The 288,358-nt window shown below is 44.5% G+C and overlaps 2 protein-coding genes across 2 annotated transcripts in view; both read left to right on the plus strand.

The window, feature by feature from the left end:
• The first annotated feature begins 69,449 nt into the window (after window positions 1-69,449).
• slco3a1a (solute carrier organic anion transporter family member 3A1a) lies at window positions 69,450-217,265 on the plus strand. The gene is made up of 11 exons (XM_067971151.1): window positions 69,450-69,553; window positions 70,037-70,206; window positions 92,812-93,277; window positions 184,130-184,228; window positions 185,631-185,900; window positions 188,876-189,040; window positions 195,505-195,703; window positions 196,768-196,906; window positions 207,484-207,659; window positions 208,946-209,010; window positions 216,072-217,265. The coding sequence occupies exons 2-11, from the start codon at window positions 70,066-70,068 to the stop codon at window positions 216,455-216,457; spliced, it is 2,106 nt and encodes a 701-aa protein (XP_067827252.1). The 5' UTR covers window positions 69,450-69,553; window positions 70,037-70,065; the 3' UTR covers window positions 216,458-217,265.
• A 32,117-nt stretch (window positions 217,266-249,382) lies between these two features.
• Window positions 249,383-288,358, plus strand: part of st8sia2 (ST8 alpha-N-acetyl-neuraminide alpha-2,8-sialyltransferase 2) — a 39,416-nt gene continuing 440 nt past the window's right edge. The window contains exons 1-6 of the mRNA XM_067971379.1: window positions 249,383-249,696; window positions 256,747-256,809; window positions 264,683-264,817; window positions 269,802-270,059; window positions 272,521-272,814; window positions 286,181-288,358. The exon at window positions 286,181-288,358 is cut by the window's right edge and continues 440 nt beyond it. Coding sequence (XP_067827480.1) covers window positions 249,599-249,696; window positions 256,747-256,809; window positions 264,683-264,817; window positions 269,802-270,059; window positions 272,521-272,814; window positions 286,181-286,466 — 1,134 coding nt within the window. The 5' untranslated portion in view covers window positions 249,383-249,598 and the 3' untranslated portion in view covers window positions 286,467-288,358. The remainder of the gene's footprint in view (window positions 249,697-256,746; window positions 256,810-264,682; window positions 264,818-269,801; window positions 270,060-272,520; window positions 272,815-286,180) is intronic.

Genomic DNA, 288,358 nt, shown 5'->3' on the forward strand with positions numbered 1-288,358 from the left:
ATGTATTTTTAAAGATGACATTTTCCCACCTGTCGTTCCTTCGCTCTCTTTTCCTCTCTTCAATATGTTGACGTATAATTTTACTGGAGTCGTCCACTACCTTGCCTGAGCATTCTTCATGTGTGAGTTTAGTCGGCAAAAATCTGGATTTTTGGCTGCCGGCTATTGCAGGTTAAATTGGACGGCCGGTTCGGGAAAATGGTGAAACATTCCACCCCACCAAAAACGAGTCTAGTTTGCATCCTGGTTCAGTTCCCGGTGGGTGGGGCCAGCGACGTCTCAAATAGGCGCACCCTTCTTTAAGTATTCAGTCCTGTGCACTACTTCCTGCCATTCTGGTGTGCAGAACACGAGGCTTAAAGAACGGCCGCTCGAAGTGGGCTTTCAGGGCTCTTAGACGGTGGCAATCATCTGGGAGTCATGGAAGGGACACATTAATATAAAGTGCATTTTAGCCATTTTTTAATTGATTCTCCCCACTCCCCTGCTAGCACTTAGGTTCTCAACGAATATAGGAACATAGGAACAGGAGTAGGCCATTCAGCCCCTCGAGCCTGCTCTGTCATTTGATAAGATCATGGCTGATCTGTGATCTAACTCCATATATCTGCCTTTGGCCCATATCCCTTAATACGTTTGGTTGGCAAAAAGCTATCTATCTCAGATTTAAAATTAGCAATTGAGCTAGCAATTTGTGCTAATTGTTGTAAATTATTATTCCCCCCCCGCCCCCAGCACCACTACTGTCACCAATGAGTTTCCCAATGGGACTCCTCCTGCCTGACACTTGGAAGAAGAGGAGGACCTATGCCAGGTAGGTCAGTCTGCGCAAGAGATGCTCTGTGCCCGCCCTCCTGTGCCAGCGTACTTGCATCTGCAGACTGAGGTGAGGGTCCCTCACTTTGGCAGACAATTAGCATTGATGGAGGTTCCCTCTCTCAAAGGAAATTGGGACATGAGACCTCTGATGACATCACTAAAATATGTGAACACTTGACTAAACATAATTTTCTACTCTCTCTGCTAGTGTGCTCCATATACCCGTTCAAATCGGCACCTGAAGCTATGCTTTCATTCCAATCAGTCTAAAATCTGCCAGTAACCAGTCTGACATAAAAAAATAGCAGCAAATCTATGCTTAAGTGTCTGCAGGCTATTCGAGAAAGTGAGCCATTATCATCCTCAGCGCACTTTCTAGCAGAGGTCACTGGACAGTGGATCCGTATTGGGATCCCTGGCTGCTAACTTTTTCCCTTCCAGTGATCATCGAGGCCGATTGTAAAGCCCTTACCACCTTCCCCGGCCGAGACCAGTGAAATCAGCCTAACCGAATCGGGCACCTTCCTGGTTTGCCAGGCACTGTTCCAGTCTGCACTTGTTAAGTGAGCCATCAAGGCGACAGACAGTTTGGAAAGATGTCGTCAGTGATGGAGTAATTCATAGTACGCAGTGTCAGTGTCCTGTTCAATCCAGAACTGAGTTTCAAATCCTAAATTTCAGACCACCAGCAGCACTGCCTCTTTTCTCACTCTGTAACGCTGCCCATTTCTGTCACTGCAAGTCTCATCACCTCTAAGCCTGATTTCTCTAACAATCTCACTGATGGTCTTCTGAGCTCCACTTTACACAAACAACAACAACTTGCATTTATATAGCGCCGATAACAAAGTAAAACCTCCCAAGGTGCTTCACAGGAGCGCTATCAAACAAAAGTTGACACCGAGCTACATAAGGAGATATTAGGACAGGTGAGGTAGGTTTTAAGAAGCGTCTTAAAGGAGGAGGGAGAGGTAGAGAGGTTTAGGGAAGGAACTCCAGAAGGCACGGCCACCAACGATGGAGCGATTAAGATCGGGGATGCGCAAGAGGCAAGAATTGGAGGAACAGAGACATCTTGGAGAGTTGTAGGTTGGAGAAGGTTACACAGATAAGGAGGGGCGAGTCCATGGAGGGATTTGAAAACAAGCATGAGAATTTTAAAATCGAAGCGTTGCCGGACTGGGAGGCCAGCGAGCACAGGGGGTGATGGGGGAACAGGACTTGGTGCGAGTGAGGACACGGGCAGCAGAGTTTTGGATGAGCTCAAGTTTATGGAGGGTGGATGATGGGAGGCCAGCAAGGTGAGCATTGGAAACTCGAGTCTAGAGGTAAAAAGACATGGATGAGGGTTTCAGCAGCAGATGAGCAGAGGCTGGGGCGAGACGGGCGATGTTACAGAGGTGGAAGTAGGCGGTCTTGGTGGTGGATCAGATTGGTGGTCAGAAGCTCATCTCAGGGCCAAATAGGACGCCAAGGTTGCGAACAATCTGGTTCTGCCTCAGATAGTGGCCAGGGAGTTGGTGGCTCAGGAATGGAATTTGTGGCGGGGACCAAAGACAATGGCTTCAGTTTCCCGAATATTTAGTTGGAGGAAATTTTTGCACATCCAACGGACAAGCAGCATGACAAATCAGAGACACTGGAAGGGTCGAGAGAGGTGGTGGTGAGGTAGATCTGTGTGTCGTCAACATACATGTGGAATCTGATGTGTTTTCGGATGATGTCGCTGAGGGGCAGCATGTAGATGAGAAATAGGAGGGGGCCAAGGATAGGTCCTTGGGGGATTCCAGAGGTAACGGAGCAGGAAGAGAAGCTATTGCAGGTGATTCTCTGTCTACGACTGGATACATAAGAATGGAACCAGGTGAGAGCAGTTCCACCCAGCTGGATGATGGAGGAGAGGCTTTGGAGGAAGATGGTGTGGTCAACCATGTCAAAGGCTGCAAACAGGTCAAGAAGGATGAGGAGGGATCATTTACCATGGTCACAGTCACATAGGATGTCATTTGTGACTTTGATAAGGGCTGTTTCAGTACTGTGGCAGGGGCAGAAACCTGATTGGAGGGATTCAAACATGAAGTTGCAGGAAAAATGGGCACAGATTTGGGAAACGACAACACATTAAAGGATTTTGGAGAGGAAAGGGAGGTTGGAGATGGGGCAGTAGTTTGCAAGGACAGAGAGGTCAAGGGTGGTTTTTTTGAGGAGGGGGCTGATGACGGCAGATTTGAAGGGGAGGGGGACAGTACTACCACAGGAGAGGGAACCATAAACAATATCATCTAACACGGGGGTCAGGAAGGGAAGTTGGGTGGTCAACAGTTTGGTGGGAATCGGGTCGAGGGAGCAGGAGGTTGATCTCATGGTCAAGATGAGCTCAGAAGGGCATGAAGGGAGATAAGAGAGAAACTAGAGAAAGTTGTGAGTTCAGGGCTAGGGCAGGGGGGATCCTTAGGGGAAGTTTGGTTTGGTGGGCTAGGGGAAGGGAGGGAAGCGGCAGAGGCAACTGAACGGATGGTCTCAATCTTCGTGACAAAGAAGTCCATGAGCTCCTCCCCAATCCATCCAAAACATTGTCACCCGAATCCTATCGTCACTATCACCTATCATCCCTTTACTCGCCAGTCTCCACATCAAAATTTCTCTCCTCATTTACAAATCTCTTCAAGGACTCATCCCACCCCACCCCCCTAAACCCATCTACCTTGCTACCTCTTTGCCCAGCAACGAGCCTCCCCAGAAACCTATCTCTCCCGCTTGTCTTCTATCAAATCCCAGCTCCTTTCCTAACTCCAGTTCAGTGTCTAACCCGCACCCACCCATTGTCAAATACCTTGGGCATTTTGCTACATTAAAGACACTGCATTAGTACAAGTTATTATAAAACTTTGTTTCATGCAGCTGACATAGAGAAATATTTAAGGTAGTATTTGGAAACCCAAAGTGATTTAGGATTAAAGGGTATTATTTAAATTTTACCACAATTTTAGTTTCTCTAGATTATGTATTTCTCTCTGTATGAGTTCATATGCCAGTTTATATGCATGTGGTGCATTTACACGCATGGTAAGGGAAGAGATGTACATGTTGTGACTACCTGTCATTTTCATCTGAAGAAGCATTATACTGTATGTAGGCTAATGAATCCTGCTCATGTTAGTGGTTACGATCAGTGGTATAAATTAGGTTTCAGTCACCAAACTGCGGTGTAATGCTGACTTAGTATTGTAATCTTTTTCCCAGTGTTATTACCTGTATATTGTTCTGTGTGTTTCCCTATCTGCTTCTCTCATCCTCCCTTTTCTCCTCTTGCCCTCTCTCTCCTTTATTCCCTCTCCTCCATTCTCTCCCTTTGTTCCTCTGTACTCCTCTCCCTCTCTATTTTCTTCTATCTCTTTCTCAACCTCTCTTCCGATCCTCAGCATTTATGCTATTCAGACTTTGCCTTTGCTTGGGTCTCTCTTATTCTTCCTGCCTTCCCTTTCTCTCTCCATCCCTTGCCTCCTCTCTTTCTCTTCCTCTCTATTCCTCCATCTCTCTGGTGGTCTCTCTCTCTTCCTCTGTCATATTGTCTCTCTGTTTTCTCCTCTCTCTCCCTGTTTCTCCTTCTTCCTCTCTGTCCCACTGTTTCCTTCCTTCTCTCGCTCTCTCTCTCTCTCTCTCTCTCTTTCTCTTGCTCTCTCCCTCCCTCCCACAACCTTCCTTCAGTGAACTGCTACCAGCACTGGAGAGGCAAGTCTATATTGTTTCCAAAGTCCATGTAAAGCCTACATCAGCACTTCAGAAATGAGCTTTCTGTATGAAAGCATCGCTCTATCCGTGGGGATGATGCCTGCCAAATAAAAAATGATTTCACCTGTCAATCTTAACAATGATAAGAGAGAGCCAACCTTCAGTGGCCCAGGGCTAAATTTTAAGTTTATGTTTCCCCCTGCACACAGATGTGTAAAATTTGTGTAATAAAACCATTGCCAAAACATTTCACGTCTTTCTATTTTTGTGTGGCTTTTTCTTGCCTTCCCCTCCTCCTCCCAGTCAGTACTAACTCACGCTGGGATATGGATCCACAGGCACCAATCACCCTCCTGTACCTCAGCCAAGTGCCCATTCTTCATGCTATTTGTCAATAGTATTGACAAACTATCTTTTTCATGGGAGGGACATCACAACCAAGTCTGATCCGGTCTTCATCCACACATGGGCACCTCCAAGAGGGTCCTTGGAGAGTGATTAGGAGCAGGAGCCCTCACTGATTTTTCTCAAGGGCAGCAATATCCTTCTCTGACTAGGTAATTATACTGCACAAAGTATTGCAGAATCACTGCAAGCATTGAGTGTGGGGCTGGCCAGTATTAGCACACTGGACTTTCATCTCCTGGACCTGAGTTCAAATCTAACCCAGACTGATGGGATTAAGCTCTCTTCTTTTTACTGTCTGGAAGGACCCCTTATGAAACCTGGAGTCAACCCGTTTCTTGATGTGCGCAGACCCATAGCACTAAATTAGCAATCTCAACTGAGAGGCCATAAGGTTGGCTGAGGTGGGAAATGGATAAATTCACACTGGTGCATTAGAGGGGTGGGTGTTCTGTGTTTGGGTGCTCAGTTTAGACTGTGATCCACAGAATATCCTGCAAAGTCATTGCAATTAAAAGTATGTGCGATGAAAAACAGTCACAAGTCAGGGCATGGAAAGATACATTATGTAGTTTTGAAATAAAATATTTATATCAGTCAAGAACTCTATTAATTTATTCCCTCAGGATCATCTTACATTAATGAAATGTCAATAGGTATTTTAAATCCAGAGTAAGGCAAACGTGCGGAGCTTTCATTGATGTGACCGCACTTTACAAAAGATATAAAGTGGACAGATGATGCTGAACTGTCGGGAAAGTCACATTGACTGGAACTTGCAGACAATCAAAAAGATCCGATCACTATGGTTTTCGATGAAGGAAAGATGGTGTTTACACCAATATCATCCCAATGTCTTTACCCAGTGAGTAAGTGAGTCCTGCAGACCAGGAAGGCTCAGGGTTCGATCCCTAGACTGTGGTGGGTTAGGTGACCACATTTAGGACAACTTCGCCAAGCCTGATTTTGGTCCATACGTGCTGGATAGCAATCAGGAGTGGGAACTGTGGCCGAATTTGCCTTTCTTAACCCAGGTTCATTTGTCGTTCCCCGACCACAACCCCAGCTGGGTTTGGCTAACTCAGCACAGACCAGGAATCAAACCTGGGATCTTCCTGGTCTCCATGGCTCAGTCCATAATGGATGGAAAATTGTGGGGGTGGGGGGGGTGGGCGTGCTCACCCAATATATACTTCCAGCTGACGTGTGAATTTATAAAGTTACACCTACAGTAAGAAGGGAAAACCACACCTGGTCTATTTACTGTCAGTTAATACAACCTCCTGGGTACTGCGGACCAGTGATCATGTTTAGTTGCAATTTCTTCTTTTCCCATTTTCTCCTTTCTCCTGAAGGTGCTGATTCTTGCTGGAGTACAGACACCAGCAACCCTCCCTTTCCTCACAAAATTGACCATTTTTCCCACATAGATAGCTGGCCATTCGATAATATGGGCACGTCAGACCAGCCCAATCCTTCCCTCATCTAATATTCACATGTACATAATTTCCAACAGAAATGGAGAGCAATCAGAAGCAAAAGTTCTGTCAGATTTTCCCCGTGCCTGATCCAAGAGTACTGAGGCCAATTATGAAGGGATTCGCAAAATTTCACATGTCCCCCCGCCCCCCGAAGATTTATTGGAGTTATTAAAAAATAACCCTGGTGTGACTGTGTTCTAAACAAGCCAGGGCCTCTCAAAATGGCTGCAGTCAGACACATGGCCAAAGGCCTGCAGCATTTGAAACTGGACACCTTTCCACAAGGGCAGACAGGGATTTTTTTGAACAATGCAGGGAGACAAGCAGTTGCATTCACGCCCTGAGGCAAGCCATCAGAAGTAATCCCACCTAAGGTGAACCATCAAGGAACATTCAGGAACAATGGAAAGCAGTTATGGAACTCATCAGTACAGATACCGGCCATTATGTAAATGGGCCAGAGACTGGGGTCCTTTGTCTTATGTTTTTGTGCTCAAATCCAACAATGGAGCAAGCTGATGAGGCACGAAAAAAAACCTAATATAACTGGGGCTTCCCAGAATCTCTCTCTCTCTTCTCTTCGCCTCTTGGCCTGGTGTCCTGTCTGCCTGCTAGCAACTAAGAAGGAAGGCCATCCAGTAAACCTCGCAACCACATGTCGACGGCAGCAGCAGGGCACAGGGGCCAGGCCTTTTCATCTGTTTCACCGGTGAGCATTAATTTTCTGGCCGCCACAAGACAACCTAGCTAGGTGTAAGGGTGGGAGTTAAAGGGGTATTGCTAAAATTGTGATTTTAGAATTTTCCCTCGATGTGTCCGTTTCTTCCACCCCGTTAAGTGTAAGACTGTATTGTATCCATAGCAATTTCTTTTTATCTTCTGTATAATACTGTTTACCTTGTAGTTTTAGTTTTCTTATTAATAAACATTGGTTTTCCTTGTACCAATCCACTGGTCTGTTCGTCTGTCATTGTTACCGCCCAATAAGTCCTCAGCTCAGAATCAGGAAGGGGAAAGCGATTCGCAACCGCACAGCGGGCAGGGCAGCTCAGGAAAAACATAACTGGCTGACCTATAATAAGCCCGAGAAACAGTAAAAAACCCCTTACAGAAATGGCGAGCCAGGTAGGAGCTGAGACGAAAGTGTGTAACAAGGCAGACAGTGGTGCGGAGGAGGAATCCGCAATGGAGGAAAGGTTGTCTGCCTATGTGTGCGGCAAGGTAAATATCGCGAAAAAATGGGTGGGCGATATGTTAAAGGCCGAGCGTGCCATAGATGCAGCCATCCAGTGGACAGCAAGTGAACAGTATAAGAAAGGTATTGAGAAGGCGGTCTGGCTCTTGTGTTTTAAAAAGCAGTTCTTAGTACTGGACCGTGCTGTAGCAGCGCGAGCAGCCAAGATTAAAAAGTTGACCCGAGAGCTGCAGGAAAAGACAGCAGCGGAAGAGAAAGGGGTAGCAGCGCTCCAGGCAATAAGCCAAGAAAGGGCGCAGATGGCAAGGGACCACTAGGCAAAGGTAGAGCGCCTGGAATACCAGATCGCTGAGCTCAAAAGTAGCACTAGAGGTAGAATGGAACACCTGGAATACCAGGTCAGAGAGGCAAGAGGCAGTGAGTTTAGGTTAATGGATAAGATCCACAGCCTCATGCAAGAACTAAAAGAGCAGAAGGAGAAAGTAGGCGAGGTAAAGGCAGCAAATAAGCTGGCCTGCGCCCAGGGTTTTGAAGACGCAGATCATGGCCCCTGCAGGCAAGAAATAGAACGTTTGGGCATGGCCTTAGCGAGGGCGAAGGGCATGGTATGCCTCATTAGCCTGAAGGTGGGCCAGTCGGATTTTACCGGCAACCCAAGCAGGGAAGTCCCACAGGCAGCTCCCAGAACGACACTGGTTAGGGAACCAGAGGCTTCACGGCCATCACCCATAGCCCCGAGTTTTCAGGAGGTCTGGCAGCAAGGGGGGGTGGAGGATGAAGCATTAGGGGAGACCCAGCATTCCCTGGTAGATAGACCAGGACCGGGACCAGTGTACCCCCTCCGACAACGGAGGTACGGCCCGCCCGCCGATGGCGAGGACCTAGGGGCCATCCAGAACCAGTTTGTAGTGCCGCATGGCACCCCACAGCTCAGGGCCATGGTTAGCCATATCCCTAAGCTTACAGTGAAGGGAGACCCCTCTCTACACTTCCGTGAGATAGAGCAGGCAGCTTGCGTTAATGACTGCGATGAAGCAGAACAAGCAAAAATGCTGCTGTTTTCTCTGGGTGGTGACCTCCTCCAAACCTTATCAGATGAGTGCAAAAGGGGGCAGAAAGATTACGAGGAGTTAAGGGATGAGATATTGGAGGCCATGGGACTCAATGACGGGAGTCCGTTTGCCCGGGTGGAAAAAACGGTACAGCTTCCCGGGGAGTCCCCACAGGCTTTCGCAGACAGGCTGTGGCCAGTCTACCGGAGCGCATGCCCGGGAATGCCAGGGCGGACACTCCTGAACAGAGATCAATTGGCCCACTGGCTCCGCTGTCTCATGACAAACTGCCTGCCCCAAATTCAAACTCGAGCTGCGGCCTGGTTTGACCCCCGTAGCCCCCAGACCACCGAGGAAACGGTGATCCGCCAGCTCACGATAGCATTTAAAAATATCAGGGGTATCGAGACGCCCCAACCCAAGGGGAAAGTCCACGAGGTTAAATCAGGGGCCCAGCATAAAAGGGAATGGCACCAGGAAGGGAATCGTCCCGCCCAGGCTAAGTTAAACTGCTATGGGTGCGGGAAGGACGGCCACTGGCGCAAAGATTATAAAAACCCCTGGAAGGATACCAAGGGAAAGAATCCCACCGCCCCAGCCCAAAAGGCAGCGACGGGGGAGGCAGAGACAGGAATTGCCCCCGCTGCCATGGAGTCATTTTTTGAGGCCATGCGATCTTTTATGGCCAGCCAGGGAAAAATAGCAGCCACTACCGGTGTGGTAGCTCCCTCAGCCCCCCCCTGACAACGCCCTGAAATGACTAGAGCCCGCACAGCCTGTCTACCTGTGTGCTCTCAGGTATGATGGATGGAAGAGACCGCTCGTGCAGATGGAGGTAGAGAAGGTTAAAGGGACTTATCTGCTGGATACGGGGGCATCATGCACCGTGATCCACGCAGCTAATCCCACCACCTCACCTCTGTCTAGCGGAGTTCCATACGTTCTATCGGGGTTCACCAGGCGGGAGCCTTCTCCAAGCCGCTCTCAGTCCGCCTGGGCCCACTCCAAACCAAGTGGACGTGTGTCCTGGCGAGGTGGGAAGCGGAGGGAGGAAAGGGGATCCTAGGGGCCGACTTCATCGTGGGCCACGGGATCCTCGTGGATCTCCGCAACCATTGCCTTTGTGGAGCCGACACGGGTGAGGAGAATGGCGTGGGAGTTATCCCAGGAAAAGAAGGGAAGGGAACCCTGTGTAGTGTGAAACCGAAAGGAGGTTATGACCTCGGGCTCATGGTGGAGGGTGTCCCGGTGGAATTTAAAGCAGTCGTGCAGGCTCGCATGGCTGCGTTCGCCATGCACAAACACGACTGCGGGAGGGTCACCGGGTTTGAGGTCAGGGTAGACGGAGACCCCATGGCCCGGCCCCAGAAGCAGTATAACTTTCCTAGAGAAGCAGAGCCCGATATGGAGATGGCCATATCTTCGTTGGTGCAGCAGGGAGTGCTGAGGCCCATAGCCACCCATGTTAATTCTCCGCTTTGGCCGGTCAAGAAACCGGACAATTCATGGAGAGCCACGGTGGACTATCGGGTGCTCAACAGCAATATCCCCGCGTGTGCCCCCACAGTGGCAGCAGTTGCCGACCTCATTGGAAGCATTCCAGCATCCGCGACTACGTTCACGGTGCTGGATATTTCGAATGGGTTTTGGTCGATCCCCTTAAGGAGGGAAGACCAGTATAAGTTCGCTCTTACTTTTAAAGGGCAACAGTATACTTGGAACTGTTTGCCGCAAGGTTTTCATAACAGCCCCAGCATCTTTCACCAGTGCATGGCGCGTAGTTTAAAGGAATTTAGCCAGCCCACCCAATTGGTACAGTATGTAGACGACCTGCTCTTGTTTACCGACTCAGTCGGGGAGCATGGCCCGCTACTGGCCGAATTGCTGGAGCTGCTGCAGAGTAAAGGGTTCAAGGTCAACCCGAAGAAGGCGCAGATCAGCCGCCGGGAAGTTAAATTCCTGGGCCTGACCGTCCGCGCAGGGGAACGAGCCATAGACAAGGCTAGGAGGGAAGCGGTCCAAGAGCTACCGGTCCCCAGTACTGTGAGGGGTGTGAGGTCGTTCTTAGGGCTAACGGGCTACTGCAGAGATTTTATTGAGGATTATGCGGCCACGGCAGCCCCTCTGCTCCAACTCCTACGCAAGGGAGTGGAGTGGTCTTGGGATGAGGGGTGCCAGGCAGCATTTGTCCAGCTCAAGAGGGACCTGCAGACCGCACCAGCCCTGGGAGCGATAGATGGAGGGAGAGAGTTCTTTCTGGAGGTAGCGGCCAGCGGGGATAATCTCAGTGCTGTGCTGCTCCAGGAGCGGCACGGCAGGCTAAGACCCGTGGTCTACTCCTCCGTGGAAAAGAGCTACTCAATTTGTGAGCGGCACCTATTGGCCACGTACTGGGCTGTGAAAAGATCCTCGATCTTCACAGGCACCTCTCCTATCACCCTCCTCACACATCACACGCCCACCCAGATGCTTCTGGACGGGAGGATCAAAGATGGGACAGTCAGCAGTGCCCGCATTGCGCGCTGGACCCTCCTCCTTTCCCAGATGGATCTGAGGGTGAGGCTGGGAAAGGAGGATCTGAGGGGCCTTTGCGAGCCAAAGCTCGCGGCTAACATGGTATATTCTGGAACAGCCCATCAGTGTTCCATAGAAGGGGTGTGGGAGGTGAACATTGGTCTACGGGCCGGGATACATCCCACAGGCCGCGAGATCTATGTAGACGGTTCCAGCATGGTGTCCGCTGGTGAACGTCTCACGGGATGTGGAGTCTATGACCCATCAGCTAACATTGCCTTGGCGATCAAGCTCCCCAGCACCATGAGCGCCCAGCAGGCTGAACTGTCCGCGGTGGTGTACGTGGTTACCCACCCTGAGATCTTCCCCACCCCATACACGATTTGCTCGGACAGTATGTTCACTTGCAACTCGTGCACGGAATACCTGGCAATCTGGTCCCGTCGCGGATATACCTCCACCGACGGGAGGCCCTTAACAGTAAAATCCCTGCTGGAGAAAATCCTGGCAGCCGTGGGGGAGGAAGGCGAGGTCTTCATCCACAAAGTGAAGGCCCACTCCTCCACAGAACCCCGCAGCCAGGGCAACCAGCAAGCCAACACGCTGGCCAAGGAGGGTGCTTGCACCGGCATTTTCTGGGACCCCTATGGGTCCGGGCCCGTGGCGGCAGTTAAAGGCAGGGGTGGGACCCAGAGGAGCTTAAGGGTAGCATTAGCTTAAAACAGTCCAAGCCCAGGACCCTGTCCTGAAAACCGTCACTAGCGCAGTGAGCGAGGGTAGGAGGATAGAAGGCCCTTACGGCGCGGCAACCCTCTCCATAAGAGAGGGCATGCTGTTCAAGGAAGGACAGTGGGTAGTACCCCAGCAGCACCGGAGGGAGTTCCTTCAACTGGCCCATGAAGGGCCGGGAGCAGGACACCCCGGGCCTGAGGCCACCTGGCGGCGGGTGGAACAGGCGGGATGGTGGCCAGGACTCCGGGAAGATGTCCGCGAGTTCTGTGCTAGCTGTCTTGTGTGCGCTGCAAATAACCCCGACCCCCACAGAAGGAAGGTGCCCATGGGACACGTTAGGAGGGTAGAGGGACCATGGCAGTCGATCTAGATCGACTACATCGGGCCCCTACCCACCGCCCAGGGAGGCTACAAATACTGCCTCGTCCTGGTGGGCGTGTTTTCCAAGTGGGTCGAGGCCTTCCCCTGTAGAAAAGCCACAGCATTAGGGACTGCAAGGATCTTGGTACGGGAGGTGATGGCGCGGTGGGGACTACCCCAGTTTGTGGAGTCCGACCAGGGAAGCCACTTCACCGGCCAGGTCATGCAGAATACACTTATGCTGCTCGGTATTCAGGGGAAGTGGCACGTAGCCCACAATCCACAGTCCTCAGGGATTGTGGAACGCATGAACCGCACCGTCAAAGAAAGGCTGAGGAAGGAGACAGCGGACTCACCCCAAAAATGGGCAGAGGTCCTGCCTCTAGTCCTCATGGGGATCCGGGCCAGTCAGTCAAAGAGTACGGGGTATTCCCCGCACGAGCTCATGACCGGTAGGGTCATGAGAACCCCCACCCATGTCCTAGCCCCAGTTCTTACTGAAGGGCAGCTTCGGGAGGTAAACCGGGATAAATTCGCCCGAACACTCCTCGAGCGCCTGAAGCAGATTTACGAACAGGCAGCAGGTAGTCTGGGGAAGCAGCATCGGAATAACCGATTGCTGCTCGAGCCTAACAAAAGTCATCAGTGGGAGATAGGGGACCAGGTAATGGTGAGGAACTACGCCCAAGTGGGGAGTTTGGAGCCACTGTACATGGGACCCTATAGCATAGTAGATAAAGCCAGCCCCATGGTTTACGCTATAAAATTGCCCCAGCGGATGAAATGGTTTCATATAAACCAATGTAAGCTGTTTAGATTGGAGGCGAAAAAGCAGGCAGCTGGGATCCAACCCGAGGTTAGTAATCCCCAGCTCCCAGCAGGTCCCAGCTCACAGGCAGCACATGCAGGCGCAGTCACGTGCGTTAGGGGAGGAGTCACCCAGACCCCTGTCCAAACCATTACCCCTCTCTTCTGGGACTCAGGTGGGGAGGAGGAGGAACCCGAGTCAGGTAGCCCCGCCCCCGACCCAGGTTTTGAACCTGGAGAGGAAGACTCTCAGCCACCGGCAGCAAACAGCAAGGGGTTGCCTGTCCCCAGCTCAGACTTGGGAAGGGAGGAGCCACAGGGGAAAAGCCCCCAACCAGCGAGGACTGCGACCCACAGCAAGGGTCCGCTCGCCAGGGTAGCCCCACCAACAGCACTTCCTAGGAAGTCCCCTCGGACACCCCAGCCCAGGAAGACATGGTCGCCGGCTCCCCAGTTTAAAAGGGCTACCTCCCGCGTTAAAGTTAAGTCGAAAGACAAAGGTCCTCAGCCAGCAGTCGCGGGCTGTGAGGGACCGGAAGTAAAGGTCAGTACAGCCACGCCGCAGGGAGCAGCCTGCAGCAGTCCTGACAGAATTTGAGCTGGCCGCTCGGAGACGGGCGGCGGATGTATATAACTTTAGCAGTTAAGTTTGTAGTTTTAAGTTAAGATGTATAGGTTTATTATAAGGTGTGGAACCGTAATGTAATTTTAAGATGGAACCGTTCCAGTGTTGTCTCCGTGAGCCGAGGTCCAGGGACCCGCTCACACTTCACCCAAGCCAGGAAGCCTATAGGGATCCCGGTTAGATGTTCTTTATCTTTTACAGGGAATGTTCGGAGGCGTGATCCTGCTCGCCCTGTCTGGGCTGAGCCTCGGGAGAAGGGGCGACACCGAGGACCACCACATCTTCGGATGCTCCGGAAAAACAGCGCCCCTAGCCCACGATGGGAGTGGCCTACGCGAGGCGGATGAAATCGCCTTGTACACTCACGAGGGGAGCTGGCCCGGATGGCTGGGGTCAAATTCGACCCAGTACTCGAGCCAGACCGGTTTTTCATACAGGGAGACCTCCCTCCAGTGCCCGAGGATACGAATTGTCACCCCAAGGATTAGCGTCACCGTGGGAAAAGGAATATGTTTGTCATGTAAAGGCAACGTTCCCCTGGATAGGTGGTGGTGGCTTAGAAAATTAAGTAAGGATATGGGGAACCCCAGGGTAGAGTGGGAGAGGTTAGGGAATAACACCCACAGGACCATCACAGGGACCCAGGGAGGGTTAAGTGTGTGCTGGGACAAATGGTGGGAACCGGATCTGGGGTTCAGAGAAAGTCTGCCCCACAGGCATTTCCATCATTTTCCACAGCCAGTGGCAAGATGACGGGAGGGGGATGGACTGGGAATCGCGCCTGGGCGCATGCGCGATCTCATACTCCCCAACCTCGGTTAATGCCACTGAATTAGTAACCCGCCCCCGACAGCCCCTGCCCACGACTGCGACGTCACGTATGATAGTAGAGAGATGCCCCGCCACCACCAAGGGACCAGGGAACGGCTTGGTGCTCGTACCTACAGACCAGGTGCTGTATCAAGGGGTGCGCTACGCGGTAGCCTCCGTGATTTTAAACCTCACCGAGGTACACCTACCCGCGTGGTGCCCCACAGAGACCGCGCAGTTGTATCAAGCCCTCTTAAAAGAGATGTTCCGTAAATTTTATCAGTTTGATTTTTCAGACGTTGACAGAACCAGACTATACACCCACGAGCTTTTGGACGGGATTGGGAGACAAAGAAGGGGTGTTTTTAACGATGTCTTAACTGGTTTTAACACGGGGTCTTCTGTCATCAACAGCTTAGATGACATCGAGCTGCAGACCCAGATTAATGGTTTAAAAACGCAATTAAAGAAAATATTAATTGATGTGAATAAGGTGGTGGGTTCGGAACTGCACGAAGATCAGGCCATGACTCTCCACTTAAAGGAGATCATAGCGGAGCTGGAAAAGCATGCAAAGACGGTGAATGCGCTCATTAGGGAGGGTCGAAATGCGTCAGACCAGGCGGCGCAGAATGAAGTGTGCGTGCTGTATGGGGCATGGTTGCTGGGCGAGGCCCGCAGCAATCTGGAGGATTTAAAGCAAGGTTTAGTCCCCTCCTGGATCAGCAACAAACACCTCGCAGCCCTCCACCCTTTTGAGAATACATTAAGTCCGTGCCAGCTCCGCCTAGCTTCTGAGGCCTACCCAGTCCCAGTGGACTGTGGGCGTTCCAACCACACCATCATAGGGATAATTGTAAGGATCCCAGTCATGGGCGGGACGGCCCGACCTGCGCCGGTGTACAGGGTGGAGAACATTGGTGTCATTCAGGGGGGTGCACACGTTCGTTTCACAGCGGTCCCGCCCTACGTCATAAAGTGGGAGCATGCTATGACGGGTACTGACCTCTCGGGGTGCCAGAGCCGGGTATCACACATAATCCTGTGTCCCCAGCACTTGAACGCCTATTCCAAACCGCAGTGCGGGTTCAGAGCTGCTGACGCGAAGCCTATAAACTGCACCATGGAAGCCATGGCACAAGGCCATGTTCCCCCACAGGTGGCGTATATAGGAGGTGGGACATATTGCGTCACCACAGCAGCGTCTCACTACCAGCATGGTCAGCACAGCTGGTGCGCGGTGAGTGACAGCAGTTTCTGCTTTAAACCCGAGGCAGAAGTTCAAGTGGCACAGATACGAATTGTCCCCATCCCTGAACCATCCACTGTTCACCTCACTGTGAAAGAGAATTTCACCAACCTCCAAAAGTATGTAGCCCACTTCGGCTACCAGATCCCCCCTCTCCCAGAACACCTCGTTAAATTATTAAAAGCAGTAGGGGTGTCCCAAAAACACTTTTACACGCTGGAACAGAAGACTGTCCAGATAGGGGCCGATATTCTGAGTATTACGACCCCACCCTGGTGGGACATCTTTGAGAATATAGATGTCCCCTCCTGGATTCGTCTGGCATCACACGTGCTAGTAATCTGTCAGCTCGGGATCGTCCTCTACCTGGTTTGCGTCCAGTGTAGGAAAAGGGGTCTCGAGGTAGTAGTTAGAACACAAAGGGTATGGAAGGACCAATATGCTCGGGTAGACGAAACACCCGTGTGAGTTCGGGGACACATCCCTTGCGAGTGATGGCAGCCTGTTTCATTATTTTAATAAAGATGGTCCCTTCCGTTTGTTGTTTTCAATAAAGTAAGTTTTCATTTTGATGTTGTTTTGAATCAAGATTGTTCATTGTTGTGTTGTATAGTATGCGAAATACTGTTTCATCCCAAGTGGTGCAGGGGTATTTGGAACCCTCCGTGCTGGGATTGTTGTAATTCAACCTTGTTTTCTATCTGAATGCCTGCCATACACTGGGGTTCTCTCCAAGTAAGGGAATGTATGTATTGAGGGATTAGGGATAGGTAAATAAAGGGGAGGGTTGTTTGCGACAGTCAGAAATTTTGCTCACCTTGCATGGACACTTCAAGCAAGTTTAAGTATCCACAGGGGGGAGTGAAGGGATTCGCAAAATTTCACATGTTCCCCCCCACCGAAGATTTATTGGAGTTATTAAAAAATAACCCTGGTGTGACTGTGTTCTAAACAAGCCAGGGCCTCTCAAAATGGCTGCAGTCAGACACATGGCCAAAGGCCTGCAGCATTTGAAACTGGACACCTTTCCACAAGGGCAGACAGGGATTTTTTTGAACAATGCAGGGAGACAAGCAGTTGCATTCACGCCCTGAGGCAAGCCATCAGAAGTAATCCCACCTAAGGTGAACCATCAAGGAACATTCAGGAACAATGGAAAGCAGTTATGGAACTCATCAGTACAGATACCGGCCATTATGTAAATGGGCCAGAGACTGGGGTCCTTTGTCTTATGTTTTTGTGCTCAAATCCAACAATGGAGCAAGCTGATGAGGCACGAAAAAAAACCTGATATAACTGGGGCTTCCCAGAATCTCTCTCTCTCTTCTCTTCGCCTCTTGGCCCGGTGTCCTGTCTGCCTGCTAGCAACTAAGAAGGAAGGCCATCCAGTAAACCTCGCAACCACATGTCGACGGCAGCAGCAGGGCACAGGGGCCAGGCCTTTTCATCTGTTTCACCGGTGAGCATTAATTTTCTGGCCGCCACAAGACAACCTAGCTAGGTGTAAGGGTGGGAGTTAAAGGGGTATTGCTAAAATTGTGATTTTAGAATTTTCCCTCGATGTGTCCGTTTCTTCCACCCCGTTAAGTGTAAGACTGTATTGTATCCATAGCAATTTCTTTTTATCTTCTGTATAATACTGTTTACCTTGTAGTTTTAGTTTTCTTATTAATAAACATTGGTTTTCCTTGTACCAATCCACTGGTCTGTTTGTCTGTCCTTGTTACCGCCCGATAAGCCCTCAGCTCAGATTCAGTAAGGGGAAAGCGATTCGCAACCGCACAGCGGGCAGGGCAGCTCAGGAAAAACATAGCTGGCTGACCTATAATAAGCCCAAGAAACAGTAAAAAAACCCTTACAATTATTAACCCCACCATCACCTTTCTGGAGGTCTGAATGACTCAATGCTACATAGGGCAGCACCTTTACCAATTATGTTATTGGGGAAGCAAAGGTCTCATATTTCTCTGCAATTGTGTTTTTAAATTTGACTCAGGTGCATTGATTCAGACTTTAAGCTGTAAATGTGACACCTGTTTAGCTGAGTAAAGATTTTCAGCTTTTTCAACAATAATTAATTAATCATAGTGAAGAAATCCAGATCAGAAGATAGATATGAATGAGGATGGCCTTTTAGCCATTTCTAACTCATCCACACTCATCCAGAAAGAAAGAATCCGTGCCCTGCCCTCATCACAACATCCAACTGTTTTTCAACTAGTTCAAGAGTTTTTGCCACCACCACCCTACCCATGAATGTCTTGATCACTCTTTGTGTGCAAAAGAACTTCCTGACATCAGACCAAAATATGTCTTTCACCAGTTTGAACCTTGTCTTTCTGTCATGGTTTTATTTGAAGTAGTGTTCCAGATGTAACTTTTCCATACCATTCCTCCAACTCTGACCTCTTGTGCATCCCCCACTTCCTTCTCCAACCATTGACGGCCGTGCCTTCAGCCATCTGGGCCCCAAGCTCTGGAATTCCCTCCTCTTCGCCTCTCCCCCTCTCTCTCCTCCTTTAAGATGCTGCTTAAAACCTACCTCTTTGACCAAGACCTGTCCTAATGTCTCCTTCTTTGACTCAGTGTCAATTATTGTCTGGTTACACACCTGTGAAGTTCTTTGGGACATTTTACTACGTTAAAGGTGCTCTATAAATGCAAGTTGTTGTTTCTGCTACCATATTCTTCTTTGGGTTCCCTTCTCAGTTGTCTACCTTTGAAGGAGAAAAAGCCCAAGTTTCTCATCTTTCTTCATAACTCAGTCCTCTGACACTAGGGAGATGTGAGCTTAGTATTTAAATATCCAAAAATAGAGATCCCGATCTGAATAGAAAATTTGGATTTGGATTTGACTTTGGATTCATCCAGCGCTGCTCAGCCTTACAATTACTGCTCTTCCTGATGAAACAAATAGGTAGCCTGGTGACTGATAATATGAATATGTAGCTCTGTGCAAGTTGGAGACACTAATAACATTTCGAGTTTCATTTTTATTGGGTCCAAAAGTGGTTGTGATGTTCAGGACTGATGTCAGGAAACACTTCTTCACATAAGGAGTGATTAATACCTGAATTGTTCTTCCAGGTAGTGTAATGGAAGCAAAAATTCTGGAGTCTGTCAAGAAGTAGTCAGATGATATGGTGGGGGATTGGGGGCAGTGAGACTATAGGTTTCTGTAGAAGAATGATGTCGATGAGCCGGATGACTTCCCTCATCTGTTCTTATCTTTGTAAAGTTAATTTTGGATCCAAAGCTGTTTTCCACTTTGATTCCAGCCGGAGGCTTTTCTTTCTTTTCCTGTCAAAGTGTTATCAGCACAGTATGGTTCAGGCAGTAGAGTGTAAATCACGGTGCTGTTTGCTGTGGTAATGGCGACTTTGTGCATCCCTCACAGGAGGATCTGGGATCATTTGACAAACTGTCAGAAGGGAAACATACGAACATACGAATTAAGAGGAGTAGGCCATTCGTCCCCTCGAGCCTGCTCTGCCATGCGATAAGATCATGGCTGATCTGATTGTGACCTCAACCCTACTTTCCCGTCTACCTACTATAACCTTTGACTCCCTCGTTAATCAGGAATCTATCTAACTCAGCCTTAAAAATATTCAATGACCCTGCCTCCACCGTTCTCTGGGGAAGGGAGTTCCACAGACTCACGACCCTCTGAGAGAAAAAAATTCTCCTCATCTCCTTCTTAAATGGGAGACCCCTTATTTTTAAACTGTGGCCCCTAGTTCTAGTCTCTCCCACAAGTGGTAACATCCTCTCAGCATTTACCCCTTCTAGTTCCCTCAGGATCTTCTATGTTTCAATAAGATCACCTCTCATTCTTTTAAACTCCAATGTATACAGGTCCAACTTGTCCAACCTTTCCTCATAAGATAACCCCCTCATCCCAGGAATCAATCGAGTGAACCTTCTCTGAACCGCCTCCAAAGCAATTATGTCCTTTCTTAAATAAGGAGACCAAAACTGCACACGTATTCTAGATGTGGTCTCACCAATGCCCTGTTCAACTGTAGCAAAACATCTCTACTTTTATATTCCATTCCCCTTGCAATAAATGACAACATTCCATTTGCATTCCTAATCACTTGCTGTACCTGCATACTAACTATTTGTGATTCATGTACTAGGACACCCAGATCCCTCTGTATCTCAGCGAACTGCAATCTCTCTCCATTGCTTTAGTATGTTTTATTAATAAAGCCATATTACATACCGCTGTCAGTGTGTATAGATCAGGACTCCGAATGGGGGAGAGCATTTACTGTACTGTACTTAAAATAAACACTTCCACTTGGATAAGTGATTGAAATGAGTGAAAAGAGCCTTGCATCATATGGTGTTGTATATGGATAATTTGTGGTATTGTACAAGTATACGATATGGTAAATTAGGATACTGTACAATGTAGTAGAGGGATAGTGTATGGAATTGTATAAGGATACTGTATAGTAAATAGGGATATTACAGTGCTCTATAGGGATACTGTATGATGTTTTATAGGATACTGGTCAATACTATATATAGATGCTGTACAGTGCTGCACTCTAGCCTCTTGTGCATCCATCCACTGCACCAACATCCTCCCCCACCCCCTTCACCTCACCATTAGCACCCATGCCTTAAGTCACCTGAGCCCCATACTCTGGTATTCCCTCCCTAAACCCTTCCATGCCTTCTCCTCTTTTAAAACCCTCCTTAAAAAACCCTCCTCTTTGACCAAGCTTTTGGTCACCCCTCTTAACAGCTTCTCTTTTGACCGGGTGACCATTTTTTGATTACGTCTCTGAGAAGCACTTTGGGATTGTTTTCTGTGTCATAGGCGCCATATAAATACAAGTTCCTGTTGTTGTAGTAAGTGGGCACATCCTGAGTTCAGTGGTAGGCTGATTGCTGACTGAAGTTTCTGTAGATTGGCAGCAGTTAGTTAATCCCTGGGTCCAGCCCTTGAGGAAAAGCCAGGTTATCAGAAAAACCAATAGGAAATGACTGACTTTCCTCTTTTTAAATATACTTTTGAAACTTTGATGTGTGACATCTGAAGTGTGACAAGCGCATATTAACTGCAACACTTTTATATATAGATTCACAGATTTCTCGCGGCCTTGCTCAATATAAGTGAAATGATATTCTGTTTATTAAGGACAGACGTTGTTATACAATATATTATTCTGCTGTGTGCTTTTAAGGCCACAAAGTCTAATTGCTGTTAAGTAAACACAAGTCCCATCAATCAGAGTTTAATAGCTGATTGGAAGTTGTAGTTGTCACGACCATTTATAAAGCACCTTTAACGTAAAAGAACATCTTAAGGCGCTTCACAGAGGCATAAATTGGAGTGTGCTTGCCAATTTCAGGCTGCAGCTCAGAAACACCCAGCATTTTAAGATTATTCTGCATCTGCCACGTAACGTGACGTCTGCAGTATTGGCCCAGATATCTACGGGAAGAGAGCGGGGGTGGAGGGCGCCTGTCAGCAGCCGGGAAACCCGGAAATACCGGGATGGCGAATTAGAATTCTCTTACTCCGTTTCCCGCCCGGCAGCCGGCCAGATTGAAAGGCTGGAGGTGTTAAATTCAAATCGCTGATAGAATCTGAGGCACGGAGCCTCATTTAAATATTATAATTACTGACCCGCCTCTCGAGAGCGGGTTACTTGGTCGTCCCCAATCCACCCCGGTTAAGCCGGAAGTAGGCACGTTCATGGCCGGTTGGGACCGGGTTTCCCATTTTAACAATTTAACCCCCTCCTCGCCACTATCGCCCATCCTGGGGGGGGGGGTAAAATTCCCCCCATCATGTCTGAAGTGTGGCTGCACACTATATGTGCTGGTTTTAAATAAATCGATATATTTTAAAGGACATTTTAATAGTTGGTATTATAGATTTTTTTAACTGCTGTGTATACAAATAGAATTGCAACAAGAAATCTCATTAACCCTCCAAGGTTTTGTATCTGTGTTTTGCTTCTCTCTTTCTCTCCTTGATCGACACTGAAAACTGAATCTTCACATTCAGCAGCTTGTGGGTGTATTTATTGTGCTCCGTTACCTTTGAAATGTTGAACACGTTGAGACAGACAAAAACGAACATTTGGGTTCGTTTGGTTTAATTGAAGCAAACATTCACAGCTCAAGTAGCAGGAGCTGTACAGGCTCCTTCAGCCACCAGGCATCTGCTGTACAAGTCTCTGCATCAGCGACCAAGCATAAATCAAACGGTGGATTTGACGTAGATCGGGATTTGTCCACTGATCATTTATCAAGGCTTTGCCATGCCTGATCTGTCAACATCAGCAAAAACAAAAACCATAATTATTGATTTGTTTATGTTTGGTGTGAAAGAGCCCATCTCCGCGTGGAACTCGGCTCAGTTAGTAGTCAGTTTGGTTGAACGTAGGATCAGGCTCAGGGGTTTTTTATATTCAATCTGAGGATGTGGGCGTTGCTGAAAAGGCTGCATTTATTACCAGTTTATTGCCCTGAGAACATGGTGGTGGATCTTCTTCTTGAACTGCTGTAGTTTGTGAGATGAAGGATGAAGGTGGGGAGTGATTCTTTGTAGTGGTTTGATACAATGAAGTGGCTTGCTAGGCCATTTCAAAGTCAACCACATTGGTGTGGGATGAGAGTCACATATTGGCCCAGACTGGGTAAGGACAGCAGCGTTCCTTCTCTAAAGGACATGAATGAACCAGTTGGGCTTTTACAATAATCCAACAGCTTTGTGGTCACTTTTACTGATTGCAGCTTTTTATTTCCTGGTTTTTGCTAAACAGATTCTCAAACGGCCATGGTGAGATTTGAACTCACGGACTTGGGATTACTAGTCCAGTAACATAACCCCGGTGCTACTGTACCCTGTACTGACTGCCCCCAATGGCTCAATATCAAGGCTCACAAAGGAAGGCTGGCCAGCTGGGTGCAGTAACAAGGCAGCAGCTGGTGGCAGTGGAACACAGGTGAGGGAATGAACAGCTGTATGAAAGGGGAAAATTGGAGCAGCAAAAATAAAATGACCATAAAGACGAACAGCCCCCTTTAAAGTGACTTTTTCCTATTGTCTTTTTTCCCCTGCCTTTTTAATGTAATGTGACACATTTCTACACGTGTAGCATTGATTTGCGTGATCTGCTGCTTTGTTCCTTACAGAGCTTCTTCATAGGGATTCAATATGGTTACCATAACAACAGCCCATCAGGGAAACTATGGTGAAATGAGCAAAATGTTCGTTTCACACACAAACAGCCATTCCGCTGTTCATTTTTGTTTTCCAGAAAGGCAGGGATAAGATTTTAATAAAAAACTCCTTTCAGCCACCCTCTTCATTACTGACACTAATGCGCTTATTCATCATGATGGAAAAATCTTGACTTGACTTGCATTTGTACAGCACCTCATTACATCTTTCACAATCCATCTCAAAGCACTTCACATGCTATGAATTACTATGAGCTGCAGCAGCAGCTGTGATATAGGCAAACATGACAGCCATTTTGCAATCTAGCGAGATTAGGGTTGCCAACCCTCCAGGATTAACCTGGAGTCTCTAGAAATTGAAGATTAATCTCCAGGACACTGCTCCGAGCAGCCCAGGAGAAAAATCATAGGGGCTTTAAAAATAAAATGTGTTTTTTGTTTCATTTTCTTTGAACACCTTCGCTTATTGGTTCTAAAAATATTGGAGATAGGGGAAAGAGGCTGTTTGACTGAGCGTCAAGAATCATCCAATCAGGTAACAAAGATCAGTACGTCGCCCAGTTGGCGCAGGAACAGCGGCGAGTCATGAGGATGGACGTGTTGGGCATCCAGTGGCGGGAGTGTGGGGGCGGGGTGATTGGAGGCAGGAGATCATATGATGAAACCTCCAAGAATACGTCCAACCAGGGTTGGCAACTCCAAGCGAGATGCCACAAACAATAATGACCAGTTTAAACTGTTTTATCTATGGCGGTGTTGGCTGAGGGAGGAGCTTTGAGCAGGGCACTAGGAGAACTCCCTGCTGTTCCTCAAATAGCACCTTCACCTCTAGCGTGTGGTAGGAACACTACAACTGTCCTCGGCCTCCTGGGCTCGGGAAGGTAAAAAGTCAGGCAGAGGGCTTCTGATCACCATCCGGTGACTCCTTCTGGAAAGTGTGAACATGTGAAGTTCGGGTGAGAACAGGATTATGTTCAACTGTGTTGGCCCCCCACAATTAAATAGCCTGCCAATACTCACTGTCTGGGCTCGCATGTGAAGAATTGACTCTTGTCCAAGGTACTAGTGGTAGGCACCGATGGAATTTTACTCCAGTTAAAGGTGTCAGCTGTGGTTCAGTGGGTAGCTCTCTTACCTCTAAGTCAGAAGGTTGTGGGTTTAAGTCCCACTCCAGAGACTTGAGCACAAAATCCAGGCTGACACTCCAGTGCGGTACTGAGGGAACGCTGCACTACTGAAGGTACTGTCTTTCAGATGAGATGTTAAACTGAGGCCCTGTCTGCCCTTTAAGATGGACATAAAAGATCCTATGGCACTATTTTGGAGTTCTCCCTATTGTCCTGGGCAATATTTACCCCTCAACCAACATCACTAAAAAAACAGGTGATCTGGTCATTATCACATTTCTGTTTGTGGGACCTTGCTGTGTACAAATTGGCTGCCGCATTTCCTACAACACCAGTGACGACACTTCAAAGGTACACCATTGGCTGTAAACTGCTTTGGGATGCCATGAGGTTGTGAAAGCCGCTATATAAATGCAAGTCTTTCTTTCTTTCAGTGTGAATCAGCACTTCTACCAGGGGTGCTGTGCCAATTATAGATCTCCTAATGCAGCCCTAGCAGTGATCTGCTAACTTAGCACAGAACGGGATTGAATCTGAGGCCTGTATGTTGCTCTATATAACATCAGACAATGCATTTACTGGGCAGTGGATTCTTACAATGTTTTTCATAAAATTGCAAATCTCTCCCCAAGATTAAAGAAATGGCTGTGTGTGCTATTAGCCTCCTAATAAAATAAACTAGATAATGTCTCTGTTACAATAGCAGGCAAAGCAATGTCATATAAACAGGTTAGTTGAAAGTACATTGATATCACACACACTTTAGTTGTGTTAGCTTTTAATATATACAAAAAAAACAGACACAATCAGGACCAGCACGACAAAGAGTTTGTTGAATTGATGGACAATCAAACCCCCATTGTATTAAACAAAGTCATCTTCTCACAATTTTCTGCTGTTAAGTACAATGTGCTCAATGTTTGATACAGACATGCCTAACCTTGGTGTGTCTGATCTGCAATATCAACTGCTGTCGGGGGCTTGAAGTCACTTTTAAAAGGGCACAGCATTCATGAAAAAAAATTGGGTGAATGTGTGTTTATCAGGATATTGATGGACTGGCATAAATCTTGTCAGAACAAATCACATCACTTGTGCTGTCACTGTGGATGAGATGAAGCTCAGTTCCCGTTACTCTCCCTCGCCTGCCTTGAAGGCAGAGACTTAATCTGGGATACAGTTCCATGGGCAGCAGTGAGCCTTTTGTTCCTTCCCACCGCCCCCCCCACCAACTACCACCTTAACCCTTGAATGCCAAAGGTGGTTGGTGTGGCAGATGCTGTTGCCCAGGCTGAAAATGATTAACCCTACATAGACTGGAAATCAATGCTCGGACCTTGCTGGCATACCCTTTACCCATTTGGGGAGTTTATGGCAGTTTCTAAGTCAGCAACTAAACCACCTGTAATTGAGGGCAGGCAAGAACAGAGCATGATAACACACACCATCAAGATGGGAACTGTTACTCAGTACCACCTAGCACCATTGTACTATTTTGAGAGTGGCACACGGCTGGGGTAGAATCATAGAATCATAGAATCATAGAATGATATAGCACATAAGGAGGCCATTCGGCCCATTGTGCCTGTGCCAGATCTTTGAAAGAGCTATCCAATTAGTTCCACTTCCCTGCTCTTTCCCCATAGCCCTGCAAACTTTCCCCCTTCAAGTAATTCCCTTTAGAAAGTTATTATTGAATCTGCTTCCATCGCCCTTCAGGCAGTGCATTCCAGATCATAACAACTTGCTGCATAAAATTTTTTTTCCTCATGTCACCTCTGGTTCTTTTGCCAATTACCTTAAATCGGTATCCTTTGGTTACTGACCCTTCTGCCACTGGAAACTGGATATGCAAGTTATATTGCTGGCCTTGTGTCGCTCTCCAGCCAAGGGAATCTTTCCATGCTGTGCAGCATCCAAATGTTGGTTAAATGTGCAATGTTAGCAGAGAGTGTACAGGACGAACTAAACTTTAAAAAGGAAACTTCTTGTTTTTATACTGATTCAGGTGTAAAACCAAAGCAAGGGTGAGATCATCCCCTGTGACCCCCAAAACCGAGAAGGACAAGAGCAGCAATGTTTCCCTCCAAGTCACACACCATCCTGACTTGGACAGAGTCACCCACAGCCTGAGGAGAAAAAACGGCCAGAGTGGAGGGGTCTCTCATCTCTTGTCAACGTCATTATAATCTTATCATATCGAAACATCTCACTTCACACAAGTGAAGTGCGGTCACTGTTGTTATGTAGGGAAACACGATAGCTACCCTGCACCAACAACATCCCACATACAGCCATCAGATGAATGATGTGGAGATGCCGGTGATGGACCTGACGAAGGAGGAAAGCTCCGAAAGCTTGTGATTCCAAATAAAGCTGTTGGACTATAACCTGGTGTTGTAAGATTCCTTACGTCAGATGAATGGCCAGTTAACCTGCTTTTGATGGTGTTGATTGATGGAGGAACATTGACCAGGAAACTGGGAGAATTCTCTGACCTTCTTCAAATGGTGCCATGGGATCTTCAATATCCACGTGAGCCACCAGAACCAGCAGACAGAGCTGCTCATCCAAGGGCTGCTACCTCCAACAGCGGTACTTAGGTAAAGCTGAATTAATGTTCCTTTAGATGAGATGTTAAACCGAGGCTCCGTCTTCCTATTTTGCTGTGTTCAGTGTACTCAATGCAGCACTTCCTTGATACCACACTGGAGAGCCACACCCAAATTTGTGTTGGAACACAGTTTGTGAAGGTACAACGCAGGCCAGCCTGGAAATTCGATTGCGCTGCGCCCACTTTCCGTGGCGTGGGGCATGCGCCAGAGGTGCGGAGAATGTCATTTTGGTTAGGGGGCCTAGTAGTTGTCCAGGGAGCCTGCCTGAAACTGGTGTTAGGCCCATTGCTTATGCAATGCCTGTTTGTAAAACCCGTTTGCAATTGACCGCAGCACGTGCCGCGCGCACTGTGTTCGGTTTGCTCAGGCGCGCAGCAGCCAAACCAGCGGTCCTTAAAAGCTGCCAACAAAAAGGTATGTTTAAAATGCTTTAATTAACCTGAATGGGGAGCCAGGAGGAGCACTTCTGACTCCACATTAAAACCCCCAGGTGGCTGCTGGCCATCGCTCGCCCCCACCTCAGACTCACCTGAGGACCTCGATAGGCATCCTACTGACCAATTTCAGGTGCAATCCAATTGCTAAGCCTCTGTGTGCTCAACTAGCTTATTTCAGAGTTTAATTTTATGTTGGTACAAGGTGACTTTTCATTCATATAATGATTTTTTTTCCTGTAACAGGCAAATCAAAAGCCAATTCTGCCATTCACATTTTCAGCGCATCCATTCTGAAATATTTCCTCAGTAGCATTTTATGAAACCAATGCTAATTCTACATATCAACCATTAATAATTCAGTTGCTCCGGATAACCTTTTATTTAGCATGCATCCATTTCAGCACAATTACATAAGCAGGCTTCTGCTTAACGTCAAGACGTAGCAACAGTTCAGTTATTGTAGGATCTGTCTTCACAAGAGAAGATTTTTCTCGATGCAGCTTTCCAGATGCCTCAGACGTATGTGGTCGTGAGTAATTCAGCTATCACTGAACAGGACAGTGCCATGTTCAATCCCCAGTGTGTGCTGAGTTAGCTGATCTCAGCCAGAGTGGTGGTGATTGGAACACAACAATTGGCCCCTGGGTTAGAGTGTGAAAAAATTAGCCAAGGTTTCTGCTCCAGTTTGGTATCTCGTGACTCCCTGGAGTGCATGTGCATGCAAAATGGATGAGCGTTAGATCGGACGCATCTGTGATGTGGTCAAATATTCTACTGACACTTTGGCCGGGGTTTTAACCCCCCTCGCCCAACAAGAACGGTGCGTGCGAGGGGTTAAAATTAGGCTGAGTCCACATACTGGCCTGAGGTCGCCCCGTTTCCACTCAGCGCCAACTTATCGTCGCCGACTTTCAAATCACAGGGGTTCCTGCTACATGCAGGGGTAGGGGGGCCTACTTAACATTCAAAAGTCGAGGCCCGATGACGTCAATGGCATAATCTTAACTTAAAGTCAGGGGGAATCCCGCACTGTCTGGAGCACGGCAACAAAACCACGGCCGGAGGCCAGAAGAGACCAAGGTAAGTTTTAAATATCTTCTTCTGTTAGGACTCCTTATGGGCCAAGAGGAGCAGGGGTGCTCCCCCTCCCCAGGCCCTGCAAAGAGTCCTTAAGCCTACCCAGCCCCGGCCCCCCTCCGATTGCCTCCAGATCTCTCCTCCCACTGACAGGACCTTGCTGTGTACAAATTGTCTGCCGCACTTTCCTCCAAAACAGCAGTGGCTGCGTTTCAGAAAAATATTCCTTTCTTTGTGCTTTGGGACATGACGAGGATGTGATAATGTGCTATATAAAAGTAAGTTCTTTCTTAGTGTTCATGCCCCAGTGGTAGGGTTGCCAACCCTCCAGGATTGTCCTGGAGTCTCCAGGAATTGAAAATTAATCCCCAGGACACTGCTGCGGGCAACTTGGGAGAAAAATCATAGGGTTATTAAAAAAAAGTGCCTTTATTTCATTTTCTTTGAATGATTTCATTTATTAGTTATAAAAATATTGAAGATGGGAAAAAAGGTGGTTTTGACTGACAGCCAAGAATCATCCAATCGGCTTTCAAATTGGCACGCGAAGACGATTTTACTGTGAGGATGGATGTGTTGGGTGACCAATGGCAGGAGTGTGGGGGCAGGACAGTTGCAGGCAGGAGGTTATATGTTGAAACCTCCAGGAACACATTCAACCAAGGTTGGCAACCCTGCCCAATGGTGGTTTTATGAGTATGTAGAGTTACAATGTGCTCTTTCTGATTCCCAGTTGTCTCTCCCACATTCTATCTTCATGATTGGAGGGAAACACTGTAGAATACTCCAATCTATTGACATAACCATGTCTGTCATCAATGCCATTCCTTGACTGATGCAAGAAGAGCCTTCTGGGTTAATTTTACTTCATACGCTCCATGTACAATTGTCCAGATGTACCCACTAAAGGAGGTTCATGTGGGATTTTAGCTTGTGCTTCCCAGTTAGAATTCCAATGTTCTATCAAAATAGCTACCAGGGAGGATAAGATTTGGAACCCATAAGTAGCAAGCATGACTCCCAACAAGTCTAACAAAGTCGTCAGTAATAATCAACTATATTTATCATACTGCATTAAAATGATACAATAGCTGCGCAATTTTTCATTTATTGTTCAACTTAGTGACACTGCTCCTTCACCTCTGAGTCCAAACCCAGGTTGATGGAATAACAATCTCTTTTCACTGCTAGTTGAATGCGACATGAATTTCGAGCAAGTTCATGACAGTTCTACAGGTCAGAAATGTCCATAATTCAGCACTGATTGACACCTGTCAATCTCACTTGTGATTAGCTGATGCAGGAAATGTCTCACGCTGGTACAGTGGGAGGTGTGTTCTGAGGTTGGGGTAAACACACATTACTGAGCAGATTGCCTCTGATATTGCTTGATGCGTATTGTGAATGCCAAACGTGGATAAGTGAATAAATGCTATCACCTCTCACCTTAAATGAATGCAAAGTCGCCCAAAAAAAAGGGTGGAGTGGTGGGTTAGACTTCAAGCTTTCACCTCCTGGGCCTGTGTTCAAACCTCTCCTGGGCTGATGTGATGAAAACCTCTGCTGGCTGTAAGGGACCTGTGTAAGGTGAGCTTGGGTCGCCTCAATCCAGTTCCTGGTGAACAGAGGTCCACAGCAAAAAAAAAAATTGCCCCAAATTGGCAATCTCATTCCGAGAGGAAACCAAAAGTGGGAAATGGAGAATGCTTTTGAAGTAGAGGGTGAGCTTCTGAGTTGGGCAGAGTAGAGGGAGCTTTTCTCTGCATCTTGCTGTGCCATCTTGACATAACCTGAGAGTGCTTGGTTGCCTGAAGATGAAGCTTTCCATTCCCCAGTACTAACATTCTTTACCTTGATGAGAAATTTTAAAAAAATAGATACACCAAAACCAAGGTCAATAAAGCTGGACCAATAGATTAAAGCTTCTGTGTTATCGCAGATGTTAGCACATTCAATAATCAACTGCGCTCCCCCCCATCAGGATAAATGTGCTTTTCCTGAAATGTAGCTATCCATCACCTCCATAAATTTTTTACAGCAAATTAAAATAGGAAAGAATGTAACTGGAAAGTTGTATTACTACGGAGATGGCTACCAGGCAATATTTATAAAATACACTGGCATTTTTACAGGTAATGTAACGGAGGCACTTTATTTGAACGTAAATCTTATTGTTTATCTGTTCCAGACTTGTATTACCAATTCAGCTACAGAGGAAGTATCTAAATATTAATGAGGCCACGAGTCATGCGGCTCCCAGATTGCAGACTCTACATATATTCTAACTTTATTAAGATTGGGTGAGAAAAACAGTTAAACTGAAGCTTGCTTCGATTAATCCATTACGCTGGGATAATAGAAATTTCCGGAGATTTCATTAAAATCAGTAGGGAATCTTCCTGCTGCAGAATTTTTGCAGCTGTATTCTTATCGAGGATAATTCCGTGAGCGTACATTCTCTGTCTGAAGAAGCACAGAGAGAGAGTATTACACAAATTTCTGGACTGGTATTGATTGCGCAAATTTTTCAGCGAGATCAATCTGTATTTTGTTGTATCACTCTTGATCTGGCTGTGTGATGATTTAAATATGTATTAATGCACGTATCAGACTGGGCTCCACTCGGTGCAGGCTTTAGACAGTGAGAGTTTGCAGGCTATTCAACTGCGGAGGGTATTGGAGATGAGCCCGATCCTTCTCCCACCCAACACTAAGGCAAGTGTCACAGGGAGCAGGCTGATTTGCTCCCCACTCCCACCCTCCCCCCTTCTCTCTAGTCCTGGAGTTCGGAGGCTGCTTATAGCGGCCTCTACTGCTGCCTTGGCTAAGATTAGGTAACTCAGTACAAACCAGGGGTCAAATCTTAGGCCTTTGGGTCTATATGGCTCTGTCACACTGGGCAGCGACTTCACCCAGTAGCCCAACAGAGAGAAGTTTTCTCTGTTCAATATTTAAAAAAATGGTAAATGGGAGTATTAAGAATATGTTTTTTCTTTAAATCATATTATTTTATTATTGTATAAGCACTTACACACTTTCTCAGGTTATTGTAGGATATAGCATAACATAGTGCATGCTGCCTTGCGGGCTACTCGTAGATACTTACGTTAAGGGTTCTTTATGATTATAAACCCTTCATGTTTGGGTGGGGTTAATAGCTTGTAGGGTCAGGGTCATTCCCTATCAAGAGGCTAAACTCACACCGAACAGGTTACATAGAATTACATAGAATTTACAACACCGAAACAGGCTACTCGGCTGAACTGGTCCATGCCAGTGTTTATGCTCCACATGAGCCTCCTCCCTCCCCATTAACCCTATCAGCATATCCTTCTATTCCTTTCTATCTCATGTGTCCCTTAAATCCATCTATGCTACTCTCCTCAACTGCTCCTTGTGGTAGCAAGTTCCACATTCTAACTACTCTTTGGGTAAGGCAGAGAGGGCAGGGGGTGTGGGATGGAGGGGAGGTGTTGGGAAGAGGTTAGACTGCAAAGAGCAAAGAGAAGAACCCTTCCCTAAGATATTTTAGGTGTATATTATTATGCGTTCCACCTCATGGTTGTGATTAATTAAAATCTTTGACGAATGAGATTAGGTGAATGTATTTATAATCGGGCATAAAATCTGTGTTTAATTATGATAAATCTCCAGGACAATCTGGAATACATAATATTTTTGTATTTCATTTTACTTCCATGCCACTACAATAGGCAAATATAGCTGGTCAGATTGGCAATCCCATCTCAATTGAGGTTGTAATCTTGTGCGCTTTAAGGGAAATAGTCTCACCGTTTTAATGCATCAAAATATAATATGAATATGAATAATCATCCACTGAAATAAGCAGTGAAGGGAAATGAAAAAAAAAGACTGTCGGCCTTCCACTTTTGATGGATGACTGACAGCTCTCGAAAAGTCCTGTTAACTCAGTGTGCTGACATCACAGCGAAGTCATTACTCATCCATCAGAAATCTCACGGTGACAGTGTTGAGACTGCTTTACCACTCGAGCGGGTAGCAAATCATCGAACTGCAGCAGATAAATAGAAATCTTGTTGGTGTGAGGGATGTGTCCATTTTCCATTACCTTGGTTCAACTTGGTGACAGGATTTTAACCAGCTAACACTGCTCAGATTGTTACTTGTGTCTGGAAATGGATGGAATGATAATACAAGTACTGGACCCCCAAATGAAAGCAATTCAACCCATTAGCTGTCTGGAATCATGAAACGGCCAGTCAGTGTTGAGGTGTTTTTACCTCGGGGGTGTCAGACTGTTGCACACATGCAGTACTCCCTAACACCGAAGCCACATTGCAAAATAAAGGCAATCTCAATGTGTCCACCTTAGTGTCAGGGACAGACTTTTCCCCTGCTTCCTTCTGAAATGCACGGAGCTCGCACTGAATGCACGCGCCAGCTGCATGATGGTGTGCAAGTTGTGTCACAATGTGAATATTGCCACACTCAAAATAACAGGCTCCAAAGTGAACCCAAGATGTGGCAAGCTGCATTGTGATGGGGCTGCATCATGAATTTCTGCACGTGCAACTCTGAAAATCACAGAAACGTGCAAAACACAGATCTCTACTTTCACAATGGCCTCCATTGGACTTCCAGCACAAGCAGTAGAACATTTGATGGTCAATTGGGGAGAAGTACACATAGAGGTCATAGGTCACTGTTCAGTGATGCTCTCTCAGTGCCCGAGAACCAATACAGCTTTCCATGTAATGACAATTCAAATTGGCTTTGGATGCCAATCTTACTTGTCCATCGCTCTGCCTTTACCAACCTCCATTGGCTCCCTGTCGCTGAACATATTCATTTCAAACTCTTCATCCTCATTTTGATATCCCTCCATAGCCTCTGCAACCTCCTCCAGCCTTACTTTCCAGCTTCCACCTCCTGGTCTAATGTGCGTCCCCACCCCCCTCCACTCCAACAGGGCCAATGGCTATCACACACCTGCACTTTGGAATTCTCTTCCCAAAGCCTTCCCCCCTTGCTACATCTCTTCCCCAACTTCAGAGATGTTTTCACTTGTGGGGGAGTCCAAAATTAGGGGCCATCAATGTAAGATAGTCACTGATAAATCCAATAGGGAATTCAGGAGTGACTTCTTTACCCAGAGCTTGGTTAAAATGTGGTACTTGCTACCACATGGAGTAGTTGAGGCGAATAGCATAGATGCCTTTAAGGGAAAGCTAGATAAACACATGAGGGAGAAAGGAATAGAAAGATATGCTGATAGGGTTAGATGAAGTAGGGTGGGAGGAGGCTCGTGTGGAGCATAAACACCAGCATAGACCATTTGGGCCGAATGGCCTGTTTCTGTGCTGTAAATTCTATGTAATTCTATGTAAAAACCTCCTCAAAACTTTGACCATGCCTCCGATATTCCAACTCTTCCCCAATTCCTCCTCAGTGCTTGCTCCATGCCCTCTTCCCCGAAGCACCTTGAGATGATTTGCTACATTAAAGGTGCTATGTATACTTGCATGTTATTGTGTTGTTGCCCCAGAACACAGTGTTTCTATACCCCTCGTTCTCCATTTCCCTCGATCTTCTCTCTCCCCTTGTCCTGAGCATGCTGAATCTTGTTGGGTATATTTCCTTGGGCACCAACAGCATTCTAGTGCCACACCCGAGTGACCATTTTTCACGTTGGAGCCTAGACAGTACTTCTCTACTGGCTATTTGACCTTGGATGGCATTACACTGAGCCTGATTATTTCCTCACCTGATATCTGTATACTCGAACTTTACAGCAAGACTCATGGGAGAACAATCAGGAGTGGCGGACCCTGGCCGACTTGTCCTGTCCATAGCTCAGGGACGCTAAGACCAATAGTAGTAGTCCCTCTACCACCCAACTAAAATTAACTTGCCCCCACACAGTCTGGGGACCAACTGTGGAATATTCATCCTTGTTTTCAAATCCATCCATGGGCTCGCCCCTCCCTGTTTCCTCCTCCAGTCCTACAACCCTCCAAGATCTCTGCGCTCCTCCAATTCTGGCCTCTTGTGCATTCCTGATTTTCATCGCTTCACCATTAGCGGCCGTGCCTTCAGCTGCCTAGGCCGTAAGCTCTCGAATTCTTTCCCTAAACCTCTCTGCCTCTCTCTCCTCCTTTATGACGCACCTTAAAACTTATCTCTTTGACTAAGCTCTTGTTCATCGGTTCTAATATCTCCTTATGTGGCTCGGTGTCAAATTTTGTCTGATATCACTCCTGTGAAGTGCCTTGGGATGTTTTACTATGTTAAAGGCGCTATATAAATGCAAGTTATTGTTGTTGTATGGCTAAGTACCATAACAGGCAGTGCATTAAAACACCGAGCCATGATGGGGGCGGGGAAGAAAAACACAAATTGATTTATTGAGAATCTTTTAACCACTGATACTTTAAGTTAATTATCAAAGGTTTCGACTAACAAGGCACTGTAGGGCATTTGTTACCTCTGAATTCATTTAAATAATTGCTGAATGCTACCTGCGCTGTCTGCCTTGTTGTAGTACATACATATCATTAGTTTGTTAATTTACTGTTATGCCATACTACCCACAGGGGAAGAGCGTGAAAGAACTCAAGGTGACACTGCTGCTACTGCAGTGCCCGCTGTTTCATGACGATAGTCGAGCAGCCTTCACTTCAGTGCGTAATGGGCCAATGCAAAGTGTCCATAATACAGAATGAGGTGACACAGCCCACGTGAGAAAAGAATATGCTTAAAATAAATTGATGATCATATCTTCCAAACATATTAGTAATTTATAAATCTTGACACCCTGCTGCATTCTTGTAATCTACAAGGGAAAAAAAAGGTTTGAAATCCCCCTCACTCCAGGGTTAGGACATAGACAGGCTCCCCCAGCTCACTTACTTGATTCCATTGAATAGGCCGGATCTTGCTGGAAAAGATAATGGCGTGTTAACGACGCTCGCCGTTATTAATGCGCAAATCAGCCAGCAAGTTCAGGGGCTGAAGAGATACGCCGTGAGTTATGAATCTCCAGGACTTGCCGGTCGATTTACGCTGCTCCTCTGTTTGCTCCTCACAAACGGCACCTCGTCCTCAGCCTCCCCATTGTTTTTAAGAACTTGCTGGATTTTCACATCAATTCTCCATTAAACTCACCGCAGAAAGTTAGGGCTCATAATTAATAGCGTGAGTATGCTTTTAACGACGTGATAATTGTTAATGCAATGCCAATTAATCTCGCTGGCCCAGAAAGGGAACAATTTAAACTGTTGAGTCTCATTCCTGCAAGTGGTAAATTGTTGTTAAAGATTTTTAAAATGCCAAATTTTTAATTTTTCCATTTTTTTCTTACTTTTTCCTTCTGTCTCTTTTTTCTTCTCTCTCTTAATCCAATCTTTCTTTCCCTCTCTTTCTTTCTCTTTAACTGATTTGACTCTAATTCACCCATTTCCTTCTCTGTCGTTCCTCTATTTCTTTCTCATTTCTTAAATCTCATTGGTTACGGGGATAGACTGTGCCGTGAGATGCCCCACTCCAGCAAGATTTGACTCCTAATTTCTCCGAGTTATCAAACCTTTCTTGAGCTGCAAAAAAAAATCCCAATCCACATTGTCTGTAGAGTATAGAGACTAAGGGACACCTGAGAGGCAGTTGTAGGCTCAGGTCTCATTGAGGGGTTCAGGTGATTTAAGTATAAGGGCTGATTTTGTGAGATAAGGCTCCCAGAGTGAGATGAGAGCTTGGAATTTCTGCGGGGTGGGGGGTTTTCTTCTGACCTTCCGCCGTAACCTCTGCAGAAACACTGTAGAAACTGCTAATCTTCCGGCGATGTTACGGCCAATAGGCATCTAAAGCCCAGGCGCAGCCGTGCTACATTTTGCAGAGAAGACATTTGTAGTACAGATAAATTGGGCATGAGACTAATCCCGTGACTTGACCTGCTTAAGTAGGATTCTTGAAGCCAGATTCCTGATGCTGCATTTACTTGTTAAGTTTGGTTTCTCTTTTAGCTAGAATTCATATTTCTTTGCACACATGCACTCTTTCCAACAGAAGTCATTAGGCTAGCAGTCAGAAGCAGGGACCCTGGCTGAATTGTCCTCTGTCTGGCCCAGATGCAATGTGGCCAGTTGTAGTTACCCTATTGCCTCCTCAGCACAGATTGAACTTGTGACCTCCCTAGTCTGTGCAGCTCAGTTCATCACCACATGGTGAATTTAGCAGTCGAGCCACTGAGATGGGGTGGGTTATGTAAAATGGTTCTCCCTCCAACAAGGAGATATCTTCCTGCAGAATTATGAATTGTTCAAATTATTAACCAGAAAGTTGAACCCATTAGTTGCACATTTCCAAGGCTAATTTACTCATAGATAAGAAAATATAGTAATTGGTTCCATGCACGCTAGGGACGAGGATTGAACCTGCCCAAATTAATTTCACCTAGCAGACAGAGGAGGCTTTAATCCCATCAGCTTGGTCTGGATTTGAATCCAGATCCCAGACGTGAAAGATCATTACATCACTCTCCCTTTCCATAATTCATTATCAAAACTATCAAAGATCAACAAACTGAGTCTGTGAAAGAGAAGTGTTCATAATATGATCCTGGACCTATCTTCTCCTCAGGCCTCCAGGAGAACTACTGTTCCACTTGTTCCTGGGTCTCCATACACAACCTGCCAACAGAGAGAGATGAAGCCCCTCAACAAAAAAGTTAAGGAACCTTGAGTATATAAAGCATTTCAATGGAGTAAAAGCTATCTTAGAACTCTCTATACCATTATGGGCATCCCGGCTGGTAGTTTGGATCGAAAGAACAACTTTTACTGTTTATTACTGTAAATGGAACCAAATAGATTTTTAGAAACTACCTGCGCATAATAAACATTTGGGGCTAAACTCTTGGGAGTCTATTGTAAACCTGTACAGAATTATTCCAGTCAAAGGAGTTTTTGTAAACCTATACAGAATTATTCTGGTCAAAGGAGTTTTGTCCCTCTAATCAGTGTTTTGGCCAATATTTATCCCTCAGCCAATGTCACTAAAAATAGATTATCTGGTTACTATCACATTGCTGTTTGTGGGACCTTGCTGTGCGCAAATTGGCTGCTGCATTTCCTACACGTAAAATAAATGTACTTCATTGGCTGTTAAGCACTTTGGGATGTCCTGAGGTCGTGAAAGGAGCTGTATAAATACAAACCTTCCTTTCTTTCTTCTGTTATAACAATGTGCCTTTGTGTAAAGCTGCTAGTGCCTTTCCCGTCAGCTACAGGTGATAACATTATATGTTGAAGTGAAAACATCATGATGGAGGGTGGGTTTGGCCTAAAATATTATGTGAATGTTAAAGTCCCATCACCCTGAGGACCTCCTCAATCATCTGAAGGGGATTAATCATTCATAGCAATATTAGCAATTTGATTAAAGTAAAATAGATTTGGTGAGGCTGAGGAAAAATCTGGTCACGAATTCCATTATGCTGCAAATTATTTTTTTTCTATTTTAAGTTAGCTTCAACTCCTCAAGTTTGGATAAGATTAATTACCCTCAGAGGTTATAAAAGTTCTTTGTCATTAAAGGGGCACCATCTTCAGGGAAAACCGTTTGGCAAAACTTTTATTTGCGGATGGAACTGAGCCAGAAAACAGTAGCACCATTCTTTTTAAAAAATTCTGGAATGGAAAAAGACCATCCAAATGATTGTTCCACCATGGACTGCCCATCACCACCATTTGTTGATCTTTTACTATGAAGAACAATAAGGGGGTAATTTTAACCGAACTCACCGGGTGAGAAACCCGCGGGATCGGGTAGAATATCATTTCTAAACCTCGCCCAATGGATAGTAAAATCGGGCGGGGTATAAAACCAGCATTGCACCCGATCCCGGTGGGCGAATTAGGTTAAAATTGCCCCCTTTAAGTTTCTTTCTTTACCTCCCTTGCAAAAAAGACTATTGATACCGTTATAACCCTCAATCCCCCTTCTCAACAGGTTGTAATTCAGCTCCTTTTGTAGGTGTCAACTGAACTTGAACCTTCTCTGGGAGGGTGTTCCACATCCACTATCCTGTGGGAATAAAAGTTTCTAATCTCTAACCTTGCTTGAGGCTCATGAATGTTGAACTGGTGCACTCTAGTCCTGGGCTTATTGTCCAAGTTAACTAGCTTTTTTTTTATATTCGTTCACGGGATGTGGGCGTCGCTGGCAAGGCCGGCATTTATTGCCCATCCCTAATTGCCCTCGAGAAGGTGGTGGTGAGCCGCCTTCTTGAACCGCTGCAGTCCGTGTGGTGACGGTTCTCCCACAGTGCTGTTAGGAAGGGAGTTCCAGGATTTTGACCCAGCGACAATGAAGGAACGGCGATATATTTCCAAGTCGGGATGGTGTGTGACTTGGAGGGGAACGTGCAGGTGGTGTTGTTCCCATGCGCCTGCTGCCCTTGTCCTTCTAGGTGGTAGAGGTCGCGGGTTTGGGAGGTGCTGTCGAAGAAGCCTTGGCGAGTTGCTGCAGTGCATCCTGTGGATGGTGCACACTGCAGCCACAGTGCGCCGGTGGTGAAGGGAGTGAATGTTTAGGGTGGTGGATGGGGTGCCAATCAAGCGGGCTGCTTTATCTTGGATGGTGTCGAGCTTCTTGAGTGTTGTTGGAGCTGCACTCATCCAGGCAAGTGGAGAGTATTCCATCAAACTCCTGACTTGTGCCTTGTAGATGGTGGAAAGGCTTTGGGGAGTCAGGAGGTGAGTCACTCGCCGCAGAATACCCAGCCTCTGACCTGCTCTCGTAGCCACAGTATTTATACGGCTGGTCCAGTTCAGTTTCTGGTCAATGTTGACCCCCAGGATGTTGATGGTGGGGGATTCGGCGATGGTAATGCCGTTGAATGTCAAGGGGAGGTGGTTAGACTCTCTCTTGTTGGAGATGGTCATTGCCTGGCACTTATCTGGCGCGAATGTTACTTGCCACTTATCAGCCCAAGCCTGGATGTTGTCCAGGTCTTGCTGCATGCAGGCTCGGACTGCTTCATTATCTGAGGGGTTGCGAATGGAACTGAACACTGTGCAGTCATCAGCGAACATCCCCATTTCTGACCTTATGATGGAGGGAAGGTCATTGATGAAGCAGCTGAAGATGGTTGGGCCTAGGACACTGCCCTGAGGAACTCCTGCAGCAATGCCCTGGGGCTGAGATGATTGGCCTCCAACAACCACTACCATCTTCCTTTGTGCTAGGTATGACTCCAGCCACTGGAGAGTTTTCCCCCTGATTCCCATTGACTTCAATTTTACTAGGGCTCCTTGGTGCCACACTCGGTCAAATGCTGCCTTGATGTCAAGGGCAGTCACTCTCACTTCACCTCTGGAATTCAGCTCTTTTGTCCATGTTTGGACCAAGGCTGCAATGAGGTCTGGAGCCGAGTGGTCCTGGCGGAACCCAAACTGAGCATCGGTGAGCAGGTTATTGGTGAGTAAGTGCCGCTTGATAGCACTGTCGACGACACCTTCCATCACTTTGCTGATGATTGAGAGTAGACTGATGGGGCGGTAATTGGCCGGATTGGATTTGTCCTGCTTTTTGTGGACAGGACATACCTGGGCAATTTTCCACATTGTCGGGTGGATGCCAGTGTTGTAGCTGTACTGGAACAGCTTGGCTAGAGGCGCAGCTAGTTCTGGAGCACAAGTCTTCAGCACTACAGCTGGGATGTTGTCAGGGCCCATAGCCTTTGCTGTATCCAGTGCACTCAGCCGTTTCTTGATGTCACGTGGAGTGAATCGATTTGGCCGAAGACTGGCTTCCGTGATGGTGGGGATATCGGGAGGAGGCTGAGATGGATTATCCACTCGGCACTTCTGGCTGAAGATGGTTGCAAAGGCTTCAGCCTTGTCTTTTGCACTCACGTGCTGGACTCCGCCATCATTGAGAATGGGGATGTTTGCAGAGCCTCCTCCTCCCGTTAGTTGTATAATTGTCCACCACCATTCACGACTGGATGTGGCAGGACTGCAGAGCTTTGATCTGATCCGTTGGTTGTGGAATCGCTTAGCTCTGTCTATAGCATGTTGCTTCCGCTGTTTAGCATGCATGTAGTCCTGAGTTGTAGCTTCACCAGGTTGGCACCTCATTTTTAGGTACGCCTGGTGCTGCTCCTGGCATGCTCTTCTACACTCCTCATTGAACCAGGGTTGATCCCCTGGCTTGTTGGTAATGGTAGAGTGAGGAATATGCCGGGCCATGAGGTTACAGATTGTGCTGGAATACAATTCTGCTGCTGCTGATGGCCCACAGCGCCTCATGGATGCCCAGTTTTGAGCTGCTAGATCTGTTCTGAATCTATCCCATTTAGCACGGTGGTAGTGCCACACAACACGTTGGATGGTGTCCTCAGTGCGAAGACGGGATTTCATCTCCACGAGGACTGTGCGGTGGTCACTCCTACCAATACTGTCATGGACAGATGCATTTGCGACAGGTAGATTGGTGAGGACGAGGTCAAGTAAGTTTTCCCTCGTGTTGGTTCGCTCACCACCTGCCGCAGGCCCAGTCTAGCAGCTATGTCCTTCAGGACTCGGCCAGTCGTGGTGCTACCGAGCCACTCTTGGTGATGGACATTGAAGTCCCCCACCCAGAGTACATTTTGTGCCCTTGCTACCCTCAGTGCTTCCTCCAAGTGGTGCTCAACATGGAGGAGGACTGATTCATCAGCTGAGGGAGGACGGTAGGTGGTAATCAGCAGGAGGTTTCCTTGCCCATGTTTGACCTGATGCCATGAGATTTCATGGGGTCCAGAGTCAATGTTGAGGACTCCCAGGGCCACTCCCTCCTGACTGTATATCACTGTACCGCCACCTCTGGTGGGTCTGTCCTGCCGGTGGGACAGGACATACCCAGGGATGGTGATGGAAGAGTCTGGGACTTTGGCTGAAAGATATGATTCTGTGAGTATGGCTATGTCAGGCTGTTGCTTGACTACTCTGTGGGACAGCTCTCCCAATTTTGGCACAAGGGACCTTGCAGGGTCGACTGGGCTTGGTGTTTTGCCGTTGTCGTGTCCGGTGCCTAGTGGTCCGTCCGGTTTTATTCTTATTATGACTTTTCGTAGCGAGATTTTACAACTGAGTGGTTTGCTAGGCCATTTCAGAGGGCAATTAAGAATCAACCACATTGCTGTGGGTCTGGAGTCACATATAGGCCAGACCAGGTAAGGGCGGCAGGCTTCCTTCCCTAAAGGACAGTAGTGAACCAGATGGGTTTTTACGACAATCCGGTAGTTTCATGGCCATCATTACTGATACTAGTATTTTAATTCCAGATTTTTATTTAATTAATTGAATTTAATTAATTAATTGAATTTAAATTCGCCAGCTGCCGTGGCGGGATTTGAACTCATGACTCTGGATTTTAGTCCAGGCCTCTGGATTACTAGCCCAGTAACATAACCACTATGCTACCGTACCCACATATAGATAAGCTTGCTTACTTCAAGCTTATCTATATGTTTCATTGCTTTAAACACGCGTATCATTTCTCCCCTCTGCCATTTTTTTTACTCCAGTGAAAGTAAGTTTAGTCACTTTCTTCATAACAAACTGCCCTGTGGCCTGGAATCATCCTGATGTGGAGATGCCGGTGATGGACTGGGGTTAACAATTGTAAACAATTTTACAACACCAAGTTATAGTCCAACGATTTTATTTTTAATCCCACAAGCTTTCGGGGGCTTTCCCCTTCCACACTGCCTGAGGAAGGGGAAAGCCCCCGAAAGCTTGTGGGATTAAAAATAAAATCGTTGGACTATAACTTGGTGTTGTAAAATTGTTTACAATTGGAATTATCCTGGTCACTCTTCTCTGAACCTTTGCGTCTATATCCTTTTCTGAGGTGTGGCCACCAAAATTGCACAACACATTCTTGAATTGACCTCCGAACCTCGGTCAAGATGACATCATGCTTAACTCACGTCAATTGAAGTAATCTGGCCGTGTGTTTCGTGAACAAAGAAAAATGGCTACCCTAGAAATACATTATGATTGTCTGCTTAAGTCTGCCTTCATCATAACGTCCACTTCAAATGTAAAACCTGCCTTTAAATTAATAATGTAAATAAAGAACTCTCATTGTGGTTCAATGTATAATTATATCATCCAGTGTGAAAGGTCCCAGGTTTGATCCCAAGTCTGTGCCGAGTTAAGACCATAGGAACAAGAGTAGGCCATACTGCCCCTCAAGCCTATTCTGCCATTCAATTAGGTCATGGCTGATCTATATCTTAATTCCATCTCCCTGCCTTGGTTCTGTAACCCTGAATACTTTCACCTAACAAATATCTATCAATCTCAGTTTTGACATTTTCTATTGACCCCCAGCCTCAACACTTTTTGGGGGAGAGTTCCAGATTTCCACTTCCCTTTTGTGTGAAGAAGAGCTTCCTGACATCACCCCTGAATGGCCTAGCTCTAATTTTAAAATTATGCCCCCTTTTTCTGGATTCCCCCACCAGAGGCAATAGTTTCTCCCTTGCCACCCTATCAAATCCTTTAATCATCTTAAATGCCATAATTAGATCACCCCTTATCTTCTATACTACAATACAAACCTAGTCTATGCAGCCTGTCCTCATAATTTAACCCTTTCAGCCCCGGTTGGCTGACCTCAGCCAGGGCAGCAATTGCAGTCCCACAATTAGTCTTAACATCTCCATAGATCCCACTCCTGATCTTTAGTTTCTGCTGGAACATGTGTTTGTTTGGACCTTGGGTGAGGATGGGATTGTGCTTGGTTGCGATGCCACGCATCACCAGAAAGGCCTGCTGACACTCGCTGCGTAGCCTTACACATGAGGAATGATCACTTGGGAAGGTACGAGAGGGTTACTGGTAACCGTGGGATTGTATCCCAACAAGAATCAGCGCCTTCACGAAAGGATAGGAGAAAACTGGGGGGGGGAGTTGGGCGAAGGCACTAACAGAACAGGATCTCTGCATACATTTTGTTTTGTCAGTGTTATCTGTCTCCCCTGTAATTATATTTGCAATTGCACAATTTTATTTAATTGGAGTGAATGGTATTGTCCCTGTTCAGCCAAGTGACAATTCACCCAAGTCAAAAACAACAATAATATACTTGAACAAGTGTTTAATACTTCTTGAGGAACTCCATACTAATTCCAAGAACTAAGAGAGTGACACAGCAACTTAAATAATCTCATTGATGGAAGAATTCCTCTGGTTTCTATGTGAATTAAATTGTTAACCCTTTCATAGGAATTTAGGAACAGGAGTAGTCCAATCAGCCCCTCGAGCAATGTTCCACCATTCAATTAGATCATGGCTGATCTGTACCTCAACTCCATTTACCTGCCTTTGCTACATATCCCTTGATACCTTTATCTGATAAAAATCTATCAATCTCAGTCTTGAAAATTTCAATTGATCCAACATCCACATTCTTTTGGGGGTGGGAGTTCCAGATTTCCACTAACTTTTTTGTGGAAAAAGTGCTTCCTGAATGGCCTAGTTCTAATTTGAAGGTTATGCTCCCTTGTATCGGATTCCTCACCAGAGGAGATAGTTTCAAATCCCTTTATCATTTTAAACACCTCAATTAGATCACCCCTCAACCTTCCAAACTTAAGGGAATACAAGCCAAATTATGTACCCTGTCCTCATAATTTAACCTTTTAAGCCCCAGTATCATTCTGGTGAATCTGCACTGAACCCCCACCCAAAGCTAACATATCCTTCCTGAGATACGGTGCCCAAAACTGAATGTAGTACTCCAGATGGTGTCTAACCAAGGCTGTCAAGGAATGATCCCTTAAGATAAAGAGCAACATTCCATTAGCCTTTTAAAGTACTTTGTGTAGGTGTGCACTAGCTTTTGGCGATTTGTGTACCCGGCACCTAAATCCCTTTTCTCCGTTACAGTTCCTAGTCTCTTGCCATGAAGAAAATATATATATTCCCATTTGTCTTTCGTGGATCCACAGTGGATGGATTTACGATGTTGCAACACAGAACCACCAGAGGAATTTTTTCCCATTGTTGCAAATTTGGCTTTTCCAACTATCGTTTCCCTTTCAATGGTTTCACAGCAGTTCCTGTCTTTGTTCCCTATGATGCGAGAGCTGTATATTTGTTGATAATCTGGTCTGCAATGAGTTACGTGACAGAAGAGCTAACAGTTACTCCAGTGGCAATAACCTGTAGTCTGGTGTAATGCTGCCAATGAAATTTGAATTGGCAAAATACTAAACTCTTACGGGTTAAAGTGAGTAAAACATTTATTTGCTAATGCTACGCCTGGAGCCAATTGGCAATATTAAAACAGCACAATAATCAAACGCGGATGTAATGAGCAAGGTGTATAAAGGGCTAGTTACCCAATTAAGTAACTTTTCCAGCTCTTCCAAGGAATTCCTTTGAAAATAACACAGTCTCTGGATTGGGCGCTTTCTACATGATTTTGTCTTTTCATACTCGATAATGAACGGGACTTAATAACTGATGTGCTTTTGCGTAAGTGAGTTCCAACGTGGTTTTGATTTCAGAATTTAGAATGACCTAGAGACTGTAGTAAAAGGCTCTATTTTACCCTCAAGGGTTCCTTTGCAATGGCCAGCAAACATAACAAAATGATCAGGGAATTTAGCTTTTGGATGCTTGAAGAGGGTTTTTTTGAGCACTCAGATACTATGTAATGAGATACAATTCACAAGCACAAAACATTGGAAAAAATACATATGCCATTGGTTTCTTGATAGACCCTAATTGGAACCTATTAGCAGGAACACAATGATTGTGTCTGCAAGAAGACCATTTCACTTAAACATCCATTTATATCTACAAAATTCTGCTTAATATATAACGTTCCAAACAACTAGACCCTGAATTTCCATGCGGTTTTCCCGATCTCCTGCTGTAACTTTGGCTGGAGATTGGTGGAAACCCCAGAGGAATAATGTTCTTAGCCATCTAGGCTGTTTCTCTTGGAGTTCGAGGAGTCTTCTGCTGGAGAACACATGTGGAAATTCCAGGCACTGGACTTTAACAAGATTCTGCAAAGGAATCACAATTATCTCGTTCGAGGACAAGAAAGAAAAAGAAAGACCGAAAGAACTTGAATTTATATAGCGCCTTTCATGACCTCAGGATGTCCCAAAGTGCTTCACAGCCAATGAAATATTTTGAAGCGTAGTCACTGTTGTAGTGTAGGGAAACGTGACTGCCATTTTGAGCACAGCAAGTGTAAAAGGTCGGATAGCCAGGTGGTGAAGGATAGAACACTAGAGCCTGGTCTTCAGTTGCTTCCAAGCCTTTATTCACGGAGATCACCCTTACACATTGTGCACCCTCTAGATAAACTCCCTCCTATAAATGGATACAAGAGAGTCCCCAATTGATACCTTCCTCCTGAATACAATTAACACTAATTGAAATAAACCAAATGGATACAATTACAATTAGGACCTTAGTTTAATGTCTAATCCGAAAGACAGCATCTCAGACAGCGCATCGCTCCCTCAGTGCTGCACTGGAATGTCAACCTAGATCATGACTTCAAGTCTCTGGAGTGGGGCTTGAACCCACAACTTTTTAACTCAGCGGCAAGTGTGCGACCGCTGAGCTGCACGCGAGCAGGCAGCAGAGTGAATGGTGTCTCACCAGATCCCAGCAGGTAAGAAAGAAATTTCCTAGTCTCAGGAAGATTGCCATGGTAAGTGCTCACAGTTTCCTTAATTTTACAATGTTGCCTTACAATGTGTGTTAACAGCACTTCATTGTGAGCTTAGTGGAGCATCACAGAGGGAGAATGCAGAGGACTCCGACAGCTGTTCATCTACTTTCCAAATAAACTGTCGCACACTCTGTATTACTGCCATATCAATGCATTTGCCCCTTGGGCCCATGAAAAGTGGCACGGAACAAATACCAAGTGTGCAGCCAGCACAAAGCACCAACACGTTGCATGTTCACAGACTCATATAAGGTAGTTCATAGCTGCAGTCCTCTTCTGCCGCTGGTGGGGATGGGTTTTCTTCTCCATCTGTCCGATGGCAGTGCCGTTTTGCAGGACAAGGTTGTGCAGCAGAGCCAGCAAGATAGAGAGTGATGGCCATTTAGGCAAAGCTCAATTACAGTTCCCTCAGCTAATGGCCATAGATGGCAGGTGGGTTGTGCAGCTTTGAGAAGGTGCAAATAGCTACAGAAATGAAATCCAAGGATACCGTAAAATAATCAATAAAGTAGGAGGGTCAGATGCTGTTATTTGATGCAACTTCCAAGCAAACTCATCTTTAAGGATCAGGAACAAACATGATTGATTGGGTCAACCATCCAGGTCTAATTTTAAATGGGTGCTGTGCTCCGGCATTATTTTTCAGGCGTGGACCTCATTTTCTTGAGACCTTAAAGGAGCCCTCACACACAGGCCCTCAGCAATATATTTGCTTCCCCACTGCATTATCCTACACTGCGCAATGGATAAACAGGCCTCAGCCCCCAATGATATAGTTGTCTGCTCCCAATTTGCACCAGAGCAGTGGGCACCAAGCATCACACTATTGGCCCCAATATGTTTTTAAATAACAGGTTTAGTTGTCTTAAAAAAAATCATTCTCCTGATGGCCCTGTCAATAAATGCAATTCCCAGCGTGGCACTGAGCTATGCAGACCAAAACATGCCTCAGTTTCATCCCTAGTCTGTGCTGAGTTAGCCAAACTTTCTCAAGGTGGCACCAGAGTTGGCCTCCGCACCCCTGGGCTATGGAGACAAAGTTCCTGTTTCTGATCACAATGGTAGTGATCACTGTACTCTGTACTATAGCACACACATGTGGCTATCAGGCCAGGACAGGATCAGCCTCAGGGCTGATACAAGGTTGAATAACCTGTTTAAACTCACACGTGAACACGTGCTACTCGGGCAAAGTCTTGGAGGGCAGTTGGGTACCTGTGAAACTGTAGACCAGAAAGAGTCAGCGCCTTCAGGAGAGATGGGGGGGATTTAGAAGAAAAAATCATAAAAGTCGCTTTTGTGTCAAATCTTATACTGATTGTGAACATTTGGTGCAGAAAATTATTAGCTATTATTATTAGCTGGCATCATCATTTGTGTTAAACCAGCAACCAAAAATCAGATGCACGAAAAAAAATTGAAATCTAAGAATTTGGTTTAATACAGTTCACTGACCCATCTGTTGACTTTTTATCCAACTAGGTTGTTGCTATAGCAACAGTTGGATTAGTTCTCAGACTGACACTGGTATTCAATGACAGATGATCCAGAGATTAATAAATATATCATTGTTTCTCTGGAGACCAGGCCTCAGAAGCCAAACAGATTTAATGATAACACAAACATCGCCAAACTCAGTTAAAGAAGTCACCTAGGAGCACAACACTACATTCATCTCAAATATCACTTACATACACACCTCTAATCCCTAGTGCACCTATAATGTATAAGTACAATAGAACTCAAGTCTACAGCACAGAATGTTCATTTCTGTACCATCTCAAAATGAATTTGTAAAGCAGAAATTGAATGTTCCTCTGAATTTTGTCAAAGTGTAGTGTCAAAATGCCCCTAATGGCTCACATGGTAAATCCAGTCATCCTTGTTGCATTGAACTATATAGGCTACTGGAGCAGTCACATCTTTCCCACTAGAGCAGGTCAGAGGCTGGGTATTCTGCTGCGAGTGGCTCACCTCCTGACTCCCCAAAGCCTCTCCACCACAAGTCAGGAGTGTGATGGAATACTCTCCACTTGCCTGCATGGGTTCAGGTGTAACAACACTCAAGAAGCTCGACAACATCCAGGACAAAGCAGCTTATCGGCAGCCCATCCACCACCTTAAACACCCCCTCCCTCTACCACCAGCGCACCATGGCTGCAGTGTGTACTATCACTGTTCCTCCATTGTCACTGGGTCAAAATCCTGGAACTCCCTTCCTAACAGCACTGTGGGAGCACCTTCGCCACATGAACTGCAGCGGTTCAAGAAGGAGACTCACCACCACCTTCTCAAGAGCAACTAGGGAGGGGCAATAAATGCCAGCCTTGCTAGCGATGCCCATATCCCAAGAATGAATTAACGAGAACAAAGGGCAAGAAGATCTTTGGTTCAACCCCCGGTTTGTGTTGAGTTAGTTGACTTCAGCTGGGTGGTTTCGGGGGGCTTGATACAACTGGTCACAGTGACACTGCTCCTGATCACTAGAGAATGACTCTTGCTGGAAAGTGCATGTGTGAATATTAGGGTTAGACTGTGATGCCCTCCATGGGGGAGGGGGTCACTGTAGGCTTCTACAAGAGGGTGAACGATATGGGCCGAAAGGCCTCTCTCCTCTGTACTTATGCTTCTGATCTTTATGGTAACACGGTGTATCGGTCATAAATTGCAGAAACCTTCCTGGAAGGGCTGGAGGGACTCTATTTCTTAAAGGGGCAATCTGCCACATGACAGCGCCCAAACCAACTCGTATAACACTTACAGACTCAGTTCCTCAAATTCCACCTACTGCCATCTCATGCTGTCATTATGACCAATGACAAATAAATACTCAGTGCAATGTTCAAATAATGTGCAAAGCATATATTCACTCTATTGTGTAGTGTTTGATTGTTGGCAGCTTGAGTGCACAATTGGTTGTCTTTTGTTTCAGTTGTGTGGCACCTAGCCTATCACTCCTTCTAAATGATTCCCTTGTAGAAGGAGTAAGTAAGCATATTGGATGGCTGCAAGGTTTCACCAACAGCCGGCTGGGATACCAGTGGCTTTAGACCTCCCTCGGCTATGGATTGTGATGGCCCAGCATGTCAGCCCTCCATGTTTGAGACCATGATGATTGGTGTTTTTACTTTAAATTATTTTCTCCCATGCCCGATGCAATAGACAATTCTGGGGAAATGGCCACAAGGCCCTTAAATTTTCTGTCTCCTCTCCCTGTGTCCATGCAGAGGGATTTGCAGCTCTGTCCTATAAATCTGTCTCTCCCCACTCATGCATGCTCAATGCTACAGCAACTATGCAAAGGAACCAGCTGCCTTTTCTTCCCCATGCTGTTCAGATGCTGAACTGCCTCCTCATTACAGTTCACAGCTGATTTAGAGAATTAGTGCAGCTCCTTCATTGGATGCAAAATCGTGTGTAAACTAGCAGGAAGTAGTTAACCCACAAATAGCACACTGACTGCAAAAGCACCACAGAAAATCATCCCTGTGGATAAGTACCTGAAGGAGAAAGGTGCAGGGAAAGATAATTGGAATTAGTGAACAATAGGCCGTGACCTCCAACTTAGGGTTGCCAACTCTCCAGGATTGCTCTGGAGTCTCCAGGAATTACAAATTAATCTCCTGGACACTGCCGCGAGCAACCCAGGAGAAAAATCATAGGGACATTAAAAAAAGTGTCTTTTTTTTATTTTCATAAAAATATTGGGAGATTGGAAAAAAAGGCAGTTTGGCACAGTCAGGAATCATCCAATCGTATTGAAGAGTCTGTTCGCCTTTCAATTGGTGGGGAAAGGCGGTAAACCTTGAGGCTGGACATTTTAGATGATTGATGGCGGGAGTGTGTGGGCGAGGCGGTTGGAGGCGGGAGGTCAGGTGATGAAAATGAATAAACGTTTCTCCAACGATAGCAGGGAGCCGAAATGATTGCAGAATAGTTTGACCTGAGCAATAAGAAATATAAACAGTCCTGAACAAGGAATCTAATTTATAAATCATTAGAAGTCAACCCGTGACCACAAACATGTCCTTTTAAGATCCTCAATCAGTTCTCATTTTGTCTTACGAACATATGAAAATAACAGGCAGGAAAAAAACAGCTGGTCCATCAAGTCAGCCGCACACTCATGATGCCTGGAGCATCATGACTGGACGCATCCTACCAGCCCCCAAACCCTCGCCCCCAGCCATGTAATCTCTGGGAGAGGCAAAAAAAAACAGTAGAAAAAAACATGGCCAATAAGGGAAAGAAATGATGGAAAATTCTCCTCTGATACCCCCCGCCCTCTCCCAGGCAATCAAAACCAGTCCAGGAAATCGCATGGACCAAGTCTACATTAACAGTTAATCCACTAACCTTCTATATGATGCAATCTGTAATGATGCGATCTTGTTGATGTTAAAAAAAGGATCAAGCAGATATCCTCATGTATATATTTTTCTTGCAATGACATCATTTATGCTAGAGTCAGGTTTCTAATGAATGAAATTGGATGATCTGCAGTGAAACTTTTTTCATCATGCTGGGGGGTCATTGACATCTTGGTCAATAGTAGGATCAATGTTACTTCCTGCTGTTAATCACCTTCTACTCTAATCATACCATTTAGGCGTTTGCGTTCACCTTCTCTCCTGTTACTATTTCTCTGTATTGTACAGAAAATACAGTAACAGTTCCTGCGTTAACAGGTGAGTCACCTCAGGGCGTGCACTTGTCCATAAGTAAGTGCGGGAGCACCAGATGTTGTTTCTGCAGCATGCAGCCTGCACCAGCACATAACTGATATCTGAGACAATGTCATGAAATACAAACAGATCTCTTGACTTATAAGCTTCTGGTGGCATTTAGGGCTGCCACCTTATGGCATGTCCAAAATTAGACAAGGGGCACAACAGGGAGTGGTATTCTGGTGTGAGTGCTGACATTTTCTTTGCTGCTGATGAATATTCATCGAAACCTCAATAACCAGCATCTCCACATAGGAACATAGGAACAGGAGAAGGCCATTCAGCCCCTCGAGCTTGTTCTGCCATTCAATGAGATTATGGCTGATCTCTACCCTAACTCCATTTACCCGCCTTGGCTCCATATCCCTTCATACCCTTGGCTAGCAAAAATCTAGCGATCGCAAATTTAAAATTATTAATTGAGCTAGCATCTGCTGCTTTTTGTGGGAGAGAGTTCCACATTTCTACCACCCTTTGCGTGAAGACGTGTTTCCTAACTTCTCTCCTGAATGGCCTGGCTTTGATTTTAAGGTTATGTCCCCTTCCTAGACTCTCCCAACAGCGGAAAAAGTTTCTCTCTATCTATCCTATCAATTCCTTAAATATCCTAAAAACCTCAATCAAATCACCCCTTAACTTTTTCTATTCCAGGGAATATGAGTCTAGTTTATGTAATCTCTCCTCATAATCTAACCCTTGGAGTCCTGGTAACATTCCGGTGAAGAAAGTGGAAATCATGGAGTTCTCTTTTAAAAATCAGACCTTGATATTTTAGAAATTTGCAAACTTCCCCTTCATTTTATTTTTCTTGCTCAAACTCTCTCATTGCTCCTTGTCCCTTTCATGCCTGGATGGATCTTGCAGTCACTGTTTCTTTCCTTTGACCTCTCTGGAAACATGGATAATCTCCCTTTCCCCTTTTATTCTGATGTGGAGGTGCCGGTGATGGACTGGGGTTGACAAACGTGTGTCTCGAAGGCCGCCTTGGAGAACGCTTACCTGAAGATCGGTGGCTGAATGTCCTTGACTGCTGAAGTGTTCCCCGACTGGGAGGGAACCCTCCTGTCTGGCGATTGTTGCGCGGTGTCCGTTCATCCGTTGTCGCAGTGTCTACATGGTCTCGCCGATGTACCATGCTCTGGGGCATCCTTTCCTGCAACGTATAAGGTAGACAACGTTGGCCGAGTCACAGGAGTATGAACCATGTACCTGGTGGGTGGTGTCCTCTCGTGTGATGGTGGTATCTGTGTCGATGACCTGGCATGTCTTGCAGAGGTTGCCGTGGAAGGGTTGTGTGGTGTCGTGGACGCTGTTCTCCTGAAAGCTGGGTAATTTGCTGCGAACGATGGTCTGTTTGAGGTTGGGTGGCTGTTTGAAGGCGAGTAGTGGAGGCGTGGGGATGGCCTTAGCGAGGTGTTCGTCTTCATCGATGACATGTTGAAGGCTGCGGAGAACATGGCGTAGTTTCTCCGCTCCGGGGAAGTACTGGACGACGAAGGGTACTGTGTTGGTTGCGTCCCGTGTTAGTCTTCTGATGAGGTCTATGCGATTTTTCGCTGTGGCCCGTCGGAACTGTCGATCGACGAGTCGAGCGTCATATCCCGTTCATACGAGGGCGTCTTTCAGCGTCTGTAGGTATCCATTTCGTTCCTCCTCGTCTGAGCAGATCCTGTGTATTCGCAGGGCCTGTCCATAGGGGATGGCCTCTTTGACGTGGTTAAGGTGGAAGCTGGAAAAGTGGAGCATCGTGAGGTTGTCCGTGGGCTTGCGGTAGAGTGAGGTGCTGAGGTGCCCGTCTTTGATGGAGATTCGTGTGTCCAAGAAAGAAACCGATTCTGAGGAGTAGTCCATGGTGAGCTTGATGGTGGGATGGAACTTGTTGATGTTATCGGATGTTTCGGATCTTCTTTTCGGATGTTTCTCTCTCTCTCTGTCTTTTGTTCTGGCCGTTTGTATATTCGGTGGTCCTGTATGTAACATCTTTCTGTCTGAACACTTTGGTTGTCTTGACAACGGGCAGTTGGAAAGATTATCTGTAATCACCAGGTATTGTTCTCTGACTATAAATGCGGTAACATTCAAGGAATCCCACACTTCACCTGACGAAGGAGAAAGCCTCCGAAAGCTTGTGATTTTCAAATAAAACTGTTGGACTATAACCTAGTGTTGTAAGATTCCTTTTATTCTGGAGTAGGGGGGTCTGGTTTCCTGTTTCACTCGTCTTGAATCCATTGCTAGCATTCTTGCATCTGAGCCAGTCTCACACCAGGACCTGAGCACATAAGCTTGGTTGGCACTCCAGTGCACTACTGAGGGGATGTTGCTTTCTTGGACTTTGAATTGTACTTTAAATCGGGGTCGCATTTGCCTGTTCCACTGGAGGTCAAAGATCCCATGGCACTATTTGAAGAAAAGCAGTAAGTTCTCCTGGTCAAAGTTGCTTTGTCAACCAACACCACCAAAAACTGATTAATTTGTCAATCCATTCATCGCTGATTGCAGAATGTTGCTAGCTATAATGACTACTATGTTTGCCTATGTAATAACACCCACTACACTCCTAAAAGTAAATTGTGTGAAACATTTGAGATATTTCAATGACATGATTGGGCACCTTATAAATGCAAGTATTTGCTTTATTTTAGAAATAACTTGAATTTATATCGTGCCTTTCACATCCTCAGGATGTCCGGAAGTGCTTCACAGCCAATGAAGGAGAGTCATTGTTGTGATGAAGGGAAATGTGGCAGGCAATTTGCACACAGCAAGGTCTCACAAAGAGCAATGGGATAAATGACCAGATAATCTGCTTTAGTGATGTTGAATGAGGGATAAATATTAGCTATAACACGAGGGAGAACTCCCCTGCTCTTCTTCGAATAGTGATATTGGATCTTTTATGTCCACTTGAGAGGGCAGACAGGGCGTCGGTTTGACATCTTATCCTAAAGGTGGCATAAGAACGTAAGAAATAGGAGCGTGAGTAGACCATTTGGCCCCTCAAGCCTGCTCCGCCATTCAATAAGATCATGGCTGAAATTCCACTTTCCCACCTGATCCCCATATTCCTTGATTCCCTTAGAGTCCAAAAATCTATCGATCTCAGTTTTGAATATACTCAATGACTGAGGATTCATGGCCTTCTGGGGAGAAAATTCCACAGAGTCACAACCTTCTGAGTGAAGAAATTTTTCCTCATCTCAGTCCTAAACGGCCAACCCCTTATCCTGAGACTATGCCACAGGGGAAACAGCCTCTCAGCATCTACCCTGTGAAGCCCTCTCAGAATCTTATATGGTTCAATGAGATCACCTCTCATTCTTCTAAACTCCAGAAAGTATAGGCCCATTCTACTCAATCTCTCCTCGTAGGACAATCCTCTCATCCCAGGAATCTATCCAGTGAACCTTTGTTGCGCTGCCTCTACAGTAAATATATCCTTCCTTAGGTAAGGAGACCAAAACTGTACACAGTACTCCAGGTGTGGTCTCACCAAAGCCCTGTACAATTGCAGCAAGATTTACTTACTCTTGTACTCCAACCTCCTTGCAATAAAGGCCAAATACAATTTGCCTTCCTAATTAATTGCTGTACCTGCATGTTAACTTTTTGTGTTTCGTGCACAAGGATACCCAAATCCCTCTGAACACCAACATTTAATAGTTTCTCACCATTTAAAAATTATTCTGTTTTTATATTCTTCCTTTCAAAGCAAATAAACCTCACATTTCCCCACATTATATTCCATCTGCCATCTTCTTGCCCACTTCGTAACATGTCTATATCCCTTTGCAGACTCTGTGTCCTCCTCACAGCTAGTCAGCAAACTTGGATACATTACACTTGGTACCTTCACCTAAGTCATTAATAAGGCATCGCAGTCAGTGCAGCACTCCCTCAGTACTGCATTGAAGTGTCAGCCTGGATTATGTACTCAAGTCTCTGGAGCAGGGCTTGAACCCATGGCCTTCTGACTCAGAGGTGAGAGTGCTACTACCAACTGACACCTACTAGTTTTTACCGACTGTTACAGGGGCATCAAGTGTTTGTTACACATGATTTTGTGTTGGAGCAATGATGGCCACAAAATTGTCCCTTGAAGCTGGAGGTCAGAAAATCTTTCAACTTGAGTGTAACGGGCTTTTTTTTGTGTATGCATGTGAATTTTGCAGGATGTGTTTACATTACCCTCTGCTGTGTTGAAAAGCTTATATTTCCAAAACCCTATGTGTTTTAAAAGCCTGACAATGCTTTAAGCTCAATATTATTAATCTAGCTTATTTATTTAATAATCTAGATATCTATCCGCAGTACAATGTCTACAATGAGGGATCCTGGTGCTGGGGAATGGAACATCTTCTATTTCAGGCATCCAATTACAGCTTCAAGCACTCTCCAATCATTGACAGCACAGGTTATCTGCAGAGTAAAGCTGCCTCTACACTGCCCCAACAATGGGCCTCAACCCACAACCTCAGAAGAAAGACAACTACTGTACCAATGTAGGGTATACCTTAGTTCCTGTGATTCTTGGAACTGGACGAATAGTCAAGCAAAGAAAGTCACCCTCACTCACGGTCGTTTCATTAATCAAAAGTAATTATTTAATGATGTTATTCATACGAGCATTCATGAAGCAAAATCAAACCGTACATATGACTTTCCTCTATAAAATCCCATTATACACTTAATCATAGGTTAGAATCATAGAAAGGTTACAGCACGGAAGGAGGCCATTCAGCCCATCTAGTCTGTGCTGACTCTGTGCAAGAACAATCCCGCTAGTCCCACTCTCCTGCCCTATCCCTGTAGCCCTGCAAATTTTTTCCTTTCAAGTACTTATCCAGTTCCCTTTTAAATAATTCTCAACGTTATTATGTAGTGACTTAATAATTCATACACACATCAGGTAAATCATGTAATGTAAACAATCTTCACACCAAGGATTTTACTCATCAAGGCAGCTCAGAAGTGATCAGCTTCTTGTGTCACGGTCCTCTTCTTCCTGTGTGATGTTCAATTGAAGTGTGCGTTCCTTGTGACTGCTGGGTGGTGAAGAGCCTGTTCTTCTCTCAAAGTCTTCCCTTTATATTGTTTTTTCCAATAGGACGTAGGATTGGGGAGTGTCATTCCTTTTGTCCAATCGGTCGCTGTTGCTATGCCTCAATCATTAACATACTTGAATGATTGACAGTTTAGGTTTTGATCATGTGACTGGAGACCCTTTGATGTAGAAAAGACCATGGGCTCGAACCATGGAATGTAAAAGGCCCCTTTACTGTCTATGTTTATGGCCTTTCATGCACAGATAGCACCTTTCATTTCTATGCACAGACATTCTTAATGGTCCTGATGTCTCCAATTTTGATTGCTTCAGTGGTTTCAAATTCATTCCTTATACCATTTGACCTTATGCTGGATGCAATATTATTTGATGTTTTACAAATCCCAGTTCTTTGAACAGATTACCAGATAGGAATGAGAGGCCCATGCTTTTTTCACACCTATCATTGCTTTCCCGATCCAAAGCCTTTGATGTATGCCCTTGTTACCTTTTTTTACATTACCCCGTGCTGTGTTGAAAAGCTTGTGTTTCCAAAAGTCTATGTGTTTTACAAGCCTGACAACGCTTTAAGTTCAATATTATCCATCTAGTTTATTTATTTTATAATCTAGATATCTATCTGCAGTACAATGTCTTCGATCTTGAAACTCAGACTTCTCCAAAGCCATCGATGTCATTGAGAGAAAAACAGGATTTGCGAGAAGACAGTTTATTACATTACTGTATTTGCAGGTTTTCAAATGTCTTTGTTTAAAAGGAGTTTTGAACCCACACCAGTGTGACCATTTTCAGTTTCCCACACTAGTCATCCTGTAGCATCTCTGTTGCCAAATTAATGATTTGGAGATGCCGGTGATGGACTGGGGTCGACAATTGTAAACAATTTTACAACACCAAGTTATAGTCCAACAATTTTATTTTTAATCCCACAAGCTTTCAGGGGCTTCCCCCTTCCTCAGGCGGTGTGGAAATGAAATTTTTGAATCCTTCGCATTTTAAGATCATAGAACAAAGCCAGGTGATTACTGCCCGTTGCCAAGGCAATCACAGTGAGCAGACAGAAAGGTGTCACCTAAAAAGGCCACCGAATATACAAACCCCCCAAAAAAAGAGAGAGAGAGATAAGGAAGACAGTCAATGACCCGTTATATTAAAAACAGATAACATTTGTTCGCTGGTGGGGTTACGTGTAGTGTGACATGAACCCAAGATCCCGGTTGAGGCCGTCCTCATGGGTGCGGAACTTGGCTATCAATTTCTGCTCGACGATTTTGCGTTGTCGTGTGTCTCGAAGGCTGCCTTGGAGTATGCTTACCCAAAGGTCGGTGGCTGAATGTCCATGACTGCTGAAGTGTTCCCCGACAGGGAGAGAACCCTCCTGTTTGGCGATTGTTGCACGGTGTCCGTTCATCCGCTGTGATCTTAAAATGCGACAACGGATGAACGGACACCGCGCAACAATCGCCAAACAGGAGGGTTCTCTCCCTGTCGGGGAACACTTCAGCAGTCATGGACATTCAGCCACCGACCTTCGGGTAAGCATACTCCAAGGCGGCCTTCGAGACACACGACAACGCAAAATCGTCGAGCAGAAATTGATAGCCAAGTTCCGCACCCATGAGGACGGCCTCAACCGGGATCTTGGGTTCATGTCACACTACACGTAACCCCACCAGCGAACAAATGTTATCTGTTTTTAATATAACAGGTCATTGACTGTCTTCCTTATCTCTCTCTCTCTTTTTTTGGGGGGTTTGTATATTCGGTGGCCTTTTTAGGTGACACCTTTCTGTCTGCTCACTGTGATTGCCTTGGCAACGGGCAGTAATCACCAGGCTTTGTTCTGTGATCTTAAAATGCGAAGGATTCAAAAATTTAATTTCCACACCGCCTGAGGAAGGGGGAAGCCCCCGAAAGCTTGTGGGATTAAAAATAAAATTGTTAGCCAAATTAATGGTCATTGGAGGCTGTTTTGTGTATGATGTCAAGTAAGACCTGGGGTGAGACTTCACACATTTTATCACAAACCTTAGAAACACATTCAACCTCAAATATATCCACAATTTAATTTTTCATGTAGTAATGCAAAGATGGTCTAAAACATAATAGTGCTCAAAGGGTTAACAGAGAGTGGAGCTTAAACCAGTGATACATTTACATCATTACCCAGTACCTCACTATCAGTTTTATTTGACATTTACACAGATATATAACAGCAGAAATGGAGATCTGTTTTGAGTTAAAATTATTCTGGTTATTATTTAAAACATAATTCTAAATTGCACTGAGCAGTTATTAATTTAAGGAGCTATTCTGTTCGGGATATTAACCAGCCCTGGTTAATGTGATGAAGACTTCAGCAGGTCACTGATCGTCAGATATATTTATTCTTTACATAACCTCATAACCATAGCTGCACTTTAAAGAACTGGGTTCTCAGTAGTGGTCAAGGATTTGGTTTGGGCAGTGGGTTGGTACATTACCCTTTAACAAATGACGCTAGAGTTTGAATCCAGCCCAGAATGATGGGATGAAAATTTCCTCTCTCTGTTAGTTGTCCATATAAAATGAGTGTGGATAGTCCAAAACACTCGAAGTGTCAGATTTGTATTGGAAGAGCTGCTCAAATATCTGAATTTGGGGCTGGGGCTGAAGAATATTAAAAGAAAAAGTGAGTCTTAGGGTAAGTGCTATCACAGGTTGGTACAAGATTGTAGAACTCTTCCATGACAGCACACAACTTTAGGTTATAGTTTTTGTAGCAAACTTCATGGAACCTGTAAACCTCCATCACAGGAAACCTGTATGACACACTGGGTAGGCATCAGCAAGCTGGGACAATCCTATTTAATGTGCCTGCTCCACAGAATGGGGCTTCCTCTTTACTGGTTTCAGATTCTGGTCTCAGAGGAGATTTTTCATTCCCTCCCTATCTCTGTAATCTCCTTCAGCTATAGAACCACCCGCCTCCCACCGCCGAACTTTCTGTTCCTTTGACTGTGGCCTTTTGTGCATCCCCCTCCCTCTGCCCCAGCATTGGCAGCTATGCCTTTAGCTGCCTAGGTCCCACACTCTTGAATCCCCTCCCTGAGCAGCTCCATCTCTCCATCTCCCTCTCCTCCTTTAAGGCCCTCCTTAAAACCCACCATTCCTAATATCTCCTTCTCTGGCTCGATGTCCATTTTTGTCTGATTACGCCTCTGTGAAGCACCTTGGGACCTTTTTCTATTTAAAGGCACTGAATTAATGCAATTTGTTATTGTTTCCCCCAAATCTTTATTCATTATTTATTCCTGGCTGAAACCATCCCAATGCTTCCAAGCCTCACCAAGGAGTCACAGCAGAGTCCAATAATTAATAACATTAAGTATAGAAGCTTTGCATTGCGTCTGGCCTGAACCATTCTTTGCCTATAATCCTTGGTACACCTCATGAGTCTAAACTTAAGAGATGTTCCATTTGCCAGCACTACCATCCCTTACTCTTGGGACACTAAGCTGGAAATGTTTTAAAATCTTAATGTATCGCCTACATTGAGGGTCATTTTGCAAGGTCCTGTTCTCAGTGCAAAGCCTTGCCAACAGCAAATGTGGCAGTGGATACAGGGTTACAACAAGGTAGCCTTGATTTTCCTGCACTGATTGTTAGCAGCTCTCTGTGGCAGCAGAGAAACCGTGCAAAATTACCCCCATGTTGTGTATTGACAACATTAAATTGGTGTGGAAGCTCTGATGGGTTGGTGAGTGTTAAGTGGGAGGAGTCTTGGGTTAGTTTAATTGCCTCGTTGCATTAGAGTTAGGATTAGGGATACAAGGATTAAGGAGTTTTAAACAGTAGCAATAGAGGTCAAGGCAATGTTCTAGGCTTGACTTGATAGGCTTAGGCCAGTTGCTTTTGAATCTTGTAACATTGATTCCTTTGTGTAATTATGCCTTACATTGGGTAGCATTTGTATACCATCATAACTATGTTTATTCTTAATTAATTCTTCACATAATGCAGTTTTCCATCCCATTCTCTGTAACTCTGATTACAATTACTTTCTGCCAGTGGTTAATTGGTTTGATAGTGAACCTTTCACCAATTCACAATTTTATTAAATGGAACCAATGGACTGAATCTAAAATATTTCCTGGGCTAGGAGGAGACGCTATGGTTGTGGGAATGTTTATGCTGAAGAAAAGATGACCCGGGGAGACCTTATCTAAATTTCCAAGATTCTAAGGGGAACAGATCTGCTGAACGCCAATAAACTATTTGATGTAACCACAAACTCTCTAACTGGGGGAACAGATTCAGGTCTCAGAAGAGGGAAGGTGAACAGACAGTTTCGATGAACAAGCTTACACAGAGGATAGTTGGTGTGCGGAACAGACTGCGCAGGAAGAGGGCAAAGGTGGATAATGTTGGCAAATTCAAGAGGGAGCTGGATAGTTTTTTGGAGAAAGAAATCATGAAGAAGTCCTTTTCTGTTAGAGGAGATGGAAGAAACTGTGGCACATAAGAAGATAGGTAAAAACCCTGAAATAAATGTTTGGTGGGGGGAGGGGATGGGTTTAGAGCAGGAGTCTCCAAACTTTTTCTGGGCAAATATCCATGAAAGGGCTGTATGCTGGCATAAGTGCCAGGCTGCGCCCACTGGCCCCCGTGGACTTTCTGGGGTCATGGGGAGGTTCCCTTCTTTGAATGCCAATGGCGGTACATCTCAGGCACCAGCTCGCATGCCCAACCGGCCACCAAAAGGTGTTGGGTTCCCCCCGCCAACCCCGGAAAGGTTAAAGAACTGCACCCTCGGCCCTCTTTATGAAAGGGGCTGCTTTAAAAATATTTTTAAAAATTGGCCTGGAATCTTCAGGGATCTGGGTCATGCTCCCCAGCCCTGCTCCCTCCTACACCACTGGCCTTATAAGAGAGATCTCTGATGTAAGGCTAGGGCTCAGTATATCTCTGTCCTGGCCTATTCTCCTGCCTTTCCAGGAGACTCCCACTTGACTTACTTTATATGCGGCTCCTTTATCTTTTTGAGTTTCGTAAGTGCGTACCATGGAGACTTAGGGGCTACATATAAAGATTAAATCCATGTTCCCATTAATTCCCATATATCACAAGTTGCTGATACTAACAGATTTTGGTGTTCAGATTTAGAATGTATCCACCGATGAGGTTCGTTTCAAACCTTATCCCACAAAATCCATGCAAGACAAATCAGTGAGTAAGAATATTAGCACAAACAAGAGTGAGCTTCAAGGGCCAGATTACCAGGACTGGAGGGCTCTCGATATAATGACCCTTTATACCCCTGGTGTAGAGAGTCACTACATAGAGACTTCTGATTTTAGAGCCTAATTTTTTACCTGAATTTAGTGGGTGAAGTAAGGTGAAAGGTATTGCCTGCCATACGGGGTTAAAAACAAAATAGAATGCCAGTAGACAGAAAACTGTGGGTTTAATCAGTAAACTAATTTTGAATGCAGCAAGTAAATATTTCAACTAATAAACAATTATAATTGTCTTCTCCGACCATCCAACTTCCCTTCCTGCCCTCCATACTAGCTGACATTGTAAATGACGTTCCATCTCCTCAGGCACTGTGCCCTTCTTTTCAACACAGCTGTCATCATCCCTCTCCTCAACAAAGCTACCCTCAACCCCTCTGTCCTTGTAAATTACCACCCCACCTCCAATCTCCTTTTCCTCTCCAAAGTCCTTGAACATGTTATCGCCTCCCAAATCCATGCCCATCCTTCCCGCGACTTAATGTTTAAATTTCTCCATTCTGTCCCTGTAACTGCACTGAAATTAATCAAATCATATGGCCTTAATCAAAATCATAAATTACATTCCCTGTGACTGTAATCATGGTACATTATCCCTCCTCGACCTCTCTGTAGCCTTTGATATGGTTGACCACACCATCCCCTTCTAATGCCTCTCCACCATTGTCCAGCTTAGTGGGACTGCCCTCGCTTGGTTCCACTCATATCTATCCAACCATAGCCAAAGCATCTCCAGCAACTGCTTCTCTTCCCAACCCTCAATTGTTAATTCTAGAGATTTATCATTGGCCCCTCTTCTTCCACGTTTACATGTTGTACCTTAGTGACATCATTTAAAGACGTAGGCTCAGCTTCCACATGTAAGCTGAAGATACCCAGCTCTACCTCTCTCCAGTACCTCTCTTGATAGACCTCCCATCCTCGTGTTTAAATCCCTTCATGACCTCACCCCTCTCTATCTCTGCAATCCCCCTCAGCAAATACAACTCCCCCCTCGCCCTGCAACCCCCGCACAAACTCTGACTCTGGCCTCTTGTGCATCCTCACTTCCCTTCACCCCACCATTAGCGGCCGTGCCTTCAGTCGCCTGAGCCCCACACTCTGGAATTCCCTCCCTAAACCTTCCGCCCCACCACCTCCCTCTCCTCCTTTAAAATCCTCCTTAAAACTCATCTCTTTGACCAAGCTATTGGTCATCCCTCCGAATACTCGACGTCATGTCTCTGTGATGCGTGTTGGGATGTTTTTCCACATTAAAACTCCCGTGTGAATGCAAGTTGTTCTTGTTGATGGTGATGAGTCTGTGTTTTATTGTGTTTATCTCTAACTGATACCGATGTTATCAAGTGTGTTCTAGAATCCAGGATCAGCATCAAGGATTGGGAAGGACACTGATCCAAGCCAAGGCTAATGGTAGCCAATTGGAGATGGATCCAGTCACCTAAATAGAGGTCTTTCTGGCTGGAAACCTGCATCAGTGGGCCTCCGTCAGATTATTTCTGAATATAAAAGAAAAATTCTCCCTTCTCTGCGAGGACAAATTCTCTGAGACTTACTTCCTTATATTTCTGGACTCTGCACTTTAAATCAAAAGAATTCTCCACTTTTATACAGTAAAAATAACAAACACGTATTCATAGATCAACAATTCCGTCTGATTAACACCACAGCACAATTAATTTATCTCCATCGGTCCAGAAGCATTTGCCTCTGCTCCCGTGCCGTTGTCAGGATGGGGCACTCAGCCCCATCCAGATATGTTGACTGGACGGATTTCGCAGCCTGTCATGTGATTTCCTGGGATGGGGCTGCTTTAGAGCAACTCTCAGGCTGGTTTGAAGTCGGGCACTGTGAACATGCCCATAAACGATGTCGCTGGAGCAGGCTAGTCAGGAGGGAGACCCCACTCTGCACGCACACAGCTCCTCTGTCCCTGGGTGGAAGCCAATGCAGAGACCAGTAATGCCCATCCAGTCTGCAGGCCCCATGTCCCTCTATATAGGCAGTGGGGGCAGTCTAAGACCAGTACCTGTAGTAAAACAATGGTTTGACAAGGATTACAATGCCAAGCAGCATCCTCCACACTCAGGAAGGCTGTAATGCATTGTGCCTGGACCTGCGATTCCACACAAGAGGGGAGTATTCCCTTACACCACTATTTCTAATCAACCCGTAAACCAGTTCTTTTTTGATGCTACTAGAATTAGCAAATATATAAGATTGTCCCCCAAATCTGGCCTCTTGATGTCCATCGCATCACCATGGGACGCTGCCAAGTTGAGCAGCTGGTATGTAACGGTTCACAGCTTTTTGTACCTGTCCACTATTCCTTCCCCAACAACTGAGACAGACTCATTCAAGAAAGCTGTCAACATTTAAAAAAATCAAGCAGACAAGCCAACCCATGGAATTGTGAACTTCAACAGTGAGATAAGTCAAATCTGACCACATTTTGAACCAAAGTGAATCATACTCGAAATGAGTAAAACTTTCCAGGCTGGATATAGGCTAATGATACCCAGACCTGTCAGCTGTCATTTACTGGGAGTAATATTCACTCATTTTGTGTTAAAAATGTCATTTTGACATTTTTCGCTCCTAAATATAAACACAGCTGTGTGTGTTTAAGTGGGTACATGATCTGCTTCAATCTCTTTTGGTCAGGAATCCATTGCTAACATTCTCCTGATGTTCAATTCTTTTTTTAAGTTCATTCTCGAGATGTGGGCATCGCTGGCAAGACTGGCATTTATTGCCCATTCCTAGTTGGCCTTGAGAAGATGGTGATACAACTAATTGGCTTGTTAGGTCACTTCAGAGGGCTGTTAAGAGTCAATCATGTTGATGTAGGACTGGAGTCACATATAAGCCAGACGGCAGATTTCCTTCCCTAAAAGGACATTAGTGAACCAGTTGGGTTTTTACAACAATCTGACAGCTTCATGGTCACTTTTACTGATTGGAGCTTTTTATTTACTGATTTTTTAAAAATTGAATTCAAATTCTCAAACTGGCCTGGCAGGATTTGAACTATTCCAGGATTAATAGTCCAATACCATAACCATTACGCTAACATACCCCAACATCTCCAACAAGACTGCTTCGCTCGGTTAGATGGGGGCACTGCCCATGTTCCCGGAGACAGCTCCAGGAAGATGCTCCCAGGACTCCCTCTTTAGATGGTCTCATTTATTTTATTTTTCTGGTGGCAACACTGGGCTTGCTGGCAGTGGTAGCGTGCAAGGTAAACATGCTATACGGACAGTATTGCTTTTAGAAATAAAACCCAGTCATGCACAATGCTTTCCAAGTTTAGCTGCTGAGAGTTGCAGGCAGGGCTCCACCATGGAGCGGTTTGCCCCCGGGGCACTTTTACCTTACATGTCACACCACTGCTCCCCTCTTGTCAGGTGCCAGTCTCTGTAGGCGTGCTGGGCTCTGTTGGAGACCAATTGTGAGAAAATGAAAGCACGCATCCCTGGTCTTTGGCCTTAATTTGACGGCAGTTCTCATTCTGGCCAGATCCAGCTGTTCATATAGCGAGAGAAAACCATGTGTCTGCACCAGTCGAAGGTAAAGCGCCCTTGGTTGTGATGCTATTTGCCTCAGGCTCCTAATTACGCTGTGTTTCATGGTCTGCAGTACCATGGCACAATCCCAACAGACAATTGCCCTCACTAACAGAAGGCAAAAGATGAAAAATTTTAAATACGAATACAGGCAATTAACCCAGAAAAGGGAGGATTCAAGAAACCCAATTTGGCCAGAGTGTTTAACATTAAAATGATTCACCCTCCCGGTTTTAATTTAAGAAACAAAATTCACTAATTGTGTTTGTAATTACCAATTAGATGAAAACTGTAATCATTGAAAATGTTAATCACATTCACTGTGAAAGAGTCCCAGCAGTAAGGCTTTATGCTGCAGCCAATGTAAAATTGATAAAGAGATTCTCGGTGAGTGTTTTATTTGTTTGCGTTGTGATTGCTGTGGAGGAAAGTGCTACTGTTTAGACTTTAAAAAAATTTCTCTCCAATCTTCTCCTAGACTCTTGCAGGGATAACTGGTCCATGGATAGTAGTGGCCGTCCAGTACATCATCCAAGTAGCCATTCTTCACCTGTGAATCTACAGTGTGTGTCAGAAGTCTAGTCAACCTGGAAGTCCAATTATATCCTCGCCTGGCATCCGCATGTGAGCACTTTTCAGCAGGGGTCGTTAGAATCCTGGCTGACTGATTTTTTTTCCCCCTCCCTAGCCCAACAGTGCTGAGACTAATTGTAGAGGTCCCTCGGCCACCTCAACCAAGGTTAACTAGCTCAGCACAGACTGGGGTTTGGACCCAGAACCTCTCTGACCTGTAGGCTTGGTACCACACTAAGAAAGAACTTGCAATTACACACTGCCTTTTATGTCTTCAATATGAATTTCCTTCTCTCCTCTGAATAGTGCCATGGGATCTTTTACGTCCACCTGAACTAGCAGACGGGGCCATGGTTTAACGTCTCATCTGAAAGGTAGCACCTCCATTGGAGTGTCAGGCTAGATTATGCCCAAGACCTGGAATGGCGATTGAACTCCTAATCTGGTGCTATGGCTTCTTCTTTGAATAATTTACAATGGTGAGGTGGCAGATGGTGTGTGACAGCCTGCAGTGCCATAACGCACTGTGCTATGGTACGGTACGTCGCAGGTTTGTGCTTGTATCCACCCCCTTCCCAAATCAGAATGTTGTCAGGCTTCATCTTTAATGGATTCAGTCAGTCAATCAGTCAGTTCTCACATCTAGGCTGGCCATTAGAGTTGGCACCAAACTGCTTTATCACCAGCCTAGGCAGGTTTTGGAATTTATCACCAGTTGCCATTTAGCAACTTCTAACCAGCAATACAGTGGCTGGGTTTTTACTGTTGGCAGTCTCCTTGTTCCCTATGATGTGGAGATGCCGGTGATGGACTGGGGTGGACAAATGTAAGGAACCTTACAACACCAGGTTATAGTCCAACAGTTTTATTTGAAAATCACAAGCTTTCGGAGGCTTCCTCCTTCGTCAGGTGAGTGTGTTCTCCTTGTTCCCTAGACTAAGGAAGGCAAGAGTCAGCCAGAGTTCCACTCCAGATTGCTAACCAGCGATGCCTGCTAGAAAATATTGGGGGACAAAATTGGACGCAAAACAGGCGATAGTGTATCGGCAGTCTGTTTTACACCTCGCTCGATTTTCTTTTCCATTATGGAAAAATGTCAGGCGGGGTATAAAACGGACGACCGATTCACTATCGCCTGTTTTGCATGACTGCCCAAAGACCAATGTCATCCCCCGTGTGTGTGCGTGTGTGTGTGGACAGGAGTGAGCTTGGTTGTCTTTAGGCCTAAACGTTAAGAATGACCACCTCAGTCCACACTGGGAGGGAGTCGATGGAACCGCATTCCAGGAAGGAATCGGCACCTTCATCAGATGAGGGGAAAAAAGCTGGGAGGAGAAAAAGAAAATTGCAGGGATATAAAGTAACCTATAAAGAGTTTAAATAAAATGTAAATACTGTGCCACAAGATAGAATTCAGCAGAAACCTTTCAATTGCAGGAAATACAAGAGTTAAAATGGCTGAGTATATTTGCCTATCTTGTGCTCTTTTTCCCTCCAGTTTTAAGACTGGATTGTGTGCATTAATAAAACCTAATTGAACCAGGTAGTAACAGGTTGTGACGTATAAATTGATCTATTCTGGCACTAGGCAACAGAAAAAAAAAACACAGCAGAGGTTTATTTAATGAGGTAGAGACACAATGCAGAGAAATAAAGTGGAAGAGAATTAAACATAATCCACTGTAAGTACGAGTATGTGCATTAAGTTTAGTAAGTGCTTGAATTATATTAATGCATTTGGCTGACACCACGTGACAAAAGCAATTTTCCCATCTCTTTATACAAAGTATAAAACTACATGCTTTTTTTTAAAAAAAAGAGAAAATTAGCTTTCTGAAAAGGTAAAGTAAAAATGGAAAATGCTAAAGATCCAGGCGTCAGCTGGTTCAATTATTAGTACTCTCACCTCTGGATCAGAAGGCTGTGGGTTTGTGGTCCAAAGAGGATTTAAGCGTATAATTTAAACTGATACTCCAGTGCAGTACTACAGGAGTGCTGCAATGTCAGCGGTTCTGTTCTTCAGAAGAGACATTCAACTGAGGTCCTGTTCTGGTGGTTCAGGTGCAACAACAACAACTTGCATTTATATAGCGCCTTTAATGTAGTGAAATGTCCCAAGACACTTCATGGAACCGTTGTAAAACAAACTTTGACACCGAACCACACAAGGAGATATTAGGACAGCTGAGGTCAAAGAGGTAGGTTTTAAGGAGTGTCTTAAAAGAGAAGAGAGAGGTAGAGAGGCGGAGAGGTTTAGGGAGGGAATTCCAGAGCTTAGGGCCTAGGCAGCTAAAGGCACGGCTGCCAATGGTGGAGCGGGAGAGGCCAGAATTAGAGGAGCGCAGAGTTCTCGGAGGGTTGGGACAGTAAAATCCCAACACCAGTTGGGGCAGTAGAAGTGGCTCGGGCTCCTCGGCTAGGGAGATTGAGTACTCACCCAGGGTTCTTGCCCCTGATCACGGTCCAATGACTCCTGCCAGAAACCTGGATGATGAGGAAGACAGCATTGAGTTTGGCTCTCATCATGGTCAAATAGCTTGACACTCAACTATCCTGGTTCACACATGAAGAATGGCACATTGGGCGAAGTGCCAAAGGGTAGCGGGTGGCCATATAACCGTAACGCAGCACCAGTTAGTGCCTTCAGCAAAGGGGAAGAGAAAGTTGGAGGGGGGGGGGGAAAGGAAGATGGAGAAATGTCAACAATCACACTATGATGAAGCACCTTTCTTGTCTCCTGTACTCTGTGGTTTGTTAGCTGCAGGGAGGAGAGTGCAGAGGCAGGAACTGGTTGCAAAACAAATGTTTCAATCACAACCCTGGAATAATTTGGTCCAAATGTTTTTTTTTAAATGAACATTATGACCTGTAGCATTGTGGCAAACAGGGTTAAACTACTGCCCCAACTTTCATTGAACCTGTACGGGAGCGGAGCTGTCATGAAGAGTTCAAATAATTTTTAAGTTAAAACGAAGAGGTTATTCTGAATTTTTAAAATAATTAAACTGGTACAAGATTGCACTTTTACCAGATGGCCTATTTCCTCCTTGTTAGAGCGCCACCTCTTGGTGTGAGGTTCAGGATCTGCTGTTAAATTAATATTTTTAAAAAAGGCTTTTTTTTGGTTGGTCACCTTCAGCTAATTATTGCAGTTGACGCAAATCACACCGATAACTACATGTACCCTTTTAACGGTGGGGTCTAATATATTGACACGATGCTCTATATTAACAGTTGCAGTCATGTGGTGGTAGATCATTTTCTGGCTGTTATAAAGTTGCATTCTTTGAAAGTAATGAGTCTATATAATTCCATTTAATAACACACCTTCCAACCTCCCCCCATAAAATAGATCTGCATTCTGCACAGGCAATGCAAAAAGTATGTAAAAAAAAGAGGATGCATACCTTGAATATAGTTTAACGATTGTGTTTGAAATATTTAACAATTATTCACCAACTTCCTGGAATAATCCACAGATGACACTACACAAAAAATTGGGATATGAAAAAAAAATCTTCAGAAGATTAGTTCTAAACAATAGCAGTTTTTAAAAAAATTCCATTCAAATAATTATTTTGCATAGGGAAAGTACTCCCTGTTGGGACCCGTGTTACGCACTGCACAGTAGAGTTCGTTCTACTCCTGGGTTTTAGTGAGCTGATGCTGCAAGGGATTGGTTGGATTGCAGGTTTAATCTCCTGCACGTTGAATTTGAGATTCAGTTAAAGACATTACAGAAAAGAAAATTTAACAAAAACCAACAATAATTTAACACAACACGCCCCCTCGGTGCAGTTTTCTGCAGCTCAGGGGCATTTAATATTTCTAAATATGTGCAAATTACTTTTATAACCGTCAACTTTATCACTGAGCAACTGAAAGGATAAGTTTTTTTAAAAAAAGAATTTAGATGGATTTTAAATTTTTGAATTAAATTATTGATGGTTTTATTGGTGGTAAAATAATATTTTGTACAACGATCTGGATAATGGGGCTCATTCTATTTAAATATTAAACCAGGAGACAAAATATAAACCGTTATATATATTAAATTTGAGCAACCGTCTTTACCATATTTTCTTTACAATAGGTTGCAGGTTTGAAGGTTGCTGTATTCGAGTATGCAAGAATTATCTCATGCAAATAGCAAACATCAATCAGACCAGACACTAGTGGAATATGACAAGGCGTTTTCTCGCGTTCAGCTTTAACTAGACCTGCTGCCTCTCTCTCTCTCTCTCTCTTTTGGGGGAGAGGAGGGTACAGACACAGGGAGAGGCAAAATCTGTCCTCTCAATACGGGAATCTATGACTTTAAAAACCCTCCCATCGCACAGAATGAACGGCAGACTGTGTTACAGGTGAATGTTTATCAGTTTGCTTGGCTGCGTAATTGTTTTTTTTTCTCTCTCTCTCTTTGGACTGGAAAGCGGTTGGAGTGACAATCAGTGGAGGATTCAGGAGCGTGATGGAGCCTCGCAGCCGCACGGCGCTACCGGCCTCTCGATTCCCAGCCACTGCTTAGAATGGAAATTCAACCAAAAATCAGCAACTCGGGGTTGAAGATGCCTGTCCCTTCCCCATAAATGCGAGCGCCTTTCCTGGGGGTGGTGGTGGTGGTGGGGAGAGGGGGGTGAAGAGGCTGTCCTGTGTGTTGCTCACATAAGAGAGGAGGTGGGAGGTCTTGGCTGAGGTGACAATGGGAGCTGGAAGGACATTAGTGATGAGGAGGATGATGTTGGAGCGGTGTTCCCGAAGGGAAGGATAGAAAGAGGCAGGATCCGAGCTGACTTCTTTCTCTCTCTCTCTCTCTCTCTCTGTTTCTGTGTCGTTGACTGTCTGAGGGGAAGGCAAAGAAAATTTTAAAAAAAGGATGCAGAGTGGACCAGCGCGGACCAGCGGCGCCAGCAATGTCCAAAGAGCCGAGAAGAAATCCTGCTTTTCCAACATCAAGATCTTCCTGATATCAGAGTGCGCGCTGATGCTGGCGCAGGGAACCGTGGGGGCTTACCTGGTAAGGCGAATAAAGTATCTGGAGACAAAATAAACCCTGATAATATCAAGCCCCTTTATTGCAATTTTTTTTAAAAGTTGGTATTAACTGGGACTGAGATCCTAGACATTAAATTGGAAGTATCGAAAATGAGATGGTGTACGTAATTGCCTACATAATATGGATTTGTAAATTTATTTAGTAATCTGTGAATTTACATTAATCAGATAAGATTACCATAGGTGCTCCAGATGGATGTGAAATCATATAATAATGTCAGTTCTCACAATATAATACATGTACAAAGAGATTGGCCTGTGTAATAATTGGAGATTGCAGTTAAATCCTGTATATGTTATAGTTCAGTGATTGATAAGATATGAAGCTTCTGATTGTATTACCTATCAGCAATTTGCATTTATATAGCACCTTTAACTTAGAACCCCCCCCATGTCAAATATATTAGACTACATTGCAATTTTATTACAAGAATTTTAAGTTTTATTTTATTCCCAGTATCTTGCTGTAGTGAAAAGAGAGGCAGAACGGGTTTACTTACCCTCGTCTTGTTAATGTGATTGTCAGATTTTTCACTGTATATATGATGCATTCACACATATGTGCACACATATAACACATGTATGTTTACATACATGCATGCAGAAATACAAGCATTTTGGATACATACATGCAGAAACACAAGAATTAGGATAACCATTAGCTAAAACATGATAGGATTGCTGTTTCTATGGAAACATACAGTGGTTGCCGGGGACTCTATGATTCTTACATAACTGTTATCAATCAGTTACTAAGTCGGGTCTTAGGCTTGTGTCTTATCAGTTTGTACCATCATGGTCTCTGTTTGCTTTACCCCGGTTCACACTGTACATCGAAAGACAAACCAACCGATCCATTTATATCAGGATCACTCACTAACTTTATGTTGAGGGTCGCTATGTGCTTATTCACCTGTCTCGCTCTGTCTTTGTGCCTTTCTCTCTCTCCCTACCTGTGCGTGCCTTTCTGCTTTCCTCTCTTTTTTCTGTCTCTGCTTCTCTCAGTCTTTCTGAGTGGACCTCTATGTCATTTCTGGGGGCTGTCCTGTTCTGTCTCTCTCTCTCTCTCTCTCTGTGAAAGCTGTCCTAGAGACACATGAGGTGCATTTATATTTGTCTGTTTTAAATTTGTCTCCTTGATCCTGACCGCAGAATCAGAGACCAGTTTTTTTCTTTACGTCTATGATTCTGCTGCCGGATTAAAGGTACTGCATGTAGCAGTGTTCAGGCCAAATGCTGGTCTCCTACACAATCTGAACTAAACAATGGCCTGTGTAAAAATACCTAAGAAGTAAGAAGTCACCAGTGAGGGGAAGATAGCTAACAAGTGGTCCTTGGGCTATATTTTGCGAAGCACTCCTTTATATGCTCCCTGCAGGTGTTTAACAGTGGATCACTTGTTCTTTATCCAAATTGATAACTTGTTTTCAATTCATATTTCAGATCATAAAATATCACTTTACACAGCCGCTATACACAAAAACTACGGGGCATGTCATTAACTGGTGAAGATTTTTTAGATAATGGATGCTGTCACTAAGCAATGTGATTTGTAAATGTAGGAGACCAGTTCAGATCCAGAGGAAAACATATAAGAACATAAGAACATAAGAAATAGGAGCAGGAGTAGGCCAATCGGCCCCTCGAGCCTGCTCCGCCATTCAATAAGATCATGGCTGATCTGATCCTAACCTCAAATCTAAATTCATGTCCAATTACCTGCCCGCTCCCCGTAATCCCTAATTCCCTTTACTTCTAGGAAACTGTCTATTTCTGTTTTAAATTTATTTAATGATGTAGCTTCCACAGCTTCCTGGGGCTGCAAATCCACAGACTTACTACCCTCTGAGTGAAGAAGTTTCTCCTCATCTCAGTTTTGAAAGAGCAGCCCCTTATTCTAAGATTATGCCCCCTAGTTCTAGTTTCACCCATCCTTGGGAACATCCTTACCGCATCCACCCGATCAAGCCCCTTGACAATCTTATATGTTTCAATAAGATCGCCTCTCATTCTTCTGAACTCCAATGAGTAGAGTCCCAATCTACTCAACCTCTCCTCATACGTCCACCTCCTCATCCCCGGGATTAACCGAGTGAACCTTCTTTGTACTGCCTCGAGAGCAAGTATGTCTTTTCTTAAGTATGGACACCAAAACTGTATGCAGTATTCCAGGTGCGGTCTCACCAATACCTTATATAACTGCAGCAATACCTCCCTGTTTTTATATTCTATCCCCCTTGCGATAAAAGCCAACATTCCGATATGATGCTGTCATGCTCGATATGAACTGTAGGAAGTTCTGAGAAACCTGTCTTTTTTGTGCTTCCCTTGCTGGATGAAGGACCTGCCTGATGTGGCACCAACCTGTACAAACCACGAAGGTCCAAAGTGCGATCCTTAATTTTAGCTAGGACAGTGTTAGAGGCACTACCCAAGGCATCTAGAGATGAAAGTGGCTGCTTACTCACTGCACCATCCAGCCCTTATTGTCCAATCATAGAATCGTACAGCATATAAGGAGGCCATTTGGCCCATCATGCCTGTGCCGGCTATCTGAAAGAGCTATCCAATTAGTCATACTCCCCTGCACTTTCCCCATAGCCCTGCAAATGTTTCCTTTTTACGTAGGGATCCAATTCCACTTTGAAAGTTCAGGCAATGCGTTCCAGATCATAACAACTCACTGAGGAAAAAAAATTCTCCTCACCTCTCCCCTGGCTTTTTTGCCAATTATTTTAAATCTGTGTCTTCTGGGTACTGACCCTCCTGCCAGTGGAAAAAAGTTTCTCCCTATCTTTTCTATCAAAACCCCTCCTAATTTTGAACACCTCTACTAAATCTCCCCTTAATCTACTTTGCTCTATTGTTAAAAGGAAATGTAACGTTCACCTTTTTAGCATCGAAATTAAACCGGAAAATGCTGGCAGTGCAGAACAGGTCAGTCGGCACCAGGAACAGAATTTTCTGCTTGGGTACTCCGGGTCCGTGACTTTGCATGCATTCATTTTAACGTACAGGAAAGCATGGGCTGTGATGTGCGGTCTTTGAACATGTGCTCCCAGTATACGCCAGGGGCATTTTGCGTTGGACCGTTCATCACCACCAGTTCTGACGAAAGGTCACACCCGAAATATGAAGAGGTCTTTCAGACATTGAATTCCAGCATTTGGGTTTTTCTTCCTGTCTCTAGGACTCTGGGTGGTTGGAGTCTGGAACTCACTGCCTGAAAGGGTTGTGGAGGCAGGAACCCTCACAACATTCAAGAAGCATTTGGATGAGCACTTGAAATGCCATAGCATACAAGGCTACGGACCAAATGCTGGAATATGGGATTAGAGTAGACAGGGCTTGATGGCTGGCGCGGACACGATGGGCCGAAGGGCCTCTATCCGTGCTGTATAACTCTATGACTCTATGACTGTGATCTTCTGCATGAACATTATGGCTTTTACTTTAGTACATTAGGCACATAATTATCAGGTGCAGCTGGAGACAATGTAATGGGGACAGAGGTCTCCCAAATTTGACCTGGTGGCCACCGTGAGTGCAGAGAGACTTATCTCAAGGGGGTTGGAATGCAAAAGTGAGGAAGTGATGCTTTAGTTGTGCAGATCCTAGGTCAGACTCCGTCTGAAGTGCTGCATTCAATTTTTGGGTACTGGACCTCAGGAAAGATATATTGGCTTTGAAAGGGGTATAGCACAGATTCACCAGAATTAAACCAGTGCTTAAATGGTTAAATTCTGAGGACAGATTGCATAAACAGTTTGTATTCTCTTGAGTTTAGAAGGTTAAACATTGATCTAATCGAGGCATTTAGAATGATTCAGGAATTCGACAGAGCAGATGCAGAAAAGCTATTCCCTCTGCCAGGGGAATCCAGATCAAGAGAGCATAATCTTAAAATTAGAGCTAGACCATTTAGAATTGAACTAAGGAAGCACTTTTTTCCACACAAAAGGTAGTGGATATCTGGAACTCGCGCCCCAAAAGAATGTGGATGCTGAGGGTCAATTGAAATTGATATGGAGTAAAGGCAGGCAGATATGGGGATCCAGGTTGCAGTGATGGAGGAGCCTCAGCCCTTGACCTTGTCCAACAGGTACGAGGTACTTGCTACCTGTGTGGATGAGAACAAGGGCTGCAGGGAGGATGGGCAAACTGACCATGGCACCGTGGTACAGGAGGCCATTCAAGTGGGGGGAGTAAAAAGGAATGTAGTAGTGGTAGGGGATAGTATAGTCAGGGGGATAAACACTGTTCTCTGCAACTGCGACCAAGAACCCTGAAGGCAGTGTTGCCTGCCCGCTGCTAGGGTTAAGGACCTCTCCTCGCGGCTGGAAAAGAACTTGGAGCATGAGGGGGAGGATCCAGTTGTCGTGGTCCACATAGGAACCAATGACATAGGTAGAACTAAGAATGGGGTTCTGCTGAGACAGTTTGAGGAGCTAGGGTCTAAATTAATAAACAGAACCTCATAGGTAATAATGTCTGGATTACTACCTGAGCCACGTGCAAATTGGCATAGGGTCAAACAGATCAGAGAGCTAAATGAATGGCTCAAAGAGTGGTATGGGAGACAGGGGTTTCGATTCATGGGGCACTGGCGCCAGTACTGGGGAAAGAGGGAGCTGTTCCGTTGGGACGGGCTCCACTTCAACCGGGCTGGGACCAGCGTCCTGGCGAATCGAATAACTAGGGCTGTAGATACGGCTTTAAACTAAAAAGGGAGTGGGGGAGGGGTTAAGGTAAGGGGAAATTTAGAAATCTAATCAGGAAAGTCAAGGCAACAGTGCAGTGTATTGATTTGGGTAAAGGTAAGCAGAGTGTGGCAGGAAGGGACAGAGAGTTTACCAATAATAGTGCAACAACAAATAATGTCAAAGCAGGAAAAAATGGTAAAAAGGCAAAATTAAGGCTCTTTATCCGAATGGATGGAGCATTCATAACAAGATAGATGAATTAATTGCACAAGTGGAGATAAATGGGTTTGATCTAATAGCCATTACAGAGGCATGGTTGCAAAGTGACCAAGGTTGGGAACTAAATATTCCAGGGTACATGACGTTTAGAAAAGACAGGCTGAATGGAAAGGGAGGGGGTGTAGTCCGAATAATAAAGGATGACATAAGGACAGTGGTGAGAAAGAATCTTGGTTCAGAAGAACAGGAAGTAGCATCAGCATGGGTGGAAATAAGAAATAACAAGGGGCAGAAAACACCAGTGGGAGTAGTTTATAGGCCCCCTAATAGTAGCAATACCATTGGACAGAGTATTAATCATGAAATAATAGGAGCTTGTAACAAAGGTAATGCCATGATCATGGGGGACTTTAATCTTCATATAGACTGGGCAAATCAAATTGGCAAAGGTAGTTTGGCGGACGAGTTCATGGAATGTATTTGAGATGGTTTCGTAGAGCAATACGTCATGGAATGAACCAGTGAACAGGCTATTTTAGATCTTGTATTATGTAATGAGACAGGGTTAATTAGTAATCTCACAGCAAGAGATCCTCTGGGGAAGAGTGATCATAATATGATAGAATTTCACATTGAGTTTGAGAGTGGCGTACTTAAGTCAGAAACTAGAGTCTGAAACTTAAATAAAGCCAATTACATAGGAATGATGGGTGAGTTAGCTAAGGTAGATTGGGAAACCAAATTAAAAGGTATGATGGTTGAAAAGCAATGGCAAACATTTAAAGGAATATTTCAATATTCTTAACAAATAAACATTCCATTAAGAAATAAAAACTCCACGGGAAAAGTGATCCACCCATAGCTAACTATAGAAGTTAAGGATAGTATTAGATTAAAAGAAGAGGCCTATAATGTTGCCAAGAAGAGTAGTAACCCTGAGGATTGGGAGAGTTTTAGAAACTAGTAAAGGACGACCAAAAAATTGATAAAAAGAGAAAATGGAATATGAAAGTAAACTAGCAAGAAATATAAAAACAGATTGTAAGAGCTTCTAAAAGTATGTAAAAAGGAAGAGAGTAGCGAAAGTAAACATTGGTCCCTTAGAGGCTGAAACAGGAGAAATTATAATGGGGAATCAGGAAATGGCAGATGCATTAAACAAATATTTTGATCTGTCTTCACAGTAGAAGACACGAAAAAAACATACCAGAAATAGTGGAGAAACAAGGGTCTAATGAGAGTGAGGAACTTAAAGTAATTAATATCAGTAGAGAAAAAGTACTTGAGAAACTAATGGGACTAATACCTAATAAATCCCCTGGACCTGATGGCCTACATCCGAGGGTTCTAAAAGAAGTGGCTGCAGAGATAGTGAATGCATTGGTTATGATCCCTAGATTCTAGAATAGTCCCCGTGGATTGGAAGGTAGCAAATGTGACCCCGCTATTCAAGAAAGGAGGGAGAGAGAAAACAGGGAACTACAGGCCAGTTAGCCTGACATCAGTCGTCGGGAAAATGCTGGAATCCATTATTAAGGAAGTGGTAACAGGGCACTTAAAAAATCATAATATGATTAGGCAGAGTCAACATGGTTTTATGAAAGGGAAATCGTGTTTGACAAACCTATTAGAGTTTTTTGAGGATGTAACTAGCAGGGTAGATAAAGGGGAATCAGTGGATGTCGTATATTTGGATTTTCAAAAGGCATTCGAGAAGGTGCCACACAAAAGGCTGTTACACAAGATAAAGGCTCATGGGGTTGGGGTAACATATTAGCATGGATAGAGGATTAGTTAACGGACAGAAAACAGAGAGTAGGGATAAACGGGTCATTTTCAGGCTGACAGGCTGTAACTAGTGGGGTCCGCAAGGATCAGTGCTTGGGCCTCAGCTATTTACAATCTATATTAATGACTTAGATGAAGGGACCGAGTGTAATGTATCCAAGTTTGCTGACGATACAAAGCTAGGTGGGAAAGTAAGCTGTGTGGAGGACAAAGAGTCTGCAAAGGGATATCGACAGGTTGAGTGGGCAAGAAGGTGGCAGATGCAGTCGAATGTGGGGAAATATGAGGTTATTCACTTTGGTGGGAAGAATAGAAAAACAGAATTTTTTGAAATGGTGAGAAACTATTAAATGTTGGTGTTCAGAGAGACTTGGGTGTCCTCTTACAAGAAACACAAAAAGTTAGCATGCAGGTACAGCAAGCGGTTAGGAAAACAAATGGAATGTTGGCCTTTATTACAAGGGGGTTGGAGTACAAAAGTAAGGAAGTCTTACTACAATTGTACAGGTGAGGTGAGGTGCCTGAGAGGCGGTGCAGTGAAGGTTCACTAGATTAATTCCTGAGAATGTTGTCATATGAGGCAAGGTTGAGTAGAATGGGCCTATACTCTCTGGAGTTTAGAAGAATGAGAGGTGATTTAATTGAAACATATAAAATCATGAGGGGGCTTGACAGGGTAGATGCGGAGAGATTGTTTCCTGTGGCTGGAGTGTCTAGAATTAGGGAGCATAGTCGCAGGATAAGGGGTCGGCCATTTAAGATTGAGATGAGGAGGAATTTCTTCACTCAGAGGGTTGTGAATCTTTGGAATTCTCTACCCCAGAGGGCTGTGGATGCTGAGATAGATAGATTTCTGGACTCTAGGGGAATCAAGGGATATGGGGATTGGGCAAGAAAGTGGAGTTGAGGTCGAAGATCAGCTATGATCTGATTGGAATGGCGGAGCAGGCTCGAGGGTCCATGTGGTCTACTCCTGCACCTATTTCTTATGTTCCTATGTTCTTAAATGGAATTGAGGTACAGATCAGCCGTGATCTATTTGAATGGCGGAACGGGCTCGAGGGACTACTCCTGTTCCTATGTTCCAGACATTATACTGGATACCACTGAACCACAGATATGCCATAGTGTAATGTTTGCTGAGGAAATCCTGGTAAGCAAGTGATGGTTAACGTTGCCTTTGAACTTTGAAAAGCAACAGAAGCTCAGGTAGTGACACTGTTTGGGAGAGAGTCACAGAACGAAGAGAAGGAGAAATGTATGAAATTCACTACTGGTATTCCATGCGGACCTTTCTGATGAATGGAGAATGCTGAGGTGCAACTGCATCAGCTCTTACGTTCTTGAAATTTAACACTGGAGCACTGCCAACTCTTGTGGTTCTCTAGTAACGATTTTATGTTGGGCCGGCAGCCTGGGCACATCCTTCAATGTTGTAGGGGGTGGATTTTGGTGGAATATGCTCATCTCATCAGCAAAAATAGTCTGCAAGGCTTTGGACTGCAGATGGTTTTCTCTTCAGGTCTGTGATATTCCATCATTGGGGTCATTTTGGTTTTATACCATACTGTAGTGCTGGTTCGGAAATGGTTAAAGTTTCAGAAGGGTTTGTTTATGTATCGGAACTGCTGGCTTGCAGACCAAAAAGTCATAATTTAAACAAATTGGTTGTTTTTTCTTATTCGTTCATGGGATGTGGGCGTCGCTGGCGAGGCCGGCATTTATTGCCCATCCCTAATTGCCCTTGAGAAGGTGGTGGTGAGCCGCCTTCTTGAACCGCTGCAGTCCGTGTGGTGACGGTTCTCCCACAGTGCTGTTAGGAAGGGAGTTCCAGGATTTTGATCCAGCGACGATGAAGGAACGGCGATATATTTCCAAGTCGGGATGATGTGTGACTTGGAGGGGAACGTGCAGGTGGTGTTGTTCCCATGTGCTTTCTGCTCTTGTCCTTCTAGGTGGTAGAGGTCGCGGGTTTGGGAGGTGCTGTTGAAGAAGCCTTGGCGAGTTGCTGCAGGGCATCCTGTGGATGGTACACACTGCAGCCACTGTGCGCTGGTGGTGAAAGGAGTGAATGTTTAGGGTGGTGGATGGGGTGCCAATCAAGCGGGCTGCTTTGACCTGGATGGTGTCGAGCTTCTTGAGTGTTGTTGGAGCTGCACTCATCCAGGCAAGTGGAGAGTATTCCATCACACTCCTGACTTGTGCCTTGTAGATGGTGGAAAGGCTTTGAGGAGTCAGGAGGTGAGTCACTCGCCGCAGAATACCCAGCCTCTGACCTACTCTTGTAGCCATGGTATTTATATGGCTGGTCCAGTTAAGTTTCTGGTCAATGGTGACCCCCAGGATGTTGATGGTGGGGGATTCGGCGATGGTAATGCCTTTGAATGTCAAGGGGAGGTGGTTAGACTCTCTCTTGTTGGAGATGGTCATTGCCTGGCACTTGTCTGGTGCAAATGTTACTTGCCACTTATGAGGCCAAGCCTGGATATTGTCCAGGTCTTGCTGCATGCGGGCATGGGCTGCTTCATTATTTGAGGGGTTGCGAATGGAACTGAACACTGTGCAATCATCAGCGAACATCCCCATTTCTGACCTTATGATGGAGCGAAGGTCATTGATGAAGCAGCTGAAAATGGTTGGGCCTAGGACACTGCCCTGAGGAACTCCTGCAGCAATGCCCGGGGGCTGAGATGATTGGCCTCCAACAACCACTACCATCTTCCTTTGTGCTAGATATGACTCCAGCCATTGGAGAGTTTTCCCCTGATTCCCAATGACTTCAATTTTACTAGGGCTCCTTGGTGCCACATTCGGTCAAATGCTGCCTTGATGTCAAGGGCAGTCACTCTCACCTCACCTCTGGAATTCAGCTCTTTTGTCCATGTTTGGACCAAGGCTGTAATGAGGTCCGGGGGTGAGTGGTCCTGGTGGAATCCAAACTGAGCATCGGTGAGCAGGTTATTGGTGAGTAAGTGCTGCTTGATAGCACTGTCGACGACACCTTCCATCACTTTGCTGATGATTGAGAGTAGACTGATGGGGCAGTACTTGGCCGGATTGGATTTGTCCTGCTTTTTGTGGACAGGACATACCTGGGCAATTTTCCACATTGCCAGTGTTGTAGCTGTGCTGGAAGAGCTTGGCTCGAGGCGCAGCTAGTTCTGGAGCACAAGTCTTCAGCACTACAGTTGGGATGTTGATGGGGCCCATGGCCTTTGCTGTATCCAGTGCACTCAGCTGTTTCTTGATATCACGTGGAGTGAATCGAATTGGCTGAAGACTGGCTTCTGTGATGGTGGGGATATCGGGAGGAAGCTGAGATGGATCATCCACTCGACACTTCTGGCTGAAGATGGTTGCAAACGTTTCAGCCTTGTCTTTTGCACTCACGTGCTGGACTCCGCCATCATTGAGGATGGGGATGTTTGCAGAGCCTCCTCCTCCCGTTAGTTGTTTAATTGTCCACCACCATTCACGACTGGATGTGGCAGGACTGCAGAGCTTTGATCTGATCCGTTGGTTGTGAAATCGCTTAGCTCTGTCTATAGCATGTTGCTTCCGCTGTTTAGCATGCATTTAGTCCTGAGTTGTAGTTTCACCAGGTTGGCACCTCATTTTTAGGTACACCTGGTGCTGCTCCTGGCATGCTCTTCCACATTCCTCATTGAACCAGGGTTGATCCCCTGGCTTGTTGGTAATGGTAGAGTGAGGAATATGCCGGGCCATGAGGTTACAGATTGTGCTGGAATACAATTCTGCTGCTGCTGATGGCCCACAGCACCTCATGGATGCCCAGTTTTGAGCTGCTAGATCTGTTCTGAATCTATCCCATTTAGCACGATGGTAATGCCACACAAGACGTTGGTTGGTGTCCTCAGTGCAAAGACGGGACTTCATCTCCACGAGAACTGTGCTTGGTCGCTCCTACCAATACTATCATGGACAAATGCATTTGCGACAGGTAGATTGGTAACGACGAGGTCAAGTAAGTTTTTCCCTCGTATTGGTTTGATCACCACCTGCCGCAGGCCCAGTCTGGCAGCAATGTCCTTCAGGACTTGGCCAGCTCGGTCAGTAGTGGTGCTACCGAGCCACTCTTGGTGATGGACATTGAAGTCCCCCACCCAGAGTACATTTTGTGCCCTTGCTACCCTCAGTGCTTCCTCAACATGGAAGAGGACTGATTCATCAGCTGAGGGAGGACGGTAGGTGGTAATCAGCAGGAGGTTTCCTTGCCCATGTTTGACCTGATGCCATGAGATTTCATGGGGTCCAGAGTCAATGTTGAGGACTCCCAGGGCCACTCCCTCCTGACTGTATATCACTGTACCGCCACCTCTGGTCAGTCTGTCCTGCTGGTGGGACAGGACATACCCAGGGATGGTAATGGAAGAGTCTGGGACATTGGCTGAAAGGTATGATTCTGTGAGTATGGCTATGTCAGGCTGTTGCTTGACTACTCTGTGGGACAGCTGTCCCAATTTTGGCACAAGTCCCCAGATATTCGTGAGGAGGGTCGACTGGGCTTGGTTTGCCGTTGTTGTGTCCGGTGTCTTGTGGTCCGTCCAGTTTTATTCTTGTTATGACTTTTTTAGCGAGATTTTACAACTGAGTGGCTTGCTAGGCCATTTCAGAGAGCAATTAAGAATCAACCACATTGCTGTGGGTCTAGAGTCACATCTAAACTAGACTGGGTAAGGACAGCAGGTTTCCTGTGAACCAGATGGGTTTTTACGACAATTCGGTAGTTTCATGGCCACCATTACTGACACTAGTATTTTAATTCCAGGTTTTTATTTTAATTAATTGAATTTTAATTAATTGAATTTAAATTCCCCAGCTGCCGTGGCGGGATTTGAACTCATGACTCCAGATTATTAGTCCAGGCCTCTGGATTATTCGTCCAGTAACATAACCACTATGCTACCGTACCGTTTAGTCACACGCAACATGGAAATGGAGAGCAAATCCATCCCAATCCATTCAATAGCAGTGAGCTAAAAGGGCAGAAGCCTTCTGAGAAAGTTTGGTAAAACTATTTGTGTTTTCTTGCAAACAGCACAATGTAAACCAAGTCAAAATGGATTGGGCCAGATTTTTTTGGAAACTTGCACCATACTAATGGTGCATCTATGGCGCACGCCATTACTATTTCCAGGAAATGATGATGCCAAAGTTCCCTGATGCTTTTCCTTTCCCTCACCGAAACAGTTGAACAGCTAATTGTCATAGCTCCGCCCCCATTAAAATCAATGGCGAGATCGAGCTTGCAGAATTAAAGCCAATGAGACCGCCACAACCATTTAGATCATTGCAGAATGGGCTGAGTGTACAGGAATCATGACAGGAATGCTTTTGAAAGAGCCAACATTGCTTCTGGGCATCATCACACAGTTGCTATCTCCATTCTATATTTCCTCGATCAGATTGACCGAAGCAGAGCCAACATTTTTGCAGATTTAATGCAAACGCGAATGTTATTTATACTTATTTCTCGCACTGCTAAATGCTGCAATCAAAAAAAAAGTAAGGGAATCCATGAAACAATGTGACATTGCCTCTTGGGGTGATTGTTTGCTGCATTGCTTCTGATGTCAATCGTGGGTGAAGTACAGCACTCTTCTTATAATTCACAGCTCCTAGCCATAGCCTTGTCGAACAATGAGAGTCACAGAAGATCTGTTTGTTCTTGTGGCGATATTTATTCAATATTTATCCCTGTTTATATCTTTTAATAATTTGCTGCCGGATATAAATAAATGTTGGCTCGAGACAGCAGCCTCAACAGAATTCGGCACTGCTTTGTTTCCATGAATTCCTTAACAATTTAATAACGCTTTGGTCCCAGTTACAGTCAGCAGAGATAAAATGCAACTTTTAGAAAGATTTCAACCAACTCTATTTTGAAAACAAACAATATGCTGGGATTAGAGATTAATTCGGTAAATTCGCCACTGGATAATCGAAGAGCCCACGGTCTAACGTGACGTTCATTGTCAATATCGCCATTGCTGCGAATTCCGGGCCAATATCATTTGTCAGTGACCTGTTTGTGTGTCTTGGTTCAGCACCCCTCTCTCAATAAGAACAAGGGTTGTGCAGAAATTTCCAGAGGGCAGCGTCCCTGTAAACAGTGCAGTCTTCATATCTCTACAAAGCTCATTGTTGAACTTTCTTCTCATTGCACCATCTCCCACCCTAAACCTCAGAGACCCGGTCTTCCCTTCTTCTATAATCCACAAGCTGTTAAAGCCCAAGCTCGATGTCAGCTAACCACTTTTTTAAAAAATTGATTATCGGGATACGGGCGTCGCTCGCAAGGCCAGCATTTATTGCCCATCCCTAGTTGGCAACATAGGGACAGGAGTAGGTCATTCAGCCCCTCGAGCCTGCTCCACCATTCAATTAGATCATGATTGATCTGTACCTCAACTCCATTTACCTGCCGTAGCTCCATAATCCTTTGATACCCTTACCTAACAGAAGGGTTGCCCAAGAGAAGGTGGTGAGTCTTCTTCTTGAAACGCTGCAGTCCGTGTGGTGAAGGTGCTCCCATCGTGCGGTTAAGTACGGAGTTCCAGGATTTTGACCCAGTGATGATGAAGGAATGGCAATACATGTCCAAGTCAGGATGGTGTGTTACTAAGGGGAACCTGGAGTTGATGGTGTTCCAATGCACCTGCTGCTCTTGGCCTTCTAGGTGGTGGAGGTCACAGGTTTGGGAGGTGCTGTCAAAGAAGCCTTGGCGAGTTGCTGCAGTGCATCCTGTAGATAGTACACACTGCAGCCATGCTGCGCTGGTGGTGGAGGGAGTGGATGTTCAAGGTGATGGATGGCCTGCTGATCAAGCTTGACTTACTCATCCTGCAACATGGGTTCAGACCCTTTACCCAGGTTTCGCGATAATAATTTAAAAAATAAATCACATATTGCACCATTCCCTGGTGATACAGCAGCAGAGAGTGCTGAAGATTGCTCTGCATCATTGTGTTGCTAACAAATTAGGGACTTGTGCCAAGTACAACTCCTGGATGCATTTCACTCAAAAGTACAGTCTTATAGAGGAGGGGATCTGTGCATCAAGTACGGTTGCCAACTCTTCAGGATTGGCCTGGAGTCGCCAGAAATTGACGATTAACCTCCAGGACACTTCTGCAAGCAAAACCATGGAGAAAAATCAAAGGGGTATTAAAAAAATTGTGGTTTTTTTTCATTTACTTTGAACACTTGTGTTTATTTGTTATAAAATTATTGGAGATGGGGAAAAAAGGCTGTTTGACTGACAGTTAAAAATTATCCAATTGGATAATGAAGAGACTTCGTTTTCCAATTGGCCGTGAGGATGGACGTGTTGGGCGACCAATGACGGGATTGTGGGGGCGGGGCAGTTGGAGGCAGAATCACATGTGATGAAATCTCCAGGAATACAATCAATCAAATTTGGCAACCCTAATCTAGGGTGAGATGTTTCAAATTATAAAGACTCATTCTCCAAACTCTACCCCATACAACAAGACCAATGAGTTCAATTGAAGTCCCTTTATTGCCACACTGGCTGCAGTCAGCACAGATCAGGGAGGTCTCGCAGGTTTGACTGCTTTGATTCCATCCCACCTCCACGTACAAAGATAAATCCCATCTGTTCTGTAGCAGCTTTATTTCAACAGGTAAAGAAGTGAAATGGTATTGATTGTGCAAACATAAGATAAATGCAGATCAAGATATGGGTCACTGCCATCCTGGAGGTGTATTTTTGTTTTCATTTAGTTATAGATCTCTGCTGGTAAATGTATCAGTTACCATGTAATTTTGCAGTCTGATGCATTTGAGGCTCCATTATAATAGAGAAAAGAATCACAAATGCTGGAAATCTGAAATAAAAACAGATGTGATGCTGCTCAAAGAGTCGTTGATAAAATCGCTGTTCACTGTGGAGCTGTCACATGGACCAAGATGGTTCTAGGTTTGATAATAACATTTTATTTCCAGATTTTTAAAACTGAATTCAAACTCTCAAGCTGCCATGATGGGATTTGAACTCACATTCTCTGGATTACATCAAGTCTACAGCACAGATGCAGTCCATACGGCCCGATATTATCTCCTGGTGAGCGAAGCTTCACTCCAGGAGTTAAATTCGTAAAATCTACCCTATAAAGTATAGTACAGTATATTTTTGAACTTTGAACTTGGCCAGATGGACTGCAGTGGTCTTTTCTGATCCTGCACATTCCTAAGTTCCTGTACTCCTGGAAATACCAAAAATAACTTGCATTTATATCGTGCGTTTAACTTGGAAAAACTCCCAAGGCGCTTCACAGGAGCATTAATCAGACAAAATTTGACACTGAGCCACATAAGGAGATATTAGGACAGGTGACCAAAGAGGTAGGTTATAAGGAGTGCCTTAAAGGAAGAGAGAGATAGGATGAGTGGCGGAGAGGTTAAGGGAGGAAATACCATGTTAAAAATGTACAACACTCGACCAATATGTAAACCAAAGCACAATTATAGACTAAAAAAATGTTTGTGTGTCTGGGATTCCCTGAGCTGGACCATTAGCCTATAAAGTGCAAGATATTTTTTTCCAAATTCTGAGCGCTTCACAATAGAAATTTCGACAACTCGTGTTTGGGATCAATTCTCTAATCTCACGGTCTTTGTACTCCATTTAACATTTCAGAAGCTGAGGTAAACTGATCTCATTATACTTCATGCAGCAAAACAGTGCCTCAGCTTCACAACAGAAGCTGCCCATAAAAATCCTGTGTAATTGTGTTTCCTGGAGTAATATGAAGTCTTAAGAGGTTAAAATAGAGAAATGAAACCCACGGCCACTGGGAATTTGAAATAGAAACAGGAAATGCTGGAAATACACAGCAGGTCTGTCAACATTTGAAAGAGAAAAGTTGGATTAACAGTTCTGATGAAGGGTCACACAGAAAATATTGACCTCAGCCCATAGTAATGTATCCCAGGACAAAACACAAAGTAGGTACAATGAGGAAGGGTATTGAGCCTATCCTAGCTTATCTATCCAGAAAGACCCTACAGTACCCTCCCCATTACATCATCCAACTGTATTGTAATTCTATGTACTATAATTCTCACAGATTGTAGATGATAGAAAAACAGTTCCTTATGCTATGGAGTTTTTTAAGCATGTTTGAATCCCATAGATATTTTAAAACCAAATAATCAATGTTTCAGCTTCTCATTCCAAAGTTTTGGTCCTAAAAGGAAATAGTATAACTTTTCACCATGGTACACAAACAATTAATACCAAATTTCCCCCCCTTCACAATTATCATATTTAAGTAACTACCCAGAGAAAGTTATTATTTATAAACTGTTTGAATTATAAGGTCATAGGAAGTAGTACAACATCTCTATGGTAAGCAAGGTTTTGTCTCGCCTGTTTTCTAAGAGGCATCCCAGAAACCCTGAACAACAGCACACATATCTCTTTAAACCATGTGCAAGTCCTGCCATTGAGCAGGGAAATGTACCACATGCACTCGTGCTTCCATCGCTCTTTAATTGTTGAGATATTTGCCTAGGAGTAAATGACGCCTACATTTGGGATTTCCAGACTGTCATACTTCAACTAGTTTGGATTACATTAGCATTTACATTACTAACCTCCCTTCAGGATACAAACAAGCTGCTGAATGAATTAACCATTTTTTGCCAATTATCAAAGACGTCAGACAACAAAATCATGAACTAACAGTTGTTTATTAACCTTAGAATCATAGTTAACAGTACTTAAACCTAAACATTGGGGGTCATTTTGACTTTGGGTGATAGTGTAAAACAAGCAATATCGATTCAGCTGCCCGATATACATCTGTCCCAGTTTGAATTTCCATTTATTTCCATTTATTGAATTTCCATTTATTTCCATTTATTTAATTCTGACTACCCTAAAGTCAAAATTACCCCCACTGAGTGTGCAAATAATTAGTAGATAGGAAATAAATAACAGAGGTTACAAAGGCAGTTTAGTTATGGCACGATAATTCAGCATTAACTGCTTGCTGATTAATTTACAGTTGAAATCAGTGTTTGAGATGGATATACATTGGTGAGATTAATTTAGGATTGGACTCCACAAATAGCTGACAAGTTAAAAGCATTAGATAACCAGACTATTAACTAAATTAAAGTCTGTATGCTTGTAGTCTCCAGAGCTCATACAACCACACCCTTAGGAGTTGGCTCACCACGATTAAAATGAATGGATGCAAAATTATGGGAACGCGATTTCATAAAATGACACTTTAGGGCTGAGCATCATGACACATCTCTGCCGGTGTTCCAGGGGGTTTGAAGCTTTCGTTGTGCTTTAGTGACCAGACTGATTGCAGTATTCGAGGTGCGGCCAGATGAGAGCACAGTAGACCTTCATGAGAACGAATTTGGCAAACCCTTGATTTGTATTTTGATTGATCGATCAGTTTTGACACGATGCCATGTGCAGTGAGAAGGCTTACCACCAAACACTTTTTTGAGAATTTGATATCCCTTCAAATTTTAACGAGCATAAATTGCTGCTCTATTTATCGCTCTTTTTGAGGGTGAGATTGTTACTTAGAGTATAAGAGGTAATTCCAGGTCGTGACCTAAATATGACTTTACTCCAAACACACTGGCTCGCGCCTCAGTTTGGCATGACTGCTGTGCCAAAACTGAAGCACAAGAGACCGCGTGAAATTGGTCCTCTTGCGTTATCAAGGCACAATCAGAGTGCTGGGATTGCTAGTCACTGATGCTGTAATGCTAGTTCCCATTACTGTTAGTATTTGAAAAATCCTCCATGGAATAAGGCATTATTAAAACTGCAAAATGTACTCACAGTTAAAAATATCATAATTTTAAAAATTGTCACTATTTTACACTGGTTCCATGATGGTGCTATTGTACATTTTACAAACATGCCATTCTCAGGAGTGTACATTGATACAAGAATCCTGTTTGCCTGGCTGTACATACATTACTGTGCAAATTTTCTGCTTATCAAGGTGAGGGATGTTAGTACTTGAGAATGCAACACTATCCCGTTTCAGGCACCCAGGGCTCGATTTTCGCGTCGGGTTTCCGGCGGGTTTCCAGCGGGGGGGCCCCGAAAATCCCGATATCCGGTCACGTGACCGGATCGCGACGAAATCCCGGCCACTTCCGGGTACCGCGCTGACGTGCGGGGCTGCGCGCGCAAGCCCCGCTGGTGGGAATCCCGCAGGCAATTAAAGCCAGCGGGGTTCCACTTGAGAGTACTTACCTTGCTTGTTGAGGTCAGTTAATGAGCTGAAGCAGCTGTCAAAAGAGGAAGTGTGGGATTTTAGGTTCAAGGCAGTGAGTTTCACACACTGGGGGAAACAGTCTCTCTCCAACCAGGCGTGTTGCAGCCAGCAGCCTGTGGCAGCTGCCAAGGTGCACTCCACGGGGGAGAGCCCTCACCCACGCAGGAGGCCACCGCATCACATAGGGCAACCCCTGCCCCCCACCACCCCCCGCCAAGCCAGAGGACAGACCGACACGAAACCGCAGCCCCAGTCCGAGGAACCACCCACCTACCCTGCACAACCCCTCAGACCAACACCTGCCAGATGGGTGGTGCGTGGACACCCTCGGAGGACGAACAGCATGACCAGCCCCAGCAGCCTCGCAGTCCACGCCGTCCGCCGCAGAGACGTGGAGCCCCCCAACACGGTGTTGTTGCACGCCCACCTGCACAGCAGGAGGGAGGGCTACCGCAGAGAGAGACGCATCGCAGAGGGCACTACCCTCGCCACAGGGTCCACAGACCGAGGCACAGCTCCCCGGACCTCTCCGAGCAGCAGTGCACACGGAGGCGCAGATTCGCTCGACATGTAGTCGTGGAGATCTGCAGGCTCTTTCATGCCGAGCTGCTCCTGGCTGGCCCCAGCACCAACTGCTTACCTGTCGCTGTCAAAGTCACCACTGCCCTCCACAACTTCTCCTCCGCATCCTTCCAGGGTGCAGCCGGCTACACCGCCGATGTCTCTCAGTCGGTGGCGCGGAAGAGCCCTGCAAATACACCTGCACCTACTCTGCAGTAACACGATGGGTGGCATCAGTGGTGGGTCCTCATAGTGATACCCAGGAGCGGGCATTATTGGACACAACGGACAGGATTCGCGGAGACATGGCAGTGGTGGTGTCAATATAATGTGTGCTGTTTGTTGCTCTGAAATTCAAAAGAGGTAACACCCATGGCAAACCCTCAGACACCCTTGTGCACTCCCTTCATGCTCACGACACGTTTGCCTTACGCTGCCTACCGCACATATGTGATGCATGCCCTGTGGCTGCAGGACAGGTGGTGGCAGGTTGAGTGAGGCTGGCCGTGAGGGAGATGCACGAGAGGGTGAGTATGGGATGGAGCAATGAGATTGTATGAGGATTGGGTTGCGTGTTAGTGGCAGGATGAGTACTGGCGAGGTGAGTAGGTGGAGGTAAGATGAGGATGGGGTTTGAGTGGGTATGAAGGGTGATGTGACACAGTAGTGTTGGCGGTGCCGAAGGAGATGTGGGGTGGGGGCAGTGTTGTGGCAGACGGAGTGTAGGGGAAAGACTTCGTGTTCTCACTGTGGCTGACCTACTGCGGTCATTGCAGCGCCTCCTGCACTGTATGCAGGTGGGCGATATGTTGGTGGCGCAGGTGACCCCCTCTGCCACCTCGAGCCAGGCCTTCTTGGTGGCAGAGGCAGGCCGCTTCCTCCCGCCCGCCGGGGGGAAGATCTGTGTCCTCCCCCCCCTCCTCACCCCATCTGATGATACCTGGGGTGAGGCATCATTAAACTGGGAGCAGCCTTCCCCCTGGGCTGCTCCATGCTGCAATTTGTTCCTTTGGTTGCAGCATCTGTCAGTGGAGGACTGCCCGTTTAACTAGAGAACCTCCAGCTGACAGATCGTACTGCGCATGCGCAACCCGACCGACGCGCAGGCCAGTGCCGCGGACCCCCGAGGATCAGGTAATTGATGCCTATTAGTGGGTTGCCTGCTACGATCGCGCGGGCAACCCACTAATTTCACCGAGCGTGTTGACCACGCTCCCGAAACCCAACCCGCCGGAAACCCGCAGGCCTGGCAAAATCGAGCCCCCAGTGTCAGTATCAGGCATTCCCAGGCTGGGTATCGCAATCCCAGATCAAAAGCAAAATACTGCGGATGCTGGAAATCTGAAATAAAAAAAGAAAATGCTGGAAATACTCAGCAAGTCAGGCAACATCTGTGGCGAAAGAAACAGAGTTAACGTTTCAGGTCGACGGCCTTTGGTTAGAACTGAAAGTAGTTAAAGATTTATCAGTTTTTAAATGGTAATGGTTCTGCTGTTGCCATTTTAAGCTCCTTGAGACCCATCTTCTGTTTTTTTTTAACTTGTCCCATTACCACCCTCCTTGCTTTGCACCATCATCCCATCTGTCATTTAATTAATCCTGCCCTCCACCCTATCATAGACCTTCCCATTTGTTCTTTCCTCCCCTCCCCTTCACCCCCCCCCCACCTTTCCCTAGCTCTGTACTTGCTTAAAAACTGTTAAAACTGCCTCAGTAAAAAGAAAAACCCCTCAAGTGGATGTAAAAGATCCCATTGCATGATGAGAAGAACAGCTGAGGTGTTGTCCCAGTCAATATTCCTCCCTCAACCAACACCACCAAAATAGACAAGCTGCTGTTTGTGGGACCTTGCTGTATGCAATACTTCAAAAAGTATTCCATTGACTGTAAAGTGCTTTGGGATGTCCTGAGGCTGTGACAGGTGCTATATAAATGCAAGTCTTTCTTTTTAACTGTTGTGTAAGCAAATGTGGTAGCCAATTTGCACATGGTAAGATGTCACAAACAGCAATGAGATGAATGACCAGTTAATCTAATTTTAGTAGCGCATGTTGAGGGATTAATGTTGGCCAGGACACAAGGAGACCTCTTCTATTCTTTGAATGGTGCCTTGGGATCTTTCATATCCATCTAAACCACAAAAGCCAGCAGACAGAGCATTGCTTTAATGTCTAATCTGAAGAGTGGCACTTCCAACAATGCAGCACACCTTCAGTAGTGCTCTGAAGTATCACCCTGAACTGGGAATGAAATCACAGCCTTCTGATTCAGAGGGAGAGTGCTACCAGCTGAGCCTAGCTGATACTGTTGAGGAGACAATTTAGTGCTGAATCAAGGGTTGTCTTTCACATGTAAACTAGGAACGAGATTCAGATTCCCAAACTCATTTCAGAATATATCATTGAGGGATGAATATTGGTCAAGACACAGGAAGAACTCACTTCTTATCTTCAGATAGTGTCACGGGATCTTTTAATGTAAACCTAAACCACAGGAACAGGTAGACTGTGCATCGGTTCAGTGCCTCAGCTGAAGGATCGCATCTCCAACAATGCAGCGCTTCCTCAGTACAGCACTGGAGTATCAGCCTAGTTCTGGAATGGGACTTGAAACCACAGCCAGCAAACAGAGTGGACTTTCATCCCATCAGTCGAGGCTGAATTTCAAGCCACTGTGGTGAAAGTTCAGTAACCAGTGTAGCATTTCTCTAACCCCAACACCAGATTTCCTGCCACTTCTAAGAGTAAGGACACCGATTTGGTGCCAGTTAGTGCTGAATTAAACATAGAAACATAGAAAATAGGAGCAGGAGTAGGCCATTCGGCCCTTCGAGCCTGCTCCACCATTCAATATGATCATGGCTGATCCTCCATCTCAATACCATATTCCTGCTCTCTTCCCATATCCCTTGATGCCTTTTGTGTCTAGAAATCTATCTAGCTCCTTCTTAAATATATTCAGTGACTTGGCCTCCACAGCCTTCTGTGGTAGAGAATTCCACAAGTTCACCACCCTGAGTGAAGAAATTTCTCCTCATCTCAGGCCTAAATGTCCTACCCCTTATCCTGAGACTGTGACCCCTCGTTCTGGACCTCCCAGCCAGGGGAAACATCCTCCCTGCATCCAGTCTTTTTAGCCCTGTCAGAATTTTATATGTTTCAATGAGATCCTCTCTCATTCTTCTAAACTTGAGTGAATACAGGCTGAGTCGACCCAATCTCTCCTCATACGTCAGTCCTGCCATCTCAGGAATCAGTCTGGTGAACCTTCGCTGCTCTCCCTCTATGGCAAGTATATCCTTTCTTAGGTAAGGAGACCAAAACTGCACACAATACTCCAGATGTGGTCTCACCAAGGCCCTGTATAACTGCAGTAAGACATCTTTGCTCCTGTACTCAAATCCTCTTGCAATGAAGCCAACATACCATTTGCCTTCCTAATTGCTTGCTGCACCTGCATGTTTGCATTCGGTGAATGGTGTACAAAGATACCCAGGTCCCTTTGTACATCAACATTTCCCAATCTATCCCCATTTAAATAATACTCTGCCTTTCTGTTTTTCCTTCCGAAGTGGATAACTTCACATTTATCCACATTATACTGCATCGGCCATGTATTTGCCCACTCACTCAACTTGTCTAAATCGCCTTGAAGCCTCTTTGCATCCTTCACACAACTCACGATCCCACCTAGTTTTGTGAATTAGTGAAGGTTTTTCTGCTATGGGCTAATGACCATGAGAAACTGGATTGAGACTGTCCAAACTCATTTTACCCTCTTATATCCATTCATCATTATTATATAGAGCTCTACAGAGGATAACATGGAACCTTCTCCTAGGGGTCAGCTGAGGGACACTTCATCCTTGCTCTCTCCAATACTGGCTATGCTGCCTTATAGAGTTTGTCTATGTTGAATGACTGTTTAGTGCCTTGCTGTTGAATGCTTTGTGTAACACCTGTATAACTCTGGACTTTTTTGTTCCTTGTCCAGGTCAGCGTGCTAACAACTCTGGAGAAGAGGTTTAACCTGCAGAGTGCTGATGTCGGTGTCATAGCCAGCAGCTTTGAGATCGGAAATTTGGCCCTGATTTTATTTGTGAGCTACTTTGGGGCAAAAGGGCACAGGCCACGCCTGATAGGATGCGGGGGCATCGTGATGGCCTTGGGGGCTTTGCTGTCTGCCCTGCCGGAGTTCCTCACCCACCAGTACGAGTATGAGTCTGGGGAGATCCCCTGGGGACTGGAAGGCAGGGACCTGTGCATTGGGAATGTATCAGCGAGCAGCCAAGGACCAGAGGCAAAAATAATCTGCGGGAACAGGACTTCTACCAACATGATGTACCTACTGCTGATTGGAGCTCAAGTCCTCCTGGGTATTGGTGCTACTCCAGTCCAACCACTTGGCGTGTCCTATATAGATGATCACGTTCAAAGGAAGGATTCCTCCCTGTATATAGGTAAGATTTAAATGATGTTATAGCTGCCTTATATAGTGACTGTTGTAATGATCATGAGGCCAGTGATCAGTTTCAATTGCCGTCTCTCATTTTGCTAGTTCGAAGTTTGACACCTCCTAACTGGGATATAATGAAGTAAATCAAGCCCCTTGACTGTAATATGAGTCCATTGTCATTACAGAACATCCTTATTAATCACACCCTCTTTAGCCAGTGAGTAAGAGTGAGTTTGAGTCATACAAGAGATTAAAAATGGTTTTTTTACTTTGACACCAGTCAGTAGGACCCATCGCAGTCTTCCATTCCTGTACATTTTCGTGGGTTTCAAAGCTCTTTCCAAATCCAGCTTGAATTACATAGAATTACACAGAATTTACAGCACAGAAACAGGCCATTCAGCCCAACTGGTCCGTGCCAGTGTTTTTGCTCTACACAAGCCTCTTCCCACCACATCTCATCTAACAATATCAGCTTATCCTTCAATTCCTTTCTCCCTCATGTGTTTATCTAGCTTCCCCTTAAATGCATCTATGCTATTCGCCTCAATACTTCTTGTGGAAGTGAGTTCCACATTCTAACCACTCTCTGGGTAAAGAAGTTTCTCCTGAATTCCCTATTGGATTTATTGGAGACTATCTTATATTTATAGCCCCTAGTTTTGGACTCCCCCACAGGTGGAAACATTTTTTCTACATCTACCCTATCAAACCCTCCCATAATCTCGAAGACCTCTATCAGGTCACCCCTCAGTCTTCTCTTTTCTAGAGAAAAGAGCCCGATATTAATATTATTCAAGGTTTATTTTTAATTTCAAGGAAGTGAATTTGACAGGTGCTGCAACAGATAACAAATTAAAGTACGTATAAAACAAATTACATTGCTGGAGAAATCCAGATTTGGATTTGGAGCTCCTAGACATGATCAAAGCTTACCGGTCACCGTGGTAAAGACCTTTATAAACGTAGACACCAACTGGTAATGTAGGTAAAATGACTGATTCCACACTCCTAATGAGGAGCTGTGCTATATAAGGGATAGGACTACATCAATGGAGGGCCCATTAGCCAGCCTACGCTCCCTTGGAGTGAGGCTCCCCACTGGGAATGCAGGACCAGTGAATATATCCACAAATGTAAGGTTGCATTTTGCTACGGTATTTCTTAGTTTGAAAGGTACATTGAAATGATGTCGTGGTCTGGAGAATGTGAGAACAAGACACGGTGACAGCATTGCATAAGGGAAGATATCATCACATCACAAAAATGACTTGTGTGGCAACATTGCAATCAAAATGGCAGTGTTTCCTGAAATGGTGGCAATTCCCCTTTAAATCAATTTTATTTAAAAAGTTACTCGATGGTCATTGCACCAGTGAGTTGCAAAATATGTGGGAGGTTTGAGTTTCCTCAAGAGGTTCTCCCATTTGTCTGCTGTGACTTCGGCAGAAGAGCTGGAAAAATGCCATAAATGCTTTTCATGTTCTTTATCTGGGGTTTCTGTGGTTTTTCTGCCAATGTTATGGCAGATCAGCAGGAGAATCCTATGGAAATTCACCCCCTATGTCACTGAAGGAATGTTTGCCGGGTTAAATTACCCACTGGATAAACTCATGAACCATCTGGAGAGCTCTTTCCATCGTTTTATATTTCTCTTTCCTCCCCCTATCTTTTCTTGATTTTTCCAATTTCTCATAATTCTTCATTCCTGGTCATTAACAGGAGGAGACTTTTGACCTTCTGCCTGACCTCTCAGATTCGCCAGATTAATTGAAGTTGCCGTAGGTGCTGATAGGTAAAAATAAGGCTTCGGTTAAGGCCTACATTCAAAATTGATTTTAAAACACTGTGGTCGAGGAGCCGGCTGACTCTCACATTACCTTTGCCTTTCCTCTTACACAATATTCAAGCAGTTGAGGGATATTTGGTGTGAAGGTGGGTAGGTGAGGTTGAGATCAAAAATAGATGGCCTTATTGGGACTAATGGACTTTTCCCGCACCTAAAAACTCTTGTGTTCTATAACGTGCAATTGTGCACGCCTGACATTTATGCATCAGGTGGCAACTAAGTCAGTTATCTTTCTGTCAACTGAATCCATTCTGGCATAAACAGTCATTTTGAGTGTTTTCACATTTTGTTGTGTGTTTACCTGAAGTGTGCAAAACATCTAAGTTTATCTGTACATCTCCACCTCCAGCCAAAGAAAACTTCAGAGTATGTGGTAGATTTTGGTCTAGGCCTGAACCAAGAGGCCCGGGGATCTCCAGGAACTTGTCCTCGGGCCTCAACGGCACACTCGAGACGAGCCGCCTGCACCAGTAACGCCTCCACGGGCAGCTCGTCCTACGAGAAGAATGAATTTTGGTCTGCCTGCCTCACTCGCCAGCAACGGCTGTCGGGAGGGGTCCCAAGGCCGATGATGTCAGGGGACAGGCACCAAGCACCTAATTAACATATTTAAGGACCTGTTTTAAATGACCGCCTAGGACGTCTAAAAAAATCACCCCGTGAATTTAGCAGTGGGATCAATGCTTGCACAGATTGAGTGCTGGCGCACCGTTGATAAATTGCTCTGCTTTGCATTGTTTTACGCCCAAAAAACGGGCACAGTGCGCACTGTTATGATGTGTATTTTTGTAACAATGTCGACAAAGGCTGCAGTCCTGTCCCTATATGCCAAGGGTAAGTTCTTGGACATGCTGTCAAACACTTGGAGACGTTGACTTATGTTGGGATAGGGTTCAGCAGCCCTATGATACCATTCCTAATGCACGAAGTTAGACATTGAAGACTTGCCTCAATGCCTTATGGCTTGTGTAACTGTTTGGGGGCATGATGATTGAGTCTGATCCTGTCCTCGTCCAACATGCACACTGTCTAGCTGGCGGTCACTTGAGAGCAATCAGGAGTAGGAATCCTGCCTGATTTTTGTTTTTCTTCATTTCCAGCCCAAGGTTTTTAGGCCCACTGTAATGTCCCCTATTGCCATTCCAGTTGACTTCAGCTAACTCAACCCAGGCCAAAGATTGTATCTTGGACCATCCTGATCTATCTGGCTCAGTACCATATTAAGCAGTGCACTGACCCACTGAGCCAACCCAGTTCACTCATGAACACCCTCAAGTGGCTGGCACAAAAATGATATTACCAGACACCCTTGGAGCAGTTCATCTGACTGTTTTTAGTGGACAGCTGAGGCATGATGTAGGCAAAGATGTCAGAAAATAAAATGCAAGTACATTGAGTGAGAACAGTTACCAGCAGGACAAACCATGTGGCCTCCTTCCATGCTAAAATTTCTATGATTCCCTAAATTCACATTAATGGACGTTATAAATTATGTCAGGAAATCACACGAGTTAGTTGGTGACCAAAAGTAGTTTTGCCTTAGCACATTGATTAGGCAGCAGTCCGCGATCTTAATTAACACGTTTACTTGCTATTGGCACTTGAGGTCATGAACTTTGATGGAACAAGCACTTGGGCTGGTTCAAGTTCTGTTAAAGAGAGATTACTGTATTGATGACACATGTAGTTATTGGGTTCGATTTGATGAGTTTGGAGTCCGCTAACTGAAACTGGTTGCAAAGTGTATTCGTCTGATAAGAGACATGGTTTATCCAGATCAAAGCAATTTTCCCAAGGCAGTTGCATCAAAGTGTGATTTAAGATTAAAGCTGATTAAACCCATAAAAACAAGCAAAATACTGCAGATGCCGGAAATCTGAAATAAAAACAAAAATGCTGAAAACACACAGTAGCTCAGGCAGCATTTGTGAAGAGGGAAACAGTGTTAACATTTTGAAACGTTGACTCTGCTTCTCTCTCCACAGATGCTGCCTGACCTGCTGAGTGTTTCCAGCATTTTTTGATTAAACCCATAATTAGCCGTCAAAAGGTGAATTCCGAATTTAGAATGAAACCTGGCATCGATGATGCTGCTGTTCTGCTGTGACACACCGAACAGCTGTCCACGTTTGGTGCAGGGAGGACATCTTCTGTCTATACAGACGGGCGGCATCGGTACAGAGCCTGCTTTTAGATGCCTGTGTCACATAGAGCTGAACAAAGTTTCATGAGAGGAGGCCCTGAGGATTCGGCTAATGATGCACGTCAATTCCATTTAGCCTCAAACTTTGTGAAGATGTTTGTCATTTAAAGCATTTTAAGCGTATCTTCCAGAATCAACTTGCTAATTAAAGCCGCAGCTTCCTGGTCACGAGCGTTCTGTTTTATTAACCCCAGGAATTGCTCATGGCTGATTTGACAAGGATTCAGGGGAAAAAAATTAAAACTGAAAATCAAAAGCGACTAATTACAAGTAATGCATCGTTTGGTCAGTCCTAGTGAACTGGATATGGAGGAAGAAAAAGATAAAACCTGATTAGGCTGGATCAGGACAAGGATAATAAACAGAATGCAAAATTCACAAAATATTTATACAGGTCGCTCTTGAGAATTCAACACAATTTTTCACACTTAAAAATAATGAATTATCCAATAATTTGAATTAAGCAACATAAATAATATAAGAATGTAGGAATTTAGTGCTAAAAATTTAGTTCCACATCAGTGCAGGTCAGAGGGAGTGCTGCATTGTTGGAGGTGCCATCTTTCAGATGAGATATTAAACCAAGACCCTGTCCGTTTGTTCAGATGAGTGTAAAAGATCCTATGGAGCTATTTTGAAGAAGGGCAGGGGAGTTCTACAAATGTCCTGGCCCATTATTTATCCCTCAAGCAACATCATCAAAACAGATTAACAGGTCATTTATCTAATTGCTGTTTGTGGGAGCTTGCTGTGTGCAATTTGGCTGCTGTGTTTGCCTGCAAAACAACAATGGCTACATTTCAAAAATAATTAATTGACTATGAAGTGCTTTAGGATATCCTGAGTATATGAAAGGTGCTACATAAATTTAAATTGTTTATTTGTTTAAAAAATTTTTATTTATCAGATCATGTGAAAATAAGCAACGTTGACTTCGGAATGGTCAACTTTATGTCGGTATTTTGGTGGATCGTCCACTAAATCGATCTGCTCATGATTTTTAAAAGATGTATGTCTGTGCAGATCTGATTTCCAGTTGGGAAAAGAAAAGGGACAGGAAATGTCAGAGGCAGAGGAGAATTTGATCAAAGTAACTGGGCTATAAATTAGGCCACGTAGCGCCCATTTTGTAGGTGCTATGCGGCCTCCTAAGGACCGCACATTTTTTTTATTCATTCATGGGATGTGGGCATCGCTGGCGAGGCCGGCATTTATTGCCCATCCCTAATTGCCCTTGAGAAGGTGGTGGTGAGCCGCCTTCTTGAACCGCTGCAGTCCGTGTGGTGATGGTTCTCCCACAGTGCTGTCAGGAAGGGAGTTCCAGGATTTTGACCCAGCGATGATGAAGGAACGGCGATAAATTTCCAAGTCAGGATGGTGTGTGACTTGGAGGGGAACATGCAGGTGGTGTTGTTCCCATGTGCCTGCTGCCCTTGTCCTTTTAGGTGGTAGAGGTCGCGGGTTTGGGAGGTGCTGTCGAAGAAGCCTTGGCGAGTTGCTGCAGTGCATCCTGTGTATGGTGCACACTGCAGCCACAGTACGCCGGTGGCGAAGGGAGTGAATGTTTAGGGTGGTGGATGGGGTGCCAATCAAGCAGGCTGCTTTGTCCTGGATGGTGTCGAGCTTCTTGAGTGTTGTTGGAGCTGCACTCATCCAGGCAAGTGGAGAGTATTCCATCACACTCCTGACTTGTGCCTTGTAGATGGTGGAAAGGCTTTGAGGAGTCAGGAGGTGAGTCACTCGCTGCAGAATACCCAGCCTCTGACCTACTCTTGTAGCCAAAGTATTTATGTGGCTGGTCGAGTTAAGTTTCTGGTCAATGGTGACCCCCAGGATGTTGATTGTGGGGGATTCGGTGATGGTAATGCCGTTGAATGTCAAGGGGAGGTGGTTAGACACTCTCTTGTTGGAGATGGTCATTGCCTGGCACTTGTCTGGCGCGAATGTTACTTGCCACTTATGAGCCCAAGCCTGGATGTTGTCCAGGTCTTGCTGCATGCGGGCATGAACTGCTTCATTATCTGAGGGGTTGCGAATGGAACTGAACACAGTGCAATCATCAGCGAACATCCCCATTTCTGACCTTAAGATGGAGGGAAGGTCATTGATGAAGCAGCTGAAGATGATTTGGCCTAGGACACTGCCCTGAGGAACCCCTGCAGCAATGTCCTGGGGCTGAGATGATTGGCCTCCAACAACCACTACCATCTTCCTTTGTGCTAGGTATGACTCCAGCCACTGGAGAGTTTTCCCCCTGATTCCCATTGACTTCAATTTTACTAGGGCTCCTTGGTGCCACACTCGGTCAAATGCTGCCTTGATGTCAAGGGCAGTCACTCTCACCTCACCTCTGGAATTCAGCTCTTTTGTCCATGTTTGGACCAAGGCTGTAATAAGGTCTGGAATCAAGTGGTCCTGGTGGAACCCAAACTGAGCATCGGTGAGCAGGTTATTAGTGAGTAAGTGCCACCTGATAGCACTGTCGACGACACCTTCCATCACTTTGCTGATGATTGAGAGTAGACTGATGGGGCAGTAATTGGCTGGATTGGATTTGTCCTGCTTTTTGTGGACAGGACATACCTGGGCAATTTTCCACATTGTCGGGTAGATGCCAGTGTTGTAGCTGCACTGGAACAGTTTGGCTAGAGGAACGGCTAGTTCTGAAGCACGAGTCTTCAGCACTACAGCCGGGATGTTGTCGGGGCCCATAGCCTTTGCTGTATCCAGTGCGCTCAGCCGTTTCTTGATATCATGTGGATTGAATTGAATTGGCTGAAGACTGGCTTCTGTGCTGGTGGGGATATCGGGAGGAGGCTGAGATGGATCACCCACTCGGCACTTCTGGCTGAAGATGGTTGCAAACACTTCAGCCTTGGCATCCGGAATGGCGGCCGGAATGCGTGGCCATGCTTCCAGCATGACGTGCGCCGGACGCTAACTTGGTAAAGGCGTTTGCGCACACGCAGATAATGAATGCCAGCAACATGTAGCGTAAAGAGAAAATGCTTTAGATCAATGTGCAACGCTGATTTAAAGGGACAGATATGATTTTGGAACTCAACACTCCAGCCAACGCACTGTCTTAACCTCGCACAGCAGAACAGGTTGTAAACAGCATGGAGGAGCCCCCACCAGCGCTATTTAAAGGGATCATGCAGGAGTTACAGGTTAGTTGCTGGATTGTTGCTTCTGGCTGCTGATGCATTTGTACCTGTTCATGGAGGTCTCCCATACTTGAATACTCGGACTAGGGGACATAACCTAAAACTTAGAGCCAGGATTTGCTCAGTGTGGTAGAAGTTTGGAATGCTGTTCTGCAAATGGCAGTTGATGCTAGCTTAAATCTGAGATTGATCGATTTTTGTTAACCAAAGGTATTATGGGATATGGGGCTAAGGTGGGTATATAGAGTTAGGTCACAGATCAACCATGATCTCATTGAATGGCGGAACAGGCTTGAGGGGCTAAATGGCCTACTCCTGTTCTTATCTTCCTATGTTCCTATAATAAAGTTTCAGTACGCTACAGGCAGTGGGCTGGCTCGCTGACCGGCAACAGCAAGGGCACTGGCAGAGTGGAATGCTGGGACAGGAATGCTGTCATCCTGAGAGAGAACAGCAGGTTCGTGTTCCATGGAGCCACTGCCACTTGCTGCCTCCTGTTATGCACCACCTTCTCCTGCAAGAAAGCGGGACCTGTGTTGATGAGTGTTCTGCAAGATGTTTGGGTGATGCGCCTGTCATGGTTGAATAGCTGCCAGTGTGTGTGACCTGTGAGTTGTGGGTGTGCGGCTTGCAACAGTGGTAATGCGTGAAGGTGAGAGGAAGCATCTGATTGGAAGAGTTGAGTACTGATGGAAAGAGTTTGTTGGTAGGTGGGTGATGGGGGATGTAGTGTGTGGAGCAGTGGATGCGGCCAGTGGTGCAGTTGGTAGGAGACGCCACTTGACAGTTGACCTCACTCACCTTGACCACTCGTGTCAAAGCATTGAACTTCTTCCTGCACTGAATCCATGTTTGTGGTGCTATGCGCCTGGCATTGACTTCATCCCCTATGGCCTCCCACTGCTTCTTGAGCGTATGTCTGCAGGGCCTCTTGCCCTTCTGCAAATATAGGATGCCCCTCCTTCTGTCCACCTCTTGCATGAAGGCCTCTAGTGCATCAGCAGAGAACCTTGGTGCACACTCTCCTGCAGGCCTGGTACAAACTCAGATCTGCAGGTTGGTGGGGTCTGGCATGCTGATTGGAGGATGTGGGATTTAGTAGTGCACAATCTTTATTCAATGTTTTAACATAACTCAAGAGTTTGTAAACATGGGAACGGGACCTGCGATGTCTGATCTCTGTTCAGACTCCGTGCGGACCTGTAGCTTATATTTTGCAAATAAGAGGTGCAGGCTGCCTTTCAGGGTGCAGGCTGCCTTTAAGAGTTGCGGGCTGCAATTAAGAGGTGTGAGCCACTCGTGCGCTATCGAGGCTCCCCTGCTGGTGAGCAGCCACTCAACATCGCAGCTAGGCCTGGCTGCTCACAGATGTCAGGCAGCACGAATCTCACATGCTGCCTGCATCTGAACAACTGGGCACGGGTTAATCACACACTGCGCCCCCTGCGCCCGGATTCGGGGATCATCGAATTTAACCCCCACTGTATTTATTTTTGCCATCAGGCGCTGTGAGAAAAGTCAGGGACTTGGGAAACTGATTTGTGAGGTGTTGTGGTAAAGTGTCTCTGAATTAGCGCTCGACATTATATGTGACAGAAATCGTCAGCCACTCCTCTTACACTTCATTGACATTGTGGGTACTGATATCCTGACTCATGTGAGGTTTCCGTGAGTAACCAACTGTGCAATGGAACTTCGATATTAGATTGCGCCTCTAAATTATTTTAAAAAGCGTTTTTCTTTTTGAGACTATGGAATTTTAATTTAGATTAAGGACAGAATGTGGAAAAGGACATCACAGTTCGGTTCTAGGATTCAGCTGTTTATCCTGAACTTCATAGTAAGGTAGGTTGGAGTGAAAGCAGAAAGTACTGCAAATAACGGCAGGCCCATCAGCAGCTGAAAAGACAATAGACGGATTAATATTTCAGGTATAGACATGTCAGGACAGTTCTGAGCAGCTCAGTATATTAACCTGTCTGTTTTCTTTTCAGGTGCTGACTGTGTATTTTCAACATCTGTCTTTATTTCAGATTTTCAGTGTTTGGAGTTCATAGAATCATGGAATGATACAGCACAGAAGGAGGCCGTCGTGCCTGTGCTGACTCTTTGAAGGAGCTATTCAATTAGCCCTTTCCCCAAAGCCCTGCAAATTTCCCCCCTTCAAATATTTATCCAATTCCCTTTTGAAAGTTATTTTTGAATCTGCTTCCACTGCCCTTTCAGGCAGCGCATTCCAGATCATAACAACTCGCTGCGTAAAAAAATGTCTCCTCATCTCGCCTCTGGTTCTTTGGCCAGTTGTTGAGTTGTTAGTTTTTCTCATCTCTAAGGTGGTTGGAATATCTGTAGTAAATGACTTTGTTTTAAATTTCTTTGGTGAATTCGGTGCTCGTCAAAGTGAGGGATCACAGTGCTGGAGAATGGAACACATTTCCCATCACAGGCACCTACTGTCAGCATCAGTCACTCCCAGGTCAGCAATAGAGTAGTTACTTGCAGAGTAAAACTCCCTCTACACTGCTCCAACACTGTGTCCCAATCCCAAACTCAGCAGAGCCCCCTGCTACACCAGTCTGAGATTTTTCAACCCCTTCCCACACCGGCCATCCTGTGCCCTCGATAAGTGAAATTTCAGGTTTAGGAGGTGTTTTAGAGCTATAACTGTGTCAGATTTGCTGTTGTCTTTGCCTCTCCCTGATGCTTTTACAGACTGTGTTGAAGGTGCAGATTGTACATGGAAGGATGAAAGGGTGAAAGAACTTTTGTCATTTTCTATTTCTGAAGAGAAACAGGCAGTAAAAGCTCTATTTTAACTGTCGGAATAAAGGACAATCCTTGTAAAGAGAGGACGTTCTGAATGGTTATTTTTAACTATCTTTTTTCGACAGGGAGCTCTTTGGATAAGAAATAATACTCCCAAGGTGTTGACTAGAGTACAATTCATGTGCGTGTAGTATTGATAAAATATATCTACTAATGCTGAAAATCAGTAGGTCTGATAAGGAGTCTCTCCTGAAACATTAACTCATCTCTCGTTTTCAGATGCTGACCAACCCGCTGTGCATTTGCAGTATTTTCTGTTTCTGTCACAATGTTTATTATAGTCTGTATAACATCTATGGTGTGCAGGCTCTATTCACATGGTTTAGAATCCAAAAGCAAATGAAATTCACATTTATTTTTTATTTGAGGGCTTTGTAATCTTGGAGGGCTTTTGGGAAACCTTTGCATCATGACAGATTTCCCAGTGTAGCAGGAGAATGCAAACTGGTGCTAGTTGTAAATAAAGGGGTAGAACTGAACTGCCAGGAATCCCTAATATCCCATTCCCATCATTGCGCCAACCTAGCTTTCTCAATGATGCTACTGATTGGGAGAGGGAGGGGGGCACAATCAGGATGGTGGGGCGGAGGCAATTCAGATGGGGCCAAGCAGGGGCCAGCACTGGACTTCGGCGCTGCAGTGAAGCCGTAAAGAGGACTCCTGCACCTCCCGGCTCCACGTTAAAGAAAGTAATATTAACAAACTTGCCCTTTTGGTGACGGCACCCAGCGGTCCCTTTAAAGACCGCTGTTTAGGCCGCAAGTAGACTGTGTTTTTCTGAACAAAGCCAGCCCGGCGTAGGCTGCGTTCAGGGCAGCCTAACGTTGCAAAGGGGGCCTCAAACAGGCGTTAAACCCTTTGCACGTGCCAAACGCCTATTTTAGGCGCAGGCACTGGACGCCTCTTTTTATGCTTTTACCAACGTGTAATGAGCTCACACACCCCACCTGATATTGGAGGCATTGGCGCCTGTTTTTGCTCCTGAGAAACGGCCGCGGCGCCATTGAATTTCGAGGCCTGAGTGTCTACAGGCTTTTCAACCGTGGGAGGCATCATGGCTGAGACTGAACCTGTCCTCAGCTGATATAGCAGGGATCGCAGCTTAGCAATTAGGAGTAGGAGCCCTGGCTGATTTTCCCATAGCCCAGGAACACTGAGGCCAATTGTAGTGCCCTTGAATAATTGCTTTCACTGTTCCAAAACAAATAACCCAAGTCATACAGACCATACAGAATCTGTTGCAGTTCACTTGTGGCTGTGCTACACGTGACCTAAAGGTTCCTTCACCCAACATCTTTGTCTCCGTGTGCATGAGTTAGCAGCATAGTATTCAATGGGATTACATAAGACAATTGAATTCATTGCCACACATACTCATTGTACCAGAAAGGAGGCACTGAAGGTAAAAAAAAAATGCACATTTTTCTGGTCTGTGTATTATGAAGTACAAAAATATGACCTTACTTTATCATTTTGTTTCCTGGCCAATCACTATTATACCATTGGCTACAATCGTGAGCCTTCTAATGAACGTATGAAGGGAGCCCTACATCCCTCCGAGATCTCTGCGTTCCTCCAATTCTGGCCCCTTGCGCATCCTCGATTTTCATCGCTCCACCATTGTCGGCCGTGCCTTCAGTCGCCTGGACCTTAAGCTCAGGATTTCCCTCCCTAAATGTCTCCACCTCTCCTCCTTTAAGACGCCCCTTAAAACCTACCTCTTTGACTAAGCTTTTGGTCACCTGTCCTAATATCTCCTTATGTGGCTCGGTGTCAAATTTTGTTTGATAACGCTCCTGTGAAGCACCTTGGGACATTTTACTATGTTAAAGGTGCTTTATGAATGCATGTTGTTGTTGTTGTTGTTGTTGTTGGCCTTGTGATTATGTTAATGACACTAGAAAATCTCGTCCATTCAATAAATCTGCACCAGATCTGCAATATTCAATAAATCTGCACCAGGACCAGTGGTCCTGAAAGCTGCTAGATTGTCGTAAAAACCCAACTGGTTCACTAATGTCATTTAGAGAATGGAACCTGCCACCCCTCCCCAATTCCTGTGACTCCTGTCCCATGCTACATGATGTTGCATCCCAAGAAATTTAAAAAAAATATCCCATCCCTCCCCGAGAGGCAAAAAGCCAGTGGAAAAAAACCTTAGGCCAATGTAGGAAAAAACACTGAAATTACTCTCCAATCCCCAAAGGCAATCAAACAAGTTGACATCACTGGTCCCTGTTATCCTACTTACCTTCTTCAACTCAAGATTTCTTCCATTCATCCAGTTGCCTTTTGAATACTTACAGCAAAATCCACATTCACCACTAGTACTCTATTCCAGAGGCTGAAGAGTCTTTGTGAGGAGAAGTACTTCCTAGCATTTAACCTTACTCTTAGGCTTTTGTAACTTACACTAATGCCCTCTTGACCTCCCCTGCATATCTATCTCAAATAACCTATTCACGGGAACAGAATCGAGTCCCTTCATTATTTTAAACACATCAATCATATCCAAAGTAAAAAGCCCCAGTTATCTAAGGCTGTCCTGATAACTAAGAAAGAAGAAGGAAAGACTTGCATTTATATAGCGCCTTTCATGACCTCGGGATGTCCCAAAGTGCTTTCCATCCAATTAAGTACTTTTAAAGTGTAGTCACTGTTGTAATGTAGGAAACTAAGGTCCTTCAACTAGGTATCAGTCCAGTGGCCCTCCTATGAATCTTATCCAGGACCTCAATATCCACCACCAAGTGAGGGGACCAAAATGGACACAATATTCTAGATGCAGCTGGACCAAGGCCTTGAACACGGACAGGATTGTACCTTAGCTTTATATTTAATTTAGCTATACGTCTCAATATCCTATTTGCTTTTGCAGCAGGCTCACGAAACTGGTCATGGACCTTCAATGATTCATGAACTACAACCCCCAGGTCTTCCCCCACACAGCAGCCTTGAGTGTACAGCCCTGCATGGTGTCTACATGCTTGGAATTTTCCCTGCACAAATGCATCACACTGCACTTGTCTATATTGAAAGACATCTGCCAGACATGGGCCTATTTCCTCATTGTTTCTAGATCCACCTGCAAACCATTTTTTTCATCTAAGGTCCTAACTCCTGTACATATCTTTGTAAACTTGAAGATTGCTTCCTCTGATGCCTCCATCTCGCCAAGTCAGCTACAAGTACAGACATTTAAAACTAAGGTTTTCACCATCTAACCACTATCTCTTGATTTACCTCCTCTTTTCTCCTGTTCTTTTCTTGGCTCTTCATCTAGGTTTTTCAATCATTTAAAAACACACATATAATTTGCTATAATCGTGAGCAGTAGAGGAGCAGGGACAAATGCCTGAGGTGCTTCACTCTCAAAGGCTTTGGATGCAGACAGAAAGATGCCTAATTTGATGCCCTGGCTCCTGTCCATTAAATAGCTGAAAGTCCTCTTTATGGCTGCATCATTTTAGACTGAGTGTGTAGGCTTTCCAAGCAGAATGCTGTGGTCAGCTGGTGAATGATAAAAAAATAAACCATCAAGTAATGAAATGCAACTTTATATCACCCAGTGGACTATTACACAACCTATTTAATTCAACTGTGTTTTGTGGTCATTTAGACAATGACTGCAGCAAAGTAGTGCATTGGCTGGAAACCACAATTGGATTTCCCACAATGATATGGTTTATCCATTTGACCAACCTCAGTGAAGTGGTTAATTCATTTGCTTATTTCTTGTGAATTTTGTGCTAATCAAGGTGAAGGATGTTAGCGCTGGGAAACACTCTCAATTTTGGACAATCAGTATCAGCGTCAAGCACTCCCAAGTCCGATATCGCATGGTTAGAGGCAAAGCTTCGCTTCCTGTACTTTGCTCCAACAATGTAGCACTAACCCAATATTCAGCAGAGTACTGCCTGCCTATTCCACCAATGTGATGTTTTCCAATTCACACCTAGCCATCCTGCGGTCTATCTGTGTGAGATTGCAGATCAGGGACAGTCTTACGTTGTGGGCCTGTGAAAACTCGGAACAGGATTTCGACAGGCCAAACTCATTCCACGTGAGAGCCTTACAACTAGCGGAGAGAGGATAATATTTGCGTGGCAACCTAGAGAAATGTTGATCAAATCTAATTGTCGATTATTACTGATGGCCGTGATGGGGTTAATATCGACTAATGTAGGTGCGACAGTGCAATGAATTGTCAATATGGCATGGTATTATGTAGGTCCACTTTCACGTTTTTACCCAAGTTCTGCATAAGAACATAAGAGCATAAGAAATAGGAGCAGAAATAGGCCTTGTGGCCCTTCGAGCCTGCTCTGTCATTCAGTAGGATCATGGTTGATCTTCTACCTCAACTCCAGTTTCCCGCCCTATCCCCAAATCCATTAATTCCCTCAGTGTTCAAAAATCTGTTGATCTCAGCCTTGAATATACTCAACGACTCAGCATCCACAGCCCTCTGTGATAAAGAATTCCAAAGATTCACAACCCTCTGAATAAAGAAATTTTTCCTCATCTTGATGCCAAATGGCTGACCCCTTATCTTGAGACCATGACCCCAAGTTTTAGACTCTCCAGCCTCACAGCATCTACCCTGTCAAGCCCTCTAAAAATTTTATTATACGTTTTAATGAGATCACCTCTCATTCTTCTAAACTCCAGAGAATATAGGCCCATTCTACTCAATCTCTCCAATGCAATCTTGAGTGATTGAGAGATAGCACCAAGAGGTGACCAAACAGTTGTCCACAGGAAGGGAAGGTGTACTGAAGGTTAAGTCATTTCTGAACTGCTCTTGCACTCCTCCCACCAGTGAGTTACATTGTGACGTAGGGGGAAAACCTGGGCGGAGGACACTGCCTGTCAAACACACACGGTAAATACTGGTAAATAGTCTCAAATGGACCTCAACTGCTGGAATCATTGTCTAAATGATCACAAAACACACTTGAAAGCCACAGTGAAATTCAATTCAATGAGATGCATTTAAAGAGGAAGCTAGATGAGTACATGAGTGAGAAAGGAATAGAAGGATTGAGTTCGATGAAGTAGGGTGTGGAGGAGGCTTGTGTGTAGCATAAACACCGGCATAGACCAGTTGGGCCGAATGGCCTGTTTCTGTGCTGTAAATTCTATGTAATTTTGGATTGGTGCCAACGAGATGAAAATGACGCAAGTGTCTTTTGATTCTTCTCCAGTTTATTAAAAGCTTTGCAAAACATTTTGAAAACATCAACGCTTTAAAATGGTACCTTTCATTTTCCTTCCAGTCGCCTCACATCAAGAACACGACGTAATCAGGCAGTGTCAAGTACTTTTCATCGTGCTCATGAGAAAGGGCTGAATAAATCATAACTCCCATGCTTTGTTCTCAGTTACGAAAGGCTGATTTGACTCCTGACCTTGCACTTCCCTGTGTGTATTGATAGCAAACGTGACCAGTCAGTGCCTTGTGCTCCCTCTCAGCAGTGTGAATGCAACCTCATCTTCTTAACCCTTTCACCATTATTGAATTACCACACCAGGGCAACCAAAGTTAATTGCTTGTTGCTTTTGTGACAGAGGAAAGGGTGGGGGGAGGGGCGGGAGGATGGAGGCATTGTAATCAGTAGTCTCATCTGTCTGCTTATGCATTTAATCACTTGACAAAACCTTGGCAGATCTAAACCAGGCTTGCTCAGGTTCAAGTGCAGGTCAGGACCTTAGTAGAGTTCAGTCAGAGGCTAATGATATTTTGAATGGTGGAATACTATTTTGATAGCATTTCAGAGGTCCAGTCATTTTTATTCCATTTGAGTGGTCTTATGAGCTACGAGTTTGAGGTATTATTCTGTGGCCGACATGTTTCTTTCTTTATACTATGTGTATAAACAAGAAAGAAACACAAGTCTCTCCCTTAAAGGCTCAGCAGGTAACTGCACTGTCCAATCTCTCAGCCAGTGTAGTGGTCGGTCCACTATAATTGGCATCAGTGTTTATGGGCTAGGGTGGAGAAAACAATCCATTAGAGTGATCATTAATATTGTTAATGGTTAGATCCTGTAGTCTGCATTAACCAGAGACTATTGGGTTGTTAACTTGTCTAGCTGTTGGGACGAATGGTTTGGCCCATGATTCTCCTCATCATGTGAAGGAGGGGAAATGGTGCACTGAAGGTAGACTGCATTCTGCCCACAGGGTGAGCCATTCTGGGCCACTCTTGTACACTTCCTAGCTGCTGGTTCGGGAGGAAACGCCAGGGAACAAATCACCCACCTGGCATCTGCGCATGGTCCTTAGATACAGCCACTAGGAAAGAAAGACTTGCATTTATATCGTGTCTTTCCTGACCTCAGGACACCCCAAAGTACGTTACAAATAATGAGGCACTTTTTGAAGTGTAGTCACTGTTGTAATGTAGGGAACGTGGCAGCCAATTTGTGCACAGCAAGCTCCCACAAACAGCAATGTGATAATGACCAGATAATCTGTTTTTAGTCATGTTGGTTGAGGGATAAATATTGACCAGGATACCAGGGAGAACTCCCCTGCTTTTCTTTAAAATAGTGTCATGGGATCTTTTAGGTCCACCAGTTTAACACCACCTCCAACAGCACAGCACTCCCTCAGAGTGTCAACCTACATTTTGTGCTCTAGTCCCTGGAGTGGGACTTGAACCCACGACCTTCTGGCTCAAAGGTGTGATTACTACTAACTGAGCCACAGCCAACACTAATGAGGTGCTATACAGTGGCCCATAGAAGATTCTTCCTCTGATCTTCCCTTTCGCACTCTTAAGAAAGTGTCCGGCATCCTTTCGATGTTTCGTCATAGCAAGGCAACTGAGATTGGGAACTTAACGCAATGGGTGAGGAATATTAAACACCGGCCTATGAAATCTCCACTACAGCAAGTTGGCACCATGCCATGTGTTTCACAAACACAAATATTACTGAATGGAAAGAGGCCCCATTGTACCAAAGAGCAATAAGGTGACCACATCTATCAGAATGTAGGGAAGTATCTGGCTACCTGTTACATTGAGCCCCGGCCTGTCTCAACATTAGTAGAGGTGGATGACTAAAAACACACTGGTGTGAAGTATTACAGGCAGCGATTTGGGGCTTTGTTTCAAGGGCCTGCAACCCTCACTTGGTAGTTTCCGACATTAAACATGGCCCACTGAGAAACTGGCAAAATCAGTCAATTCTGCAACATAAAAAACGTGCTCCCGATCCCAAGATCCAACCCAGATTGCACCCTTCCAACGCAACGCAGGTTGAGAGATAGACTGCAGGCTCTCCATCCTCCCTGCCATCATCCATGTGGCAGCAAGACAAGGGGCAGAGAAACAGAGAGGCGTAAAGAGGGAAACGGGAGAGCTGAGGAGCAAGAAGAGTAGGCCATATTGTAGAGGGCGCCTGCTTCTGACAGCACATGTACATCTTTCTTGTTGTTTCTTGGTGTAATTCCTACGAGGCCTTTCTGATCACGGAGAAATCTTCTCTTGTGGCAAAATCTGATCAAAAAAATCAAGCAGCCAGCTGAAAAATTAACAGCCTTGAAAGTTTCAGGTCGACAGAATCCCCCTCCCCCCAAGCTTTGGTTGCTGTGAGCTGTTATCTGAAGTTTGCTCATGTAGGTAATTTATTTGCTTGGGAAAAACACACAGAGCAGTATTTATACATTTTCTTCCCTCTAGGTCCCTACTGCCGCCTGTTATCATCAGCTTTCCAGCTTTTCTCTATCAGCCAGGCACAGTCTTGGCCTGAGAATCCCCATGGTGAAAGCCAATGCTGCCCGGGCTTGTGTGACATGCATGAGGAGTGTGTGTTGGGTGGGATTGGCCCGCAAAACGTCCTTGGCTGAAAGGACACGGTCACTGACTGCTCTTAGTCCCCACCGGCGCCACAGGGGAGCTCGGTGCTTTGGTAAATGGCAGCAGTGCTGGTCAAAAGCTTGCAATCTCTCTCTCTCTCTCTCTCGGTGCCATCCCAGATGGAACCCTGCCAACATCTACATACCTATCACAGCAAAGCCTGCAGTCTATTGCATCTGTAAGGCTGTTGCGCACACTCTTCGCCTTAAAGATTTATCTATTTTGAGGAGGAAATATATTCAAATAAAAACCAATAAATTAATAAGAGTTCGACTTAGACAGGGCCTGTGAACTAGTGAATATTTTTCAACTTGTGTAATATGATATAGGGGCAAGTTGTCCAAATAAATTTATTAAGTGAGTTCCCCTCTGAGCCTTATATTTTACACTGAGAGCATTAATCTAAATCCTTGTGTTATTTTCATCCACACTATCGGAATTTGCTTTCTCCCGATGCCTTCTGTTGCTTCACTCCTTCATTGGCCACACTGGAAGATTCTAGATGAGACCCTGCATTAGCTGTATGTATTGGTTTCAACCTGAGAAGCTGGTTGCTGGACGAAGTCACTTGTATAGGGGATCGACCAGAGCTGCAGTCCTTGCTGGCCAGTGACAGTTAATGGCTCTGCCCCATTTCACAAGTAAGACCTTTATGCTGACTGATGTAAGACGGAGATCCCCCTGAGCTTGGGGGTGAGACCTTTGTACCCATTTAACCCATTGATTGCTGGACAGTTTGTTCCAACATGCTGGCAATAACTTTCATATACCTACAGAAAGAGAAAGTGTGGATTGTCTGCTTTTTTTTTACATGTTGCCTTATGAATAGAGTTTGAGGAATCTATATATTGAATATAATTTCTATATTAAAAAGTCCTAAGCTTAACCAGTGTCCTTATTACTTTGATGTGTCAAAAAAGGGGGAAAAAGGAAAAGGAGAGACAATTATTTCATGCTCATTTCTTATGACCACGAACTGGAAATGTACAAGCACCCAACAATCTGCAAACTTCTCCGACCAATAGGAGTTAACCTCTACTTGACCTCAGGATGTGCCTATTTATATCACTTAGACTTTGCAGCCTTAAAGGGGCAGGCCAGGGACATTTTTTTCCTACATTAGAGGCACTATTTAAATCCAGGATGCTGTTGTTGTTAAACAGCTCCACTTTAGCAGGTGAATAAGACACTGTTCGTTACATGGTGTAATGTGCCTGTCATTGTAAACAGTGCACCATTTAACTTACAGTGAGACATGCTCTCTGGAGATCCACTGGTACCCGTTTAACACTCTGATTATTACGTTGAAGACCATTTGATTGAGATGTTAAACCAAGACCCCATTTGGCTGCTCCGGTGGTTCGGGTAAACAGTGAAGATCCCATGGCACTATTCCTGGTGTCTGGGCCAATATTCCTCCCTCAAATTACGCCATCAAAAACAGACTAATTGGCCATTCAACTCATTGCTGTTTGTAGGAAATTGCCTAATACAAAATGGCTGTCTACATAATAACAGTCAATGCACTTTAAAGTAGTTACTGTGATTAGTTAATTAGTAGTTAACACTTTAAAGTAGTTACTGTAATTAGTTAATTAGTAGTTAACACTTTAAAGTAGTTACTGTAATTGTATGTGAAGTGTTTTGAAATGTTTCTTAGAGATGTGATAGGCTGCTATTTAAAGCAATTTTTAAATTAAAATACTTGAGAATTTTCATCATGTAGCAAGAACTGCAGAACCGACATCTTCTGTAAGTTTTTTTTCCGAGTCAATTTATTTTTATTTCTGTTGCTCATGGTTGGGCTCTTCTTTTCCTCCAGTTGTTTTTCTTCATTTCCTGAAGGTGCTGAATCTTACTGAGGTACAGTTGCACAGGAAGAGACGAACCCTCGGGCATCTCATCCAAGTGGTTATTCTTCCTGTGTGACCCTTGTTGGTGTGTGTTGGCAGCCTATTCAACCATGGGAAGCATCATGAGCTTAGTTTGATCCTGCCCTCTTTTGATAAGCAGTTTCCAGCAGGAAGTCTCTGGATAGTGAACAGGAGCAAGGACTCTGGCTGTATTTTCTCTTGCCTAACCTTGGGATATTTTGGCCTATTGTAGAGCTTCAGGTGCTGCCCTGAGGTCAGATAACTCAACATAAACCAGGGACCAAACCTGGGATTTTCTTGGCCTGCATGGTTCAGTACCACACTTGGCCAACCGAGCCATCAGGAAGCAGGGTCCTCTCTTTAAATTATTCATATTTTTATCCCATGCTCTTTGTGATTTCCTCCCCAAGTCATGAGCCATCCCAAACAAAGATGGGTGGGCAACATGTTCGCGAGTCTTGGATGATGCCCTCTGAATCTGACAACTAGAAGGGTTGTGAACCAATCTGGAGAAGTAGGGAAGAGGGGTCTGAATCAAGCAAGTCTGCCATACTCCAGGCCACTATTTATAATTGACCATCAAGGCTAGCTCACTCATGGAACCTACAGGGATAGTCCCATCACTGTAGATGGTATTCTTCCACTCAATCCCAGTTTCCAGCTCCAGATAACTCTACAAACAATCCAGTGCCCTAACTGGTAAGATTGGCCTTAACTGAGAAAACAGCAGGAAGTGTACCAGTGCTTTGTACTGGCATGATGCACGGTTTTAACTGGTTAGACTCAAGCAGTACCCCTGGTCAGAGTTGAAGGGCACTTAAATCTAGGCTTCGTCGACCTGTACCCAAGCTCTCTGGTGTGTCCCGTCGGAAGAAAGCCACCATATTGGGTAAGCAAAAGCTTTACAGGTGTAGACTTCTCAGTGGCTAGATTTAGAGACTCTTAAACACAGTGGTGGGCTTCTGGGCATGTTAGATGTCTGGATAACCAAAGAAAACACAATAGGCATGGAGTTCCAGCAAAAGACTGCCCCTGATTTGGTACGTGTTGGCAGTGTCACTCAGAGAAGCCTTGGATGGAAGCTGGAACATATGCCACATTGGTGTAGCAGAGGGTGCTCTTCTGAGGCTGGTGAAGAGGCACATTATTGGGATCAGAGTAGAGTGAGCTTTACTATACATGTAACTGTAGTATACCTGACCTGAGAATGTTCGATGGGACAGTGTAAAGGAGCTTTCCTCTGTATGTAGCTGCTGTACCTGAGCTGGGATTGGCTGGTGCTGACACTGGGTGTCAGACATGGAAAACAATTACCCTTGCATTGAAAAGCACAAAATTCATTCAAAATATTTTTTTTCAAAAGATGTGACTCATTTTTAAAGCAGTCTATTAGGAAAATTATAAAACTTCTATTGGATGTCCTGTGGAATTAATGAGATTTGCATGTGATCAAAGATACATTTTTGATAGATGATTCAGAGAAAATAGCGGTTAAAGATGTAAGAACTACCCACTCTTCAAGTAATCCATGACTGACAAGGAAAGATGTGCAAGGTCGTCCTGTGTTAGATTTTTTTTTCAAATAAAAGATGGAACACGTGACTGGCCTGAAAACTGCCAACAGCACTTGTCGATCGCACAATCTTGTCGATCGCACAATCTTGTACAATGTGACTGCTGATGTCACTGGGAATAGCTGAAAAGGTTAACGAGCAGCTTTGATTAGTCTTTGACCTTCAGTGTCAACAATTACTCCAAATAGCAACACAAGATAGAACGCTCGTACTGGCAAAAAGCACAACCCTGGTTATTTCCTTAAAAAAGATGAACATGACCAAAAAAATAATGTAATCTTTAATTAGCAGATGTTGGAAGTACACAGTAGGTTTGTTAGGTGGTGAAGGGCCTACTTTATATTCAGTGCTTTTTTTCCCCCGATTTCCAGCATTTGTTTTCATTTTTCTTTTTTCTATCCACACTTTAATTGGCTTTTAGCTTAGTACGTTTTGTATCTTGGTAATAGACTAAAAAAAAATGATTCATTATGGATGGGGGCAGTATTATGGATTCATTTCTTCCTCAGGAGTTAAATGGGACCCTCAGGGACCGTGTCACCATAGAACACTGAATAGGAAATTAGTGTTGGTCTAAGTCATTTCTAACTGTTAGATACTATGAGAATATTTTTAGCAGCCTATAGTAGTTATTTCAGAATGAATATTACCTTCATCCATGCAGAATAACTGCTGAATAACCCAAGACCTTTACTTTCTGAAAGAAATCTATCCTTGGAGCTATTGTAAGCTGTTTTTTTTCTTATTCTTCATCTTTCGCTGAAGGTGCTGAGATTTGTTGGGTTCGATGGGAGCCAGCAGCCTTCTATATGTTGCCCAAGAGACCATTTCTTATGTGTATGTACACACACACACACACACACACACACACATACACACAAACACTTTCATACAGTGCCTTTAACATAGTAAAAGGTCTCAAGGCGCTTCAAAGGAGCATTACCAAACAACATTTGACACGGAGCAACATAAGGAATTATTAGAACAGGTAAGAGGTAGGTTTTTAGGAATGTCCTAAAGGAGGAGAGGGAGACAGAGAGGTTTAGGGAAGGAATTCCAGAGCTTAGGGCCGAGGCAGCTGACGGCACTGCCGCCAGTGGTGGAGCGATGAAAATCAGGAATGCACAAGAGGCCAGAATTGGAAGAGCACAGAGATCTCGGAGGGTTGTAGGGCTGAATGTGTTTTGGCATTGCTTCTTTATGCCAAGGTAGTGATTGCACCACTGTGACAACACACATTTCTAGCAGGGATCGCGAGATAACATTCAGGAGTGGAAACTGAAACTATGACTGATTTTTTTTTTCTCTCTCTAATCCCTAGTCCAGGAGTGCAGCTACCAATCATAGTACACCTGCAGCCACCTCGTCCGATATCAGTACAGGCCAGAGACTGAGCCTGGGATCTTCTGTCATGTATCACTCAGTGTCACATTGGGGGTGCATTTACCCACTGAGGTATTGGGGAAGGTTTTTTTTTCCAAAAAAAGAAAAAAAAGGCATTAATATTTCACATGGAACAGAGAAAGGATTCTAACTGGCTGGTCATTCAGTATTCCCAGCATACTACATTGTTATTACACTGAAGGTCCTAAAGTATTAACTGTATAGTGCAAGCTCTGTACATTCGATTAAATGTAATCACTGAAGTCTATAAACAGTTTTTGAAAGCAGCAATATCCTCTTTCCAAAGAGTTACTTGTCAATTTCAGGTGAGTTTCATAAATTGAAAGTCAGTCATCCAGTGATTCCCTATCCACTTGAGCTTATTTAGGGCAGAGGACCCAAGGAAGGATGAGAACCATCTTCAACCATCTTGAAACATGTCTGATTGACCTCCCCTCCCCATCTCAGCAAATCACTGAAACAGATACAGTCTTGGGTACTTGCTCAACCTGCACTCATTGAAAATTTTCTCATGTCGACTCACCAGAATAAAAGCCATTAATATGCTTGCAATTACCCAAAGTGCTCCGTAAGTGAGATTGTAACGATAGCTGGACATATTTTGCGTACCTTCTTTATGCCAAGGGAACGATTACACCTCTGTGATGGACTAGCATCCATGCCAAATTATTGTCAATGGCCACAATGCCAATTTAATATCTTGCTCAAGGGACACACTCAGGAATGCTGCACCATGCTGCTCAATGGAGTGATGAGATTGGAGTTGCACCCGTGATTTTCCACACCGTAACGTAGTAAAACATCCCTGGGTGCTTCACAGGAGCGTAATCAAACAAAATTTGACACTTTGCCACGTAAGAAGACAGGTGACCAAAAGCTTGGTCAAAGAGTTAGGTATTAAGGAGCATCTTGAAAGGAGGAGAGGTGGAGAGGTTTAGGGAGGGAATTCCTGAGCTTAGGGTCTAGGCAGCTGAAGGCACGACCGCCAATGGCAGAGCATTGAAAATCGGGGATGGGCAAGAGGCCAGAATTGAAGGGAACGCAGAGATCTTGGAGGGTTGTAGGGCTGGAGGAGGTTACAGAGATAGGATGGGGCGAGGCCATGGAGGGATTTGAAAACAAGAATTTTAAAATCGAGGTGTTGCTGGATCGGGAGCCAATGTAGGACAGAAGAATAATTCGCACTCCCAGCACTAACATCCCTCATCGCCCATGTCAGGTGCTCGCTAATATTGTATTTAATTTACCAGCTCTGACTATGACTGATTATTTCTGTCAAATCGATGTGGAGACCTTTGCAGCAGTCACCTTCTTTAAAAGAATTGAATGTTTCATCAGCACGAAGAATTACTGAAGGACATTAAGTCCCTGAAAAAGCATCACAGTAAGTCAACTAGCATTCTATATTGACTGTGCTGTATAACTTATACTGACTAACTTATGATGTATGATGATTGTGTTACTATATGACTTATACTGACGGTGTTTTTTTTGTAATCAGCTGATTATTGACATTTACATCTTAATCATTTAATCCTTCAGTGCTGGTGTCACCAAGCATCAACTGAATGGAGAGCAATGGCTGAAACTGCCCCTCATTTGAACCCGTGATGAGAATCCTGGCTTCTAAACAACTGTGGCTATTTTCTCCACAAAATAGAAAAAAAAAAGAAATGTGACTTTCTTACTCCTTTAGCCAGCAATGACATTTCCAGTCCTACAATGATTTGTGAAGGAATCTCAGCCCTTTTATCACAGTCTCCATCGCTGGAGCCAATTAAGTTTGTCCACCTTTGCCAACATAAACAGGAAAGAGATGGAGGTTGCATTTAACGGTTAATGTTGTGTTGACTGACTATTTGTAACCCAGATATTTTCTTTGTCAGTAATGCTAAACTCCTACAAATATAAAATCATGTTAAAGGGAGAGTTGAACAATTATTAATCTTCTGCTGACACTTTCATATCAATAAGATTCTATGTATATACCACCCTTATCTAAGGCCATTTTAAGTTTAGTGTGTGCTTCCTGTGTTTTTTGGGAAGGTCACGTCATCCTATTTCCATCATGTCTGGGGGTTGGTTTTAAGCAGTGTGATATATATATAATCACCATTATATTTAGCTTTCAGTCCTCCTGAAGCTAGGTGATACTGTGGCATGTGCCATGAATCACGAGCCTGGTTAGACCCTCCATTGCTCCCCAGTAGAGCCATCTGCCAGTTCTCGCCTCTCCCCGACCTATTCTGCCCTCCCCCCAACACCCCCATTTCTCCTTATCGCCATCCTGGGGTTCAACTGCTGCTCCCTGTCTCACCCCACCCTGCTGCCTTGCACTGTGGGCCTCAGCTGCTGCTGTCTCTTTTCTTCCTACCTTGAGCCTCTGCTGCTACTTCTCACCCTCCCACTCCCCAATCTCTCAGGCCTTGGTCACTGTGTTTCTTGCCTTCGCTCCTAGACTTCTCTTTTGGGCCTTAGTCTTTCCACTAACAGCTGCCTCATGTGAGCCTACATCAGCTGTGCCCCGACAGCTGGCTACTGCCTAATGTCGACTTCGCTGCGTGGGAGAAGACCTCTGGGCAACAATGAAGTCAGTGAAGTTCCATCTCCAGGTTCTCTCAACCCGATTCACCAACACGTCAAGGCCAGGCCAGACTCCCTGTTGGAGATTGGGGCCCAAGGCCTCTATAGTAGCAGCACGAACATTCATGGGTGTTACTCTTACTGCCCCAGGATCTTTGCCACTGGGGGTTCTGTTGCAGACCTCCCTGGGGTTGGCGCATGTGGAATGCAAGACTCCATGGTGGAATGCACGGCTGAGAAGGCTTCCTGCACAAGTGCACAGATCCAACTGGCAGTTGCCATCACACTTCTAACCAGGCTTTGCAGGGAATATTGCACAAACTCAAATTGTTCTCGTGGATGATCCAACGATGCCCAGCGGAATCTCTTTAATGGTAAATGGCCTTAGATTTGCAGCTCCTCTTCCAGTGCAGGTTTTCTCCTTTCAGTTGTGAGACATTTTGGCTTGCAAACAAAATAGCACTGTTTGAGATGTCGCAAGTTTGAAAAGCATGTCCGCTGACCCCCACCCTGCGTTCCTCTCTTTTTGTACATAAACATGTATCGCAGCTACGTTGTGGCTACAAAGTGTTTGGTGCGACAAGAAAGTTGCAGCCTGAAGGAATGCCCTGCTGTTGTATGGGCACAAACAGTAAGTATTACAGATGGGTATAGTAGTGGTTGCGGTACTGGACTAATAAGCCACAGGTCTAGACTAATAATCCAGAGAATGTTAATTCAAACCCCACCAGTTTGAGAATTTGAATTCAGTTTTTAAATAATCGGTCAAAGTGAAGCTATTGAATTGTCATAAAACCCAACTGGTTCACTAATGTCTTTTAGGGAAGGAATCTTACTGTCCTTACTTGGTCTGGGCCTATAGGTGACCCCAGTCCCACACCAACGTGGCCTACTCTTCACTACCCTCTGAAGAGGCCTAGCAAGCCATTCAGTTTCCGCCACTTCCTCAAGGAAACTAGGGATGGGCAATAAATGCCGGCCTTGCCAGTGACGTCCACATCCCAAGTTTGCCTGAGGGCTTTGCATGAGGCTGCAGTACAGGTGCAACACATTGAGAGGAAACAGTTTGTGGCATGCATACTTAACCTTACGTTTGCAGCTCTCCAAGTCTGACACTTTCTTCAGCATTAGGATCCACATCCTATGGTACTGGAGACAGCTGGAGACTCAATGATGCAATGCCCCCTTCCTAGGTATTGTGCTCAGCTATCTGAGGAACAGGCCCTGGAATCCCAAATAGAGGAACCCTCCCTAAGGCATGCACCTCATCAAGCAGAATCTCTAATGTTGCAGCACACAATCTTGTAGCTCCATGGCTTTGGTGATCCGTTTTGTTCATCGTGGTGTACGTCCAAACTCTACAGTGACTTTACCTTTGCTAGATAAAATTGTTTCCACACCTGGCTTTGCTTGTCTTTAAAGGGATGCTGCAGCCCTTTAAGTACTTTGCAGCAGTGCACCAAAATTCAGTCCACATCACAGACGTATAACTTGGGGTGAACCAGATGTTCGGGCGGGTAAAGACACGTGTCAGTAGTCTGTCGGAGGTAATGCCAACCTTTCCTTTCCTTTGCACTAATGCCACCATCAGATTTCTTAACCTAGAAAATATTTCCCTGAAACTTCACAAACCAGTCTGTTGGGAACATCACAGCCTTAAACACAGAATATTTAACGGCAAATACTTAATTCAGTTTAGTTTTGGCATAAATTAGATTTTTTTTGAACTGTTATTAAATTCTCCAAAGAGATTGAGAGCCCGGAAGGAAATTCTACTGTTTGATTACAGTGTTGTTGTATTTTCTCTCATATCCTCTCTAACACACAGACTCAAATGACTATTGATCCATTTTTGTTCTTTTCTTTCATCTCTATCACCAGAAGCCAGTGGCAAGAGAGAAAGCTAGACCAGTGAAGATAATCCCCACACTAATCCAGTTTTTTTTCTTCAACTGAGGATAAAACATTTTCCTCTCTGCCTTTGACGCTGTTATCTTTCGGAGCAGTCAAAGACTTTGCAGTCCTCAGAACTCGAGGGTGAAATTTAATTCTTTTGCCTCTAAGCACTGTTCACGGCTAGTCACTCATCACCAATATACTCTTGCCTTTGTTGAATTTAATAATGGGTCATACATACAATGGCACAGCCGCAGATGAGTCCTTTAACCTTTCAAACACTTGGACAGAACTTGATTTGAAAATACTTTATCGGGCAACGAGTTCAGTGATTTTACAATTGTTTTCCACTGTTGAACAAAATATGAATGCAAGCTGATGGGATGAAAGTTTCCTCGCTCTGTCTACCTCTCTTTGTTTTTCATGTGCTCTCTATCTCTCGCGCGCACGTTCCATCTTTCTCCAGCACATGTTTTCTGCCTCTATGGGTAAATGGGGCACAAAATGGGCGGGAGTGGATTAACTGCACATTATACACGGAGAGGAAAGGAAAACCGAGCGGGCTGTATATGGGCATCGGATCCGATATTGCCCATTGTGTGCCCCCGCCAAAGTTCAATTTTACCCCCTCTGATTATCTTGCATGCATTCTCTCTCTCTTGCACGCACTCTCCATCTCTCTCATGTACAGACACTGTTTTTCCCTCATGTGTTCTCTGTCTCATGCATTCTCTCTGTCTGTTTGTCTCCCCTTCATCTGTCTCACATGCACGCTCTCGGTCTCTTTCTTGGTGTTTTCTGCCTCTCTCGTGCTTTCACCATCTCTCTCCTCCTCGTGCATGCATTGTACCTCTCTCTACTTCTCTCACACACACATGTGCTCTGTCTCTTACTCTCTCATGAATTCTATCTCTCTCTTGCACATTCTCTGTCTCTCACAAATACATATTCTCTCTCTCTGTCTCTCTTTCACACACTCGCTGTCTCCCACTCTTGCCCATGCTCTCTGTGTCATGTGCATGCTCTCTGCCTCCTTCTCACGTGCATCTGTTTCCCTATTGTGCTCTCAGCCTTCCTCTCTTTTGCATGTGGTCTCAGTTTCAGTCTCCCTCGCATGCACCCATGCTCTTTGCCTCTCTCACGCTTTCTGTCTCTCTCACTCATCAACTCTGTTTATCTTGTGCTTAATCTCTTGCTCTGTTTCTCTGTTTGTCTGTCTGTCTCTTCCTCACTTTCTCTCATTTGTCCCTCTCCTGGCATAAAATTCAGTACATAGTAATAATCACAACCACTGATTCATAATTTACAATTTTTAAAAAAAGCTGCGGCTATCATAATATAAATTGAACCCGAAGATACCGCTATATTCCAATAATTACTTTGCAATAAAAACAGTTTCACGTTTCAATTGCCTTAATTCAGCAGCCCTGTTAGTATGCGGTACATTACATTGTATATTCTCCCACTCACTGAGAGCAATTCCATGAGACGTTCTAGTCCGTGTGCAAGTCTCTCTCTCCCCCCATCTCTTTCCTTATATATAATATGTATATATATGTGGAGAGAAAAAGTATATAATGTATATAGATATAATAAATACATCTTTTTTTTATATATATATATATATATACATACACACATATATGTATATTTACGGATGACACCAAATTGGGGGGTATAGTTAATACTATGGAAGACTGCGATAAAATACAAGACGACGTTAGCAAACTTGCAGAATGGGCATGTAAATGGCAAATTAATTTCAATATAGATAAGTGTGAGGTGGTACATTTTGGAGGAGGAATAAAGAGGCCACATACTCCTTGGAAAATAAGAGTCTAAATGGAGTCAAGGAGCAAAGGGATTGAGGGGTACAGATTCACAAATCATTAAAAGTAGCAATGCTAGTTAACAAGGTCATAAAAATGCAAACAAAGCACTGGGGTTCATTTCTATAGGAATAGAATTGAAAAGCAGAGAAGTTATGTTAAACTTATATAGAGCCTTGGTTGGACCACACTTGGAGTACTGGGCATGGTTCCGGTCTCCATATGACAAAAAGGATATAGAGGAACTGGAGAAGTTGCAAAAAAGATTTACAAGGATGATATCAGAACTAAGATATAGGAAAGACTGAACAGGCTGGGGCTCTTTACTGTAGAAAAGATAAGGCTGAGGGGGGACCTAATAGAGGTCTTTAAAATTATGAAGGGGTTTGATAGGGTAGACATAGGGAAGATGTGATTAGAATATGGAACTCGCTACCATATGGAGTAGTTGAGGCAAATAGCATAGATGCATTCAAGGGGAAGCTAGATAAGTACATGAGGGAGATAGGAATAGAAGGATATGCTGATAGGGTTCGATGAAGTAAAGTGGGAGGAGGCTTGTGTGGAGCATAAATACTGGCATAGATCAGTTGGGCCGAATGGCTTGTTTCTGTGCTGTAAATTCAATATAAATATTTATATAATGAGACAGACAGACAGACCATGCCTCTCTCTAGATGCACAGATGTCCTGAATGACACATGCAGGGTACTGAATTTATTCCTTTGTAACTAGGTCAAGGTTCCCCAAGAGAGCCATAAAGCCCAGCAGTCAGATATGAGATGCCCAGCACATACAGTCAGCTAAACATTTGTCATTTTCTATAAAATACTAAAATGAAATTTGAAGCTGGGATAAAACAGTGCAAAATTTCATGACTAGGATGCTCCACATTGAAATACAGAACTACCAAGAAGGAATATGAGTCTCGCAGAGTCTCATTCACGCAACTGTATTAACCCATGAAAGCCCAGAATGAGAAAAGGCCATTTGCCCAAGAATCCCACTCTTTCTGCAGACCATGTATTAATAGCAGCCCAGTTCCTAAGGGATCTACGACCACAATTCAGAACAAATTGTGAATCTCATTGAGGGAGGCCACATAGATGGCTGGTGTGGGAGATGGCAATGCCACACTGGTGCAGTAGGAGCAGACACATTGGGGGAGATTTTAACGGGAGTGCGGGATTGGTGCATGGGAGGCTCATAACGGTGCAGAAGGAAACTTTTAACGACCAGGCCTCATTTTTGTAATTTAAGTTGATTTCCTGCCCAAAGCCGGAGGGAATGACCTGAAGGCCGGCGGGTGGGAACGGGAATTGGGGCTGGAGTTGGCCACACCAGGGACCCAAGGAAACGATCCCTGCCATAAGGTAAGTGCTTGTGGGGGAGGGGTCCAAATAAATGCCAGTGTAGGTATGGCTGGAGCAGGGAAGACTCAACAGTTCCTTCGGGGGCCCGGAGGAGCTCTCCTGCTCCTCTTAGTTCCCAATGAATCCTCCCGAATAATAAAAAATATGACTTACTTTGCTTGCTTCTGGCCACTCTGCTTCATCCTGCTCGGTATCCCTGGTGGGTTTGACAACACAGGTTTGACAGCGTAAATACAGCAAGGACCATGTTTCCCTCATTAGCCCTTGTCCACATCTGGAAAAAAATGAGAGGAGAGTTGGAGGCTTGGCAGAGCCTGTCCCCAAGCACATTCCTGGCCCAACCAACCTGGAATGCATCGCCCGAAAGGGTGGTGTAAATAAATTCAATGGCCTGACCCTGTTCTCACCTGATGTTCACACATAGGCATTTTCCATCAAGGACACTGGCCAGGGATCAGAAGCTGGAACCTGGCTGATATTTCCCTTCCTAGCCTAGGGTCGTGAGGCACACTTTTATTAATAAGTTTCACACGTTGGACCTTTTGCTAATGAGAAGCCAAGTAAAGGGCCAAGGGTCATAGAGTTGGACACCACCAAGTTTGAAAAGAGTAGGCGAGAAGATGAGATAAATCAGGAAGTAGTCATTAGCTGATGCCAAGCTTGGTTTTGAAAGGATGACGATAGTAGGAGGGAGGGGAAGACTAAGGCAAAGAATTCCTCATCTTTGCAGTCCTGGAAAGCAGTAGATGTGATGAGTTTCAATTTGAAAACTGTAAGGATTCATGGAGGAGGAAGGGAGTGTAGGTTGGTGAGTTTGGAGCTCAGAAAGTATATGGTCTTTTCCACTTGTTGGTGAGGGCAATGCATTCCATGTGGGCTAAATAAATATTCAGGGTAGGTGGCAACTAATCTTTTGAGACACTAGATTTGATAAGATAAACTAAACCATAGCTTTCAACAGATACCCATGCAACCTGTCAAAACAAGTTCTCTTTCATCATGGTAGGCCCTGCTTCTCGATTAATGGAGTTGGTGGTTACAGTAAGCAGCTCTGGCTGAACATATTATTATCAATTGTAACGATAGCTAAACAACATAATATGACTTGGAGCCTGGTCATGTGGGAGCTTGATTTGTAACTCAGGAGAAAATATGATTTACTCTCCAGAATCCAAATACCTTTTTGAGTGTGAGTATGTGTGTTCATCGACTGTTTTGTTTGAGTGAATATTCAATATGTATAAAAAGGGTGAATTTGATAAAATGCTTGTGTGATGGTAAAATCCATTGCCTGTATACAACAGAGACTGCACGGTCACACTTAAATTTGCCTCTCCCTTCCTGGAGTCTCTGTGGCAAGCACCATGCCTGGCACAAATGAGACAGTAGGGACAGGAAAATCGCCCCCAGTGTCTTCAGAGAGGAGCAGTAAAACTTGTATATTAGAAGCAGTAAATTTACCTTGTGTTATGGAGGGGAACTTCTAACCAGTTCATAGTAGGTTACAACACAGAAGGAGGCCATTCGGCCCATCTCGCCTATATCGGCTCTTTGGTAGAGTTATCCAATTAGTCCCACTCCCCTGCTCTTTCAAAACTACATTGGGTGGGGTATTTTAAAAAAAGCAATGTGCATGCACAGAAGGAATCTTTTGTGCACGTCATCAGACTGGTTTTGCATTTGGGCAATAGGACCTGTTTTGTACACACACAGAACCTTTGAATAAACGCAGCAATGCAAAAACAGACTTTTTCTGGAACTAGAACATCAGTTTCAAAACTGCAAAGGGATTGACCCTCTAGACCAGGATAGTGATTATTGAGGAAATTCAGTACCCTAATGTAAAGAAGAAAGAACTTGCATTTATATAGTGCCTTTCATATTCTCAGGATGTCCCAAAGCCTTTCACAGCCAATGAATAACTTTTTGAAGTGTAGTCACTGTTGTTATGCAGCCAACTGGAACACAGCAAGGTCCCACAATCAGCAGCAAGATGATTGAGCAGCTAATTTTGGTGGTGTTGGTTGAGGGAGGAATGTTGACTGGAACAACACCTCAGCTGTTCTTCACATTGTACTATGGGATCTTTTATATCCACTTGAGAGAGCAGATGGGACCTCAGATTATCATTTTATCCAAAGGACAGCCCCTTCAACAATGCAGCATTCCCTCAGTAAAAAGAAAGACTTGCATTTATATAGTGCCTTTCACAACCTCAGGATGTCCCAAAGTGCTTCACAGCCAATTAAGTACTTATTTTTAAAAAGTGTATTCACTGTTGTAATGTAGGAAACACAACAGCCAATTTGCAAGGTCCAACAAACAGCAATGAGATAACAACCAGATAATTTGTTTTTTAAGGTGTTGTTTGAGGGATAGATGTTGGCCAGAACATCAGGGAGAACTCTCCTGCTCTTCTTTGAAATAGTGTCACGGGCCCTCGGTTTAACGTCTCATCCAAAAAAACAGCACCTCCAACAGTGCAGCACAGAAGTACCAACCTAGATTATGTGCTCAAGTCGCAGGAGTGCGGCTTGAACCCATGACCTGCTGACTCAGAGAGTGAGAGTGCTAACCACTGTGCCAAGGCTGACACCAAGTACAGTAAAACAACAGTCCAGATCACGTGTTTAAATCCAGGAGTGGGGCTTGAACCCACAACCTTCTGTCTCAGAAGTGAAAGTGCTGCCCCTGGCAAGGCTGACACTAATAATTAATAATTTCCATGTAGCAAAGTGAAACCCTACAGAGTGCTAACCGTTATTTTGACATAATTTTTAAAAAGAAGAAATCAGTTCTAGACATCACACAATATATGATTTATTTACATAATGATCTTTACCAGCATTGTTGCTAACATAATGCTACCTTCGGGCATCATTAACAACCCTAGAGCCAGGAGCAGCTCATAGGAACAGGAGGAGGCCATTCAGCCCCTCGAGCCTGTTACGCCATTCAATCAGATCATGGCTGATCCGTACCTCAACCCCATTTCCTGCCTTTGATACCGTTGCCTAGTAAAACCTATTAAATGTCTATGGGGAAGATGGAAACTGCTGGCTGAATCCACTGGGAACTGAACGTTTAGTGTCTCAGAACTCAGTGTCCTTGGAAGTTGTGGAAATGTTTTTTTTCTTCAAAACATACATTTCGTGATGTTTAAGATTTTCTTTCCTATTGCTTAAAATAAACTGGCTTAGATGTGAAAATGAAAACAAATATTAACCAATCTAATGGGGAAGCCATCAAAATGATTCCCACACAAAAAAAATACATGAACATATAAAAATGTCGACAGAAAAGGTCCAGCTGGTCCATCTAGCTTGTCCCTTTCGGTTGTGATTCCTTATGTATCGCATCAAGAGACTCCTTACCCCCCCGGGTGCCATGTAGTCTCCTGGGAGAAGCGAAAAAACCAGATCAAAAACCCAAGGCCAATTAGGGAAAAAAAAACTGAAAAATTCCTCTCCAATCCCTCTAGTCTAGGAGGCCACATTAACCATGACATATGATTTGGTACCTGCCTCTTGTGTAATGCAATCTCTGCCCCCAGCCAGGAACCTGTCCGTTTCTCTTTGGGAGGTGTACAGTGAATCAACACTCACTGCACGAGCCGGCAACTTTGTTTTTATGGAGCCCAGAGGAGCACTGCTTCATCTCCCTTACCTGCTGGGCTCCTCTTTGGATGGACCACCAGCTGATACTGGGCGGAGTGTAAACGGTGCATGTTCAGCAGTGCTGTTCTAAAATGACAATTGGGGTGCTACGTACTTCATAGGACCCCGTTTTGCATATTAAAAGGGCCTAGCGCCTGACTCAGTGTCCTTTGCGACTTTCAAAATGTGCGTATTTCTGATCCTGAAACCACTTCGAAAAATTCCTGCCTAAATTAGGTTTTCGCAAGTAGAACATGAGCACAATTGTGGTGAAATTCGTCCCGGGGCATTAGGGCAAAACAGGCGATAGCGAATCGGTGGCCCGTTTAACACTCCGCCCGATTTTCTTCCCCAAGACGAATTTCACCCCCAGTATGTTTCATTTCTTCAAGAATGTTGTATTCAACTGAACAGTCATGTGGCTGGGAGGAGGTGAAATATCTCCTGTTCATTTTTTTTTACTTACACCAGGGTCTTTATTGTAAAATTTACAGCACAATTCTTCAATATTATAGAGCTCCAGTGAATTGGTGCTCCACTGGCACTGGGACTGAGCCCTACAGATCAGGAAGATCCCGGGTTGGATCTCCAGTCTGCGCTGAGGTAGCTGATCTCAGCTGGAACAGAGGTGGAGTTTCTACAATTGGGTTATGTGGAGAAGAGTCAGCCGGGGGTTCCCACTGGTGGTCGATGGCACGTGTGTGTCTTGTGTCCGTGGATATTGATCGAGGGCATGCTTGGGTTTGGCTATAAGGTCCCCATGGTGGAATAGCCTACTGACACTCAGAGTTGACCCATGAAGAATGGCTATTTCAGAGACGATCTGAAGGCCAGTTGTCACCTTTGAACTGTACCTCAGTTTGAGTCACCATCTCAGGGATAAGTGGGGGAGGGGGCAGCAGGGAGAATATTAAGGGGAGATTTGCTTTAACTGAAACAAAAAAAGACTTGCATTTATATAGTGCCTTTTGTGACCTCAGGATGTCCCAAAGTGCTTTACAACCAATGAAGTACTTTTGAAGTGTAGTCACTGTTGTAATGATGGAAACACAGCAGCCAATTTGCGCATAGCAAGATCCCACAAACAGCAACGTGTTAATGACCAGATAATCTATTTTTCGTGATGTTGGTTGAGGGATAAATATTGACCAGGACGCTGGGGAGAACTCCCCTGCTCTTCTTCGAAATAATGTCATGGGATCTTTTACGTCCACCTCAGAGTTCAGGTGGGGCCTTGGTTTAACGTCTCATCCGAAAGACAGCACCTCCAACAGTGCAGCACTCCCTCAGTATTGCATTGAAGTATCATCCTAGATTATGTGCTCATGTCTCTGGAAGATGATCTCAGCGCCTGTGGAATTGAGTCGGGAGGTTTGGGGGATGAAATTCAAAGTTGAAATTAGAAAATGTTCACTCAGATACTTGATATATGACTTTGATCATCCCTCCTGCTGTTCAGCTCAGTAACTCCTTCCAGCCACTTCCTTGATGTGCTAATGGATTTAGTGCAAAGTTTGCAGCTTTGCGTTGGTGTGTATTGGAGATGTGGAGTAGGCTGAGACCCCAAGTTAATTGTTGTCTTCCTATTTCATCTTCCAGGAGCTAAATGTTCTTTTAATGGCTCTCTGTTAGTGGCTTCTGGAAGTCTGGTAGCTGATCTCTGTACTGCTGCACACAGTGCTGATTAATGACCCCTTTATATAACAGGACTACTCCAAGTAGGAGGGATGTTATAATAGGCTGGAGCTCCCAGTTTATATTGTACAAGACAAATTCCACGGCAGCAACAGCTGACTGCATTGCAATCTTTCACACGCGCAGTTCTTTGAAAATGAAGAGACCCAAAATGGAACCCATCACGCTGCCCCACCCAATAGGTGTTTTTATGTCACAGGGGAGGCAGCCAATAGGAAACACTCAGTTCTCCCGCCATCAGCTGCACTTGCAAACGTTACCCTGGCTGAGGTTGCCATCTACAGGCCTAGGCTGGACACGGCCTGTGGGGCTGGTTGCTCTGGCTGCCTGCCTTTCTTTCATGGTCTTGTCCATGCCCGCCCGGGTGGCCCTGGAGCAGGAGTCCGCAGGTATACTTGAGGCCTTCCGCGACTGTTGGGCGCCGCAGGGACTAGAGTGAATAGTGCACACACTGGTAGCAATATTATTATTTAGATTTATAAGTTTCCAAGTTTCCTTTGTTTTTATGGTTAAGTTTTGATTAGTTGTGCCCCTTTAAAAGTGTATTTGTTTTTAGTTGATGACACTGGGCAACCCAATGTTCTCCTTACAGGTTTATCAGCAAAGGCAAATGTGACTGACCCAGTCTGCCTGGTTCTGGCAGAAACAGATACCCACTTATGAACTGCTGTCCGAATCCACTGGCTCCAAGCTTGGGCCACTAAAGACCAAGAGCAGGTGCAGAGCTTGGATGCTAATCACGTCAATGTTGCCCAATGAAATGGACACTGGTAATGCCCATTGTTGCACTGTACCTATCAGCGTCTGACGGAGCTCAGTGCTGGGTAAGAGAACAAATGGAGGTTGTTAATACAAGACTGCAGTAAAAATGTCTAAAGCCTCACTATTCCCTGGATAAATCTGCTGGGCTATCTCCCTTTCAACTTTAAGTATTCTTCTGGCAATTCTGCGTCAGACAAAACGCTAGTGTGGTGACAATCCAACTCCCTGCAAGAGCAGGTGTTAATTCATCTTAAATAAAATCACATCACTGAGCTTTGATGCTCCCATTTTCTCTCTCAACTCCCAGAGGTGGGGACTGTTGCTGGGGTTACAATTCCACAGGTGCCAGCCACCCTCCAGTACCTCACCCTTTGTGTGTGAGCCTCGATGCCAAATGCCAGGTTATGTAACTGAGCCCAATTCTGTTGTGGGGGAGGGGGGGGGGGGAGGCGGGGGTGGGGTGGGCCACCGGACAGTGATCAGGGTGGAAGTGACAGTGATCAATGACCAGAGATGAAACCTGAGACATTCCTGGCCTGCGTTGTTCACTCTCACATGGTTGGTGCAGTCATCACTGTCATAAAGGGAGGGGTGGGGGAAGGGGCTGGTCTTTTTCTTCTGTTGTTGCAAGAAATATTCCCAGCTCCCTTCTAAGTCTCTGTCACAATATTGAGATCCAAGGAACTTGAAAACTTTGCGAATGAAATGCTGGTACTGACAGCAATGGAAATTGATTTTGGAAAAGAGCCCTGATTCTGGACCTCCCTGCGATTTGGGCTTTAACTGTTCTGATGGGTCAAGAGGACTGACCATGATGCTAATTGCTCACCTTCTGCTGGGGTTGACCATGCCGTGAGGCAGATTATTTTCCTTTTTTGATGACACTTGTGGTGGAGATCAGTTCAAGAATTCCTTAAATTGGCCCTGTGCCCAGTTCAGAATCACTGCCACCTAAAAAGTGTCAGGGTTTTAGATACCAGGAAAGACCATTGGACCCAAACAAGCCTTTTTTCCTACATCAACCTCAGCTTTTGCTTCTCACCTACCCCCCAATACCCTCTGTGGCTCCAACCATGAATGCTGATCTCATCAAATCGTAGAATGCTACAGGGTGGGGACTGGCCATTCAGCTCATGATGTCTGAACCATTTTTTTTCCCCACATGAATCACCTTGTTTCTGGCCTGCAATGTGTCCATGTGTCCACATTCTCTGTCCATGTGGCCACATTCCCCTTAATTACATGTTCCAATATTTTTGCCATAAATCTCCTTTATGTGGTACCCTATCAGGGCTATGGGGAGGGAAAGGGACAGTGGGATTGGTTTTGGATTGTTCCAGCAAAGCCAGTACAGAAATGCTGGGCAGAGTGGCCTCCTTCTATGCTGCAAGCTTCTATGGTTCCAAATGCTTTTTGCAAATCTATATGAACCACATCTATTACACTTGCATTTCTCTTATCCTCTGTTATTTCTTCAAAGTATTCCATAAGATTGGTCAAGCACAATGTGCCTTTTAGAAATCCGTGCTGACTAGCTGTCATTAACTCATATTTTTCCAAATGCTTAGTAATTTCGTCCTACATCGTAAATTCCAGTAGCTTGTCAACAATTGAAGTAGGATGGACTGGCCTATAATTTCCTGGCTTATCCTTGTTTTCATTTTGAAGAGTGGAGCCATTTTTGTCATCTGTGGCACAATTTTGCTTCAGACTGAGTTTCGAAAAATTATAGTCAGAATCTCCGTTATTTCTTCCTTAGCTTCCCTCAAAATCCTCGAATGTAAGCCACCAGGTCCCTTAAGTTTCAGTAATGTCTGTTGTACCATCTGTTTTGGAATAATAACCTCCACCAAGTGTTCTGCCTCCACTATGTTGGTTCTGCAGATCCAGTGCCCACCTCCTCTGAAAACTGAGGCAAAGTACTTATTTAGTATCTCCGCCATGTTCCCTCACTCTCCAACACACACTTACCTGCTTCATTCCTTAGCGGCCCTATCCAGATGTTGACTATCCTCTTACTACTAATGTGCCTGTAAAAAGCCTTTTTTATTTTGTTATTCTTTACATTTGCCCTGGCTTTCATTTTTATTATCTGCTTTGTAAACGCTAAAAGCTTTGTTTTTTATTTAAGTTTCAAATTTGATCTAATCTCCTGTAATCTTTCACATTCGTTGCTGCGGGGAAGCATTGAGCAGAGGTTTCTACAGAGGGACGGGAAACAAATTAGAGAGTCAGAACAGGCCTGATCTCCTAGCAACCTGTCACTATGGAAGCTGACAACCCTCCTGATACTGGGGTATAGAGGGTTGAATTATGAGGAGATAAACTTGGCTTGCATTCTCTTGACTAGAGGAGATTAAGGGGTGATCTGATCGAGGTGCTTAAAATGTTAAACGGATTTGATAGTGTAGATATGGAGAAACTACTTCCTCTGGAGGGGTACTTAAGAACAAGGAAACCTAATCTTAACATTAGGAGCGAAATCGGGAAACACTTTTTCATAAAAAGGATAGTAGAAATTTGGAACTCTCTCCCCCAAAAGGCAGTGGATGTTGGGACAATTGGAGCTTTCAAGACGGAGATCGATAGATTTTTGTTGGGTAAGGTTATTAAGGGATATCAAACAAAGGTGGAAAATGGGGATGAGGTGCAGATCAGCCGTGATCTAATTGAATGGCAGAGCAGGCCTGAGGGGCTGAATAGCATAATCCTGTTCCTAGTGTTCCTACGTTCCAGTATCTCACCCAAATGATCGTTCCTTCATGTCTGATCTCAAGACAGTTATTTTTCTTTAACTACTAACCTCCACTAATTCCAATTAACTCTGGTGGCTCTTCAAAGCCAATAGCCACTTCCTCCTCTGTGATAAATGAGGCAAAGTGGAGACTCTGACTATAATTTTCCAAAATTCTGTGGAAAGCAAAATTGTCCCCTAGGACTGAAGGGTGGCACGTATGGTTCCGCTCTCGAAACAGACCAGTGAGGGCATAAAGCCAAACTCAGTCCTCCTTATCCAGCAATATCAATTCAAACTATAAATACCATTGGCACACCAGCGCTGTCAAGCGGTAGAATGTCGTTTTGTGATTATCCGTTCTCATTGTTGTGGGGAGCCGAGGTCAAGTGCTTCTCCACAGGAAATGGGGGGGGGGAATTCTGATGCAGAGTCACTCCCAGGGCTGATCATGCACATGCCCTACCAGCCTGTTTCAGTGTCAGATGTCTAGGACGTCGTTCTCCTCTGTGTTGTCTGAGCCAGAGGCTGTGAGTGATAGAGGGAGCCATATTTGGCAGAAAGAAGGGTAGACGTTCATCTATAAAAGAAAAAAAGAAAGACTTGCATTTATATAGCGCCTTTCAAAGTGTCTCAAAACTCTTTACAGCCAATGAAGTATTTTTGAAGTGTAGTCACTGATGTAACGTAGGAAACGCGGCTGCCAATTTGCACACAGCAAACTTCCTCAAACAGCAATGTGATAATGACCAGATAATCTGTTTTAGTGATGTTGGTTGAAAGATAGATATTGGCCAGGACACCAGGGACAACTCCGCTGCTCTTCGTCGAAATAGTGTCGTGGGATCTTTTACATCCTCCTGAGAGGGTAGATGGGGCTTTGGTTTAACTCCTCATCCAAAAGGCAGCACCTCTGCCAGTGCAGCACTCCCTCAGTACTGGCACTGAAGTGTCAGCCTAGATTTTGTACTCAAGTCTCTGGAATGATACTTAAACCAACAACCTTCTGACCCAGAGGCGAGAGTGCTACCACTGTACCGCCTAGGTATTAAACATCAACTGGGCAGAGCGGAGAATGGATAATCAGGCGGGGAGGATCGCACGCTGGTGATAGCACCTGTCAGGTTTTCTTTCCACTGTAAGAGGCCTGTGAACCTCCCCATCAGATTTTCGTTTCTGCTCTGTGCCCAGGAGACGCTTAACACCCAAGTGGTAAAGACGAAAATCTACCTCACCAAAGAAAGAACAACTCACATCATTGTAACAAACGTGCACTAATTTTAAGAAGTTCAGCTCTTCTTGAAGACCTGCCAATTTCAATTTGATTTTTTAAATGTTACTTATTGAGAAGTCGAGGTCGAGGCCCAAAATACAGGACATCACCAAAAATCGGAAAGGTGAGGTAAATCAAGCAGGAGTGGTTTGGTGATGCAAAGCTTGGGTTTTCAAAGCTTGTAGGTTGTGGTAGGAAGACCAGTCTGAAGGAGGTAAAGGAGTTCCACAGTTTTGAGGTTCTGGGTAGGAAGATGTTGAGAGTGGGAGATGGTTCGATGGGTCTCGATTTCAACACCAATGAATGGAAAGTGTGGGCAGACTGAGCAGAGTGTACTATATTTTAAAGGGACTGATGAGAGTCGGCGTGGGAGCAGCCATTTTGTGTAAGATTTCCACTTCGTTAAGACTTCTTACTTGGCAACCATCTTGAATGTCATGTGGGAATTTCCAGTAATCCAGAAAATGCTGGGACTTGTAGTTTACAAGTACCAAAGCTCTGAAAAGCTGCAATTCATCACAATTTCCAGATAGTGCCAGAAATACGCAAATTGTGTACTCCGTATTCACACTGCTGACCTCTGCTCTTCGACCCAGGTTCTGGCTGTGTGATTGGCAGGGATCCAGGGGTGAAGACTGAAGGTTAACGGTGGGAGTACACAAAGACTGAGAAATTTGAATGTTTTAATAATCGACCTCACTGCGAAGATTTTAGCAGGTAGGCTTTTCTGTCTCGTGCTCAATTAATTAAAGGGTGCAAGATTTTTTTTGTGCTCAATTCTCAGCATCAAGCACCCCCAGGTCAGATGTAGCATGTTAAGCACAGAGTAAAACGCCCTTTACACTGTCCGATCAATTAATCCCAAGTCAGGTACAGCATGGATTAGATGGAGAGTAAAGTTCCCTCTACATGGCTCCATCAGGCACTCCAGATCAGGTACAGCATGGGTTAGATGCATAGTATAACTCTCTTTGTACTGTCCCATCAAATATTCCTATGTCAGGCATGGCATGGATAGATGCAGAGTAAACTCCTTAATCTGCTCTACTTAGAAGATCACATGGGTAATTTTTCCTACTTCCATTTACCGTCTTGATGGCTTTTCTGAACAGAGTTGGCAACAGGGAGATGTTAGGACTGAGTTTTATGATCAAAAAGTATCAGGTCACAAACCCATTTAAACATAGAGTTGTGTTTATTTTTAAGAGTAAAATATATTAAATAGGTGACAACATTAAGCCAGAATATGCGACTCTCAATATGAGAGTTGGTAGGTCTATCCCTGACTGAGATTGCCAATTCAGTGCTAAATTAGGAGTAGTTTTGTACTGTGGACCCACGCTGATGAGGAACAAGATTGTGACTGTCAAAACTAATTTCACATAGCAACTTTACTATCAACAGAGAGAAGAGACTTACATCCCATCACTCTGGGATGGATTCAAATCTGATTTGAAAGGACCATGTGAAACAACCCAGTCCTCAGACAATACAGCTTTAACTGTTAGATTGCTGACAACTCCAGGGAATCCTCTGCTGTCAGGGCAGCCATTTTGTTAAGGTATCATCTCATTCCCTATGACACTGAAGAATGGAGTGACATGACTCTAATAATGCTGCTGAGGTACTAGGGACAGCTTTATTGCAGTAATAATGAAATAGTAATAAAATACACACTTCGAACAATCCTAAAAAAACATTCTTTGCACGGCCTGTTCTCTTTTTCTTCCCTATTTACTCTTCTCTTTTTCAAGTTTTATTTTACATTTTTTTCTTACTTTAGCATTAAGTAATATTACTGTTCTGCTGCACCTCCGTTGTCTCAATGACTGTTATATCGACAAATACAGCCGCTATTTTGCACCAGAAACATCTCACAGATGATAAATGATTAGTGAATCAATTGGATGTGGGAGGAGTGTTGGGTGGAACGCTGGGAGAACTTCCTGCTCTTCAAATAACACCATTGACCTGAACCTCCAGAACTGGCAGATGGGGCTTCACTTCAGCATCTCATCTGAAGGACAGCACTTTAATAACGCACACATTCGGTAATGCACGGAGTATCAGCCCAGGTTGTAAGCTCATAGCTTGGTACGGGGCTTCAAACGATAACTTTCTGATCCAGAGGCAAGAGTGCTACCAAATGAGCCAAGCTAACTGGTCACTAAATATGGTGAACACAGAATACTTCCAATGAATTTCGAATTACTTATGTTAATGGCTACCAAAGAAACAGCAAAGATATTCTTGATTTATAATCATCTTTTTTTCCCATTCTTTCAACCTTAGTGGTATCCTGCACTAGGGGCCCTGGCATTGATTTCAAGTCTGTCATCCTTTACTTACCTCACACCTGACATTTCATCGGATCATAGTTGAAACAGATCACTGATAGGTATCCCACAAAATAATGAGCATCAATGAGGTGAAAGGATTTTTATTTATTGAGAAATCCAGGTGTTAAGCCAAGGCCCTTGGTGGAGGGCAACACCAAGGTTGTGAAGAGTTGGAAGTTGAAGACTGAGGCAAGTAAGAGAGTCCATTATTTTGAGCTCCTAGCAAAGGATAGGTTAGAGTAGGAGATTGTGTGATTAGGGTTGCCAACAGCCCAGGATTATCCTTGAGTCTCCAGGAATTAAAGATTAATCTCCAGGGCACTGCTGCAAGCAACTCAGGAGAAAAATCAAAGTGGCATTTGAAAAAATTGTGTTTTTTTTTCACTTTCTTTGAATACTTCTGTTTAAGAGTATTGGAGATGGGGAAAAAAGGCCGTTTGACTCGACAGGGCAGTTGGAAGTGGGAGGTCCAGCAATGAAACCTCCAGGGATACGTTCAACCAGAATTGGCAACCCAAAGTGTAATGACTCTTGATTTTAAAGCAGTGAGGATGCAAGGAGGAGGGAGAATGCGTAGGATATCTCAATACAACCTAAAACCCATTCAAGTATTTTAGGAGAATGTTAAACAATTTGATGTCTTTGCTTTATGGTTTTAAAAAGTTGATATCATTGATTTTATTTCACAGCTCACACATAGAGCAGTTTAATGACCAGTTACTGGGGCAACACATTAATCTGGAGTCCTCTCTAGCACCATGATTTGAATATTTAAACAGTGAGAAACCAGCATTGAAACTCAATGACCAAATTAAGATTGTAAGAAACTGCGTAGGTCAGAGGTTCAATCCTGGGTCTGTGCCAGTTTGTTTGATCTCAGTTGGGGTGGCAGTAAGGGCACTGGAATTGGATTCTGTGCCCTGAGGCGAGGGAAGAAGGGATACCATCTCGAGTTCATAGCGTCATAGAGTTATACAGCACGGATAGAGGCCCTTCGGCCCATCGTGTCCGCGCCGGCCATCAAGCCCTGTCTACTCTAATCCCATATTCCAGCATTTGGTCCGTAGCCTTGTATGCTATGGCATTTCAAGTGCTCATCCAAATGCTTCTTGAATGTTGTGAGGGTTCCTGCCTCCACAACCCTCTCAGGCAGTGAGTTGCAGACTCCAACCACCCTCTGGGTGAAAAAGTTCTTTCTCAAATCCCCTCTAAACCTCCCGCCTTTTACCTTGAATCTATGCCCCCTTGTTATAGAACCCTCAACGAAGGGAAAAAGCTCCTTAGTATCCATCCTATCTGTGCCCCTCATAATTTTGTACACCTCAATCATGTCCCCCCTCAGCCTCCTCTGCTCCAAGGAAAACAAACCCAATCTTCCCAATCTCTCTTCATAGCTGAAGCGCTCCAGCCCTGGTAACATCCTGGTGAATCTCCTCTGCACCCTCTCCAAAGCGATCACATCCTTCCTGTAGTGCGGCGACCAGAACTGCACACAGTACTCCAGCTGTGGCCTAACCAGTGTTTTATACAGCTCCATCATAACCTCCTTGCTCTTATATTCTATGCCTCGGCTAATAAAGGCAAGTATCCCATATGCCTTCTTTACCACCTTATCTACCTGTTCCGCCGCCTTCAGGGATTTGTGAACTTGCACACCAAGATCCCTCTGACCCTCTGTCTTGCCTAGGGTCTTCCCATTCATTGTGTATTCCCTTGCCTTGTTAGTCCCTCCAAAGTGCATCACCTCGCACTTTTCCGGGTTAAATTCCATTTGCCACTGTTCCGCCCATCTGACCAACCCATCTATATCGTCCTGCAGACTGAGGCTATCCTCCTCGCTATTTACCACCCTACCAATTTTTGTATTCCTACTCCTGATCGGAAACTGCATGCGTGTGGATGTCAGTGAGAGCTGTGATTTCACCTGTTCCAGCTTCCCACACCTGCTTGAGGCTCACACATAGAGAACGGTCACAAGTGATCAGGAGCAAGTCCTCTGGCTGATCCCCCTGCTCCCCTTCCTTTGCCCAGTGACACTGAAGCAAGTCATAGCACATCTCCGAGCATCCCAACTGAGAGTAGTTAATTTTAAATGGACTCGCATCATAAAACCTTTTGGGTCTATAGAGCTCAGTACTGCACCATAAGCTACAATTATTTTTCTCAAACAAAATTGTGTAAAAAAAACTGGGGGTAAATTTCTTTTATGCAACTGAGTCCTTTGTCTGAAAATATCTAAATCAGAATTAATTTTATGCAAGGTTTTTAAAAAAACAAAGGCACTGTTCTGTAAACTTGACTCAATGGCACAACTTGCATTTACGTAGCGCCTTTAAAGTAGTAAAATGTTCCGAGCCATTTCTCAATGGGGAACGTACACTGTGTGAAAATTGGGGGATGGTGGAGGGGGGCAGGTTGACCAAGGGAGAGGTTGAAGATGTAGGTTTTGAGGAGGCTTTTGAAGGTGGGGAGGGATGTAGTGAGGTGGAGGAGTTTCAAAAGAGAATTCCAGAGTGCAGGAGAAGACCCTGCCACTGACCGGGTAGTGGAGGGAGGGGGACAAGTAGACAAGTCAGAAGATATAGAGGAACTATTTCCTCTGGTGGGAGAGTCCAGAACAAGAGGACATAATCTAAAATTAGAGCTATGCCAGTTTGGAGTGAAATCAGGTAGAAATCTGGAACTCGCTCCACCAAAAGACTGAGAACGTTGGGGTTCAGTTGAAATTTTCAAGGTTGAGAGCGATAGATTTTTTTGCTGTGTAAGGGTATCAAGGGATATGGAGCAATGGCAGGTTAATGGAGGTGAGATGCAGATCAGCCATGATCTAAATGAATGATGGAACAGGCTCGAGAGGCTGAATGACCCATTCCTATTCTTATGTTCCTATGTTAAGAGTGACAGTTTGGGACATGGGATGCAGGGTTTGTGAAATCTGCAGAGATAGGGTGCATCATGGCCTTGAGGGATTTGTAAAGTAGGTTGAGGATTTTGAATTCAATGTGTTAGGGGAAAAAGAGCCAATGGAGATGGGGATGATAAGCGAGGGGAATTTTGTATAGAATGGGGTGCAGGTGGGCAGAGTTCTGAATGAGTTGAAGTTTTTGTAGGGTGCACGTCAGGAGAGCAGTGAACAGATGTTGAACTTGGAAGTGGCAAAATCACACATGAAACATACAAAATTCTTACAGGGCTCGACAGGGTAGATGCAGGGAGGATGTTTCCCCTGGTTGGGGAGTCTAGAACCAGGGGTCACAGTCTCAGAATAAGGGGTAGGCCATTTAGGGCTCAGATGAGGAGAAATTTCTTCACTCAGAGGGTGGCGAATCTTTGGAATTCTCTACTCCACAGAGCTGTGGAGGCTCAGTCATTGAGTACATTCAAAACAGAGATCAATAGATTTGTAGATATTAAAGGCATCAGGGTATATGGAGATAGTGCAGGAAAATGGCGTTGAGGTAGAAGATCAGCCATGATCTTGTTGAATGTCAGAGCAGGCTCGAGGGGCCAGATGGCCTACTCTTGCTCCTATTTCTTATGTTCTTATATTCTTCTTATGAGGGTTTTAGTAGTGGTGGAGGTGATGATAAGCTAAGGCACTGGTTTTTAGGTTTCAATAGAATTTCAGCTCTGGTGTATGTAAGGCTTGCATCTTTAGATTGGAAGAATATTTCAGATCGGGAGAATATTTCTTTGTACGGAAAAGCTCATAGAATCAACTCTCCAGGCCGACTGATCATAATGCTCTTGCCAGCAGATTGCAATAAAGTTATAAAATGTCTTTGAATAGAGCAAACTGGCAACTTCTGTTAAAAGGGCACAAGACCAGTTTAACTTTAGAGTCTAATCAGCCAGTCGCAGTTGAGATTCAATTTACCGCGGCTTGTTTTAAGCACAGGTTGAACGAGACCTAGCAGGCGATGGTTTGGTCTCCTCAGGGGGCTTCATCTTGTACTAAACAAATCTAATGGGCTGTGAATATGAATTTATTCTTAAGCTTTTTTAAGGCGTCACTGCCTTCATGTAAAAATTGATAAAACTTCTGATTTTTGGTTTAGCTGCAATGTGATGAGACGTCATTGCAAGGCAGCGTCATTGATTCATGTGCTTGTAAACCAATGATTAAAAGTTTGGCAGACATTCTTTTCATGAAGACGATGTCCCTTTAATACAAGGCATTGTCAGGGATAGAAACTGAAGCCAGAATTCTGAATTGCATGAAGAATGAATCACACTTCACAGCTGCAGGTCGGAGCTGACATTGAGGCTCCAGCAGAATTCTTATCTGGAAAGTTTATTCCCAGGATCAATGTTTTTGTGATAGTCAGGATCTGCTTCGTTCTGCTTTTTCTCTCTGTCCTCATCAACTGTGCAAGCAATTGGAATTTTATGTTGGCAGTTCTTACAAAGCCAGCTCCTCACTACCAGCAAAATATAAATCTTGTATGTTTGTGGCACTCTCTGCACAAAACAATGTTTAATTGATTGAAAAGCAAGAGCCAGACATGAGGTTTAATGAAGCCAACTGTCCCTCACATCAGGCACAATCTGCTTTATCGTGAATTCCACCTCTCTTTGTTTCCTCTCCTGAAGGTGCTGACTCTTGCTTGGGCAAGAATCCACAAGTGTTGGTAGCCCTCCGGTATCTCACCCAGATTTTTTATATGTGAGCCTAGAACAGTGAGTGTGAATAGGCTATTCAACTGTGGAGGACATCACAGCTGAGCCTGAGCCTGGTCCTGTCCTGACTTGACAGCCACTTCTGCGCACTTTCCTGCAGGTTAGTGATTAGCAGCTGGAACCTTGGCTGCGATCTCTCTTCCTATCCCAGGGGCCCTCCTACCAATACCCCGACAGAGATAAGCTGACTCAGAACAGACCACGGAAAGAATCTGCAAGATTCTGGTTCCATGTCAGTTGGCGCATTTACCAAGTGAACCATTAGAAGTGTCTACCTCAAATCAGAAATTGATGGTGAGAGGGGAGTACGAAGTATTACTTGAAGAAAATACCCACTTTCATATTAGACTCAAATCTACACATTTGTCATTATATAGCTGCTGATTCCAAATTGCACTGATGCCAGAGCCTCCCTGTACACGAATTCACATCATAAAATGTTTCCCTTTGGAACTGATGAGGAGCATCCATTGAGTATCAAGGGACCCAAAGCATGAGGGCAATATCCAACCTCTCACTGCGCCACTGGATACCTGAGACAATATAGAGCCAACTAAATTTTAAAGGGAGGAATGCAGGACCTGTGTTTGGTGGCATTTCCATGGCACAAACAGAACGTATATCCAAAAAAAACAATCTTGTTGAAATCGTGCTGTGCAATATTAGTAACAAATGAGTTAATATTTTTTTATGAAGTTCCTCTGAAGATTATTTCAGCAAAGGACTTAAATTAATGGCTTCATTAAGATAACAGAAGTTCCATATGAGCGTGTTTGTTATTATCAATGAAGAAGTTGCATTTATGTCGTGCCTTAGACACATCCCATTTCACACATTCACTGTTATGTAGGTGAACGTAGCAGCCGTTATTCTCCATAAACAGCAAAAGTGAGGGTTTTCAGTGCAGGATTATGGAAGATTTTTGGACTTTCAGCATTCTCTATTAGTATCCAGGACTCACAGGCCAGATATATACAGAGGCAACTCCCTTGATTGTGTTCCATCAATGGGTCATAACTCCAAAAGAAGCACCCAGTTTATTGCACCAGTGTCACATTTTTCCATTTCCCACACCAGTCACCTTGTGACTTCTTTGAGTGAAATGGCCAAATTAGGGGGAGTTTTGTCTTGGACTTGCATTCATTAGGTACTGGGGTGAGACTGTCCCGAACTGCTTTCATATCAGACCCTTACAGCTAGGGCACAAAGCAGGCTTTCGTCCTATCAATCTGGGCTCAATTCAAACCCAGGTCTTGAAAGGCCAGAGTCCAACCCACTGCCCCCCCCCCCAGTCACTGAGCCATTCGTTTAATGTTTCAATAATATCAATGCATCCACTCTATATTCACTCTGGGTATAGCTGAGATGGGGGTCGCAACATTTCGCATTCGTCCCAAAGCCACAGAGTTGGCAATTGCTGATAATTGCAAAACTCTGGAGGAATGAGGCTGAGGGGCACGTATGAACAGATTGTTCCTAATGCTTCCTCAGCAATGTATGCCTTGCTCAAGTCAATATCAATGCCCACTTGACACAAATCTCTGTGCTGCATGACCTACAGATCAAAGATCATAAAGCCACTAATTTTGGCAGCTTTATGACTGCAGTGGTACTATGCCCTGGATTTAGGGTGGAGCTGCAAGAGTCCTAGGATTCAATTTGTCTTCTGTTGATATAACAACAGTGACCTTCCCCAAACAAGTTGAAGCACTTTTTAACTAGGACAACAAAACAGGAGTTTAGCACTGTGCTGACTCATCATTAGGGCAAGTGATGTAACACAGTGAGCTATTGCATAACAAATACCACTAACAGGAGTGCAATTTTGCATAAATTGTCTCGTCAACAGTGCTATCAAGCAGCACTCACCAATGACCTGCTCATCGATGCTCAGTTTGGGTTCCGCCAGGACCATTCGGCTCCAGACCTCATTACAGCCTTGGTCCAAACGTGGACAAAAGAGCTGAATTCCACAGGTGAGGTGAGAGTGACTGCCCTTGACATCAAGGCAGCATTTGACCGAGTGTGGCACCAAGGAGCCCTAATAAAATTGAAGCCAATGGGAATCAGAGGGAAAACTCTCCAGTGGCTGGAGTCATTCCTAACAAAAAGGAAGATGGTAGTGGTTGTTGGAGGCCAATCATCTCAGTCCCAGGGCATTGCTGCAGGAGTTCCTCAGGGCAGTGTCCTAGGCCCAACCATCTTCAGTTGCTTCATGAATGACCTTCCCTCCATCATAAGGTCAGAAATGGGAATGTTCGCTGATGATTGCACAGTGTTCAGTTCCATTCACAACCCCTCAAATAATGAAGCAGTCCGAGCCCGCATGCAGCAAGACCTGGACAACATCCAGGCTTGGGCTCATAAGTGGCAAGTAACATTCGTGCCAGACAAGTGCCAGGCAATGATCATCTCCAACAAGAGAGAGTCTAACCACCTCCCCTTGACATTCAACAGCATTACCATCGCCGAATCCCCCACCATCAACATCCTGGGGGGTCACCATTGACCAGAAACTTAACTGGACCAGCCATATAAATACTGTGGCTACAAGAGCAGGTCAGAGGCTGGGTATTCTGTGGCGAGTGACTCACCTCCTGACTCCCCAAAGCCTTTCCACCATCTACAAGGCACAAGTCAGGACTGTGATGGAATACTCTCCACTTGCCTGGATGAGTGCAGCTCCAACAACACTCAAGAAGCTCGACGCCATCCAGGACAAAGCAGCCTGCTTGATTGGCAACCCATCCACCACCCTAAACATTTACTCCCTTCACCACCAGCGCACAATGGCTGCAGTGTGTACCATCCACAGGATGCACTGCAGCAACTTGCCAAGGCTTCTTCGACAGCACCTTCCAAACCCGTGACCTCTACCACCTAGAAGGACAAGAGCAGCAGGTACATGGGAACACCACCACCTGCACGTTCCCCTCCAAGTCACACACCATCCTGACTTGGAAATATATCGCCGTTCCTTCATCGTCGCTGGGTCAAAATCCTGGAACTCCCTTCCCAACAGCACTGTGGGAGAACCTTCACCACACGGACTGCAGCGGTTCAAGAAGGCGGCTCACCACCACCTTCTCAAGGGCAATTAGGGATGGGCAATAAATGCCGGCCTCACCAGCGACGCCCACATCCCATAAACAAATTTTAAACAAGTCCCAATGGTAGTAAGAATGCCCGTTTCTGAGTCTTAACAAATTGCTTGCCATAATCATCACACACCCGAAAGTACAATTTAATATTACCAAAGGGATACTAAGCAGTGCTTCCAATAACCTGTGCCCATCATATGTCAAGAGTTAATTATTTAATCAAATTGAAAACAAGTCCTCAGAGGTCAACATGCAGGAATATAGCTGAAATATTTTTAGCACTGCCACCCAATGGCTCAGTTGCTAAATGTACTGCCCAGTGTGGTACAGCCCCGTTAGGTCCCAGGTTCTGTCCCCAGTCTCTGCTCAGATAGCTGATCTCAGCTGAGACAACAGTAGGGGTGCCACTGGGTTAGAGAACAGGGGGAAGGAAAATCAGCCAGCATTCCCGCTCTTGACAGCAATCCACTACTGGAAAGTTCAGATGTGTGGTGTCAAGTTAGGACAAGCTTGGGTTTGGAGGTGAAGCCCATGCACAGTTAGATAGGCTGCTGATACTTACCATCTTGACTCACACATGAAGAGTGGTCACTTGGGTGAGCTTTTTCTGTGTTGAGTACTTAATGAAGGAAATTACGTGGGGCATGTTAAAATCTTAATGCACTTTTGGATCTCCAAATCCAAGTAGGCAGTGCTCCTGGATGTAAGATCCTGTATAGGACTAGCTATGAAACTCCTTTAAAAAAAATCCCACAATTGCCCTCAGTATCCCGAGAGTGTGCAGCAACACACCAGGGCATGGGAATAACGGAATAACAGGAGCAATGCCAACCTTGGATCTTGGGATCTGTAAGTGCATTTAATGTGCCCCATGTAACTTCTTTGATTAATTAAATATTCAGGATGACGTTCCACTTATAAATACAGGTATAGGTTTTGGAAAGATATCGTATGGAGTCTTAATTGGATGCCAGTAAAAACTAACGGGGGCTTTTTTCTATATTTTTTCAGTCCTGCAAGATGTGTTTCACATCCTGCCTGAGTACGGCAACCAACTGTTATCCATCTGTTCTAAAATATTTTAATAATTTCTGTGCTTTTCAGTCATGCTTCATTGGATTGATCTCACTTTGATATTTTGAGCTGAAGCCTCAGCTCCTATCAGATCATCTACTGCGTTTGGGTTTTCGTGACGCTACATTTTAACAGTGCCAATCCGTGCCTGTTGGCGATCGATGTATGCGAGCGGTCTCTCTTTATTTTCTTCCTCCCTCTCTGCACTGATTTGAAATCAGTTGGGTTTTTTTTGTGTGATGCCCGATCAGGTAGAACCTGGATTCTTGGATTTAGGACTTGTATGAGGCTAGACTGCAGGTCTATTCAGTGACGGTGGGCAAACCCCATTCCATCCTCCCCCAATGTCCAAATAGGGCTCCTGCCATTGAATCTGCACTAACTGGAACCCTGGGTCATGTTTTCCTCTCTCATGCTGAGAGGCACTGAGTTCTGTTATACTGCCCCAACTGAGATCAGCTAACTCAGCACAAATCAAGGACTGAACCTGGAACCTTCTTGGTTTGTATGGCTCAGTACCACTCCGCCTTTGGAGCTAAGCCTATGGAGAGGGGGCTCAATAATAACCTCCTTTCACCTATCATCCCTGTGCTCGTTGACCTACAATTGCTCCCGGTCCGGGAACGCCTCGATTTTAAAATTCTCATCCTTGTTTTCAAATCCCTCCTTGGCCTCGCCCCCTTCCTATCTCTGTAACCTTCTCCAGCCCTACAACGCTCCAAGATCCCTGCACTCCTCCAATTCTGGCCTCTTGCACATCCCTGATTTTAATCGCTCCACCATTGGCGGCAGTGCCTTCAGCTGTCTAGGCCCTAAGCTCTGGAATTCCCTCCCTAAACCTCTCCACCTCTCTACCTCTCTCTCCTCCTTTGACCAAGCTTTTGGTCACCTATCCTAGTATCTCCTTACGTGGTTCGGTGTCAAATTTTGTTTGATAATCGCTCCTGTGAAGCGCCTTGGGACGTTTTACTACGTTAAAGGCACTATATAAATGCAAGTTGTTGTTGTTCAGTGAGTTCGAAGATCACAGGCCTGGCCTTCTACATGGATTTATTTAGCTGTCCCAGTTCAAATAGAGTCACCAGCAAAAAATGTAAATGAACCACGTTCAAGATTCTCCTGGCAGCGATTATTATACTCAAGTAAATTATAAGATTGGGTAATAAGATTTTAAATTAAATTGCTGCTTGATGGCATGGGAGAAATGCTGATTGTGAAGAGAGGCACATGCTCCCTTCTGAAAGTTCGTCCAAATGGATTCACTTAAAGAAACATTGCCTTCCTTCTTCCCTGGTTTTATAGGAAAGCTTTTGAGGTTTCCCCCCCATCTCATCAATCTAATCTGTAAATTCCCTTCCCCCAAAGGGGTTGACTTTCTGCTGGGGCAGGATTCCATGGAACTCGCTGTCCAGGGTCCCACATAAAGAATGACCGTTTGGGTGAGGTGCCAGATGATGGAAGGTGGAACTACACCCCAGTATAAGTTTGCACCTTCAGCAGAGGGAATCAAAAAGAACCTTAGAAAGGTTGAGTGTTGGTTTAATTTAGATTAAACTGGTCGTAAGGACATCTAATAGCTCATTTCTGGATGTCATGTAGCCTCTGGTAGCAGGATAACATCTGTCACTTGTAGGCATCCATGTGCACAGTAGAATTTGGCTTTGCCCCAGTTGTTTGGGATCCTAGTTCTGTTGGGATCCTAGTTCTACATCTGTAACTGAAAATGTGGCCTGTGGCTATTGTGTGTCTTGATTCCATTTGCTCTATCACTCTGCTTACATTGCAATATGCCTGATGTGGATGTGCTTGATGCCGACGGTGGGTCCAAATTTATTGAAAAGTAAGAACATAAGAAAACGCAGGAAAAAGCCCTGAGGCCCAACCTCCTAGCCCTTTTTGATTTCTCAATTCGACCTCCCCTGTCGTCTCACCACAGCCTCGATCCCTTCTGTCTGGGGAATGTTATGAATGTTTGATTTACTGTAAGTCAGAAAACTGGAAGTGATGACCATTTGGAAAGGAAAATTGGGAGAGGCTGATCCGATATCCGCCTGTTTTACACTATCGCCAAAAATTAAAATTACCCCCCATATATCACAGAGTTAAATAGCTCTATTTAAATCATTTTATCTTCTATCCCAAAGTTTGTTTCTTTTATAATCTTGCACTGAGCCTTTACTGATGAGTAACAAAAGTCTTAGTACTTTTGAAATCCAAATTTCCTCATTGATCCTGTTCAGAGATGACTTGGTTGTTACTTTTAATGGAACTCAGACTGATGAAGAAACATTTTAAAGCATTTTGTACAAGTAGAATACAGGCACAGTACAAATTAAGCAAACGCCCCCTTGGATGGATCTCTGCAAATCTCCCTTGGGCATGCAAGAGGTTTTTGTTCATTTTGGAAAGAATATACACCCTTTCATTTTCCCCCAATTTGTGTTGACGTACAACATCACAGCCCTCCAGTACCGAGCCCAAGTGAATATCCTTCACGTGTGTGCTGAGATCGTGAGATCATTATGCTATTCGGCCACCGAGAGCATCACGGCTAAGACTGATTCTGCCCTCACCCAATCTCAGGGTACTTTCCAGGGGGGTATTTACTGGATCACGATCAGGAGTGGAAACCTTGGCCGATTTCCCCCCCACCTCTCTCCACTTCCTCCATAGCCCAGTGGTTGCTGAGTCCAATTGTAACACTGCCGCTGCTCGCCCGAGCTGCGATCAGCTGGCTCAGTGCCATGCGAGACCAGAAAGTCCCAGATTTGACTGCCGGCCTGTGCGGAGTTAGTCGCTCTGAGCTGGGGCAGCAGTTGGAGTGCTACCATTCGCCACGATGCTCCTGGGTTAGCAAAGGGGAAATTAGCCAGGGCTCCCGCTTCTGATTGACATTCAGTGATCCCTTCTAGAAACGCTCATGGTGAGGAAGGATTGGCCTTGGCTATGAAGCCTTCCATGGTTGAAGAGTGGACCAATGTTCACTGTCTAGCTTCCTATGTGAAAAATGATTAACTGGGTGAGCTGCTAATGGGCTATTGGTGGTTGTGGAAACATACCCCAGCCAGAGCACGGGCCTTTAGGAGAGGTAAGGGGTGGCGGGGAAGAGATGCAGCAACACAAATCTACTGCCTCCCTGGAGACCTTTTTTCTTCATATTCAGGTTGAAGTGAAAAAGTGAATTAAGCAGGTTGCTTTATGACCCTCAATGAATTCTCCTCATTTCATCAAATTATTAAACGCTGAGTAAACTGGCTGGCAAGCCGCTGTCTCGAGTGGATCTCCTGTGAGCGCAGCACGATATGGAATAATTTCTCATCCCAGGGGGTGCCTATCTGCCGCAGTGTACTGGGCGATATCCGCATCAAGCTGGGTCTTAAAGCTGGGGTGTCCCACACTTGGTGCAATGCCACTTCTTTTTAAACAGACTAGCAGATCTCCTGTGGTATCACTCATCAAAAAGAAAGAAATAATTTGCATTTATATAGCTCCTTTCACGGCCTCAGGACTTACCAAAACGCTTCATACCCAATTAAGTACTTTTTGAAGTGTAGTCGCTGTTGTAATGTAGGAAATGCGGCAGCCAATTTGCACCCAGCATGGTCCCACAAACAGCAATAAATGACCAGATAATCTGTTTTAGTGATGTTAGTTGAGGGATAAATATTGGTCAGGACACCAAGGAGAACTCCCCTGCTGGTCTTCAAAATGGGATCTTTTACTTCCACCTGAGAGGGCAGACGGGTCCTCGGTTTAATGTCTCATCCAAAAGACGGCACATCAGACAGTGCAGCACTCCCTCAATACTGCACTGGAATGTCAGCCTGGAATTGAGAAATCAGAAAGGGCCTCGGGGCTTTTTCCTACGTTTTCTTATGTTCTTACTAGTCATACATTTCGCACCCACCGTCAGCATCAAGCACTCCTAGATCAGGCGTATTGTGAAGTTCCCTCTACTGTAACTCAACAAGATCCCTTATCCCCAGGCCTCACATGTGCAATGAGTTTGGACTGTCATGTAGCTACTGCAGAATGTTCTTGAAAGCTCTAGGTGGTTTCTCTCCAGCAACCATAAAGAAGCATTATATAAGAATCCAATTAAATGACGCTGAGCCGGAAAGGAAAATAGCCGCTGAGCAATGTACTGCTCAGTTGAACAGTGCCGATCTAAGCTTTGAAAATGTACAGTTGTGCAGTATGTTAATTAGTTGAATTATTCATAAGCACAGAAAGGAACTACTGCAAAAAGACATTAATTTGACAAATACTATTGTTCGATTTTATTGCTAGTTTTGCTTTGCTTAAAGAGCCCTTGTCCCCATGGTATGATATTTCAGAAGCCATGTTGACAGGTTTGTAAATGCAGATAATCACAAGGGTATCATTGGCGAAGCAACTGAATTTTCCTCAACTAAGGGCTTCCTTTTATCCCCCCACATTGTCACCTCCAGAATCCCTCAAGGATCGATCCTCAGGCCCTGTCTCTTCCTGGTATGCATGACACCCGTTGGCAACATTGTCCGTAGGCATGGGTTAGCTTTCAAATGTATGCTGATGACACCCAACTCTACCTCTCCACCACTAATCGTAACCCCTCGACTTATCTCTGTGCTATCAGATTACTTGTCTGATGTCAAGTCCTGGATGAGCTACAACTTCCTCCAGTTTAATGTCAGGAAGACCAAAGTCATTGCGAATTGGCCCCCACCAGAGACTCCATTCCCTCGACACTGATTCCACCACCATTCTCTCAAGCTGAACCAAACTATTTGTAATCTTGGTGTTATATTTGATGCTGAGCTGAGCTTTAAACCCATCACCGAGATCACTTATTTTCACCTCTGCAACATTGCCCACCTCCACCACTGAAACCCTTAAACATGCCTTTGTCACTTCCACACTTGACTATTTCAGTGACCTCCTCACTAGCCTCTCACCCTACTCGTTTCATAAACTCCAACTTGTCCAACGCTCCACCAGTCGTGTCTTCGCCCTCACTAAATCTCACTCGTCCATTACCCCCACCCTTGCTGACCTCCACTGGCTCTTCAGTGTATTCAATTTAAACTCTTTGTCCTTGTCTATAAATCCCTTTGTGATCTTGCCGCACCCTATCTCAGCAAACTTTGCCAGCCCTATAGCCTCTCAAAACACCTCTGCTCCTCTTAATCTGGCCTTCTATTCAGCCCCTCTCTCCCTTCGTCCCATCCCACTTCGGAAGGAAAAACAGAAAGGCAGAGTATTATTTAAATGGTGATAGATTGGGAAATGTTGATGTACGAAAGGATCTGGATGTCCTTGTACACCAATCACTGAAAGTAGACATGCAGGTGCAGCAAGCAGTTAGGAAGGCAAATGGTATGTTGGCCTTCATTGCAAGAGGATTTGAGTACAGGAGCAAGGATGTCTTACTGCAATTATACAGGGCCTTGGTGAGACCACACCTGGAGTATTGTGTGCAGTTTTGGTCTCCTTACCTAAGAAAGGATATACTTGCCGTAGAGGGAGTGCAGCGAAGGTTCATCAGACTGATTCCTAGGATGGCAGGACTGTTGTATGAGGAGAGATTGGGTCGACTCGGCCTGTATTCACTCGAGTTTAGAAGAATGAGAGAGGATCTCATTGAAACATATAAAATTCTGACAGGGCTAAACAGACTGGATGCAGGGAGGATGTTTCCCCTGGCTGGGGGGTCCAGAACGAGGGGTCACAGTCTCAGGATACGGGGTAGGACATTTAGGACTGAGATGAGGAGAAATTTCTTCACTCAGAGGGTGGTGAACTTGTGGAATTCTCTACCACAGAAGGCAGTGGAGGCCAAGATGCTGAATATATTTAAAAGGAGCTCGATAGATTTTTAGACACAAAAGGCATCAAGGCATATGGGGAGAGAGCGGGAATTTGGTATTGAGATAGAGGATCAGCCATTTTCATAGTGAATGGCAGAGCAGGCTCGAAGGGCTGAATGGCCTACTCCTGCTCCTATTTTCCATGTTTCTATTAGTTGTACAGACTTCAGTCGCATCAGTCCTGCTGCCTCTCTAGATCACGTCACCTCTCCATCTCTCACTTTTACTTTGAAAAATCTTCTCAAGCCACATTTCTTCAGCCAAACAGAATAATTTATTCACTCTGAGATATTGACGCATTACTGCCAGTGCTATGAGCACTGACCCAGCTGAACCATTCAACGGGGAACTGGATTGATTCCTGATTCAATGGGGATTTCAAGTGAGTGTAAAAGATCCCAAGATACATTTTCAAAGAAGGATAGGGAGTTCTCCCGGTATCCTGGCCAACGTTCATCTCTCAACCAACACTACCAAAACAGATTAAATGGTTATTCATCTCATTTGCTGTTTAAGGCATCTAGCTGTGCGCAAATTGTCTATTTTAATTGCTTGCAAAACAGTGGCTACACTTCAAAAGTAATTAATTGGCTATGAAGTGCTATGTGATGTCCTGAGGATGTGAAAGGAGCAGTATAAATGCAAATTCTTTCTTAAAGGTCTGCGGGTTTGAAAAAGTTGAAAAATATTGAGTTTTCAAAGCGGACCTGGGTAATGGATTAAACAATTGGGGACTGGAGCATCAGGTAGAGAGTTGAAGGATTTTGACCCAACGACCATGAAGGAACGGCGACATATGTCCAAGTCTCAAGAAGATTCCAACAGTAATTTTCAAAAGGGAATTGGCTCTCTATTTAAAAAGGAAAAAATTGCAGGGCTATGGGGAAAGAGCAGGGTTTTAGGACTAATTGGCACCTCTTTCAGAGAGCCGGCACAGCACAGTGGGCCGACTGGTCTCCTTCTGCGCTGTATGATTCTACGATTGTAAGTCGGGATGGTGTGTGACTTGAAGGGGAACTTGGAGGTGATGGTGTTTCCCATGCACCTGCTGCCCTTGTCCTTCCAGGTGGTGGAGGTCGCGGGTTTGGGAAGTGCTGTCGAAGAAGCCTTGGCGAGTTGCTGCAGTGCATCCTGTGGATGGTACACACTGCAGCCACTGTACTGAGGATAGAATAAAGGTAAGGAATCTATTTAAATGGGATAGAGTTTTAAACAGTCACGAAAAACTTTGAGTTTTTAAACTGTACTGCACTTCCACATTCTCTGCATGAATCATCACTTCTAATCTCCTACAACCTTCATCAAATGCTCTCAGACGTTCTTGGATTCTTCTCTCAATGTTACTTCCAGTGATTGAATGGCTGCCTTTGGAAATAGCTCAACCACATCAGCACTTTCACTTCGTACTTCTAATTACTTTGTCACACACTCCATGATCGTGACGATCAACATAAAGAAAAAACACCAAGCTCACCATGGTTGACCTAGAAACCGATCCGTTAGCTGAGCTCCATCTCAACTCACCTCAAGTCTTCAAGTTGGTTCTCTTCGCCGAAAGAAGTAGGGACTGAGAATCGGGCTCTGCAAGTTGAGCACACATGACGTCATCACATGTTTAACATGCCATGTGTGTGCAGGCCGCGCAATGCGCGTGACGATGTCGCAATTGTTTAGCGCGCGAAAAACCGTGGCTTTTTTACTGGGGAAAAAAAGAGAGAATTTTTTTTAACCTGATCCACCAACCCGAAGCAATCCTGGAATTTATGTCGGAAATTGGTAAAAATTAAAATTAATGATCCCCAACGCATTTGCAACCACATCTCAGGGAATTAACTGTTTTTAAAACTACCTACCAAGAAAACATGCTTGTTCACCTTTCCACTACCCTGGAAGGCCTCTCTGACACTTTGAAGCCTTTGCAGTGAGGTGAGACAGCCATCTCAGATTTTCTTGTTTTTTTAAAAAAACTCACAGGAACAGCCTGCATCTCACGAGGAGTTTCTGCATCTCACGGTACAGCCAGTAAATGATGAGATTCATTCCGGCCGGTCGACCGTGGGGTTCCAGCCAGACAAGGTGACTTGGGACTCGTAACCCTCCAGTTCTGCAGCTAGAGCTGGAGAATTGCACTCGGTAATTTACAAGGGGTGAGTTACTTTGCAGCTTTGTTAAGCTGATAAAATAAAGCAGCTTACCACCTCTCAAGTAACATCAGTCTGTCCATTTCTCCATTCTCACTCTCTTCTTGCTCCTCTTCTCCACCCCAATCCCCCTCAGATTTCCTTCCTCTCTCGAAGGCATTGCCTCGAGCTGGGGTACAGTCATTATGATCATGGATGATCCTCTATCTCAATACCATGTTCCTGCTAGGCTCTGCTATGTTGTCTATTTTTCACAGCGAGTGTTCGTTAGATCCCCATCCCACTGCATGTACAGGGTCTCCCTCTAAACTCTGGGGACCTTCAGCAAATAATGACACACTCTTAACTTCCAAAGAGAGTGCCAGCTAGCTAAAGGGAAATTGTTTTTATTGCACAGTACAGCAGCAAAATACAATGCTAGTAAGTGAACAAATAAAAAAAAATACAGAAATCTGATGCTAAATGGACAGGACATAGAATTACATAGAATTTACAGCACAGAAACAGGCCATTCAGCCCAACTGGCCTATGCCAGTGTTTATGCTCCACCTCTCACCCCTCTTCATCTCACCCTATCAGCTTCTATCCCGTTCTCCCTCGTGTTTATCTAGTTTCCCCTTAAATGTATCTATGCTATTCGTTTCAACTATTCCTTGTGGTAGTGAGTTCCACATTCCAACCACTCTCTGGGTAAAGAAGTTGCTCCTGAATTTCCCATTGGGATTTTATAAGTGACTATCTTGTATTTAGGACCTCTAGTTTTGGTCTCCCCCACAAGGACTCTGATGAACATGCGGACATTAGGATCTGCGGATCCCAATTTGAAAAACCGCTGTGCTAAATCATGGAGGCCATCACAGATGAGGCCGATCCTAATGCTCGCCCAACATGTTACACATGCACACAATTTCCAGCAGGAGCCATGGTAGAGTAATCAGGGATAGGAACCCTGGTTTATTCCCCTCCTCCCAAGCTAAGGGATGCTGAGGTCAGTGCATATAGCGGAACTTGGAACCTTCCATAACTGTATGGCTCAGCTTGATACAAGCAACTGCACTTACCCAATACTTCATGAGGGGAGCCTTATTTCCTATCATTTTTATTGCTGCATCTGATCCTTGGTATTCTGTTACAGCTCTTCCCTTCCACATGGTCACTCTGTCCTGCCCACCCTACAAACCATGAGCCATTTCTCAGTAGGGAGAATGACCAAGTGACTGGCACAACAACAACAACAACAACAACAACTCGCATTTATATAGCGCCTTTAACGCAGTAAAATGTCCCAAGGCGCTTCACAGGAGCGATTTTCAAACAAAATTTGACACCGAGCCATATAAGGCGATATTAGGACAGGTGACCAAAAGCTTGATTAAAGAGGCAGGTTTTAAGAAGCGTCCGAAAGGAGGAGAGAGAGCTGGAGAGGCGGAGAGGTTTAGAGAGGGAATTCCAAAGCCTAGGGCCTAGGCGGCTGAAGGAACGGCCGACAATGGTGGAGCGATTAAAATCGGGGATGCGCACGAGGCCAGAATTGGAGGAGCGCGGAGATCTCGGAGGGATGTAGGGCTGTTAGAAGGGCCCGCACAACCCAAGTTGACTCACTTTCTCAGTTTCCTCTTCCTTCACGTGAGGAAGTATCCTGCCTTGATTTGCTGCATCTCCCTGATGGGCTAACCCCAGTTCAGAACCTGCCATTGTGAACATCAGTAAAGGTGCGAGCATTCAGTAGAAGCACCAGAGCACTGTAGTATCTGCCCACTGCATTAAAACAAATTGGCATCAATATGGAAGAGTAGGACAATGTACCAAGAGCCGTGTGTACTTGTGTGTGGGAAAGACATATTTAACTTACATGTCCCAATAGATTTGAAAGAATTGAGATATATGTAACTGAGTCTTATGAGTCATCATGAGGGGTTTGTTACATTTTCTTTTTATTGAATTTTGTGTTCATCGAGGTGAGTGATGTTAGTGCTGGGGAATGGAGCAGTTGGTCATCCATTGATGATGGCAATATGGAAAAACAAGTGGAAAGTTTTTTTTTACAAAGTGCTGGCAATCGGCTGTCTGTGCTGCTTTATTTCTTTAAACACTTCAACACCGAGTTATCTGTGAGATTCAATGTGTTGTAAGAAAGCTTTTTACTAATTTCCCCAGGGTAGATGTCATCTCCTTTCTAAAGTTCTTATTTGGACTTACTTCAGGACTCACTGTAATCCAGAATGAAAAAGGAATAACTTTGTTCTGGTTTATAGCAAATTATCTTCAGCAGTTTGACCTCTGCTTATAAACCCCATTTTGCAAATTGATAGTGCAACCAGGTTCTAACTAGTTGTCTAATTGATAAATTGTCAGGTATTGATGGTTAAGGAGAATATCTCTAAATACGTACTCTAACTGAAAAACTGAAAGTTACTGAAATCAATAAATGCTCATGTTATATCATTAGAATCCATGATGCTAGAAAGAAAGACTTGCATTTATATAGCGCCTTTCATGACCTCAGGACGTCCTAAAGTGCTTTACAGCCAATGAGGTTCTTTTGAAGTGTAGTCACTGTTGTAATGTAAGAAACGCGGCAGCTAATTTTGTGCACAGCAAGATCCCACAAACAGCAATAAGACAATCACCAGATAACCTGTTTTTAGGTGTTGCTTGGGAGATGAATATTGGCCAGGACACCGGGAAGAATTCCCCTCCTCTTCTTCGAATAGTGCCATGGGATCTTTTAAATCCACCTGAGAGGGCAGACAGAGCCTTGGTTTTAATGCCTCATCTGAAAAACAGCACCTCTGACAGTGCAGCACTCCCTCAGTACTGGACTGGGAACGTCAGAATAAATTTTGTGCTCAAGTCCCTGGAGTGTGACTTGAACCCACAACCTTCTGACTCAGAGGCGAGAGTGCTACCACTGAGCCATGACTTTAAGTACGGCATCCGGTGACCCGCTCCTGACACAAAAAAATAAGGCAAACATTTTAATTATTCTTTAAAGATGCCAGGAATAACATTAGGAGGACATCTATGTGGGAAAGAGCCCGATTTCCTATATTTTCCATTCCCGAGTCCTGTTGAGTTAGATAAGCTGCAGGTACGTTGGCAATGGCAGCCCAAATAGAAAGAGCTGAAGCCAATCCCAGGTGATATTTCTCTTCTACATTATTGTGCTCTCAACCCAGACTGACCAGCACCGGTGCCAGTGCTATATTTGGTGCCATGGGATACCTGGAGAACATGCTGTTCCTGGTAACTGCTCAGCATTGTATGTACTGGGAACAGTCCAGTGGCATTGTGATTAAGCAGCTCACATTGCAGTCCTGTTAATCAATCATTCAAGTGCCAAACCCAGTTACCTTTGACATTTTAATCTTCCCGTTACACATGAGTTGATGTTCAGTAGCTCTTGGTGCATGAGTGAAGGACTTCTCTTCATAGAAAAAGATTAAGTGAAGAATACCCAGTTGGCCTTAGGATTCTTGGGGTCCCCAGCAAGGTTAAATGTTGGAGCCCTTTGCACTCCACAACCTTTTGTTTTACTTCATCCAAAACACACTACATTTATGTTTAATAACTTGTAACTTTATGACTGTACTTTTAATTTAATCAGTAATTCAAGGTCTTGTTTCAACTTTTTCTTGGTCAGTTCTTCAATGAAACTGCTACATTAAATTTTACAGCCTAATTCATGCTCAATTAGAGCATTTCCTAGCTCAGTGTAGCTTACAGCTGCTACTGGATCAGTACAAACAGCACACATGGAACAAAGTCAACATAGTTTGTGGCAAAAAGTAAAACCATTTGTGTTTAGACTGCAGCATTTACTAGTGCCTGAGCAACTTCTCATTTCCCCCTGCAACTAGGGATTTTACAAGGATACTGGATGTCTCTTAGTGAACTCCAAGCTAGTGGCTTAGGTGAGGTCAGGATTAAGTGTTTACATTCCTTAAGTTTGCTGGGAATGCCTAGAACCCATAGCAGACTGTGAAACACTCAGCGTAGCTAAACAATTGTTTAATGCATGTTGGAACATGATGGGACTGAGCTGTTGGGGCTATGGTAATGTTATGTCACTAAGATATAATGTTGAATGTAATGTTAGATATTCTGGAGTTTTACATGGTGAATAGAGAACAACTTTACAGATCTTTTCCTCAGGAGATTATATAGGTTGGGCAGACTCACAGTAGAGTGGACTACATATGGTCTATGGGCTTGTGGACATGGTGGGCTGGGTAATGCCATTTTTGCATTCCATTCTTTCTTATGTTCCAGTGGTTAATGCCTGAAAAATATCATTGAAAGCATCTAATTTCAGCTAGGGATTTGTGAAGTAGGTCCTTATAGATTGGGTTTTATGAAGTACTATCAGATTATCTTGGACTGTGCATTATAGAAAAAACCATTGCCTAGCACATATAATATGTTGGTTGTCTGCATTACCCATGAAAAGGTAGCATTGATATGATGCTTCTGTTTTTTTTGAGAAACTTAGGAGGGGACACCACCAAGGTTGAAAAGCGTAAAAGAGAAAATGAGGTAAATCAAGAAATGGTGGCTAGTTAGCACTGAGTTTGGGTTTAAAAGCTTGTGGATTGTCAAAGGAATGGGAGACATAGAGAGACGATGAGGTAGATTTTCATCTTCACCACCGAGGCTGTAATCTAGTGGACTGGTCCACCCTCCTTTAGAGAATCCTCCCAATTTTCATTCCAATAAAATGAACAGTGTAAAAATCAGGCAGATTCTATAAAGAGCAGATGGTTTCCCAGTCTCTAACAAAAATTAAACAGGAGTCTGCATCTGATTAAAGCAGCCACCCATGTGATCTCTGCCAGATTACTGCCCAGTGGGATGAAGACAGAAATCTACCTCAAGGAGTTCGATGGTTTTGAGGCCCTCGAGAAGATTGAGCTGGAGTCGGATGCGCCATTAACCATTTTGAGAGAAGTGTTATGTAAATGGAAGAAATTTAAGATGATAAGAAAAATGTAACCCCCACAGCAGGACTGATTAGCATCGGAAAGAAATGAAATTTCTTGGTTTGGGTGAAACGCTTCCCAGGACACCAACCTGCCTTTTCTACCCAATGCTGTGTATTTCCAGCACTTCCTGCTTTTATTTCAGAATTCCAGCATTCATTTTTTTTCATTTAAATTTTAAACGGCCGTGAAGCACTCAAACGTTTTTTTAAAAGCCCATGTTTAGAGGGTTGTGCAAATGCTGCTCTAACATGGAAATATATGGCAGTTTAGAGGTTATTAAAGGACAGCGCCTCCGTAATTGTAATCAGGTCTCGGCCAAAGGCAGATTAAATACCGTTAGTCAATTAAACATCTCCTGGTCACCTTGAATAAACAGACAGCGAGTTTTCCCAGTTTCTAATAAAAATGAAACAGGAGTCTGCATCTGATTAAAGCAGCCACCCGTGTGATCATAGAGATTAGCCAGCAATGGGAGTAGACAGCAAGATTTACAGTTAAATATTGAAAAAACAGCCATAGTCACTGAATTGGCAGTCTTACTCTTAGAAAGACTGGCTCACGCATTGGGTTAAATACTAACTCTTTACCACTGGACTCAAGTCCAGCTTAAACTGATGGAATGAAAGTATTGCTCAGTCTCTCTCAATGTATCTTTCTCGGTCTCTTTCTCTTGCTCTCTCTGTTTGCTGTAAGGACTCAAAATGAAATGAGTTTGAACAGTCTCCAACCAATTTCAACAAGGCATGAACCCACATAACAAAACTCCCCTTAATCCAGCACCAATTGGCACTGGATTGGAAATCTCACTCAGAAAGGCCGTAAAGTAGCTGGCATGGGGAATGAAAAATGTCACATTGATGGAGGAGGAGGGGCATTTTGTTGAACTTCACACTACATTCAATCATACTGTAAACTGACCTGGGAATGCAGAGCAGTGACACTGGGTGCCCAAAATAGGAAAGAGTTCCATTCCCTCGCACAAACATTCCTCACCTTGATGAGCACAAAATTCACACGCAACAAATCACAATCACTGTCCAAAATTGCTAATTGTGATTGGGTTAACACAAATAGTTAAGATCACAGAGTTGTCTGATAATGGCACAGTGCTGACTGATGGACTAAGGATTGAAACACTCTGCCCCTCCTCCCGTGGTTCCCCGTGGAGTGAATCCTTGGTCGGAGTCAGGCTTATCTGCCAGATGCCAAAAACAGGGGACGTGGGAGAAAAAAATCGAAAGATATAAAATAAGGGGTCAATCCCCTGCAATGCTTAAACCAGGACAACTTTTGTTGTTTGTGGTGAGAAGATGCAACCCTCACATCACTACCACCACCATTACCACTACCCCCAACATCATAACCTCTACCCCCACCATCATCATCACCACTACCATCACCACTACCCCCACCATCTCCACTACCCCCAACATCATCACCACTGCCCCCACCATCACCACTACCTCCAACATCATCACCACCACCCCCACCATCATCATCACCACTACCATCACCACTACCCCACCATCACCACTACCATCACCACTACCCCCACCATCATCACCACTACCCCCACCATCATCATCACCACTACCATCACCACTACCCCCACTACTATAACCACGACCCCCACCATCACCACTACCATTACCATCACCACTACCACCATCATCACCACCACTACCACCACTATCGTCATCATCACCACTACCACCATTACCTCCACTACCAACATTATCACCACTACCCCCACCATCACCACTAGCACCACCATCACCACTACCCCCAACACCACCACCAACATCACCACTACCCCCAACATCATCACCACTACTCCCAACATCATCACCACTGCTATCACCATCACCGCCATCATCACCACTGCTATCACCATCACCGCCATCATCACCAGTACCCCCATCATCACCACTACCCCCACCATCATCACCACTATCGTCATTATCACCGCTACCGCCATCAACACTACTATTGCCATCATCACCGCTACCGCCAGCATGTGAACCAAGCATCTATGTATGTGTAATCCAAGTGAGTGATGTTTGCCCTCTGCCTAGGGCCGGAAAAGCAGCAAGCAGTCTGGGCTCCTTCATGGAGGCCAAAGGCCTATCATACAAAGACCTCCGATCTCCTTCACTAACTCCACAGCACACCTCCTACAGAGGGATGGGCAAGTTGATATGAGAGGGAAATGGGTGTTCAGTGGATCTGCCCTGGGCAACACAAGAATGCTGGGCCAACCCAACAACCTCTCAGAAAAGATAGGGTAACCCCTGTGAGGAGTCGTTAGTGGCCACCCCTCCCCCATTATCACTGAGGTATGAGAGAGTAGAGCAATAATTGTGAGGATGAATTTGTTTCCATAGTTGGCATAGTGTTACACACTTCAGGATCAGGGTGGTTTGGAAGAGGGTTAGAAGCAGATTGCCTGCCTATCTTCCCTCCTTTATTGATAGTGGAATCACACATGGAGGAGTATCTCAAATTGATGAGAAAGAAGCAGCTAAAAATGAGAGGTAAATTTATTTGTCCTAGATTTTTGACATCAATTAGACTCAAGCTGCTGCTAAAGGTGACCTGTAATTGATGTTTCATTGAGGTTGGATTGCTTCCAACTATCAGTGCAGGTTATCAACAAGCTTTAAAGACCAACGTGAGGCCATTAAACCTTTCCTCTTGACAATTGCCCCTAGAAAAGCTCAGTTGCAACTGAAATCAGAGAAAATCCCACTGAAATCTCAACATAGCAAACCAATAAACATCTCTATTACTCAACCTACCTCCAAGAAGCTTGGTTTCCTCTTCCATACCAAACAATTTTCCCTTCAACAAGTCTTAACTCTCCACACAGCCCAAGTCCATACCAGAACTGAATATCGCTCCCATATCTGGACAGGCTCTTCTAAAACTGTTCATACTGCTGGACAAAATACAAGAAAAAGCTTACCATCGAATAGGTGAGCCTTCTCTCATTTCAGGCTTTAATTTTTCTTCTTTCTCCATCTCAGTCTCTCCTTTACCAATACCGCTGTGATCATCGCTCCTTTGAACAGCCCCTCCCCCCATGCCCTTCTCCAATTTGGAGCGAGCGCAGATTCCTGAGCAATTGAATGACTGAACAGGCTGGGGCCCTTTTCTCTAGAAAGTAAAAGGCTGAGGGGTGACCTAAAAGAAGTCTTTAAAATTATGAAGGATAGGGTAGACATAGAGAAGATGTTTCCACTTGTGGGGGAGTCCAAAACTGGGGGCCATAAATATAAGATAGTCACTAATGTATCCAATAAGGAATCCAGGAGAAAATTCTTTACCCAGAGAGTAGTTAGAATGTGGAACTTGATGGAATAGTTGAGGCATAGGTGCATTTAAGGGAAAGCTAGATAAGTACATGAGGGAGAAAGGAACAGAAGGATATGCTGATAGGGTGAGATGAAGTAAGGTGGGAGGAGGCTCAAGTGGAGCATAAACACCGGTATAGACCAGTTGGGCTGAATGGCCTGTTTCTGTGCTGTAAATTCAATGTAATTCTATGTAATAGTCCTGCTCATGCAAGCCGTTTAAATGGGATGAACTTGGAAACACCACTGAGGTCCCTGTCCGTGTCTAACTCCAATGGACATGTTAGCTGCAAATTGGTGATATTACTGATTCTGTCAGGAATACTTCAACTTACTGAGCAGGAAATAGTGGAGAATAGTGGAGATTTACTAGGATGCTACCGGGACTTGATGGTTTGACTTATAGGGAGAGGTTGGATAGACTGAGACTTTTTTCCCTGGAGAGTAGGAGGTTTAGGGGTGATCTTATAGAAGTCTATAAAATAATGAGGGGCAGAGATAAGGTAGATAGTCAAAATCTTTTCCCAAAGGTAGGGGAGTCTATAAAGAGGGGGCATAGATTTAAGGTGAGAGGGGAGAGATACAAAAGGGTCCAGAGGGGCAATTTTTTCACTCAAAGGGTGGTGAGTGTCTGGAACGAGCTGCCAAAGGCAGTAGTAGAGGCGGGTACAATTTTGTCTTTTAAAAAGCATTTGGACAGTTACATGGGTAAGATGGGTATAGAGGGATATGGGCCAAGTGCAGGCAATTGGAACTAGCTTAGTGGTATAAACTGGGCGACATGGACATGTTGGGCCGAAGGGCCTGTTTCCATGTTGTAAACTTCTATGATTCTATGATTCTATAATTAGAGGAAGTGCCCAAAGGCAGAATGAAAGGGATAGTTTTTGAGAAGGCTTTTGAAGGGAGAAAGTTATACCTCGGTTGTACAAAGCCTTCGTCAGACCCCATCTAGAGTATTGCATTCAATTTAGGCACCGCACTTCAGGAAGGACATAGTGGCCTTGGAGGGGGTGCAGCACAGATTCACCAGAATGATACCAAAGCGTAGAGGTTAAATTATGAGGACAGGTTGTATTGATAGATTTTTTGTTAGGGAACGGTATCAAGGATATGGAGCAAAGGCAGGAAAATGGAGTTAAGGTGCAGATCAGCCATGATCTAATTAAATGGAGGAGCAGGCCCGAGGGGCTGAAAGGCCTACTCCTGTTTTTATGAGGAGAAGAATATTAAGAAGAGAATGCCAGAGTGCAGGGGTGTGGTGGCTGAATGCTGTGGCACTCATGGGGATTAGGGAGTGCATCATAGTTCAGAATTGGAAAAGCAGAAGGTGCATCCTAGAGAAGATTGTTGAGATGCAGTGGAGTGAAGGCCATGGAGGGATTTGAAGATGAGGACGAGTTGCTCCTTTGACCAGTCTGCAGAGCTTTTAATTTCTGTTTAAATCAGGCTCTGATTCTGTCGCAACTAAATGACAAACTGGGATACAGAACGGTTGTATTGATTCCCCCGTTGATGGATGCGAGCTGCTCATGTTGGCTCATCACTTCTGTTGGCTCATCACTTCTCCCCTCACATGCAGAAAATCAAACCAGTGAAAAATCCATAATCTGACGTATTTCTCCTGAGTTAAATTCATTCAGTGCATCAGTGCAATATTCTTTTATTTTCAATGCATTTTAATCTAGGAACTTTAGGAACAGGAGTAGGCCATTCAGCCCAGTGAGTCTGTTCCACCATTCATTTAGATCTGCATGAATTACCTGCCTTTGTTTCATATTCCTCAATACCCATACCTAACAAAAATCTATCGATCTTGGTCTTGAAAGCTCCAATTGTCCTCATATCCACAGCCTTTTGGGGGAGAGAGTTCCAGATTTCTACTACCATTCATAAAATGACACAAACTGATCACCCAAGTAGCCATTCTTCATGTTTGAGACTTGTACTTTGTCATCTAGAACATTAAGGTGGTAGACACGTCGCAAGCCACACTGTGTCAGGCCTCCCATCACACTGAAGGCAGAGGTCCATTGAATAAACTCCGAGACTTGGGATGACAGCTGCTGGGAGGTGTTATATGGAGGTTGGGTATTGGAGCATGTGCTCACATACCTAGGATCCAGTGCCTACCATGTTGGTTTTCAGACACAAGTGCTGCTAAAGCTCCACATATCCAACTGGTGGGACCACCAATTGGTAGGGGATGGGTATGGTGTTCATGGTGTGGTCCAGAAAATGATACCAATGCACTCACACATTTACACTGAGTTATGTTGCTCACCATGGTGTTTGTTGGGGACTCCAATACCTGCTATCTGTCTCATGAGGGCTCAAACGTGATTATTTCCATTAGGTTTTAGATAGCCCGGCAAGTCAGAGACCTATCTGGTAGGATGGTCTTGGCTGAACAAGAAGCCAAAGCTCATCAGTGTTCTGTGCTGGTAGGGTACAATATCTTTAGCTGCTTAAACGTCAGCAGTTCCTTTGCACACACTTGGGCTCCCTGAAGCCTTTTATGTACCAATCTGTGACTAAGCTCTCTGGACATGGGTAAGTGGGGTGTGCCCCTATGGGGAGAGAACATGTACTCCATATCGGGTACAAAGTAACTTCACCTGTGTAGATTTCTCTGTCACTTACTTTAGAGACTCTTAAACAAGTTGACAGGTTTCTGCACATGTCAGATGCCCCATTGACCAAAACGAAAACTGCAAGTCTAGACAACCAGGGGGCGATCATCCACTTCCGGTTGACAGGTTATTCGACTATGGAAGGTGGATTACCCACAGGGTTTGACCCAATGCACCTTCTCTCCCTATAGGGGCAGACTCCTCTTGCCCATGTCCAGAGAGCTTAGATGCAGATTGGCATGTAAAAGGCTTAGGGGAGTCCCCAAGTGTGCCTGTCCAGTCTCACCCATGAAGAACGGCCATTTGGGTGAAATACTGGAGGGGCAGTTGCGTCAGAAGAGAAGGGGAGAAATTTGCGGGAGGAAACCAGTCTTTGCCAAAAAACAGAAAAGTCAGGAGACAGACAATGAACTAACTGACCTCTCTGCGATTACCCATTTCCACACAGTATGATGCACTGATCACAAAAAGGGTTCATCGTAAAAAAAAACATTTATCAGTGGGAGACCCTAGGAGGATATAAGTGTTTTCTCATACAGAAAAGTTTGAAAATATTTGCTCTGATTGACCTTGGCTTCTACCCATTTCTGTGGGAGAACCTTCACCACACGGACTGCAGCAGTTCAAGAAGGCGGCTCACCACCACCTTCTCAAGAGCAATTAGGGATGGGCAATAAATGCTGGCCTTGCCAGCGACGCCCACATCCCATGAACGAATAAAAAAAAAATTTGGCAGGAAGCAGCAGCCTTAAAGGGACAGGCTTAGTAGCAAGATATCACAAACCGTACGCCCAACCCCTCAAGAGCAGTGCCACAAGGGATCATCTAGATTTATATTAAAAGTCGTAAATATCCTGAACGTAATGGATTTACGGGAGTACTTCCAGAGAGTACATCAGCGTCTGTATCTGGGATGCAGTCCAACAGTAAGACTATCTGAGTTTCACATGGACTGTGGCTTTGTGGCCACGTGCTTAACTCAAAAAACTTAACACACACATAGACAACTATAGCAGTTGCCACTGGTCACCTGCAAGTCTACTGCAGTACCGTAAGGAGGAGCCAGCTCTTTATGTGCTGTGAATGTTTAACTTTTTGGCCGATATTCGAGGTGACCCTGTGCTTTTTCAATATCTACTCAGGTTTCAGACATAAATCTCCTGCTTTTCCAGTGGGAGGTAAAAGGACCACCTGTGTTTGGAATTTTATCTACCTCCTGCAATAAAAGAAAATTAATCCTCCCCCTAGCTCCTGCTGCCAGTAACGATGTAGTAGTGAAGGGCTGGCAGAGGACATTTGGGCACAGGCTGCTTAGTTTACCAACTGTCCAGCTCTCCTCATTGCTCAGTTCCTAAGTGTCCCACGCACTGGGAGACCATCCCCTACAGAGTGGAACTGCATAATGAAGGCCAGGAGGTCCCAGTTTTAATCCCTGGAATCCACTGCAATATCTGAACTCAATTTGGACAGGAGGGGGACGGAAAGGTTTAGGGGAGAAGTGCCACTTTTTCACTTGGCATATGTAATCACCTCGGGAGGGGTGCATTCTGTTACCAGCCTGTGATCCTCCCTGCCCAATTTCCCGCTATATTCTCTGCCCAAATGATTATTTATGCCCCAGCATAAAGGAGAAAAATCTGCCTCAATGTGCGTGGGTGCACCATGAGTGAGGGGCAGGACTGGGCTCAGCTGTGATGCCCTATACAGTCGAATATCCTGCTGAAATTCTCCGTCTGTGCTGACACGTGAAGAATGGTCCCTTCGGTGAGGTAATGGAGAAACATCAGTACTTTTGGAACCGTAAGCCCTCAGCAGTCAGCAGCTTCAGGAGACGAGCGGAGAAAATTGGTTTTCCGTTCTTGAGAAGCCTTGCTGCATTTCTGTAATGCCACATTTCAAGACATACATAACACAAATAAATCCCCCTTGTCCCCGATACGGCTGGACACCTATCCTCAATGGTTGATTGATCCAGTGATGTGGGCTATGGATTTTGCTAGGTGAGTGGGCAGGACCCATAGTTCAGGGCACCGCCAAGGTTGTAAAGAATGGGAAAGACCAGGTGAATCAAGTGATGGTGGTAGGGCAGTGCTGAGCTCAGATTTTAAAAGTCTGCAGATTGTAGGGAAAAGGCAAGACAAGAAAATGTGCAAAACAGTTCCACAGATTTAACGTCCTGGGAATGAATGAGTTAGAGTAAGAGATGGTGCGATGAGTTTTGATTTCAACACAGTGAGGATGCAGGGAGGAGGAAGAGCTTTTTTATTTGATTCTCGGGATGTGGGCATCGCTGGCAAGACCGGCATTTATTGCCCATCCCCAGTTGCCCTTGAGAAGGTGGTGGTGAGCCTCCTTCTTGAACCACTGCAGTCTGTGTGGTGAAGGTACTCCCACAGTGCTGTTGTTAAGTAGGGAGTTTCAGGATTTTGACCCAGCAACAATCAAGGAACAGCAATATACGTCCTTGGAGGTAATGGTGTGGGACTTGGAGCTGGTGGTGTTTCCCATGCACCTGATGCACTTGTCCTTCTAGGTGGTGGAAATCATGGGCTTGGGCGGTGCTACCGAAGATGCCTTGGCGAGTTGCTGCAGTGCGTCCTGTAGATAGTAGTAAACAATTTTACAACACCAAGTTATAGTCCAGCAATTTTATTTTAAATTCACAAGCTTTCGGAGGCTTCCTCCTTCCTCAGGTGAACGTTGTTGGAAATTAAATCCTCGAAATGAAATCGCATTTATAAATCACAGAACAATGCTTGGTGATTACAGACAGTTTTTTCAACTGCCCGTTGCCAAGGCAATCAGTGTGCAGACAGACAGGTGTTACCTGCAAGGTCTCCGAATATACAAATCACCACAAAAAAAAACAAAAAAAAAACAGAGATAGAGAGGTAGAAACATAGAAAAGACAGCAACTGACCCGTTATATTAAAAACAGATAACATTTGTTCGCTGGTGGGGTAACGTGTAGCGTGACATGAACCCAAGATCCCGGTTGAGGCCGTCCTCATGGGTGCGGAACTTGGCTATCAATTTCTGCTCGACGATTTTGCGTTGTCGTGTGTCTCGAAGGCTGCCTTGGAGTACGCTTACCCGAAGGTCGGTGGCTGAATGTCCTTGACTGCTGAAGTGTTCCCCGACTGTAGATAGTACACACTGCAGCGAGTGTGCCAGTGGTGGAGGGAGTGGATATACAAGCTAATGGATGGGATGCCGATCAATCGGGCTGCTTTGTTCTGGATAGCGTCGAGCTTCTTGAATGTTGTTTCAAGGATGGAGTATTTTGGAACTTAGGGTGAACAAGGGAGTAAAGTTCTGAGGAGCATCTGCCATAATATAGAATTAATAAACAGATGGACATGAAAGGTTACAGCAGGGAAAGAGGACATGAGCTTAGATGTGTCCACAGCTTTGACAGGACAGCATTTTTTCCCATCGCGCTCTTCCAAATCTTTTAGGTGAGATGACTGAGGAGGAGACAGATTCAACTAAAAAGACAGAGACATGGAATAGGGGGCAAGTTGTCCAGGAATATGATGGAGTAAGGATAGTGACAAGAAAGTTCGTAATGCGGAAAATGAGCTGAAGCTGGCGACCGCTTTGTTTGCTTGGATTACATTTGCAATAATTTTACTTTATCAAGCAATTTCTGGAGAATAGATCCTGCAGGCACCCATGCCATGTATAATAATGGCTTTGGCTCACTGGAGTGGGAAAGAACAGGGTGCTTTACCATAAATAGACCAATGGAATTATCCCACTATTGTACCTTGTCAGTCTTGGGGTAGGCTAGACTTAAAACTGAGATCAGCTACCTCAGTACAGCCTGGGGATGGAACCAAGTATCTTCCTGGCCTGCATGGCTGAGCCACACACTGCCAATAGCAGGTCAGCCATTGGGTAGGGTGGGTGCCATTTTTTTTAAACCATCCTTCTACACCGTGACCTGTTTCAAAGAAAATCAAAAGCATTCTAAGTTTTTGATTTGGTTCTGAAAATTCTGTGAACGTATAATTCCTCTCTAGTTCAAGGAGTTGCCTTCATTCATCTTTCCAATAATCCGAGTTCAAGGTTCACAAATGTTCCACATTATGTGATAGAGAATAGGGCAGAAGGGCACTAACTTGCTGTTCCAAAACAGTGAACACAGTTTGATCTTTCAGTCACTGCATCCTGGTATATTTCATTGGCTGTAAAGCGCTTTGCAATGTCCTGAGGTCATGAAAAGCGCTATATAAATGCAAGTCTTACTTTCTGTTTGTCCTCTGGAACGCTCTCTTAAAACCACATCCCCTTACTTCCTCTCTTACTTCTTTTGAAATCCTTTAAAAACCTCTCTCTTTACTCCCCCCTCCCGGAATAATCGTCCATATCTTCTGCCCATCCCATTATAGGAGCATCCTTGAGATATCCTAGTAAGTGAGGGTCACTTATCCAAGTGAAAACCATTGCTGGTTGGTGGTTATGAGCTAGTGTTGGTTGTGATGGTTGGGGGTTATGGTGATCCGTTGTGCTAGCTCTTGGTTGTTGCGGTGTTTGAGGTTTTGTTGGTTGTGGTTGTTGTGTTAGTTTCTAGTTACTAAGGCTGTTGTTTTGTTGGTTCTATTTTCCTTGCCAAAATTCCTGTAGGACACTTGGAATCTGATAAATTTCTATTAAAGAGTACAATATTTGTGGGGAAAAAACTCAAAAGGAAGGATAAAAACTGATGCCTCATCCAGGAACAATAACAATCATGAACAGAAGAAAGTAAATCAGACCTCCGGGGGTACAGTCCACCCACGGATGTTGTTTAGAAAGTACACTAGAAGGTGACTTTCACAAAGCCTGCAGGACTTCCAATATTATTTCGATTTAACTTTATAATTTTTTTTCAAAAATTGCGTGAGAAACGTATTCAGCATTAGATAATGTGGCCTAAACTTGGGAGTCAAATGGCCGGTGAATTCCTGATGAATTGCAGGGTGTATGCCCCATTCATGTTGTCTGAGTGATTCCCATTCGTACTGGGTCCAAGCAAATGTGAGAAGGACTGGGCGGCGCAGTGGGTTTGGCCAGTCCAGCAGGTCAAGGTTGAGCACCTGGGATAAGGGTCCAGGTTAGCTGGTGGTCATGAAAGTCATGAAATCAAATCCCGGCACGAGTCAGTGCCTTCAGAAGGGAAGAGAAAATAACAGGAAAATAGAACCTCATCCCCAACTTTGGCAGACAGCTTCTTTCCCTTTTCCCTTCCCCCCCTCGACCCCCTCAAGCCGCTGACCCATGCCAGCGAACGTCTCCTTGGGCATGAGCCTTCCAATACTTCACACAAGTGGTCATTCTTCATGTGTGTAACTAGGCAGTGCGGTTGGAAGGTCATTCAACCACGGAGAGCACCGGATGTAAGGTCAAACCTATAGTCACCAATGTCGTACCTACACACAGTCCCAGCAGGGAACACTGGATAGCAGGAGCTATCCCCAATCTAGAAGGCACTGAAAGCAACTGTAGCACCTCGGCTGAGATCAGCTAACTCAGCATATAGCAGGCAAATTCAAGAGGCTGCAGTATTGTGTCCAATTCTGGGCACCACATTACAGCACGATATGAAGGCCTTGGAGAGGGTGCAGAGGAGATTTACTAGAATGGTTCGGGGGATGAGGGACTTCAGTTAAGTGGAGAGACTAGAGGATCTGAAAATTGTTCTCTTTAGAGCAGAGAAGGTTACGAGGAGAGTTAATAGAGGTGTTCAAAATTATGAAAGAGCTTTCGTAGAGTAGATAGGGAGAAACTGTTTCCACTGGCAGAAGGGTCAATAACCAGAGGACACAGATTTAAGATGATTGGCAAAAGAAGCAAGGGGGAGATGAGGAGAATTTTTTTTTGCCCAGTGAGTTGTCATGATCAGGAATGTCCTGCTTGAAAGGAGTGGTGGAAGCAGATTCAATAGTAACTTTCAAAAGAGAATTGGATAAATACTTGAAAAGGAAAAATTTTCAGGGCTATGGGGAAAGAGCAGGGGAGAGGGATTAATTGGATAGCGCTTTCGAAGAGCTGGCATAGGCATGATGGGCCGAACGGCCTCCTTCTGTGTTGTAAGATTCTATGATTCTAAGCATGTGGGCCCTGGAACACAGACTCAGAGCCAACTATTTGCTGTGAAGCTGGCATAACAGTTGTTAGTAGCAGTCTCTAAGGTTGCAGTATTGTGTTTCTGTCTCCCCCCTCCCCCCCCAAGGGCCTACATTTGAGATCAATTGACAGAAATCCATTCTGCTGTGTTTGAGTTTTTGTAATTAATTAAATCAGACCATTTTTCTTTTTAAAAGGACTATTAAATTTTACCACAGTAATCTACTTGCTAACTGCAGGGCCATTAATTCAGCCTCAGTGCATGAAGATCAATAAGTGACTAATCTTATATGCAAAACTGACAAGTGGAGCATTGAAAAAGAAATCGTCGTCAAACTGTTTTACAGGAGCTTTTTTGCCTTTTAAGGCAAAATTTCTAGACCTAAACATAGGGGGGTACATTTTGGTTTCTTGCACCTTTCATGGCTTTTTTTAAAATGATTATTAGGGTCAGGGTTGCTAGTGCTGGGGAATGGACAGCTTTCACAGTGTGTCAGAATCGAGCTCGTCCAGGAATGGGTTAGATGCAGAGTTCAGTTCTCTCTATACTGCACGATTAAGCACTCCCAGGTCAGGTACAACATAGTTTAGACGCGGAGTAAAGCTCCTTCTATGTTGGACAAAATAGTACCTCAGTCCCAATCTCGGAAGATCGTCCCTTCTGCACTAGTGTGACACTTTCCTGTTTCTCATAGCAGCAGTTAGCAGCTAAGTCCTCTCAATGTCCCTTGGTTAGGGAAGGGGATGGAAAGATATCCATGAATTCCATGGAACACAGCTGGGACCCATACAGATTCCCATAGAAGGCCTTTTGATTCCAGGATCAATTTGGATGAAAAAGCCCATCAACCCATTTGATCTCATACTTTCAGCATACCAACCGTACCATTTTCTCATTACAACCTCAGCCCATCCTTCCTGGCGACCTGCTGCAGTTCATCACCACCCCTGCATAAAGAAATGGTCCCTGGCGAAGCCGCCAAGAGATTCGCTAGCAGAAATAAAGTTCCTATTACATGGAACTGATGTGATATTAGATACCACCGTGTAACCACAGCTGTTGTGTGACTGTTAGCTCCTGTACGTGTGAAATAACCCTAGATAACAGGTACCCCTGTGGCTCTGTGGGTAAATGCACCGAGCCTTACAGGCCAGGAAGATCCCAGCTTTGGTCACTGGCCTGTGCTCAGTCCGGATGGCAGTGAGGCCGCTGCAATTGGCCTCAAGTGTCCCAGTGCTGCAGAGAGGGAATACCAACCAGGTCTCCCAATCTTGATCGCAGCACCGCGACCCCTGCTGGAATGTGCACGTATTTGGCCATTCTTGATGTGTGAGCCTAGAGAGTTGGTGGACTGTTTGAGCCCTATCCTGTCCTCACCCGACACCCACACATCCACTTTCCAACAGGGGTCACTGGTTAGTGATGCACTTTGCGAATCCTGACTGATTCTCCCCAGCCTGGTTACTCTGAGGCAAGTTATGATGCTTCCAATGTTATCCCAGCTGAACTTAGCCAACTCAGCACAGACCAGGAATCAAAAATGGGACTTTCCTGGTCTGCGTACCTAACTCTGATTCTTTTCCCACCTCACCCCTGTTGGAAAAGATGCTTTCCTGTCACCCACAGAACAAAAAGTAGGACTGAACTCCAAAGAGACATTGTTCATCGATCCCTTAACATAGAATTACATCGAATGCACAGCACAGAAACAGGCCATTCAGCCCAACTGATCTGTGCTGGTGTTTATGCTCCACACGAACCCCCTCCCACCCCACTTCATCTAACCCTATCAGCATATCCTTCTCACACAGCAGACAATATTGAGAGGACAGTGGTACATTTCTCTAGTTCCTATCTTTGGTATCAGGGCAACCAATTTGCCCGCATTGAGCGGAAGAATCGCAGCTCAGATTACAAACTCCCACCAGAGGACTGCGACTTTGCCTTATACCCTCTGTAGGTAATTCCCAACATTTCTCTTGCTCTGACTCGCTGGGCTGTAGCTTTAATACAGGCCTTTCTCAACTGCTATGAATGTTGGGATAGCTCTACCTCCATTGCTACCTCTTGCCTTCTAAGGCTCTGAAGGGAGAGAGAGAGCATTCTCCCCAGCCTGGTTACTCTGAGGTTAATTATGATGCTTCCAATGTTATCCCAACAAAAGAAAACGCTCACAACTCCCGCAGCCAGGTGAGCTGCGAAGAGTGAAAGGGAAACAGTAGAAAAGGAAGAGAAATGTAAGCGGAAAGGAGAATGAGAAAAAGGAGAGATGACTTTATTAATGGCCCTTGGGTGTCCTTAGTGCCATACGTAAGATTGCAGCTTGCTACTTTTAAGCATGTTATGTTGCCATTGGATGCTACAGGTGTTTGACTCACGACTGAAAACCTGACAGCCGAAGTCTGTGCAGTGTTGCCCTGTGCCCTCTCTCACAAATTGTGGCCAGAAATGAGAGCTCTGAGTCACATTCTTCCCAGTACATTTTTAGAAATCGCAACATCCATCAGTTGCAAACGCGAGCTGCAAGATGTTTGCATCTTCCCTCAATAGTTTCCAACTGGGTCATCCCCCACACTACCCCCGATTTACTCGCAGTGTCTATTTTCAGCAGAGTGTCTCGGCTAGCCCTCGGTGCAATGATCTGCCCGTCCCAAGGTGGTAAAAGCTTCATCAAAAACCTCCGCAAGATGAATGGGGTCGGGGTCTGACGTCGGCTGCGTTATTTGCTGCGTTTTCCTGCAGCAGGCTAGAAATAACCAGCAGTCTGGAATTTACGTGCAGCAGCTACACAGTCGCACTTGCGTTGCAGACAGATTGCAGTGCAGCTGATTTAATCCAGTCCTCGCCCGATGCCCACATATGCGCAGGCTTTCCAGCACTCTGTCACCTGATGGGTACACGGAGTGGTTATGGGCACTGGCGCTTTTGTGAGTTCAAATCCCACCATGGCAATTTCAGAATTTGAATTCAGATTTTAAAAATCTGGAAATAAAGAGCTGCTATCAGCTTTTAAAACAAGTGAGCATGAAGCAGTGGGATTGTTATAAAAACCCAACTGTTTCATTAGAAAGAAAGACTTGCATTTATGTAGCACCCTTTCACGACCTCAAGGCACTTCACAGCCAATGAAATACTTTCGAAGTGTAGTCGCTGTTGTAATGTAGGAAACGGGGCAACTGATCTACGCACAGCAAGATCCCACAAACAGCAGTGTGATAATAACCAGATCATCTGTTTTAGTGATGTTGGTTGAAGGATAAGTGTTAGCCAGAACTCCCCTGTTCTTCTTCGAAATAAGGCAATGGGATCTTTTACGTTCACCTGAGAGGGCAGACGGGGCCTCAGTGTAACGTCTCATTTGAAAGACGGCACCTCGCAATGAGAGGTGAGAGTGCTACCACTGAGCCACGACTGACACCTTTAATGTACTTTGGAGAGACAAACCTACTGTCTTTACCCAGACTGGCCTAGATGTGACTCCTGTCCCACACCCACGTGGTTGACTCACCTGCCCACTGAAGTGGCCTTGCTCGCCCCTGAGTTGTATCACCACTTTCTCAGAGCAACTAGAGATGGACAATAAATGTCGGCCTTGCCAATGACACCCATATCCTGAGAATTAATTTTATAAAAGGGGTGTGATAAGGAGCTTGAACCCTGGCTGATTTTTTTATCCCCCCCCCCTTTCCTATCCCATGGGGCTTAAGGCCAATTGTAGTGCCCCGAGTGCCAACCCCACTGAGATCAGCTAACTCAACACAGACTGAATCACTTCCGATTGAGCAAGGAGTGGAGGGAAATGGGTTTGAGGTAGGGAAAGATAAAAATATAGATTGGTTTCTGAAAAAAGAGTGGGACCAGTAGAATGGCCTTTTTAACACTCCTGTGTTCTGATGTTCATCTTTGAAATACTGTGAAACTCCCCCTTCCCATTATCTCCCACTGTAAACCCTCCCCCATCATCCACTGTGAAACTCCCCCTTCCCATTATCGCCCACAATGGAGGGGAACACTTTTCTCCCCCCCCCCCCCCCCCCACTGCCCATACACACACAGATGGATAATGGAATTTGGTGGATAGTCAGGACTCTCCAAATTTTGGTCTTGCCCATATAGTTTGGCATTGGAATGAAGGTACATACAATACAAATAACCTAAATCAGGGTTAATCTTTCTTGGGATGCCAATGCCCCCTTCCCCTCCATACTACGGAGTCCCCTGACATCATAAACATGACACCAGAAATCTAACATCAAAAATTAAATCCATCAGAGTTTGAACTAAAGCCCTGGAATATCTGTACCACTAGTACACATGTTACTCCCCAGAGGCTTGTCCCCCTCCCCAATCATTTGTGCCCTGAGAAGACTGGTTGCCTTTTGTGCCTCCGGGCCTCCAGGCACAGCCTGTCCAGTCGTGGAATCTTGACTGAGCTGGGATTCGATGATGTTCTCTTCCCCTTCAGCTCTTCAATATAAGACGGGGTTGGAGGGTTGGCAAATTTGCTGTTGGGAGGTAGCATCATCCCAGTTCCCATGGACCTCTGAAAGGGCTGCAGTGAAACTGTGGACCCTCATTCCATTAATTTGCAGTGTATTAATGAGGGTGGTCTTCACCAAGAAAACTAGGATTGAAGCCCTCAATAAGAGGTGAATAACACTGCTCTTTCCAAAGTCAGTTGATTCCAGTTCAGTCTAAACCTACAACTAATTCAGATGAATAGACTCAAAGAACTTGTCTTCATTTGGAATAACTCCAGATCAGAAATGCCATTCAGAGCAACTATGATTTCCTCAGAATAATTGAAATTTCCGCAATACATCAAGTAAGCTGCTGACACAGTGACAAATGTTGGAGGAGTGGGAACCTGAAAGTTTCACATCTTGAGTCAGTTCTTTTATGTGAACAGGTCAAGCATTAAACTAGACCAAGTCAATCCAGAATTCATCTGGCCCAAATCCACAGGCCTGCATTCCCCCCGTAATATATAATTCATTTTTAACATCACCACTTTTTAACCAATTCCAGACTGAGCAGGTCTGGGATCTCAGACTTCTGTTCCAATGTTTGCCTTGCTGCCTTAGATCTTAATTGAAAACCTCAATATTTAATATCTGCATATTATGAGTAAATGGAGGGAGTGGAGATGGGGGAGTAATGAATTCTTTTGACACGTGGTTTACCTCTTAAAAACTGTCCAGGTCAAAATTGGATAGGTGGCAACCATATTTCCAACTTACATTTCTTGCTGTCTACCAGGAGTCAGCCTTGGCTCAATCATTGCACTTTCACCTCTGAGTCAGTAGGTTGTGGGGTCACAATCTACTCTGGGAGACTTGAGCACATAATCTAGGCTGACAGTTCAGTGCAACCTTGAGGGAATGTTTCACTGTCACAGTGCTGTGTTTCAGATGAGATGTTAGACCGAGGCCCCCTCTGCCCTCACGGAGGACGTGCAAGATCTCATGGCACTATTTGAAGAACGGCAGGGGAGTTGTCCCGGCCAACATTTATCCTTCAACCAATACCACCAAATCAGGTTATCTGATCGTTTATCTCATTGCCATTTGTGGGACCTTCCTGTGTACAAATTGGCAGTTGTGTTTATCTAAGTTACAACAGTGACTACATTTCAGAAATATTCCATTAACTGAGAAGTGCTTTGGGACATCCTGAGGTCATGAAAGACGCTATATAAATGCAAGTCGTTTCTTTGTTTACCTGAACAGGATTATGCGTTGTGCTGGTTGGACAGTGATGAGTACATTCCTTAATTAATTTTATAAGGGAATGCCTGTTACGTTATGTGAATTATTTCAGGTTTAGTATACAAAGCACAAGCTACTTCAAGATGGCTGGGGTAGAACTACCAGCTCTACTAACTCTCATAAAGGAGGTCAGAATGCAACAACAACAACAACAACAACAACCTGCATTTATATAATGCAATTGTATAACCTGGTAAAACGTCCCAAGGAGCTTCACAGGAGCAATTATCAAACAAAATTTGACACCTAATAAGGAGGTATTAGGACAGGTGACCAAAAGCTTGGTCAAAAAGGTAGGTTTTAAGGAGCATCTTAAAGGAGGAGAGAGAGGTAGAGCAGCGGAGAGGTTTAGGGAGGGAATTCCAGAGCTTAGGGCCTAGGCAGCTGAAGGCACGGCTGCCAATGGCGTAACGGTTAAAATCAGGGATGTGCAAGAGGCCAGAATTGGAGGAGCGCAGAGATCTGGGAGGGTTGTCGGGCTGCCGGAGGTTACAGAGATAGGGAGAGGTGAGGCTATCTGAGATTGTGATCCCCCCACATGTAGGAATTGTGCTGGTAATTCCCACCACTTCCCTTCCTTTCCTCGCTGGAGAGTTATATTGGATGTATGGTTTCAACAGAGGGCTTCCACGAGTGCAATGATTAATGGGATAGGGCTGTTTCCATTGCAGAACTCTTTTGCTTTCTCTCGGTCTCCAGCAAGACAAAACAACTTCCACAGCCAGCTAGGCTATGAAGAGAGATAAAGAAAAATGGAGAGAGTGAGAGAGAGGAAAAGAAGAGAGGGAGCAAGGAAAAGAGATGAGAGGAATGCATTAGTCTCACTTTGGCCCGTATGGAAGAGCTAGCTTGCTGACATAAGTAACGTCATGCGAGGGGATACGATGGGGTGTATGGCATACAGATGAAAATCACCAGCTGATGGAACTATTTGCAGACTGCTCACTCCATTGGGATATGCAGCTGAATAACCACATAATGGAAAACATGTATTCTTGAGCACTACATAATACAGTGTGGCGTGTCATACACTGCAGTGAGCAAGACGATTCCTCCTTGGCCTGGCTCCCTGCAGTTGTGTTCCAAGTAATTTGCCTTAGAAGGACGTAGACATGCAGCACATGCCTGCTCAGTGGATTATGTGCTTCTGAGGAAAAAGGTTCATGGTAGAAGAGATAAATTTCATGCTGCATTCGGCACAGTTAGAAAAGCTTTGATCTTAGTCAGAATAATCTGAATATTAAAATCTGGCATTTTTAGGTCATTCCTTATTAATTAGAAGCCTGAGGTCTTTCTAAAATATCTGTCAGCCTTACTTTGATATGCCATTTCCTCCATGCCTTGGGTAGACAGAAAGAAGCAATCAGACTACGTTTTGTAAGAAAGGAGAGGGACGGGAGAAATGAAAGATAGGAGAGAGGCAGAAGATTGGGGGAAATGCTTCAGCGTCGAGACGAGGAAGGTTTTGATTAATCTGCTAGTAATGATCTGCTCTGAAATGCTTTGGATGTAATTGAGCTCGGCTATATGGGGAAGGGATTTGTGTTCTGTACAAAGGGTGTATTTTGCCTATCGGGTTGTTGCTGGAGAATCAAATGTTCAACCATTTGAAAACCGCAGTGACATTCAACTTGATTGCTTGTGAGTGATAGGCGGAGAGAAAGGCTGGGGTGTGAGCCTAATGACCTGGAGGTTATTCTGTTCAGCAAACTGAAGGGTCAAAAGCGCGAGGGGGAGAGAGAGAGAATTCCACCCCCTCACAATAATGAGGAGGGAAAAGTAAGAAGAAACTTGCATTTATATAGCGCCTTTCACGACCTCAGGATGTCCCGAAGCGCTTTACAGCCAATGAAGTACTCATGAAATGTTATCACTGTTGGAATGTAGGAAACGCGGCCAATTTTGCACACAGCAAGGTCCCACAAACACACAATGACCAGATAATCGGTTTTAGTGCAATAAAAACAGAAAATGCTGGAGATGCTCAGCAAGTCAGGCAGCATCTGTGGAGAAAGAAACAGAGTTAACATTTCAGGTCGAAGACCCTTCGTCAGAACTGGAAGATGTTAAAGAGTTAAAGTTTTTAAGCAAATACAGAGCCGGGGAAGAGAGGGGGGAGGAAAGAACAAAAGGGAAGATCTGTGATAGGATAGAGGGCAGGAGTAATTAAATGGCAAAAGGGATGATGGTGCAAGGCAAAGAGGGTGTTTTTATTTCAGATTTCCAGTATCTATAGTATTTTGCGTTTGAATCTGTTTTAGTGATGTTGGTTGATGAGCAAATATTGGCCAGGACACCAAGGAGTCGTCCCCTGCTGTTCTTCGAAATAGTGCCACAGGATCTTTTACGTCCACCTGAGAGGGCAGACGAGGCCTCGGTTTAACATCTCATTTGAAAGATGGCAGTACTCAGTACTGCATTGGAGTGTTAGTCTAGATTTTGTGGTACCAGTCTCTGGAGTGGGACTCGAACCCACGACCTTCTGACGAAAGCCGGTAGAGTAGAAGACAATGAATTCTTCAAACTGAAGTAAAAGCAGCAAATGCTGGGAATACACAGCAGGTCAGTTAATATCTGAAAAACAGGTTAGTGTATCAGGCGAGAACATCATCAGAACCAGTTGGAGGTAAAAGAAATTCAGATATGGCCAGAGAGAAAAAAATTTGAATGAATTCCAATATGCACTGTGTGTCGCAACTTTATAATCCTTTATCAATGGGTTTACAATTTTCTTACACATAATGCAGAACAAATCTTTCCTGCGTGTTAGTATTTTTGGATGGCCTTTTAGAGTGGAAGGCCCCTACTGTTTGGTGTGGCTGTGTTGAATTAAAGTCTATTGGGAAATATCCTTAAAGGAGCACCATCTTCATGTAAAAGTGTCTGGCAAAGATTTATGTCGCCGGGAGCGACTAGCCCTCCAGTGGCCCATTTGGCCCATGTGATGTAAGTGAAGTGGTGTTTGCTGCTGCAGCCCGAATACTGAAGCACTCCATCCCACCCCAGTAATATAAAGGGTTTCTGCTGGCTGCTGTTTTATCTGAATACAAGAACGCACCCATCCCATACTCCCCACCCCCCACCCCCTCCCCCACCCCCTCCCCACCCTTTCCCGGTATGAACCAGCGATACAGTTTTCACACTGGATAGAATGATACAACACAGAAGGAGGCCATTTGGCCCATCTTGCCTGTGCCGGCTCTTTGAAAGAGCTATTCAATTAGCCCCACTCCCCTGCCCTTTCCCCACAGCCCTGAACATTTTTCCTTAACAAGTATTTATCCAGTTCCCTTTTGAAAGTTACTATTGAATCTGCTTCAGGCAGTGCATTCCAGATCATAACAACTCACTGCATAAAAAAAATTCTCTTCATCTCGCCTCTAGTTCTTTTACCAATTACCTTAAATCTGTATCCTCTGGTTACCGACCCTTCTGCCACTGAAAACAGTTTCTCCTTATTTACTCTATCAAAATCCTTCATGAAGCCCCACTCCAGGATTTAAGTTCAGTTCCGAAGGGGTAGCTGCATTGTCAGAACTACTTACCTTCAAATGGGATGTTTAACTCGCCCGCCAATTCGAAGAGTTCTCCCAGTGTCCTGGCCAACATTCCACTCTCAATCAACAGCGCCAAAAGCAGATTAACTGGTTATTCACCTCATGGCCCTTTGTGGGATCTTGATGTGTACAACATAGTTACATAACAACAGTCACTTTGAGGTAATTTGTTGTACGTGAAATGCTTTGAGAGTTTGCTGAGAGAAATGATAGTAAGATGCTATACAAATTCAAGCCTGTCAGTCTTTCGTTCACTGCCTGGTACAGACTATTGCTCACTCCAGTTCCTATGTCCCAGGCCTTCCCCAGACATCAGGAAGGTCCTCAGCCAGGTAACAAAAAGTTTCATTGCAATTTTCAAACAATTGTGTGTTCACAATCATACCCATCGTTGTTTGGGAATCTACATCTCAGAGAAGATTCACAGCAACCGGGAACTGAGACCAACAGAACCATATCCACCTCCAATGCTTCTGCATAACATCAAATGGGCTCTGCAGGCAGGATAAAGATCTTGAGACAGTAGAGGTCCTGGGCAGTAACCGCACAGTGGAGACTATAGTTACTGTTCCTTCTTTTATGAAGGAAAAATGTTTGATAAATGGACACTGAGCAATGAGATGAATAAAAGATGGCTTTTAAAGAGGCTTTTGAAGATGGGAATGGGGAGAGTGAGTTGACAAGGTCGAGGGGTTTTGGGAGAGAGTTCCAGAGAATGGGACCAAGATACTTAAAGGCCCGATAGCTAAAGTTTCTAACTGTGGCCTAACCAATGTCAATTCAAATACACCTTTATTTTTGTTCAGGTGCTGGAAAGTGTGCTGTGGGGATATAGTTAGAGCATTTCTATCATACTTTGTGACATTTCGGATGAGACGTTAAACGTCAGCCCTCTCAGGTTGATGTAAAAGATCCCACAGCACTATTTCAAAGGAGAGCAGGGGAGTTCTCCCCGGTGCCCTGGCAAATATTTATCCCTCAACCAACATCACTAAAACAGATGATCTGGTCATTATCACATTGCTGTTTGTGGGACCTTGCTGTGCGCAAATTGGCTGCCACGTTTCCTACATTACAACAGTGAATACACTTCAAAAGTAATTCATTAGCTGTAAAATGCTTTGGGATGTCCTGAGGTCATGAAAGGCGCTATATAAATGCAAGTCTTCCTTTTTCTCTTTCTTGATCACAGACTGGGCTGGATATCGACCTTTGTTTACATTGCTGACTATTTCTTCTTGAGTTTGAGATTTAATTTGAAACAAATAAATTCTTAAAATCTCTCCGGGGCAGATAGTTTAATAGAGGGCTTTCACCGCTGCTGTGAATTATGGGATAGCCCAGGCTCCATAACAAGCGACACCACTTGTAAATCCCAACGCCGCAGGAGAACCGTGAGGAGAGAAAGAGAAATACAGAAAAAAGGAAACAGAGAAGGACAGGGAAGAGAAAGAGAAGGTTATATTAATGCCATTTGGCCACATGCCTGGAGCCCATGTGACAAACACAGATTGTACATTTAACTATATTCATGTTTCTGGTGTGAGGTACCTCCTCAGCTCTATAACCTACAACTGAAAATCTCGCACCTAGGGGTCATCCAATGTTGACAGCTGTGTACCAAGTTTCTGGCTACTTTAATGACCCAGCCAGGTCAGCACAAGTAACCTGAAGAAAGCTCAGTCGAAATAGACCTATCTGACCAACAGGTGGCAGCAGGACACAGTGTGATGTTATTAAGTTAGATTCTATCAGATGTGGTTCATGGGTCACCAGCTCCGGTCTCTGGGAGAGATTTCAGGGAGGCTCTGGTGGTTTTGTTCCAATCCCTATTATACAGCATCACTTTTCCAGTCGAGGTTTAAAACAGGAATTGTTTTAAACACTTCAGTCAACCACAAGATGGCTGGTGGAAACATTGGTGCAGCAGTAAGTGGGAGTCGAACAGTAGGTGGGACTCCAGCAGTAAGTGGGAGTCGAACAGTAGGTGGGACTCCAGCAGTAAGTGGGAGACGGAGACGGCAGTAAGTGGAAGACAGCAGTAGATGAGAGACGGCAGTGGATGGGAGACGGCAGTCGGTGGGACACATCACTAAGTGGGAATCGAACAGTAGGTGGGATTCCAGTAGTAAGTGGGAGACGGCAGTAGATGAGAGACGGCAGTAGATGAGAGACAGTAGTCGGTGGGACACAGCCCTAAGTGGGAGTCGAACAGTAGGTGGGACACTACCAGCTGTGTGAACCTCTGTAAAGTTTATTTGTTTGGGGCTGTACTTTTTTCTGAAAAGACATTTGATGCACGCGTGGCGATGCCTTGTGTTTCTAAACAGGTAGAGAAAGGTACAGCAAGCACAATTTGAGGTTGGCGAAGCTCTTTCAGTTTACACAGCAGAATATCCGTTATCCACCACAATGAAAGGGAGTTGGTGGATAATGGAGAGACCTCTAGGGAAACCATCCACCCAGTGTATTGGTACCACTGGCGGGATTCGGGCATAAGGGGAGCAAGAAATTGGTCGGCCATGATACCCCAGATCCCATGGGAAACTCAGCAGTTTAAACTCTGCTCGAAAGAGAACGATCCCAGCTTCTCCAATCTCTCCACATAACTGAAGTTCTTCATCCCTGGCACCATTCTAGTAAATCTCTTCTGTACCCTCTCTAAGAATTGACATCCTTCCTAAAGTGTGGTGCAAATTTCTACTCACCTAATACTGGATGTCGGACAAGCAGCATGACAGGTCAGAAGCAGTGGAGAGACAGGCGCGAGGTTAAGGGAGGGAATTCCAGAGCTTAGTGAGGTGAAGGGAGTCGGGGATGTGCAAGAGACCAGAATTAGAAGAGCGCAGAGTTCTCGGAGGGTTGTAGGACTGAAGGAGCGAGGCCATGGAAGTATCTGAACACAGGGATGAGAATTTTAAAATCGAGGCATTATTGGACTGGGAGCGATCACAGGGGTGATGGGTGATCGGGACTTGGGGTGGGGTGGGAGCCTCTTGCGATTGAGGTGGGGCTTCTGCCTCCAAGTTCTGGTTTATGAATTGCGAATGCCTCTACCATGTTCGCTAGTCCTGCCCACTTTGTGCCATTTCTTCTGTCATTTGAAGGGGACCCAGCAGTCTTATCCCATCTCACCCCACCTACTGGGCGCTGCCTCAGTCTCTCCTCTATATGGGGTGAATAATGTGCAGGATTTCAGTGGCAGTATCCAGGCGGTGAATTGTATTGTCTTGAAGAAGTTTCAAATGAATGTTTCTGGGCAAATTTAAGCCTTTACCTCAGCCCTACTCATGCCTTTCCTCACTGTTATTATAAAAACTACAGACATTAGGTGGCAGCAAAGCTCCAGTCCAGATGATCCTGGCAACGAGAACGGTGAGCGGACAATAACCAGGACACCATCATTAGTGACCACGAGAGGGCACCATTCTCTACATCAGAGGGGACAAAGGCAGAGTGCGAGCTTCTCTCAGTGTGAACAGATTGTTGCACCGTTGCTAAGGCTCGGCTGCCTAGTCACTCGCCTAATCTTAGGGTGTTCCTCAACATAAAGGTCGTGGGATTGTCCTGTGGTGAACCTCTGACAAAGGGAGGGAGTGTACTTCACAGAGCCTGTGCACCCCTCGGAGAAGAGTGAAAGAACAGCACATAACTAAACAGTCCAAATACATACACGTCAAGTGTACTCTGTCTACCATTAACCAGCCATGGAGCTGATTAAAGGGGGAATGAGGATCCCTCCAACCCCAGTGACAGATTGATTCAAAGTGTCTGATCTTGAATGTGCTGTCGAGAAATTTCTAAAATGTAAAGTGTTAAAACAATGTCCTTTTTCTCCCCCTTTATCTCTGTGTCCTATCGTGTGTAGCTCATTGAGATTTTCAGTGAATTTTTAGCAGCAGCAAAGAAAACAACAACATTTAAGCCATGGTCCGATTCTGGCTCGATAGTATCCAGCCCCTTCCCACTCCCACCTCACCCTGACCCTAACTCTGCATCTGTCCTATCCTTCCCCATCCTGTCCCTTCCCACTCCTATCTCACCCTGCCCCTCACTCTGCACCTGACCCTCCCTGTCCTGCAGGGTAACAGACCTGGTCATTCTGCGGCATAGATCCAAGAGTTCTTCGCTTACCAATCCCAGGCTTAAAAAGAGGGATGATGCTCCACGCAGCCTGACTAGGCCGGATTTCCTGTTTTTCTATTTTCTTTCCAATTCTCATTGTATATATTTGGGTAATCTGGGGGCCTGTTGGTTTATTCTTAAAATTGCTTTTTTCGTAGTTTAAAAATTGTTGCTGTACCAAAAGTCAGCCCTCATAACAGGGCTGGAGGTGGAGCCAGAGGCCTAGATTTTTAGCCTTTCCTCTGCTGGTTTTTCTCAGGGTTCCTTTCGACCATTCCTACCTCTGTGTAATTTTCCACCTGGTGTGACAGGTGTCAAACAAAATATCCAGCCATAAATAGCAGGTGTATTGTAATGGAACGCCAATGACAGAAATCCATTGAAAATCATCGGGTTAATGGCTGCATTAAAATAGCAGACAGCGTAATATCACATGACCGTGTTGTACGTGCGTCCGCCATTTTTGCAATGTTAATTTCTGAGCTAAACTCCGAGATTCATCCACAAGACTGAACGTAGAGCAAGAGGAAAATGAAACTAACTACCTCTTCTTCACTTTGTGTTTTGTCCTTTTTAGGAATTCTCTTCACCACTTTGGTTTTCGGCCCTGCCTGTGGCTTCATCCTGGGCTCCCTCTGCACCAAAATCTACGTGGACGCCATTTTCATCGACACAAGTACGTGGGGCTGTCCTGCCACTAGTATTAGGCTGAAAGTTTCTGTCCCTTTCATTTACTTTTCCTCTCTCCAATTTCCTCCCCATCTCTCCTGGATGTACTGGCTCCTGCTGGTGTCTGATCGTACAGGCACCAGCACACCTTCCAGCTCCTCGCCAGTCTGGCCTGCGGGTAAAGAATGTCTACTGGAATGAGTGTTGCCGGCTATTCAACTAGTGCAGGCAGATCTCAGCCTGTCCTCAGCTAGCACGTGCGCACACGCACACAATTCATACTCACACACGCGCGCGTGCACTCACGCACGCACACACTCACACACATAGACGCACAGGCATTTTCCAGCAGGGATCACTGGATAGCGATCTGAAACTGGAATCCCTCTGATATTTTCCCCTCCCTCGTCTGGGGGCTCTGGGGCCAATTCGATTTTAGCCCCCGTACTGCTGTCCCAGCTGAGATCAGCGAACGTCACAGGCTGGGAATGAAACTTGGTGTCTTCCTGCCTTGTGCAGCTCAGTATCACAGCAGGTGGTTCATTGAAACATCGAGACTCTCGGGCGTGAGGGCCCCACTGATCTTTATTAACCCTTTGACCAGGGAATGAGTTGGAGTAAAGTAATTACCAGCAGTCAAACACGAAAGAAAGGAAGAGGAGGTGATGCTACCTGTAAATTTGTGAAAGGTTTTGGTATGGGGTGGTTGTGGTACTGGACTAGCAACCTAGAGGTTATAAATTCAAATTACAAAATTGGAATTTAATAAATCTGGCAGCTGGTGGGATGGTAAAAAAAATGACTAACAAAGATTCTTAAAAACAACAACTGGTGCCTTTAACAGAGTAAAATGTCCCAAGGGGCTTCACAGGAGCGTCATCAGACAAAAAAATTGACATCGAGCCAAAGACGGAGATATTAGGGCGGGTGACCAAAAGCTTGATAAAGAGGTGGGTTTTAAGGAGCGTCTTAAAGGAGGAGAGAGAGGTGGTGAGTCAGAGAGGTTTAGGGAGGGAATTCCAGAGCTTAGGGCCTAAATGGCTTAAGGCACGGCCGCCGATGATGGGACGAAGGAAATGGGGGATGCACAAGAGGCCAGAATTGGAGGAGCGCAGAGATCTCAGAGGGTTGTAGGGCTGGAGGAGGTTACAGAGATAGGGAGGGGCGAGGCCATGGAGGGATTTGAATACGAGAATTTTAAATTTGAGGCGTTGATGGACTGGGAGCCAATGTTGGTCAGCGAACCAGTTCAATTCAGTATGGGGAAACCTGCCCCCTCCTACCTAATCTGGCCTACACGCGATTGACTCAATGTCTTACGGGTAATTGGGGATTGATAATAAATGTTGCCGACATCCTAGGTAGGATTTGTTTGGTTGTTGTTTTGAGTGTTTCAACTTTTCTTGCAGGTAAACTGGATATATCGCCCGAGGACCCTCGTTGGATTGGGGCCTGGTGGGGGGGCTTCCTGCTCTGCGGGGCTTTACTCTTCTTCTCGGCCCTCTTCATGTTCGGGTTCCCGCAGTCCCTGGCCATTAAGAACGACACGATGACCGAGAGCGAGCAGGCCATGCTTCCGCACAACGTACTGCAGGAGTTCGAGACCCCGAAGCCCAGCAATGGGGTGGCGCAGCCCCTGCAGCCTGCCAGCTCCACTTCCTGCTTTCAGCAGCTGCGAGGTCAGTTAAACCGCCCCCGATGCCTCGGTTGGTGAATGTGCCCCCCCCTCCACCCGGTGTGACAACGAATCAGCTGTGGTGGCAGCAATGACCCCCCCCCCCCCACAATCTGCCGGGTTAGAACGGGCAAAAAAACCCCAAAAACACCAGCTGAGATTCCAAGTGCACGGGGTGAGGGCAGCAGCATCTCAGCTGTGATGCCCACCACAGTCGAATGGCCTGCTGATACTCACTCGAGTATGCTCACACTGCCTCAGTGTGTCAGAGCATGCTGATTCCTTTGATAACGTACCCCAGCAGGAGTCGTTCTGGTGCTGGTGGGGTGGGGGGGGGACACAAAATTTAAACAAAACCTGTGTGTTGTGTCCTCCCGCTCCCCAGTGCTACACACCCAACTCCCCACTGCTCTCAGCCCCTGCGACATAACTCTGTAAACAACAGCATGGGGTCCATAGGAGAGGCCAGGACTGATTCTTTCTAGAATATACACCCACCCCCCCCCCGACCTTGTAAGGTGGAGTCCTGCTGTGGTACTCAGTGCCTCCACACAATGGTTTGGACGATATAGGGAACTCACAGGAATGGATCGGGTGATATGGGGAACTCACAGGAATGGATCGGGTGATATGGGGAACTCACGGGAAAGGATCGGGTGATATGGGGAACTCACGGGAATGGATCGGGTGATATGGGGAACTCATGGGAAAGGATCGGGTGATATGGGGAACTCACGGGAAAGGATCGGGTGATATGGGGAACTCACGGGAATGGATCGGGTGATATGGGGAACTCACGGGAAAGGATCGGGTGATATGGGGAACTCACGGGAAAGGATCGGGTGATATGGGGAACTCACGGGAATGGATCGGGTGATATGGGGAACTCAAGGGAATGGATCGGGTGATATGGGGAACTCACGGGAAAGGATCGGGTGATATGGGGAACTCACGGGAATGGATCGGGTGATATGGGGAACTCATGGGAAAGGATCGGGTGATATGGGGAACTCACGGGAAAGGATCGGGTGATATGGGGAACTCACGGGAATGGATCGGGTGATATGGGGAACTCACGGGAAAGGATCGGGTGATATGGGGAACTCACGGGAAAGGATCGGGTGATATGGGGAACTCACGGGAAAGGATCGGGTGATATGGGGAACTCACGGGAATGGATCGGGTGATATGGGGAACTCAAGGGAATGGATCGGGTGATATGGGGAACTCAAGGGAATGGATCGGGTGATATGGGGAACTCACGGGAAAGGATCGGGTGATATGGGGAACTCACGGGAATGGATCGGGTGATATGGGGAACCCACAGAGTTTACACCAACCTAAAACTTGTGTTGAAATCTCCATTTACATTTTTTAAAAATCCTTAATTATTTTAATGCCTGCCATTTAATTAAATCCTACAAAAGTCTCCTAACCACAGGAGAAGCCTTGGTTCTCCCTGTAAGTGGTACCAGGAACTCGTCTCAGCCAATGGTCCTGTCAACTGTGGCTCAGTAGGTAGTCCTCTCACCTCTGAGTCAGAAGGTCTTGTGTTCAAGTCCCCTTCTAAAGACCTGAGCACATAATTCAGAGCTGACTCTCCCATTGAGTACTGAGGGAGTGCTGCACTGTCGGAGGTGCCGTCTCTTGAATGAGACATTAAACCGAGGGCTTAGTCTGTCCTCTCAGGGGATGTAAAAGATCCAATAGCACTATTTTGAAGAAGAGCAGGGAGTTCTCCCCGGTGTCCTAGCCAATGTTTACCAACGCCACTAAAAAACAAATTATCTGGTCATTGTCTTATTGCTGTTTGTGGAACCTTGCTGTGCGCAAATTGGTTGCCATGTTTCCTACTTTACTATTTCAAAAAGTATTTAATTGGCTGTAAAGCATTTTGGGGCATCCTGAGTTCATGAAAGGCGCTATATAAATGCAAGTCTTTCTTTTCTTTTTAATAACCCAGTAGCACCGATTCACTGACCTGCACTCGCAGTGAGAAGCCATGCCCATGGGGGCATGGTTGGAGACAGGGCTAATAACCCTGTATCACCGAGTCAATGACCACACTCCCAACTAGGAGCAGAGGACCGGTAAATTGACCCTATTAAGTGTAAACATACACGATCAATGGAACACAAGGGGATAGATCCTTTCGGGGTCAAGGGAAAGACTGCTGAGGGTTGGATAATATGGATTGTAAATGTTAAGACTGATTGAGAAACCAAGTAAAGGACCAAGGTACAGCACGGGTTAGATACAAAATAAAGCTCCCTCTACACTGCCCCAACAATGGTCCTCAATATCAACTCAGAAGAACATCCCCCACTGCACCATGTGATATTTCCATCTCCTGTGAGATTACCACTTTCACAGTCTGTGCTCTCGGCCAACTGGATTGAGAAAGGCCAAATTATTTCCACATACAGCCTTCACAGCCTGTAGACTTCCATCCTGGGCTGGATTTGAAAGAAAGAAAGACTTGCATTTATACAGTGCCTTTCACAACCTCAGGACGTCCCAAAGTGCTTTACAGCCAATGAAGTACTTTTTGAAGTGTGATCAATGTTGTAATGTAGGGAAACACGGCAGTAAACTTGCGCACAGCAAGGTCCCAGAAACAGTAATGTGATAGTGACCAGATCATCTGTTTTTTGTGATGTTGATTGAGGGATAAATATTGGCCAGGACATCAGGGAGAGAACTCCCCTGCTCTTCTTCGAAATAGTGCCATGGGATCTTTTATGGCCACCTGAGAGGGCAGACGGTTTAATGTCTCAGACCCCAGCTGCTTCAGGTGAAAGGCTGGTATCTATCTCTGTGCATCAGCTTGTCCTATATAATGGGGAATACAAACTAAACCCAAGGTATCAGAAATACAAAGAGTTTGAAACTAGTAATTGGCTGTCTTTTACCAATGATGAATGAATCTGTCTGTGGGCTGAAGATGTCTCACTGCCGGGAGTTTTTTTTTTGTTTCAGTGATTCCAAAGGTCACCAAGCACTTGCTGTCGAACCCCGTGTTTACGTGTATCGTTCTCGCCGCCTGTATGGAGATAGCCGTAGTTGCCGGATTCGCTGCTTTCCTCGGCAAATACCTCGAGCAGCAGTTCAATCTCTCTGCCTCCTCAGCCAATCAGCTTCTGGGTATGTGAGACCATAGGAATGCCCACCGTGCCAGGCTGTGATGGCGTTTATCCTGTTCGGTGACCGTCCTCTGCTATATTAATGGAGGGTTAACCCATTTAAAATAAACACCTCCGTTAAAATAGGGGCTTAAGAACTTTACAGGTCCGTTCACTCATTGTCGGCAACAGTAATTTCTAGCCTCATGTCTTTGCGGTTGCACGACTGATAGTTTACAAGTGTGAAGAATCACAATAGTGACTTATATATGTAAGCCCTTGAACTGCCGTCACATGTGTCCATTCTAGCTCCACGAGCAAGTGAGGCAGATGCGAATGGCTTGTGCACGTTTCTGGGTGGAAGGGCCTTTACAGCCACCACCTTGGGCCTGGGTACGGTTTTAAAATGCCAACACAACACCACAGAAATGGTATTTCAACCATGGAAAAGATACATTCAGGGACTACTTCAAACCAAAAGTCAGAACACTACAGCAAAGGGTCGTAGGTCACACCTCAGTATAGTAGAGAGCAGGAAAAGCTTTGTCAGGCGAAGAGTGATTAACACTTGGAATGGTTTTCTGGGACGTGAAAAGTTGTGGATGATGTGATTCATGGGGAGGACGGCTGTTCATTCCGAGCGTCCCCACACCCCCCACCCCCAGGAAGGATAGACTACATGGTCTCACTCACCTGTATTTATCTCGTGATCTCGGCAAGTGAATGATACAAAACTAGGGGTCATAAATATAAGATAGTCATTAACAAATCCAATTAGGAATTAAGGAGAAACTTCTTTACCCAGAGAGTGGTGAAAATCTGGAACTCGTTACCATGGAGTGGTTGAGGCAATTAGCACAGATGCATTTAAGGAGAAGCTAGATAAGTACATGAGGAAGAAACAACACAAACAACAACTTGCATTTATATAGCGCCTTTAACGTAGTAAAACGTCTCAAGATGCTTCACAGGAGCATTTTCAAACAAAATTTTACAGCGAACCACATAAGGAAATATTAGGACAGGTGACCAAAAGCTTGGTCAAAGAGGTAGCTTTCAAGGAGCGTCTTAAAGGAGGAGAGAGAGGCAGAGAGGTTTAGGGAGCGAATTCCAGAGCTTAGGGCACAGGCAGCTGAAGGCACGAGCGCCAATGGTGGAGCAATTAAAATCGGGGATGCACAAGAGGCAAGAATTGGAGGAGCGCAGAGATCTCGGAGCGTTGTAGGGCTGGAGGAGGTTACAGAGATAGGGAGGGGAGAGGCCATGGAGGGATTTGAAAACAAGGATGAGAATTTTAAAATCAAGGCGTTCCCAGACCGGGAGCCAGTGTAGGTCAGCAAGCATGAGGGTGAGGGGTAACGGGACTTGGTGCAAGTTAGGATACGGGCAACAGAGTTTTGGATGAGCTCAAGTTTATGAAGAGTGGAAGATGGGAGGCCAGCCAGGAGAATATTGGAATATTTGAAGAGAATAGAATGATATGTTGATAGGGGTAGATGAAGTAGGGTGGGAGGAGGCTCGTGTGGAGCATAGACCAGTTGGGCCGAATGGCCTGTTTCTGTACTATAAAGTCTGTGTAATCCTATGTAATAGTAGTGCCTGTCTTGAGGTGCACTCCATGTGATTCTAAAGCAACGTCATGAGAGAAAGGGCCGATCGAACAGTTCAAAGGTCAAGCAGCTCAAGAAACATTAGAATTTCCAGGATATAAAAGCGGTGCTTGTAGCTGTCATACTTCAATGGGTTTTAATGGGGCGTGACAACTGTAATAGTTTAAATTTAGGATGAAGTGTCTCCTGTGTATTAATCATTGAGTAGATAGGATTAATTATTAATTATTATGTATCTTTAACATGTATGCGTTGTCGTTTATATTCTATCAGCTCCCTGATGCCTCATTGTTTGATTGAGCTGCACAGAGCACATAGAGGTCCCACATTCAATTCCCAGTCTTATGCTAGACTAGCTGCGGGCAGTAGTTGGCCTCAGTGCTCCTGGGTAGGGAAAGGGACACTCAGCCGGGGCCCCCGCCACTGGTCACTATCCTGTCACTCCTGCTGGAAAGTGTATTTACATGGAAGTTGGGCGAGGCTGTGATTTCAGCGCAGTTAAGTATCTCCCACCTTGGTCATTCCCGCCTTGGTATAGCTGCATCTTTGCTTCTTCAAGTCCAAAGGGCACAGACTTGAGCATATCTGGCACACAACTGGTTTAGCCATCCATCACCAGACCTGGCTGGAACACATCAAGCGCTCTCTGCTCGGGCCCCACTCTCCTCTGCCAAAACCATCAACCACTCCAGGATCATCCCAGGGAGAAAGATAACTGCCCACCAGCCCTGACCTTACTGGCCTATATTACCTCCCAACACCTCCAATTTTAAATTCTCACCCTCATGTTTAAATCCCTTCATTGTCTTGCTCTCTCCTCTCTGTAACCTGCTCCAGCTTTACAACCACCACCCGCCCCCCCTCCACCCCAAGAACTCTCCGTTCCTCTGCCTGTGGCCTCTTGTGTCCCACTCCTTTCACCCCACTGTTGGCGACCATGCCTTCAGCCATCTAGGCCCCACACCGGACCGGATGGGATGCATCCTAGGTTGCTGATGGAAGTAAGGGTGGAAATTGCGGAGGTACTGGCCATAAATCTTCCAAACATCCTTAGATACGGGGGTGGTGCCAGAGGACCGGAGAATTGCAAACGTAACACCCTTGTTTGATAAGGATAAACCCAGAACTACAGGCCAGTCAGTTTAACCTCAGTGGTGGGGAAACTTTTAGAAACAATAATCCGGGACAGAATTAGCAGTCACTTGGATAAGTATGGATTGATTAGGGAAAACCAGCACGGAATTGTTAAAGGCAAATCATGTTTAACTAACTTGATAGAGTTTTTTGATGAGGTAACAGAGAGGGTAGAAGAGGGCAATGCGGTTGATGTGGTGTATATGGACTTTCAAAAGGCAAAGTGATAAAGTGTCACATAATAGGCCTGTTATCAAGATTGAAGCCCATGGAATAAAGGGGGCAGAGCAGCATGGATACAAAATTGGCTAAGTAACAGGAAACAGAGAGTAGTGGTGAACAGTTGTTTATCGGACTGGAGGGAGGTGTACAGCGGTGTTCCTCAGGGGTCGGTACTAGGACCACTGCTTTTCTTGATATATATTAATGACTTGGACTTGGGTGTACAAGGCATAATTTCCAAATCTGCAGATGACACAAAACTTGGTAGTGTAGTGAACAGTGAGGAGGATAGTGATAGACTTCAAGACGATATAGACAGGCTGGTGAAATGGGCGGACACGTGGCAGATGAAATTTAATGCAGAAAAATGTGAAGCGATACATTTCAGTAGGAAGAAGGAGGAGAGGCAATATAAACTAGAGGTCACAATTCTAAAAGGGGTGCAGGAACAGAGAGATCTGGGGTATATGTGCACAAATCGTTGTAGGTGGCAGGGCAGGTTGAGAAAGCGGTTAAAAAAAGCATACGGGATCCTGGGCTTTATAAATAGAGGCACTGAGTACAAAAGCAAGGAAATAATGATGAACCTTTATAAAACATTGGTTCAACCACAACTGGAGTATTGTGTCCAGTTCTGGGCACCACACTTTAGGAAAGATGCGAAGGTGCAAAAAAGATTTACTAGAATGATTCCAGGGATGAGCGACTTTAGTTACATAGATAGACTGGAGAAGCTGGGGTTGTTCTTCTTAGAATAGAGAAGATTGAGAGGAGATTTGATAGAGGATCATGAAGGATCTAGACAGAATCGATAGAGAGAAACTGTTCCTATTGGCGGAAGAGTCAAGAACCAGAGGACATAGATTTAAGGTGATTGGCAAAAGAACCAAAGGTGACATGAGGAAAAACTTTTTTACGCAGCGAGTGGTTATGATCTGGAATGCGTTGCCGGGGGGGTGGTGGAGGCAGATTCAATCATGGCTTTCGAAAGGGAACTGGATAAGTACTTGAAAGGAAAAAATTTGCAGGGCTACGGGGATAGGGCGGGGGAGTGGGACTAGCTCGATTGCTCTTGCATAGAGCCGGCACGGACTCGATGGGTCGAATGGCCTCCTTCCGTGCTGTAATCTTTCTATGACTCTGGAATTCCCTCCCTAAACTCTGCCACCTCTCTCTTCCTTTAAAACCCTCCGTAAAACCAGTTTATTCGACCAAGCTTTTGGTTGCCCCATCTAATATCTCCTTTGGCTCGGTGTTGATTTTTGGTCTGATTACAACTCTGTGAAGCACCTTGAGATGTTTTTCTACATTAAAAGTACTATATAAATTGTAGTAGTAGTAATAGTAGTAGTAGTAATAGTAGTAGGAGGAGGGGGAGTAACATTCAACCATGAGGAGAACGAGGTACCCAGCAGGGACTGGAGAAATCGGAGGGGTGGGGGCGGGAACAGAAAAGTCAGTCAAAGAGCGAGGCTTTTGAAAGGAGTGAGGCAGAAACAGTTTCGGTAGAGAGTTCCAGAGGACAGAGGAGTCTAAAGGATTGGCCATTTATGGTGGAGCACGGGCCAAGAAGTAACCCAGAGGCAGATAAATCAGGGTCGTGCTCTGGTTGGAGAATATTGCTCAGGTCGTGAGATAGAGGAAGCCCCAGGGGTGAAAGGATGGTGCCATTCAAACTACCATCTCCCAAATGAACATTTTTGCGTAAAAAAATACATTTTTTAATAAATGATTGTGGAATGGAGATGCTAATTGCTAATTTGAGCCGTGCTGTGGGAAGTTGCCAATCCAACAGCACGGCTCAAATCAGCAGTGGATAGTGTCGATGGGAGGTGAGAGAATGGATGTTGGTGCCCATCTGATCTCACCATGCCAGGTGACCTTGTGCTGTACAGAAACTTCACAACATTAACACTTTCATTACTGGACAGTTTCAAGTGTACAGAATGGAAAGCTAGAACAAGATTGTATATTTTACTGCAGTGGTTGTCGAAGCTTTTGGGTCAAGACTCACCAAAAATTCTCAAACCTCTACCCCACAAGCTATGTGTATTGGTACTGGTAGTTCTGCAAATAAGAATCAAAGCTTACACCACTCTCTCTCTTCCTCTCCCTCCTTAACGTCTCTCTCTTTAACCCTTGCCACTTGTTTTTCTATCCTTCATTTCTGCCTGTATTTCTCTGTCCCTCTTTGCTCCACTTGTTTCTCTCTCACTCTCTCTTCAATTCTGAATCTCTCCTGTCATTCACTTCAGTTTACATAGAATTACATAAAACGTAACAGCACAGAAACTGGCCATTCGGCCCAATCTAGGCCGATGTTTATGCTCCATCCCGAGCCTCCTCCCACTCTATTTACTTAATATCAACACATCCTTCTATTCCTTTCTCCCTCGTGCACTTATCTGGCGTCCCCTTAAAGGCATCATTCTGTCATGCAGCCACCATATGCCAAGCTCCTGGACAATGCTTTAAATCAGTATGACGGTGAGGACAGGATTAGGGCTTGACACATGTCACTCTTCCCTCCATGGTGGAATATGCTGCCGACACTCACCAACTGGACTCACAACACGAAGATGGTCACTTGTGTGAGATGCCGGAGGGCAGGCAAAGACTGTGGGTTCTCACAGTTTGAACATACACAAAGGAGGACAGGAAAAGACCACTCAGCCCATCATGCCACTCCCCCATCCAGTCATGGTGCAGCCACGCGCACCATTGGCCCACCACACCCCCCCAGTCACACCATCTCTTAAGAGCTCTACTCTGTGACTAACCTGCGTCGGGAGTGTTTGATGTTGGCAAGGTTTATGAAAAGTAAAACATGTTCTATTAACCAAAAGAAGAGAAATATGTTTGAGAAACTGATATTCAACCCAGTGCTGATTCAATAATGCCAACTCCAATTGACGCTCATTGCATTCAGGGTTTACAGTGGTGGTTTATTGAAGTATGTTCGTAATGTGGTTTAGTTGGTAGCACTTTTATCTCTGGGTCAGATCATTGTGGATTTAAGCCCTACTCCAGGATTTAAAAGCAAATAAATTAGATTGACACTCTATCGCAGGACTGAACGCTGCATTGTCAGAGATGCTTTCATCAGATGAGACATTAATCAATAGCCCGACCCATCTATTTAGGTCGATGTTCAGAATTCCAAGATCGTATTTGAAGAAGAGCAGAGAGTTCTCCCAGTGTCCAGGCCAATATTCCTCCCTCAACCAATACCACTAAGAAGTTCATTAATCTCATTGCTGTTTATGGGATGTTGCTGGTACAGAATGGCTACCGCATTTGCCTATACAACAGGCACTGCTCTTCAAAACTAACTCATTTTGTGAAGTGCTTTGAGATGCTTTGATCTAATAAGCATTTTATTTCGATTACGCCTCTGTGAAGCACCTTGGGACATTTTTCTACGTTAAAGGTGCTATATAAATGCAAGTAGTTGCTGTATGTAGTAGATAACCTGTCAGCTGACTTCTAAATGTTTAATTTTATTCTTTCCAACCCACAGGAATGACAGCGATTCCCTGCGCATGTCTGGGAATCTTCCTTGGAGGGTTACTAGTGAAAAAGCTCAGTTTGACGGCCCTTGGTGCTATTCGAATGGCCATGTTAGTTAACCTCGTATCCACTGCATGCTACGTTTCCTTCCTCTTCCTGGGATGTGATACCGGACCCATAGCAGGAGTCACTGTTCCTTATGGAAACGCGTGAGTACAATCTCTTTAAATTGTGAAACCTATTGTGATGGGCTTCGGCCCGTTGTTAGGCCTGATGGTTTGGTGGGAGGGGCTTTATTTTTTTCTTGGGTTGGGGGTAAAAAAAAAAATAGGTAAAATTGGCTGCATGCAAATCTGTGCTTTACTATGGGGTTCCACTGGTCTGAGAGCCTGAAATGAGTTAGAGTAGGAGAGAGAGCGCCTTCGGTTGCAAACAATGAGGATGCAAGGGAAGAGAAAGCATCTGTAGGGTAGTGTATTTAGATCTTAGGAGAAACAAGAGATCAATTTACCACAGTAGTATTGATAAAATAGAGTGAGGTTGCAACAGAGAGAGGAGATAGAGGTTAGACATAAGAGAGGGATCATTAAGAGACAAATCAGGAGACTGCCCTAACCCATTTAGTCCTACAACACCAGGTTATAGTCCAACAGTTTTATTTGAAAATCACAAGCTTTCGGAGGCTTTCTCCTTCGTCACCTGACGAAGGAGAAAGCCTCCGAAAGCTTGTGATTTTCAAATAAAACTGTTGGACTATAACCTGGTGTTGTAAGATTCCTTACATTTGTCCACCCCAGTCCATCACCGGCATCTCCACACCATTTAGTCCTGACTGTCACCTCTATCAGTCTACCCCACGACCACAACAACAATTATATTTGTGTAGTGCCTTTAATCTGGAGAAGTGGAGGGGTTTAGGGAGGGAATTCCAGAGCGTGGGGTCTAGGCGGCTGAAGGCACAGCCGCCAATGGTGGGGCAAAGGAAGGGATTGATGCACAAGAAGCCAGGAGGAATGGAGAGCTGTGGGAGGGGAGGGGTGCAGTTTGTAGGGCTGGAGATGGTTACAGAGATAGGGAGGAGTGAAGCCATGAAGGGAATTAAACACCAGGATGGGAATCTTAAATTGGAGATGTTGCAGGGGGATCGGGCACCAATGTAGGTCAGCAAGGACATCTCCCTTCCTAAATCACGTTGGATTAAATCAAAATGCTTAAACCAAAATAAAGTCATACCTAAAATACGGATGTTGGATTTTTCTGCTTTATGCTGTAGATCTGCGTTGGAGTCAGATTTGGATCCTTATGCTCCCTGCAATAGTGATTGCGACTGCAAGACGACAGCTTATAATCCTGTTTGTGGATCCGATGGAGTTACCTACTTGTCTTCATGTTTCGCTGGCTGCTCCAACTTGGTAAGAGTTAGTGCGAGTGGAATGAGTTTCCAAATTGCAAGTTTTGGGGCCAGTAGAAATTGAAAGCTAGTAGCCCACAAGGTGGGACTGCCTCTTCCATTGCTTTTAACTGCTGGTGTGAAGAGGAGAGAGAATGAAGAAAAATAAAACACAAAGGGACAAGGGAGAGACACCAGTAACAGTACAGATTGTAACTTGTAGGACTATGGGACAATTCAGCTTCCCCTTGAAAGCCTGGAAGATGATCATTTGGAGTCGATTTGCTAGTCTCCATGATGTTGTTAATGGGTAGTTCATGGCCTAGAGCATAGCTGTAATGCTTCGCTGCTAAAATGGAGCTTTGTTTAATCTGGCCTATCCTTTCAAGATCGCCTCCTAAAGTAATCTTCTCGGAATCCAGGTATGTGTAGCTGCTTGTGAATTCCTGAGGCCAATTAAAGGACAGTTGTAACTATTTGTATATTTCAAGATCCAGGCAGAAGAACCAGATTCTTTTCAAGATGGCTTCGCATCTGCAACAGCATGTAGCATTCAGACGGTGACAGACGTGTGCTGGATGCAAAACATATAAGACGTCACTAGGTTAATTGTCTTTTGGATGAGACGTTAAATCTTCTCAGGTGGACGTAAAAGATCTCACGGCACTATTCGATGAAGTGCAGGGGAATTCTCCCCAGTGTCCTAATCAATATTTGTCCCTCAACCAACATCACTGGATAAAGATTATCAGGTCATTATCTCATCGCTGTTTGTGGGAGCTTGCTGTGCGCAAATTGGTGCGTTTCCTACATTACAACAGTGACTACACTTCAAAAGGACTTCATTGGTTGTAAAGCACTTTGGGATGTCCTGAGGTAGTGAAAGGTGCTATATAAATGCAATTTCTTTCTTTTCTTTTATTACTTTGCTATTTTATGAATTTAAAGGGAAGCTAGATAAGTACATGAGGGAGAAAGGAATAGAAGCAAATGTTGATTGGATGAGATGAAGCAAATAGAGTGGGAGGAGGCTTGTGTGGAGAATAAACACTGGCCGAATGGCCTGTTTCTGTGCTGTAAATTCTATGTAACAGAGGCGTAAATCTGTTCAGAATAGTCCGTTATTGCCGACTTTAAAATAATGGATAAAATGAAATAGATGCATTAATCCTTCATGCGTTAATATCATACGCATTATTTTCTAAACCATAGTCTCCCTAGGTTAGAAAAAAAGAGGTTTGAATAAAGAATGTCAGATCGTGGGACTGGTTTTGCTGTCTGAATGGATCTAGTTTTAATGGAAGCTCATAAAACAAAATCACATATTTGGCTATTTTTATGCACAGATGAGATTTTAATCATAACACTTGGGCACCTGGGTGCTCTCCTGGCTGTCATTTTGTCTCACTGGGCTGATACTCATTTGTGATTGTAAGATTATATTCCCACATAATCAGCAAATTAATGAGCTGTTTTATATTAAATTGCAGCTGTATGAAACCGTGACATAAAGAAATTATTCTCTTTGTCTCTATCATTAACTAAAATACTTCATTTTCTTTTCTCTTTGCCTGCTTCACACAGCAGACATGCATTGTTGATAATATAATGCATTAATATTCTGTACCATGCATGCTTACTGATTAGCCAAGGTCAATGAATTGTTAAAGGATATTGTCAGCTCCTGGTATCTAAGCTAAATGATCATCACAGAATTATCCTGAGAGGTTACTAACCATCGGTCTGCCTGTTGTGTGCTACATGTTACCAAACGGGAACATCTTTATTCCCGTAAGTTTTGCACTAACAACAACTTGCATTTTTTTAGCACCTCTAATGTAGTAAAACGTCCCAAGATGCTTCTCAGGAGCGTAATCAGACAAAAATTGATTAAACAAACTAATAAAAAGACTTGCATTTATATCACGCCTTTCATGACCTCAGGACGTCCCAAAATGCTTTACTGCCAATGAAGTACTATTGAAGTGTAGTCACTGTTGTAATGTAGGAAATGCAGTAGCCCAATTTATATACAGCAAGGTCCCACAATCAATGAGATAACGACCAGATAATCTGTTTTAGCGATATTGGTTGAGGCCAGGACAGTTAAAAGATTGTTATGTTTTTGTGACTTTTTGTGCTTATCAAAGTGAAGGATATCAGTGTTAGGAATAGGTCACTCTCTCATTTCAGGCACCCAATGTCAGCATCAAGCCCAGGTCAGGTACAGCATAGTGGAAGCAGAGTCAAACTCCCTCTGCATTGCCCCAACAACGTAAAGTTACCTCTATAGCTTAAACCTCACAAGAACACTTCCAGTTGCAGCAGTGTTACATTTTTCTATTTCCCACAATAGCCTGCCTGAGATCGTATAATATTTATTATAATAATGCTTGCATATTTATAGCATCTTGTCATGGCAAAACATCTCAAAACATTTCAGACAATGAATTACTTTTGATGTGCAGTGACTGATTTGTGGCCAATTTAATGCCAAATTAAGGACAGTTTTGTGATGCCCAATCCCACTAAGAACTAGATTGAGATTAAGAATTAGAATCATAGAATCTTACAGCACAGAAGGAAGCCATTCGGCCCATCGTGCCAGTGCTGGCTCTTTGAAAGAGCTATCCAATTAGTCCCACTCCCCTGCTCTTTCTCCATAGCCCTGCACTTTTCTCCCCTTCAAGTATTTATCCAGTTCCCTTTTGAAAGTTATTATTGAATCTGCTTCCACCGCCCTTTCAGGCAGTGCGTTCCAGATCATGATAACTCACCATGTAAAAGAATTTTTCCTCATCTGACTGCTGGTTCTTTTGCCAATTACCTTAAATCTGTGTCCTCTGGTTACCGACCCTTCTGCCAGTCGAAACAGTTTCTCCTTATTTACTCTTTCAAAACCTTTCATGATTTTGAACACCTCTATTAAATCTCCCCAAAGCCTTCTCTGCTCTAAGGAGAATAATCGCAGCTTCTCTAGTCTTTCCACTTAGCTGAAGTACCTTATCCCTGGGACTAGATTGAGACTGTCTAACTCCATGTAGGACTTTTACAGCTAGCAGAGAGAAGAAATTGGATTTGAATCCAGGACCTAGAGGTAAAAGGACAGGATCCAACTCGCCAAGAAAATTATCCTTTGATCTGCTTGGTTGACAATGATTTGGCCCAGATTTATTTTTTAAAAATGTTTAATTGTAGCTCTACTCTGTAATTATTTAGGGTAAAGAGGTATCATGAATAGTGATGGTAGCTTACATAATTAATGACTATTCACTATTGAAGGCTATTATTTCCACGTCTCAGCCAGTGACAGCTTCATAATGGGTTACTTGTAAAGGAGAACGTGTAATAAGTTCAGCTGAATGGGTCTCGTTTGTTGCGTTGATCTTAGTGTGTGTCTCTTGTTGGGTAAACCTGCGGGAAGATACCATGATATGCAGAGAATCGTAACCAGCCTGCCATTCCGACTGTTACTCCTGCTATTTGTAAAAGGTCAAGACCACTTTAACAAAATGCATTTCTAATACATTTCTCTTCACACTTTCTGCAATCCTTTATTGAAAAAATCAGTAACTGAAGTATAGAAGATGATAATGTCGACAGAATCTACCGTTCCCTGTAATGTACACAAAATCTACCAATTCCCTGTAATGTACATAGAATCTGCCATTCCCTGTAATGTGCATGGAATCTACCATTCCCTGTAATGTACACGGAATCTACCATTCCCTATAATGTACACAGAATCTGCCATTCCCTGTAATGTACACGGAATCTACCATTCCCTATAATGTACACAGAATCTACCATTCCCTATAATGTACACAGAATCTACCATTCCCTATAATGTACACGGAATCTACCATTCCCTATAATGTACACAGAATCTACCATTCCCTATAATGTACACAGAATCTACCATTCCCTATAATGTACACAGAATCTACCATTCCCTATAATGTACACAGTGTCTACCGTTCCCTATAATGTACACAGTGTCTACCGTCCCCTATAATGTACACAGTGTCTACCATTCACTGTAATGTACAGTGTCTACCGTTCCCTATAATGTACACAGTGTCTACCATTCCCTATAATGTACACAGTGTCTATCGTTCCCGATAATGTACACAGTGTCTACCGTTCCCTATAATGTACACAGTGTCTACTGTTCCCTATAATGTACAGTGTCTACTGTTCCCTATAATGTACACAGTGTCTACCGTCCCCTATAATGTACACAGTGTCTACCGTTCCCGATAATGTACACAGTGTCTACCGTTCCCTATAATGTACAGTGTCTACCGTTCCCTATAATGTACAGTGTCTACCGTTCCCTATAATGTACACAGTGTCTACCGTCCCCTATAATGTACAGTGTCTACCGTTCCCTATAATGTACACAGTGTCTACCGTTCCCTATAATGTACACAGTGTCTACCGTCCCCTATAATGTACAGTGTCTACCGTTCCCTATAATGTACACAGTGTCTATCGTTCCCTATAATGTACACAGTGTCTACCATTCCCTATAATGTACACAGTGTCTATCGTTCCCGATAATGTACACAGTGTCTACCGTTCCCTATAATGTACACAGTGTCTATCGTTCCCTATAATGTACACAGTGTCTACCATTCCCTATAATGTACACAGTGTCTATCGTTCCCTATAATGTACACAGTGTCTATCGTTCCCTATAATGTACACAGTGTCTACCATTCCCTATAATGTACACAGTGTCTATCGTTCCCTATAATGTACACAGTGTCTACCGTCCCCTATAATGTACAGTGTCTACCGTTCCCTATAATGTACACAGTGTCTACCGTTCCCTATAATGTACAGTGTCTACCGTTCCCTATAATGTACACAGTGTCTACCATTCACCATTGAATGGTAAAGTACAGAAGGAGGTTGTTCAGCCCATCGTGCCTGTGCCAGCTCTTTGAAAGAGCTATCCAGTTAGTCCCACTCCCCTGCTCTTTCCCCATAAGCCCTGCACTTTTCTCCACTTCAAGTATTTATCCAATTCCCTTTTGAAAGTTATTATTGAATTTGCTTCCACCATCCTTTCAAGCAGTGCATTCCAGATCATAACAACTCGCTGTGTAAAAAAAAAATTCCTTATGTTGCCTCTGGTTCCTTTGCCAATTACCTTAAATCTGTGTCCTTTGGTTACCGACCCTTCTGCCACTGGAAACGCTTCCTCCTTATTTACTCTGTCAAAACCTTTCATGATTTTGAACGCCTCTATTAAATCTCCCTTTAACCTTCTCAGCTCTCGGGAGAACAACCCCAGATTCTCTCGTCTCTCCACGTAAGTGGATTCTTTCATCCCTGGTACCATTCTGGTAAATCTCCTCTGCATCCTCACTAAGGCATTGATATCCTTCCTAAAGTGCGGTGCCCAGAATTGGACACAATACTCCAGCCGGGGCCTAACCAGTGTTTTATAAAGGTTTAGCATAACTTCCTTGCTTTTGTACTTTATGCCTCTATTAATAAAGCCATAGGCTTTTTTAACAGCCTTCTCAACTTGTCCTGCCACCTTCAAAGACTTGTGTACATACACTTCCGGGTCTCTCTGTTCCTGCACCCCCTTTAAAATTGTACCATTTGGTTTATATTGCCTCTCCTCATTCTTTCTACCAAAATGAATCACTTCACAGCATTAAATTTCATCTGCCATGTGTCTGCCCATTTCACCAGTCTGTCTATGTTCTCTTGAAGTCTCCTCGTTGTAATTCAGGCAGGGGTCCCAAAACAGACATTAAGCTCCTCATTAACATACGCAAGGGGCCTAACGCCTGTTTTAGGCGGCCAACAGGGATGCCTGAAAAATAGCTTGACCCAACACAGGGTTGGATGTATTTCAGTTATCTTTGGGATGTGGAACATAGCTTCACATTGTTTACTACATTTCCGAGTTTTGTGTCATCTGAAAACTTTGAAATTATGCCCTGTATATCCAAAATGAGGTCATTAATTTATATCATAAATATAACATATATACATAATATATAATGAACACAGGAGTAGAAATTGGATCTCGTTGCACCTGTTTTCCTGAGTGAAAAATGGGGGCAAAAAGGACCAAATTCGAGAAGCTATGTCCCACATCCCAAAGATAACTGAAATACATCCGACCCTATGTTGGGTCATGCGATTTTTCATGCATCCCTATTGGCCGCCTAAAACAGGCGTTAGGCCCCTTGCGCATGTTAATGAGGAGCTTAATGTCTGTTTTGGGACCCCTGCCTGAAATTGGACTGCCTGAACGGAGGTTTTCCTGGCAAAGACGCGGCCTAACAAACGGCCGCCGCAAAAATTACATTCTTTTTATACACTTCCATGTGGAGCCAGGAGGAGAGGGATTGTTCCTCCCAGGCCCATAGCACTCCTTAGGGCTGTTGCAGGCCACAATTGTCCCCCCTCCTGTTCTCCAACCCCCCTGGGACTTACTCGAGGCAGAAGGTCCAATTTCAGGCCAAGCTTGGGCCTTCCGGTTCAGGCATGCGCACCTTCACTTATGTGCAGGAAAACAGGCCTTAATTAATTTTTCCCCCACAGATTCTGCCGTTCCCAGTAATGTCCCTATAATAAAGCCTGGTCTGTGCTGAGCTAGCTGATCTCAACCATGGACACTCACTGCGTAGCCTTACACTCGAAGAAAGGCCACTTGGTTGAGGAAGCAGAGAACTGCTGGCTGCCTGTATCCCAGTAAGAGTCAGGAGAAGGGGGGAGAAAACTGGAAGAAAAAAAAAGTGCGTTTCAGAATTCAGTAACAACCTTTACTTTTCCCATTGTTTTTACTTTGATCTTTCAGTTTAGCTGTAAGAAAATAATGATAGGGTTTGTACTGAGATAGTGTGACTCTGACTGAATCCTCCCACACAGTCCTAAACATGTCTTGGCAATGCTCTCCCACACTCACTTCTTCATTTTCATATTTTACCTCATAAGCTTGTAACACTTAAACACTGCTCTCCAGCTATACAATCCTCCGAGATCTCTGCGCTACTTCAATACTGGCCTCTTGTGCATCCCCGATTTTAATCGCTCCACCATTGGCGGCCGTGTCTTCAGCTGCCTAGGCCCTAAAGCTCTGGAATTCCCTCCCTAAACCTCTCTACCTCTCTCTCCTCCTTTAAGGTGCTCCTTAAAACCTACCTTTTTGACCAAGCTTTTGGTCACCTGTCCTAATATCTTCTTACGTGGCTTGGTGTCAAATTTTGTTTGATAATCGCTCCTGTGAAGCGCCTTGGGATGTTTTACTACGTTAAAGGCACTATATAAATGCAAGTTGTTGTTGAATCATCATCAATCACGACCTTTTTGTAGGTCACCAAGATTGCTGAAAAGTAAATTTTTTACTTATTTAGTTTTTGTGAGGATGTAATTTTTTTTTTCTTGTTAGGTTATTTTTTATGCTTCCCCCCCTGCCATCTCCTTGTGCTATCTTGGGAGAGGCCTCTGACCTCTTCTTGTGTCAACCTAAAGCCAGGCAGCAGATGGGGCAAAGCGGTGGCCTATGGATACTGTCTGAGGGATGCTCAATTGTTGTCCTCTCCCCTCTTACTCCCTTCTGCCTGTCTGCTCCCTCTCATAGGGTTGCCAACCTACCAGGACTGCCCTGGAGTCGGCAATATTTAAAGATTAATCTCTGGGACATTGCCACGAACAACCCAGGAGAAAAATCATAGGGGCATTAAAAAATTGTGTTTCTTTAAAAATTTTCTTTGAACACTTCTGTTTATTTGTTATAAAAATAATGGACATGGGGGAAAAGAAGCTGTTTGACTGACAGTCAAGAACCATCCAATCGGGTAATGAAGAGTCTATTCGCTTTCCAATTGGCATGGAAAGGCGGTGCACCGCGAGTATGGATATGTTGGGTGACCAATGGCAGGAATATTGGAGAGGGCGGGGCGGTTGGAGGCAGGAGGTCATGTGATGAAACCTCCAGGAATTGGAGTACTGTGAGCAGTTCTGGGCACCGCACCTTCGGAAGGACATATTGGCCTTGGAGGGGGTGCAGTGCAGGTTTACTAGAATGATGCCCGGACTTCAAGGGTTAAGTTACGAGGAGAGATTACACAAATTGGGGTTGTATTCTCTAGAGTTTCGAAGGTTAAGGGGTGATCTGATCGAAGTTTATAAGATATTAAGGGGAACAGATAGGGTGGATAGAGAGAAACTATTTCCGCTGGTTGGGGATTTTAGGAGTAGGGGGCACAGTCTAAAAATTAGAGCCAGACCTTTCAGGAGCGAGATTAGAAAACATTTCTACACACAAAGGGTTGTAGAAATTTGGAACTCTCTTCTGCAAACGGCAATTGATACTAGCTCAATTGCTAAATTTAAATCGGAGATAGATAGCTTTTTGGCAACCAAAGGTATTAAGGGATATGGAGTTAGATCACAGATCAGCCATGATCTTATCAAATGGCGGAGCAGGCACGAGGGGCTGAATGGCCTACTCCTGTTCCTATGTTCCTATGTTAGTCCAACCAGAGTTGGCAACCCTATCCCTCTGTGAACTCAATGCTTGCCCCTCCCTTCCCAATCTCTCTCTATCTTATTTAATTCTGAATTTCTCCATTCTAGTCCACAGCTGTGTTATGAGGGAAAAAAAAATCATCGGGTAGCGTGTTTCCCTACAATTGGGCAGTTCCAGGTCCAGTCAGAAATTAGAGCCTCCGTTAAAACAAACAGGGCCCCTCTGCCGTGAACTTGCTTTCTGCCCAGTAGTGTGTTCCACAGGAAGAGGACCATTATTTTTCCAATACCACTAACAGATTTTTAAAATCATTATCTCCGGTGCTCATGGATTTATACAGATTGGGTTCAGATTTCTCCCCACTGCCACTGATGGGTGCTCAGCTGACTCTGATTGGAAGTGGAGTCCTAGCCCTAGCACAACGTACTTCCTCTGTCCCCAAGCCTTGCTCTCTTTCTGTGAGCTCATTCCCAGGACGCCTCGAATCAACCTCACTCTCTTTCTCTGTTCCCGTCATTTAACTCAGATTCCCCCCACACTATGCAAGAAACCATAGCTGGTAAATCCAGAGTTATTGTAAATACCTTGAGCCATTTTATTGGATCAACACATTGCTCAAGGCAGGTTTCAGCTGCTTGGGGTGGGGTTTGTAGGGAAACATAGAATATAGGAGCAGGAGTAGGCCATTCGGCCCTTCAAGCCTGCTCCGCCATTCATTATGATCATGGCTGATCCTCTATCTCATTACCATATTCCCGTTATCTCCCCATACCCCTTGATGTCTTCTCTGTCTAGAAATCTACCTCTCTCCTTCTTACATATGTTCAGTGACTCGGCCCCCACAGCCTTCTGTGGTAGAGAATTCCACAGGTTCACCACCCTCTGAGTGAAGAAATTTCTCCTCATCTCAGTCCTAGAAATTTCTTCACTCAGATGTTGGTGTATTGGAGTATCCGGGAGGTCATACCCAAGGTCAGGGGTGCTCCCAAGGTCACACTGGGTTTGTCAGGCAGAACTGGGGAAAGTTATTGATGTGATTGGATGGGAAATGTTTAGATGTTTACATCTCAGAGATTTTATTTTCTCTGCAACATAACTGGGCAGGTTTTAGTTTGAAAGATGTGATTGGGTGGGGTTTCTTCTTGGTGAAAAGTAATTGGGAAAAAAAGGTTTTGCACAACATGATTAATGAATAACAAAAGTAGAGAATAACCAATTGGAAAGGAGACAAACAGTCAAAGCATTTAACCAATTAGGAAGAAGAAAATTGATGAACCAAATGTGGGCAACAGATTCAACATATGTGACAGACACAAGTTTATTATGAAGAAATATTTTTTACATAGACATTGGGGATGTACTTTGAGCAAAAAGTACCTCCCCAAGACAATCCTGCCTCTTCAATAACTACCTACCAGTGGGATTCCTCTGAGAGGAGATAGAGATGAGGTACAAAGGTGGTTCCAGATGTCAGGAATTTAAGATAGGAGGAAAGGTTAAGGAAGTTGAGCCTTTTTTTTGGGAAAAGAGGACACTTTGAGGTGACCTAGCTGAAGTTTTCAACAATATGACAAAATTACTGAGGCGAAGGCTTCAAGTACCAGGGGTCACGAGATAAAAATGGAGGAAGTTATGAGTAAGGGAAGTCAGGGAACTTTTTGACCCAAAAGATTATAAAGGTTTAGGGCGAGTTACCAGGAAAGGATAATGAAGCAAATAGTATAAGCGGGCTCAAGAGCCAATGAGTCATATTTCTGGGGAGCGTGAACATTGATTGGTATAGTGAGCAGGTGGGCAGTGGGATTGACCTATCAAAAAGGGACAGGCTTGTTGTGGATACTGGCCTTTTCCTGTAAACGCTCATAAACCCTGCTCGTTTGGGTAAGTAACACACCTGGTGACCTGGACTATGTACAGTGCTTTTCATGCAGCAGTTATTCTGAATGCATTTGGATTTCTGCCCCTCATAAGAAAATCATATCTAAAAGAGATTGGTGTACTCTGCCACAGATTTCTCAACGACAGAAAGGCTTACTTCAAATGCTCGGAACTGTGTCAAGCTTCTTTTGTTATCCGCTGTGATTATATGTTTACAGAATCTCACCGCCTGTGCTTGTCTGAACATTGGCCCCATCAAGAATGCCACAGTAATCGCTGGCAAGTGTCCGAGCCCGGGCTGTCAAGAGGCTTTCTTGACCTTCATGTGTGTGATGTGCTTTTGCAGTCTCATTGGAGCCATGGCCCAGACACCAGCCATCATTATACTCATCAGGTAGGCCCCACTGCACCACCTTACACAAGCTTTAACTGTTACCTGATTGCTTTAAATGAATATACATAACTGTAGTTGCCCTAGTGGGAAAAACACAACTGCTTGGTGTCGCTCTGAAGCCTTATAAGACCAGAAGATGCCAGGTTCAAATCCTGGCCTGTGCTCAATTAGTTGATTTCAACTAAGGGGAGTGGTTGGGACTTAACAGTTGGTCTCAACACAACAGGCCAGGATACGAGCATCCTCATTGCTACTGTGGACCTCAGGTACTGATTTCCTTGCGGCTATCACCAGATCAGCACATGGGGCCCATTGTAGAAGAGACACGTTTATAGGTAAGTGAGGTACACTTGTTCCAACCAGACAGAGCACTGATGTTCCTTTAAAATCTATATAATTCCCACACTTCTCTTGGCATATTACTGTGGGATTAGAGGAAAACTTTAAATAAAATAATGGAAGAAAAATTCATAGGCCTGGGATTGACAGGGGTAGGAAATGGAAAAATGTTACAGTGGTGCAGTGGCAGAAACTCTTGAGGTTGGGGGGAGCTCAACTCTGCATCTAACCTGTGCTGTATCTGACCTGGGAGGGCTTGATGGGTCCACGGAGAGGGATCTTTAATTAGCATCATGCTGCACCAGACCTTGGAATATTTGATGGGCATAGTGTAAAGGGAGCTTTATGCTGTATGTTTACCTGACCTGAAAGTGCTTAATGCTGATGCTGGGTGCCTGACATTGGAAAGTTTTCCATTCCTTTTAACTTGGATTTCGTACATTGCTGACAAAAAAATATATTTTTCAACACAAAAAAAAGACAATGAAGATGTATAATCTACAGGAAAAGTCTCATTATGATTTTGAAAGCTGTGCTGCGAGTGGCAGTGCAGAAATATTTAACCTCATGCTCAACTTTCTTAGTATTAATTCATTTTGCCCGTTCATTTTAAGAGATGCACACGGAATAGCAAGTAAGCAAACTGCACAGTACACGCTTAAATCTTTCATTTTGTAAAGAATCACAGTATCACAGATATCAAAAGATCTGAGATATCATAGCTGGAAATCAATGACCCAGAAAATAACAAAACATCCATCTGGAACCTCAGTTTTAATTTTGTTTCCCTCTGGCTTTGGGTCATCTCTTTGAAGTGGTTTGTAATTTGTGAAATAAATAATTGCAATGGATGTAACCAGTCGCATTGCAGTTGCAGGACAAATTGATTGTGAGCATGTTAATTAACATCCATTCAATCTGCTCATGTGTTTCTTGTTTTCCTGCAGGGCGGTTAATCCCGAGCTCAAGTCATATGCGCTGGGAGTTCTGTTCCTACTTTTGCGATTGCTCGGTGAGTTTCTGCAAATCTGGTTTCTCTTAAATTGAGAAAGCTGGGTGGGGGGCCATGTTGGAAGACACCGCCAAGATGGAAAAGAGTAGGAGAGAAGATGAGATAAACCAAGAATTAACGGTTAAGTGACGCCTAGCTTTGGTATTAAAAGATTGTTGGGGAAAGGGAAGACAGAGAGGCAGGAATTTTTGTCATTTTAAGGAATGAATGTTAGAATTAGAAATGGGGTGATGAACCTTGATTTCAACACAATAAGGATGCAGAAGGAAGAGTGTGTAAGAGGACATACTTGGAGCTTGGAAGGAACAGTGGAAAGCTCAAAAGGAGCGATGACCATAACAAAGAGAGACAAGAAAGGCTACAATAGACCAAGAAAGACTGGAGACTTCAACTGAGAGAAGAATTGCCCATCAGGCAAAAGCTTTTTCTTGCACCTTGATCAGGAGTGTGAGAGGGGTTAGATATAGGAGAACTATTCATGTCTGGGACAGAAGAGTTCCGGAGTAGAAAAGAAGTGCTTGGCTCAAAAATGGAAAGGAAATTTGTACAACGCAACCTCAGGGGTGTGGGGGTTCCATTTTGAGATCAGAGAAGGCAGCAAGGCCAAGAATGTCACATTTTGTATTGCTGCAAAGGTGAGAAATGAAGTACAAGAGTGTGGATCATTCCGCTCCAGGTAAAAGCACCACGGAATAAGAAACAGTCTCTCAAATCAAGCTGACCCATAACAATGCTTCAGCCTTGGCTCAGTGGTAGCACTCTTGCCTTTGAGTTGGACGGTTGTGGGTTTTAGCCCCACTCCAGAGCCTTGAGTGCATAATCTAGGCTAATGCTGGAATCCATTATTAAGGAAGTGGTAACAGGGCAATTCGAAAATCATAATATGATTAGGCAGAGTCAACATGGTTTTATAAAAGGGAAATCATGTTTGACAAATTTATTAGAATTTTTTGAGGATATAACTAGCAGGGTAGATAAAGGGGAACCAGTGGATGTCGTATATTTGGATTTTTAAAAGGCATTTGAGAAGGTGCCACATAAAAGGTTGTTACACAAGATAAGGGCTCATGGGGTTGGGGGGTAACATATTAGCATCGACAGAGGATTGGTTAACGGACAAAAAAAAAAGTAGGGATGAATGGGTCATTTTCAGTTTGGCAGGCTGTAACAAGTGGGGTCCGCAAGGATCTCTGCTTGGGCCTCAGCTATTTACAATCTATATTAATGACTTAGATGAAGGGACCGAGTGTAATGTATCCAAGCTAGATGGGAAAGTAAGCTGTGAGGACACAGAATCGGCAAAGGGATATAGACATGTTAAGTGAGTGGGCAAGAAGGTGGCAGATGGAGTATAATGTGGGGAAATGTGAGGTTATTCACTTTGGTAGGAAGAATAGAAAAACATAACATTTTTTGAATGGTGAGAAACTATTAAATGTGTGTTCAGAGAGACTTGGGTGTCCTTGTACAAGAAATACAAAAATTTAGCATGCAGGTACAGCAAGCAATTAGGAAGGCAAATGGCATGTTGGCCTTTATTGCAAGGGAGTTGGAGTACAAGAGTAGGAAGTCTTATTACAATTGTACAGGGCTTTGGTGAGACCTTACCTGGAGTACTGCATATAGTTTTGGTCTCATTATCTAAGGAAGGATATACTTGCCTTGGAGGTGGTGCAACGAAGGTTCACTAGATTAATTCTTGGGTGAGAGGGTTGTCCTATGAAGAGAGGTTGAATAGAATGGGCCTATATTCTCTGGAGTTTAGAAGAATGAGAGGTGATCTCATTGACACATAAGATAATGAGGGGGCTTGATAGGGTAGATGCTGAGAGACTGTTTCCCATGGCTGGAGCGTCTAGAACTAGGAGGCATCATGGCAGGATAAGGGGTCAGCCATTTAAGGCTGAGATGAGGAGGAATTTCTTCACTCAGAGGGTTGTGAATCTTTGGAATTCTCTACCCCAGAGGACAGTAGATGCTGAGTTGTTGAGTATATTTAAGACTGAGATAGATGGATTTTTGGACTCTAGGGGAATCAAGGGATTATGGGGATCGGGCAGGAAAGTAGAGTTGAGGTCGAAGATGAGCCATGATCTGATTGAATGGCGGAGCGGGGCCAAGTGGCCTACTCTTGCTCCTATTTCTTATGTTCTTATCTAATGCTTCAATGCAGTACTAAGGGAGTGCTGCACTGTCAGAGTGCCTTTCAGATGAGACGTTAAACCAAGGCTCTGTCTGCCTTCTCAGGTGAATGTAAATAAGATCCCATGGCATTATTTGAAGAAAAGCAGGAGATTTTAGGTATAAGGTGTACAAGGTTCATTCAGCGATCCTGCACTGCCAATGTTGGGCCTTACTCGACAAGAGCCCCAGGAACAGAGAGTGTACATAACTGTGTTGTATCCCTATTCCCCACCCATGCTCCCTTAGAGTGGTAGCCCTGCCAGGCTCACTGAATTTGCCCTCGTATTGTTTAATATTGAATTCTATACCTGCAGTAATTACAGTGCCAATCCACCTCTCCATTACATTGACTGTGCTACGTTATAAGGTCAGAGAGCTGATTGAAATCAATTACTTAGTTGAAACTGTTGAAATCTGATTCTCTTAAAGAATTCAAGAAGTTACATTATGCCCCAGCTGCTTCAGTATTTATTGATCAATTCTAAATTGTTTGCTTTCTCAGCAACTTGTATAAATCATTAAAAAAACCAAACTACTTAGCACTTCAGTATTCGTTGCCGCATTGCTCGGAGTCACAATATTTTGTGAAAGTATTTGCTGCATGTTGCCTGCAGAAGGGCCAATGTTTTCTGTTAGTGATCAAATTAATCTTAAAGTAACCTTTCGCCTCCTCCATTTTACATCCATCTTCCATTTTCCCCAGTACCATATCTATTATTCAGGCACGAATTCAGCCTGAAGCTCCGTGTTCTTGCTTGGATTCTTGGCTGACTCTTCAAGATAATCCAGTGATGTTAACCCTTAAGTGTTGCCCTCTGGTATCTCACCCAAGTGGCTATTCCTGGTTTTCAAGCCAAGACAAAGTGGGGTGAGGGGGGGACTTTTCTGTGTATGCACTGGTGGCAGAGAATCTCGCTCGCCACAGCACGTATCGGCCATTACACTCTGAGCGATGGCGGATGATTTGATTGTGAGGGATGCGGGCATCATGGCGAAACCTTGTCCTGTTCGCAACTGACACCCACACATGCGCATCTAGCAGGGGCCATTGATCAGGACTGGGAGCAGGGTTGCCAACCCTCCAGGTCTCCAGGCATTAAAGACTAACCTTCAGGACGCTGCTGCGAGCAACCCGGGAGAAAAGTCATATGGACATGAATAAATATTGTGGTTTTTAAAAAAAATTTCTTTGAACACTTTTGTTTATCAATTAGACCAGAACAAACACTGTTTGACTGACTGTCAAGGTCATCCAATCAGGTAATGAAGAGTCCGTTGGCTTTCCGATTGGCGTGGGAAGGCTGTGCATCGGGCGATCAATGGTGGGAGTGTGGGGGGGGGGGGGGGTGGGGCAGTTGGAGGCAGGAGGTCATGTGATGATACCTCCAGGAACATGTCCAACCAGAGTCAGCGACCGTAAGTCGGAGCCCTGCCTGACGCCCCTAGAGCCACTACTTGCATGATGCAGAGGCCAATTGTAGTGTCCTTACCATCATCGTGGCTGAGAGCAGCTGACTCAGCACAAATTGACCTGACCTTTCTTTAATATCGCCAGGGCCGCCATTTTGGAATCTGGTCTCCAAGCAATTAGACTGTCCCAGCAACACCACTGTAACTTATACATAAATAATTTGGAAAGTTCCTGCAAAGGTGGTTCCATCTTTTTTTTTAATTTAAAAAAAAATTCTTAATTAGGCCCAAGTCAAAGCACACTCCTGCCTTTGCACAGACCACAATGTAACATGCCATCATCTGTTATAAGATTCTTGTATTATAACAAGTCAGTGGTTTAGTACCATACAGGCCACAAAGATCCCTGCTTCCATCTCTGGTCTGCACTGAGTTTGAGGGTGCAGATACATATTACAGACTCTAAATCTCACTCTGCCCACCATTAGAGGAACTATGGACCCATGAGACACATAATGCAGAGCTCTACTCCACGGACACTAAATATTTCATGTCTCGAGAATGTGGATGGGCATGTTCACTTTCTCAAAATAAAGTTTATAAATGTGCCCAGCAAACCCCCCACCCCAATCATTTTTAATACCCAAATTTACATCACACTGGAGATATACTCCACACAGCGTCAATCACAAGTTTTGAGACTGTCTCACCAAGGGAGTTTAGTGCATTTTGGAATCAGATTGGGACCTGATGACAGACTTGTGCAGTCACCTTTGTGTCGATGTGCAGCTGAAACTGGTTCATATTGATGTGAAAATGCCAGTATAACTAAAATGGAGGGTAATTAATGGGCAGGAAATTGTCTAAATAAAAATTGAAAACATTATTAAATTCCTGAATCCAGGTTAAATTCTACTAAAATTAGCTGAAAGGATTTTAAAATTCATTTGACATAAATACAATCTGCTTAATTTGAATTACCCATTAATTCAAATCAAAATTGTGCAGAAAACACCTCCTGTGCTGTTTCATTAAAATTGCTTAATTTGCACCACTGCATTATCCTATTTTATTTTGAACAAAAGACGACTTTAAATTAACAAGACTAGGCTAGACGTATAATACAATCATAGAATAGAATCGTTGCAGCACAGAAGGAGGCCATTCAGCCCATCGAGCCTGTGCCGGCTCTTTGTAAGAGCCATCCAGTTAGCCCCATTCCCCTGCTCTTTCCCCGTAGCCCTGCAATTTTTTTCCCTGCAAGGCATTCATTTTAATGACGTTGACCCTCTGTGGGAGTCTGGTGCATCTGGTCAACCTTGGACTGTTAACCCAGTAAAAACTTGCGAGAAGAGGGTTAATCTGCAATCTTAAATATCTAACAGCTCGATTAACTCAACTGTTATTTGGATGGAGAGAGGTCCAATGCTGCATTCTTTCCATTGGCAAAAGGTTCATTTAATACCCAAGGAATCAGAGTCTCACAGCACAGAGGGAGGCCATTCAGCCAGTCATGCCTGTGCCAGCTAAGGTTTAAAGGAATGTTTAATGTTGAGACTATTGGCGAGAGACATCAAAGGCCTTAAGATTTGATGTGGAATGTCAGTAACGTAAAATAATATTGTAAGTTAAATTGCTACACTCCCTTTATGCCAGAATGCAGCCCAGTTGCTATTCAAGGTTCATGGTTCAATTGCTCATGCAAACAGCAAATTAGCTCGATTGTTACTAAATGATGCAAAACTTGCCACTGCAGGAGGTGCCATTATCTGTCCCTGATAAAGGACAATGGTTTTCCCACAATGGTGTTAGGTAGGGAATTCCAGGATTTTAACCCAGCAATAATGAAGGAATGGGTGTGCGTGCCCAAGTCGGGATGGTGTGTAACCTGAAGGTAGTGATGTTCCCATAATCTTGCTGCTCTTGTCCTTTTTTGGTCATAGAGATCACAGGGCTGGGAGGTGCTGGCAGAGTCACCTTGCTGAGATGCTGCAGTGCATCATGTAGATAGTACATACAGTATCCACAGTGCACCAGTGGTGGAGGGGGTGGGTATTGAGTACCAATTAAGTGGACTGCTCTGTGTTGGATGCTCAATTCAATGATCTGAGCGCTAGAATGGTTCTAGTCACCCTTTTCTGTTCCTTGTCAATGCTGAACTAGATGCAGTACTCTAAGAGTTATCTATAAAGTCTTAATATTAATTAGTTGGACTTCTTTTCTATGAATCCAACTGTACATGGAACATTTTATTTTATGCTGATTACCAATAATCTGTCAAATATCATACCCAAGTCTTCCTGTTTTATCTGCCCGATTGTAGCCTTGACTGAGTGTTTAGATTCACTTGGCTTAGCAGTTATCTGAATTACCTTACATTTACATGAATATCATGTGCACTCATCTGCTGAAGTATGATTCCCTTTTGAGTGATATCCCTCTCTCCTCAGTATATCTTACTTTCCTGCACAGTTCTGATTGCATTTGAGAAGGTCATTAGTAAATATTATGAAAAAACCAGACAACATTTCAGAACTGATCTAATTGAGATTCCATTAATCACTGGTTGGGACTTCTACTATTCGTATTCATGACGACTCTCTGTTTCTTCATGCAAAGCCAGTTTTCTATTCAATTTGCGACTTGATTCCATGAGCCTCACCTTTGTTACGTCTCTTGTGGAGCAGCTTGTTAAATGCTTCTGAAAGTCAAGCAATACGGCATCAATCATGTTTCCATCCACTATCTTGATCACATCCTCAAACAAATGTCATCAGATTTTCTAAGCACGTCATCTTTCTCATCAATTCGTACTAGTTCTCATTTTTTAAAAAACCTTTGATCCTCAATTGCTCCATTTGTAATGAGTGCAAGTATCTTTCCCATTATCAACATCAAACTAACTGGTCTCCGATTCACAGAAAGGTACCTCTGCTTCGTTGAAGATTGGAATCACATTTACTATTTTGCTGTCTTTCTGCTTCCAAGGAACTGTAAAGAATGTCGTCCGGACAACCCCATTTCTCCACAGTCACTTCCTTAAGCACTTTCAGACAAATTCCTCAGGACCCAAACAGCTGTTTTAAAAGTTCATTCCTTCATCAGTTCCCCTCATGGTTCAGTTGGGAATACGCTGCAGTGCATGGTACTGAGAAACGGATGGGAAGGGTACCCGGTTTGAGGCACAATCTGTGCTGAGTAAGCTCATCTCAAGTTAGGAGATAGTAGGGGTGCTACAACTCACCTCACGGCCCCTTGGCAAGTATCCGAGAAATCAGCCAGAAATTCACTCACAATTGTGAGGAAGCTGGCACCCATGGAATCTTACCCCAGCATGGGTCAGCAGCAGCAGAAAAAAAAACATTATAAATAAAATGTCAACCCTTTGATTAAATATCTTTTATCTGTGCTATTTGTTTTGTGTAACATTTGCCATTTTTTTTTTCTTCCTTTCTTCCCACTGACAGGTTTCATTCCTCCTCCTCTCATCTTTGGAGCTGGAATTGATTCAACTTGTTTGTTCTGGACCACGTTCTGCGGGGAGCTGGGAGCGTGTATGTTATACGATAACGTGGTTTATCGATATCTCTATGTCAGCATTGCCATCACTCTGAAGACTTTTGCATTCATCATGTACACGACGACCTGGCAGTGTTTGAGGAGAAACGCCGGAAAGTACATTAAAAACGATGAGGGAAATCTGCAGCAACTGACTGCAAGCGACCTTTATGCGTCAACCCTAACATTGGACACTGTAGGGAGGGACTCCAGCCAACCTCAATCACACAAGACCAAATTTATCTACAACCTTGAGGACCATGAATGGTGTGAAAATATGGAATCTGTCCTATAAAACATTTAAATTTATTTTGTACATTTTGTTTTCTTTGGACGGAGAAAAAGAAAGACGTAATAATGCCCGGGTGGTGCATTCTTAAACTTTTCAACAAAAACAACTTTTTCTTCATCGTCTTTTTTTCTAGGGCAAGGGCAGGACCTTATAATGACTGTGGAATGACTATTGAAAACTTTATAGCGTTTGTGTAAAAAAGGGGTTAATCAATGTTACCCACTAATATATTGTCAAAGGCCATAATCACAACTAATGTCTTGCTCGAGTGCCACTCTTTGGAATGCTGTGGTATGCTACACCACAGAGCGATGGGGCGCAGGTCTGAGCCTGCGACGTCCCTACGCAGTGACCTCCCGACTTCAATCGTGCTGCTGTGGGCAGTTTTCATGTGGAGACCAGGCACTTCCCCTACAGTAAATCTATAGGACCAATCGTTCTACCATAACAGGGCCCCTCTCACTTGCGGTATGGAAGCTGGGATAACACTAACTCCCCAAAAGCGTTCCCTTGCCGTCTTCATCTGGAGAGCAGGAAAAGGAGAGGGAGAAGAATCTCCCAACTCATCCAACATCCAACAGCTGGGCAGGCTGCGAATGGAAGCCCATCAGAGGCACAGTGAATATCAGATCTACCGAGGGCCACAGGTGAAGGAGAACCAGGCCACATGTGAGCTCTAGGCTGGATGATGCATGCCACTGAGTTCAATGAAAGCACCTTGACCAAAATAAAGAACAAAGGACCTCTGAAAAATGAGATTCTAACAAAGTCTGTGAACACTGTGTTCTCTTGTAAATAAATTTGTTAACTTCCCTGCACTTTGCAGTAGACAGGAGAAAGAGTTTGTCTTTCCAGTGTCAGTCAGAAACATTTGACTGCTGTCCTTGGATATAAAAGAAATCTACCTTGACACCTTAATTTTTTTCCCTAAAGGATTTGCTGTTTCTTATTCTTCTAGCCCTCAAAAAATGAATGCTTCAAAAGTTCTGTTTTAGAGTCTTGCCTGAAAGGTTGTATTTGAGTTTTAATGGCATTCCCCTGAGCTCCCTAATGGTTCAGTGAAAGTCACCAGTCTATTCAATGTTTGGTTCTCTATTTTTTGGGTCACCAGTGACTGACACACACAGAAACCATAGAATCATTCAGCACAGGAGGAGGCCATTCGGCCCATTGTGTCTGTGCCAGCTCTTTGAAAGAGCTATCCAATTAGTTCCACTCCCCGGCACTTTCCCCATAGCCCTGTGAATTTTTCCTTTTCAAGTATTTATCCAATTCCCTTTTGAAAGTTACTATTGAATCTGCTTCCACCACCCTTTCAGGCAGTGAATTCCAGATCATAACAACTCGCTGCGTAGAAAAAATTCTCCTAATTTCCCTCCCTGGATTTTTTTTGCCAATTATCTTCAATCTGTGTCCTCTGGCTACCGACCCTCCTGCCAGTAGAAACAGCTTCTCCCCATCTACTCGATCAAAACCCCTCATGATTTTGAACACCTCTACCAAATCCTTCCTTAACCTTCTCTGCTCTAAGGATTTAATGACCATCAAACCAAGTTACTGGGAAATCCACACAGATAGAGGTTCTCTCTGTCCAGTTTCTCCCTGTAGGGGCACACCCCATTTATCCAACCAAGTGCAGTGAGCAGTTCAGGTTGGCACAACCAAGACTTGGGGACCTCCAAGTGAACTCGGAGCTAAAACTATAGTCTACCAGCATCAAGCACTGGTAAGTGCCTCACTGTTGGTTCGACCAGGGTCGCGATACCTATTAAGCATTGACTTGCAGTTCTATTTAACTGTAGGGGATCACAGCTGAGCCCAATTCTACTATAACCTGACATTTCTCTCTCTCTCGCTCTCATACACACACACACACAATCATCTTCTCCAACGGGCTATTTGGTATTAAATCATTAGTGGGAACCCAAATTAAGTTCATTCCTTCTCTTTAACCCAGATGGACTGAGATCCATAGGGGCTCCCCAACTGCTTCCATTGTTGAGTTCAATCAGCTCAGCTCAGACCAGGGATTGAATCTGGCTCCTAAGGCTCAGCTGCACACTGGGCAGAGCATTTCCCAGTGGCGTCATCAGGACAGCCTACCAGAAATAAGCGAGGCGAGTGAGGGACAATTCGAACGGTCAGGTTCTCATTCAAGCAGACACAATCAGTACTTTACTTGTGACCATCTGTGTTACATCCTTCATAAAGTATAAGCACATATATAATACAACTGTATGAAGAGAAAAGCAATCTTGTATAATTATCAGACATTTTTCTGTCATCTTCAGAAGGTTGACCCTCACGTAAATAATTCCTCACAATTTTGTGAAGTGTGGTGAAGACCCTGGAGAAGTAACAAATGAGTATAGACACTGGTGTAAATGGAGCTAGAGGAAGGTGTTCTACTGAATTGCCACAAAAGTTTTCATTTTCTTAAAGTAAGCTACCTACAGGAGCGATTCGGTGACTGCGCTACCAGCGGGGACCGCAGATCAGAGAATTGGGATCAGCCCATGTTTCCTGTTTGGGGGGGGGGGGCAGGATTGCTGAATCATCCTTTATATGCACATTTGTGGTCAGCCGTGGCTCAGTTGGTAGCACTCCGAGTCAGAAGGTTTTAGGTTCAAGTCCCACCCCAGAGACTTGAGCACAAAATCTATGCTGACACTCCAGTACAGCACTGAGGGAGTACTGCACTGTCAGAGGTGCCGTCTTTCAAACGAGATGTTAAACCGAGCCCCGTCTGCCCTCTCAGGAGGAAAAAGATCCCATAACACTATTTTTAAGGAAGAGCAGTGGAGTTCCCCCTGGTGCCCTGGCCAATATTTATCCCTCAAACCAACATCACTAAAACAGATTATCTGGTCATTATCACATTGCTGTTTGTGGGAGCTTGCTGTGTGCAAATTGGCTGCCACGTTTTCTACATTTCAACAGTGACTACATTTGAAAAGTACTTAATTGGCTGTAAAGCGCTTTGGGACATCCTGAGTGTGAGAAAAGTGCTTTATAAATGCAAGTTCTTTCTTCATTTGTGGCTCTCAGTCCTCCTTGTTCCTGTGTTTTGAGCTTTCAGACTGCTGGTCAAAGACAGACTTGGAGAGGCATTTTGTACCGACTCTTACCTGCAGTGAGCTTCCTAACAAGGCATCATATCAGTGTCAATATGAAGTTTCACTACAGATAACATTCCTTCCATTTCGATGAGTTCCTCCATCTCATCAAAGGGAGGGGTGGGGGAGGGAAGGGAGCATCAGGCATGGGCGAGATGCCTCGACTCTGAGGAAGGATTATTCCTGGATCTCATGTCCCTGAAAATGGATAGAGTGGCATCGAGAGGGGTCTGGGGACATTTCATCTGCCCCTTTCTTACAGGCACAGATGGTATGTGTTGCCTTCGGGAGTCCAGAGAGGAGGGAACAAAAAGAATTGGGAGGGGAAATACCCTAAAAAATTAACTTCTTTCAAACATTTTCAGAAGGGGCCTTCCCTAGCTACTCTCCTAAACAGGAACCATGTTCTTGGGGGACATTGCAGGGTATAGCTGCTTTGCTGGTTGTACTTTAAGGCATCTTCCCGTCCTGTGACAGAGACTCATTTCACCGAGATTCACTGAGCCTTGCTGCCCTTACATCATATCTATGAAATATATGATTTCTTTCTTTCCTGTTTCTTTGGTCTCTCCTAACTGTGAATGAGGTCCCACGCATGCTGGCAATCTTCCCCCAGCCACTAGGAGGTGAGTTGAGTGGTCTACCAATGACTCTCCCTCTAATTTCCCCTCCTTCCCTGTATCCGTCCTCCACCTGTTGTTTCCCCATGCTGAGATACAATTGCAAACAATCCAGGATTTGACTCGTGTCTATGCTCAGGCTCACCTATTTCAGTCTCAAGCTCCAAATCTAATCTATCATGTTTTTTTTCCCCATCATGAGGCATATGCTGTAATACATTCCCTCAGGTAAGCTTTGGCTGCCTCCCAAAGAATGATACAGGTTTGTCCTTGTCCTTCAACCCCTGCAGGCTGCCAATGGCATTCTTGCATCTGCCCTCCCTGTAACAGAGCATCATTGAAGTGCCAAAACTGGCCTCTTGTAATTGATTACCTCAGGGATCTGGAGAACTCTACTTCTGCAGTCGTGTCCTCTACTGTGCCCTGCATGAGATGGTGATACCAACTCACTCTACTCTCACTACAAACCTGGTGAAGTAAAGAATACATCTAACCTGGAATGAAAGGCAAGAGTTCGTAGAACAGAATGAATATTCCCTCTTTTTATGGTGTACCAACCCCAAGCATCTAAGAGATGTTTCCTTTTCCCAAAACTCTTAAATGGCCCCTATTCTGCTTGCTGTTAAGGAATGTCAAGGGCAGCAAATCCAGGGATTCATCACTTGATTCCAGTTCCTAGCCAAAATGGTCGGGTGGGATTCCCACTGAGACCAGCACGGTATTACCTCCCTACAACTTCTGTAGGACTGAAGTTCAAAGTGAGCACAGACAGGTGGAAAGAGCGTCCTCTCTTTGTGCTGTCTGTAAGGACCTGATGTAAGATGAGCTAAGGCATTCTCAACCCAATTCCTAGTGAGTGCCAGTCCTCAACACTAATTGACAATCTCATATCAGAGAGCACAGGGATGGTTGGTATGTAAATGTTGGTTAGAATGGCCGTATGTAGTGCAGCAGTGAGTCAAACTGGAAGGAAGCGCAGAATTGGTCAGTACACCCTATCCATTTTTAATTTTTAAAAAAATCTTGTTGACTTATTAAACTACAAAATGATATGAAGTTTTGGGTGGGTGGGGGGGTGTTGGAACAATAAAGGGGAGATAGTTAGTTAAGGGTGCATGGCTCTTTAGTCATCGTCAGTTAACATTAATGCCATAATCTAATGACTCAAAAGGCAACAACTTACTCTATTAGTTTTAACTGCTCAGCTTTATTCAAAGTTAAACCAAACCCTCAAGGCCTAATATCTGCAATATACACTCAATTCAATGATCATATTTAGTTATTGTCCAATTTTAAATTACCATCTGCAGATTTTTACTGCCCCTATGGTGCCCATAATTCACAAAGAAAGCAATATCATTATAAGCCAGTTACCCTTCTGCAATTTAAGATGAACCGAATTGTATTATTGCTCTCTGTGGTGTTCGAGAGGATGGTCAGAAACTAAGATGTCTCCATAATCCCCCAACAGAGCTTTTCTGTAGTCACTGGTGAATGTTAAATGCAGCTTGAAGTTCAACCTCAAACAATTACTCTTTCCTGTCTTTGCTTGATTTCGTGCAAGATCACAAGATAGGACAAGGAAGGCCATTTGGCCCATCTTAATTCATCCAACCAGAAAGTCCCATTTCAGCATCCAACTGTATCTTAATCTACTGGATTTTTACCCTCCACTAAGAACATAAGAAATAGGAGCAGGAGTAGTTCACACAGCCCCTCGAGCCTGCTCCACCATTCAATAAGATCATGGCTGATCTTTGACCTCAACTCCACTTTCCTGCCCGATCCCCATGTCCCTTGATTTCCTGAGAGTCCAAAAATCAATCGATCTCGGTCTTGAATATACTCAACTAGTCTCCCTGGGTGTCTTTTCCATGCAGTGATCACCTTTTACGTAAAGAAGAATTTCCCGACATCAGTCTGAAATTTACCTTTTACTAGTTTGAATCTATGTTCACTTGTCCTACTCTTGCTATTTAATTTAAAATCATATTAAGGGTTGAGCTCTTCCATTCTCTTAACTATCTCATAAACCTCAACAGGATCACCTCCAAAACATCTAATTCCTGAGCTGAAGAGTCCAAGTTTCTCCAGTCTTTCCTCATGTCAGGCCTTTGATACTGGGATGACCATTGTGGCTCTTCTCCGCACTGCCTCTGGTGCTTGAGTGTCTCGGTGATCAGAACAGGACACGGTAGTCAAGGAGTGATCTGATTGGAGTTTGGTCATGCCTTCCTTTGACTTTTTTTTACTGTTCGGCTTTGTAGTTGAGCATTCTATGGTTTTGTTGATCGCTGCTCTGCATTCATTGGACATATTGAGCGTCAAGACTCCTGGGTCTCTCTTGTCTTTACCCTAAGTTATTGCAATGCCATTCATGGAGAACATGTTGGCTATTATTTTTCACCATGCGCAGTACTTTACATTGGTCTGCATTAAACTTCATCTGCTATTTTACTTCTCACTTACATATTTTATCCAACTCATCTGCAAAATTGGCTACTTTGCATCCAGTTTCTGAACAGGATAACATAGCTGAAAGCAGCACAAGGCCATCTGACTTGTGACGGTATGATTTAAATTTGTGTTAATGAAGGAACTGGGTATCACAGCATAATTTGTCCTTTCACCTCTAGGATTTTGATTCTGCAAAGCTGAAATGTTATTTGTCTAAATTCTCTACCATTATCTGGAACACTTTTCTTAGATTCAAAGATTGGTGTGGGAGAAGTGGGTTTCGATTCATGGGGCACTGGCACCAGTACTGGGGAAAGAGGGAGCTGTTCCGTTGGGATGGGCTTCACCTGAACCATGCTGGGACCAGTGTTCTGGCAAACTGAATAACTAGGGCGGTAGAGAAGGCTTTAAACTAAATAGAAGGGGGGAGGGCTCAGGTGGGGCGAAGTTTAGATTGATAAAGAGAAAAGACAAGGAAGTAATACAGGAAAGTGATGGGGGTAATGATAAACAGAGTGTGTCATTAAGGGACAGAGCGTACAAACATAAGAGTGCACGAGCAAATGGGGCCGGGGTAGGAAAGAATGGTAAAAAGACAAAATTAAAGGTTCTTTATCTGAATGCGCGCAGCATTCGTAATAAGATAGATGAATTGACGGCACAAATAGAAACAAATGGGTATGATCTCGTGGCTGTTACACAGACGTGGTTGCAAGGTGACCAAGGTTGGGAGCTAAATATTCAGGGTTATTTAACATTTCGGAAGGATAGGAAAAAAGGTATAGGTGGTGGGATAGCTCTGTTAATAAAGGATGAAATTGGTATAATAGTGAGAAATGATCTTGGCTCAAAAGATCAAAATGTCAAATCAATTTGGGTGGAGATAAGAAATAGCAAGGGAAAGAAATCACTGGTGGGAGTAGTATATAGGCCCCCTAACAGTAGCTACACTGTAGGGCAAAATATAAATCAGGAAATAAGGGGGGCTTGTAAAAAAGGTAATGCAATAATCATGGGCGATTTTAACTTTCACATAGATTGGACAAATCAAATTGGCAAAAATAGCCCTGAGGAGGAGCTCATAGAGTATATTGGGGACTGTTTCTTAGACCAATACGTCGGGGAACCAACCAGGGAACAGGCCATTTTGGATCTGGTAATGGGTAACGAAACAGAATTAATTAATGATCTCAAAGTAAAGGAACCCTTGGGAAGCAGTGATCATAACATGATAGAATTTCACATCCAGTTTGAGAGCGAGGATCTTGGATCTGAAACTACTGTATTAAACTTAAATAAGGGCAATTATAAAGGAATGAGGGCGGAATTGGTTAAAGTGGACTGGGTAAACAGATTAGATGGTATGATGGTGGATAAGCAGTGGCAAACATTTAAAAAGATATTTTATGACTCACAACAAAAATATATCCCTGTGAGGAGGAAAGACTCTACAAAAAGGGTGAACCAACCATGGCTAACTAAGGAAGTCAAGAATGGTATCAGGTTAAAAGAAAAAGCATACAACATGGCAAGGATTACTGGTAAGCCCGAAGATTGGGAAGACTTTAAAAACCAGCAAAGGATGACTAAAAGAATAATAAAGAGGGAGAAAATAAATTATGAGAGTAAACTAGCAAGAAATATAAAAACTGACAGTAAAAGCTTCTACAAATATATAAAAAGGAAGAGGGTAGCTAAAGTAAACATTGGTCCCTTAAAGGATGAGACTGGGAAAATAATAATGGAAAACAAGGAAATGGCAGAGGAATTGAACAGATATTTTGTATCTGTCTTCACAGTAGAAGACACTAATAACATACCAATAATAGTAGAAAATCAAGGGGCAAAGGGGAGGGAGGAACTAAAAACAATCACTATCACTAGAGAAAAAGTATTAGGTAAACTAATGGTCTAAAGGCTAATAAGTCCCCTGGACCTGATGGCTTGCATCCAAGGGTCTTAAAGGAAGTGGCTACAGAGATAGTGGATGCATTGGTTGTAATCTTCCAGAATTCACTGGATTCTGGAAAGGTCCCAGCGGATTGGAAAACCGCAAACGTAATACCCCTATTCAAGAAGGGAGTGCGACAGAAAGCAGGTAACTATAGACCAGTTAGCCTAACATCTGTCATTGGGAAAATGCTAGAATCCATTATTAAGGAAGTAGTAGTTGGAGACTCATAATACAATCAAGGAGAGTCAACATGGATTAACGAAGGGGAAATCATGTCTGACAAATTCATTAGAGTTCTTTGAAGTAACGGGCAGGGTGCATAAAGGGGAACCAATGGATGCAATATATTTGGATTTCCAAAAGGCATTCGATAAGGTGCCACATAAAAGATTACTGCACAAGATAAGAACTCATGGTGTTGGGGGTAATATACTGGCATGGATAGAGGATTGGCTAACTAACAGTAAACAAAGAGTCGGGATAAAAGGGTAATTTTCAAAATGGCAATCTGTAACTAGTGGGGTGCTGCAGGGCTCAGTGCTGGGGTCTCAACTATTTACAATATATATCAATGACTTGGATGAAGGGACGGTGTCTTGCGGCCAAATTTGCTGATGATACAAAGATAGGTGGAAAAGCAAGTTGCGATGAGGACACAAAGTGTCTGCAAAGGAATATTGACAGGTTAAGCAAATGGGCAAAAATTTGGCAGATGGAATATAATGTGGGAAAATGTGAAGTCATCCACTTTGGGAGGAAAAATAAAAAAGCAAAATATTATTTGAATGGAGAAATACTACAAAATGCTGCGGCACAGAGGGATCTGGGTGTCCTCATACATGAAACACAAAAAGTCAACATACAGGTGCAGCAGGTAATCCGGAAGGCAAATGGAATATTGGCCTTTATTTCTAGGGGGATGGAGTATAAAAGCAGGGAAGTCATGCTACAACTGTACAGGGTGCTGGTGAGACCGCACCTGGAGTACTGCGTACAGTTCTGGTGCCCTTATTTAAGGAAGGACATACTTGCATTGGAGGCAGTTCAGAGAAGGTTCACTAGGTTGATTATGGGTATGGAAGGGTTGTCTTATGAGGAAAGATTGAACAGGTTGGGTCTATACTCATTGGAGTTTAGAAGAATGAGAGGAGATCTTATTGAAACATACAAGATTCAGAGGGGACTCGATAGGGTAGATGCTGAGAGGATGTTATCCCTCATGGGGGAATCTAAAACTAGGGGGCATAGTCTCAGAATAAGGGGTCGCCTGTTTAAGACGGAAATGAGGAGGAATTTCTTCTCCCAGAGGGTCGTGAATCTTTGGAATTCTTTACCCCAAAAAGCTCTGGAGGCTGAGTCATTGAATACATTCAAGGCTGAGTTAGACACATTTTTGATCAGCAAGGGAGTCAAAGGATATGGGGAAAAGGTGGGAAAGTGGAGTGGAGGTTAAAAATCAGATCAGTTATGATCTCATTAAATGGCGGAGCAGGCTCGAGGGGCCGAATGGCATACTCCTGCTCCTATCTCTTATGGTCTTACGGATTGTTGCATCTGGGATCATGACCTCAGATGCATTGAGTAATGCTCCCTCAAAACACCCCGCGCAGTTTATTGTGAACTCGCAGGCACAGGCAGTACTGTACATGGATGGTGGTGCTCTGAGCTTTGGACAAAGCTGGAGCACCTAGCTTATGTTATTTATATGACCTGAGCACATGTTATACAAACCTCCGGCTACATCATCTACTAACTACAAGGGGTCAGACTCATGCCCTTAATGCACACCCGAAACCCTCTATTCCCCACTCTATGAATATTTGATCTAATTCTCCTTTGGCCCAACTGAATCAGTATTTACTACACACTAGGGGCATTGCATATGTCAATGGCTCAGTGTAAAATTAAAAGGCATTGGCTAGAGTTTTCTACTTCTGCTCTATCCAGCCTTTAATGGATGGAGCATCACAGGCTGGCAAACACAGAAGTGGAAAATCCCAACCACTATCTTCATAGAAAAGCACTTGTCAAACTTTCATTAGAAAACATTGGGCTGACAGAAGGAGCCGCAAGTAATTTTCACAGCAGTGAGTTGACAATATGCCTTGGCTTTGTTTACCTCAAATAAAAGCAAAAGCAATACTTGCAGTATGTAGCATCTCCTTATGTCATTGAAACATCTCAAAGTACTTCACACATTGAATTACTTTTTGGAAACTGTTGCTATGTAGGCAAACATAGCAGCGAGATGAATGTTGTCCAGGACATAGAGAATTCCCTGCTCTTCTTCAAATGGTGCCATGGAACAGGCAGAGAGACATCAGTTTAATGCCTCATCCAAAGGACAGCACTTCCCAAAATGCAGCACTCCTTTAGTGCTGTACTGGAGTGTCACCTTAAATTATGAGGTCAAGTTCTAATGTGGGGCTGGGACAAAGAACTTGCTTACCAGATGAGAGTGTTACCAACTGAGTCAAGCTGATACCTTGTGAACAAGCACAAAAGATTCTCCAATTACATTTCCTATGAAGACATTACCCTTTTAAGTTATGTTTAGCTAATGACTTCTGCAGTTTACAATTTATTTATTTTCTATGCTGGTTTTGTACAAAACAACCTCTACATCCAGCTTTTAAATTCCTTTAATAACTGGACCAGGCCAACTCTTAATAACTTACCACTCAAAAGCCTGTCATCTTCTGTGTTACTTTTCTCTGACTTCATCCATACCCTCCACTACCTATCATTATGTGTGAAATAATATCACACATTTAATCCCATGTGCAGTACAATACCCCCAATGGCAAAACATGATCATTACCACTTGTTCTGAATCCTATAAGGAACTGGGTTGACACAACTCATTACAGACAAGTGCACCCAACAGAAAGAGAACAATGTCATCCATTAGTCCAGCCTCAATTTGAACTTAGGTGCTGAGGTGAAAGGTTAATAGAAAAAAAAACAATTTTTTTAATAAACTCTAACCTATTTCTGAGAAGGCTTTTTAAAAAAAAAAATCTTGCATTACTTTTGATTTTGGCACAAGAATGTCCAGCCTAGACTGGAAATATTGAGAGGGGATTAAAAGTTATAAAATATCTAGATGATGTTTCTTGACCCCTCATGTTTATGCTCTTGGTTTCAATGTCAACTGTACCCAAAGATTAGATTGTACCCTTTTAATCACTTCGGTTCTTAAATTAACCCTTTGAAAAATCATCAGTTGAATAGATTTAGGATTAAATTTGACATCCATTTAGTTTGCTCAGTAGTCATTTCTAGTTACTTCATCAGAAGCCCCATCATTTGGGTGTCACTGATGTTGATAGAATTACATACAATTTTACAGCACAGAAACAGGCCATTCAGCCCAATAGGTCTATGCCAGTGTTGATGCTCCACACGAGCCTCCTCCCACCTTACCCTATCAACATATCCTTCTATTCCTTTCTCCCTCATGTACTTGTCTAGCTTCCCCTTAAATGCATCTGTGCAGTTCACCTCAACCATTCCTTGTGGTAGTGAGTTCCACATTCTAACCACTCTTTGGGTACAAAAGTTTCTCCTGAATTCCATATTGGATTTATTAGTGACTATCTTGTATTTATGGCCTCTAAATACAGTCTCCCCCACAAGTGGAAACATCTTCTCTATGTCTACCCTATCAAACCCTTTCATAATCTTAAGACCTCCATCAGGTGACCCCTCAGCCTTCTCTTTTTTTAAAAAAAGAGAAAAGAACCCCATCCTGTTCAATCTTTCCTGATAGGTATAACCTCTCAGTTCTGGTATCATCCCTGTAAATCTTTTTTCACTCTTTCACCAGTGCCTCTATATCCCTTTTTATAAGATGGAGACAAGAACTGTGCACAATACTCTACATGTGCTCTAACCAAGGTTCCATACAAGTTTACCATAGTTTTTCAATTCCACCCCTCTAGAAATAAACCCTCATGCTTGGTTTGTTTTTTTTATGGCCTTATAGAGAGCTGAATTAACATCAGTTGATTTGTCATTAACTCCAGCTGCTTCAGCATTAGCAGCATGAATGCTAATTTGGTTCCCTCATCCTATTAGTAATCCATTTCTCCAATGGTTGTTGCCAGCACTCACCACTTAAAGACCAACACTGTAAACAAAATCAAGAAAAGGTCAAAGACTTCAAGCTGATCAAAATTCTTTGTACTAGTTTGATTTTTAAGAAGAGTCTTGATAGTGAGGCTGTCTCAGTAAGGCAATAAGGGATGGACTAATTTTACTTATTGTGAAATCTAGGTAAATGCCAAGGCTTAGACATTCGATGGTGCCAAGCCTGTTTTTCAGATGCAGAATGCCCACCTAAGTATCCAATATGGTGGGTGGGGCACGTGTGTTCTTCAGGCACCGGAAATGTGCCGCCCGCCGCAATGGTAGAGGCAGGAAAAGAGCCGTCCAGGGCCTGTGCCTGATACAGGCGTTAGGCTCTTTGGATAGACAAATAGGGGGCCTGACACCTGTGTGAGGCCTCCTTTGCAAAATTGGACTGCTCTGAATATAGCCGGTGCTGAGCTGGCTGTGTTCGTGAAAACATGGACTACCTGAGGCCTATCCAGCGGTCCTTAAAGGGACAGCTGCAGGCCGCCACCAAAAAGGTAAGTTTATTAAAAAAGACTTAGCTGAATGTGAACCCGGAATGTGTTTCTCAAGGCTCCATTGCAGTGCTGAAGACTGTTGCCAACTCCTGCTCACCCGTCTCCTGATCGCCCCCCTGCCTCTCCCCTCTTCCGATCATGACCCTCTCTCTTGACCGCCATCTTCCCTCTCCCAATCACCCCCACTCCCCCTCTCCTGATCGCCCCACCCATCCCAGGACCTACGTGCTCAGAAATTGAAATCTTTTTCACTGGCAAGCTGACTGGGGACTATAATTATCAGTGATAAAGTTACAGATTATGTGTCCAACAGTAGCCCAGTAAACAGCGGTCAACACGGCTTTGAATGGGGAAGATCCTGCCTGACCAACCTCCTTGATTTCTTTGAGGAAGTGACAACCCAAGTCAACTGTGGTAATCCCTGCTACGTTGTTTACTTAAACTTCCAAAAAGTGTTTGAGAAAGTTCTACACGAAAGAATAGTAATTAAGCTCAAAGCTGTAGGGATTCAGGGCAAAACTTGGGTATAGATAAGAAATTGACTAAAGGATAGAAGGCCATTAGTTACAGGGGTGATGTCAGAATGAAGGGAAGTACTGAATGGGGTACCCAGGCCCAGCCTTGAAGACCATTATTCCTTCAAATTTACATCAACGACTGGAATTCAGAAACTCAATGCAAAATGGTCAAATTTGCAGATGATACCAAACTCAGAGGGGCAGTGCAATCGAATGAGGCAGTACAGAATGAGTTAAACAAAATATGTGAATGGCTGAAACAATGGCAAATGGGAATTTAATTCAGTCAAGTGTGAAGTATTGCTCATAGGAAGGAAAATGAGCAACGTACGTACTTCATGAATGCTATGTAATTGGCTATGGGTGAAGTTGACCGAGACCTGGGAGTCTTAGTACACTCAACATGTCCAACCAATGCAAAGCAACAGTCAATGAAGCTAATGGAATGTTGAGCTACATAGCCAAAAGAGTAGAACACAAGTCAGAGGATCACAGGACTCTCAACGTTACTTAAGTAACAGAACATCAGGGTGATCAAACTGTACAGTGCTCTGGTCAGACCACACCTCGAGTACTGCGTCCAATTCTGGTCGTCCAGAAGCAAGGGAGGCGGACATTCAAGACCTGGAGGAAGTGCGGAGAGAAGCCACCTGGCTAATCCCCCGTGTCAGGGGTCTGAGCTCCGACGAAAGACTGGAGCAATTTGGACTTTTCAGCCCAGTGAGCAGTCTGAGAGGTGATCTCTGAGAGATATATGACATAGCACAGAAAGGTTAATCTGGAATACTATTTAAATTACACCGTGGAATGCTAGGAAAGCCTAACTTTAGGGATGATGTCAGGAGGTTCTTCATCGCCCAGAGAGTGATCAGCACTTGGAACGGACTTCCAAGCTGGAATGGTGGAGGCAAAAACCCTGGAATCATTTGAGAAACAACTTGGTGCAGCAACAGGGAAGAGCGTTAGGTTGTTTTGCATCCTTCAGTGAAGGCGGGATCAATTGCCTTCCTCATCCATAGCTAACTTGTAATGTTGTTACTGTTTAGCAATCGGGATTGGGAGCCTTGTTGATTTTATTTCCCTCCCTAGACCAAGGACGCTGAGGCCAAATGTAGCCCCCACCTCCCTCACCAACTGCTGAAAACAGTTAGCTCTGCACTGACAGAGAATTGAACCTGGAACCTTCCAGTCTACCTGGCTCGGTACCACTCCAGGAGTTGTCTTTGCCCACTGGGGACATTGGGGAAACCCCAATTTACTTTGTTTTTAATTAATATGATGGGTGACAATGTGGTAATATTGTATGGCCTTGGTAAGTTTCCCCCTCCCCCCAGTGCCATAACCCATCACTCAGACAATCGTCTCCCATTTAATCCTAAACTGATTGTTTGGAGGTAAGAACAGCTCGGGAGATGGGAAGGTGGGGGTGGGCTGGCTGGTTTCCTGCTCCTCCAGGCCCCACAAGAAAAGTTTTTAAACATGAAATTGACCTCTATGGGCCTCTTCTTGCTTTGATCCACTCCCATGCTGGGTTGGCCAGGGATGAAACACTGTCGTTTTATGCTCAAACCTCCCAGCAAAAATCGACATCATCAAGGCCCAGCATGCATATGTTAAAAAGGACAGCTTAAAATACAAATCTGTCAGCTCCCGGTGGCTCCAGCGTCAGCAAGTAACTTTGATGATCTTAACTTCCTGCCCGCCTATTTTCCGCCAGGCAGGTAGGGTTAAAATCGCCCTCAGTGTCTCTGTAGGTATTTTAACATTCAAGTTGGGTTTTTATTTAGCCTTTGTCCTGCAGTGGCTCAGTATTTTGCTATTTATACCACACCACCAACTCAGCTGCTGGTGGCTAAATCTAGCATGACATATTCCACAGGGATCACAAGACAAATGTACGAGTGTGAACTGTATTAATTAAAATGAGCGTGCGGGTTGTCATGCCAACATGCTGCATCAGACAGCGGTGGGGCCTGCTTATACGCTTCTGATTCTTCCACTCTCCCCATGCCCTGAGCAAGTTCAGTGTTGTACTCATGCTGCAAAGGCTGGAAATCAAGCAGAGGCCTCGGGCCTTCTTCAGTGTGGGTACAAAAAGCCTGGCCAGTCTCCCCCCGCCCCTCCCACTCCTCCAGCAGTTCTTCCTTCCTAGTAATCAGCTCAAGATTAGGTGGGAGCAGATCACCTGAGTGACGGTGGTTGATACTCAGGGACTAAACGAGGGGAAGCAGTGCCAGCTGATGTCTGGAGTTTGAACAGTACAGAAATAAAAAGTGACAGTTTTTTTTTACTATAAGTCAGATCAGATTTACCAGCACATTACTTACGTGACACTTAGTAAAGACTCAGATTATCCACAGAGGTCAGCTTCCATTAGACTTGATCCCCAAACAGCCTGGAGACACTCCAGCAATGTGACAAGCATTGTTCCACCCCTACATTGTTTCCACATTCTGACTAACACATGGTATTTATTCTATCCACCTCAGAAGGACAAAAGACTGAACCATGAAGGGAGTCGAATCCAAGACCAACTCCCCTTACATCCAGCGCCCAACTGACGAAGCAACCCAATATTCAGTACCTGTTAAAAGATTAACTCACTATAACCTCTGAGAGGCCCCAACTTGGAAAGAAACGTATAAAGTTCCAATAATGCTGACAAGTTTTATATCGGAGATCAATTTGGACACTAATTGATAACTACCACCCAATGGAAAATTGAAGGATGAGATTCTGAGCTTGGTCCTTAACTGACCGCCCTATCCTCAACCTCCAATGCAGTAAAGGTGGAATCTATATTAACTGTGCCTTTTTTTTGTCTACTTTTTTACTTTTCAGCTTCCATTTGTATTTAGGGTCATCAAGATTTGCTCACAGTAAATTGCTCACAGGCTTATATGTTATCGCTCAGGTCCCCAGAATGAAATATAATCCCCTCCTGCAAAGTATAAATGTTGCCATTGCAAAAGTGTAAAATAACTTTCTTTTCATGTCTCTCTCTGAAGGGGAGGTACTGGATGATTTGTACTGGAGCAGAATGCACTGATCCGAGGTTTACTGCACTTTTTAAATAATTCATTCTCAGGGGTGTGGGCACTACTGGCAAGGCCACCATTTACTGCCCAACCCTAGTTGTCCTGATAAGATGGTGATACAACTGAGTGGCTTGCCAGGCCACTTCAGAGCAGAGTTAAGAGTCAACCGCGTTGGTGTGGGATTGGAGTCACGTATAGGCCAGACCAGTTGAAAGACAGCAGGTTTCATTCCCTGTAGGATATTAATGAACCAGTTGGGTTTTTACGACAATCCAACAATTCATGGTCACTTTTCAACTGATAGCAGCTTTTTACTTCCAGATTTCATAAACTGAATTCAAATTCTCAAACTGCCATGGTGGGATCTGAACTCATGTTCTAGATGATTAGAACAGATTAGTAATAAAACATATTATTAGACCAGACTGTTAGCCTGGATTACTAGTTCGGCCTCTGGATTAGGAGTCCAGTAACATAACTACTACACTACTGTATCGGATGTACTTGCCACTGTAAGGGACTAATGTCACATGAGAATCTTTTCAATCTTGCTGGAGTACCCTTCATTAGTGTGGTAAGAGTGGTATTCAGATAATGAGAATGCAGAATTTTAATTAAACAGACAAAAGAAAGGAATATTGCCTTATCACATCTCAATACAATGAATTACTTTGAATATACAAAAGAAAGACCAGGCAATCCCATATACCAGCCTTTCCAATTGCTCATGGTGCTAAATCCTGGGGGAGGCAGAAAACAGAGAGAAAAAAAACGTCGCTAATTTCAGAAAAAAAAACTCGGGGAAGTCCCTCCACTTAAAGCAATCGAGCAAATCCAGGAGACCATGGTTACCCATAATGCATCACTAGACATAAACTTCCTCCATGTCTCAAATTCCTTTGGAACACAGGGCTACATTTCCAACCATTGGACCGGTCTAAAAGATCACAGATTTCTTACCTCATTTTATCTCTTCAATTGACCTGTCTGCTAAAAATATATGTAGCTCCCTCTTACAATTTCTCCACTTCCAGTTCATTTACCGTGTAAACAAAGACAGCAGTCATTCTGTACAGAGCAAGATCTCACAAAAAGCAATGAATTGAGGTCCTGCAACCCTCCAAGAACTCTGTATTCTTCCAATTCTGGCCTCTTGTGCACCCCCACTTCCTTTGTCCCACCATTGACGGCCGTGCCTTCAGCTATCTAGGCCCTAAGCTATAGAATTCCCTCCCTAAACCTCTCTGCCTCTCTACCTTTCTCTCCTCCTTTAAGACGCTCCTTAAAACCTACCTCTTTGACCAAGCTTTTGGTCATCTGTCCTAATATCTCCTTATGTAGCTCGGTATCAAATTTTGTCTGATAATCACTCCTGTGATGCGCCTTGGGATATTTTACTACGTTAAAGGCGCTATATAAATGCAAGTTGTTGTCTTTGGGAGACAACTTCAGTGATTCAAACATGGGAACACAGCCCCCCAAAACTTCCACTGATATGGCAACTGGGTCTCCTCAGTCCACAGCGCAGCCCAGTACCACTGAACCATTGGGGGAGCAGAAGTCTAATCTTTGAAGCTGAGTTAATTTGACCCAATTACTTGAGCTTTAGATGCCCATGAAAGACAAATCCCAGACTATTCCTGGTACAGTGTGCTATTCTTCTGTGACATTACTGCAGGTGTACAAAGAAAGTGCAGTAGATTAGCATTAAATTCCACACAGCATTAACGTCAGTCACAATGACATATGTTACGGGGACTTGTCTTTCCATGGCTGCAGGCAATCCTGTCTATCACTTAACCACACATGCAAATTCTTAATTATCTGTCTGTCACACACAGCGAGCAGCTTGAAACAAAAACAAATCTGGAATTATTTTCCCTGAGAAATTTATGCATAAGTTCTTTATAGAATTCCCCCCCCCACCCCAAGAAAAGGCAGGCTGTGCACTTCATCAGTTAGTAGTGATTGGCACCAGGCTAACAGCCATCAAATAACCTGCACAAATTGAAATAATCATGTAAGCATCCACGTGGAAAGCAACGGGTACCTGCGGTGACATAAACTAATCAGGATAGTTACAGAGAGCTGGCAGAATATTTAAACTCAATAATTAAGAACATTAGGAACAGTAGGCGGCCATTCAGCCCCGGGGCATGTTCCGCCATTTAATTAGATCAGTGCTGATCTGTACCTCAACCCCATTTATCTTTGATCCATATCCCTTATGTAACAAAAATCTGTCAATCTCAGTCTTGAAAATTACAATTGACCCAGCATCCACAGCCTTTTGGGGAGAAAATTCCAGATTTCCCCTGCCCTTTACGTGAAAAAGAGCTCCCTGATTTCACTCCTAAAGTGGCCTAGCTCTAATTTTAAGATAATGTCAACTTGTTCTTGATTCTCCCACCAGAGGAAATAGTTTCTGTGTATCTACCCTATTGAATCCTTTTAACATTATAAATACCTCGATCAGATCACCCGTCAATCTTCTATACTCAAAGGAATGCAAGCTAAGTTTATGCAACCTGTCCTCATAATTTAACCTTCTAAACCCTGATATCATTCTGGTGAATCTGTGCTACGCTGCACGCCGTCCGTATCCTTCCTGAGGTGCGGTGCTGAAAACTGAATGCAGATGGGGTCTGACCAACGCTCTATACAACTGCAGTATAACTTCCTCCCCTTTGTGTTCCAGCTCCCTTGAGATAAAGGCCAACAGTCCATTAGCCTTTTTGATTGCTTTTTTTACCTGTCTGCTAGCGTTAAATTAGTCCGAAAAGTAGCTACATCATTAAATAAATTTAAAACAGAAATAGACAGTTTCCTAGAAGTAAAGGGAATTCGGGGTTACGGGGAGCAGGCAGGAAATTGGACATGAATTTAGATTTGAGGTTAGGATCAGATCAGCCATGATCTTATTGAATGGCGGAGCAGGCTCGAGGGGCCGACTGGCCTACTCCTGCTCCTATTTCTTATGTTCTTATGTTCTAAGTACACGGACTCAATCTGCCATTTTAAAACTTGGTTAGATAACGGATATTTTTTTGGAATATCTTTCTTCAAATTTGCTGCCCTCCTCTCCTGAACGCACTGGGGGTAATTTTGACTTTGGGCGATAGTGTAAAGTGGGCGATATCGAATCGGATGCCCGTTATACACCTCTCCTGATTTTCATTTCCATCAACTTCACTGACTGTTACTGTAAAGAGGTTCCAGAGTCAATGTCAGCCTAGCAACACCTCATCCAATTGGACAGTCTTCACGTCTGACCTAAATGGCAGGCTGTTTCTCCATGAAGTGGGGGAGGGAGGGGTGGTGAAAACAACACAGATGGCACCTGATCCTGTCTTCAAAGATGAGCTGGATGGGGAGTGGCAGCAGGCTATTCTGCTATGTGAGGGACAACACAGCTGAACCCGACCCTGCCCTCACCTGATGTATACATGTGGCACTTTTCAGCAGTCATCACGGGACAACAATGAAGAGTGAGAACGCTGGCTGACTTTCCCCTCCCTCGCTCAGAGGCACTAAGGCCCCAACCGCTGTCTTGACTGAGAAAAGTACCGCATGAAGTTGCCCCTTTGAGGAAGTTTTAAGGAGTTTTGCATCTAACTCTGTACACTGCACAATAGAGAAGTAGAATGGTGTTACAAGAGATGTGACAGGATATAAGGAAAATTAAATTAGTAGATTTTTCATCCTTGACCACCTAGAATCAACAGCACTTTTCTCCTTCTACCTTATAACAGTACACATAAGAATTTGCAGTCGTTTCTTCAGTTGGTGCAGTTAAAACCACTGTGTGGGGGTCACACTGACCTGAACATCACACAAGCACTTTTTTTTAACTCTGGGAAACCGGATGGTCAAATATTGCTGGTCTTGGTCACTCTTTCTGGCATTCAAGAGGTCAAATTCCCCTGACAAGATAGTGAGTCGTACTGAACAGTCTGACCCACGGTCGATCCCTAGGCTGTGCTAAGTTACATTGAATTTACAGCACAGAAATAGGCCATTTGGCCCAACTGGTCCATGCTGTTACAAATTGGATAGCCAGGTGTTGAAGAATAGAATACTAGAGCCTGGTCTTCAGTTGCTTCCAAGCCTTTATTCACAGAGATCCATATGACAAGCTCCCACACCCTAGATAAGCTCTCATATATATGGACATCAGAGACACCCCAATTGATATGCACCACATGAATGCAATTTCACATCAATTGATATAAATCATACAATTAACACATGCCGACATTTATGCTCCACACGAGCCTCCTCCCACCCTCTTCATCTAACCCTATCTGCATCTCCTTCTATTCCTTTCTCCCTCATGTGTTTATCTAGCTTCCCCTTAAATGCATCTATACTAATCGCCTCAACTACTCCTTGTAGTAGCGAGTTCCACATTCTAACCGCTCTTTGGGTAAAGAAGTTTCTCCTGAATTGGATTTATTGGTGACTATCTTACATTTATGGCCCCTAGTTTTGGTCTCCCCCACAAGTGGAAACTTCTCCTCTACGTCTACCCTATCAAACCCCCATCATAATTTTAAAGACTTCTGTTAGGTCACCCTTCGGCCTTCTCTTTTCTGGAGAAAAGAGCCCCAGCCTGTTCAGCCTTTTCTGATGAGCATAACCTCTCAGTTAAGATCTCAGCCAAAGTAGTACAATTGACTTCAGCACCTTGAGAACAATCAGCCAGGGTTCCTACTCCTGGTCGCTATCCAGTGACCCTTGCTGGGAATTCCATGGAAGTTGGACGAGGACAATGTCAGGCTCAAACTGTGGAGCCCTCCAATTCTTGAAGAGCTGGCCAACATTTGCTGTCTACGCTGTTATGTTAAGAATAGTTGGAGGGGACCAGTGAAAGCAACCCTAGCAAGGGTCAGAACTGTCAGGAGAAGAAGGAAGTAAACTGAAAATAGAACCATTCATCAGACGTTACATTGCATGAAAGAAAAGCCATAATCGGCCTAACAGCTAAAACGATATCAGTACTGAAAGTGTTAATAAAATCCCAGTCCTACTCGTTTAACTTTGTATTCTTTAACAGCCAATAGAAGAGATGTAATATTATAAAAACCAACAACAGTCTGTTTGCTTTGTGATGATTTTAAAATGAAGACTCACAGGAACAAACTAAATATTTGAAGAACTGATTATTTCTTTCAGCAGTGTGCCAGCTCTAGTCGAGAAAACCAGGCAGAAGGTCATGAGTCTGAATTACAATTCTTCTCTAAGCTTTACTTTATTTTTATACTGCCCCACAAGTCGAAATATGCACATCCTCCACACTCAGACTCTTCTCTACATCTTTGCCATGTTGAAATTATGGAGGGAATTTTAACTCCCCCGATGATGGGCAGGAGAGGGGTCGGTGGGGGGGGGCGGTTAAATTGTTAAAAATGTGAAACCTGACCCCAACCCACAGCGAATACGCCAACTTCCGGTTTGTGGGGCGTGCGTGTAACCTGCTCTGGAGAGGCGGGTCAGTGATTTTAATATTTAAATGATGCTCCATTCCTCAAATTTTGGCATCCATTTGAATTTAACGGCTGTGGGTCAGGTTTACCAGGGCTCGGGAAGCCCGACAGCTGAAGGGAGGCGAGAACTGCAGGAACTGGCAGGTAAGTGCTTCTCCAGCACTGTTTATGGGCCAGGAGGAGCAGGAGTGCTTCCACCCAGACTCCCAAGCAAGTCTCCTTCCTTGCGCTCAGCTGACCTCCCGCCCACCCCAATCCGCCGACGCCCCCGTGATCTCTATCTCTCCCTCACCCCCCCCCCCCCCCCCACCCCGTGATCTCTCCCTCCCTACTCGCTGCCGCGCTCGGAGCCCCCCCCCCCCCATCCCCACCGACCCCCGATCTTCTCGATTGCCAGTGACCATCCCCAGCGGTCCCCGACTGCGGCCTTCTGCATCAGGCTTTCCCACCTGGCAGCCGGCCAGCCGGGCGGGAATCGGAATTTAAAAAAATTGTAATGAGGTTTTGCCTTTAATTTCGGCTGGACCTCTGCCTTCCTGGCCTTTCCGGGTTTCCCAGCTGCTGACAGACACCCCCGTTCCCTCCTCGCAAACATCGGGGCCTAAGACTCAGAGCACCGTCTCCTACTCCAACTCATTCTTTCGCAGGACCTCAAAACTGTGGCATTCTTTATCTTCCCCATTCTTTTTCCTACAATTTACAAGCAATTAAAACCCAAGCTTGGTGCCAGCCAACCATTTTCGGGCCCAGAACCGGGCTGCAGGAGCCCATACCGAGAGGCTCGATGCCAGCCCAAAATTGGACCTCGGGCCGCATCAAAATATTTCGCGCAAGCTGCCGGCACCTCCACAGACAATTTGCCCTTCAGGAGGATTAAATTTTGGTTCGCTTGCCTCGCTGGCAGCTGCTCAGGTAAGTCTCAGGAGGGCGGGGGGGAATGGACAGCAGGTGGTGAGGATGGTGGGGGGGGCAATGGGGAAGGACAGCTGCTTGCTAGGCCGCATCCATGCCTGCAAAACCTTAGTGGAGTGGGCCCGGTCTAATATCCCTGAGCAGTCCTAAATCAGGCATTAGGCCACTCAGTATCAGAGGCAAGAGGCCCGATGCCTGTTTTAGGCAGCCGCTCTGGACACCTGAAAATCGTCCGAGGCTAATTTTTACCCTATAGAATCATAAGGGTCAATTTCCATTTTCAGCGTACATCAGGTGGGTGACTTGCTGCTCACAGGCTGCAGTATGAATATCCCTGGATGAGCAGACAGATCCCTTAGCTTGTTGCTCCAGCTACTGACAATTCCGATTTACTTGGTACTACAAGCCAAGTAAAACCTCCATTCATTTAGCTGGACTCAGTTTTTATCACTCTCACCTCTGGATCAGGAAATTATGGGTTCGAGTCTCATGACAGGACTTGTGCAATTTACCAAGGCTGACACTTCAGTGTAGTATTGAGGAACTTCTGCCTTGTTAAAGGTTAAATGTTAAATGGAAGTCCCGCCTGCCTATGCTGGTGGACGTAAAAGATCCCATGGCACTCTTTGAGGAAGAGCAGGGAGCTCTCCTGGTATCCTGACCAACTCCCTCAACTAATATCATCAAAAACAAATTAATTGTTTATGGGACGTTGCTACAATAAAATGGCTGCTGTGTTTGCCTACATAACAGTTACTGTACTTCAAAAATATGTGATAAGTTGCTACATAAATATTTCTTCCTTTCATATCTGTGTTGTATTAGAATGTTGAACCTTTTCTCCCTTTGTGACAGATTGCATGAATACATGATTTAAAAGGTTTAAAAGATTCGTACTTCATGGTTAATTAAATCCATTCCCGTGTGTAACCTTTAAAATGTTCCATCAATAAATTAGCAAAAAAAATCTGTAATTCATTTTTAACAGAATGCTGAATATCAATAGCCGTGTAGGTACTATAGACTTTTGAAAACAATTGAAAATTGTATCTTAACAGCCGGAGGGATACGAAATCAATTTTGTAGCCCTAGTAACATAACCTTATCTTTATATAACCACCTGCTCAATAGAGCCTAGTGATAATGGTGAGATTACCACCAGAGAGCGTTAAAAAGAAAAATAATTTAACAAGCCTAACAGGGAGTTGGAGGGATTATCCCCAGCCCATGTGTGATCATTCAGCCTGACGATAGCCAACAATCTAATAACCCTGCTCGCCTGCGGACATTAGAAATTCTTGCGCTATGTGTTAATTCTGTATTCTTTTCTTGTTAGTCCTCCAATTTTCAGGCAATCTGATCACTCATCAGGGTGAAATTAAAGAGAGGACAATCTAGCATCAGTTTCAAATTGACACCATTTCAACAGTTTGCATTTATATCAAGTGCTTCTCATAAAAGGACGCCTTAGAGTGTTTACAAGACGGGCATGATGTAAAGGAATTGAGGAGGCAGGAAACTGAAGGCACATTTGAAAAGATAGCACTTTAGAGGCTTTTGAAGGAAGGGGGAGAAGTTACAATAAAGTCATTTTGGAGAGTTCAAGATGTAATGACCGAAGTATCGAGCCCCAATGATGGAGCGGAGAAGGAGAGCAACAACAACCAGCATTTAAAATGAAAATTCCCCCACCTCCTTTCAAGTGCTTCAATACTGGCTTCTGGGGCAACGTACACCACGCTGTTGCTCTGTCTCTCTGGTACTCAGAGTATCACCAACACCATCCCCTCACCTCTGACCCTCAGCAGATGCACTGCTCCATGAGTTTGTAGGTCAGCATCAACAGATTGTCAGCCCTGGGATGTTAGTGGTGGCACATGTATCTGTGTACAGATAGATAGACAAAGACTGAGGGGGAAAGAGATAGATAGACAGATAAAAAAACAAAGGTAGTTAGGTATAGATAGATAGGCAGACATTAATAAATAGAGAGAACGATAGACAAAGATTAGAGATAAATAGAAAGTGATAAATAGAAAGAGATAGCTAGGCAGGGATGGACAGACAGACAGACAGACAGATTATAGACTTTGTCCCCCATTGAAACATTGGTGGTTGACCCTCATATACCTGCCATTGTGATCAGCTTTCTGAGAGGTTGTTTGGGTTTTTAACAGTTTTTTAAAACAAATACAATCAGTGACACAAAGGAATCATTCCTTTTTATACAGCCAGCCAGTGAGGTAATACAGTGACTGTTCAACAAGAATAGTGATCCATCCTTGAGCCTTTGGCTGCTTTTATACGGTTGTACTATTGGTGCCAACAGTTTTCGATGCATGACCCTCACATAGCCAGTAGCAACCCCAAGTTAAATTTGACGGATTTGCTAAGACCGGCAGTCAGGAAGACCTGGGCTGACACTTCAGTGCAGTGCTGAAGGAGTGCTGCACTGTCGGAGGTGCCACCTTTCGGATGAGATGTTAAACCGAGGCCCCATCTTGCCCCTCTCAGGTGGACGTAAAAGATCCCAGGGCACTATTTCGAAGAAGAGCAGGGGAGTTCTCTCTGGTGTCCTGGCCAATATTTATCCCTCAACCAACATCACTAAAAAACAGATGATCTGGTGATTATCACGTTGCTGTTTGTGGAACCTTGCTGTGCACAAACTGGCAGCCATGTTTCCTGCATTAGAACAATGACGACACTTCAAAAAGTACTTCATTGGCTGTAAAGCTCTTTGGGATGTCCTGAGGTGGTGAAAGGCGCTATATAAATGCAAGTTCTTTCTTCATAAATCTGGCAAGCTTATATTGGTGGGACCAATGGTTGCCCTGAGCATCAGGAGCCAGCAGCACGAGCATGACTGTAAAAGCAGCGAATGTGTCTATCCTAACCAGGACTAAATTAAAGTGAAATGATGTGCTATTAACTCTCTTAACTGAGACGTGGGCTGTTGGCTGCTGTCGGCCCCTCTTATGCCAAAGGCTCACAGCTGGAATAAGAGGATTCTCTCCGTCCCAACCTCAGAAAAGTACCAGACACCCCCAAATGCGCCAGTGTGACATTTTTTACATTGACCACAACAGGTGGTCTCTCTGAATGAGATTGCCAATTGGAGCCAGGTTGGGAATGGTCTTGTGTTAGAGGGTTCATATCAATTAGGAGCAGGGTTGAGACTGCCCAAACTCATCTCCAACAGGAACATTAAAACAAAAAGCGCAACACTACAGATGCTAGAAATCGGAAATAAAAACCAGAAAATGCTGGAAACACTCCGCATGTCAGGCAGCGTCTGTGGAGAGAGGGAGGTTAATGGTTCAGGCCCATAGATGCTGCCTGACCTGCAGAGTGTTTCCAGCATTTTCTGTTTTTATTTCCAACAAAAACATTACAATCATTAGAGCGAGGAGTCTATAACCCCTCAGTCTGTGCTGGATTTGAACCCAAGTCCCAGAGGTGAAAGGCAAATATTTAACCGAACCAACCCAGTTCTTTCAAATGCTACAATTTTAGAAGCAATATGACTTTCAAACCACTCTTTCTCATGTCTCGCGCCAGAGAATCGTGATTCATTATTTGCTAATTTTGTCTGTGTGCAAATACCCCAGAGATTCTCAATGTAGCAAAATTAGTTTACAGGACCATATAAAATCAAATGTTACAGCTGTGATTTGCACTGTATAACAAAACCAAGTGAGCAGGTAGCCAAGTAACTCGTTCTATTCTCGCTGCTTTTGAGCTACATATTTTATTGACTGTTAAATAAGTCAAAATTGCTTTCAGTTTAATGTTTTGCTTGATATATTCAGGCTACTTAAGAAAGCTAAAGGAATGGAGCCACGGCAACCAAGCATTGTTCTGATTGTGAAGGGTTGATGTTTCTCCCAGTTTTGTCCTCTTCTCTCCTGAAAGCACTGACCCATGCTGGGGTTTGGATCCATGGATGCCAGCAGTACTTTGTTGCCCACATGCTTCATGTGTGAGTCTACGCAGTGAGTGTCAGCAGGCTGCTTGTCCATGGAGGGCATCACAGCCCAGCCTGATCTGTCCTTGCCTGTCGCATACAAATACAAACACACACACACACACACACATACACAGGCACTAATTGCACCTCCACTAAAGCCTCCTTGTCTGCGATCAGCCAACACAACACAGACTGCAGATCGAACCTGGGACCTTCCCGGACTGGATGGCTCAGTACAACTATATCTGTCTCGGCTTATCATGTGTCCTCTTTGCTTCGCTTCTATCCATTACAGCTCTTGTTTAAATAAAATCCGGACACATACAGATTTCAGCCATTGAAATTTCTTTCCTCAACCCTCTCCTTCGAATCTGCCCCATTAAACACTGAGATCAGGTACTACATGGGTTAGATATACTGACGTATCAAACACCTAGCTCAAGTACAGAATGGGTTATATGAAAAATAAAGCTCCTTCTAACCTGCCCCATCAAACACGAGAACAGGCACAGCATGGGTTAATGAAGGATAAAGGTCTCTCTACAGCGTCTCACCAGGTCAGGTACAGCGCAAGTTATAGAGTAAAGCTCCTTCTATCCTGCCCCATCAAACACGAGAACAGGCACAGCATGGGTTAATGAAGGATAAAGGTCTCTCTACAGCGTCTCACCAGGTCAGGTACAGCGCAAGTTATAGAGTAAAGCTCCTTCTATCCTGCCCCATCAAACACGAGAACAGGCACAGCATGGGTTAATGAAGGATAAAGGTCTCTCTACAGCATCTCACCAGGTCAGGTACAGCACAAGTTATAGAGTAAAGCTCCTTCTATCCTGCCCCATCCAACACCAGGATCAGTTATAGCATGGGTTAGATGCAGAGCTAAGCTCCCCCTGCACAGTCCCAACCACTAAAGAACGCCCCCTACTGTACCCAGCGACATTTTCATTTCTCTCACTAGCCACCTTGTGGCATCTCTGAGTGAAATTTCCGATTAGTGTCGAGTCAGAGTCAGCTCTGGGAAGTGGACTGTGACTGTTCAAATTCATTTCAAAGTTGTGAAGGGAAATTTTAGGCCAGATGTCATGAAGTATTTCTTCTTCTCAACGGGCGATCAATACCTGGAACAGCTTTCCAGGAAGGGCGAGGGCGGACTCGGTTAAGAAACAGTCAGATGCTGTAATGGGAGGATGGTCGGACTGGTATTCTGCAAGGATGAGATCAGAGGGCTGAATCAGCATCTTCATCAGAAATCTTTATGTAGCAGACACACAGCCAACAGAGGAAGGATTCTGCATTCCTTATGCTGAATATTATGAATCATAATTGCAAATATTGAACATTCATTTATTCATGCCATTCTCAGCATGAAGCGCAAGCAAAAATTGCAATTTTGAAAATGTTTTGGAGATGAAGCATCCCTTCAGTAATAAGGAATTAACTCGCTTGTTTAGAAAGGTATCCAGGAGGGATGCTCCTTCTCTTTGAGGTAAACCTTTGACCGAGGTAATTGCCTTGGTTGCCTTAGCGATAGTCAAACGCTCCTCAGTTAAGTGTTTTATGTTGTTTCCTTTTTGATTGAGCACCGAATCTCAAAAAAGGTTCAGCGTGTACCTCCCACCACCTAACTGCATCTTTTCATTCACCGATATTGAAAGAGAACATTTTATCTTGTCTTGCACTTTTCAGAGAATAAGATAGTGCCACAAGCCAAGAGAGGTGCTTACAATACCAGCGTAATTAATAAGTGATAAGTGGATAGTTAATTCAAATGGAGCAACCTGACTGGTTGGCCATTAATCCTCAATACAAATTTCCTTAAAAGAGTCTAATTTTAATTAATGACCGTGGGCTTTCTTAAAGGGACTTCAGTATTGTTGATATCAGAACTATCTTCTAAAGCCTGCTGTGTGGTAGTCACTATGCTTTTTGCATGAAATCATTCTTTGTTCTCTTATTTCAGCACAGAAATTAGATGCTGCTATACCAATAATGCTCTTCTTTCCAGTTTTCTGTCCTCCTCTCCTGAGTCAGACTGGGACGACATTCCACAGACAGCAACAGATGTCAAGTACTTGGAGTAAATGACCATCCTGTAAGTGTGATCCTGAGTGAAGGCAGGCTGTTCATCACAGCCCAGCCTATTCCTCTCCTCGTCTAACAGCTCCACACAGGCACTTTCCAACAGCAGTCACTACACAGAGTGACAATCGTGACTGATTTTTCCCCCCTCCCTAACCCTAACCCAAGGATGCTGAGGCCAAATGCAGCACCCGGGCTGAACCGCAGCTAATCCAACACGGATTGAGACTGACTGAAAGACTGAGGTACGCCAGGTTAAACCTGTTGGCAATTTGGCACTGGGCAGCAGGGAAAGGAAAAGAAAATTGTTTACCTATTGCAGAGAAATATTAAATAACAAAGAACACTGGGACCGTAGAGGCAATTCTACAATCCCTTCCCCAGCAAGGAAGTTGCAGTCATAGGGAGTGTGGGTCAGAGATAAAATGATAACACTGTAGCTCCAATTCTCTGACCCACGACCTCTGTGAGTGCAGCTTCTTGTTAGGATCAGGGATCATTTCACAATGGTGTAAAATGGACATCTGGTTCGCTATGAGCCTGCTTTGCGCTACTGGTGTAGACCAATTTCAAACCCAAAGACGTTCGCAGTTTACTCTTTGCTCCCCACTCCCTTCACTCCATCACTGATGTTTCCTGGGATGCAGTTCTGCAGGTGTCCATGGCCTTCTGGTATCTCCCCCCTACCATCAAGTGGCCATTCTGTACGTATGATGTTTGACATCTGAGCGTCAGCAGGTTATTCAACTGTGGGGTGCATACGGCTCCTGTATTCCTTCCAGTGACCCCTGTTGAAAAATGTACATGTGGACGTTGGGTGAGAACAGGGTTGGGCTCAGGTATGATGATCTCCATAGTCAAATAGCCTGCTGATGCTCACTGCCTGGCATTGCACATGAAGAACGGCCATTTAAGTGAAGGCTGCCAGTCACTGTGGTACTATAACCCAACAAGAGCCAGCGGCTAATAGAGAGGACTGGAGAAAACTGTTAAATAAAGGAGAATGATAAATAACTTCTGCATCAATCATTTCAATATTGTATGTTGCTTGTTGCTAACCTAATCTCCTTACAGGCACTCCTGTCTGTCACTTAACAACACTCTCAGCACTCTCATTATGTGGCTGTCACAAAGAACTAGCTGTCAAACACTAATTTAAGACATCAGTCTAAAGGAATCATCACCTACTTTCTCAAAACAATCTAATCCCTTTCAGTGCACATTTTATAGGCCCACAATCTGGGAAACTGATTTTCCTACTTATTCTCAGCTTGTAATGCAATATTATTTTAGACACCTCCAGGACATGTTGGTGAGAGTGAAATTTGCAAACCAGCATTTTGATGGTTTTAGGATGTTGCTGAAGGCACTCTAAAATCTCTCCTGCTTTCACAGCTCTTTTTTACCCCCACTTAATGCCCTCCTCTCCTGAAGGTGCTGAATCTGGCTGTGTTGTAGTGCCAGCTGCCCTTTGCCATCTGACTGCAGGTGGAGAATGCCCTCGTGTATTCCTCAGCATCTTCAGGAGCAGAGGGAGGGAACTGATGGGGGAGAAACAAAATTAAAACAACTCTGGAAAGTTATGAAACTTTAATCATTAGCACCGAGATTTCTTCATTAATTTTTTTTACCACTTTGTGACATGTTGAAGTTTCAAACTTTAACAAACAATGTACAACAAGATAGTCAGTCAGTCAGACAATACAATTGTACCGTTGGTCGCTGAGTCTGCTGCCCATTACTAGACCCTATAGGCAGCTCAGCACAAATGTAAACCTACAGAACATAAAAATACGGTACAAGTAGCACATTCCCACCGTTACCGGCATTGAATTGCTAAGTGCACTGCATATTACATTGGCAACCTGACAGAGGCTACTGGATCAATTTAACCCCAGATTTTGAGGATAATTATTGAAAAGGAAGAATAGACTTGCATTTAGATGGCTTCTTATCCTGTGTCTCAGTCATTCCCAAAACAGTTTACAGATAAGTCCTAATTTTACAAGATTCCTTAAGAAGGAATAAGGTATCACTTTTTAATTTTTTGGTGGGAATGTTAATTTGTTTTTGCTTATTATATATTCATTTTCATTGTAATTGGTGCATTATTTTTTTGTTTCCTGATTTTTTGAATTAAAAGATTTTTTATTTCCAATGCCTATTTCATGTGCGGCAACCAAAGTGGGAATTCCTTTTGGCAATTCTAATGGCATTGCTAGATTCGGAGGAGGACGAGCAGTTCTTGAGGGGAAAAGAAAGACAAATGCAGCTGCACCTCATGCATTATGTAACATCCATCCTCACCTACATTAACTAGCCCAGGAAGTGTTTTCTGGGCATGTCAGAGGAGAACTATCTTCATGCCTCCACATCACAAAGAAGACTACCACATAGCATGGAGCCCGGGCTGCAGACCTGTACCACAGGAAGGCTCTTCCTGCAGGCCTGAATGTCGCAACTGAATTAAACTTTTAAGCCACCCGATCCTCCCAAGGCACCACCAGTGAAATATACCAAAACAGTCGGTTGTTCACAGATGTATCATACTAGTGACAGTGGCCTTGTTTACAAGGGGCAACACAGTCATTACCTTGCTTGTGGAAAGGATACATTAGCTTGTTGGTACATAACTGTTCCTAGGTGGCAAGTTCCCAAGAATGCAAAAGAGCATATTTTTTTATTTCAAAATCTACTTTATTTCATAGAATTTAAGGATTCACGCAGTTCAATGTAAATACACAATTACAATTCAAACAATACAATAAAGATCGTACACACTTCGATCCCATCATTACAATTCAAAACACAGTACATATCTTCTAATACATTCTGTACAATACAAAGTGGGCTTACACAGTGGCCTTTCCCAATACAGCCTTTGCATAGACTGCACCTCGCTTCAGTGCATCCTGCAGCATGTACTCCTGCACCTTGGAGTGTGCCAATCGGCAACACTCGGTCATGGACAGCTCCTTCAGCTGGAAGACTAGCAGGTTTTGGGCGGACTATAGGGCCTCCTTCATTGAGTTGATGGTCTTCCTGCAGCAGCTGAAATCTGTCTCGGTGTACGTCCCGGGGAACAGCCCATAGAGCACGGTGTCCTGTGTTACCGAGCTGTTGGGGATGAACCGGGCGAGATATCAAAGCATCTCTCTCCATGTCTTCTACGTGAAGGGGCAGTCCATCAGGAGGTGGATGAGGTACCATCCCGATACGGTACAGGCTCTTACACCTGGCAGGCAATTGCACTACTATCCTCTAGAGGGAGAGTATCCTGGAGTATCAGCAGGGCAACCACCTAATGCAGCAACATGTCCATTTGCCACCATCAAACAGGAAATCAGGCATCGTTCCACTCCATCACTGGCCCACAGACATTGCTCTGTGCCTCTTCATCGGGTTTCCTTTCACTCCATCTTTGCCTACTAAAGAAAGAAAGAACTTGCATTTATATAGCAGCTTGGCTGGAGCATTATGACCAGAGGCTTCCTGCAGCAGCCCCCCTAGCCAGCCATGCAATCTCCTGGGAGAGGCAAAAAAACAGAAGGAAAACCCAGGGCCAATAAGGGAAAAAATACTCAGGAAATTTCCCCTCCGACCCCCTCAGGTGATCAAAACCAGTCCAGGAGATCACATGGACCAAGTGTTATCTGTAAAACCATTTGCTTTCAATATGATGTGATCCCTGCCCCAATCAAGAACAGGTCCAGCTCCAGCTTGAAGGCTGCAGTCAGCATACACCACACCACGACTTACCTTGTATTCTCTCCTGCTCTCTTCAATCTTGGTGATGCCCTGCACAATGACCCTTACCCCTTCACCTGGGGTTCTCAATAAATACGGCAAGTTGGGTTGGAAATAGGATGCACTATGTAAGTCAAAGCATTATCTTAATATGAATTGCAGTGCAGAGAATTCTATTCGTTTCACACAAAGATAAGGGGACAGGGTTGATTGGCTAATGGGCTTAAGTTGAGCTCAGAGAAGGGGAATTTTCACTTTAAGAGCGACGCAGGGAAAGGTATTTACCACAAACTTTCCCCCCCCCCCTCTCTCCATTCCTTCTGCCCTATGCAAATGAACATGAGCTGGGATTCCTGAGTCCCACTGGACTCAGAGGAAACCTTGGAAACGCGGGGAGGGGAGAAAAGCCAAACGGGAATTAGGCAATAGGGTTGCGAAGTGGATCGAACTACGTTGGATGGGGAAAAAAAATCACACACACATACACACACACCAAAAAAAAACCCACAGGATTATCAACACAACTTGTTCGAGAGAGGCGAGGGTGAGAACTCCTAGCTCTCTCTCTCTTCCCTGCAAAGTGTGTCTTTAAAACATCTCAAAGTGACACAGAATGCGCCTGGAATTCAGTAGTTGGGTGTTTGGACTCCTCACTATCCTCGTAATCCTTCTGATTCTGGCGGATATTTCCGAAGTGGAGATGGAATTCGGGTAAATCTGTTCATATATTTATTAGCGATGGGCTTTTTTGATATGTCAGTTTCGCCTTTAATTTTTTTTAAAGGGTGCAGTTTCAATCCTTGTTAAATTTCACATTTATTGTCTTCGCTTTGAAATGTCGGTTGGTTTCTGTTACTTTATTTCCCCCCCCCCCCCCTCGATGGTGAGGAAAGAGCCTGCGACTGTTACCATCTATTTCTTGTTATTCTGTAGCTTTTTTTAAAAAAGATGATAAGTGAATCGATTTAGCGGGAGAATCAGAATGTGTCCTCATCCCACACAGACCTCTTGGTCAGTGGCTCATTTGTCGATTTTCACCCATCAAATGTCGCCCACTGTCCCTGTCCTTTTGAAATTTTGTCTCCACGCTCTCTCTTTTTCTGTGCTCCCTTCAGTCTCTGTCTCTCCTCCATTCTCTTTGTTTGGTTTCTTCTCTCCCCTCCTTATTCTCTTCCCTTTGTTGCTCTTTGTTTCACACTCTCATCATTCCGTGTAGATTTCTCTTTCATTAACTATCCTCTTGTTTTTTTATGTCTGTCTCTTTCCTTCTCAATCTCTGACTGTCTCACTGACGTCTGTCTCTTTCTGTGTCTCCTTATCTCTCTCTCCTCTCTATCTTCTATGTCTGTTTGTTTCTTCTGTTTCTGCCTCTATCTCCCTCTCTCAGTCTCTGTTTCACCGTCTGTCTTGCTGTCTCTCTCTGTGTCTCTTTCGCTCGCCTCTCTATTTCTATTTGTTTCTGCCTCTATTTTCCATTCTCTGTGTCTGTCTGTGTGTGTATTTGTGCCTGTATCTGTCCCTATCTGTCTCCTCTATTTTCTTCTGTTTCTGCCTCTATTTCCCCTTTCTCTGTGTATATCTCTGTGTGTGGTGTGTGTTTGTATTTATGTCTGTATCTGTCCCTATCTTTATTTGTCTCAGTCTCTGCCCCTATTAACACTCATTTTTTCCAGTGTTTCCCTCTTGTAGTGTATTACCTGAATTGGGTGTATCACTTTTATATGTAAAATAAAACTGTTCAATATCACAGTCTGTATCTATATTTCATGCTTGCAATCTGATCTGTGTAACCACCTAACACATTACAGGAGTACATTCGGTCATAGGGAGAGTGCCTATGAAGATCACAAAAACAATTAAACTTCACCTGATTCACCTTTCATATTTGAAATTATTTTCACGTTATTTATTGTTATTATGCATGTACTAGAGGTTTTGATCTCATTATAAAGTGGAGCGACAGCTCTGATGTCTCCAGTCCCCGTTTTACTGTGCAGTTAGGAAGAATTTATCTGTGAAAATTACTGTAAAAAGATTGTGTCCAACACGTTGTAGGTTTTTTCACATTGTTTTAATTATCTGTCTTCTGTTCTTTTCAAATGTCTCCACAGTCTTGCCCCACCCTCTCCGAATGATTTTCTCGAGCCGTATATCTAAGCCTGAATCTCCTCCCCCTCCCCTTCCGCCCTCCCCCCACCCCCCCCCCCCCCCCCCGAATTTAGATTACTGCTTGTTCCCCATTTCTTCCATTGATCTTCAGTCATTGCTCCTCTGCTCTTTGGAATTCTCTCCCGTCTTTCGGATGAGGCATTCAGCCGAGGCCCCGTCTGCCCTCTCAGGTGAACGTAAAAGATCCAATGGCACTATTTTCAAAGAAGAGCGGGGGGAGTTCTCCCCGGTGTCCTGGGCAATATTTATTCCTCAACCAACATCACCAAAAAACAGATTATCTGATCGTTATCACATTGCTGTTTGTGGGACTTTGCTGAGTGCAAATGGGCTGCCGCGTTTCCTACATTACAACAGTGACTACACTTCAAAAACACTTCATTGGCATTTATATAGCACTTTGGGATGACCTGAGGTCATGAAAGGCACTATATAAATGCAAGTCTTTGTTTTCTTTTAAAATTACATCACCCTGCTGCTTCAAAATCCTCTTAAAATCCCATCTCTTTGAACATCAGTTTGATTTCCCCGCCCATCCTTTACATCGTCTGATCAGCACTCTCCTCTCCACCTTGTAAAGTGCTCTGAGATATTTCCCTACCTAAGGGGTGTAATATGAATCTAGATGCTTGTTTTTGTCTCACTAGGGTTGCCACCATACCTGACTGTAGAACAGACGCTCCAGAAATTTCTTAACAGAAACTGGACGCCCAAAGTCTGTTTTGCACCATACACCCAGGAAGGTGGCGGCTGGGGTCATTAATACAGCTGGGCACAGCAGGTGAGCACTGGGGCCTTATCATCTATCCTGACCCCTTTCATTCTCATTGTTTTATTTTCTGGCATCAGTCCGACTCTCTGACTTTGATTCGTTCACTATCATCACTGACAGTTAAACTTTCGCAGGTTAACAAGTCTGCTTTTCAGTTTGTCCCAGATTCAATCTCCGCTCTGTGCTGATTTCAGCTGGGGTATCAGCTACTTAAGTTCACAGCATCCATAGCCTTAATACATTAAAAAATTCCACTATGCAGCAGCCACAAGGCAACACGAGCAGAATTCTGAGAGCACTTTACCCACACACCCTGCCGGTACGACGTCTTGCATGTCCCCGATTTCCATCACCCCACCATTGGCGGCCATGCCTTCAGCTATCTCGGCCCTAAGCTCTGGAAATCTCTCCCTTAATCTCTCCGCCTCTCTACCTCTCTCTGCTCCTTGAAGATGCTCCTTAAAACCTACCTCTTTGACCAAGCTTTTGGTCACCTGTCCTAATTTCTCCTCATGTGGCTCGGTGTCAAATTTTGTATGATAACGGTCCTTTGAAGTACTTTGGGAATTTTACTATGTTGAAGACGCTATATAAATGCAAGTTGTTGTTTGATGTGGAGCTGGGACACCCAGAAGAAGGGAAGAAATCAGACATGTTTGTAAAGACGTTTTTATGTTGACATTACAGAGTCAGGAAAGTAACACTCAAGTAAAAGCCCACAACCCCCAAGCATTGCCGTAGCTCTGTTGGGTCATGATGGGTGTAGAGGCCTTTGTTTTGTGCTGCCTCTGATAACAACTCTCAGGAGTTGGAGAACTTTAGGTCCCAGATATTGTTGAAGATATTGGGGGGAGGCCTTTACCTCCTTTATATTGGTGACGGCAGGAGTACTGCACGTGTGCTGAAATGGCACATTGTGAATGCAAAACTTCCGCGTGTTTAGCCTCATTTGAAGCTACCTGCCTGAATTTAGCTCATTCATCATGCCTACTGTACACTCAGGAAGGTGGCAGCTGGTACCACTATTACAGCTGGGCAGAGCAGGTGAGCACTGTTGCCTTCTCATCTACCCTGAAGCCTTTGTTTCATCTTCTGGCATCAGTCTGCCTCTCTGCTTCTTATTCATTCACTGTCATCCCTGACAGTTAAACTTTACACAGTCTAACAATACAGACAAAACCCATTTACAGGGCAAGACTGCCATCGGGTGCAATGCTGTAGCGTAAGTGGCCCGGTGGCATTGCCAGCAGAGTCATCAAAACCCTCCTCAGGAAAGGGTCTCACTGGGTGCTGTCAGCAGCAACGGTAATTGGCTGCCGCATCTGGCACTCGTGTCAACTCCGCCATCTTGGTTCTGGCAGCACTGAAGAAGGCCCAGGCCAAATTGAAAAATGTCAAGGTTGTCTAAAGGTTGGTGTTTGTGACTGCCCGAGCCCGAATCTTGTACATATACCCTCTCTTTAAACCCCTTTACCTCACTATCTCTCTCCTCTCTTTCAAAAGTCTCCTATTTCTTTGACTTGTCTCCTTCTCTCCCCGTTATGAAATGTCCTGAGATTTTCTTCTTCATGAGGAGAGCAAGTTGTTATTGACTACTGAATCCTGTGATTTTTCCCTTTTCCTGCGGGATAATGACTGCTCTTTCACTTTGTCAACCGCCAACCATTGGACATATATCATCAAAATCCTTAAAAAACAGCACAAACTGACCAACAGCCTCAAAAAAGCTCACAACTGAAAAACAGCCCTTAGTATAGGCCTATGATGTGGTTATACTGAAAGCCCAGTGGGTCATGGCCTTGTCATAACCAGCTGTAGATATACCCAACATTCCAGCACTTGATTATGGCAAAATTGTGAGGATAATTCTTCACTTCTTGCAGAAAAATTGTGGAATATTGCGGGTATGTATTAATACCCTCTGTTACTAAATATGATTATTAAATTATTTATACAGTTGTCATTGTGATACAGAGACACTCTTCCCGCATCCCCCATCCCATCTCCTCCCCTAAATCAAACCTGCCACTCTGCTGCTCGTCTTCTTCAATTAAAACTGGTACTCTTCTCCCTCTCTCCCCCACTTGTTGCCTGCATTCTTCTCCACCTCTTCCTCCCAGGTTCAAGCTGGCCATCATTTGCCTCCTTCCAGTTCCAACTGGCACTCCTCCCCTCCATCCCAGTGAAAGCTCACATTCTTTCCCCCTTCCCCAATTCATGCTGACCCTCTTCTCCCACCCGGGTTCTTCCATTTCAAGCTGGCAGTCTTCCCCCATAGTTCTTGCTGGCACTCCTCTACTGTCCCTCACAAATGGTGTTCCCAACGTCCTACCTGCCTCTGCTCCAAGGGATCGAATGTCACTGCACATGATCAGGTGACTGTTTAAGATCCCATGGCAATATTCGAAGATGAGCATGGAGTTCTCTTGGTGTCTTGGCCAACATACCTCCCTCAACCAACACCATCAAAAACAGAATAATTCATCATTCATGTCACTGCCTGTTTGTGGAATGTTTCTGTGTGCAAAATGGCTACAGCATTTACTTATATAATAACAGTTTCTATATTTCAAAAGTAGTTAATTGTAGGGCTGCTTCCTCGATCAGGCACTCCCAGAGAGGAACAATGCTCACTGGAAGTCCTTATCAGCAAAAATCAAAAGGATCTTGAAAACTATTGTGCAGATTCCCACCCACAGTGTGCAGTAGTTTTCAATGCCCTTGAGCAGCAGTAGTAGATAGCAGTCAGTGTGACACTAAGGGGTGCAGCTTAGACTGGCGCCAAGGGGCACAGCCAGCTGTGGTGCTGATTTTTGCCCGCAATAACGCAGACTTTACCACTTTGATTTTAAGCATCACCTTTATTTTCCTTCCATTAAGGTTTATTATTTTAATACCTTTTCCCCAGGCTGTATTGAAGTTGGAGACTGATTCTTGGAGGTTGAGTAATATTAGTAACAAGTGCACTAATGCGTTTGTATGACATTGCTCTCTGCTATTTTAACTGAGGCATCAACCTATCATTAAAACAGCAGATAGGGGAACTTGATACAGACACATTGGTACATTTTTTTATTGCTATCACACCGAGCAATTTTTAAAAATAGTCAAAACAAACACAGAAAATTTTGAAAAATAAACACTGAAACTTAGAACTGCCACCAATAATTCTCGTTACCCTCCACATTAATTACCTGTGTGTGATGTTTTGGATGGACGATTAACCCTTGCACTTCCAGCAGGCCCAAGGAAATGTCCGTCTCGGCTGTCCATTTTTTAAAACGTTTTCAGTCTATTCACTCTGACACTGAAACAGACACTGCCCATTTTGGGGAGTTCCAATTTGATTGACCTGGCCTCAGTGAGATTGTGTGGGTGAGAAATGCCCATCCAATCATTCCCAATAGGACGGGCCTTTTATTGAGATCCAAGATGAAGAATCATGTGCCATATTGCAGGACACCACCCGGGTTGAAAGAGAGTTCGAGAGAAGGCAGAGTAGACAAGAAGCAATGATTGGATTAACACCAAACGTGAGGCTGAAATGCCTATAGCTTGCAGGGAGACTCAGGGAGGCCATGATTGGTGCAGATTTGAGGTCTTGGGAAAGAATGAGTTAGAGGAGGAGCTGGTGCAATGAGTCTTGATTTCACAGGGAGGAGGAAGATTCTGTGGGATGTTACACTTTCAGCTGAAAGGAACAAGAGAGAAGGATTCAGAGGAACAATGACCTTAATAATATTGATAAAGCAGAGAGACAAGAACGTAAGAACATAAGAAATAGGAGCAGGAGTAGGCCATACGGCCCCTCGAGCCTGCTCCGCCATTCAATAAGATCATGGCTGATCTTCGACATTAACTCCACTTTCCCGCCCGATCCCCATATCCATTGATTCCCCTAGAGTCCAAAAATCTATCAATCTCAGTCTTGAATATACTCAATGACTCAGCATCCACAGCCCTCTGGGGTAGAGAATTTCAAAGATTCAAAACCCTCTGAGTGAAGAATTGCTCCTCATCTCAGTCCTAAATGTCCGACCCCTTATCCTGAGACTATGCCCCCTAGTTCTAGACTCTCTAGCCAGGGGAAACAGCCTCTCAGCACCTATCCTATCAAGTCCTCTTAGAGTCCTCAATCTCTCCTCATAGGACAACCCTCTCATCCCAACAAACAATCTAGTGAACTTTCGTTGCACCGCCTCTAAGGCAAGTATATCCTATTAGGTAAGGAGACCAAAACTGTACACAGTACTCCAGGTGTGGTCTCACCAAAGCCCTGTACAATTGCTGCAAGACTTCCTTACTCTTGTACTCTAACCCCCTTGCAATAAAGGCCAACATACCATTTGCCTTCCTAATTGCTTGCTGTACCTGCATGTTAACTTCCTTTGTACAAGGACACCCAAATCCCTCTGAACACTGACATTTAATAGCTCCTCATCATTTAAAAAATATTATTTTTTTTAATTTTTCCTACTAAAGTAAATAACCTCACATTTGCCCACATTATACTCCATCTACCACCTTCTTGCCCACTCACTTAACCAGTCTTTATCCCTTTGCAGACTCTTTGTGTCCTCCTCACATTTTACTTTCCCACCTAGCTTTGTATCGTCAGCAAACTTGGATACGTTACACTCGGTCCTTTCATCTAAGTCATTAATATAGATTGTAAATAGCTGAGGGCTAAGCACACAAGAAAAGCTTGACAACGGGAGAAAGACCAGAGGTGAGAGAAAAATCAAACAGAAGTTTTCCTTCTTTTCCCAGTCAACTTGTTGTGCGTGAGACTGTGAATATTTATTCTTTTTCTCCTGCAGGTTTTCAGAGGGAAGGAGAGGAATGAAGTCAGCCAAGAATACCCTACACGACAAATGTTGTAGGTATGTGAATTGTGAGCATTTCCTCTTTCTTTACTTTTTATTAGGACAACATGATTTATAGCCTTTTTAGGGAAGGCCGCAACCCCAAACACTGTCTTGCTTGAGGATGATTGCTGCAACATACTGTACCATGGAATGATAGACCCCAGGTCTGTGCTCGTGATCTTCCCACATAGTGACCTCTCAATTTCAATCACGTCACTGTGGGCAGTTGCTAAGTGTAGACCAGGCATTTCCCCACAAGAAAAGAAATAGACGAAGTATAGGGTCATTAATTCTATTTTAATAGGGCCCTGCTTCCAAATGACACCCCCTTATTTCCTTTTGATGGGGAGCAAGAAAAGGAGAGGAAACAACACAAAATCCCAACTTGATCGACATCCCAAAGCCAAGAAAGCCATGAATAGAGGCTCCAGAGACACAAAGAGCAACGGGCCAAAAGTGAAGAGATAGACTACAAATGGATAAAATGCCCACAATGTATAAACAATTCAGTCAGCAGCCCCATGGGTAAGATAAGACCATGATGCCATCAGCTCATTTGGTTTCATTCTTCCCAGCATTGGCACTTAGTTTAGTTCTTTAGACCTTAATGGGAAACAAATTAAAAATAGGAAGTTAGGAGTAAGAAGGAAATTCAGGTAGAACTTTTTCATCCACCAGGCAATAGAGTTGAGGGATAAGTTATCAGAGAAGGACATTGAAGGGGACAGTACAAATGGGCTCAAGAGCAATTAGATGTGTTTCTGGACAGACAAGGGATTGAGGGATATGACAAAAAGATGGGCATTAGGTGCAGTAGGTTAGACACTGGCCATGTATTTATGTGAACTGGACTCAGATCCAGCCCAGATTGAAGCGATGAAAACCTCCTCTATCTGCTGGCTGTAACATCCTACATTAAATTAATTTGCATAGTTTTACTTCAGCACCTGCTGGTCATGGTACTGTTCCCAAATTGGCTGTAATTCAAGATATGACATGTGATCATGACAACAGTTACTGCACTTAAAAAAAATAATCAATTACGTAAATCTCTTTTAGATGTTCCAATGTGAGAAGCTGAAAGATAGAATCACTTACATTTATATAGCGCCTTTCACAACCTCAGGATGTCCCAAAGTGCTTTACCGCCAGTGAAGTATTTTTGAAGTGTAGTCAATGTTGTAATGTAGGAAACACGGCAATGAATTTGGGCACAGCAAGGTCTCACAAAAAGCAATGTGATAATGACCAGATAATCTGTTTTAGTGGTGTTGGTTGAGAGATAAATATTAGCCAGGACACTGGGGAGAACTCCCCTGCTCTTCTTCGAAATAGTGTCATGCATATTTTATATTTGCCTGAGAGGGCAGACGGGGTCTCAGATTAACATCTCATCAAAAAGGTGGCACCTTCGATAGTGCAGCACTCCCTCGGTACTGCACTGAAGGGTCAGCCTAGATTTTTGTGCTCTGGCGTGGGGCTTGAACCCACACCCTTCGAACTCAGAGGCAAGAGCACTACCACTGAGCCACGGCTGACAAATAAATGCAACTATTCCTTTAATCCGACACTAATCTCACTCAAACAGGCTTCTGGTGAGCTGGTGTGGGAGATGGAGAAAAATCGCACTAGAGTAATCTTCTGAGGTCGGAGATGACGCAGATTGTTGGGACAGAGTAGAAGGAGCTTTACTCTGTATTGAACCTGTGCTGATGCTGAAACTAGTTGCCTAAAATGGAAAAATGTTGCATTTCCCAGTTATAACATCTCACCTTGATGGGCATAAAATTAACCAAAAAAAAGACAGGCTTGTTGGACCTAATGGCCTTGTCCAGTTGGCAAAATTTCTTACAATCATTATCCATGCACACCTTCCTTACAGAAATTTCTAGGGAGGTGTTGTGAATTTTGCGCACATCACGTTGAGAGATTCTAGTGCTGGGGAATGGAACACCTTTAGTGAAAGGTTCCAAATGTTCACCTCAGGGACTTTGTAGGTCCCACATCCTTCCCTGGGGATTCCAAAGAGCAGGGGAGTTCTCCCCGGTGTCATGGCCAATAATTATACTTCAACCAGTGCCTAAAAACAAATTATCCTGTCATTACCACATTGCTGTTTGTGGGATCTTGCTGTGCGCAAATTGGCTGCAGCGTTTCCTACATTACAACAGGGGCTACACTTCCAATGGCTGTAAAGCGCTTTGGGACATCCTGAGGTAGTGAAAGGCGCTATATAAATGCAAGGCTTTTTTTTCTCTTTTTAATATCCATATTTTGAATTTCTCAAATTCCAAACGATAGAACATTTAAACAGCAGCTTCCCAGCTGATGCCCGACCAGTTTAATTTACAGCACCACCGTCCTGTTTACATTGAGCTACAGGCACAGCAGTGAGAATAGCCTCGCGCCGCTCTGTCTCCAGTCTGTTCACACACAAAACATTCCTTTGGGTTTCGAGCACATCGGTGTCATATTGATCGTGTAAGTGTCTGCAACGCCAGTCATCAGCTGATGTTGTGAATTCCATTGGTGTCTGGATTTCACATCGCTGTACTGCACGGGCCTTTCCAGCCTTGGGGGCAGAAAAGAAAAATCGCAATCATGCCATGCGCAGTTGTTCGTCTGTTACTGCCATTGCTCCAAAATGGGATGGATGCTACAGAACCAGCTGTGGGGGTGTTGTACCCCCAGTCATACTCTTAGAAACAGAGGAATGTATGGGATGGGAGAGGGAGGGGGTTGGTGGACCGCACTGAAGTCCATCTGAGTGGTTCCAAAGTTCAAAACATCCCAGAGACTACTCTGTCCCTCATACCCGCCTCAACCCTTCTTTCTGCCAAATTATCTACCTTGAATTTGCCAACACCATCCACATCCACTCCCTCCTTCACCAGCTTCTGTGTAAAGGAGTTATCTCAGAACGATTCACCTTCCCTCTGCTAAGCTTGAATCCACGAATCCTGTTTGCAAAGATTCAAGTTGAAAACAGGGACCCGCTTTTGGGCCCAGGATTTAGCCAACATCCTGTACAAGAGTCGGGCCGAATTATTTTGCTGCGTTTTGACTTCCCTGCAACTGGAACAATTAAAACCAGCACAGCACACGCTTGTTCGGGAAGAATCCTGCTTCAGTAGAAACGCGAGCCAGTCCCACTTCAGGATTGCACGTCCGCCCATATTGCACTGCGGAATGACGGAAAGACTTGCCTTCTGGAACAACCTACGTATAAACCCTGGAGCTTAAGATTAATGTGAATAGTCGAGCTGGTACAGCTATCCCCTGGTGTGTATATACTCAGGTGTGAACATCAGAGCTGTGTTCCATGATGGCCTAGTGAATGAATGCACTGCCTGGTGTGGGGCTGAGCCACACAGACTAGAAGGTCTCGGGTTCAATCTACAATCTCCATGCGCAGCCTTAAAGATGCTACAATTAGTCTCGCCCCCTTTTGATTAGGGTGGGTGGGGAAAAAACCCAACCATCAGCCAGGATTGCTACTCTGCATCACTGTTCAGTGATGGAAGGTTCGGGTGTTGGGTTTAGGCAGCATCGGGCCTGGCTGTGATGCTCCCCACAGCCAAATAGCCGAGTGACACTTGCACGAATAAATGGTCACTCGAACGAATAATTGGTCACTTGAGTGAGGTACCAGAGGGCTGGCGGTACCTGGGGAACCCATTCCCTGGGCAAGAGTCTGCGCCCTAAGGAGCAGAGGAGAGAAAAAGAAAGGTGGGAGAAACAAACGCAGAATGGAACCGGCAGCAGAAGCAAGGCTGACTGAGGTGTCGGTTTCAAAGTCATCGTGGAAAAATACAAGTCTCGACAGCTGAGATTGTCCCCAGCTGCTGAGTCCATTCATTTGATGGAGCAGAGCCTGTGCACAAACCAGCCTCAGGCTTGCTTTAAATAGCTGTCTATTTCTGGTTTAAGAGACTGGCCCACTGAAGGCAAAGGTCCACAGCGCTTGTCCCTCTTGCTTGCTTTGATGTTACTGCTAAGGGCTGGCTGATTTGCAGCTGTGATTTCCTGAAAATCTGCTTCAGTACACCTCAGCAGTCCTCGTAATTATCTGCGTTAATTTCCACTCAGGCACTCAGCCTTCATCAGATGTTGTTTTGAGTTGGTAGAAATATTGGTTGAACTTTTACGTATGATTTTATACACATGATAATAGGAAAATTAATCTCCGGTCAGAATCCCACCAACTGGGATTCAAGGAGCCTGGCGTGTGGCCTGAATGCAAGTTGATTGGCTGTACTTGCATGCAGAAAATGGCTCTTTTTAAAAATTCGTTCATGGGATGTGGGCATCGCTGGCAAGGCCGGCATTTATTGCTCATCCCTAATTGCCCTTGAGAAGGTGGTGGTGAGCCGCCTTCTTGAACCGCTGCAGTCCGTGTGGTGAAGGTTCTCCCACAGTGCTGTTAGGTAGGGAGTTTCAGGATTTTGACCCAGCGACGATGAAGGAACGGCGATATATTTCCAAGTCAGGATGGTGTGTGACTTGGAGGGGAACGTGCAGGTGGTGTTGTTCCCATGTACCTGCTGACCTTGTCCTTCTAGGTGGTAGAGGTCGCGGGTTTGGGAGGTGCTGTCGAAGAAGCCTTGGCGAGTTGCTGCATGCATCCTGTGGATGGTACACACTGCAGCCACTGTGTGCCGGTGGTGAAGGGAGTGAATGTCAAGGGGAGGTGGTTAGACTCTCTCTTGTTGGAGATGGTCATTGCCTGGCACTTGTCTGGCGCGAATGTTACTTGCCATTTATGAGCCCAAGCCTGGATGTTGTCCAGGTCTTGCTGCATGCGGGCTCGGACTGCTTCATTATCTGAGGGGTTGCGAATGGAACTGAACACTGTGCAGTCATCAGCGAACATCCCCATTTCTGACCTTATGATGGAGGGAAGGTCATTGATGAAGCAGCTGAACATGGTTGGGCCTAAGACACTGCCTTGAGGAACTCCTGCAGCAATGTCCTGGGGCTGAGATGATTGGCCACCAACAACCACTACCATCTTCCTTTGTGCTAGGTATGACTCCAGCCACTGGAGAGTTTTCCCCCTGATTCCCATTGACTTCAATTTTACTGGGGCTCCTTGGTGCCACACTCGGTCAAATGCTGCCTTGATGTCAAGGGCAGTCACTGTCACCTCACCTCTGGAATTCAGCTCTTTTGTCCATGTTTGGACCAAGTCTGTAATGAAGTCTGGAGCCGAGTGGTCCTGGCGGAACCCAAACTGAGCGTCAGTGAGCAGGTTATTGGTGAGTAAGTGCCGCTTGATAGCACTGTCGACGATCCCTTCCATCACTTTGTTGATGATCGAGAGTAGACTGATGGGGTGGTAATTGGCCGGATTGGATTTGTCCTGCTTTTTGTGGACAGGACATACCTGGGCAATTTTCCACATTGTCGGGTAGATGCCAGTGTTATAGCTGTACTGGAACAGCTTGGCTAGAGGCGCAGCTAGTTCTGGAGCACAAGTCTTCAGCACTACAGGTGGGATGTTGTTGGAGCCCATAGCCTTTGCTCTATCCAGTGCACTCAGCCATTTCTTGATATCACGTGGAGTGAATCGAATTGGCTGAAAACTGGCTTCTGTGATGGTGGGGATATCGGGAGGCGGCCGAGATGGATCATCCACTCGGCACTTCTGGCTGAAGATGGTTGCAAACGCTTCAGCCTTGTCTTTGCACGTGATGGACTCCGCCATCGTTGAGGATGGGGATGTTTACAGAGCCTCCTCCTCCCGTTAGTTGTTTAATTGTCCGCCACCATTGGCAAAGGAGGAACAAAAGTTAGTGAGATTGCACTTTTAATCGCTATCCTGATGGAAATTGTGTGTGTTTGTGCATTCATATGTGTGTGGACATTAGGTGAGAACAGAATCGGGCTCATCTGTGATGCTCTCTGTAGTTGAATATCCTTCCAACACCCACCAGCTGGCTGAGGCACCGAAGGGCAGCCTATGGCATCATATTCCAGCAAGAGTCAGCACTATCAGGAGAAAAGAGGAGCAGAGGGAAGGCAGAATCCAGTTAAAGGGCTTGGGCCCGATTTTTGAGCAGACCTCGATTTAGGCGACCAATGAACCCGCCCAAAACAGGCGGGAGCCAAATTAGAATATTTAAACCGGAGTCCCAAGACACGTTCAGGATTCCGGTCCTGTATTGGCCATTCACTGGACAGAACGTGTCCTACGCCCAATGCAACTGAGCATTGAGCAGCCAAACCAGGTGTCTCTTATTAAAGGGACCACTGTTGGCTGCTGCAATAAAGGGAATAAAATCTTCCTGCCTGCTGCCGGTCCCTCTCTGCCCCCCCCCCACCCCTTTAATGACCCAGCTCAGCTCCATGCAAGAGCCCCATCCCCCACATTCCCCGCCCCCGATCGGTGTACTGTCGATCAGCGCTGGCAACTCGCTGTGCGTATTAACATGAGGCTGGACCAGGAAAATGGATTAGGTTTCGCGCTGCATCGGAATAACTGATTTACGCAATTATCCAAAATTGCCCTCCTGTTTGCTTTGAACTTATTTTGTTGCTGTTGCAAGGCGAAATGCAGATGTGAAATTTTGGTGCAAAAATCATGTTTCTTTTTTTTTGTTCAAGTCAGAAGATTTTACTCGTGAGCAGTTCAGGGGACACAGATCGGATTTCAGAAGTGCGAGACGCTATAGGCAGTTCATGGAATATGTAATTATTCCGACAGTGTTGGTGCACAGCAGATAATCCTGACAGGGTCTGGGTATCACAAGCACACAGCACTGCTGACAGGATGTAAACCAGCAACAAACACAGCAGCACCTCACTGGCAATCAAACCGCAGCCACAAACAATACAGATTGATACTGATCCTCATCCAGAATTGTAAACAATTTTACAACACCAAGTTATAGTCCAGCAATTTTATTTTAAATTCACAAGCTTTCGGAGGCTTCCTCCTTCGTCAGGTGAACGATGTGAAAATGTGAATTTAAAATTTAAAATAAAATTGCTGGACTATAACTTGGTGTTGTAAAATTGTTTACAATTGTCAACCCCAGTCCATCACCGGCATCTCCACCTCATCCAGAAGGTAGACAACCTACACCCATCAATCAGTCTGACTTCCTGTAGGAATATTCACAAATATATCGGGAATACAATGCAATTTTCTTATTTGAATTTGTCTTTATGTAAAGCTCCTCTCCTCCGGCTATCTGGGTTGCACTAAAAAATAGATTTGCATTTCCACACATTACGTATTACATAGAATGTACAGCACATAAACAGGCCATTCGGCCCAGTTGGTCAATGCCGGCATTTATGTTCCACACGAGCCTCCTCCACCCCTTTGCATCTAAGCATATCAGCTCCCTCTTCTACATATCCAGCTTCCCCTTAAATGCATCTATGCTATTCTCCTCAACTACTCCTTGTGGTAGCGAGTTCCACATTCTAACCATTCTTTGGGTAAAGAAGTTGCTCCTTTTCTACATTATCATTTACATAGCACCTTATTGCATTATTGAAAAATCTCAACGTCCTTTGGACAATGTGCTTTATTTTTAAGTGACTGTCGTTATGTACGACGGGGGGGGGTCCAATTTACAGCCTCTCCTGGTAATCCAGCCCATGAAGCCCAGGCTGCTCATCTCTAGTTACATTAATATTTCTTAATTGCTGGTTTGTCCTGTTTGAATTCTGTGGGCCTGGATGTTTGGAAAGGGCTGGTTTTCAGTACAATTGCCTCTTTGGTTGGGTAAATCCTGAATCAGTCCCTACTGCAGTTGTGCTTTAAGGAATTTCTTAGCGGTTTCATAGTGTGTGTTGGTTTTAGTCACCAGAGTGAAAGTTCATCTATTCAGTCACTATGTGCAGCACTTTGAAATCAATCTTTGTGATTCCTCAGGGGAGGAATGATCACGGATGCCTCATCTGGCGAGCCTCGGCAGAGGGCTGGGAGTAAGGAGAGCATTCAACCACATGCAAGACTCCTTGACGTACCGGAATGGAAGCTTAACACAACGCTAACTGCGAGGATAAGGTAAAGTTCTACTATTTGTAACAGAAGATTTTTTCAAACTTCCTGGGTTTGAATACCAGATCTCACAAAGCAAATTAAGTGCAGTGGAATCCATTGCCTGAAAAGTGATGGGGTTGGCTGTAATTTTGCTTTTAAATTTTTTTTTCCAATGTCTTCTCTTCTAAAGGCACTGACTCTTGGGTTGGGGTTCAGTTCCACAGCAATTCGCTGCCCTCCAGTATCTTGGCATGTGCTCCATTTTTAATGTGTAAAAAAGAAAAAAAATAGACTTGCATTTATGGAGCGCCTTTCACGACCTCAGGATATCCCAAAGCGCTTTACAGCCAATGAAGTACTTTAGAAGTGTGGTCACTGTTGTAATGTAGGAAACGTGGCAGCCAATTTACGCACAGCAAGATCCCACAAACAACAATGAGGTAATGACCAGATCATCTGTTTTTGATGTTGGTTGAGGGATAAATATTGGCCAGGGCACTGGGGAGAACTCTCCTGCTCTTCTTCGTAATAGTGCCATGGAATCTTTTATGTCCAGCCGAGAGGGAAGATGGGTCCTCAGTTTAACATCTCATCCAAAAGGCGGCACCTCCGACAGTGCAGCACTCCCTCAGTACTGCACTGGAGTGTCCGTCTGGATTTTTCTGCTCAAGTGTCTGGAGTGGGACTTGAACCTACGACGTTGTGTCTCAGAGGCGTGGAAATTGAATATCGATGGGATAGTCCAGCATGAAGAACTATACCAAGCCTGATCCTGTCCTCATGCGATCAATGCACATATACATTCAATCATAGGTCAAGCAATAGACTGTTGGCTGATTATTTTATTCCATCCCTGGCCTAGGACACTGGAGACAATTTCCGCGCCATCACCTTAGCCCGAGCTGATATCAGCTAAATCAGCACATTCTGGGGATCAAACCTGGCCTGTGTGTCTCAGAACGATGCAGGGCAATGGGTAGGCCCGTGTCGGCAATCTGTCAGAATCAGGCATTCTCAGCCTACTGTAATAGCCTAGGTCACTTACTGAAGTCCTGGCCCTCGATTGCTGAGTGTGAGTGCAGTTCCATTCGTTTCATCAAATGTAAACACAGCATGAGCTTAAATGACTTAAGATATTTAATGCCAGCCTTGTGTGGCAGTGCATCTATACACCGAGCCATTGGGGGAGCTACTTTTTATACCACTAATGTGCCACTCATTTGGTAGTGCTCCTGCCTCTTGAGTCAGAAGGTCATGGATTCAAGTCCCACTCCAGAGACTTGAGCACAGAATCTAGGCTGACACTCCCAGTACAGTACTGAGGGAGTGCTGCACTGTTGGAGATGCGGTCTTTTGGATGAGATGTCAAACCGAGGCCCCGTCTGCCCTCTCAGGTGGACGTAAAAGATCCCATGGCACTTTTTGAAAAGTAGCACGGGAGTTCGTCCCGGTTTCCTGACCAATATTTATCCCTCAACCAACATTACTAAATCAAATTATGTGGTCGTTATCTCATTGTTGTTTTGTCGGACCTTGCTGTGCGCAAATTGACTGCCACATTTCCCACATTACAACCGTGACTACGCTTCAAAAATACTTCATTGGCTATAAAGCGCTTTGGGATGTCCTGCAGTTATGAAAGGTGCTATATAAACACAAGTCTTTCTTTCTATTGGGCCATCAACTCCATTACCCAAAAATTCACAAATAACCTGGGGATGTTACGCTGTTGATTTGCTCATCATCAAGATCCCTGCTGGCGCTTCCTGCACTGGGCCAACTTTCCTGATCAACAGCAATCTTCCTGATCAACACCTCTGTTTTGTATGTTGTTGTCATATTTTCCCATCACCCCTATGCTCACTGACCTATATTTGCTCCCAGTCCAGCAACGCCTCAGATTTAAAATTCTCATCCTTGTGTTCAAATCCCTCTGTGGTCTTGCCCCTTCCTATCTCTATAATCTCCTCCAGCCCTACAACCCTCCCAGAACTCTGCATTCCTCCAATTCTGGCCTCTTGCGCATCCGCGATTTCTTTCGCGACCTCCATTGATAGCCACGTCTTCATCTGCCAACGCCCCAAGCTCTGAAATTCCCTCCCTAAACCTCTCCGCCTCCCTACCTCCCTCTCCCCCTTTAAGATGCTCCTTAAAATCTACCTCTTTGACCAGTCACCTGTCTTAATATCACCTTATGTGGCTCGTTGTCAAATTTTGTCTGATTATGCTCCTGTGAAGCGCATTGGGACGATTTACTACGTTAAAGGCGCTATATAAATGCATGATGTTGTCATTTTGGCATATATGTGCAGGTGTTGGTTTTTTTTGCTTCTGTTCCCTAGCCAACTCCCGCTGACCAAAGAACATTAAATAGTCCTTACCTCACTTTACACCCTTTGGTTTGAGTTATGGTTCGTCCAGTGCTGCCCCTTTGTTAGATGGAGTGTGAACTGGACCATGTAGTAACTCCAGATGCATACATTTAAGTCATTCAAATTTTCTGTTAAATAGGCCCGAGCTGTTTTTACGCTTCACAATAGGAATGGACTCAGTGATCTCAGTTAATGATCTAGGGAATTGCAATAGGCACAGAGTGCCAGTTTTCACAGACTGCTGGCAAGGGCCTGCTTACAGCAATACAGCATCAATTGTTGTTCCTGCCACACTTCGCAAAGGATGCGCCAGTCAGGAATCACTGGTGCAGCTGAACCCAGGTCCCTACTGGCTCATTCTCCTGGGGGAACATTTCAACTGGCAAGGCTGGTGAGAGGCATATCTTGAGCAAATGGGGGATGGGTTAAGTATAGTGAAGTGAAAACAGTCTGAAATAATAAGCTCGAGGGGAGATGTATCTTACGGCAGGTAGGAGGGAGGTTAAGGAGAAAGAAGGAATAAGAAAAATAGAAAGGAAAAGGGTACTGAGGCATATGAATGGGTCAGGGCTGCAGTGTTTATATGCAAATGTGCAAAGCATTATAAATAAATTTGGGGAACTGGGACCACTAATAAGGATGGAGTGACATGATGTTGTAGTGTTGACGAACCTTAGATTCAGCAAGGTTGAGACTAAGAACTAAAGGCAATTTAGTCACATGAGCAGAAAGATGGCTAAGGGACAGAAAGCAAAGAGTAGAGGTAAGTTGATTATTTTCAAATTGGCAGGATGTGGAGTGTTTTGCCCCAGGAATCTATACTGGAACCTCTCTTATTTTACAAATGGCCTCTTTCTGTTGTGTGATTTCTAGGATTTATACTGCAGGATCTCCGTTCTCTGCTTTTGGAGAGCCCCCTGGTGGATAATGGAAACTGACAAATAACCCAGAGTCCCCATACCTGGTTTGGTACTTTTATTTAGATTACCTAATCACGTTCCCAGCACGTGCAGATAAGATCATGTTTCTCCATTTCAAAAATGGAATATTATTAAAGAATCCTGGCAGCTCGAATTCTGCTCGTGTCAGGACCTGAAGCTAAAAATCAAACAGCGACTACACTTCAAAAATACTTCATCGGCTGTAAAGTACTTTGGGGCACCCTGAAAGGCACTATATAAATGCAAGTTCTTTCTTTTAAAGCTCTGTGGGTCGTCTACCAGGTAGTGGATGCCCAGATAATAATTAGTTGGCCTCCTGGGTCAAGAACCCAGAGTCTGTGAATAAAAAACACTCAATTGAATTTTAATTGGATTATGCAAAACTAAACCTGAACTGCCCAATTTTTTTTAACCAGTATTTAAGAGTTCAGATAATGGGGAATGGCGATAATGGGGAATTGGGTTTCTGGGGAGTGAGAATATTGGATAGCAGAGATAATTGGAACTGAGGATATTAGGGAGTGGAGATAATCAAGGTTTCATCATTCTGCTTGTTGTGGCTGCAGGTGTTGCATTTACAATGTGAGACTGATTCCAGGACATCAGACACAAAAACAACTGCACACATTGCTTAAAGGTTGTAATTTCACACATTGTTTCTGGCTGTAGACCTTCCCTCATGGCTGGGGAGAATTATATATATGTCAGCTGTGTGAAAACTGCAGTGTTTGCCCACGCAGCTGGACTGAGAGGGCAGGCCACCCTCTGTGACAAAAGAAAGGGCACCCTATGGCTTTTAATGCCATCGCTTGAAGCAGTTTATGTTTGCCATGGTTAATGTAAGAAAAATCACCACCTGAGTTGGTACTCCACTCCATCAGAGGCAATAGAGATGCCTCACGTACATTACGCTGCTACCTCATGTATGTTAAGGCACTGTCTCACATATGTTGGGGCTTCCTCTCATGTATGTTATGGCACTGCATTGTGCCTGTCATGGTGCTGTTGCTTGTACGGTAAGGTGCTGCCTCATTTACATTATATTGCTACCTTCTATGTTTTGGTGTTGCCTCGTGTATGTTACGATCCTGCCTTGTACATTACAACACTGTATGCAAAACTAAACCTGCACTGCCCAATTTTTTTTAACCAGTATTTAAGAGTTCAGATAATGGGAAATTGGGTTTCTGGGGAGTGAGAATATTGGATAGCAGAGTCCTTTGCATAATAATATGTATGTTACAATACTGCCTCGTACATTACAACACCACCTCATGTATGTTAGGATCTTCCCTCTTGCATTACAACACTGCCTCATGTATGTTATGATCCAGCCTCATATATTACAACACTGCCTCATTTATGTTAATACATTGCCTCATGTACATTTCGGTGCTACCTTGTGTATATTCAAAAAAGAATTGGATATATATTTGAAAAGGAAAAAATTTCAGGGCTATGGGGAAAGAGCGGGGGAACGGGATTAATTGGATAGCTCTTTCAAAGAGCTGGCACAGGCATGATGGGCCAAATGGCCTCCTTCTGTGCTGTATGATTCTATGATTAAGGCACTGCTGCTGAGGTTGGGGCTGTTGCGGCAGCTGTAATATCTATGCAGCATAAATCTAAATGGGATCATATAAATCTGCGTTTCCCCTCACTTCAAATTTACTTTGTTCTCTTTTCCCTTCCCAGGAAAGACATACTAAAGTTTCTGGATGCAGAAAAGGACATTTCGGTGCTAAAGGGCAAACTGAAGGCAGGGGATATCATACATTATATATTTGACAGAGACAGGACCTTGAATATATCCCATAGCCTGTACGAGCTGTTACCAAGGACATCGCCAATGAAAAATAAACATTTCAAACAGTGCGCGATTGTAGGGAATTCTGGGATTCTGCTCAACAGTGGCTGCGGACAAGAGATTGATGCTCACGAATTTGTGATAAGGTAATACCCAGAAGACTGGTGTGCATGTAGGCAGCAGGGTGATAAGGAAAATCACTTAGAAAATGGATCAATATTGTATTAAAGGGATGGAAAGGAAGTCTTTGGAGTCCTTTGAAGTAAATCGTAACACTCTCACTTCTGAGTCAGAAGTTTGTGGGTCCAAGCTCTACTCCTGGTCAGGAGCAGTACTGAGGGAGTGCTGTATTGTCTGAAGTGCTGCCCCTCAGATGAGATGTTTATTTGAGCTTCTGTTGTTTTGTCTTTATCATTCTTTGGGATGTGGGCATTGTTGGCAAGGCCATTATTTCTTGCCCATCCCTCGTTGCCCTTGAGAAGGTGGTGGTGGGCCTTCTTCTTGAACCGCTGCCGCCCATGTGGTGAAGGTTGGTTCCGGTGGGTGTTAACGATCCTATTTAAAGAAGAAGAGCGAGTTCTTTTGATCTCCTGACCAACAATCCTCCCTCAACCAACGGCACCAAAAATACATTAGCTGGTCATTCATTCCATTTGCTGTTTGTGGGACCTTGCTGTCTGCAATTGGCTTCTGCATTTGCCTGTTTAACAACAGAGATCACCCTTTGAAAGTAATTTATTGCTTGCAAAATGCTTTAGAAACATCCTGAGGATGTGACGGGGTGCTATAGAAATGCAAGTTTTTTCCTTTATTTCCTACCCTGACCCAGTAAAAGATGTCCCACTATTTACTTAGTCAGTGCTTCTTGGGATGACGTAATCCTCCACTGTGGTGCACAGAGACTCACAATTGTTTCACAGCACCAAATTCACCCTGGGATCTGACTCTCTACTTTTCTCTTCCTTTCACATCGGTTGATGAAAAATCTGGCTTCCCCCCTTGGACTAGTTTGTAAATGTACCAATCGGTGTGGTATTGAGCCAGTAGACCAGGAAAGTCCCAGGTTTAATCCCTGGTCTATACTGATCTCAGCTGGGATGGCATTGAGGTCCAACAGTTGGGTGACAGGAGGGCACAAATCAGCTCCTTATTGCAATTCAATAACCCCTGCTGAAAAGGACATGCCTGTGGACATCAGCTGAGGACAGGCACCAGCTCAGCTGTAATGCTCCCATGGAGGAATTGCTTGCTTAATGTCCAGGCCTGAAAAATAGCGACTTGGGTGAGGAACTGCAACCCAGCAACATGTCATCAGTCATTACCAAATGCTAATTTCTGGTCCTCCTTAAAAAAAATGACAGTATTTCGTAAAACAAGTTGGGGCTGCAATGTAAACTGTAGTGGTGTTGGCAAGCCTTGATGCTCTGGTTTGCAAATGATAAGAGTATTTAACTAGCCGATAACAATGTAACTCAGAGGTGTAGTTATCAGGATACCAATCAATTGGGAAGTAGTTTAATCAAATATCAGTTCCACTTAGGCAGAGCTACCTTATCGTGACCTAGTGTCTATTTATTCTGTGTTAAGGTAGCACAGAATCTTATCCTGGACATTTCAGTCCTCTGGTCTAAGCACTGACGTCAACAACTTCAACCCTTAGCTGTTTGCTGGATCTGAAGGGTTAGCAATCTTAGATAACACGGACTGTCTCCATCTCTCGCCCTGATCCCCACCTGCCCTTTCTGTCGACACAACTTGACAGCAGCTGCTGGGAGCTGTAGCAATTTCTAAAGTCACTTTTATAGTCACAGAAATAAAAGCGGAAGATGTTGGAAATACCCAAATCCCTTCAGCATCTTGAAAGAGAAAAGGCAGGTTAAGGTTTGGGGTGCAGCCCCTTTCATCGCAATTGAAAACTAGAAGAGAACTGAGTTCCTTTATAGGCATGGATGGAATGGAACGGGGGGAGGAGTCAAGAGCCCGGTATACTGACTCCTGTCACAGGTAGGCTCTTGGCTTTAAATATCTGGTAAAAGGTTTTGTAAAAAGCTGGAAAGAGTGAAAAAGTTGAAAGCGTGAATGACTTTGACGTATACTCATTGTCAGGCAAATCCAATAGCTACAGATCCCACAAACAGCAATGAGATGAATGACCAGTTAATATGTTTTTGGTGGTGTTGGTTGAGGGAGGAAATTTGGCCAGGACACCAGGAGAACATTTAATCTCTTCCTCAAAGAGTACCATGGGACCTTTAATGCTTGCTGAAACAGATGAATGGGACTTTGGTTTAACATTCATCTGAAGGACGGCACCATTGACAGTGCAGCACTCCCTCAGTAGCGCAATGGAGCATCAGCCTAGATTATGTGCTCGAGTCCTGAAGTGGGGCTTGAAACTTCAATCTTCTGTGTTACCAACTAAGCCAAGCTGGCACGATAGATTGTACATGGTACGTGGAGAGAAGGGGCTTGATGGGCCAAAGGCCTTTTCTCATTGCGTACTTTCTTATGTTCCTAAGTTCCAGCACAATGTCATTCTAGGGTCATAGGTCAAACACTATTGTGGAAACAATGAATGATTAATTCACAGTTTAATTTTTTTTGAAGATGCAATCTTGCCCCAGTGGAAGAGTATGCACAAGACGTTGGTTTGAAGACTGATTTAGTGACTATGAACCCTTCGGTGGTGCAGCGTGCATTTGAGGATTTGAAGAATGAGACGTGGAAGGAGAAGTTGCTTCACCGGCTAAAGATGCTGAACGGCGGCATACTCTGGATCCCTGCGTTTATGGCTAAAGGTGGAGAAGAGCGTGTAGAATGGGTGAACAACCTCATCATAAAGCACAAAATCCATGTACAGACTGCCTATCCATCACTGAGGCTCCTACACGCAGTACGGGGGTGAGTGCCAGCTCTGCTACAGAGTCTACGTGCAACTTGGGATACAGCCTCCAAACTGATTGCTCGATTTTCCAATGTAAAGTCACCGTCATGCAGAGGGAATGCTATCTCCTCAGGCAGACTTGCATGGGTTCTGTCACTCGTACACTGTCCTTGGCAACAAGCGAGAGATTGCCGACGGTTAATTAGGTCACAGTCTCAGAGGGAGATAATGAGATTACAATGAAAATGTTAATACAGCCAGGTCTTTGAGATATTGTGGTCCAAAGATTTGGGGGTGACTTGCTCATTGTCCATTCATGGAGAATTTGGCAGCTAACAAAGAGTGAGAGTCAGAGTCAGAAAAACAATAACTTGTAAAAAAAAATCTCTTAAGCATTGGCCTGCTGTTGCAATGGGAAAGGTTTTTATGTCACATTTCTATGGCTTTGAGTCTCAATGGATAAAACATTCCAAAGGCATCAAATTAGGGCTGCAACAGGTATTTGTTTTTACACCAATTAATCTCCTTCATTAAAGTCCAGACCAACTCAAGGTCTAGAAATGAGAGATTCTACTTGGAAGTGTGATCCAATTCAGTACCTTAATACGATAATCTTTTTTGTTTGATAAGACACTCTCTGATAGTACAAGTAAACAGCCTTTTGCCAAGCATGTAAATCTCTTCTTGAAAAGGTGTTTCCCAGCATGCTACCAGCAACACTTGGGCTTTATCACATCTCTCAAAAAGGCCTCAAAGCACTTCACTGAATTACTTTGGACTCCAGTGACTGTTGTTTTGTCGCCAAACATGGCAGTCATTCTGTGCATAGCAGGACTCCACAAAATGCAAGGAAATGAACAATGTTAATCCATCTTTTGGGGGATCTTGTAATGTTGGCCAGGATGTTGGGAGAATTCCCTGCACTTCTGTGAATAGCACCATGGGATCTTTGACATCCACCTGAACAGACAGGCAGGGCCTAGAGTTACTAGGCCAATAATGTGATGGTAAGTGTCTGGTGCTCCCCATATTATTGGGTGTGGAGGCCTAGTGCACCCCAAATAATTGGCTAATGATTGGAGTGCTGGGTGAATAAGCTGTGCACAAAGTTCATTAAGGTGCCACAAAGCCTGAACAAACACAGATAAAAGCTCCCCCAGTGTGTCTGTACATTGAGTGTAGGCTGTGATTCAATCATCTTAACCAAGCCCAGTTCTACCTTACTTAATAGGACTGATTTTACAAATGTTCTTTTCCCATTGAAATTGTAATCAGGAAATGACAGGCACTGAGGACACCATCCAACGTGTTGTGTGGCACTACCACCGTGCTAAATGGGATAGATTCAGAACAGATCTAGCAGCTCAAAACTGGGCATCCATGAGGCGCTGTGGGCCATCAGCAGCAGCAGAATTGTATTCCAGCACAATCTGTAACCTCATGGCCCGGCATATTCCTCACTCTACCATTACCAACAAGCCAGGGGATCAACCCTGGTTCAATGAGGAGTGTAGAAGAGCATGCCAGGAGCAGCACCAGGCGTACCTAAAAATGAGGTGCCAACCTGGTGAAGCTACAACTCAGGACTACATGCATGCTAAACAGCGGAAGCAACATGCTATAGACAGAGCTAAGCGATTCCACAACCAACGGATCAGATCAAAGCTTTGCAGTCCTGCCACATCCAGTCGTGAATGGTGGTGGACAATTAAACAACTAACGGGAGGAGGAGGCTCTGCAAACATCCCCATTCTCAATGATGGTGGAGTCCAGCACGTGAGTGCAAAAGACAAGGCTGAAGCATTTGCAACCATCTTCAGCCAGAAGTGCCGAGTGGAAGATCCATCTCAGCCTCCTCCCGATATCCCCACCATCACGGAAGCCAGTCTTCGGCCAATTCGATTCACTCCACGTGATATCAAGAAACGGCTGAGTGCACTGGATACAGCAAAGGCTATGGGCCCCGACAACATCCCAGCTGTAGTGCTGAAGACTTGTGCTCCAGAACTAGCTGCGCCTCTAGCCAAGCTCTTCCAGTACAGCTACAACACTGGCATCTACTCGACAATGTGGAAAATTGCCCAGGTATGTCCTGTCCACAAAAAGCAGGACAAATCCAATCCGGCCAATTACCGCCCCATCAGTCTACTCTCAATCATCAGCAAAGTGATGGAAGGTGTCGTCGACAGTGCTATCAAGCGGCACTTACTCACCAATAACATGCTCACCGATGCTCAGTTTGGGTTCCGCCAGGACCACTCGGCTCCAGACCTCATTACAGCCCTGGTCCAAACATGGACAAAAGAGCTGAATTCCAGAGGTGAGGTGAGAGTGACTGCCCTTGACATCAAGGCAGCATTTGACCGAGTGTGGCACCAAGGAGCCCTAGTAAAATTGAAGTCAATGGGAATCAGGGGGAAAACTCTCCAGTGGCTGGAGTCATACCTAGCACAAAGGAAGATGGTAGTGGTTGTTGGAGGCCAATCATCTCAGCCCCAGGACATTGCTGCAGGAGTTCCTCAGGGCAGTGTCCTAGGCCCAACCATCTTCAGCTGTTTCATCAATGACCTTCCCTCCATCATAAGGTCAGAAATGGGGATGTTCACTGATGACTGCACAGTGTTCAGTTCCATTCGCAACCCCTCAAATAATGAAGCAGTCCGAGCCCGCATGCAGCAAGACCTGGACAACATCCAGGCTTGGGCAAGTAACTTTCGCGCCAGACAAGTGCCAGGCAATGACCATCTCCAACAAGAGAGAGTCTAACCACCTCCCCTTGACATTCAAATGCATTACCATCGCCGAATCCCCCACAATCAACATCCTGTGGGTCACCATTGACCAGAAACTTAACTGGACCAGCCATATAAATACTGTGGCTACGAGAGCAGGTCAGAGGCTGGGTATTCTGCGGCGAGTGACTCACCTCCTGACTCCCCAAAGCCTTTCCACCATCTACAAGGCACAAGTCAGGAGTGTGATGGAATACTCTCCACTTGCCTGGATGAGTGCATCTCCCAAAAACACTCAAGAAGCTCAACACCATCCAAGATAAAGCAGCCCGCTTGATTGGCACCCCATCCACCACCCTAAACATTCACTCCCTTCACCACCGGCGCACTGTGGCTGCAGTGTGCACCATCCACAGGATGCACTGCAGCAACTCGCCAAGGCTTCTTCGACAGCACCTCCCAAACCCGCGACCTCTACCACCTAGAAGGACAAGACCAGCAGGTACATGGGAACAACACCACCTGCACGTTCCCCTCCAAGTCACACACCATCCCGACTTGGAAATATATCGCCGTTCCTTCATCGTCGCTGGGTCAAAATCCTGGAACTCCCTTCCTAACAGCACGGTGGGAGAACCGTCACCACACGGACTGCAGCGGTTCAAGAAGGCGGCTCACCACCACCTTCTCAAGGGCAATTAGGGATGGGCAATAAATGCTGGCCTCGCCAGCGACGCCCACATCCCGTGAATGAATTAAAAAAAAACTCCCCTTGATCTTCCATCCATTAAGATTAATGAACAGGAAATCATGCAAAGTGTGCCTGCACTTTCCCAACCCATGAGGCTCCCACCAGAGTAGTGCATTCTTAAAATTGGCCCTGATGTTCACATGTATGACTAGGCCAGCACAGTCACTGCACAGCAATCAGCAGGGGGAACCCTGTGGATTTCCCCCTCCTTAGTCCAGGGCCACTGAGGCCATTTGTAACTGGCCTGGCTGAAATCACCAAACACAGCACAGACAGGGGATCAAACCTTGCACCTTCTTGAGTTGGGGGTGGGGGCAGGGGGTTAGGAACATAGAAACGTAGGAACAAGAGTAGGCCATTTAGCCCCTCGAGCCTGTTCTGCCATTCAATGAGATCATGGGCGATCTGTGACCTAACTCCATATACCCACCATAGCCCCATAGCCCTTTGGTTAACAAAAATCTATCAATCTCAGATTTAAAATTAACAATTGAGCTAGCATCAACTGCTGTTTGCGGAAAAGGGATAATCTGATTGCTATTTGTAGCCAATGTATGAACGCATTCCAGCTATGTTTACGATGTTACCAACACTTGGTGACCAAAGGAAACCTTTCCCGCTGGTCCTTACAGCTCAGTAACACACCCGGCAGCGTAGTTACCAAACGACGCATGGGGGAAGCTGCTCTGTATGAATCCTTGAGATACTTCATCTGCTAAGAGCTGAACATCTTTCCTCAGTTTCCAGGAAGCATGAATGAATGGATGCTTGGCTGGAAACATCGGGAATAAGGGTGTTGCTGTAATGAGTCACTCTATCAACGGGTCTTGCTGGTATTATTTTTTAACTGACAGATTACTTGTAATATACAGAAAGTAAATCATTTTAAAACCCAGTCATTTTTCCAGCTTCAAATCACATTAACACCGCGACATATAATTAGACTTGGCAATGATGCAGATAAACGTGGCTCGATAACAGAAGAGGCAAGGCCAAACAATTATTTTTTAGCTAATCAGGGGAAAAAAATGAACAACTATTTGTTAGCTAACGTTACATTTTCAGCAAACCAAAATGTTCCTTAAAGAAATAAAAATGTTAAATCTTAGCAGGGATTTATCAATTATTTTAATTTTTAATTTGCTGTATTTATGTCCTTAAAACAATATTCTAAACAGCAGGAAGTGCAGTAGATTCTTTAGTAATGAAAAGAGTTGTTTTTAGAAATCCAATTATTCAACTTATATAGTTGGGAAACTGTGTCTCTGTTCACTGATTCATTCTGAATGACTATCTCATGAAAATGCTAAATTGGCTTCTTTACCCTGAGCTTTTCTCATTTTGGATCTCAATAATTTAAGTTTCCTGCAGTTGTTAAGGCAGTTGGGTGTAATGCCCAGAATAATATGTTGTTTTAAGAGTACTTAATAAACTTACATTACTGAGACCCAAAATCAGAAGAGCTCAGGATAAAGAAGCCAATTTGGCATTTTCATGAGATAGTCATTCAGAATGAATAAATTCTCCTCCTCATGTTCAAATCCCTCAGTAGCCTCACCCCTCCTTATCTCTGTAACCTCCTCCAGCCCTACAATCCTCAGCAAACTCTGCGTTCCTCCAATTCTGGCCTCTTGCGCACCCCCCAATTCCTTCGCCTTATCATTGGCGGCCGTGCCTTCAGCTGACTAGGCCCCAAGTTATGGAATTCCTTCCCTCAGCCTCTCCGCTCCTCTATCTCTCTCTCTTTAAGTCACCAATCTCTTTGACCAAGCTTTTGATCACCTGCCCTAATGTCTCCTTCCTTGGCTCGGTGTCTATTTTTGTCTGATTACGTTCCTGTGAAGCGCCTTGGGACATTATACTACGTTAAAGGCGCTATAAAAATGCAAGTTATTGTTTTTGGATTGTTACATCCTGTTTAGCTGTGATCTAAATAATAATCTAAAGGCTTGCAGTACATACAGTATATAGAGAACATACCCAAAGAGAATATGCTGAAGCTAGTTATATGTACTTGCAGAAATATACACGCCAACATAGAAAACTAGCAAAAAATGAGCAAAAGCTTCAAAGAAGCTGGCACAGCCCCTTAAAGCTGATAGATTCAAGAACAGCCCTGATTACAAGCCTATGTGACGTGTGAAACAAATAGTTAGATGGGCGTTGTAACTTAAGCTGTCGAAGGCACTTGAAGGGAAAAAAAAAGTATTTGAAAGCCTGAAGGGATAAATCCAAATATTGAAGGCACAAACTTAGTGGCATTTCTACAGGGGTCTGGGGCACACTTCCCTGGAAAATGTTGAATTTTTATTTTAAAAATAATGCATTCTGGTTCATTTTAAGCAGTTTTGCACTTCATAATTAATAGATTTTTAATCTAAAAAAGGAAAAACCAAGTGATCAAAAGTTACCTCAACAATCACACTTTCACATCCAATCCCCCAAGTCAGTTAAAAGAGGCACTTTACCCCACCCAACTTCCCACCCTTTCACTGGACAGTCCCCCCTCTGACCCTCAAGAGTTCATACTGCCAATCTTCTTCCCTTCCAATCCAGTTAAACCTGTAACTCATCTTCCTCCTCCCCATTCATGTTGGCATTATTCTTTCCTCCTCCCCATTTCAAGTTGACATTTCTCATCCTTGTATTTAAATTCATCATTGTTTTACCCCTCCCTATCTCTGTAACCTCCTCCAGCCCTACAACCCTCCCTCCGTTCCAAACTCTCCATACCTCTGATTCTGGCCTCTTGTGTCAATCCACCCTTCACCCCACCATTGCCGGCTGTGCCTTCAGCTGCCTAGACATTTTGGAATTATCTCCCTAAACCCCTCCACTTTTCCACCTCCACTTCAACTGTCAGACTGAGGTTGGAAGACTGTACACAATTTTTCTCATGGCCGAGTGGAAGAAAAACACTTACCCCAAAACAATAATATCTTCTGACTAGAGTTTTCATAAAATCACAATAAAGGACAATACATGCTAGCTTTAACCACTTCACTTCAGGTAATAACTAAAATTAGACATTGACGTTACTTGAAAAACATTTTAAATATAGTATAAATACAGTTTAAAAAAAAGATCAGGTTGAGTTTCACTTACTTAATATGACGGGTGGGTCTGCCTGTTGTTCATGATGTCTCGTTCCAATCTGGATCACAAGATGAAAGGGCTGCACACATATCAGGTGCGCTGTTGAGTTGGTTTCTTTCTCTTGTTTTTAACCTTATCAAAGTCGAAAATCAACGTTCACACATGTAGGTTGTTGTGAACGGCAGCAACAACAGAACACTAATCTTACTCAACAGTGGATATTCTTTGAAAGCACCGATCCAAAAAGATGACAAACTTAATGAGTTGTGGCGTGTTTTCAGTGTGCTATCGCAGGTGAGTTGCACCAGCTCGTTTTATTGCTCAGGCATCAAGTTTAGCTTCATTATTGATTGAGGATTAACTTATTAAAGTATATATTTTTAAAAAATAACCCAGGCTTTCCTTGCAGCTGGACTGCATCTAAATTTCTCAGCTGATAAACATGGCTCTGTGCACATATTTGGATATGCACAGGCAGAGCTCTGCTCTTCTCCAATCTGAGTGGTGCATGTGGGGCGATATAACTTGATGCTGCCAACTTGCTGCAGTCTCAAATCTACACTAGTACAAAACAAATACAGGGTAGTTGCAATATAATAGTACAAATAAATGATAGTGGCTGAGACAACATTGATGTTGGAGACTTGAACAGTAACTTTCTAAGTACTTTTTTTGGAGGGGTGGGTGTGAGAGTTTGACAAGGTACCTTCACAGTAGTTTCAACTTGTAAATGTCAGCAATGTTCACGTTTTCCAGTTATATGTGGAAGAACAAACTTTTAGGTTGTAAACTGCTATTGTTTCCCATGGGGCAAAAAACAGGGTCACTTCTTAAAAAGAGGTCAACACTACACCGCAATTGAAACCAATTCAATCCAGTTTATATCTGAAATCAGATAGCTAGAATATAAAACTGCCTTTAGAAGGATTACAATTTCAGTCCTTTGTGCAGGCCTATTTTCAAAAAAGAAAAATTGCAACGCTGACAAGGTGACCGGTAGCTCAGCGGTTCGGAAAGAAACTTCTTAAGAGGAGTCGGAGTCGACCTCCATCCCACCCCAAAAAAAGCACCAGGAAAAGCACACTGCCTGGAGCGGCCCTCTGGGTTGATCGGTTGAAGGAGTGGCCGTAGTACACGGGCCAGGATGTGGTGGGTGTTTTCTTTTTAAAGAGCAGCAGGACGAGGCTTGTTTTCTGAGCCCAACAAAAGGCGCGGGGCGTGAGTGAATAAAACGGACTGAAATTAAACTCTGGACTGGAAACCCAGATCTCTTTTTACAAACATGTTCCTCCTGGTCCACCTCCCATTTTAACCCAGAGGCTTCATAGCCACCAGGATCAGGTCGAAAACAGTTTAAAATTTACTGAGAACATGAACCACATCACCTATATTTAAAAAAAACCTACTGTTTTGTTTTCTTCAACCCCCCCGCCCTCCTCCGTTTTTAAAAAAAAAATCGAACTTCCCCCCCCCCCTTACCTCTGCTGCTTCTCGTCCTCTATCTCCTTTATCACAAAAGACCGGAAGATCTCCTCGATGATGGTTGCCATGTTTGTTCTCCAGCCTGTGCCCTATGACACCCACAATGGACCTGCTCGTCTCGTCCCCTCTCCCGCCACCAGGGGAGCAGCACGTAGCAGCATTAGGGAGTGAGAGAGCTCAGCGCGTCCTGGTTGATGCTGGACACGTCGGGGCAGCTCTTCGTGATGAGGTTGATGGGCGGGGGACTCGGCATCGCGGGGAAGCGACCCAATGATTAATGTTCTGTGACCCAGTACTGGGTCGAGACCCGTACTTTGAAAACCACTGCACTAGATAGTACTATTCATGCCATTTGTCCAAGCTTGATTACTTCAATGCTCTCCTGTCTGGCCTCCCATTCTCCATCTTCTTTAACTTAAGTTTATCCAAGTCTGTAGCCCCAATCCAATTCTGCCTCATCCCGCTTGCCTATTGTTATAAACTGGATAGCCAAGTGGTGAAGGATGGAATACTAGAGCCTGGTCTTCAGTTGCTTCCAAGCCTTTATTCACAGAGATCCCTCTTACACACACACCACACCTCAGATAAGCTCTCGTATAAAAAGGATCCAAGAGAGTCCCCAATTGACTCACACCACCTGAATACAATTAACGCTAATCGATATAAATCTCATGATACAATTAACACCTATCACTGCTGTCCTTGCTGAACCTTCATTGGCTCCTGGTCCTCAATACCTCAAATTTAAAATTCTCATCCTTATGTTTAAATCCCTCCAAGGCCTCCCCCTATCTGGGGGTAATTTTGACCTAACCTGCCACACGGGAAACGGGCAGGTTCGGGTCGTATGCTCTTTTTAAACCCCGCCCAATTTTACTCTTTATTTACCCATGCAATCTCCTCCAGCCTCTGCTCATCTTTTTATCTCTGATCTGGTTTGTTTAAAGATAACCTATTTTTTTTCACCAGTTAATGTCTGGAAAGCTAAACTGAAAGAAATTCATTGACATCTGATAGATAACCAGCTTTTTTGAACCCTGCAGGCCCCATTAAAATTCTGTTGCCTAGCAACACAGGTCAGCTGATACCAGGCAACCTAGATCAATGTAAATCTGTCCAGTTTTAACTATAACATCTCAGATTTGGCTGCAGTTTTCAGCGCTGTGCACTTAGTGGTGTTAACACTGTCAGTAGGAAATTTCTCACTGCACCCTGCTACTTTGGTTAGGGGCCTCTTATGAATTTGGTTCCCTGAAAAGAGAACAGAAAGTCAGACAAATAAGCCATGACACTCAGAGGGCTTGTCCTTAGAGAGGTAATAGTTGTCATAGTCTGGTTGGACACCCTAGTTTGTTAAGGATCTTAGAAATGGGACAGAAAACACAAATTCTGCAAAGGGAAATGGATTATTGGGCAAAGCTGCCTAAAGAATAGTAAAGGAACACGGACACATTTCATATGGAGAATAGGGTGGCATAGTGAGTTAATAGATTGTTCTTTCACCTCCAGGACCTTGGTTCAAATCCAGCCCAGGCTGATGTGATGAAAGTCTTTCAGCTCTTGCTGGCTGTAACTTTCTTGCTTCAGCAACCCCCAAATGTACATCAAGCAAAACTCCAGAATATCTATCTAACCATACACTCTATATTATGCATCCTTGACTTGTTGCCTTCCTGCATATGACATTTCCATGGTCTCCACAGCTCAGGTTCCACACATCATTCAATTATTTCTGCCTGTCTTGTCCCTATAACCCTCAACATTGTTACCAACCAGATATTCATCCTGTTCTTTTTTTTAAGTGTTAATTAGCCGTTCCAGATAGGAGCATGTACCACATGGTCACAAGTCTACAGAGATTTAAAAAAGAACAGAGGAGATCTGACAGAGACAATCAAAATTATGGCTGGTTTTGATAAACAGGGGAAACAATTTCCACTGGCCTGTAAGTTGGTAGCTGGAGAGCATAAACTTAAGATCATCATCAAATGAACAAAGAGAATCTTTTCATGCAGAGGGTTGTTAGGACTCTACTAAAAATAGTGGTAAGGGAGGAATCCACAATAATAGTTTTAAACTGAAATGAACAAATACTTGATAAAAAACAAATTTAAAAGAATATGGGAGGGGAATGGGACTAAGTGGATAGCTCTTTCGGAGAATTGGTGTAATATACTTCAATTTTCGGAAAATCGTGGGGTGTAGACGCTCAAATTCCCGATATGTGCTCTAGTTGGGTGAAGTTTTGTACTGGGAGTGTGGAGCCTTAAAATTATCCCTCTAGATTGGAAAATTGCACATGTCACTCCGCTTTTTAAGAAAGGAAAGAGAGGGAAACCTGGGAATTATAGACCAGTTAGCCTAACATCTGTTGTGGGGAAAATGCTGGAGTCTATAATTAAGGATAGGGTGACTGAACACCTCGAGAATTTTCAGTTAATCAGAGAGAGCCAGCATGGATTTGTGAAAGGTAGGTCGTGCCTGACAAAGCTGATTCAATTTTTTGAGGACTTGCACAACACCAGGTTATAGTCCAACAGTTTTATTTTAAATCACAAGCTTTCGGAGCTTACCTCCTTCGTCAGGTGAGTGAAGGGTTCTGAAAACGCATAGCATATATAGTCAGAGAACAATGCCTGGTGATTAGAGATAATCTTTCCAACTGCCCCCTATCACATCTTGGCTGGGAGACGATCACAGCAATCAAAGGTGTCGTTGGTGTTCAGACAGGTTAGCCACGGAAAACATAACATCCCAGGATACTGAATACACAACGGGTCAGATTACAAAGACAGAGAGAGAAAGAGACCCGAAAGGCCAGTTGTATTAAAAACAGATAACTTTTTTTCACTGGTGGGGTTACATGTAGCATGACATGAACCCAAGATCCCGGTTGAGGCCGTCCTCATGGGTGCGGAACTTGGCTATCAATTTCTGCTCGACGATTTTGCGTTGTCGTGTGTCTCGAAGGCCGCCTTGGAGAATGCTTACCTGAAGATCGGAGGCTGAATGTCCTTGACTGCTGAAATGTTCCCCGACTGGATGGGAACCCTCCTGTCTGGCGATTGTTGTGTGGTGTCCGTTCATCCGTTGTCGCAGTGTCTGCATGGTCTCGCCGATGTACCATGCTCCGGGGCATCCTTTCCTGCAACGTATGAGGTAGACAACGTTGGCCGAGTCACAGGAGTATGAACCATGTACCTGGTGGGTGGTGTCCTCTCGTGTGCTGGTGGTATCTGTGTCGATGATCTGGCATGTCTTGCAGAGTTTGCCGTGGCAGGGTTGTGTGGTGTCGTGGACGCTGTTCTCCTGAAAGTTGGGTAATTTGCTGCAAACGATGGTCTGTTTGAGGTTAGGTGGCTGTTTGAAGGCGAGTAGTGGAGGCGTGGGGATGGCCTTAGCGAGGTGTTCGTCGTCATCGATGACATGTTGGGGCCTCAATTATTCACAATATTTATTAACGACTTAGATGAAGGCATAGAAAGTCTCATATCTAAGTTTGCCGATGACACCAAGATTGGTGGCATTGTAAGCAGTGTAGATGAAAACATAAAATTACGAAGCGATATTGATAGATTAGGTGAATGGGCAAAACTGTGGCAAATGGAATTCAATGTAGACAAATGTGAGGTCATCCACTTTGGACCAAAAAAGGATAGAACAGGGTACTTTCTAAATGGTTAAAAGTTAATAACAGTGGACGTCCAAAGGGACTTAGGGGTACAGGTACATAGATCATTGAAGTGTCATGAACAGGTGCAGAAAATAATCAATAAAGCTAATGGAATGCTGGCCTTTATATCTAGAGGACTAGAGTACAAGGGGGCAGAAGTTATGCTGCAGCTATACAAAACCCTGGTTAGACCGCACCTGGAGTACTGTGAGCAGTTCTGGGCACCGCACCTTCGGAAGGACATATTGGCCTTGGAGGGAGTGCAGCGTAGGTTTACTAGAATGATACCTGGACTTCAAGGGTTAAGTTACGAGGAGAGATTACACAAATTGGGGTTGTATTCTCTAGAGTTTCGAAGGTTAAGGGGTAATCTGATCAAAGTTTATAAGATATTAAGGGGAACAGATAGGGTGGATAGAGAGAAACTATTTCCGCTGGTTGGGAATTCTAGGAGTAGGGGGCACAGTCTAAAAATTAGAGCCAGACCTTTCAGGAGCGAGATTAGAAAACATTTCTACACACAAAGGGTGGTAGAAGCTTGGAACTCTCTTCCGCAAACGGCAATTGATACTAGCTCAATAACTAAATTTAAATCTGAGATAGATAGCTTTTGGCAACCAAAGGTATTAAGGGATATGGGCCAAAGGCAGATATATGGAGTTAGATCACAGATCAGCCATGATCTTATCGAATGGCGGAGCAGGCACGAGGGGCTGAATGGCCTACTCCTGTTCCTATGTTCCTATTAAGCACAAAAGTGAGCAAATATGAGCAGTACAAGATAGAAACCATACTCACATCAAGATGGATAAATTACCCTTTTCAAGAAACCACTATTCTGTTTTAGTCCATTTTCCTTTATCCTTCCTTCAGTTCATTTATTACCTGCCATCTCTCCTTTCTGGGCCAGGGAACCGTATTGACAAGAGGCAAGAAAGAAAACTCAAAGCCATTATTTTGTAAATCTGAAACTTTGTTAGAATAATTCCTGTTCAGAAGTCCCTCTAGCACTACACTTGGCCTCAGTATCTCCTGACCAGGGACTAGGAAATTCAGCCAGTGTTTCCTCTTCTGGTGTTTGTCCAGTGACCCCTGGTGGGAAATACAAATGAGAGGATACTCGGGCTTGGTGTGCGTGGTTGACACTAACCTGTCGACACTAACCTGACGTGGCTAATCTGCCAACTCTAACCTGTCAACGCTAACCTGTCAACACTAATCTTCCAAATGCTAACCTGCCAACGTTAACCTGTCAAAACTAACCTGTCAACACTAACTGCCTTGACTTTTATCAGAGGAATGATCACTTGATCAAGATATGTAAGGGCAGCCAGTTGATTCACAGGGTTGATTCCCTGCTCCCACAATCCCGCACTCCCAGTGGGAGGGGACCAATGTTCGCAGGGAGTGCGGAAAGCAGTTGCGGCTACAACACGGTTTTCCGCCCTGCTTTCCATGTGAAAATGGCTTCCCCCTGGGAACACAGGACCGTGGAATTACCCTTCCAACACCAGTGTGAGTCAGCGCCTTCAGGAGAGGAGGGGCAATAGCTGGATAAAAGAGAAATTCTGGTTTTAGATATAGAATATGTGACCACAGTTGTAGTTTCAAATGACGATTAGTAATGTAACTGATGTCCTTCTCCCTAGGTACTGGCTGACCAACAGGGTCCTGATCAAACGCCCCACCACTGGCCTGTTGATGTACACTCTTGCCACTCGATTCTGTGACGAAATCCACCTTTACGGCTTCTGGCCCTTCCCTAAGGACCAAAAGGGAAATGCAGTGAAGTATCACTACTACGACAGTCTGACGTACGAGTATAACTCGCAGGCCACACCGCACACTATGCCACTGGAGTTCAAGACACTGAAAAACATGCACCTCCAGGGTGCGTTGAAACTCACTGTCGGAGAGTGCAACTTGGCAACATAGGGTTGGCAACAAAGCAAAGCGGAGAGGGTGACTCTCCTTTTGTGGTCAGCGCTGTGGCATCATTGGGAAAATGGAAGGTTAAAGGTCAGCCTCAGACAGGGGGGATCGATCACTGTGTGAATGGACTCTGGTGGACAAGCACCAACATCTGGACACATTCTGAGAGTGTTAACATAAGAAAGGGAACTCAAATGTTTTGTTGTCTTTCATACAAGAGAGAAGCACCAACCTGAAGCTGCGACCACAGGAATGGACTCTTGCATATAAGATGCAGCGAATGTTCTTTCAAAGGGCTGCGCTTTCATCTGTCAGGAGAGAACCTGCTTTGTGCAGAATTAGGCCTCTTTACAAAGCAGACACAAGTATAAGAAACTTGAAATATACAAACACTTAAACTTCAAGAAATGTAACTTTGTTTTCTCAATGAGGCTTGTGAGGGGTCTTCCAAGGACACACAGTGAAAACTATCACCAGCAAATGCGATTTGAAACTAATTACAAAAAAAAAGTTTAGTTGGAATGTATGCTTGAAAGATCCCCTCTCTGTTTCCTGTTATTTAAACGTGACTAACTGAAGCCAATTTCACCAACCTGAAAGCTTGAACAAAATCATTGAAAATTGACATTTGTTGAGTAAGAATGATTCAAGTGAATGTTCTTAAAACAAGAGTTTCAATCAAATGATTAATATACAGTCTCCAGCTCACTGTCATATAGAATTTGCTATTCACTGTCATATAAGGTCTGCTGCTTTCTGTAATATAGCACCTGAAATTCTCTATAATGGACATGGGCTGTTTTTCACCAAAAGGCTGAGGCTGCTATTCACCACATACAGAGTCAGCTATTCTCTATAATACAGGGTCTGCAGTTCCTTATCACAGACACGGGCTGCTATTCACTACAATACAGGGTCTACTGCGCTCTATAAAACTCAGAGCTGCTTTTCTCTATGATTCATGGGTTGCTATTCAAAATCATGCATTCTCTATAATACACACTCTCTATAAGATGGGAACTGCTATTGTCTACAATATTTGCAGGATATACTGTTCCCTTTAATATACACAGGATTTGCTATTATCTATATCACACACAGGGTTTGCTATTCTCTATAGCACAGAGGGTTTGCTATTTCCTATATCATACCCTATATGGCTGTTGGCAGCTTTTCGACTGCCTCAGATGCAACTGTGCTGTTTCATCCCAATTTTCTAAGGTTACCTTATTAGCATAATTTCAGGTGTACATTTGCATGGGTCTAGCAAGCACACTAGTAGAGCAGAAAATTGCATGCAAATGCATTTTAAAGGTATGGGGATAATTAATAGGGTCCATCACAATAGGGTGGCAAACATTTTGAAAGCTCTCGTAGAGCCTTAAAAGAATCAATGGAACTCCAGCGGTATGTTGAAAATTACCCCACTGGGTTAGTAACTAATTATAATATACACTGGGGCTGATACTCCCTTTAACAGACACAGGATCTGCTGTTCTCCATAATATACAGTTGAGCTGCTATTCTTCATAATATACACAGGGTTTGCTATTCACTATAATATATAGTGGGGCTGATATTCTCTAATGTACCCTGGTGCTGCTATTCTTTATTATATACATATGGTTTGCTATTCCCTATAATATAAACTGGGGCTGATGGTCTCCATAATATGCATTGGACTTGATTATTTCTGTAATAGAATCTAGAATCATACAGCACAGAAGGAGGCCATTTGGCCCATCATTCCTGTGCCTGCTCTTTGAAAAAGCTTTCCAATTAGTCTCCCTCCCCTGCTCTTTCCCATAACTCTGCAGATTTTTCCTTTTCAAGTATTTATCCAATTCCCTTTTGAAAGTTACTACTGAATCTGCTTCCACCACCCTTTCAGGCAG

The sequence above is a fragment of the Heptranchias perlo genome, chromosome 34, assembly GCF_035084215.1.
Source record: "Heptranchias perlo isolate sHepPer1 chromosome 34, sHepPer1.hap1, whole genome shotgun sequence".
Taxonomy (NCBI): Eukaryota; Metazoa; Chordata; class Chondrichthyes; order Hexanchiformes; family Hexanchidae; genus Heptranchias; species Heptranchias perlo.

Bases quoted from the DNA above. Each gene is read 5' to 3' on its own strand.
- slco3a1a (XM_067971151.1), top strand. From the start codon at position 70,066: ATGCAGAGTGGACCAGCGCGGACCAGCGGCGCCAGCAATGTCCAAAGA. The intron at 70,207-92,811 runs GTAAGGCGAATA...TTCCTTGTCCAG, and splicing joins GAACCGTGGGGGCTTACCTG to GTCAGCGTGCTAACAACTCT. The intron at 196,907-207,483 runs GTAAGAGTTAGT...ATATGTTTACAG, and splicing joins TCGCTGGCTGCTCCAACTTG to AATCTCACCGCCTGTGCTTG.